Here is a 288,358-nt window from a genome sequence, read left to right as displayed (position 1 = left end):
TCCTCTGTTTCCATTATTAAGAAGTTCTTCTGTGAGACGCAAACCACTGGTCACAGCTAATCAAGAAAAAATGCACGTCCTTTGCCAACAACAGCTGCCCACATAACCATTATTCCTAGTCAAGAGCTCTCCCCCGATCTTCTGTCTGGACGGACCCCAGGAAGCAGTTGGCTGAAGAGAGGCTCTGAGAGTCTGAATCCGAGTTCCAGTCTGTGCAGGTGACACAGATAAATAGACACCTTGCAAGGGACCCCTTCCCCTCCATCCAGGAGAGTCTTAGCCACTCACTTTGTTCCCTACCTGGTCCCTTTCCCTTCCATCCCTCAACCTCTCTTTCTTTATTTCTTTTACCAACTTGCCCTGTTCTACCGGAGGAAGATGAGTCAAAGATTTGTTTATTGGCATGCTGTCTTGTTCTAGAAAGACTTCTTAAGAGAGTGTATGAATCACAACAAAATTGCATAAGTGTAAGTGGGTCAGCAGGAGAAGGGGGAATAAGGGGTATTAACAACACAGGGCCCAGGTTATACGTAGCCATGAGTAATTCTAATCTCTCTCTCTCACATCTTGTCTGTAATCTTCTCAGCTACATATTTGACATTTCTTCTTGAATGTCAAATAGACATCTTAAACTGAGCAAAACCCAAATAGAAAGGATTTTCTTCCTCTTCTTCCTTCCGTAAAGTTGGCCCTTCCAGAGTCTCCCCAGCCTTGAGTAAGTGGTATGTCCATACGTCCTATTGTCTTCCTTGATTCCTTTTGACTTCATTCTCCCATATCAGCAAATCCTAATGGCTTCACTCCAAAATCTATCCCATGCCCTTCTACTTCTCAGCATCCCGAAGCCCAGCTCTCATCACTGTAGCCACCAGCATCTTTCACCTAATATCACACAGCCTCCCAACTGGTCTGATTCCACTCTTTCCCCAGCTGTCCCTCCTCCACAGCCACCTGAGTGACCTCTCAGGAACCATAAATCTGGTCTTAACACTGATCTGCTAAGACCCTCCTGCAGCTCCTGCTGTGACGAGAAGGAAGACCCACCACCGTGCTACGACCCACGAAGCTCCAAGGGAGCTGAGCCCAGCCTACCTGTCATCCTGCTTTCCATGTGCTCGACTCTGCCCTTCCTCCCTTTCCCACACCATCATTCTTAATCCCACCAGCAAGCACGCTGGGAATATTTCTCGGGAATTTCCACCAGCCTACCCCTACCTGAAAGCCAGTGAAGTTCTCTCCAATGCTCAGGGACATCCCCAGAAGTCACAGTGCAAATGTAAACTTTCTGGTATGTGATCATAAAATTTCAAGGGGATTTTGCATTCAGCTTTAGAACATACTGAACCAGAGAGAAAAAAGGATGGCTAGGAAGAGGTCATGTTTCTTGCCTGACTGGGTGCACCTGGACCACAGCAGCCTGCGTGGTCCTCACCAGGGCAGCCTTTCTTGCTTTTATTCTGACGTTGGGCTGGTTTACCAAATTCACTACCTTCTCTGAACCTGAAGTGTAACAGCAGTCTCCCTCGGAGTCAGCTCCCTCGGAACCATTGCTTGGCACTGGCAGGTCAAATGCCTCCACCGCTCTGCAGGAAAGAATGTTTGTAACCATTGAAAACACGATGGAAGAGCCAGAAGTCAATGACGTTAGTTACATAAGGCAAACTTTTGCATGTTCTGCGGCAGGATTAAAAACGGTAAAGCTTCCCTCAATATGGAGAGCTGTAATCAAGGAAATGAATTGCAACCTGTAGGCAGAAGTGGTGCTCCCCGCAGAGAGGCATGCTCTCCATGCTGCCCCAGTGCAGGGCAGACACCTTGCCCTACACGCGCCTCCTGCCGCTGTGCCCCTCCTGGCACTGCTGACCCCCTCTTATGGGCCTTCCACGTAAAGACCATTCCGGAGTTCTGATGACAGGAAGCAATGAGGAGCCAACCAGTCTCTTCTTTAACTGAAGAAACAAAACAAAACAAGACATAAATAGGGTAAATAAAACAATTCGAACAGTTAAGCAGGATATACAATGAAATAAAAATTTCGTAGTGTAAGATTATTTCGTAGTGTAAGAAATTTCATGGTGTAAGATTTCATAGTGTAAGACAAACTGCCCGGGAGACCATAGACAAGTAAGTCATTGAAACTCTCTATGCCTCAGTTTCCTTGTCCAAAATGTGGAGAGCATAGGACGTACCTTGTAAAAGGGCAGCGAGGATTAAATCCGTCAGTTCAGGTAAAGGCCACACATTAGCTCTATAGAAAGACAGAGGATATTACTGCCACTATCTTTTATTTCCCGAGACTTTGAGTTCACCAGAGATAACAGATCGTTATGCATCCTTCTGGAAATTACTTATGCATACATAAGCACATGCCCTGTTTGTTTGTTTGTTTGTTTTTTACAGGGAGGTGACACGTTATGCACACTTCTCTGTAGAGCAGCGGACTTCACGGAGAAATTCTTTCCTTGACCAGTCCCTGCTGATGGATGTCTACAACATCTCACTGTTTGTAATTACAAAGAGCACTAGAATACATGCTTGTGCAGATACCTGGTGTGTATTCATGAGGATACCTGTAGATTAAATCCCTTGGGGTTGATTGCTGAATCAAGGCTCCGCACATTGTACATTTTGTCAAGCGTTATTGAATTGTCCTCTAGTCTGTTTTCCGTGAGGACATCTCCAAGATAGCTGAGATGGGTCATCTAGTGACCCAGAAAAGTACTTTCCATGCAAGAAGTTGTTTGCCTCCATCTGGCCAGTCCCTAATACCACACTTCCCACATCTGGCATGTGGGGCTTCTCCTCCCTGCCTTATCTTACCCGGAGCACGCACATACCCTAACTTTTCTATGCATTTACACATTATCCACTTCTAACTCAACCTTTTCATTGTAGTGAAATATCTAAAGTCACACTACTCAGCTCTAATATGAAAATTCTTTAGCTACCTTACATCTATTTCCAAATTTCTCTCATTCCCTTCTGACTTTATGACTTATTTATTTGGTCCATTTTCTATGATTTCCAAGATGTGGGGAGTCCATCATGTCTTTTACTGATGGCTGATTTGTCCTTTTGTGGGAGGAAGGGGCATCATTTCAGTTAGGATTCCAAAAGTCTCCATTAAAAGTTATTATTATTATTTTTTAAACTTCAGGTGCTCTCCCATGACTGGCCTCACTGCTGTTCTATTTACTCTCCATTTCCTGCCATTGAACAGCACATATGCTTGTAAAGTAGATTTATTACCTGGCATTTTCTTTAACAGAGAATGCTCCCTGGTGTTGGAATTTTCCTAAACCAACAATCTCCTTCAGAGTCACACTCAATAGCAGACTTTCGCATACCATGGGGTTGTGAACAGTTGCACCAGACTAGGCATTGGAAACCTCAACTGTGGGTCACATTCAACCAGCACCTGGGAGCTCCCCAAGACCCTTAAAAGGCCTCAGTTTCCTCATATGCAAAAGTAGGGCCAGATCATCAATCTCTGCTAGAACTAAAACTATGTGATTTTTATACACTTTTCCAGATGGACTCTATCTACCAGTAATGTTCGTGACTATTCCTTCTCCGAAAAAGTCCTTCTTTCCAGAAAGACATACAGAAACAATTAAGAACATGTTTTAAACACACTTTAGATTTTCTCATCTATTCCCCTCAAGGACTGTGTCTTTTGAAGTAAAGAAGAAGGAAAGAAAGGGGACAGAGAGGTAGTTGCTACCAAAAACAAAGGCAACAATAAACTCCCGCCCAAATTTTGAACCCACCTTTGAGGTTGAATTGTTTCTAGGGAGTGATGAGATTACGTTGGGGTCTACAATAAAATTTTACCATGGGAAATAAGAATTACTGAAAAGAAAATTTAAATCCTTAAAAAAAGAAAAGAAAAAAGGGAAACTGTCATTGTTTAAACATTTCCTTCGTGGTTTAGCATCACTTTCCAAGATTTATATTATAGATTGTGAAACTCCTTTCTCATGGTCAGAAATCTCATCACCTTGCATTCTGTAGACTCATAAAACTATTTTCAAGTAACTGGACAGAGAAAACAAAGAAGTAACAAAGAAGATGGGTTTGTCTTTATAGACTGCCAGAAGCATTTTCTTTTTTTGGCATTTAGTGGAAAGATTAGTCAATGGCACTAATGCATAAAAGCAGTTTTGGTTTAATGTAAACAGTGTAACCTTGGGACTAAAGTAAAAATTGGAGACAGAATTCTCATTGAACAAAATATCAATTAATGTTATATTATCAAGTTGCTTCTTAATCTAAAAAGCGATGTTCCCTGCTTGACCTTTTAGTTGCTCTATGTTTCTGAAATTACTTGTTTCTCACTGTCCACCATTTTTAGCTTCATTGGCTACTTCTGTGGATAATATTCTGGGGATAATATACAGAAAATTGGGTGTTTCTCCTGATAACTGGATCAAGATTTCCCTTTTACTCATTTTATGTCAAAGTTTTTCCACAAAGTATCTGTTCATTTATTCAACTGCTTAATAAATACTCACATAACATTAGCAAAACTCCCAGTTCTACTTCATGTGCTCTGGTGCAGGGGTGGGGTGGGAGACCTTTTTTCTTTCCAAGGATTTTATGTCCTAAATTTTGCCTTGGGCAGATACACATATCCAAATTTACCAAATAATATGATTCAATCCAGCAAATATTTATTGAAAGCCCACTATGTACTAGGCACTGGGAACACAAAACTAAATAAGATGGGACTCCCAGTTCAGTGGGGAAACAGACAGGTGTATGCAGGTGGTTCTGCTACCCTGGGCTCAGACCCATGACAGAGAAATGTCCAAGTTTCAGAGAGACTAGAGAGGAACACAGGAGGGAGGGATTCATTCTTCCTGGAAGGGTCAGAAATGTCTAACTAGACGGTATCACCCTGTGTGAGACTTGAGGTTTGATCAGGAATTTGTTAGATGGATATGGCCATGAGTTGGTTATGAGGCAAAGGAAACAGAGCAGCAGGAAGCATGGTTCTCTCAGACAAGGCAAATAACTCCTCACATCTGGAGTATCACATGGAGGTGGACACTGAAACAAGGGAACACTAAGCATGGTGGCCAGGGACAGATCATGTAGGGCCGATGGCTCCCTACCAAGGGGCTGGATTTTATTGTAGTGTCAGTGATGCAGAGCCATGGAGGAGTTAAGCAAAAAAGAGTATCAATAAGACAATAAAAAGAGATGTCACCAAGTAGTAAGAGGTGGGGATAGAAGCAGGTGGGACAGCAGTGGCCCCCCGCTTGCCAGAAGCATGACCTAGCACAAGGTGCCCAAGCCTTTTATGCCTTGGTCTCATCATCTGCAAAACTGAAGATCAACGTTATAGAGAGGCTATGTGAGTTAATACAGAAAGTGCTTAGTGAGGGTTCAGGAGGAGGTAACTACTATTAGGAGGAGCATCTGCATTGTAGCTTTAGTACTTAGGGGACATCAGAGTTTTGTCACAAAGCAGATGGGATTTGAGCTGGCATTCCCACCCGCGAAGAAGAGCCTGTTTTTTCTATCAGCTTCTGAAGCAACAGTCGAAGCATGGGCTGGTGTTGAATCTTGGCCTCCTACGGCATCAGCTGGGTCTGTGAATCCTGTTTCTCCCCATTTTGGAGCTGTGGGAGGTGGCTCGCTCTTTCATTCTTTCTTTCTATCTTTCTTTCCTTCCTTCCTTCCTTCCTTTTTTTTTTTTTTTTAAAGATTTTATTTGTTTATCTGACAGAGAAAGACATGGTGAGAGGGAACACAAGCAGGGGGAGTGGGAGAGGGAGAAGCAGGCTCCCTGCTGAGCAGGGAGCCTGATATAGGGCTCCATCCCGGGACCCTGGGATCATGAACAGAGCCAAAGGCAGACGCTTAACAACTGAGCCACCCAGGTGCCCGTGGGAGGTGTTTCTTAAGCAGAGCTCCGTGAGGAACAGCATCTTCCTTTTGCCATGCTGGATCTTCACCATGACCAGAGTTGGGAAATATTGATCCACGAAAGACCCTAGACAAGTCAGTCATTTTACAAGTGGAGAAACTGAGTCACGGTCTTCCAAGTCTTCTCCTGTGGTCACAGCTCCAGCTAAACTGAAGGGGATCTGGTCAGGAGCCTGATGACCAGGTCGGTTTTCTTCGCAGCGTTCCATGCTGGCTGGACCACGGAGGCTCCTTCCGTCTTGGTTAGTGTTTTATTGTTTTCTTCTGGGACATAGCCACCTGGCCTAGTGAATGAATGCTCTTTGTATGACTCAGAATTAGAAAAAGACTTTTTTCCCAAGCCAAAGTCCTCCCAAGACACCTGTCTCTTCTAAGGAAAGGAAAAACAAACTTGTTCTTTTCTCAGAATCTTTGGATCCAAAGAATCTCTCAAATCCTTCCAGTAACCCCTTCAGAAGACTTTCCCTCCTGCCTTTCCTACACTGATTGCTTTGGTTTTTATCTCTTCCTGTCCCAAACACTTGTTACCTCCACTGCTCTCTGTATCCACCCCCCCACCTCCGAGGGCAGCCCTTTGAGCGTATACCCAACACCATCACCAAAGCAAGGCCCTCCGCTAGGAGGGGTAGGTATGGGGTGTCTTCTCACACACATGTTTTCCATGTAGGGCAGGAGGGAAGGACACTGGGAGAGAAGGGACGGATTGGTGGCCTTGAACAACCCTTAGTTTTCACACACATCAACAATGACACAGACTTTTTCCTTCTCCTCCAGAAAGATTGCTGACGATAACACTTCAGTATAATACCAGCAGGCCTAGCCCTGGTTTTATTGTCAAGCTGGATTCTGTTTGTACTGGAGCGCATTCCATTCTCAATTTAGTTTGGGACAAACCAGAAAGGGAATGCACCTCAAACATAATAAAATGTGACTCTCAGGAAAAAAGAGACTTAGTTTTAGGCCTCTGGCCAAATCAAACTCATTCTTTGCTACTACCACCTTTAGATTAGACCTGACTCATTAAATGTTTGTTATGTTCAGCTTTAAAACGGTAAAAATAGGCAAAGTGGGAAACCAAGCTGTAACGTCAGGCAGCGTCTTGGTAACTTTCACATTCCCCTTGTTTGGCTGGGAATGATGCAAGCCAAGTTCATTACCAAGAACATAGCCTTTTTTGTAAACCGTAAGAGAAATTATTAAATAATAGATAAAGCATCATTATCATTAAACATATAAATAGATGTTTGTCTTGCTGTCTGACATTCCATGCACAGAGAACTTGAATTGCATTATGTGGCTAATTCTGTCTGGGAGTGTGGACAGCCTTATTAGGAAGAGGTAGTTCTTTGTTGTGAAGGGAGATGTCAAAGGAACACAGTTTTCTCTCTCTCTCTCTCTCTCCAAACCCCTCAGCAGAGAGAACTATGGTAAAGTGAAAAGGATGTTAATTAGTGAGCATTCCCTAACAGGCCAGCATGACAGTGGGGATACCATATTTTATGGTTCCTGAACCAGGCCCAGGTTTGAAATAACAAATAAAAGCTATGTGAGGTTATTTTATTATTATTATTATTATTTTTTTATTTTAGCCAGGGCTAGTATTTCTAACAGTTACAAACTCTTTTTCACAGTTGTCTGCTTAATTTCAAGGCTGAGGCCATCTTTGAAGACAGTGTTTTAAGTTTACCACCTCCAAGAAAGAGGTTCGCACAGAAGACCCTTGTCCAGGCTAGTTGGGCCAAAACAAAAAACAAACCACAAAAAAACCCCCAAAACCCTACAAACATTTTTTTCTAGCTCTTTATTATGTAAGACATACTTTTAAAAATATTTTTTAGATTTTGAAACAATCACAAACTTACAGAAAAGTTGCAAGTACAGCACAAATAACATCTTCCCCCTAGATTATTTGAGAACGAGTTCTTAATCTGATGCCCTATCTCCACTGAACAAGGACAAAAACACTCTCCTCCATAACCATTATATAACCATTCAAAGCAGGAAATCAAGTGATACATTGTTACCACCTAATCCTCAGACCCCATTAAATATTTGCCAATTTTTCTAATGTGTGGGATAGCAAAGGAAATAAGTTCAGAAACGCAATGTTTTTTTTGTCGTCCTATCTCCTTAGTCTTCTTTAGTCTGGAATATTCCTCAGTCTGTTTTTGACTTTCATGGTCTTGCCACCTTTGAAGATGACAGATCATTTATTTTATAAAAGATCCCTCAGTCTGGGTTTGTCTGGTGTTCTCTCATAATTCAATTCAGGTTATGTGTATTTGGCAAGAATATCACAGAAGCCATACTGTGTTCCCATCACGGCATCCTATCAATGGTCCATGATTTCAGTTTGTCCCGTTACTGGGGATGTGTACTTTGATCACATGAGCAAGGCAACGTCTGCCTGGCTTTTTCCTCTTTGTAATCAGTAAGTATTTTAAGGGGAGTGACTTTAAATCTAAAGACATACTGTTTTTATGTTTAACAAAGAATTGGCACTTCAACTCAGCCAAGACTTTGGAGATAAAAGTTCCAGATCTGGTAGAAAAAAGAGGCAAAGAAGCTCTCCCCAAAGCAGAGTCCCATTGGGCAGGTGCTGGAATAATTTTACCCAGAAACTCCCGACAGTGGTGACAGGTTAACTCCTTTGAGGTAAATAATGCAGAGATTTTTGTAGGGGATGGAATCATTGGAAAACCTCTTTGTCGCTTTGTCACTTTTAGTTTCTACCTGGACTTGTGGTACAATATGAGAGACTTTCTTTGATAGTGGCGTGCGACTAGTTTAAATGTGCCCTGTTCTTAGCTTACAACAGCCTTCTAGGAGTCAGAAACTGGACTTGCAGAATTTCAGGAGTGTGTCTGAAATCAGAGGGCCGAGAATGGGTGAGTTTCCTGGCTAAGAATGACATAAAGAGCTCTATGTGGGATATCTTTCCCCTCGGAAGCAACGGATACTGGATACAGTGCCATATCCTAGACATGGGAGCCAGTGGTATAGGCTTTAATGTCCTATCCTACATGGAATCCTAGATAGAGGTGATGTAATATTATTTTCACATCAGAAGTAAGGTCCACAGATGTTGAGTGACTAGCCCTTTAGCCCTAGAGCCAAAGCATTGAAGCCAGCTCTTGGGAAAGGTCATGATGGTGGGAGTCAGAGAGCTAGGAGACCCGCACTCACACCACCACCACTTTCCCTTGAGGAAGGATTCCCTTGCTCTCTCTGAAATTGTCCCTATGTCCATAGTTGCTATAGTTCCTGACAGCAGAATTTCCTGCCTTGTTACTTAGTGTGCCATATATAATGGAGCCAAGACCCAAGCTTAGTCAACCCTGTGAATAAGACTGACCCTCAGAAAAACATACTGCATATGACTGATAAAATGTATTAAATATAAGCCATCTTAGTTAATAAAAATGCCTTTAAAACCAAGAACCATATTTCCCAGAATTTATCTTATTTTGTTAGCTTTTTTTTCTTACAATGATATTTTGATAGGCCTATATTTCTAAAATTTTCAGGGTTTTTTTTTTACCTGCGATCTTATAATGAAAGTACAATGCTGAAACTTTCCCTGTTTTACCAGCCTCATTAGTCTTTAGGAACACTCGATATCTATCTTTAGGGGTTCTGGCAAGTCAGATCATTTCCTAAAGATCTTGAATAAATTGGAAGAGCTTTGCATATTTTCTGAGTTAAAATTATTTCTCCAATCTCCAGACCACTCTCAGGATTCTACCCTATAACATATGTGTGTGTGTGTATATATATTCACACTGATATGTATATAAATATATGTTTACAATATTCCAGAGAATCTAGAAAGGCACCAACATTTGCCAGAAGGTATGATGGCCAAACAACCAAAATTGGGGGAGGTGAGAAGGAGAGGTACCAAATTTCAAACATCATGTTTCCTTGTCCTATCAGTTCAGGTTTTGCCCCAGAAAATGTAATATTAAGCATAACATCAGAAGGTTGAAAAACATAGGACAACCCCCTTTTTCTTTGAAACTGTAGTAACAATTAGGAAGAGAATTAGAACAAGTAAGGACGGAGGATGGGGGTCGGGGTAAGTAGTCATGAAGAAAGGAAGACACAGTGGCTGACAAGTTGAAACAGATCAGACTAGGGATGGTGAGGAGGAGGGGCTGGACAGGGAGGAGTCTAGAGAAACAGAAATAGGTGCCAGAAAATCAGAGTTGGCCAGGCTGGAACTGGAAAGAAAGTGAGCAGGGGCATCCTCTGGGCAGAATCCAGCTGGACTCCTGGCTGATCTTCCTGCTGACTTTTATTTATTCTCCCCTAAATTTTATCTTCTTACACACACACACACACACACACACACACACACACACGGATTGTCCTTATCTTTTAGAGATACATACTGAAGTATTAGAGTAAAAATGAAACTATGCCTGGGATTTGCTTTAAAATACTCTAGCAGCAACTAAAGAAGATGGAGAGGACAAGAGATATAACAGGATTGGAGGAAATATTAATAATTATTCAACCTGAATGATAAGTATAAAAAGTTCATTATATGTTTCACTCTACCTCTGTGTATTTTTGAAATTTGACTTTAGAATTATTTAACAGGGACGCCTGGGTGGCTCAGTGGGTTAAGCCTCTGCCTTCGGCTCAGGTCATGGTCTCAGGGTCCTGGGATCCAGTCCCACGTTGGGCTCTCTGCTCAGCAGGGAGCCTGCTCCCCCACTACCCCGCCTGCCTCTCTGCCCACTTGTGATCTCTCTCTATATATCAAATAATAAATAATATCTTTAAAAAATAAAAAAATAAAAATAAAATTATTTAACAGATACTGATACTTCAGATCCGAGGCAGACTAAATAAATTAGTACTCTGGTTGAGGAAGCAGGAGAAAGCCTTTGGAGTCAGTATTTTTAACTCACCCTCCCACCCCAGGTGATTCTAATATTGCAGTAAGATTGAAAACCACTCAATTATTAGGAATTATTTTTAATTCTACCAGAATACTTAATCAATGACACATATGGTGCCCATACATCTTATTTGGGGCTTAAAAAAAAACCTTCCTGAATAAAGCATCCCATAGAATTTTTACCCCCCCAATCATATATGTTTTTTAATTAAAACTGTTATTTTAAGATAATTTTAGATTTACACACAGTTATAAGAAGTGATACAGAAATTTCTCCTGTACTCTCACCCAGTTTCCTCTGATGGTAACATCTTGCAAAACTATGGTACAATACCATAACTGAGATATTGATATTGATACAATCAAGATACAAAACATTTCCATCGCCACATGAAACCTTCACTTTGTTCCTTTCATAGCCACACCCACTTCTCTCACTTTCCCAGCCCTTCATCAACCTCAGGCAACCACTCACCTGTTCCTCATCTCCACAATTTGCTCATTTCAGGAATGCTACATGCATGGAATCATAAACCATGTAGCCCTTTTTGTTTGGTTGGTTTTTTAGAGAGAGCGCATGTGTGTATGAGTGGTAGTGGGGAGAGGAGCAGAGGAAAGAGGGGGGAATCCTGAGCAGGCTTCATGCCCAGAGAGGAGCAGGATTTGGGGGCTCAAGCTCACAACCCCGAAATCATGACCGGGGCCGAAATCAAGAGTTGGATGCTCAACCGACTGACCCACCTAAGCGCCCCAAGCAGGTAACCCTTTCTGATTGGCTTTTTTCCCCACACAATGTAATTCTCTGGAAATTCATCCAGGTTATTGCATGTATCAATATTTCCTTTCTTTTTAGTGCTGAGTAATATTCCATGGTGTTGCTGTACCAGTTTCCTTAAGCTTTCATCTGTTGAAGGACAGCTGGATTGTTTCTGGGTTTGGGCTATTAGAAGTAAAGCAGCAATAACAGTTTGTGTACAGGTTTTTGTGTGTGAACATAAGTTTGATCTCTCCAAAATAAATGTCCAGGAGTATAATTTCTACATAAATGGTAGTTGCATGTTTAATTTTTTAAAAACAAACTGTGAAACTGTTTTCCACAGTAGCTATCCCATTTTACATTCTCATCAGGAATATATTTAGGATCCAGTTTTTCATATCCTCACCAACATTTGGTGTTGCCACTATTTTTTACTTTTACCATTTTGACAGATGAATCTCTCACTGTGATTTCAGGTTGATTTCCTTGATGGCTAATGATGTTGGACATCTTTTTCGGTGCTTATTTGCCCTCCGCATGTACTCTTCAGTGAAATGTGTCTTCATATATTTTGCCTGTTTTCTAAATTGATTGTTTGTTTTATGCTGCTAATTTTACTAGACCTTTGTTGGCTATTTGGCTTGCAAATATTTTCTCTAAGTCTATAGTTTGTATTTTCCTTCTCATAATAGGCTGTCTCAAAAAGCAAAAGGTTTTAATTTTGAGGAAGTCCAATATATTGATATTTCTTTCTGTGGCTCATGCTTTGGCTTGTAAGGTCTAAGAACACTTTGCCAAGTCCTAAGTCCTAAAGATTTCTCCCATGTTTTCAGAAAGGTTTAGAAACTTATTTTAAACTCCCATGGTTTGACAAAATTATAATTGTTTCACATTTGAGTCCATTATCCTTTTGGAGTTTACTTTTGTGTAAGGTGTAAGACTTAGGTTGAGGTTCATCCTTTTGCTTTTGATGCCCAGTTGTTCCAGCATCGTTTGTAGAAAAGTCTAGTCCCCCTTCCCCCCCCCATTGAATTGCTTTTGCACCTTTGTAAAAAAAAAAAAAAGAATTGTATTTGTGTGAGCCTATTTCTGCATACTCTACCATTGATCCACATGTTTCACAGTCTTCAACTTTCTGTCAATATCACACAGTGTTCATCTTTCTGTTCCTATATGGTTAGTCTTGAAACCAGGTAGATTGATTCCTCCTGCTATGTTCTTTTTTATTTTTCAAAATTATTTTAGCTCATCTGTTTTTAGAATAATCTTTTCTGTATCTACAAAAAAAAAAAAACCTGTTGTTAGAAATCTGACAAGAATTTCATTAAACCTATACATTGGTTTGGGCAGAATTAACGTTTTTACTGTGTTGAGTCTCCTAACTCAAGACAGGATGCACCTCTCCATTTAATTAGATCTTTGATTCATTTTATCAGCATGTTATAGTTTTCAGCATGCATATTCCGTATGTATTTTAAATGTATGTTAAATACACACCAAAGTATTTTGCTTTTTTTGAGCAATTGTAAATGATACTGTACTTTTAATATCAGTGTTCATTAATTCATTGGTAATATATTGAAACATAATTGATTTTTTTAACTTTATCTTGTATCCTTCAGTCTTGCTGAACTCATTTATTAGTTCTAGGCATTTTCATGTAGATTTTTTGTATTTTTCTGTATAGACAATCGTGTCATCTGAAATGGAGGCAGGGTTTTGTTTCTGCTCTGTATAACTTATACTTGCTTTTCTTGTATTATTGCACTGGATAGAATGTCCAGCAATATACAGAGTAAAAGTGATGAGAATGGACATCCTTGCCTGGTTCTCAGACTTAGAGGGAAAACATTCAGTCTTTCCTCATGAATATAATGGTATCTGCAGGTTTTTTTAACAGATGTTTTATCAAGTTCAAAAAGATCTCTATGTTTTTCTGAGCATTTTGTCATGAATAGGTGTTGAATTTTGCCAAATATGTTTTTCTGTATCAATTAATATGATCATGTGATTTTTATTCTTTACCCTGTTAATATTGTACATTACACTGATTGATTTTTTAAAAAGATTTTATTTATTTGACAGACAAAGATCATAAGTAGGCAGAGAGACAGGCAGAGAGAGAGAGGGGGAAGCAGGCTGCCTGCTGAGCAGAGAGCCCGATGCTAGGCTTGATCCCAGGACCCTGAGATCATGACCTGAGCCGAAGGCAGAGGCTTTAACCCATTGAGCCACCCAGGCTCCCCAACACTGATTGATTTTTGAATATTGAACCAGCTTTACATCACTGGGATAAACTTCATTTGATCATGTTGAATAAGTCTTTGTATATATTGCAGAATTCTATTTGGTATTGTTTGTTAAAGATTTTTGCATTTATATTCATGTGGAGTATTTGTCTGTGGATATCTTGTAATATCTTTTGTCTTGTATCAGGATAATATTAGGTTCATAAAATACATTAGGAAGTGTTATTTTCTATTTTCTGAAACCAAGTTCATAGGATTGGTGTTAATTCTTCTTTAAACATTTGATCTAATTCTTATGGGAAATTATCAAAGCCTAGAGGTATTTTTAAAAGAAGTTTTTAATTAAGAATTCAATTTCCTTAATAGTTTAGGGCTTTTCAAATCATCAATTTTATATTGGATAAATTATGAAAGCTTGTGTTTTTCAAGAAATTGATCCATTTATCTAAGTTGTCAATTTTATGTATATAGACTGGTTCATAGTTTTCCCTTATTATTATTCTTTTGATATCTGTAGGGTGTGGAGTGAGAACCTGTTTTAGTCCTAATATTATTAATCTGTGTCTTCTCACCTCTTTTTTTTTTTTTTGGTCAGTCTTACAAGAAGTTTGTCAGTTTTATTGATCTTCTCAAAGAATCAGTTCTTTCTTTCGTTGATTTCCTCTATTGTTTTTCTTCTATTAATTTCTTTGCTATTTTGCTTTTTATTACTTTCTTCTGCTTTGGGTTTTGCTCTTTTTTTTTGCCAAGGTTCTTAACATCAAAGCTTAGGTTATTATCTGAGATATGTCCTATCTTTAAGGTTAACATTTAGTGCACTGTTCTAGCTATGTACAAATTTTTGTATATTTTATTTCCATCTCTATTCAGTTTAATGTGTTTTTTTTTAATTTCCCTTGAGACTTCCTCTTTAACCCATGCATTATTTAAAAATGTATTGTTTAGAACGTAAGCATTTGGAGATTTTTCTGTTATCTTTCTGTTATTGCTTTCTTGCTTGGTTCCATTGTGTTTGTAGGATACTCTGCATAACTTCAAATTTCTTAAATTTGTTTAGACTTGTTTTATGACCCAGGATATGGTCTATCTTTGTGTATGTTCCTTGGACACTTGAGAGAATGTGCATTAAACTGTTGGTGAGTGGAGTATTATTACCATCTCCAGGGTCCCTCAAGATCTATACATTTTGGGGACACCTGAGTGGCTCAATCAGTTAAGGGCTGCCTTCAGCTCAGGTCATGGTCTCAGGGTCCTGGGATTGAGCCCCATGTTGGGCTCTCTGCTCAGCAGGGAGTCTGCCTCTCCTCCGACTGGTGCTGTCTCTCTCTCTCTTGTGTTTACTTTCCCTCTCTGTCTCAAATAAATAAACAAATAAATAAATAAAATCTTTTAAAAAAGAGAGAGAAGAAGATCCATACATCTTTTCTGTTTTCTCTCTGTTGTTCAGATTGCATAGTTTCTTTCTTTCTTTCTTTCTTTCTTTCTTTTTAAGATTTATTTATTTATTTGGGAGAGAGAGAGCACAGCTGGGAAGGGAAGTGGGAGAGGGAAGGGGAATCTCAAGCAGACTCCATGCTGAGCACAGAGCCTGATGCGGGGCTCAATCTCATGACTCTGCGATCACCACCTAAGCTGAAACGAAGAATTGATGCTTAGCTGACTGTGCCACCCAGGTGCCCAGACTGCATAATTTCTATTCTCTCTTCAAATTCAATGAAACTCTTTTCTTTCCCTTCCATTCTGCTCTTGAGCCCAACCATTGACCTTTTGAATTTTAGTTCTTGTATTTTCTTCTAAATTTTTTACTTGGATTTTCTTTATATCTTCGATTTCTTTGTTGAGATGTTCTATTTCTTTGCTAGACTTTCTATTTTTTTCATTTGTTTCAAGTGTGCATTTGCAATTATTTATTGAAGCACTTTTATGATGACTTCTTTAAAAATCTTTGTTAGATAATTTGAACATCTCTCTTACCTTGGTGCTGATATCTGTTGATTGCCTTTTCTCATTCAGTTTACCATCTTCCTAGTTCTTGATACGAGAAGTAATGTTCTATTGAAATCTGGATTTGGGGCCTATTTTGTTATGAACCTTATTTAACCCTTCTGTGTTCACTGACTTTTTCTGACATGTTCCTGGCAAGAGAAAGGGTGAATGAATAATGCCTTGTTAAGGTCAGCTGGGAGCTGAAGTCCAAGTTCCTCACTTGGCCTCTGTTGACACTGGAGTGCAGGTGTTTCTCACTACTGCTGGGTGGATGTAAGTGTTCTGGCTCCCCCCCAGGCCTCCCCTGATACCTCCCTGATGGGAGGTGTAATAATCTTTCATTTCTTCTCCACATGTGGCCTCTACTGATGTCACAGCTTCATTACCCCTGAGTAGTAGTAGCAGGGCTGACTCTCTGTTAAGTGTCCTCTGACACCTCCCCAGTGGGGTGGGGGGAGGGGCACCACATTATTACTGGGTAGAGAGTGAGGAGGAGAAATCCAGGCTCCTCACTCAAGACTTTGCTGGCCTGGGTATAAGTGGGACCACAATCTTTTCTGTGGGTTTGGCTATCGTTGAGAGATTCTTGTCCAAAAGTTTTCTGTCTTCCAAGACTGTCTATTTCTCCATTGTTTGTCTGGAGAGAGCAGGCTCTGTTGTGGCTTTCTTTTTGTTTATGCCTATTGTCGTTTTCAGATGGCCAGATGCTTCAGCTCCAAGTCTTGGCAACATGAAGGAGCAGACAACCCAGAGAACGTACTGCTGTATTGTGCTTTGGGTCCTGAGCTCTCCAGCCTGTCTGCCTTCTTTCTACCTTTCAGGATCTTCTTTTATAGGTTTTATATGTTATGTCCAGGGTTTTTAGTTGTACTTAATGGGAGGAATAGGAAACATACGGCTACTCTAACTTCCCAGCACCTTATAATATTTTGATACAATATCTTATCCATACAAAAGAATGTGTGTAAGTATGTGTGTATGTTATAAAGCATAATAGCATGAACACTAAATCTTTTAAATTTTAAATATACAACAGTGAATTGGACTTTTTCCTAGAGAAAAATGAAAACCACACTACTCATACCCAAACTGACTCCCTTTGGCTGATAGTCTGTTAGACATTTCTGTGCTCTGAAATGTCCTTTGGTTCTCAGAACCTGCTGAGGATAGCATCTTGGCCTCATGACCTAGTTAGCATATCTCTGTTGTTGTTGTTGTTGTTGTTGTTGTTTAAAAACCACCTTTTCTCTGTTCTGAAGTTTCCTGCCTCCCAGCCACATGTTGACATGGAGAGTGACACAGCCTTGCAGCTGGGAAGCCTGTGCAGCTGATGACTCAGGATGACTAAAATAAACACACTTCAGAACTGAGGACTCCCCACTCACAGGCTACTCTGACCCTCTCTCCACTCCGTCCTATGCCTTCTCCATTTTTGTCCTTCTCCTGGATCCTTTCTTACTCTCCAGTATAGCATGCTGTAGCTATCAGTCCAATGCTGTCTGTAGTAATGAACATCAATTATCGAGGAGAAGCATGCCAACAGCTGTCTCGTTCTAGAAGAACCAGAGCAGGCACACAAGGAAGGGATTATACAAACAGGGCTGGGGACCCTGACCAGGAGACAGGATTTCACAATTAATTGACGATGACTTGGGAAGGCTCCAAGTTGGCCACCACACTCTCCTTCTCCAGGGAGAGGTTGGATAGCACATGAATTTTTCCCTTCACTTCCCTCCTTGACTTCTCTCCTTTCTCCTGGGGGTGCTCACCAAGCTTCAGGAAGGGATGGGGTACAGGAAGTGGACCTCCTACTATTATTGACCAGATGAGAGTCCCTGAGATCCGGAGAACACCACATGGAGCCGTTCCCTCCCTGACAAGCAGTGTGAGCGTCCAAGCACCCCAACATACCGGAAGGCTAAGCAGCAGGGGTTGTGTGTTCTGTCTACAATACGCTATTTGGGTTGATTCTGGGAAGAGATCTAAACAAATCTCACAAAGAACAAAGGGTTGCAGCTGTAATATCTTACCTCCTGAGAAACAACAGCAGCTGGATCTTGCCTCTGAGGCTCTGTTTCTGCTCTCTACTTCTGTTTCTCTGGCATGGGAGCTAGGGTGGAAAACACATTAGGCTTGTGGTCAGAGGACCCCGGTTTTGGTGTAGTGCCCTTCCTTACAGCCACGTGACCTTGAACTAACCATTTTTCTCTTTGAGCCTCAGTTTTCTTGTGGATAAAAAAGAACAACGGGTACGGATACTTATTCTCCAATCAACTATTTATTACTTGATATAAAAGAACCATCTATAATTTTGTTGGGTGCGATCATGGCATTGTGAAAATAATACCGTTATCTTGGATTTGCCCTAGAATACTCCCATGAAAAAGAGAAGGAAGGTAGAGGACAAATGTAATAGGATTGGTAGAATGTGAATAATTGTTGAAGGAGAGTGTGGGGCTTGGGGACTGTTGGGGACAGTTCTCTAATGTCCCCCCTCTACTGGAAGCTCTCTACTTCCATGTTTGAAATTGTCCATAATTAAAAATTAAAAGAATAAAACTCAGCTTACATTCTAATAAGATCAATAAGGTAATGGACAGAAGCATCCTTTGGAAACAGCATCTTACTATAGAAGAAGTTGTCTCTACTGGGTACCCTTACCATGTGAACACCTGGTTCTCTCACCGTGTGAATACCTGTGTGAGGGCGCACCTCTCTCACTGACAGAGTCTGGCCGTAAGAGCTGTTAACATGTCAGGGCAGCAAACCCGTAGGGGATTCATCCTCACCGCCCCTGTCTCCAGCTGTCCAAGTGAAGGGACGATCAAGAACCTCTCATGGGGCAGAAGGTAGAATAAGTTAATGGGTGTTAACTGCCTCTAAATGTTTTCCCTGTTTGGTGCATTTCCTGCTACAAGTTCATTGCTGCCCGTCGTTTCCTGCTTAGGGGAGGTTTTTCCCATTTCCTCCTCTTCTGGATTCTCCTTGCCCTTGTCTTCAGATTCAAGAAGAGGCAGTGCAGGTGGACAAGGAAGATACTCAGACATGGAGAGCTGAGTCAGCCCAAGGGTGGGGGCCAAGGCTGGATAGCTTGTATGGGGCAGTGGGTAGGTTGGTTGGCATCCCTGTTTCTGAGATCTGGGATGGACCCATGTTGGGTGCACAGATGACGAAGTCTGATTCATGTCCCAAGGACTCATGTCTAGTGGTGGAATAGGGCAGATGAGCAGATGGTTAGGAAATGAATTCAATTTCAGACATACATAAGGAAGATTGATAGAGTCTTAGAAAAGATATGCTAACCTTACGTCTGGGCATTTAGATGGTGGGCAGAGTGGGGAGCTGTATAGTGATCAGGCAGCTTCCCAGAAAGGGTGACTCCTGAGCTCAGGGTTGAAGGATGAGGAGGTGGAAGGAAAAGGAGTCACAACAAACCTATGGACAGATGCTCTTCTTCATCTTCCTGTTCCATAATCCTCCTCTTGGGAGAATTCTAAATCAAATTATATTTTTTAATTAATTAAAAATTTAATTCTAAAAATAAAAATGAATTAAAAACTTCAAAATTAAAAATTTTAATTTTTAAAGTTCTTTATATAAATTCAGTTTAGTTAACATGTACTGCATTAGGAGTTTCAGGGGTAGAATTTAGTGATTCACGAGTTGCATAGAACACCCAGGACTCATTTAATGAGAGCTTATTAACAAGTGACAAATGATTATAAAACCACAAAAAGGGGACACCTGGGTGGCTCAGTGGGTTAAGCCTCTGCCTTCAGCTCAGGTCATGATCCCAGGGTCTTGGAATCGAGCCCCAAGTCGGGTTCTCTGCTCAGCAGGGAGCCTGCTTCCCCTCACCTCTCTCTCTCTCTCTCTCTCTCTCTCTCTGCCTGCCTCTCTACCTACTTGCAATCTCTGTCTGTCAAATAGGTAAATTAAATCTTTAAAAAAACAAAACAAAACAAACACCACAAAAAAGCCCAGGTAGGTTTACAAAAGAATTTTTGCTACACTGAGCAGGAAGGAACCGGATAACCCTCAGACCATACCGTGGCTAGATGACTGAAGTGTACCATCCCTCCAGGACAAAGGTTATTTTTCAAATATGTTTGGTTCTTTTTGTTACTCTCTTCCACTAACAGGAAACTGTTTTCTGCGGCCAATTTAGTGCCCATTACTTCTATTTCCTGTTTATTTGGGGTCATTGAGTCTTAGTTTGTTATTCATAAGTTTTATAAAGGACAAGCTGAAGAGAGTCATCAAAAATATTAACACTTAATAAAAAAAAACATTAACACTTAATAACCAAATATGGCCCCTGCTTATTGTCTTGCACTGGGGTAAGGTATGCTCACACAGAAGCTATCTTTCTTTCCTGTTCCCAAGAAGCCTGTCCTTGGGCTTCCTCTCTGTTGACGCCAGACAAGAGTGGTCTCCTCTCCTCTCCTGACGCCATCTTGGTCCACGTCTCCCAGTGATAGGTCCTCAACTTCTGCCTCTCTCCTCAACTCTAGACCTAGCTGTCCAACTGGCATAGGACATCTCCATCTGAATGTTCCAGGGGCTCCCCAAACTTATGTTTCCTACCTCAGACTTGCTGCATTTATTTTATTTTCCAATACCAGGAATTCAGCCCCCATGCAAGATATGTGGGAGCCATGCTGAGCTGCTCCCCTGCTGCTGTGCCCCTCCCCCACTTCCAGTCCCTCACCAAGGCCGTCCATTCGCTTCAGAATGGAGTGACTTTCTCTTGGGCAAAGATGGTTCTTACTTCTGCTTTCTGCCACTTGTTTCTCACCTCTTGAAGTTATTGCTGCCACTATTTCCAACAATTCCTTAAAACTTTTGATATTACTCTTCTGCTTCAAATAAACCCATTGGCTTTCCACGGCTTCAGAATGAATCCAAATTCTTCACCACTACGCAAGATCTTTCTCACGCAGGCACCATTCCACTTCTCCAGGCTCACACCCCACCTTCCCACCTGGGAAGTCGGTCAATACCATCCACACCTTCAACTCTCAAGTGTTCTCCAAGCTGCACCGTTCTTTCCGACCCTCAGCTGTTACACACGTTTCTCACTCCTTCCTAGAATGCCCTGTTCCTCTCAGTTTTGTCCCTTTGTAAGAGAGATAATCCCAGGACTCCTGCCTATTTCATTCTTTCATTTATTCATAAATTCAACAAACCCTTACTGAGCATCTACTATGCCAGCCAAGAGCTCCAGGGAGCAGCAGTTACCAGGACAGAAAATCCCTGCCCTCACAGAGCTTGGCTTCTAGTTGGAGGAGAGACCAAAAAACAAGCACAAAGAGCAAGTAACACATTGGACTGTGATGAGTGTGGTGTAGGAGGCGAGGCAGAGGAAAATCGTTTTATCATTTCTCCCCTTTTCACAAAGTGGGGACGTGTTGTCTTTTTCTATTTGCACTAGTTGCATACTTTGGTGGCTTAAAGCCACAAAAATTTACTGTCTCACAGTTCTGGAGGCTGGAAGTCCAAAATCAAGGTGTTCGCAGAGCCGCACCCCCTCTGAAGGCTCGATGGAGGATACTTCCTTCCCTCTTCCAGGTTTTGGTGGCCCCAGACATTCCTTGTCTTGTGGCAGATGACACCACTCTGGTCTCTGCCATTGTCTTCCTATGGCTTTTCCCTACTTTGTCCCTCTATCACCTCTCTTCTTCTAATAAGGACACCAGTCATTGGATTTAGGAATCAATTTCATCTTGGGATCCTTAACTAATTACATCCACAAAGGGACTGCTCCAGATAAGGCCCCCATCTGAGGCTCCAGGTGGACATAAATTCTGCAGACACTGTTCAACCCACTGTGCTGTCTAAACAGTGAGGAAGAAGTGGCTTCTTCTTAAGGGCAATACCGAATTTAAAATGAAGCATAAACATGACCCGAGGTGATCCTGGTATCAATCCAGACACTTCCCCAGCAGGCAGGAGCTGTTTTCTCTTTTCAACTACATTTTTGACCATGGAGGGAGAAGGGAGGGTAGAAACAGCTCAGTAGTTTAATACGAGTGGCTGGTGGGACCTCAGCACATAGCTCTGGAAAGGATCTGAATTCATTCTCCTGCTTCATCGAGCATGGCTGGCATGCCTCTTACAACATCAGCTCTTTTCAGAAGTGGTCAGAGAGCAGGGTTTGCAGGGATCAGAAGCTGATTTTTAAAAAATTTTATCCCTTCCATTTTTACTCCAAACACGAGAAAAAAATATCTTAGGTAATAATAGGTAACCAAACATAATGATTGACTGAGCACAGCACTGTATTTTATATGCCTTACCTTCTTTAATCCTCACAACTAATCTATGAAGTAGATATTGTTATTATTCCCATTTAATAGGTGGAAAAAAATACTGAGACTCAGATAAGAGTTAGTGTGATCATTCCCACCATTGAACGCATGAGTCTGGGGGAGATCACCATGGTGGTTAATTTATAAACCGATGACAGGGGTGTACTGGTTCTTTAGAGGAAGTACTTATATTTTGAAGCATTTGTTTACTTCATGTCCTTTAATTTTAGGATTTCTACAACACCCATTTTCAACTTAATACAGCTCACGAAAGTGTTTATAATAGTTGCACTTGTTTTTGAGCCCTTATTTATGTAATTGGCAACTTTTACACATTTTTTTGAGTATGTGTTTGCTTAAAGGTTTAGAAGGTTTTTTTTCCTTTCTCAGCATAAACTTGGTTAAACAATGCACAAGACTCGGAAGAAACATAGAGGAAGTGCCTACGAAATAGTCGAGGATGATAAGATGGAGACCCAAACCAGCAGAGAACACGGAAGAATGAAAAGTAAAGTGAGAAATGAGGCCAGAAGAGAAAATAATTTGAAATGATCACAGGCAAGTGTCACGGGAGGCCAGACAATAAATAACCACCAGCCAGGAAAAGCCCTTGCTTAGGGATTATGGGCTCTAAGTGTGAGATCACAGTGGGAAACATGGAGAACAGAGACGAGCAAGTTGCAGATGCTCATTGGAGGCTGCCACGTTGGTGAGCTTTCACCCACCCCTGGTTTGAGAACCATCGGAGAGCTGTTTATGCATCAAGCTGTGAGAACAAAATTGATGATCATGCTCAGAAGTCCGCTTGGGACTGGCTTTCACATTGAAGATACCACTGTGGTCCTTAGATTCTTCCAATGTTTTATCTGAGAAACATGTGAGTGTTTTTTGTGCTTGTGACAAAATAAATGAACATCAATTAGGTGCATTAATACTGTGTTAATACCCGCTTGATCATCCTATGCTAATGTAGCATGGTCAGGAGTTTTCCACCTGCCCTTGACCAGGATGCCTTGAACTTGGGGGTAAAGTCTGCTGGCACTGAGGTTGAGAGTCCTCTGCTAGTGTGTCTATTTTCGATGTGTCTGCTAAGTCTGCTTTCCTCCCTAGTTAAATTTAGTTAGCCTGATTGAATAATCTCCCACCTCCACAATTCAGATAACTGGCAAGACTAGTTAACTTCTTAAAGTATTTTTTTGGTAGGAATATTCTGGTACAGAAAAAAATGTCACAAATTTTCCAAAACCAAAGCTTTCTCATTTTAGCTACCTGCGTAGTAATCTATTTTTCTTTTTTGAAGTTCAGTTTTGTAAAGAAGAAAGCATTCTACTTGATAGGATGCATGACAATGCATCTAAAAGTAGTTTAAAAATAAAGCATCCCCTTCACAAAGAAAGAGATGCTTTGTTAACAATATTAAGCATTTAAAAAAATTTTAAACTACTGTAATAGCTGAAGGCGTGTGCTGAGTCATCTCATCCTGAGAGGTGACAAGGCAGCACAGATCAGCCATAGCTCCTTTGTGGGTGCCCTGCCCATACCTCCTTGTATTGCAAAGGCTTGACTTTAAGCTGTCAGCATCTGCAGGGATTTCTGCTGTCCTCCCACAAAACAGGCTATAATGTCTGGAGACTTAACAACCCTGGGAATAGGCCTTGACCAGCCACTGATAGGAGTTGGTATATAAATACCCCAGCTCCCTCTCCCCTGCGATGCTCTTACTCTGAGGAGTGTGTCTTGCACTGGCTTCCAGTGTCCCCAGTAGCATGATGTCCAGGGACTAATGGTCATGACCTGCCTGAAAACACGTGCTTTCCCTCTTCTCTCACTTTCCTCTATTCCATTGGTCTCTCCTTCACCTCATAAACAAACTACCTGTCCTCAAATCCCTGTACTTCGGGTCAGTTTCTGGAGGAACCCAAACTGTGACAACATAGTATCTCCAGCAATTAATATTCAAGCTGAAATCTAAAAACTTCTAGTTCTTCTAAACCTGTAGATCTAAGTGATTTTCAATATCCTCAATTTTGGCAGAATTCTCAACTTAAATAGTCACTCCTAGCTCTTACTAAAATTTAACTGTGTGTGTTTAGACATTTCCATATTTTCTTCCTGACTGATTCCTTCATTAAATATCTCGGAGCACTGAAAACTCCCATCATGCTACTTATGTCTTCACTGGTACTGTACCAACCAATAGAACAACAACAAAAAAATCTGTGTGTAATTAAGTGGCTTCATAGTTAGCAGGAAATATAAAGATTGCACAGGACACAGACTTTTTGAGATTGGCTCACCTCTCTCTCTCTCTCTCTCTCCCTCTCTTTCCTGCTCTTCCCTTTCCTCTCCCCATCCTCCTTCTCTCTCTCTCTTTCTCTCTCTCTCTGTCGAAACAAGTCCCTTTTCCTTCAGACCTGTACAAAACATTACATCACAGGGCTTGGAATCTGGCTTCTACAGTAACCACTGACACATGGGGAAAAGTGTAGAGTATAAGCTCCTGGTGGATGAGATGATACCCAATGGGGGAAAAGAGGGAGCAGAGTGGACAGTCTCCTTCCCTGCCTCTCTTTCGTGGCCCGAGCTGGGGTGTGGTTTCTTTGCAGAGCCTTCCAGAAAATTCCAGAATGTTGGTGAGAGTGTTCCTATGCTACCTTCTTTCTCTGCTTTGCTGTGCAATGCCCCCTATATGATCCTGAATTCTTAGCTGGGTTGCTTCCCTTCTATCTCACCTCCCAAAGCTTTGGGTTTGCACCTCTCACATGAGTGGCAACACCTTAGCAATCCTACCTCGGGCTCTGCCTTCTAGAAGATCCAAAGGCTGTAGTGATGATCCATCCCCTTTGCATGGTTTTTTTCCATGTCTGTTTTCAGTATGTTTTGTGTCCAGAATTAATTTATATCATGCCCACTACCTGCTTCTGCACTATTTTTTTTTTTTTTTGAGTCTATGTTTATTGGGGTTGAAGCATGGTTGGAAGGTGCTCTAAACATGTCTAGGTTTACAGTGATGCTGATTTTTAGAAGTCTGGATTCCTTTGGCCAAGTGTTGTCTAGGAAGTTCAGATTCAGACCCATTGACCAGTTGACTATTGACAAATGTTTGGATGTTTGCGGATTCAACAGGAATCCTCATGGGAGCTTCTGATTCTCATGTGAGGTGAGAAATGGGATGATCAAATTTATTGTGAGGACCCCCTATTCTTGCTGTGAGACTTAAAAATAATTAAATAGCACTTACAAATATATAAACTGACTTTCCTACACACATGGGGTTGTTACTGGCATCATGCAATATGTGGCATATCTTTTTGCAAATGCAGAGAAAATCTTTAATGTTTCATTGCTACGTCTCAGCAACGTAAGATGTCAGAAGCATATTTGAAAATGATCATCTCCTGCTTTAAGCCTATAGATGAGTTTTTACTCTGCTTTTTTGATGGCATTCTAATTGAGGCTGTTAACACCTTGACCTCCTCACCCATCTGGTCATCCTGCTGATCTAGGTCCTCTGTCCTCTTGCCCTTTACCTTTATTCTCCAGTTGTGCCCTTATTACCTGTTTGGAATTAAAGCATACCTCATTTCTTGAAACAATGGTAAAGAGCAGATGATAGGTTTTATTAATTTCTTTAATAAAAAATTCAACATTGCCAAACCTTTGCTGTCTTTCCTTTTTTAAAATGAATATTCTATTAGGTGTTAATGTTCAGGCATCACCGTTCTGGCTTTCTTCTTCGAACAGTGCCTTGGGTACTGGTTTCCACTGCTGTCGACCTGTTTTCCCATCCCTATTAAGATTTGTTAGTTTTGTGATAAGCAAGCTTCCCACAGCTGGTTAAAGATTCATCTTTGGGTGAGAGGCACCGTGTGAATTTCTGCCACTCAGAATGGCTTGTTGTCTCTCATCAGGGACTCTGTTTGCCTTCAAGGTCCAATGATTTGAACTGTTCTGCTGTAAGGCCTTCTTACCCCAAAGCTCTCTCTAGAGTCTGTATCTGTACCTGAAAGACCTGCTATTGGAGTTCTTTCCTTGGATTGAATTATTCCAGCTCATGAAGTCTAAGTAGAAGACACAGGAACAATACAACATTCGATCGACTTCTTAAATCTTTGAGATGACCTTGCCTTCTGAAAATGAGCATAAAGTTTAGAATTTAGGATAGCTGAGCAAAGAGAAGAGGTTCCATACTGAAAACAAATAAAATTTGACAGTTAATTCTCACATGATCCTATTTTCTACAGGGTGATGTAGAAAAGAGGAGAGAATTGAGTCTTATATTCTATGCCAGGTGAGGAGAGAAGGAAGAGAAAGGCCCAGATGGGGACCTTCGGAGTTTCAGGGGCCTGGAGATGCTGTTCGCTCAAGAGGATGTCCTCTTGGTCCAGCCTCAGGGGTGGGCTGCACACGACAAGACCATTCTCAAATTCAAGAATGGGCATGAGAGGCCTCCTCCCTTCATGAGGATAGAAGCTTGCCCAAGCTTATGGTATGCTATCTCACAAAAGCCACCAAAGCTGTGTATAAGTGTCTGCGTCCATAAGCTCTCCTTCCCTCCCCAACTTTTTATTTTACAATTTTACAAACTCACAGAAAGGTTGTAGAAAAAGTAATACAATTAACATCCAGGTAGTCTCTTCATAGACTCAACCTAGAACAACTTTCCACCTAGATTCAACAGTTAACACATTTGTTACAGTACGCTCTCTCTCACTCATATTCTCTCTCTTTATTGGAAAATTGCCTGCATACATCATAATGCTTTACTCCTAATGACTTTAGCAGATATTCCCTGGAAATAAGAACATTCTTCTGGTAACTGCAATGGCTTTATTGTGCCCAGAAAAATCAACAGGAATTCCATAGTACCACTTAACAATCAGCCCCTGCCTCAATGTCTCCCATTGTCCCCAAATGTCTTTTATGGCTGGTCTCCTTTACTTTTTTGAACAAGGATCTAATTGAGGTTGTCACCTTGCTTTTGGGTTTATGTCTCTTTAACCCCTTTCCATCTAGGACAGTCTCCCCTCTCTTCCTAGAATGTTGACTCTTTGAAGAATCCAGGCCAGTTTTCATCATTAGGAAATATCCCACTGTGAGCATCTTGGTGTACTTCACCTTCTTTGTCCTCTATATTTTCTACAGACTGTAAGTTGGGTCTGAGACATAAGGTAAGCATCAATGCTATTGAACCTGTGCTTCTGGGAAGTTTCCCTCAGTCACATTCCCAGATTACATAACCTCTTTGAATTTACAATTCATTATTTAACCAGCACACACAGGGTAGTTATCTCTGTCCTTCACTGCCTCTGGGAGCGGATTAACTCTGCCCCCAATGGAAGGTACCCCATTAGAAAGAAATGATCTTGGGACTGTGGAACATGGCACAAATCACTGAAAAGCATTGTTGATTTCTGCTTCCTCTCCCTCATTACATGAACACAATTAATAACGAGCTTGGAAGCCAAGGGGAATATTGGGTCCCACGGAAAAATCTAACTCTTAGACTCAACCTGATTCTACCCAGGGAGCAGGGCATTCCCCCTGCCTCAGATCCCACATCTGGACACCATTTCCTCTGAGCTGCTTCATGAGTGTCACTGTCCTGAGTCCAGAACCGCACTTGGTGGGCAGTATGGGAGAAACTGCTACCGTGTGCAGTCAGTATTAGAACTCCATGATACTACTCAACTGAGTCTCAGCACCTTTCCTCCTTGGTCCTGCTGCTAAAAGATGGAATATTCTACATGAAAAGTGATGACTCAATAAACCAGATAAAGTAGGTCAAGAAAGACAAAGGGCTGGGGAGAAATATTCATCTTGTATGTGATTATCCCATTTGAAGCCATGTAGCCTCTGAGCTAGGCTTGATAATCATCTGTAAGTTTGAGGCACAGAGAGGTTAAGAAGTTTCTCTAAGCCACACAGCAATTAATTGGATGAGCTGAGATTCACACCCCAGCATATGAGATTCATGAACCTGACCATTAACTACTATGCTATGATTTTTCCATGTGGCCCAAGAAAAGCATCTGGGAAGGAAAAGACTATTGCTGAGCCACTGTGTATCCAGGACCTACAAACCACCTCAAACATGTCTGTTGTTTGGGGCGCTGACCTGATGGACTTCTAAACTGTCCCAGTATAGCTGGAGGCACATGGGGGAGCAAGCCCTTTGGAAGCAAATGTGGCCTCCAAAGATGACCAAGAGATGAGTCAAGCAGTTGGAAATCTGTGCACAGACTGACAGGTTCATGTTCCTCCCCACTCATCCCTTCCTCTAGATCTGCTCCTTCTATGCCTGCGATGGCACCCGCTAGGCTCACTCCGGGGGCAGGTGCAGTGAGACGCAGAAAATGAGCTCAGCGTGAGTCCATGCCTTATTTATGAAACTCCAAACAAGCTGGTACCCCTTCCAGGCCCCCAGAAAGTGAAAACAAAGGGCCACTTTAAGAGTGCATGCATCTGATGAATCTGGCTTTGCTCAGGTGCCAAGGTCAGGACAGTACTGGAGGCAGAGTATTCCAGCCGTCCACAATATCCATGCAGTCAGCACCCCGCAGACCGGGTGAGAGGGCAGCAGGGTCGGAAGTGTGTCTGGACACTGGCATCAGCATTTCTTTGCCAACACATTCGTTTATAAACAACCCATCTCTACCCTGTCTTTGTGGATCTTTTCAAAAGCGACCTATTGAGTGAGTCTCTGGACTCTGGAAATAATTAGGCCAAAGGACACAAAACACTGCTGAAAACAAACAAATCACTCCTTTTGCAGTTGCCATGATCTCTGCGTGACATCCTCTGCATTCTTTTTGCTGAAAGATTGAAATGGATACACTTATGGAAGAAATGCTAGTTGAAACAAAAAAGACACATTGGTTGTTTTTTTGTTTGTTTGTTTGTTTGTTTAACGTATAAGATTGGCAAACACTTAAAAGTTTAATAAAACCCGGGAGAGGTGAGGATGTAGGGAAAGAATCTCTTTTACACATTGTTAGACAAATATAAAGACCTCTATGGAGGGCATGGTAATATCTGCAAAACAATTATTATGTACATGCCCCTTGACTTGGCAACCTCACTTCTAGGAATTTATCCTACAGCCATAGTTGCACAAGTATATAAAAAACAAACAAATAAAAAATGCTCACTGCAACATTCTAATTAAAAAAAATCTGGATAGGGACGCCTGGGTGGCTCAGTTGGTTAAGCGGCTGCCTTCGGCTCAGGTCATGATCCCAGCGTCCTGGGATCGAGTCCCACATCGGGCTCCTTGCTCCACAGGGAGCCTGCTTCTCCCTCTGCCACTCTGTCTGCCTGTGCTCACTCTCTCTCTCTCTCTCTCTCTCTCTCTGACAAATAAATAAATAAAATATTAAAAAAAAAAAAAATCTGGATATAACTTAAATGTCCATTAATAGATGACTGACATAGAAAGTATATCTTTAAAAATAATACTATGTAGCTATTAAAAAGAATAAAGCAAGCCTGTATGTATTGAAATAAAATTGCCGAGCTATATTACTAAATATGTAAAAAAAAATCACTTAAAAAGCATGTTTCATAATAGTGTATGCAAATGTTAAAATATGTATTTTCAGTGTTTGTGCATGCATGAAAAATTCTGGAAGGACATATAGGAAATTGGTTTCCCCCCACCTTTTGGAAAACAAGTCTAGTTTTTTTTATTAAGCAGTTTTTACACAGCCAGCTGTTCACAATCTGCAGTTAAAACATTGTGCGTTCACTGCTATTCAGTTACAAAATCTTCCAACAGGAGACATATAGGAAATTGTTAGCATGGTTACCTTTAGGTAGTGAGGGTGTGTGAGGGAAATTTTTTTTTATTCCATCTTTCATATCCTTCCCTATTGTTGAAGTTTTTAAATGGGCATGTATTACATTTATCATTTTTTTAATTGGCTTTCATTTTTTCAGACATAAGGACACTGCAAATTCCTGGGTCATGCTCGAAATTTCCACATTCCTCTTTTCTATAGAACATACAGACCACATACACCACTCAAGGCTGAAGGAAAACAGTTGCAAGAAAGGAAAAGGAACATAAGCTGTGTTATCCGAGAGCGCCTGTTTTCCTACCGTTCTCAAACATCTTTCTGTCCTTCTGGTTTTCCAATTTATTGCAGAAAGTTCTGCCACCATTTATGATCACTACCCCACTCCGTCACCCCACCAATTCACCACCCAACCACCCTATTTCACCACCCAACCACCCTATTTCACCACCCAACCACCCACTACCACCCTACCACTACCATCCCCAAACCCCGTCTTCCCTACCTTAGTAAACAGCACCACCATCCACTTAACTGCTCAAGCCAAAAATCTGATTCCTTTCTGTAGCAGAGATAACATTCTGTTTCAGTGTATCATTTCAGTTTTTTAAACTTAAAAAAAAAATTAGTTATTTGAAAGAGAGAGAGAGTACGCACATACACAAGAGTGAGAACAGGAGAGGGGCAGAGGGAGAGGAAGGGAATCTCAAGCAGGCTCCCCACTAAGCATGGAACCCATCATGGGGTTTACCATGGGGCTTGACCCTACGACCCTGAGACCATGAACTGAGCAGAAACCAAGAGTTGGACACTCAACCGACTGAGCCACCCAGGCATCCCTTCCATTTCATTTTTCAATTCCTGGGCACACAGAAAGATTATTTTTTCTAGCTTCCCTTGCAGTCAAGTGTGGGCCATGGAATTATGGCAGCGGGGAACTGTACTTCATATTTCTGCTTCTCCTGTGCTTCTGCAGAGGTCACAGTGACATTGTGTTGTGAATGGTAAAGCCACAAGATGAAGGAGGCTCTGTCTACTTGGGTCTCTGCATGAGTGTATGCAACAGGGTGACCCTCCCCCTTCAACTTACCAACCAATGTTAGGACATAATGTGAGCTAGAAATGAACTTTTGTCGTATTAAGCTACTGAGATTTGGGGTGTGGATACTACATGCTAGCCCAGCATTAAGTATTTAATATATTGTCTTTTCTTCACCCCAGCCATTTAACTAATTCACAATCCTAAAGACTCTAACACATATCCTGAATGTTCCCAGCCCCCAGCAGGTGCAGTACCACCACCACAGCATGCTAGATGACCCACCTACCAACAGCACTGGTGTCTTCCTTGTCATATAGTCCCAGGTGTGGGATATCAATGTCTAAAAATCCCATTTTAAGGTGTGCTTTCTTGGATCATTTTTGCTGCCAATCCTCAGAGGCTGGTTCCCTGGGAAACTGTTTCAGAGACAGAAGTTGCTATACAGAAAGTATATTAGAGAGTGATCACAGACTCATACCTGTGGGTGAAGGGAATAGAATGAGATTGTGTGTTTAAGGGACCAGTAGTGTTCTACTTCTTAAACTGAGTGTTAGGTGGGTATTCATTTTGTTAATATTCCTTAATATGTACATTTATTTTCCATATACTATGGTAAATAAATGATATTTTTCACAATTTTAAAAGGTTGTGTTTTGTTTTTTAAGTTTTAAGAGAGGTGGATCACAGTGGGTACTCTGACAAAATGCTTTAACACCAGAATTCCTGGCATTTCTGGTATGTTACCTTGGGCAACCATTTCAGTCCTCTATACTTTAATTTCTTCATGTATAAAATGGATATTGTAACAACACTTACTTAATATAGTTGTGGTGAAGGGTAAATGAGATCATTCGTGTATAGTGGGTTAAATAGCATCCCTCTAAAATTCACCTCCACCTGGAACCTCAGAATGTTACCTTATTTGGGGGCACCTGGGTGGCTCAGTAGGTTAAGCATCTGCCTTCAGCTCAGGTCATGATCCCAGGGTCCTGGGATCAAGCCCTACATTGGTCTCTCTGCTCGTGGGGAGCCTGCTTCTCCATCTCCCTCTGTCTCTCCCCTTACTTCTCCCCCTGCTTGTGTTTGTGCTCTCTCTCATATAAACAAACAAACAAACAAATCTTTTTAATTAAAAAAGAAAAGAATGTTACCTTATTTGGAAATAGAGCCTTGGCAGGTGTAATCAATTAAGATGAGGTCCTCCTAGATTAAGGCAGACCCTAAAGCCAACAACTGCTGCCCTTGTAAGACAAGGAGAGGACACACAGAGACCTGTACACACGCACAGGGAAGAGGGTCCTGTGATAGAGGCAGAGATGGGAGTAAAGCAGCTACAAGCCAAGGAATATGAAAAACTTCCAGAAACCCTTGGAAGCAGGAAGAGGGAAGAGAAGAGTCTTCCCCAAAGCCTTCAGAAGGAACATAGGTAGCCCTGTTGAAACCTTGATTTGGACTTCTAGCCTCCAGAACGGTGAGAGAATACATGTCTCTTGTTTCCAGCCACCCGGTTTGTGTCTACGCCACAGTAACCCCAGGAAACTAACGCAACATGGACCAAACTGGTCATTAGCCTGGGGAAAGTACTCACTGAAAATTAGCAAGTAGTAGATAAATTCAAACATCTGTACCAGTTGTTGGACCTGACACCTTCTCCCCCGCCATTCAGTCCTGTTCAACATTTAAGCTAATATCTCGTACTTTCCCTTGCATTACAGTTATGTGAGTGTTCAGCTGGCCTGCTGGCCTGCAAAGCTCCATGAGATAGAAGCCGAGCTTCAGGCAGTATCTGTGTCCCTTACAACACCAAGCACTGAGGTACTCATGACTTGATTGCTTACTGTGGGTTGGAATCAGTGCTTGGTACAGAAGGCATGAAAAATAAACACGCTGTTATCTCTGTCCTCGATAGGCTGGACATTTCTGTGGAGAGAGCCTCAGACAGTCGCGTCACTGCGGGATTGTCTAAGTCCTGTAACAGAGACAGGGAAAGAACTGAGCAAGGAGGAGGGCTGACTCAGGCTCATCTGAGTGCAGGTCAGACTCCACGCACGAGGGCACGCTTCAGCTGACGCTTGAAGTGTTACCAAGCAGATGAGGACAAATGAGGGCAGGGACCTCAGATACAAAGACCAGACTATGATGGCCCGGTCGACAATGCTAAGGAGTTTGCACTCTAGCTCGTAGAAGTAAGAACTAACCAAAACTGCAATCACATTTAAATAGATTATTTGCCTCAAAGGAAGGTTTTACCGTGAAGTCTCAATATGACAGGCATTGCCCCGTGGCTGCTGTCTCCTGTGGGGCTATCCCATCCTTTTCTGAGTCCCTGGGTCACTCTGAAATCAAAGGGAAAGTCCTGATTCTTCTGTGCTACATCCCAGTGATGTTGAGACGTGGAATCAAGGGATAGTAGCTAAGACCTGCAAAGACAGAGAGGTTCCAGCAGAATCCAATAGAAGTAGGATGCGATTTGGGGAAATGGTGAGGGGAAGAGAAAATAGGGCCAGTGAGGGCAAAAGTAGTTATATTGCCCCTCTCTGTGAAATTTGAAAAAACTTTAGCTTCAGGTGAGAGTCGGCAGGGCAAGCATGAGCTTCTCCACACGCTGGGAGCTCTGGGAAGACAGGAAACAAGAGACAGCAGCCTACAAAATCAGGCAGCAGACCAAAGCTAGGAAGGAGAGGCAAGATCCTTCAACTGAACTCAGTCCCATGACTCAGTGCAAACAATGGTGTCTCATGGTGGCCAAGATGTTGAACACCAGGCCAGGTGTTTGCTTTTAGCAAGCCCATAGGCAGCTCCCACAAGCCCCTGGGGTCATCATCAAGGTGAGGACCTTTTACAGGCTGGGGGTTCCCAGGAATTCTCTGTCTCTATGCAGTCTTCTCACGGCTCGATATTGGTGTAGCATAGTCTCTTCTGCTCACTAAATGTTTTTTCCTGTTACCGCAACTTTATTGAGACAAAATTTTAATTCCATCAAGGTACCTACTTAAAATGTACATTTTGATGAGTTCTGACAAGTTTATACGCCTAAGTAACCAGCGCTACCATCAAGACGCAGAACATTTGCCTCATCTCAGAAAATGCCCTGGGGAAACTTCCCAGTCAGCTCTTCAATCCCCAGCTCCAAGCAACCACTGATCTGCTTTCTGTCACTGTAGAGTAGATTTGTCTTTTCTGGAATTTCTTATAAATGGAACCATCCAGTATGTACTCCTTGGTGTGTCAGCATAATGTTTTTGAGATCCAACCACGTCACTGCATACAGGAAAAGTTCATCCTGGTGTATGGCTGACCAGCATTCCAGTGTGTGACTATCCCTCATGTGTTTATCTACTCACCTATGGATGAAATTAGGGTCGTTTCCACGTTTTAACTGTTACGAATTAAGCTCCTAGGAGCATTTGTCTACACGTCTTTCCGCGGACATATGTTTTCATTTCTCTTGGGTAAATATTAGGAATAGGATTTCTGGGTGTTATCCTTTAAAGTGTGTTTTTATAAGAAACTGCCAAACTCTTTTCCATAGTGGTTGCACAATTCTGCTTTCCACCGGCAACGTATGAGTTCCACTGCTCCACATCCTTGCCAACACTGGCTTCCAAATTGGTATGTCTTTAATTTTAGATATTCTAATGGGTGTGTAGCAGTTTTCTCTTGTGCCTTTAATTTGCATTTCCCTACTAATTAATGATAACGAGTATCTTTTCATGTGCTAATTGGCCATTCTTGTACAAAACGTCTCTTTAAATTTCTTTATCATTTTTAATCATTTCTTTATTGGATTGTTTTCTATTAATATGTTTGAAGAGTTCTTAAGTGTCCTGGCATAAGTACATTGTTGGATGTACTGCAAATACATATGTATGACTGGAACCCATACGAAATTACACTGACATTTTTGTTAAAAATCAGTTGTGTATGTGTGGATCTATTTCTGGATTCTCGTCTGGTTCTTTAATCTTGATGTCTATTCATACACCAATACCAGCTTGTCCTGATTCCAATATTTAAGATAAGTCTTGAAATTAGGTAGTGTAAGTCCTCCAACTTTACTCTTCTTTTTTTTTTTTTTAAAGATTTTATTTATTTTATTTGACAGACAGAGATTACAAGTAGGCAGAGAGGCAGGCAGAGAGAGAGAGGAGGAAGCAGGCTTCCCGCTGAGCAGAGAGCCCGATGCAGGGCTCGATCCCAGGACCCTGGGATCATGACCTGAGCTGAAGGCAGAGGCTTTAACCCACTGAGCCACCCAGGTGCCCTCAACTTTACTCTTCTATTTCAAAATTGTTTTGGGTATTACAGATCTCTTACATTTCTATCTAAAGGTTAAAATCAGCTAGTCAATATATATATTTTTAAAATCTGCTGTAATTTTTATCGGGATTGCATTAATTCCATAGGTCAATTTGGGAAGAACTAATATGAAAACAATGTTTTCCAATCCAGGGACATAATATTTCTCTCCATTTATTTAGGTCTCCTTTATTCAGCCACAGCATGTAGTTTTCACTGATCTAATGTTACGTATATTTCACTAAATTTGTCCCTAAGCGTCTCATGGTTTTTGATGCCACTGTAAATGGTACTGTTGATGACAGTTTCAACTACCAGCGGCTCATGGCTAGTTTAATAGATGTTCTAATATGACTTTCTGCTAAAATTGTCCCATTTTGTAGTCATGGACAAAAGTACTGGGCAGAGGGTACATGCTATCTTGCAACTATCTCAAGAAATTCATGAAGAATGTGTCTAGATGAAAATGCCGTCTAAGCCATGGTTTCCCCTAAGAGGTGGTCCTCAAACAGACGGTAGCCAAGATCACAGGGGGATCCTGCATAGTAATTCAGTCATCCTGGAGAGGCAAATTCAGTTATTCTGCCTCTGTAGAAAGAAGACTTACGGGTTCTTAAGCAGTGGTTTTCAAACCTGGGGGAAGAAGGAAGAAAAAATTTCTTCCTCTAAACTTCTCAATCCTTTTGGCAATTTTTCAGAATGACTGGAAGCTTTGGATACTTAAGCCTCAGGCATGTATCCTCCCTTCTATTCCCACTTTGATAACCACTGTGATCTCGAGCCAAGTTATTGATGGGAAGACAGTGTATCCCTCAGTGTGTGGGGGTGGAAAATAGCTCTAAATGACATGGGGTCATTTGCAATATGGGGCCCTGAAGAAAAGTCCTTCTGAACCTGTAATTCCTGCTACAAAGCACAAGTCCCACAGTTTGCAACTGGTTCTGGTGGGACTGCTTCAATCCCTCATGACAATGGAAATGACCCAGAGGTCATAACCCAAATAAGTCATTATCAATCTGTCAACATCTGAACCAACAAATAATCACCTTGGAAACAGTCCATAGTGCCCTATAGTTTTGGAGTACTTTTGATGGGAGGAGCATGGCAGGAGAGAAAGAAGAAAAACTCTGGAATGTTCATGCATTGCAGATAAAGTTCAAAATATACCCAATAAGGGAAAAGGGCAAAGAAAGACCATTTGGAGAACTGAAAATGCGCTGCCTTCTTGTGGAGCCCACATAATTGACCAACAGCCACTGCCTGTTAGCAGGACTTGTAGGACGGACCAGCTTATCAGTTAAAGAAATATAAGAATATTCATGCAGATTGTCCTGGGGTGCCTGGGTGGCTCAGTGGGTTAAAGCCTCTGCCTTTGGCTTGGGTCATGATCCTAGGGTCCTGGGATCGAGCCCCATGCTGGGCTCTCTGCTCAGCGGGGAGCCTGCTTCCTCCTCTCTCTCTCCCTGCCTGCCTCTCTGCCTACTTGTGATCTCTATCTGTCAAATAAATAAATAAAATCTTAAAAAAAAAAAAGAATATTCATGCAGATTGTCCCCAAATTCCTCTGCCCTAACCTAACAAACTCCTGCCCATCCTTCTAAGCTCATCTTGACAGCACTTGCTCTATGAAACCCATTCTCGGTTCCCCACAGTAGTAACTGCCCCTCCTTTCTGCTCATACAGAACTTTATTCAAAACTCAAGTTTTGCACTTTCTAGGCTAAATCACAACTCTTTTGTTGGCCCGTCTTTCCCCCACTATTCTGGAGAAAAGCTGCTTCAATGATCATCATTTCTCTCCACCTCAGACTTTGCCTCTGAGTTTCATTCCCCTAAAACCCAAATGCTTTTTCTGACATCAACATTTGGGTCCATCAAAGGGAACTCAGACTCAAAGTACCCAAGGCTGAGCTCACAACATCTCTACCCTTTTCAGTGTTTGCTCTCTCTTGGTGAATAGCTTCTCTATTTCTCTGCTTGGGCAAGCCAGAAATGTACAGTCATTCTTAACACCCACGTCCTGGTCGATCTCCACATCCACATCTCTTCATGACTTTACTTCCTAAATACCTCTAGACTCTCCTCATATTCATCCATTATTGCTGTCACCACCGTAGACCAAGCTGGCAGCAGCCTCTCTCTTGCACGCTTGCAATATCCCTCTTACTAATCTCACCATATATTCTAGGCTGCCTCTCACCCATTTATCCCACTGCAGCCGCTGTGGTCTCTGCCCTGTCTATAACCCTTCAGTGTGTTCCTTTACTCTTGGGGTAAAGACTCAATCTCTAATGTCACCTGGAACATAAATTCCTGTGTAGTCTCAAGCTGCCCACCTCACCAGCCACTTCTCACTTCCTATGCTCTGGCGGCCCTAACCTTTTTCCTTTAGCTCCTTCTTCTTTTTTTTTTTTTAAACTTTTTATTTTTAAATAATTTCAGACATACCAAAAAAAAAAAAAGGTGCAAAAACACTTAAAAAGATTTTCCATGTACCTTTCACCCAGCTTCCCTAAACGTGAACATCTTACGTAACCAGAGTATAATTATCAAAAACAGGAAATTAACGTTCATATGCAATACTGGGAACTAATCTACAGATTTTACTTGGATTTCCACAGTTGGTTCAGGATCCAGTCGATGACTCCTCACTGCATGGGAGTGTCATGTCTCCTTTGTCTCTGATCTGGAGAGGATCCCTGTTCTTTCTTCGTTGTTTATGACCTTGACAAATAAATAAATAATAAACTTATTATTTATTTTATTATTATAAAATAAATAATAAACTTCAAGACTTGACAAGTCTTGAAGAACACAGGACAGTTATCTACTACCATAATTCTCAGTTTTGGTTTGTCTGATGTTTTCTCATGTTAGATTCAGGTTATATGTAATTTGGCAAGAATGTCATAGAGGTGATGTAGTCTTCTCAGTCTATTTCATCAGGAGGCATGTGATGTTAATGTCTCATTATTGGTGATGTTAATTTCAAGCCCTTGTTAAGATAGTATCAGCCAAGTTTCTCCATTGTAAAGTTACTCTTCATTAAGGGGAAGAAGGGTGGGGAGAAGAGAAATTTTGAATCTATGTAAATATTCTGTTTCTCATTATACTTTTACTCACCAATTTTTTCATCAGTTGATGATTCTTGCATGCAATCATTATTACTGTGGTGTTTTTCAAATGGTGATTTTCTATTTTCATCCTCCCTTTTACATTTATAACTTGGGAGTCTACTGTAAGGAAGAGTTTTTGTCCCCTGTTTATTTATTCAATTGCTGATTATCACTGTGGACTGATGGATATTTATTTTTTCTGTAAGTTATAATCTATTGCCATCATTATGTATTTTGTACCTCAAATTGTCCCCGATTTTAGACTTGACCCTTTTCATTGTCCTAAAAGTAACAAGTATGCATGTGCTATAAGGGCTTTGAATGTGCTGTTCTATTAGCCTGAAATAATCTTCTAGCCTTACCCTGTCATCACTGTTCCATCCCCAATTTCTTTGTGCACTAAATCCCTTTAAAGCCTTGAGAGTTCAGCTTCAATGCCCATCTTCAGGAAAGCCTTCCTTGAGCCTGCCAGAAGTGGTTAGGGTTGCCATTATAAATTTTCAAAGCACTATTTACTTTTTCTTCATAGTGCCTAACATATTTCAAAACTAAACCCTTCTTGTGTGAACATTTCTAAGAGCAGGGATTGTATCTGTTTTAGCCTAGGACATTAATAAGTCTTCAGTAAATTATTAAGATTGAATTAATGAATAAATGAACTAATACCTAAAAGTCAATGGGTTGAGATCTTTGCAGAAATGCCATACTGATGATTCATTTTTACTCCAAGAGAAGTTTTTCTCCCAAATCTCATAGATCTGGATAAGATATGGTTGACAGTTTGACACAATGAAGATTCATTTAAAAAAAAATCATTGAAGTCTGACTCAATGACTTGGATCTTGGGTCTAAAGATTATTGCCTGGATGGTCTCAATTCCATGCACACTGTTTCATTTGTTTTTGTTTCTTGCAATGGTAAAAATATACTTGCACCATACTCCATGTATAACTTGTGATGTGACTGTAGAGGAAAATGCATGACTGGGTGAAAAGAGCTCTGTACAACCCATTGCTGTCTGACTTGTGATTGTCTGTCATAAGTTTGTTTCATTCAGGACATGGCAGGTGACACATTTTAAGTTAGACGTTGAAGCCTAGACCAAACACTTAGAATCAATTCCACTCTCTGTTCAAATATGATTCTCACTGAGTGGATTTCATTTCTAATTTGGAAACTTGGAGTGCCTTGGCAGTATCAGTCTCCTGATATTTGGAAACAGAAAGCAGGGGCTACCAGAGTAGACCTTCATTTGGGCAATCTGAGAGTGACGCTCTGGGAAAGCATTCTGGTTTATTTTTACAAGCTGGTTACTTAGGTTCTCAGGGAGATGTGAAGATTCCAGAGAAAATTCTTCCAACAGGTGACAGCAGGTGAGAGCAACTGAGCACATCTGCAACCCAGCTCAAAGGCCATACCTGACCTTGGGAGTTTGAATCATTGGAGTCTGCCAGGTTTAAGAAAGGAATATAAAGAAATTACTTGGAAAATGATGAATTTCTCTGGGCAATGTCTTCGTAAACAAGGTTTTTCTCTAATGTCTCTCTATATACTTAATTTGGAATGTTGCCTGTCCATAAACAACCACATATGAGATTTACCCCCACTTGCAAACTAGCAAGTTAGCCTACCACAGTTTTGTGAGTGCTTCCAGGGGACACAACACTCCTGAGTCAGACACAAAGGGCACTCTGTTACCCATAGCTATAGCAGTAACTAGCATATCAGAATTTTTTTTTTTTTTTTAAGATTTTATCTGACACAGAGAGAGAGATCACAAGTAGGCAAAGAGTAGGGGAAGCAGACTCCCTGCCAAGCAGAGAGCCCAATGTGGGGCTCGATCCCGGGACCCCGAGATCATGACCCAAGCCGAAGGCAGAGACTTAACCCACTGACCTACCCAGGTGCCCTGCATATCAGAATTTTTGCACCATAAGCATTAGTTCCCACAAAGTGATGACCGCTACACACAAATAGCGTTGCATTCCAGGAGAGGAACCCTGTGCTTAAGGAAACTAACTCTTTTATAATGGGCACTTAAACACACTCACTTTGCTGTGGAGGGAGATGTTATCTTTATTAAATTGGATTTTAAGTATACCTGCCTTTGCTTCAGGGAAAGATACTATCTCTACTTTTCAGGGTGGTGCTCTTTGCTCTAGGGAAGACATTATCTCTATCTTCCAAGCTGTTTGGTATAAAAACATCCTCAAAGATAGTTGGAATAAAATGCAGTCAGTGCATTGATCATAAGATGTGCAGAAACAAAAGAAAATTTTATTCCAATAGCATATTTTCCCCTCTGGCCTCTTATTGAAGTCCCATCTTGTGTGTACACCTGAAGGTTCCTGATCTCTTTCTGATGACCCCTGACACACACACACACACACACACACACACACACACCCAAAAACTCATTTTTTTCTTCCCCCAAATCCCTAGGACAATCATCCATTGTATGGGGGGCAGGGGGCAATCCATACTTAGGTACAACCTAAGCAAGGGCCAGTTGGTACAAGTGCTTAGGAATAGTCATTTTGGGGTTGTGGGTAAATGGATGGAGCCCCACACCTCCTGATGGCCCATCGCCATAGGAACTAGTGATAATGCCTTATCACATGCTTAGAACGCAGTAAACACTGCATAGATGTTAGCTATTACATTGGTCAAAGTGCACAAGACTTTTGCGGTAGGAACTAATTAGTTCAAATATCCAAGAGTGTTTTTTTTCTTTATCATGCCCCTTGTCCATTGCAAGTGGCCTGGAGGCTCTGCTCTGCCCTATCCTGACTCCAGAACACAGGCTAGCAGGGCAGCCATCATCTGAAGTATTGCTGGTCCCTGGGGCAGAGGACAAGATCTATTGGTAGAAACTGGTAAGGAAGTCAAACATACCACTTCTGTTCTCAGGTCACTGGCCAGATCCAGTGACAGGACCCCACAAGGGGGTCAGGTTTTCCAATATTACCATGTGCTCGGAAGGCAGAGAGGCAGAAAATTTGGGGGCAGCATAACAATTACCACAGCTTTTATTGCTGTCACTCAAAATTATAAAAACAATATATCCTATGGCAGAAGACAGCATAACTGCCTATTCAGCATTCTTTCTTTCTTTCTTTTTTTTGGGGGGGTAATAGAACTCCAATAGAACTCCCAGAGTCATGGAGTCCCATGGAGCCCTCGACAGGAGGGCTAGGCCTAACTGGTCCAGGGGCATTGTCACCCTTCTTGCTGGTGACTGCCTTAACAATGAGCACAGGCCATTGGCGTGCAAAGAGAGGTTTTAAATTTCCTGGTGGTTTAGGGGAAACTTACTTCTCAGTCTTCTCAAAAAGCTTCTAGAAGAGACCTCTCTGTCTTCTTTGGATATTGTCCAGCTCAGCTCTGAGGCCTGGGACCAGATGCAGCATCTTCTTGCCACCAACCTGAAGATGAAACTCACAAAAAGGACCCACAGGGCAGCCGACCTAGAGCCACTGGACAGAGTAAATCCTGAAGCCCTCTGGCCTTCCCATAATGAAGCCCCACTCTGGAAGCTAAGAGAGAAAGGATTTTCTGTTACTTTTAGCTGAAAGCAACCTAACAGTACTGCTATCCTCCCGTTAACTTTGGGAAAGAAGGGCAGTGTGGAATGAGGAAGGAACAGAGTCGGGACAGCTAGCACCATGGGTGACAAGAAACTAGCAGTGGCAACAATCAGAAGATATACATAATGTCTGAAGTCTGCCACCAAGCCCATCTGCCACCCCCCAAATCCCTAGTTGTGAGCCCTGGCAACATAGGCATTTTGCTGTCCTGCTCTGCAATGGTAGCATTCATCTCTTAGGAAAGATCTATTACACTGTCTGGAAGAAAGCACTAGTCTTAAGTCCTGTGTTAACTCCAGATTTTGATTTTCAGCACAGATGAGCTGCTAGTTCTCTTTGAGCCCTTTGAAGGATTTAACTACAATTTCTAAGACCAGGTCATTAGACGGTCCTATAATTTGCTGGAAAACCTCCTGATTGTGTCCCCTGAGCCCTGACATACAGATGGTGTCAGATGTCATAAGAAAGATCTTTCGATCGCCATAGGATCAAGTTGGTTTTTTTTTTTTTTAAGATTTTATTTATTTATTCATTTGATAGACAGAGATCACAAGTAGGCAGAGAGGCAGGCAGAGAAAGAGAGAGGAGGAAGCAGGCTCCCTGCAGAGCAGAGAGCCCAATGCGGGGCTCAATCCCAGAACCCTGGGATCATGACCTGAGCGGAAGGCAGAGGCTTTAACCCAGTGAGTCACCCAGGCGCCCCAAGTCCAGTGTTTTTATGGCTACGCAAGCCTGTTGGCTTTAATTTACTGGACTTTAGTTTCTTTACATCTTTTCTCAGGTCATCTTCTCGAAGGCATATCAGGTTAGAGTCAGAAGGCATGTCTTAGATCAATATTCCCAGCAGGAAAAGGCTCTGTGAGCCTCTGACTGCGTGCCTAGTCTTTTATTTCCTGTGTTGTTCTAGTTCATCCTGAGGGGGAGAAGTACTTGTTGTTTATCCTGCCATATTAAATAAAATTCTGGTTTAGAGCTAGGCAATGTTTTATAAGGAAGATAAAAGGGCTGTTTTTAATAAACAAGGTGGAATGATAAGAAATGCGTTCTCTCTGCAGTGGTTCAGGAACACAATAGAATCACGAGGACTCCAGCTCCGGGAAAGACTGTTATCCACAGCGTGGTCTCATCCAGAAATAGAACTGGCGGGAAGAGGCTTGAAGTGTGGCATATAAGCTTTGGGTGAGATTGGGTTTCAAGGAAGTTCAGGAAAATTTCTGAAACAACATGGGGTATTGTTGGGTTGGGGTCTGTCCAGGAGGCTTGCAGGGAGTGGACTATCCCAGGGCACTCATCTGTCTTGGGAAAGTAGAAACCATCCCCTGACCAAGGCTGCAGCAGGTAGAGATGGTATTTCCAAGGTCACTCAGGTGGTTTTATGGTGGCATAAAAATGAATGTTGACTCTCTGAAGCAAACAGTTCGTGTAACAAGACTGTTCAAATGCTAGCAGAATAGCTTCCCAAGGTTTTCTTTCTGTCATTCTTCACTGGCTAACTTCTAAGCAACTGTCATGATCTCACTTCTTTATTATTATTATTACTTAAATTCAATTAGCCAACTTATAGTACATTAATAGTTTCAGATAGAGTTCAGTAATTCATCTGTTGCATATAACACCCAGTGCTTATCATATCACGTGCCCTCCTTAAGTCCCATCACCCATTTACCCTATCCCTCTACCCTCCTCCCCTCCAGCAACCCTCAGTTTGTTTCCTATAGTTAAGAGACTCTCATGGTTTTTCTCCCTCTTTGATGACTTCCCATTCAATTTTTCCTCCCCTACCCTATGATCCTCTGTGCTGTTTCTTATATCCCATATATGAGTGAAACCATATGATAATTTTCTTTCTCTGATTGACTTATTTCACTCAGCATAATACCCTCCAATTCCATCCATGTTGATGTAAATGGTAAGTAATCATTCTTTCTGATGGTTGAGTAATATTCCATATATATATATATATATATATATATATATATATATATATATATCACATCTTCTTTATCCATTCATCTGTCAGTGGACTGATGATGGCTGAAGTTTTCACTTCCAAAAACTAAAAATAGTTGATTCACCACTTACCATGTTTGAAGTATCATCCAAAGTTCTTTCCAATAGGCCTCAAAGGGAGGGGTTCTCTTATTATCCCCGTTTGTAGATGAGGAAGCTGAGGAGCAGAGAGGTTAAATAACTAGCTCAAAGTAACACAGCTTTGAGCCCTGTGGGGCTGGCTCTGCAACCTTCAGAGGCTGGAGAAGCAAGGAAACTTGCAGTGCTAGACTGGGAAACAGTCTGTAGCCAACAGGAGGCTAGAACGAGGAAGTGACCACAAGGCAGAGAGGAGACAAAATCAAGCAGGCAAAGGTTGAAGGTTCACTACCAATTTGAATCTTTAAAAAAGAGCCGCCAGTGTCCAAAGAGGCAACAGCATAAAGGAACTAATCCCATGGCCCCCTAGAGCAGCTACTTTGAAGGAGGTGAGCAACTTCTGCTTAGTTCTGCCCCACCTCTATTTTCAATTTTTATTGGAAGGAAGGTCACATATTCCTCTGCTAGTAACTACCCAAACTACTACTGATTTTCAAGGTCTTAAATAGGGCTTTGTTAATGGTAAAATTACAAAGGATAAGGAAGGGCCGATTCAATATAGATAAAGAATCAATATAGATAAAGAATGTTCTCTGTATTTCAGGGAGAAAATTCGACTGGCGTCCAGTTGGACAGTTGAGAAATGACCAGTGTTATAAATAATATCAAAGAATATTTCAGCTCCAGGAACTTTTCTTTTTCCTTTTTTTTTTTTTTAAAGATTTTATTTATTTATTTGACAGACAGAGATCACAAGTAGGCAGAGAGGCAGGCAGAGAGCAAAGAGCCCGATGCAGGGCTCAATCCCAGGACCTGGGATCATGACCTGAGCCGAAGGCAGAGGCTTAACCCACTGAGCCACCCAGGTGCTCCTCCAGGAATTTTTCAAAACTACATTTTCTTTTCCCCAATCCATCCTGCTGTGTTTATTTTGTTTTTGTTTTTTCCCCAAAGCCAAAGAAGTAGAATTTGGAACCCATCTTAAAGTTTGGTTAAAACTCATGCTTGCCATAGTCTGATTCCTTTCAGATTTTGCCCATCTTCCAAATTCAAAATATAATTCTATAATGTTCATAATCAAGTGTATTTCTACTTAGAAGCGAAAGAGTAGAGAGTTGTCCTCTAGAATTTCTTCTTTATTATAATTTTGGCTTTCTCTGGTTTACTCTCTTTGTCTCTCCTTTTAAAAATCTTGTCTATCTTCCCCTGGCCCAAACTTTTATTCTTCTATTCTACTCAGGCTAGAATGACTTAAGCAATGAAAAAAAAAAAAAAAAGAGGAGTAGGAATATGTATTCTTTATTTACATGGCAACCTTCTTTTATAGATTCTAAACTTTAGACCAGGGAGTGAGAACATTGCCTTCTAAATATTTGTGGGCTGGATCTAGGTTCCTTGGTTAAAGGCATTCAAAATGGATGGAAATACTTGGCATAACTCTCAAGTTTATAGTTTTATAAGGGCCATTTGTTATTTTCCTTTGTTACATAATCCTATCTCATTTCTGCCCTCTCTCAATAGGCTTTCCAGGCTAATGGGCTATCAAGATGAGAAAATCTGACTCTTGAACTGAACACATTGCTTTGAGCCCCTGCAGATCACTCTAGGCTTTTTATATTTCCAACTCGAGCACAGAGAAAGTGGTACTTTTATTTCAGCAAAGGCTCAGTTAATAACATACTTCTGATTTGGGAACATTCAGGATGGAAACCGGGTTAGGAAATCCCATGTCATAGTACCTCTTGCTCATGTTTGGAAACCTCAGGGAACACCAGCAATGTCTGGCGACAAACCAGGCCTCTCCCCTCTTCTCTGTGACACTTATCTTATTTTTTCTTACTCCCAGTAAGACTCCAGCCAAAAGAACTTACCACACACATCTTGTACAGTTTTGCCCATCTCCACGCATGCACCAGTCAATAAAAGCATTTAAGAGGCGCCTACTGTGTGTAGAGGGAGGACTGTGTTTCACTCTCCACTCTGCCAATTCCTTGATTAAAAGAGTGGCTCACAATATCTTTCCAGAAAATGTTCTCTGCTTAACTCCACCTTCTCTAATGTCTCCATAAACGTGTCCTCTGATGAACACAGATCCAACACCTCCTAAGAGAGTGTTGTACCAGTTTTTTTGAAATAAATTTGATGATACAACAACCCCGTACACATACACACACACATGCACATACCTTGCAAATACAGTTAACCAAAATAAAAGTTTCATGAAAATAATATTTACTATATAGGATACACTGGACTGTTTTAATTCTAATTTGATTTCATAAAACAAAGTTACTCATCTTTATCCACAAAACTGATCTCCTGACCAGCAATTTGAAAAACGCTAGAGAATCCTGGGTATTAAGGAAGCATAGATGTGGTGCATAAACAATGAATCTTGGAACACTGAAAAAATAAAATTAAATTTTAAAAAAAGGAAATGTAGAAGTTAATTCAAAATTCTAAAGGATAAATTAATAATTCAAACAGGGGATGACTTAAGAGTGTTCACCAAATATTATCAGAAAAGTGAAGATTGCTCTAGCTTAACAAACTTAACAAATGTTAAGTTTGACCAGATCCTCTGAATTCCCAAGAATTAATTCATTGCTTAAAGCAAACTTTTTTTTTTTCCCCAAGCATCAAGTCCAATCTAGACTTCAAACCTACAAAAAATGGACGAGGTCTTTGTCCTCCAGGAGCTCATGGTTTAATGGAGGACACAGAGAAGTGACCCAGTAATCTTGCCCCAGTGTTCTAAGAGCTATGCCTGAACCCCACATGGGGTGCTGTGAGAGAAGCAAGGGGACCCTTAATTCAGAGAGGGGTGAATGACACCTTCTCTCTAGACCAAGAATGTCCTAAGTATTTGTGTTCCGAAAGCATGGGACCTCGTGAATCTGCATGGCACTGTGAGTGGTCCCTGGCTGCAGGAAAGGGCATCCATGGGCAAATGATTGAAGATGAACCTCTGGAGGGAGGTGAGCAAAGAAGCTTGAGTTTTCTCCTGAAACATAAAGGGAATCCATTGAGAAGTTTTAAGAAGGGCAGAGGATAACCAGGTTTCTGTTTTCAAAAGACGCTTGAAGACAGAGTAGAGAGGATGCTGGCTAAGAAGCCAAATGGAGAAGAGAGTCAAACACCAGAAGAGATATTGTACAAAAGGGCTTGGCTGAGGCAATGGCAGTAGGAATGAATAGGGTTGGTCTCTTAAGAACATTAAGGACACAGTAGCAGGTGGATTCAAGCAGGTCCCATCTTGGATGGCTCCCAGGTTTCTGGCTGGCATGACTGGAGTTGCGTTTGAGCCATTCACTCCCATGGGGAGTGCGTGTGGGAGGAGGACATGGTTGGGGGAAGCGTTCAATGATGGACATACTGATTTTGGAGCGCTATGGTGTTCCAATAGCCATTTGGCTCTGGGGCTTGGGGAAGTCTGGCCTGGTGTTAGACAAAGCCACAAGGCAAAGATATGAAGTAGGGCAGAATCAGAAGAAGACTGGGGATGAGGCTCCAAATTCAGGATAATTACTGATTTGCTGGAAATCAGTCTTTCCCATGACTCTGGTTAGTGTAGGATCAGTGCAGACAGCCCTTGTCTGTCCTTCCTTCCTTCCTGTCTTCTTCAGCTGTAAGTGCTGCCAGAGCACTCACAGATAGCAGGAAGAATCAAGAGTCTTTAATATATTTATTGAATACAGTCCTTCTTTCTGGAGACTTCTGGAGATGACACGGGTGCTAGGTGGAGGTCACAGACCCAACAAAGCAGGACAAATTTAAGGGTGACATGGATCTGGTCATGAGCAAAAAGTAAAGGGCTAATTCTGAAATGTTTGCTGGGTGGGGGTCCCAGATCCCTGATAGATTCCCAATATTCATTTCGCCCTTTGGGTGTTATCTTCTGGAGGACCCTATGCTCTGTTGAGAGAGTGGTTTCTTTACTAGGTATTAAGTCCTTCCAGTTGTGTAGTGCAGCACTCAGTTAGGGGAATAGGAGTCCACAGGCCAGCCTACATGGAGGGCACAGGGATGGAAGGCAGAAGCTCAGTTTCTGTTCTAGGCTCTTCGGGTCAATGAAGCTCCTTGTTACCAGCTGAGTTGTATTCCCTCAAAATTCTTCTGTTGAAGTCCTAACTCCCAGCACCTCAGAATGTGGCTGTGTTTAGAGATGGGGTCTTTAAAGAAGAAAGTAAATTAAAATGGGGTCATCTAGGTGGGTCCGAAAATCCAGCACAATCGGTGTCTTTATAAGAGATGATGGCCATCTACAAGCTAATAAGAGAGGCTCCAGAAGCAATAACCGTGCTGACATCTTGATTTTGGGCTTCTGGCCTCCAGAACTGTAAGAAAATAAATTTCTGTTGTTTAGGGCACCCAGACTGTGGTTGGTGTGTTGTTATGGTAGTCCCAGCAAAGTAATATACTCGCCTTCTGCTTTTGTGATGGGGGCTGGTATACACAAAAGCTCGGTGCATACCCAAGAGGAAAAATAAGAATCTAGCATTGGGAGGGAAAGAAGCCAGGGTTGGAACGAAATGAAATGTGAACGCTAGCTACTGAAACCGATAAATTGCACAAGTAGATTTAACAAGTATAAATGTGTCTATCTACTGCCTTGCCGATTACCAAGTACTTGACAAACTTCAACTGACCTGATATTCACAACTGCCTCAGCATCACCTGGCAACCTGTTAGAAACGCAAATTTTCCGGTGCCTGTTAGACTAAAAGAATCAGAGAAGGGAGGAGGAGGGGTGAGGTGGGGGAGGCAACGACAAGCCATGTTTTAACAAATCTCTGGAGACTGTGATTGGCTGAAGTGTAAAGTGTGAGAACCACTGATAGGGCATGGTCCCCCGTCCCGATGAGCCTTTTGGGGGGCGGGGGGTTGTGACAAGACTTCTGCACAGTTGTGACTGGGCCACCAAGGGCGGTCTCCTTGACAACTGGCCTAGAGTTCTGGGGACAGCAGCGTTCGCACGCGTTGGTGGGTTTTATCCCGCGAACGGTTCAAACTCAGAGCGACCGCTCCGGGTCTCTAAGGGTAAGCGGCGCCCCTCCGGGCCTCCGGGCAGCACGGCTGGAGCCGAGCGACAGTCCCGGGATCCCCGGAGCCGCCAGGCGCGTGCGCGTGGGCGCGTCCCCGGGGCCGGGCCGGGGCGGGTACGCGCCGAGGGGTGGGTCGCGCCGCCCCGCCGGCCTGGCGCGCCGTCCGAGCCACTCAGAGCGCCCGGCGGCCGACACCCGGGGGCCCTACAAGAAATACTCGGCGCCCGCCCGCGGCGCGGCGACTTGCGCGCCCACGCTCGGGAACGGAGGCTCCCGGTCGGCCCTGACCTGCCTCGCAACTTGCTCTGCTCCGGCTGCAGCGGCCAGTCGACTCGCTGGGCCCCTCGCGGAGAGCCAGCTAGTGTGGGGACGGTGCCGCGGTCCCCGAGGTCCCGCGCCGGTGTGCGCCTCCCCGCCCGGCGCTGCCGCGGAGCGACCGCCACCTTCGTCGCTGCGGAGAACTTTGTGCGGGGTTGGGGGGGGGGCGCCCGGCAGGTGGGCGACCGCGGCCGGCGAGCCGAACCGGTGAGTGGGCTTGGGAAGTTGGGGTGTGAGTGTGCAGGCGCCCCGTGGTGGGACGCGGGGCCCCGCGTGTAGTTTTCCTCTGCTCCTCCTCTTAGTCCACCTGCAAAGTTTCACTCAGGACCGGGGGGAGGAAAGGGAGGGAGAGAGGCTAACCTGCTGCGAGTGTGTTTACTCTGGCGAAAGCGCGAGTCATTCGGACAGCCACTCCTCCCGGCCGGGTGAATGACACGGCGGCGCCGGCCTCCAGCCCCAAGTCAGACCCAGGGCTCCAGTGGCACCCAAGAACCCTGGTGGCCCGGGGCTGCGGATACGCCTGGAGCTCACCCCAAACCACTTCCTAGAACTAGGACCCTGGGGGTGTGACGGGCCACCGCCCTCCCCTCCGCCTCTTTAATTCGAGCAGGAGATGGCTACTGAGATACAAGACCCAAACTTTGTTTTCACTCGGTAAAACTGCCTTTTCGGTGCTTTAAAACTAGACGTGCATGCGCTATTCATAGTGGTTTCTTAGGGACATCCCCGGGGGCGGGGCTGAACCGGCTGGCCCGCAAGTGGGGGACTCCGGGCGCGCCCAGTGGCCGGGGGGTTCGAGGACAGCTCTGGTCCTCTTGCCCCGGGGTCTGGCCTCAGCACTGGCACGGCGGCCAGGACGGCCCCGGAGCGCAGACCAGTGCTCGGACGGGATGTCCATCGGCGGTAGGTGCGGGGCTCCCGCGCTCGAGTGGGCTCCAGGTTCCGACCCTCTGTCCTCTGTCCTGCTCCTCGGTCCCCTCGGTTCCTTCGGTCCCGCGGGTGCTCCCGCTGGTGGCCCGGCAGAGGGCGCCAGCTCCCGATCGCTGCGCGGGCCGGCGGAGGGGAGGGGACTTGTTCGAGAGCCTCCAGGTAAGGAGCGTAGTGAATCATCCCGAGAGGGGGGACCCGATCCTCGCTCTGTGAAAGGAAGCAGGGAGTGGCCGTGGCGCTTTTGAGAAGCGGGGGCTGCCAAGCCGCTGTCCGTCGGGAAGCGGCGATTCTGCCACCCAGAGGTCTGGGGGAAAGCTCGGGAAGGTGAGGAACATCCCTCCGCGCGGTGGCCCCAGGGCAGGGAACGGCAGCGTAGACTAAGGCCGGCAGACACAGGACACGCCGCTGCGCGCCCTCCTCGGGGGCCGGAGGTGGGGCCAGTTTTACTCCAGCTCTGGGCGGTCCTGCCCGGGGCGGCGGCGGGAACCTGGGAGCCCGCGGCCGATTGCCGGGCGGCTGCGACGCGGTGCTCCCGGCGGCCCGCGGGGTCCCCGAGCGGTAACAAAGGCGCGGCGCGGCCACTGCTCCCACCCACTTCCGTCCCGGGCGCGCCCTGGCGCGCGCCCGCCCCGTGGTGCGGACCGGGTCAGGATTTCCCTTTGCGGAGTTTCGGGAAGTTAGCTCCGCGGCCGGTTACGCTGGGAGGAGGGGCGGGGAAGGGGGTGACCGGCGGAGGTGCACGCCAGTGTTCAGAACTGCGACACTGCCTGTTTCCTCTCCGGACTGCACGGGCGAGTGGCGAGAGCTGCCGCGGCTCCCGCGTCCCTCCTCCGGTGCCAGGGTCGCGCCTCCGTAGGGCCCGCGCGGGTTTGAAGTCCCCGCGCGGCGCGCCCGGCCAGCCCGCCAGTCCACGCCCCTCCCTGCAGCCTCGGGTGGCGTGCGGGATCCCGGAAGGGAGTGGTTTAGGCCCCGGGGGACCGCCGGCACCCTGAGAGGTGCTCCAGAAGGCGGTAATGGCATTACTGTGAGTTAGCTGCCGGGAGGCTCCAGTCCAGGCCGAAGTCTGGGTCAGGTGCGGGGTTAAGCGCTTCTGGCGAAGGCATTACCGCTCTGGTGAAGTCTGACAGTTTATTGCACCAGGAAGTTCCTCGTGCGATAGAGGAGAAGGATGGCTATGGGAATTAAGAGAGCTCCCGGTTTGCCCGGAGGTTGTGGGAACTTAGGCAAACCCAGCCTGCGCACAAGTCCAGTCACCGAAGTGGCCTGGGCAACATCTCCACCGCGCACCAGACGTTCAGGGCTCTGGATGCGAGACCAGAGGTGCTGCTAAGAAAAACCCAGGGCACTCTGCTCCGATGTGAAACCGTATCCCCCAGTAATCAGTGGATAGAATCCATATGCCTTCTTATCTGCCTCCACTCCCTTCTGCCGCAAGGAAAGGGCAGGAACTGGTTTTTATAAAGTGCCTGGTGGATGAGAGACTCTTCACACACACTTTGGAAGGATCTTCACCATTCCCCACCGAGGCGGTTATTTTTATTTTACAGATGAGTAAACTGAAGGTTAGAGAGTCTGGCTTGCTCTAAAGAGTGCCGTTTGCCCATCCCTGTGTTTTTGACAAAGGCTGATAACTGATTCAAGAGTCGCCGTATGTGCTCTAAGCCCGGGTTGGGATTTGGTGATGTTAGGCATTGGGGTTAGGCGGACTTTCTACAGCTTGCTGGCTTTTGTTAGGGCCAAGTACCAAAACGAAACCAGCTCTTCAAGTTGAAGGTGTATGGCAACAACCAAGGCTTCTTCCAAAGATGCTTAGAATTTTCTGGCAACTCCAAAGAGAGTCAGAAATAGTGGTCCTCTCTGTGGTGTCTCCTGAGGCAGGTGGGCCTGCGGTAGGAGCTCTACATGGCATGAATCTCTGTTTGCCCTCTCTGTTGAAGGGAGCTGCAGTTCCTACTCTGTTTAAGTGGTGTGACTTGGCGGTGGTGCTGGCTACGTGTGTAACATCAAGTGTGCCTTGGAAATATGGTCAACCTTGATTAACTTGATTAACTTGATTAATGAGTTGAAACTCAGATGGCTTTTCGGCATCTAACAACATGATTTTATCTGTGCACATGTATGCATCACTGAGCTCAAGTTTGTAATAGGGGCTGTTGGTATTGTCTTGAATGTACTTAAGATGGATTGCCTTTAAGAAAGATGTTGTTTTGGGGCGCCTGGGTGGCTCAGTGGGTTAAGCCTCTGCCTTCGGCTTGGGTCATGATCTCAGGGTCCTGGGATCGAGCCCCACATTGGGCTCTCTGCTCAGCGGGGAGCCTGCTTCCGCCTCTCTCTCTGCCTGCCTCTCTGACTACTTGTGATCTCTGTCTGTCAAATAAGTAAATTAAAAAAAAATCTTAAAAAAAAAAAAAAAAGAAAGATGTTGTTTTAAACTCTGGACTGACAGCCTGTGACTCAGAACGTCCCAGGGCAGTGCCAGCTGTGGAGACAGAGAGGCACGATGGTTAAGGGCAAGCATCTGAAGTCACAATGGCAGGCTTGAAATGCCACCTCCACCATTTATAGCTCTGTAATACTGGGCAAGTCGCTCAGCCTCTCTGAACTTTGTTTTCCTCTTCTAGCACAGGGATAATAATAGCCCCTCCTGGTTTGAAGCTGTAAGGGATAAATTTGATAATCCATAAAAAGTACTTAGTAGCACGGAGTCTAGCCTGTGGTAGCTATCCAACAAACACTGAGTATTAACCATGGTGTTTAAGAACAGATTCTTTCTTTCTTCCCTTGTCTCCTCCAAAGAGGTAAAATAGTTGGTTGTTCTTTGCCTTGAACTTGCTCTTCTTCTTAGTTAACACTGCTGCGATGCAGTGAGTGATTCCTCTTTTGGAATCAGCGGTTGGGGGGCAGGGCTGGTCGTGATGGAAAATTCTGTCTAGTTGCCCAAGGAATTTACCGGGGGCTCCGGAACTGTAGGGCTTTCTTCCTGATTTTTACCGCTGTATAATTTTGTGGCCAAGTCCTCTAGTCATATATCTTTCCTTTAAATTTGAAGCCCGTAACCCTAATGGCCAGGATGACAGGACTTAAAAAAAACACACTCAAAACCAGATACACTGGTGCGAAGGAAGCAAGGATTCTCTTTGCTTGTCCACTCGCCGTTTGTAACCCTGAAGAAAAATACCACTTCTGTGGAACTTGCGCTGGCCCAGCCTTGGCAAGAGCGAACATTTCTCTGGAAAACAGGATATTTCTCTGGAGTCTGTTTAAAGGTGAGCCACCAGATTGGTGGAAAAGGGAGGAGAGTTTGAGATACTGTTTGATCTGAAAATGGCTAGACTGTAACTTGGAAGTGGATACAAAGAAGTCAGGCCATGCTCAGGCTCAATGACCAGTAGACAACTAGTAGAGCTAGTTCCTGTGTTATAAAGCCGGAAAGCTTTAAACTTAGCAAATACAAGTGGAGCAATCCTTTTTCATGCCAGCTTGTTTTGGAAAGACCTCTTTAACATTGCTAGTTTGTAGCTGTGGATTTTTCTTGTGCATTTCTCTTTCAAACAATCAGTCATGGGCAAAAGCACCAGAAACCCTATAATGTCATCAAACACCACCCTTTTGCGAAAGTTGTCAGCAAGAAGTGGCACATGGGTCTGGAGTACAGGGAGGGGTTCCATTTAAAACATCAGAGAGGTTTTACATTTGGGTATAAAATGCAGCTTTCTCCCACACTGGAAAAAGAGCTGCAAGCGTAACCCAGTGACAGCATGCAAAGGGTTAGGAGCAAGGTTTCCGCTTTTGTGCGTCTCACTCCATTTGTAGCCACTTGTTGGGCCCCTGCTGCAAAGAAAGAAGCAGCTGCAGGGCATGCGCCAGACCTGCCCTGGGCTGTCGCTTCTATTGTACGGGAAGATGAACAGGCTGGCGTTATTTTGGATCACATAGCAGCTTGTTCAAAAGCATCTTGCATTCCCCAGCTGTTTCACAACTTCTTCGCGTATGGGAGAGAACTTGCCAGCTGCTGGGGCAACTGTACTTACATTTGCTGCTTTTGTGCAGTAACCAAGGAAGGTAAAAATCCAGACGCCTTTGTTAAACTATAGCCATTGTCAATAGTCTTATCTGTTTCTGCAAAGTCAATGTTATTCTAGATACAGCCCTTCATGGGAGAACTTTAAAAGAAAATGTCAGAATTAACATTTTTTCTGAATAAATTTCTTCAGGGATCACCAGTATGTATAGTTTTTTCTTACTGAAAACCCACACAGCTTTTGTGTTTTGTTGATTAACAAAAGGATGGGTCTAATATTAAAAATGTTTTTTGAATTAGACATGTAAATCAGGTTTAACTGAATACATGTTTCTTTTGCATGAAGTATATAAAAAAGACAGTGTGTATTCAGACAGTGCTTTTTTTTGTGTTCAGAAGATTGGGTTGTTTTCCACTGGGCAGAGCTGGATGGTGTTTTGCCCACATCCCTTATCTTATCCATGACAAAACTTGAGTTTCGCCTGCAGAAGCTGTTACTTATCCAAGACCTGGCTCTTTGGTTTAATTCAGCAAATCTTCTGTTGAGTGTTTACTGTGTGACAGGCCTGGAGAACACTTAAAGATGAGGAAGGGCTTGAGCCCAGCCCTGGCTGGATTCACAGTTCAGAAACAGCAGACTAGACCCATGCCGGGTGTGGGCTGTGTGGGAGGCAGCACCTTTTCGTGTAATCCTGTTGGGAGTCAAGTGCCAGAGACACAAGGCCTTGTGTCTGTGCCCTGAACTCCTGTCCCGGCCTCAGAAGCCTTCTGCCCTCCTAATCACTGTGCACGGAAGTGGATGAATGCTCTCTAGGAGCAGCAGCATAAATCACAGCCCTTTATTAGGATCGGTCAGCTGCAATCCCTTTGTTCTATAAAAGGTTATAAAATAAGCCATATTCACTTGGATGTGTATAAAACCCAGCCTGAAGCCCCTCTAACTCTTAGGGGCTTTTGCCTTGGAAACCACTGCTGCTTCAGATCCCCGGGCGACCTGTAGTTGCTGAGTTAGACCCACGGTCCTAAGCCCTTAATCCCCTCTGTGCTCCATTTATACATCCGCATGTCTCTTACTTGGTCTCTTTTCACAGCCATACTTGAACTGTGCGGTGTTTCAGCTTTCAGTGGGTTTTACTGCCATTTGCATGGGCAATTCCAAGAGCTTGGTTTGGACCCGTTATCTGTCTTCAGCCAGCCCCACTCCTTTCAGAAGATGACACTGCCCAAGTGGTTATTCCTGTTTAATGGGGTGGAGTGCTGCACTGGTGCTGGCGGATTCCAGATACAGATGGATGTTCAGAGTTAACATGTCTGGTCTTTTCCACCGGGGGAACTATTGGAAGACGAGCCAGCAGCCTTGGTCACGGGGACCATGTTGCCCCTTCGCCATGGGGCTCCCTAGAGGTTAGAAATGACTCTCTCGGGGCACCTGGGTGGCTCAGTGGGTTAAAGCCTCTGCCTTCGGCTCAGGTCGTGATCCCAGGGTCCTGGGATCGAGCCCCGCATCGGGATCTCTGCTCGGCAGGGATCCTGCTTCCTCCCCTCTCTCTCTGCCTGCTTCTCTGCCTACTTGTGATCTCTGTCTGTCAAATAAATAAATAAAATCTTAAAAAAAAAAAAAAAAAAGAAATGACTCTCTCCCTGGAGGAGAAGGTGCTGGGCTGTGGAAGGCATCTCCTTTGGTCACAGGACTTCTCTAGTGTTTCTTGTGTCCTGGGCCTATCCCCCACGCACATCCCAATAGCCGTTCATCCAACCCCCGGACTTCAGCAGCTCTCTTCTCATCCTGGGACCCTGTGTTTCCTCTTTGACACGCTACCGCTCCTGCTCCTGCTCCTTGCGGCTGCCCAGCCGTCTCCCCGCAGGCCTCGGTTTCAAGTGTCGTAGGGACACTTCGCCTTGGATGCCCTTATCTCCATCTGTCATTGGTGTTTAATTGCTTCCCCCACCAGCCAGCCTGCTCTTTGACACCGGGTAGGCTATCCCTTCTGAGGACTTCTGTCAGCTTTCCTCCTGCTCACCAGGCTGCCTCTCTGTGTCTTCACTGCCCTGGGCTTCCGATGCACGTCTTTGTCTCTCTGGGGGCGGCTCTGCTCTTTCTTGCTCTCTCCTCCTGGCCTCTCCCCCACCTCAATTTTTTATTTAGATATCATTGGCGTACAGCACTACCTTACTTTCAGGCGCACGGCATAACGATTCAGTATTTGGATGGATTAAATGATGACCACAGTAAGTCTAGTGACCCTTCATGACTGCATAGCTACGGAATTGCTTTCTCCTCGTGAGGAGACCTTTAAGGATTGACTCTCTAAGCAGTGTTCAGAGGTACAGTTCTTCCTCCCCTTTTTCGATCGTGCTTCTTGAGCGGGAGATCCCTTCTTCCTCGTTTGTCCTTGGCCATTTGCAGGCTCGCTCTTCTGCCTTGTCGAGAGCCAGTCCCCTTTGGCTGTCACCTGCGTCAGGTGTAATAATCACATTAAATAGACTCCGTCACAGCTTTTTTTTTTTTTTAAAGATTTTATTTATTTATTTGACACAGAGAGATCACAAGTAGGCAGAGAGAGAAGGGGGGAAGCAGGCTCCCTGCTGAGCAGAGAGCCCAATGCGGGACTCGATCCCAGGACGCTGAGATCCTGACCTGAGCCGAAGGCAGAGGTTTAACCCACTGAGTCACCCAGGCACCCTCAGTCACAGCTTTTATTTAGTGAAAACTTTGCCTTTAAGAAAAATGGTTCTTTGGAACTGAAACTTGGAAACACCAGTTTTGAAACTGGTCAGGTCAGGGCATTTCAAAGGCCAGAACTTTGGGGAAAATGGTTTGAAATTTATTTTGGCTTTTCTTTCACATGGCAGGACCTTGAAAGTAACTGAAACACGGGCTTGTTTTTGGATAACCTTTCCCTCGCAGATGGAAATTGTTCCTACACAGAGCAGAATTAATGTTTACTTCCCCCCTCCCCCCCCAATTATATTTCTGAAGGATCTTGGAAGGTATTTTGGGCTTTGTGGCCAGGGTAGCTTGTGTATAAGTCATGGGCCTATTAAGAATGTGCTGGGCCTCTCGTTCTTGAGGCTCCTCAGGGGTATTTCCAAGCAGTGATTCTGTGTCCATGAAAAGATACTGGAGAGGAAGTGTGAGGGGATCCTGGATTTGGGAATCTTTAGTTTTCTCTCTAAAGCTGTGAACGAGGAGGGGTATCTTCAGAATGAGGAAAGTTGGCTCTTGGGAGGCAGCCGGAAAGGATGTTCTTGCCCTGCCTTGAACCAGAGCTTCAGGGATAACATCCCTGCCAGATGCTGCTCCTGCTTGTTGGTGTTTGCCGTGAGTTCTGGAGTCCTCCCACCTGGATCTTGGTCACTGCAGGGAAATTGCTCTTTCTCTGAAATTGTGTGTGTGTGTGTGTGTGTGTGTGTATGCGAATGGCTTCATTTGCATTTCTTCTTGCTCTCCTTTTAAAATTCCGAAAACAAGTGAAAGGATGCTTACCTGTGCCAAAATGGAGTTTGGTTCTAGAACTCCCCAATTAAAAGGGAGCACAATTATGGGAGTCCAATCTATGGGAATTAGATATGGGAATCTGTCTACAGCACTGAGAGAGGAGCTTGTGCTAGTGCAGACTGTAGCTCACCCAGATGGAGGGATGCTTCTTTAGTTGGAATCCAGATGTGGTCAGTGGGTTCAGTTAACCTAGACAAGTTAACCGTCTCTGACAACATCTGGAGAAAAGGGTTTTAAAACTGGAATTATATAGAAATAAACAATGAAAGTAGCCCAACAGTCTGCTCATTCATTCACTTGTTTGTTCAGCAAACATTTGTTAACCTCGTAGTGGTGTGTGTGTGCGTGCGTGCACACACGCGGGGGGCACGTGCGTGGAAACGTACGCGGGTATATGCACATGCTCAGTACTGAGAACGCAGAGTGAACCCTTGCCCTCCCAGCGCTTACAGTCTGGAGATGCATTGTCAGCACAAACGCATAGAAAAGCGTCAGAGGTGCTGTGATGGGTACACGGTCCAGGGGTAATGGAGACACTGAAGATGCAGTGGTGGGGTTGGGGCAGCTGCTGATGGGAGGGTCATGGATTCGGTACACCACGTGCCAGGCCCTGCGAGGAGGGCTTGACCTGCCATGCCTCTCATCATCGGCACTGTCTTGTAACTTAAAACCCTGGGGGTTAAGTACCTCAAGTGAGGTGAGACGGTAAGTGGTAGTATGTGGGTTTGAACTCCGATCCAAAGTCATAAACCTTCCACGATAAGTGAGAGGACATATCAGTATCTTCATGGGTTTGCTGTCCCCTCTCCATCCGTCTCCATCACTGCTGTACAAGAAGTAAGAAGGAAGCCTAGAGAGCCGTTTTGTTAAAGGATGTGCAGTGGGGGTCTAGACTGCGCCACCGACATACAAAGGACATACTATGGGGATCGAGTTTAGACAGTTACTCTAAGTCTGCAATTATGCAGTTGCTCAGAGTATCCTTTATATTCAGTGTTTTGCCAACTGTATTTCTAAAGAGGCTTTCTTTTCCCTCTGCCAAGCTCTGCAGAAACTGGTTGTCATGCTTATTGTCACCCAGGAGGGACTGAGCCCCATGGCTCTCCTCCGCTTCTTGGTGCTGGGCATCACAGCCAACAGCCTCTGGTTTCTGCCCTGCTGTTCTCAGCTGTGTCTGGGCGAGGGAAGTGGTTTGCTTTCAGGCCCGTTGAAGGAAAGCGTAATTTCCTCACGAAGCAGAAGCATATCTGCGCATGGTACAGGCTCTCAGGAGTCTCATCTTCCCATCCAGTGGGATGTGGGCTACCTGGCTTTATCTCCCCTTTTCCACCTTTTAAGGATGACAAGTCTGTGTTTCTGATAAAACTCCGGTTTAATCGTAAAAATACCAGCTGGGCAGGTGGAGGAAACCTACCACTATTGAAGAAGAGGAGAAGCTCAAAGAGGAAGTTGGATTTGCCTTCTTCTAGAAAGAGTCTCTGAGGACAATGGGCAGCCTTCTTTAGAGTGAATCACTCTGGGGCTCAAGAAGAAATGTTGACAAGCACACTCTGCTTTAGGGCTATGTCTGTATGTCCTGTTTCAGATGTAGCTCTTGATAGTGGAGCCGGTAGAAAGACAGAACTCTGTCCTTGAACGGTGTGCCAGAATGAGGAAATGAGGAAATTCCATGCTTGAATATTTGAAAGTAAACATGCCTTTCCTTCCTTCCTTCCTTCCTGTCTTTCTTTCTTAAGACTGCAATTTTTAGTCCATTGGATTTTAAGTCCAAAAGCTCTAGGAAAAAGGTTAAGAACCTACATTCTTAGAAACATTGATAGACCATGAGCTCAAGTACAGAGACTACTTACTTCAAGCAATGAATGCTAAGACTATTTCTATCCCGTTCCTAAAAATCAATTTGATATAAGACTTTTAAATAGGATTTATATATTTTTTTTCATTCTGACCCCAGAATTATCCAATTATCTGTTGAAAAATGATCATCATTATCATAGACTTCTGACATTGAGTTTCCAGGAAAAAGAAAAATATATGCTTGACAAGAAAATTATATGGTAGAAAAATGTTTTGGTTGGTTATTTATGTAAACCCAACATGTGTGTGTGGTTTTTTTTTTTTTTAAACTTCCTCATCACTTTATTTAAAAAAACTGAAAGTTTTCATCACATGGCATTTTTTGCCGTACTTAGTTCTCAGAGTGTTGGACGTAAACACAGCAAGCTCGTTACAGCAGGCAGTGAAAGCACTGTATTTTTTTTTTTTTCCCCATGGAAAAATTAGTTCTGTCTCTAGCGTCTAGGCTTCTTACACACACACACACACACACACACACACACACACACCCCTTAGAGGAAACTGCAAACATACTATGGAAAACCCACTTTTGCTCTGAGCACAGATACTGGTTCTAGGTTCAAATAATAGCATCTTATCTCCTGGTAGAACTAGTAACATTGATAAACCCACTCCTATTTCCTACCTGCATAACTGTGGTCTCCAGTACACATGTTCTTCTCGACTAATTCCCATTTCAGCTAGAAGTTGGCTTTCAAAATTCAGTGTTGTGTTTACGTAATCATCACCCACACCTTTTTCTCCTCCAAGCTTTTTATCCTCTCTGGTTGCCAAGTTCTCAGGGATTCCTGATAGTACCTAAGAATGGCTTTTCTGTTTCATCTTGTATTTTCCAAATGGTTTCCCCATGGTTGTCAATTCTTGGGACAACGGGGGAGAGTTGATGAGCTGTGGGAGAGTTGCCTCCATTGTGGTTGGGCTTACCAAGTTCATTATCCTCATCAAGTGTGGGAAATCAGAGGATGCCTACCTGTGGATTTAATGTTTTCGTTTCAGTATAGACAGGAAAGTGGAGACAGTTTAAAAGATGAAAAGATTGCGTAGTATGACAGAATTTTTCCTTCTCAAGATTTTTGTTTTCTAGGATTGTTATGATTATGGTTAATATTTCCTGAAGTATCATTCATAGTCTGGTAGAACATACAGCTCTTGCTAAGAGTAAAGTCTTCTTAACAGTGAAAACTTGGGTTTCAGTTAAAATACTACGAAAATGACTCATTGTGAATAATCGTCATTTAAATGTAAGAGATACTTAGCGCAGTTTATAAATATTTCTGAGCACTATTTTGGGCAGGACACTGTGCTAGGCACGTTCACGTAATTAATGTCCACCATTAACACTACCACCACATGTGGTAGGTAGTGTTACTTGCATTTTATGGAAGAGTTTCAAGGCTCATGGATGTACAATGACTGGGCAAAATCATTTATCTAGTTGGTGACGGGATTGAGATTTAAATATCTATCTTCCAGCTCCAAGGTCACACTTACTTTCCAGTGCACTGAGCCAATAACTACATGGTAGTTAATCACAGTGAAGGTCACCCATAAAACAGAGAATTCTGGAAGAGTAGCTTGATGCTAATGTAGTAAAATTTTAAGGACTAAGAATTTGAGAATTAACTATCAGTTTAGGGCTGGAGTTTTTAGTGCCCTTAGTCCATGTTAGGCTTGGAGGATCAGTTCAAGTATTTGCCTGCTTTTTGATGAATACATTGATCGTTCCAGATTTGTGGCCAGCTCACTGTGAAAACACTGATTGTGGTTGTTGTTTTAATGCAGCATTGTTCAAAGGCCACAGCCACTGTTTGTTTCTTTCTAGCGTTATTAAGTATAATGTTGCCACTCTTTTCTTAACTTTCTAGTAAGGTTTCTTTTTGGGGTGGGGGGTAGTTTGGGCCAGTGTAAGCCAAAATTTCTCAACTCCCGGGGCTTTATGATATAGCCTTGGATAAGTTACTCAAACTTTTCTTGTTGCTACATTCCTTTATTACATGCAGAGAAAACTTCCAAGTAGTAATTTGGGAGATTATTGAATTTTAAAAACTCATGGTTGGTCACACCGTATCGAGTACTTAAGTCTAAAAAGGAGAAAAAACTAGTAGCTTGATGTTAAGCAGCTATCCCCCCTGCAATTACCTCTTAAGCTTCTATATTAATAGAAGGAACCGATGACAGCGAGCATTGGAAATAATACTTTGCACCTATGTACATTTTATGGTTTCACATGCATCTCCTTTAAAATTTTTTTATACTCTCTAAGATGAACAGAGCTTGTCTTCTTATCTTTCTTGTATAGATGAGAAAATTAAGGCTCACAAAGAAAAACGTTCTACTCAAGATGATAAAGGAAGCAGACAGCAGGGTCGGCTTGAAAGGCAGGTCTTTTGATTTCTGTCGCTGTTTTTACCACTCCCGATTTCAGTCAGTAACAAGTGGTAGAGATTTTGCAATGGGACTTAAAAAAATTATGTTAGTCATATTTACTTCTGATATAGTTGGCATAATTTGAAATTTTGTATAAAGGTGTCCAACTCAACCTTTCTCTGTTAATGCATTCTGAGATAAAAGGCAACAGCGGTTGGAAGAACATAAATTACCACCATAAATAAAGCTCTTCGCTAAGGTTAGAAGGAAAAGTATCGGCTAGTTGAATGGTGTCTCAGAATTTTCAGTGATCAGAATAGAGATACTGGCATGCTTTGCTGGTGAAGATATTCCCTTCCCTATCCTTTCCGGGATGACTCCAGCAGATGTGCTGGAAAGCTTAGGTTTGCATCAGGAGTGTTCATACGGATTAGTCAGTGCGGTGGAAAAGGTAGGAAAAGCATGTGTTATTGAGCAGGTGTTCTGTGTTGGGCCACGTGCCAAGCATTGTCTACATAATCCCTCACAGTAGCTCTTACTGTAGTCCTAGAGATGAGTACCTTAAATCTCAAGGAGTTTAAATCCAAGTGGTGGGGCTGATATTTTTTCCTGCTCTTTAAGATGAAAACATTAGGAGTTTTTCACCTCTACCATCTCAATTCTGTGGTTTGTTTTTCAAGATTAGCTTTCCTAGAAATACCTTCTCTAACTCCTGTTTAGCTTAGAAGTCAGACAAAAGAGCACCAGTTATAATATCAGAAGGAAGAAAAAAGAAAAATTTACCAGAAGTTGACCTGAATATGGACTGACTGTCCTTTGAGAGTAGTGTAGAACAGTGCTTCTCAGACTTTGGGATGCGTTCCGATCACTGGAGGATCTCGTTCAGATCTCTTATGTATTCATTGATTTTTCTATTTCTCTTATTAAATATTGACAGAGCAGTATTGAAGTACGTGAATGTGCTTGTGAATTTGTCCTTCTCCTTGCTGTTTGACCAGGTTTTGCTTCCTGTATTTGGAAGCATAGTTGTTAAAGTGAATAGATGTTTAGGGCTAGTATATCTTCCTGATGAACTAGTCACTTTATCATTATTAAATGATCTTTTTTATACCAGATAATATTCTTTGCTCTAAAATCTCCTGTCTGATATTAATAAAACCCCTTCAGCTTTCTTTGGATGGGTGACATCATTGTATGTCATCTTCTATCCTTTTAATCTGTTTGTGTCTTTACGTTTCACTTCTTATAGGCAGTGCGTAATTGGCTCTTGCTTTTATGTTTCCAATAAAACAGTATCTGTTTTCTGTTTATCCCATTCTCTATTCTCTTTGCCCATTTGCTCCTTCTTTTGGATTATTTGGGTATTTTTCACGTTTCCATTTCCTCTCCTTTAATGGGTTACATACTGTATCTCTCTGTTCTGTTATTTTAATGGTGGCTTTAGGGTTTACAGTTTACAGCTTTAACTTACCATAGTCTACACTTAATGAGGTTAAACCACTTCGCATGTAAGAACCTTACAATAGTATGTTTCCATCTCGGCTGTATATTACCATCGTCATGCACTTTACTTCTACATATTGTAATTAACTCCACATTAATTATTATTTTTGTTTTAAGAAGTTACTCCTATTTTAAAGACATATAAATAATGAAAAACTTCAATGTTAAGTAATTGCTATTTCCAGTGCTCTTCATGCTTTTCTTATCCATATTTCTATGAGATGTCTTTTTTTTTCTGCTCAAAATGGCTTCCTTTAATATTTCTTTTTATGCAGGACTGCTGCTCATGAGCTCTTTTTGCTTTTATATATCTGATAAAGTCCTTATTTGCCTTTATTTTTGAAAGTACTTTGCTGGGTAGAGAATTCTAGATTGGCATTTTTTTTTTTTTTAAATTTAAAGATGTTGCTTCACTGTATTGGCATTTGCACAGTTTTTGACATAAAATCTGCTATCATCTTTATTTTCATTCCTCTATGGTGTGTTCTTTTTCTCCATTTGCTTTTAAGATTTCTTTTTAATTGCTGGTTTTGAGCAATTTGATTATGCTGTGCCTTGGTGTATTTTTCTTCGTGTTTCTTGTGCTTGGGGTTAGTCAAGCTCCCCTCCCCCTCCCTTCTTGGACTTTATATTTTTATTAGGTTTAGAAAATTTTTAGTTATTTTATTTATATTTATTTATATTATATTTATTTAGTTATTTTTTGCCCCTTCTCCGCCCCATGAACACTCCAGTTATATATTAAGTTGCTTTTGCTGTCTCCACAGCTCATTCATGTTCTGGTGGGTTTGTTTGTTTGTTTGTTTGTTTTAATTCCTTTTTTATTTTTTTATTTTGAATGTTTCTACTACTATGTCTTCAAGTTCACTAATTTTTTTGTATGTGATGTCTGTCTGTCATTAATTCCATCTAGTGACTGTTCATCTCACACACTGGAGATTCATCTCTATTAACTGAATTTGTGTTTTTATATATTCATGTCTCTGCTAAAACTGTGAGTACCCATCCTTGTCTGCTCATTCTAATATCTGCCTTAATTCTGGGTCAGTTTCAAGTGATTGCCATTTCTCCTCATTAGGGATTGAATTTTCCTGCATGCCTGGAAATTTTTGACTGAATTGTAGATATTGTGATGTTATATTCTTGGGTGCTGGATATTTTTGTATTAATAAAAATATTCTTAAGTTTTGTTTTGGGACATAGCTAAATTAGATGGAGACAGTTGATTCTTTTGTGTCTTGCTTTTTAAGTCTTGTTAGGTGGGACTGGATTAATGCTCAGTCTAGGGCTAATTACTCCTCACTACAGAGGCAAGATCTTCCTGAGGACTGAATGCCTCTGAATTATGAGGTTTTCTAGTCTGTTTGGTAGAAACAGGTACTATTCTTGGCCCTGTGTGAACACCAGTCAGTGTTACCTCTAATCCTTTCTGGTATTTTTTCCCCTAGCCACGGGTAGTTTACTCACACATGCACTGATCAGTACTCAGCTAAGTACTCAGGGGTGACTGAGGGTTCTGAAGTTCTCTCTGTGTGCAATTCCCTTCTGCTCTCCAAACTCTTTGTCTTCCAACACTCTCAGCTCTGTATCCTCAACTCAGAAAGTCACTGGGCCCTTCCTCTGTTTTTCCTCCTATGTCATTGCCAGGAAATCTCTTAAGACAACAAGATGAGACAATCATAGGTTTGCCTCATTTACTTTCTGATGTCCTGTCTCCTAAAAACCATTTTTTCACATATGTTTTCTTCTTCTTTCTTTTATTGTCTCAGGCAAAAGCACAAATCTGTTTTCTATTACTTCATCTTGGCCAAACCTGGAATTTTTAATAAAATTCCGATTCTATTCAGTAGGTTTTGGTTGGGGCCTGAGAGTCTGCGTTTCTAAGAAATTTTCCAATGATATCGATGCTTTTGGGAAAAGACTACTTGAGTAGTCAGTCTCTAACTATTCAACAGAAATATAATGTGAGCCACATAGCCAATTTTAAATTTTCTAGTAGTCACATTGAAAAAATTAAAAGAAACCAGGAGAAGTTAATTTCAATAATATATTTTCTTAACTCTTTCAACCCCAAATGCTATCATTTCAACATGTAATCAATATAAAAATATTTGTGAGACTTTCTTTTATTGCACTGAGTCTTAAAATTTTGTGGGTATGTTAGAGTTATAGGAGGTCTAAATTCAGATGCCACATTTTCATCTGAAATACTTGGTCTGTATTTAGATTTCATAAAATTCATAGTTGAAAAAGTAGATTTATATAACAAAGTTCCAAACATACTTAAGTTTTCCAATAACTGAATCAGGTGCCAAAAACCATTGTCCTTTAACATTTGCTATTTTAATTGACTAATTAATGTTTTTTAGAAAAATTGATGTCATTTTTTGAAACAAAAGTTATCAGTTTTAAACCTGTGTCTATTTTTTTTTTAAGATTTTATTTTTATTTATTTGACAGACAGAGATTACAAGTAGGTGGAGAGGCAGGCAGAGAGAGAGGAGGAAGCAGGCTCCCTGCCGAGCAGAGAGCCTGATGTGGGGCTCAATCCCAGGACCCTGGGACCATGACCTGAGCCGAAGGCAGAGGCCTTAACCCACTGAGCCACCCAGGTGACCCAATCTGTGTCTGTTTAAGCTATATAAATTCATTAACTTTTATGCCAACTCAGAATTGTTAACATTAAATTCAAAGAGATATTATAAAAATTAAAAATGAACTCTAACCTTAAAAATCTCCATAAAGTGTTCTTCAAGTTTTTCTTATGGATTTTGAAGACAATTTATATAAGACTTTTGCTTTCAATTAGATCTTCTGTGTATTGATGCAAGTTAGAAAAATGTATAAAACATTTTTGATTAATGAAAAGTATCAATTTTGATTTACATTTTCATACTTCTTTGGCAAGGTCATAAATAAGCTTTTCCTTTTATTGGAGCTTCCAATTTAGCTTGTTCATATGCAGCGTGATATCTCTTGAGAAAACAAAAATCACGCTGCCTTTTTTTTTTTTTCTTTGTTTTTATTGAGTGTTTGGCAAGATTCTTTTTGTTAAAAGAAAACCTTGAACTGGCATTAACTACAGGGTAAATCTTAGTAGAACTTTTCCATGACCCAACCAAAGATCTGCTTGCAGAGAGCACATGATTATTGCATTAATTAATTTCCATTTCTTTCAGCAATTCTATAAACTGATGGTAATTCATTGCATTTTTGTGTATATACTAAACAACTTTACCAATGGTATCCATGACAGTTTTCATAGGCTGTGCTTTAGGAAACTAGCTACAAGTTAATCTCAAATAGTAGAATGAAGCACTAAGAGAAAAATACCAGTCTGCTATTTTAAAAGGTTAGTAAGTTTGGATTTTTGACCCAACATAGCTGGAGCACTTTTATGATAGAAGCTTTATGTTTTCATATTTAGTGAAAATTCTTCTTTGACAGATGGAAAAGATTCAAAAGTATCTATGCCATGAGTTCAGTTTTTTTCAGCTATGAATTGACAACATTTTTTATAAGTTGGAAGTCTTTTTGAGACAAAAATGCACCCAAAGTACTAATTTGGCAATGTATCTTAGATTGCATGACTCATATAAAGCTACAGAAAACTTCTTGTGATTTTTAAAATTTTGAATTTATTTATCTTTGATATTATTAGAAACATCTTGTTTTCTCTGGGCAGTTATTTGGTTGCTTAATTTAAAATCTTTCACTTTTTGTGCAGTATCCTTTTTTAATTTTTTCTTCATAATTTTCCAACAGAATTTCCATAACTAAATCAATTTTTTTACCATCTCTCCGTGTGTGTGTGTGTGTGTGTGTGTGTGTGTGTGTGTATTTGTTGCTGTTGTTTAAGAATCTGAGATGTTTTATAGCTGGCCAAAGTTATAAGCTCAGATTTTGTTAAAAATCATTACAAATTTTTTTGTTGGTCATTTAATTGATTTCAGGAGACTAATTTCACTGATCCCTTTTGACTATTGAAAGGAAATTTTGTATCACATTCACTGTGTCTTTGCTAAAATTGTCCTTTAACAATCTGCTTAGTTATCTACTAAATTGTTTGCTTTATCATCTTTGATTGATACAATTAACAGCCTTTTTCATTTTTCTCTGCTACAGAAAATTGCAGTTGGTATTGGTATTGATCATGACCTTTTTGATTTCTTCCAGTCCCTTTTTTCCCTTACTGTTCTAATTATAGTCCTAGCTTTTGTATCTCCACTTGATTTTTTATCAATAGAAAATTTGATTTAAATTGTTCTTGTTTTAAATTTGAAAATTTGATATTTACCTTATAAGCTAGAAAAGTAAATGATACATTTCATTAAAACACATTTTTTTTAAAAAGATTTTACTTATTTAACAGAGGGAAAGAGAGATCATAAGCAGGCAGAGCAGCAGGCAGAGAGAGAGGGGGAAGCAGGCTCCCTGCTGAGCAGAGAGCCCGATTCGGGGCTTGATCCCAGGACCCTGAGATCATGACCTGAGCTGAAGGCAGAGGCTTAACCCACTGAGCCACCCAGGTGCCCCTCATTAAAACACATTTTGATTTACTTAATAATTAGGAGTTACATAATTATTACTGTAACTTGTGCTGTCTGTATAAAATATTCACATAGACACATTACAGTGTAGAGAAGTGTATAAGAAAAAAAAATCATTTAAATGGAATCATCAGTCATCTTAACACCAGGTAGATCAGCGATATGCTTATGGGTAGACTCACACAGGGCAATAGACCAATACCATCTTAGGCAATAGAGCATTAAAAGTGAAATGAAATCCTATTAAGGTGATACATTTGTGCTTAATGCAGAAACGTTTTACACTGCTTCAGTTTTTTAAAACAAAATTAATTAAAATGTTCAGTTCCTCAGTGGTTCTTGCCACGTTTTGAACAGATTATACAGGCCAGGGCAGGCCAGGGGCTGGTTTGCGTTTAAATCTAGGGACCTTGTATCAACACCTAGATGGGCTCTCAACTTTCTTGCGCTGCAGCTGCTTCCTCCTTGTCTGGCCCCATAGCACCGGGAACTTTAGGAGTGTAGCAAAGGAAGTCTTGGATAACTAGTGGTCTCCAAAGGATTTGATGACCGTGCCCCAAGGGTTGGACAGCCACCCACCGTGTGAGGCCATTAGGACAAGTCTCAGAGCGGGAATTGTGACCTCAGGGACAGTCTGTGAGTTGTAATGTTGGGCCAGGGCCAGGGTGAGATTTGTAGGTCAGCTGAATTGCTTTTCCTCTTCCCGTGGGCTACTGACTGATGACCCCGGGAGCAATCTGACCTGCACGTGGTTGGACGGGAATTATGTCAGCAGAGGTCGCTTTCCCATGGTTCTGGAAGGAGCAGTTGCATTTTCCCACCATGAGTGAGAGTGGTAGGGGAAGCTTGTCCTTAGCTAAGTGGGCTAAGAATGTTTTCACAGCTCCATCCCCATGAGTGATCACAGGCTATGAAAGTACACCTGAAAAACATGAAGGAAATGGAATGGTTGATTGATGAATTAGAAGAAGATGATGTACGACATTCTAAGAGTCAGAAACCACCTCGTGAACCAGGATGTTGTTCTCAGAGCAGGTAGACCCGATTCTGCTGGAGCCCACCTTGCCAGCACCAACTGGCTAAATGCTGCATTTCTCCTCTTTTTGGTTTTTTGTTTTTTCAGTTTATATCCTGAACATCTCTGTTTGGGAGTAGGTTGCTCTGTTTTCTATTTCAGTACTATCATCACAGAAGTTAGGATTCCCCCGACCCTCCTCAGCTCGGTCTTACTTCCCACATGCATGCTGTGTGCTTTGTACGGTTCTATACGTTGAAATGGGGCTTAATCAACAGGAACGTGTTACTTACATGCCCTAACATGTAAAGTATGCTTAGTACCACCAAATAACATGCTGGAATTGCAAAACAGTTGAGAGGAAAGTTTATTTTTCTTTTCTTTTATTTTAATTTTCTATCGTTTCTACTCCCCTCCCCCCACGTTAGAGATGAGGAAACAGATTCATAGTGAATGAGACTCATCATACACTTCAGCTCACATCATGATGGTTCTAAAGAAAATAATAAAATCTAGCCCTAAAGTCTTCGGCTTTTTGAGGTGTAAGTATTGTTGCATTGATGTGGTTACATTGTTTTGAAGTGTGTCCCCTGAAGTCACACAGGATAGAGATGTTACTAGCTTTGCGCTGATTTCTTCTGCAGGCCAGCCTTGTGGAGAGGCCAGCCTTGTGGAGAGGCAGCAAGCACCCTGTGCTGGCTGGCCCCTGTCCCATTCTGACACCATCTGGTCATGTAGCCCTGGGCAAGTCACAGGCCACTTGCCCGGTCTTATTTGTTCATCAGGATAGGAATTTGATTATGACACTATTTCCTAGACCGTTCCCCTGAATATCAGTGGCCTTTGATGTTCCTCCAGTGTATTCAGACAAGTTGGAGGAATGTTGTGTATTCTAGATTACTTCCGTTTTGGGTATTTAAAGCTCATCAGCACATTCGGAGCTGTCGTCCTGGAGTAAAGAAGACTGTTCAGGCTTATCTAACCTAGCATTTTCTAAAGTCTTTGATCATGGAATCTCTCCCTTTTTTTGGAGGAACACTCTTAAATATATTGGAGTTCCGTGTAGTACGTAGGTTGGGAAACAGTGGAATAAATCAGGGTTTGCAAACTATAGCCTGAAGACGGAGGCTGGCTTGCCACCTGTTTGTGTAAATAAAGTTTTATTGAAACAGTCCCACCTATTCATTTACAGATGGTTCACATTATAGTGGCAGAGTTAGAGAGCTGCCAGAGACCTGAATGGCTCACAATATCTCAAATATTTGCCATCGGTTGCCACCTGCCAACTCTGGCACTAGATGATTATTTTCTAAACATCACAGTGATTGATGAACATGGCTGGAACAAATCAGATGGTAGATAAGTGCTGATAATGAAAAAAAGAGTCCTGTTTTCCAGAGGCAACACATTTTTTTTTTAATTTTTTTTAAGGATTTCGTTTATTTATTTGTCAGAGAGAGAGAGCACAAGCAGGCAGAGTGGCAGGCAGAGGCAGAGAGAGAAGCAGGCTCCCCACTGAGCAAGGAGCCCGATGCGGGACTCCATCCGCCGACTCTGGGATCATGGCCCAAGCCGAAGGCAGCGGCTCAACCCACTGAGCCACCCAGGCGTCCCGAGGCAACACATTTTTAATGGTTCCTGTTAATTCTGTTAGTGGGTATTACTTCTGTAACTCATTAATAACATATTTGCTTAGCTGTTTTGATGTATCTGCTTTGGGTTGACCCTGTCTGCTATGTATAGATGAAGCACACACACAAGGGGGCATGTGTAACTTAGTTTTATTATGGTATGAACTCTGTTCTTTACTATTGCAATTGTAACATTCATAAATCTCTATATTTTGTTCCACCTGCTTACCACCTTTTATCTCAAATTTTGTGACATGTGGATATTAAGTACTTCTACCCTTTTGTCTGCCTCTTTTTTTCCCACTTGTCGGTCTTTCAACTTTCTCAGCTATGTCTTTACTTGTAAAATTGTTGACATTGATAACATCTGCCTTCTCTAACTGGCACAATTTGCTTTTCTTATTCCCTAGGTTGAGTCTCAAGGTTGCAAGCCAATGAGTGTGTTCATGTAAATACTGTTTGTGTCAGAGCCAAGTAGGGTACTATAATTGTACTTACCACACTGAATTCCAATATCACAGCTATAGCATCACTCAAAGGAGGCAATTTCTTTCTTTTTTTTTTTTTCAAAGATTTTTATTTATTTATTTGACAGAGAGAGATCACAAGTAGACAGAGAGGCAGGCAGAGAGAGGGAGGGAAGCAGGCTCCCCACTGAGCAGAGAGCCTGATGCGGGACTCGATCCCAGGACCCTGAGATCATGACCTGAGCCGAAGGCAGAGGCTTAACCCACTGAGCCACCCAGGCGCCCCTGAAGGAGGCAATTTCTAATGTTGATTTCAAACGGTTTCCTCTGATAAGTTCCACCAAGTGCCAGAATCATGGCTCATTTGGATCACATCACATTTTGTTGTTGGCAGTTGTCCCGGAGTTTTTATTGATCTGACTTTTTCCCCCCTCCCTTTTGAGGGAAGACCCACGTTTCCTTTACTGTATCCCTAATAATCACTAGGTTTTAACTCATTTGTTTGTTGCTCAAAATAAATACATTTGTCTCAAAGATGTCTTTTCCACTCGTTGATATTCTCATTGCTTCCTAGATCTGCTCCTGCTCATTTTCCTGGAATGCTGAGCTTTGTTCTATCATTCTTGTATGCTGTATTTCCTCTTTCTTATTTTTTACTCTCATTTTGGTGGAATATAATCTCACATGACTTCCTCAGATTGAAGTAAATTTTCTGAGTCTTGAATGGTTGAAAATGCTGTTTATTATGATTGGTATGGACTTAGAGGTTTGAAATATTTTTTTTCTCTAAATGTCAGAAATTTTGCTGATGTGCAAAGCCCCATGCTGGTCTGGTTTTTTTTTTTTTAATGATTCTTTTTTCCTTTTGGAAGCTCCTACAGTTCCTCTCTTTTTCTTCATTCCTTAATACTCTGTGATTTCATAGTCAAGTGTCTGGGTATGAGCTTTTTCTCATTGTATTTGGTTGTCAGTGGTGTATCAGGTTCTATTTGGGAGACAAAAATCAAGCAGGAATTTGGGCAGGGGAAGTGTAAAGAAGTATTAAATAGTAGTGAGGGATTTACTACTAAGGGGTTAGCAGGGGATTAGCTACTAGGGGGAAAAGAGAACCAGTAAAGAATACAGGAGTGGCAGACACAGGAGGCAGCTGCTCACTCTAGGACTAATGCAGGATCAGATTGGCAAGTCACTGCCCTTTGCTTCTCCCCAAACAAAGCTGAGAGTCATCCCTTGGAGAGGGAGTGCCTTGTGGTCCACTGGTACCAGAGCAGGTTTATGAGGTACAGGAAGTCCCCCCTGGCCCCTGCCCCAGGTGCCTACCAGCCTTGCTGGGTGCCTTCCTGCAAGTTCTCACTGGGGAACACTCACAGGCATGCTGCTCGTACACCTCGTGGGAAGCCACCTGTGGGGTGCCTGCCAGACTCTGGAATCCACCTGCAAGGTGTTCAGACTGAGACTCACTGGTGTGCATGTTCTGGGGCATTCTGTGTGTTCTGGCCATTGGCATGGGAGGATCGTACGTGAGAGAAGTCCCTTCCTCCTTCCCGATGTCAGCTGGCAAAGGAGAAGCCTTTCCCATGTCCAGCTCCAGTATCATCAGGTAGGGAAATGGGGTGGACGGATGGCTGAGTGGCAGTGCAGGGACAACTGGCATGATCTTGAAGTCCAAACACCCATCTGTCTTCCACTCTGGGAGGTATTCTTATATTATTTCTTTGATCATTTCTTCTTTTCCTTTCCTTTCCTTTCCTTTCTTTTCTTTTCTTTCTTTTTTTTTTTTTTTAAGATTTTATTTATTTATTTGACAGAGAGAGAGAAAGAGATCACAAGTAGGCAGAGAGGCAGGTGAGGAGGCCGGGGAGAAGGCTCCCCTCTGAGCAGAGAGCCCGATGTGGGGCTCGATCCCAGGACCCTGAGATCATGACCTGAGCCAAAGGCAGAGAGGCCTAACCCACTGAGCCACCCAGGCGCCCCAGCTTCTTTTCCTTTCTTTCCTCACTTTTCTGTGGTCTTTAGAACTTCTCTTAGTCAGATGTTAAGCTTCTTGAATTAATCCTCCGTCTTTTTAATCATGTCTTTCATTTTTCATCTCTTTGTCCTTTTGCTCTGTGTTCTGAGAGATTTCCATAATTTTAACTTCTAACTCTCCTATTGAGATTTTTACTTAGCAGCGATATTTTTAAATACCAGTAGCTCTTTTTGTTTGTTTGTTTTCAGATTGTGTATTTTTTAGGCATTTTGCATTCTGTTCTTTTCTGGTTGCATGTTCTTCTGGTTATATTCATCCTCTCAAAATGTGTGCAAATCTTTTGTTTCCTGATGACTGATTGCCTCTTTTCATGAATGTAAGTTTGTACATTTGAAAAAGTTGGGTCAGACTACCTGAGTTCAAATCACAGCCCTGATAATATAGTAGTTATGTGACCGTTTTAAGCCTGAACTTCTGCATCTATAAGGTGGGAATTATGATAGTATCTATCTTAAGCATTAAGTGAGGTAAGACATGAAAAGTCTTTAGCACAGTGGCTTTGGCTATTATTATTTATAAATATGCCATGTTATTTTAAACTGGCCATAACCCATTTAATTATTGCTTTAAAATCACTTATGATCTATAAGATACTCTTTCTTTTTTTATTTTTTTAAAAAAGACTTTATTTATTTACTTTAGAGAGAGAGAGAGAGAGAGCATGCGAATGTGAGTTGGGGGAGGGGCAGAGGGAGAGGGAGTGAGAGAATCAAGCAGACTCCCCACTGAGCGTGGAGCCTGGCAATGGGACTAGACTCGCGACCCTGAGATCATGACCCGAGCTGATCAGATTGTTCCACCCAGGAGCCCCACTTTCTTTGATTCTTTAATACAGCTACTGTTGCTGCTACTACCACCATAGATATCTTCAAGCAGACATAGTAATTAGCAGAAGTCAATTTAGGACAAAATAATGACATGGGGTTTTGAAGACATTTAAAATTCCCTTTCCTTGGATTTTTTTTTTTCCAACTTTTAAAATTTTGACAATGGTTAAGCTGACAGAAAAATGGGAAGAAATTTCAGTGAATTGTACGCTTCCTTTTCATTCACCTAGACTGACTGTCCATTATTACATACAGTTTTTCCCATGTAGAGCCATTTCAATGTAAGTTGCAGATACCATGAAATTTATCCCTAAATATGTCAGGCATTTCCTAAGAATAAAGACAGTCTCCTCTTAACCACAATGCCAATATCACCCTGCAGAAAATTGACATTTATTCAACAATATTATCTAACATACAGTTCCTTTATAAATTTTTCCAGTTGTCCAAAAATATTTTTTTATGCTCTCCCTGTCCATTTAATGTTCATGCATTTCTTTTGGTTAATGCTTCTTCAGTCTCTGCTGCTCAAGAATAGAGCTTTTGCTGCTTTCTGTTTTTCAGGAAACTGTCCTTTCTTTCCAAACTCTGGACGAGTAGTCATGACCTATGTCCCACATTCTGGGTTTGTCTCCTTGTCTCCTAATGATTAGATTCAGATTGAATACCTTTGTCCAGAAGTGATGTTGTGCACGTAATTAATCACGTCAGGAGGCTGGTGTAATTAGGTCATTCCTCCTTGGGTACCTCCAAGTTTGGTCACTTGGGTGAAAATCTTAATATCTCTCTTTTTAAAGGGACTTTATAATTTCCCGATTCATGGGCTTTCCTTGCCACAAATTTGGAACCCGGCATTTCTTCTGGAGCCTAGTTTCTTTTCGTGGGAATGGTGCTTAGAAATCAGGATCTGGGTACCATGTGTGCTCTTTGCTGATGTGGTGTCCTCGTTTCGAGGCCTTTTCTGTAGACAGGTCTAGGACATGAATTTAAGAAAAAGTTACTAATTCATACTGATACTCTCCCATTCAAATCCACCTTCACCAGGCCCTTCCTCACGTTTCCCTAATACTGCATTTATATCTGCCTTTCCCATGTTGAAAACCTGGGTTGCCAAGAGGAAGTGAATGTTCAGGCATTTGCTTTATGCTACCTACAGACACGTAAAGGAGCATCTGAATTTCAACACCAGTGGTGCCACCACCAGCAGACTAGGAAGTAAGAGTAACCATTTCTTGTAGTTTTTTTTTTTATAATCGCTAGAGCTACTCAAGGTGTATAATCAAAAAGCACTCTGCTACAAAGTTACTTGAATTTATTCTCTCTATTCTTTCTTAGAATTTCAAGCTGTCACATATTATTCTGATTAAGCAAACATGGGGCTATTCTCTTTAGCTTTTTTATTACTCTTTTTATAATTGCTTCAGATATTTCCAGGATAAATCATAGTTTAAGGTCCTGGGTAAGTTGGGGGAGCTAACGTGTTTACCCATTCTCTCAAGTAAAGCATCTCTTTATTGATCAAACCTTGGTTTGTTATTACTGAAACAGTTTCTAGAACTGGAGAGAAAGCAATGGGTATACAGTTAATAAAGTTAATTAATTTTGAGTTCTCCTTCAGACTTCAGCGTATATTAATCAGCCAACAGATACAGCCCGAGGCACAGAGTAGATCATACACAAATTGTGTTCTTTAAAGTTTGGTGTGATGAATTGGTGTGTTTTTTTATTCCTATTTTAAAATTGGAGTGGAGTCAATTCCGAAAGATATATTTTTTTAAGATTTATTTATTTGCGAGATAGAGAGCACACATGTGGGCGGGGGAAGAGGGAGAGGCACTCAAGTTCGACTCCTGGTTGAGCTGGGAGCCCAATGAGGGGTCGAGCTCAGGACCTGAGATCATGACCTGAGCTGAAATCAAGAGTCAGATGTTTAATTGACTGAGCCACCCAGGCGCCCCCCAAAAGATATTTTGTATCCTAATATGTAATAAGAATTATATCTATGAACTAAACACACTATAAGATTCAAGAAAACATGCTTTTATAATAGCATAAAAATAGAATACAGATTTCCATTCCATCTTGAATATAATAATGACGGGAGGGTCTTAGGCTGAAATGGAACCAGAGCTCTAGCTTTTGCAAAGAGAAAAGGCACACAGCACCCATTAGGTCAGACTTAGACGTTTACATGTTTGAGTATGAGAATTTATAATTACTCATTTTTTTAAAAGATTTTATTTATTTATTTGACAGAGAGAGAGATTACAAGTAGGCAGAGAGGCAGGCAGAGAGAGGGGAAAGCATGCTGCCTGCTGAGCAGAGAGCCCGATGTGGGGCTCCATCCCAGGACCCTGAGATCATGACCTGAGCCGAAGGCAGAAGCTTAACCCACTGAGCCACCCAGGAGTCCCTATAATTACTCATTTTCAACTAGCTTTATGACCAAGCAATTTAATCAGACTGTCATACAGTTTATTGTTGCCACTGTAACAAATTGCCACAGACTCAAATAGTTTTCATCTCTTATTACAGTCCTGGAAATCAGACGTCCGAAATGAATCTCAGGGGACCTGAAATCAAGATGCCAGCCGGGCCCATTCCTCCCGGAGGCTCCTAGGAGGAATCTGTTTCCTTGTCTTTTTCAGCTTCTAGTGTCTGCCTGCATTCCTTGGCTTGTGTTCCATTTCCAAAACATGTCACTTCAGTGTCTGTTCTCACCCTCACCCCACCTTTTCCTCTGGAGTCAGTCTCCCTTGGCCTCCCTCCTTTAAGGACACCGGGGATAATGTTGGGTTCATCCAAATAATGCAGGATCATTTCCCCATCTCAAGATCCTCGAGTTTATCACATTGGCGAAGTCCTTGCCATATTAGATGACGTTCACAGGTACCAGGGATGGAGACATGAATATCTTTGGGGGGACATTTGTAGCCTGCCATGCATCCCTTTTTCCTTTTGACCATAAATATTTATGCAGATTACGTTATCTTTGACTGTACTGCAAAATCTCTTTGGGAGAGTTGCAAATTGAAGGAGAAAATGCCCCCCTACCCCCGAATTTTCCTTCAATTTACCAATATCCGGGGATAAAGAACTTCCAGCATTTTGTGATTTGTATTACATGTATTCAAAAATGAAATTGTGGAGTTGTCATTTCTACTCCCTTTGCATTTCAAAAGATAATAATACATTAAAAATCAGCACCACATTTACATGGTTTAAACAGATCCACGGCAGGCATCTCAGTTCAAGTGTTAAATCTGTGCATAAGTGAGTGGTAATATTTTTTAAAAAATGTATTACATCCTACTCCTGCCCCAGGACTCCAGAGGGGTGCTTATGCATGTCTTTCGTTTTTGGAGGTTAGGTCTTAAATCCCTCTGGATTTTCCTCCCTGATGGAGGAAATGATGATGAATTAATGAACGGAGCAGTGAAATGGAATAATTACTTGAATGGCCCGGGGGAGGTTAAGTGTGGAACGCACCACAGCTCCCAGTTCTGCCCTGATTCAGTGTAAGCTGGCGCTTACATTCTGTTCATGGAGTCCCTCTCCCTCCTTTCCTGCCTCTCCTGCTCCCTTCTGTTCCCATCCTCCTTGGTGACCTGGGCCCATTGGATTGTGCCGAGGAGGATTTTATGCTTCGCGTATGTGTGTTCTCTAGCTCACCTGGCTCAAGAGGAGAGGGGAGGAGGTGGCGGTAATTGCTTGGGCACTGAGTACCAGGCACTGTACTAGGACATTGACAATGACCCTGTCAAGTGGCAGCTCTCTGTATTTTATGCAAGTGAAAGGAGGGAGCAGGATGAACCACTGGGGTGGCTCTCACTCTTCTTCTGTCCTTCTGGGTGGCTGTTTGCTCCCACTTCCTCTGATGTAGGACAGCTTTTCTGCCTTCATCCACCTCTGACCACAGTGGTGGGACTGGCCCTCCTGGCATTGATTGGTTCACACACACGTTCTGTGCAGGACACTTAGCTATAAAGGGGAACAGAGAATAGACCTCTTTCATGGAGCTTCCGTTCTAGAAAGACAGACATGAGCAGGGAACCAAGAAACCCAGGATCACAAATGCTCAGAAGTGTGCTGCGCGGAAAGCGGGGGGCTGGGGGAGACGCCTACTTTAAGCTGAATTTGACATTGGCGGAGCAGCCCCGCCAGCCGCGTGTGCGGGAGCCCACGTGGTTTTATGTCCACAGCTCGCCTGGGACTTAAGTTCTGCCTTTCGGTTCATGCATTCTCTCTCTGTTTATTGTGAGTCCTTGGGGGCAGAGGTGATGCCTTCGTCACTGTCCCTCCAAAGTGAAGTGTGTTTTGTGAACACAGGATGAAATCCCCAGATTAAGTTAATCCCCTTAATTTAATGTTAAGTTCTTGTACCTTCTCTTGGCTTTCTCATTTGAAGAGCTTGTGTTCAAAGATCATCCTTCGCACAGTCACTCAAGTAAAAGTAATCAGTAGTTCAATTTTCAGTTTTGCCAGTATATGATTGTCTTGGTCGCAATGAAGGGGACAATGGAGGGAAATGAGCAATAACCTGAGCAATTAAACTTGAAAAAGAATTTGGTGGACGGATAATGGAGAACTTGCTACATAAGGACCTATGTCAGATGCTTTGGGAGATTAAAAAAAAAAAAAAGAGGATGTGAGAAAATGGAGTCTCTGCTATTGAGAGAGATGTGGGGTGAGCGCTTCAAAAGTATCGCTTAGGACAATCTGTTCACGTTACACGTCCAGCGTGTGCTCTGTTGCGACGTGAACACACGGAAATGCCGTGCATGGAGGGACGAGTGTCGGCTCCTTAGAAACCTCGTGGGGAATCTCAAGTTTGGCCTTGGAAGAGTGGTTGGGATTTTGGGGGTGCTAAGCTGGGAAGGATACACCAGCACACTTTCAAGGGTGACAAACATCTTAGTCTGTTCTGGAGGCTCTAACGCGATCCTAGTGACTATGCAGGTTTAAATAACAAACCTCGGTTTCGTGCAGTTCTGGAGCTGGAAGTCCCAGATCCAGCGCCGGCCCACTTCCTCCTGGTCCTAAGCCGTTGTCTTGCTGTTGTGCCCTGATCCGGCACAAGTGGGGAAGGAGCTCTCTCGGGTCTCTTTTTTTAAGGGAACGAAGCCCATTCATGAGGGTTCTACCCTTATGAATGAATTTCCTGTACAGGCCCCACCTCTGAATATGGTCACACTGGGGATTAGGCTGCGACACATGGATGTGGGGTGACACAAACATTCAGGAAACAGCAGTAAATACACAGTACTTGAACACACCTGACGGTTCCCTCTGGTGGGGGAGGGGTGCTCTGCCTTTTTTGGATTTCTTGGGGGTACTGGGGAATCCGGGTGGGGTGAGAAAGCCGGTGTTGCAGGGATTTCCCACTGTGCTTCCTCACCAGTTGGAGACCACTGACTTAGCAGAAGTCGCCTGCCTGGCTGCCTGGGCCCATGTGTCTGCCCCCACAGGCCCCGAGCTGGGGTCTTTGTTCTGAGCCCAGAGCCCCAGGGGCTGCTGGAGTGCGAGTGGAGGACTGGCTGACAGAGGGGCCTGTGTTCTGTCCTCCTGCTCGTTCCCCGCTTCACTTGTCATGAATGAACAGCACATGAGTGGAGAAAAGGAATGCGTTTGGGCTTGAAGATGTGATTTTCAAGAGGCGGGTTTCTGACAACAGGTGGCAGAGATGGCCGGAGGGCGACAGCTCCCTCTCAGCAAGGCCAGCCTGTGGCGAGGAAGAGCAGACAGGCTCCCTGTCTGGTATTTGACCCCGAACTGACCCGAGTTACCTTCCCTTCATATCCAGTGTTAGGAGGGAACCTCCAATAACTGAACCCAGAGCAGTTTTAAAAATGCCGACGAAAAACCATAAAGATGGGGGGAGAATCAGGATGGGTTAAAGTTAGAACTGTTTTTCTTCTATCAAAAACTAAGCTCTCTCTTTCTCTTGTATCAAGAACGAATGCCTAGATTATTTCATATTGCCCCTCGGCCTACATTAGGCTCCCTCACATTTTTAGAATGTCTTTCTTGAGCTTCTAGTAGGCAAGGTTTTTTTTTTTTTTTTAATCATTTTCTTCCTTTTGTTTGTTTTTTCAACAAAGTGACAGGAAATATGATTTATCCATTGAATGAATATTTATTTGTTCGGCAACCTGTCAAGTTCCATGAGAATCCAGGCCAGGAATTGAGGCCAGTAAGGTTCCATTCCTGTTCTAGAATTTGAGGCCCACCCTAGGAGGCAGATTTGCAAAAAGGAAGGCGTCACGTGGTGAGACGGAAGGTGGGGGGTTTGTACCAGGAAGTGGAGCAGCCCAGAGGCAGCTCCATGAGGAGGTGAGGCGACTGGAGAGCAGATTAGCCTCAGGCAGTAGGTTTGAAAGTCAGGAGAGATCAAAGGTCTGTGAGCTTTGTTGGTTTAAGGATGTATTTTCTCTGTCTCCGCAATACGTTTTGAACTGATCCCTGTCCGGGTTGCCATATTTATGAAACGGCATAACCTCATTGATCATTCCCTCCACAGCTGATGAACCTCGGCTGTGTGGCCTGAGCTAACTTGCTGGTTCTGGCTATGGCTGCACGAACGGCCTGGGGAGCGGGTGCAGAAGGCCCCGGCCTGCAGTGGCAGGGCGGGGTTGCGGGGGGGGGGGGTCGCTGCTTGGTGTACCCTGGCAGAGCTTAGCTCAGTGCAGAAGCCAGCAGGGAAGTCAGCATCCCGGTGGCTGGTCTCCAGAGAGGGTTTTGGCTTCCATCCCCCCAGGACACGTAAATGCTTCATTTAGACCTTCGGTTGTGCTGTTGGGTGTGGAGTTTTTCCTTTAAGTAGCTTTTCTTATTCTGATAGAACATTTATTCAGAGTTGGACCTCCTCTGTCCTTTCTACAAGTCTTTATGAGGCTTAAGCCTGGGAACAAATTGCTGTGAAACATTTTTGGGGGTTATTATTATTATTTTTTAATGCTACCATGTCCTGTCTGACAGGATGTAATTCTTTAATAAGTATTCGATGTGATCCTTCAGAGGCATTGGAGCATTACAGTATATTAAAGGATACCTTGGAACCTTATAATTAGACCATTTACTTAAAAGATTTTAAGTATCAAGTTAGAATAGTTTTCTGCAAAACATAAGTGGCCGTTTTATGAATATATTTGTAACCAATTCCTGTCCAAAGAGGAATCTTTTTTTACTGGAAATGGTATCTGAATATATTATTAGATGTAAAGTTTTTCTTACTCCTGTTTTAAAAAAAAGCAACAGTTTTCTTGAAGAAAATTGGGGCTTGCTCATCTCCCCCCACCCCCCCAACTCAAAGTAGCTTGAGCCAAACATGGGATTTGTTGACTCACATAGTAGGGAATCCAAGGGGAAAGCCAGCTTCCGTGGGGACTTGAGTGTGCTCCGTATATTGGCCTCATTTTCTTTTGGGTCTGAAAGATGGCTACAGCCGCCCTTACAGCGTGGACCCAGCCTATTGTTACTAAATTAGGTCTTAGGCATTCCTTTTGCTTGGGTCACGTGCTCAGTGCTGTGGACTGGGGAGGGGGCACCATGCTGGGTCTCTCCTTCCGGTGAGGGGAGGGTGGGCCATGCTGATGGGCCTTCTGTTGTTGGGGGAGGGGCCTTATGTTCAGGCTGAGGCGAGCCTATAGTAAGCGCAACAGGAAGTCGTCGTACCAACAGTGTCCCCTGCTTGTCTCCTTCCTCCTCTTGGTGGTAATCAAATGCGCCTTGAGGTTATGGGTTAAATTCAGCACTTCTCAAACTTGGTTTTATTCAAATACCTAGTGGCCAAGAAGAATGAACTTATGCTGGGGTTGTGGGGGCAGGGGTGAGCAGTCAGCGCCCCACACAAATAATGGAGAGGAAATGACTTTCTTCACTACTTCCGAAGCTGTGGGAGGGGATTCACCAAGAGAGAGGGGGAAGCCCAGAATTCTTCCTGTGACATTTTCAGGCTCTTGATGGTGGAAAGATTTTGTAAGTGTGTCTTCTTGGTTGAGAGGGTGACCCTGGGATTGCGTGGTAGCTTAGAGTGTTTTCGGGGAAATACTCATCAAAGGACTTTCTCAGTGAACAACTGACTGGTGATGATCTTGGTTTTATCTTGAATTTCCATTACACACGAACAAAGCTAGAATCTCAGCATTCTCACGAGCACTGTCTTCATCTCACTCTCGGGCTCCCTCTTTTATCTCAACGGTTTTGTCTTAGGCACTGAACAGATCTGTCTTGGCCAAATATCTGCTGAAGAAGCCTGCCTTTGGTGCCCCTATTTTATTTTATTTTTAAAGATTTTATTTATTTATTTGACAGAAAGAGACACAGCGAGAGAACACAAGTAGGGAGAGTGGGAGAGGGAGAAGCAGGCTCCCTGCTGAGCAAGGAGCCAGACCTGGGGCTCCATCCCAGGACCCTGGGATCATGACCCGAGCCAAAGGCAGACGCGTAACAACTGAGCCACTGAGGCGCCCCCTCCTATTTATTTTAGGTGAATTCATTTACTTCATCTATATTTTTACTCGTCAATGCATCATCTTTCTTCTTTTTGAAGGAAAATAGCAAATTCCACCATAAGTTTGGAAACCTCCTTTCCTTCCTTCATCTTCCCTTGGTAAGCCAGAGCCCAGTGGTGTTGATTAAGCCTTGAAAATCATTTTCCAGTTCCTCACAAATTTGACTAAGGGGAGGGTTTAGAATCCAAACCAGGTTTGGTTTGTTTTTCCCAGAACTTACCATTTTCACCAACCTGTAGTGCCCTGATGACGTGGCCTGCAGGGACCCTCAGGTGAGCTGGGGCCTGGACCTGAGCCGCCTCCCACCGTCCCGCCTGGAGATGTGGCACATCTCACTTCACATCCAGTGTACCCCCTGATCCCCCCAGTACCACCCTCTAAAAAATTTAGCAAATCTTGCTGAAAAAAATCTGTCAGTTTGGTCTCAGCATGTCCTGAGCTATCATGAAAAATATAGTGACTGAACAGCAGTGGTTCAATTATTAAAATCCATTCTTTTATTCAGCTATCAGACAAAGAGAAAGGGCCGAGTTAAATCCAGCCTGTCGACCAGTTGTTCAAATTTGTCTTTCCGGCACATTAAAATACAGAGTTTTACGGTGTCATTTGATGAGAGCGCTTTTCCAGCCGGCCTGTCTCTTCTTTGCTTGAACAGGTGCGGCCACATCACATGGAGTTTTACCACCTTGTCGCCCCTTAAGCCATTTCTCGATTCTGAAACAGAGCTTAAAGAAAACTTTAAGCAATTTTTATAATTTGTTTGGATGAATGAGCTTCCCACTGTTTACATCTAGCCGCCTAGACTTTTTTTTTTTTAATACAAAATATGGGATTTATTTTCCTTCAAAATTTATTTTCCTTCAAAACCCCCTTTTTGGAGTAATGTGATCGAGGCCGCAGGGTTTTCTCATGGGAGACGTCAAGGTTATTCACCTTCCCAAGTTACAGATTGGTTAGCATGTCAATTTCTCACATCCGGGTTTTCCACAAATTCTAAAATCTTCAGTTTTCCTTTTTTCTTTGGGTTATAGGAAGAAAGCATTAAATTGTTTTTTGTGGGGGGTGCCTGGGTGGCTCCGTTGGTTAAGCATGTACCTTCAGCTCAGGTTGTGATCTCGGGGTCCTGAGATCCAGCCCTGCATCAGTCGTCTGGCTCCCTGCTCTCTGGGGAGACTGCTTCCCCCTCTGCCCCTCCCCTGATCCTCCCCCTGCTTGTGCTCTCTTGCACACATGCTCTTTCTCTCATGAATAAATAAAATCTTTAAAAAAAATTAAAAAAATAAATTGTGTTTTGGGAACCACTTCCAAAATAGCTGCAATGTAACCACAACAGTAAATGCATTAATATTTGTTATTCCCATCCTTGTGTACACAGGTATGTGTTGTCTTGCCTGGGTGCAGTGGTCACCCATCACAACTCTCAAGGGTCTCTCTACACAACAGGGGAGATGGATGTCTTTCAGGGACCTCACTGGACTCCTTAACCTATTATAGCATCTAGAAACTGGAATTTCAATTATATAATAAGTTCAATTATATAATTCTGTGGCTTGGGGCAAAACACTCTGTGTCTTAGACTTGCTTCTGAAATGGGCATAATATGGAATGATGAATGAAATTTGATGAATGTTGGTAATGAACTTGTGCAGCCCAAGCGCATGGATCTCGGTATGTGCTTCCATAGCCGCCCCTGCTCTTCTGGCTTTCCTCACGTGTGAAGATGTATTGAAGAAGACTACTTGGGGGATGGTTCCTACAGAGGGCGCTAAGTCTGGAATTCACAAGGTCTAGACTGCAGTAAGGTCTAGACCACCCTTCCCTCCAAAGACAGCTCTGCCCGGTCTCCTCTTTGTTCCCTACTGCATGACGCCATTCTTGTTTGGTGCCCAGGCTCCTCTTTTCCCCTACTTCCCCAAGTAGCTCTAGAAAAAGACTACCCTATTAATAAGAAATTGAACGTTTTTATTTGAAGAACCAGCCAGTGAGAATGGACTTGTTGATGTGTTCACAACTGAAATTTTCTTCCAAGTGTATGTGTGTGTGGGCCGGCAGCCTCCTAGAAGGCTTTTTTCCCCCCCCGCCCTTCTTCTCCCCTCTCTGCATTTCCTCTCCCCATCTCCCAAATAAATACACAAAACAGAGGTCCCGTGTGGGCTCTGGAGCCTCCCTGCCTCACCTGAATCCCGGCTTGGCTCTGATGCCTGGACAAGTTCCTAAATGGCTCTGTGTCTCAGTTTTCTGATGTGTAAAATGCGGATAAGGACAGTTCTACCTCAGAAGGTTATTATGAATTTTAAATGCATTAACATACAGAAAACACTTCGGGTGCCTGGGACTATGTTAGTGTTAGCAATCATTAAATCCAAACCTGATGGGTCATATCTATTCTGGATAACTGTTAGGAAAAAGGACTTTGGAATGCTACATTCTGAAGTATTATGTTTTCTATATTTTCACAGGAAAAACAAAGAATTCCTCATCACAGTTCTAGGTGGAAAAGATCAGCTGTAATTAGGGAAAACATCTAAATGCAGCTTCCCTGAAATTTCAGCAAAAGTAGAAAGTTATTATACCCTGTATGTAGCAGGAAAATATGGTAACTAACCATCTGGACGTTTTGTTTCTGACCAGCACTGTGCTGCATGCTTGATGCTTAATGCTGTAAGAATTGTATGAGTTTGTGGGGCGCCTGGGTGGCTCAGTGGGTTAAGGCCTCTGCCTTCGGCTCGGGTCATGATCCCAGGGTCCTGGGATCGAGCCCCGCATCGGGCTCTCTGCTCGGCGGGGAGCCTGCTTCCTCCTCTCTCTCTGCCTGCCTCTCTGCCTACTTATGATCTCTGTCTGTCCATCAAATAAGTAAAATCTTTAAAAAAAAAAAAAAAAAGAATTGTATGAGTTTGTTCCTATACCCTTTTTACAAAAGAATAAAGCGGTTTGGAGAGGTGAGTGACTTGTCCTGGTTGGGAAGCGGCTGAGGATGTCTGGCAGATTCCTGAGCCCACCTGCTTCCATGGCCGGGAAGGCTCTGTCTCCCTCGTGTCTTGGAACACTGCCCAGAAGAGCAGGGGAGAGCGAGTCTGGTTTCTTCTCATCTTAATCACATCATCTCTTAGGGCTGATAGTAAGTCTAATAATATACTTCCTTTTAAAGGCAGCCTTCATGTTGATGAACATCTGGCTCCAAGTGAGCTGGCAAAATTAAGGAGCCAAATTCCTGGTTTCTTGTTTCCTGTGATTTGATCAAGCCCCCCCTGCACAAGCCACCCTCCCCCTCCAACCCCTGCACAAGCTGCCCTCCCCCTACCCCCCTTTAGACCCGTAGAACAACTGAAGTTCTTCCCAAACGTTGATAGTAACTTGCCTGAGGGAACTAGAGCAAGGACTCCTCTGGCCCTTGAATTTCCAGTTGTACGTTGGCCAGCACACTTCCCACTGCTCGCTCCCTCCATTCCTGGCAGGGGACCCCAGCCGAAGGTTCCGCTGATGGGTGACATGGGAGACTCAGTATTAGAGGTGATTTTGAGCTTATGCTTCACATTCTTAGATCACAGTCATGACGTAATTCCTGTGTCTCCAGTAGAGCGTGGCAGGCTTTCCACATCTTCCCTCTTCAGCCTCGGTGGCATTGGGAGCTGGGACTTTGTTTGTTGTTCTTCCCGGAAGGAACTTTAGTTGCAATCTTAATCTGAGCCATTCATTTGTGCTCATTTGAGAGATAAGCACATTTGAGGAGTTGATAATCTTGGTCTTGACCTTTGAGACAAGATTAGTAAACAAACTGAATCATAAATTGTTTATTGTTTTGGTCACAGAAGCTGGAAAGTTCCTGGTAAGTGAATTTTGAACTTACCATCGCACGTATTTTAAGTTGTTCCTCATCGATTATTTAGATTGTACTATTGTTACAGATTTAAAAAGAAAAAGAAAAAAATACTTTTCTGTTAAAGAATGTTGCAATTTTATTTAATGGGAGAAATATTCTATTACTTTTCTTATTCATCTAGAAGAAAATGTTCCACTGAATAATTGATGCTTCTAAAATAAAGCCTTGTGTTTTTATGAGACCAGAATAGCTTTCATTATCTAAGTGAATGTTAGACAGCCCTGAATATTAACTATTTTCATGTAATAAATATTTTGAACATAGGAAAACTCAGCAAACTTGATTGTTCTCGGGTGAAGTTCGGACCACAAATTATGCAGCCCTACAGATAATTGCAGGTGATAGAACTAATCACAATATGCAAATCAGCTGCTATTAAGAAACTTATGAAGATTTTTCCATGGTTTTGTTCAAGTAAAATAAGATGTAAAACTAGAAACTTAATTATTAATTCAGGATGGTAAATACATCGTTGTATTTTCACATATTGTAGGAGAATTGTGGTGGATGTAGTCATCGCTCATTGATGATTTTGTAACTTTTTTGTTTTTATTTTGTATAAAATAAGATATGAAATGCTTTATTTTTGATGAGAGGGGGCAAAGTAAAAACACAGTGATTTCATATTCTGGATTTGAACTTCTTGGTTCTAAAATGTAATGCTTGGCTTGAAATGATATAAATATCCTTCACATTACCGATTTATATTTAAGAAATTCTTTCTGAAGATTCTACAGCAGGTTCTTGTTATCCAAGGATAATTAGAACCAGAAAAAGACCATTTAAAGTGAATCCAGTTAAGTGGGGACCAATATTTCATAATTTAATGAAAAGAAGCTTTGGGATTTTATTTTACAAAAACAAAACCCCTGAAAAATATGAAAATAGATTTATTTCAGTTTGTATTTAACAAAATTTAGATTATCATTTTGACCATGGCTATCTCTTAGAATGAACAATGCAAAACTCAAATGTTGAGTGTTTTGAGAAGAGTAAATTCTTTTTTTTTTTTTTTAAAGACTGTGTTTATTTATTTGACAGACAGAGATCACAAGTAGGCAGAAAGGCAGGCAGAGAGAGAGGAGGAAGCAGGCTCCCTGCTGAGCAGAGAGCCTGATGTGGGGCTCGATCCCAGGACCCTGAGATCATGACCCCAGCCAAGGCATAGGCTTTAACCCACTGAGCAACCCAGGTGCCCCGTGAGAAGAGTAAATTCTTGGATAGAATTGTATGACTGTATATTGTGGTACTTTTAAATCACATTTGACACTTACATCACATCTTCAAGATGGCTAGTTTTACAAAAATACTTGAGGTCTTAGTCATTTTCCTTTGGGCCTTTTAGATTCTTTAATATTAAACTCCCTCTGTATTAAAACTCCCTCTGTATTAAAATTCCTATCTTACCAGCAATTTTTCTCTGAAATGATTGTTTCTTCATCGAACGCTCAGTCGCCATTTGCTGTTGTTTTACGTGTTACTGCAGAAGTTCTCTGATGTCATTTGGATTAACCTCATGAAATTCTGTATTTGCGGGGCAAGATTTGCAAACTTTGCAGCAGACGCATGTCCTTCGGTGGGAGGTACAAGATGCTCACTCACAGGCAGGATCAGGTGTAGACGATGGCTGTGGACAAGGATGGTATTCTGAGTGGGGACTCAAGTCATGAAATGGTTATTAGGAAGTATTTTAGTGTTTGGAAAGCATGCTTCCCCTAAAAGAGCTCATAACCTCGTAGGGATTTGGATGGTGACTACTCAGAGAAGGAGGATCCCTGATTTATTTGCATGAGCCCCTTGCAGTGTGCTGGGTAGAAAAGAGGACAGATTCATGAGTGAATCATGGGTCCCTGGGCTCATCTCCATCCTGCCGATGAATGCACAAGTCACTCAATTACTTTTGTTGTGAATTTACTAATCTGTAAAATCAGAAGGTTGGGTGAGGCTTCCTTCTAGTGACAACATTATGTGATTCTAAAGTGTCAGGTTTTTTTTTTTGTTTGTTTATTTGTTTTTTTCAGATTTATTTATTTATTTTAGAGAGAGTGTGTGTGTGCACCTGAGTTGGGGGAGGGGCAGAGGGAGAAGGAGAGAGAGGGTCTCCAGCAGACTCCCTGCTGAGCTTGGAGCCCCCAGTGTGGGGCTCCACCCCAGGACCCTGAGAACATGACCTGAGCCGAAATCAAGAGTCAGTTGCTTAACCGACTGAGCCACCCAGGCACCCCTAAAGTGTCAGGCGTTTTCAGGTTGGCAAGAGCTCTGCCACTGTTCCCATAGACTCCTAGAATGTAATAGTCAGTGATCATCTTCTTTCAGTTTATTTGCACTATATACGTATGTATGTTCTGCTTTCAGAATTTCCACACCCACATCCATATGTAGCCATACTTCGGGTAAAGTTGTGATCAGCAACTTTGTAATCAGCAACAATGTGAAATTCTGTTCCCTTCAGTAGTTTTCTCTCTTCTCAGTGTTCATGTATATATTGTAATCTTAATATTTCTCTTTTTCACCTTTTCCTGTTCTGATGGCTGCCTGATAGTCCATGGAGTAAAAATGTGTTAATATACTTAGGTATATCCTGACCATTGGACTCAACTGAGCATCTCCAGAGGCTAGAGTTTGGTGGGGGAGGGGGAGTGTTTGGGGCCATGTCACCGTGGACATCTCTTTGCCTGGTAAAAAGGGCTTCTCTCACGTGTAGCCCACTTCTGTGTGCATTTCCGTACCTAAGTGCCCTTTGCTGCTGCTGTAAACAAGAAGAAACAAACTAAGGCAAAGCATCTGGCTTATGTGAAGCAGGGTCTGGTGTGAAATGAGGAACACCAGCAAAGCATTGTCTTCTGTGGCTGCCAAGCAGGGCAAACGGAGATCCTGGGGAGTCTGGCATGAAATACAGGAAGCAGGTGGAAGAGACAGAAATCCGGGTTCTGAATAGCATCTTCAGATTCCAGGCTGCGGCAGGGGCAGCCATCTCACCCTACGCCTAGTGTTGGATCACCTGGGAAGGCTGGTGATTTCTGGCTTCTTGAAGCTGCTCTCGGTATGGTCCAGAGAACAGGGCTGTCCAGTTGTCAACAGAGGGGACACAGTCTCCAGGGACAGATGTGCTCACAGCAGTAAAGCACCCACAAATGGAACTAGCTAATCCCACAGTATTAAAAATCACAGCACTTTTCATTTTACAAGATCTTAGAAATTTTCAGTGTATCCTTGGGGGGTAATAGCTTGTTTGTCTGTTATAATTCGATTTGCTGCATTCTTATCAAGATAAAGGAGGCATAATTGGCACTGGAAAGATCTGCTTTGGTCTGGGGATGTTGTCACTTCCTCTGCAGATGTGGGTGAACTGTTTGCAATGCTTTTGTGACGTAACTTTGCAACAGTACTGAGCTGATTATTGGGCAAGAAAGGAAACTGTGCTGTAATTGGGGTCACCTTGGTTGCTGGCGGTAGCTCTTTGCAGATATTTCAAGTTAAGTCAGCTTAAAGTAGGTTCAATCAAGACAATTTTGGTCATGATTGAAATTACCAAGGTAAAAAAAAAAAACAAACCTAGAGAATTATAGAAACTGTGTATCAATTTCAAATTCTTCTGTGCAAGGTCACATGGGAATGAGGGATATTGGTAAAGTAGGGTGTGGTCCAGTATTTTCAGAGGTTAATATGAATGCAAACTGGCTTATTCGATCTCTCATGTGCGTATGTTTCTCAGTTTTGGAAATTGCATCCTATAATTTTCAAAACTATCCACCCCCTAGCCTTAGTGTAAGTTCATAGGAGACCAGAAGGAATGGTGAATTCTTTTTGAGTTTCGAGTACCACAATAAAAGGTCATTATTGATGATTTCAGAATGTGTTTGCAGTACTGGTGTGCAGGTCAGCAGCAAAAGCAGCAAACAAAAAACTGAGAATTGTGGGTATTTTCTCTCACACACAAAAAATAACTGGTACTGTACTGAGTTAGATAAGTGATTAAAAAAAAAAAATAAAACAAACTCAGCATAATCTTCTTGGATCTGCTTTTCCAGATGGGCATACTTTCGGATGAAGGTGTGACCCAGCTAAGCGTTTACTCCTTTTCTTGGCCATTCTGTGCGACAGCCCCACGTGTAGAAAGAGAACGTTGGAATTTCCAAGATGTGTTACAAATGCTTGCTTACAGGGACTGCTTTTAATCACACATATATTTGATAAAACATAATAATCAGCTGCCTTAGCCCCTTTCCTGGTCCCAGCTCCTTAGAAGCCCCATGATAAGTGATGGCCTCACCCCGATGAGACTCGTTCTCTCTCAGGCTCTTTTCTCATTTACTGTCTTCCTACAGATTATCTTTCCAAAGTCCATTCACCATATTTTGTTCTTAGGGACAATCACAATTCCTGCTTGCCAATTCTCATTTTATTTATCCTATCTTCTCAAAATTATTGGATTTACAGTTGAAAAGGAGGCATGTTTAAATTCATACTGATGTACTTTTTGAGTCCTATCAGTCTTAGGACCAGTGGGCTGAGGATATAAAGAAACATCTGGGATGCCTGGGTGGCTCTTTCGATTAATAATCTGACTCTGTTTTCGACTCAGGTCATGATCTCAGGGTTGTGAGATCAAGCCCCACATCGGGCTCTGCACTGGGTATGAGCCTGCTTAAGATTCTCTCCCTCTGCCCCACCCATTGCTCTCTGTAAGAAAAGGTAGAGAGAAAACATCTGGAGAATTGTTGAAACCCCTGACTATCTAATGAACAGGTTGCTGGCCTTAAGGAAGATCTTCACTAATGGAGATATTTCAGTAGAAGCTGCACACCTGTCTGCCAAGGACATTTTGGAAGGGGAGCCTGGCTGAACCGGGAAGAAGGTTTTCTAGGTTCATTCAAACCAAAAAGGGATTGATGCTACAATCTTGCAGTTGATGTCCCAAGGGAAGTGAAGTGTTTATTTTGCTAATTTTCTTTTCACACATTTAAAAAATTAAGCAAAGATATTCAGCTTGATTATTGCACCTGGAATTTGGGGTGTATTTGTCATGCTTTGGAGGGTAACTTTCTTTAAACTCTCATTCTCAAACCTGTGTCCTAAATGGCTTACTCTTAGCCCTCCTGTTCTTGGGGGGCACTCTGGAGAGTGGAGGGTTTTGTGGTTTTGTGCTTTCCGCGGTGGTGAGGTGCTCAGGGTGCTTTCAGAGCGGTGTGCCTGGGATGGAGAGGGCCTGGCGAGGCAAACAACACTCCGCCTTTGGCTCCCAGGGGAGGTCTTAGTGAATCAAGGATTTCACCTGATAACTGGGAGAGACCCAAGGGCACAGTGTGATAAAAAGCTGTCTGAAGTGGGCGGTATGTGTTTTACTAGGTTGGGAGGGGTAAGATAACCATGCGTTGATTATAAACCCGAGTGTTAGATGGATCTCACCAGGACTTTTGGACCCCACGTTCTCTGGCACTCTTGAAACCCTAGCGTCTACTTCCCATAGCCAAGCTTCCTCACCATTCCTTGGGGACAGAAGCGGAATAGTCATCAAACATGATATAAAACACAATGTGGGGAACTTCTTTGAAAAATATTTGAATGGCCCATGACCATACCTGGAGATAATAATACATACTTGAGCCTGTAAAGGCATATTGAGTTTTAATGAAGTTTTTAGGCTCCTCTTTCCTCTTGGAACCTCCCTTACACCATCAAGAAACATTTCCTCCTCCCTCTTTCTAAAGGCAGCATCACGTTGTCCCTACCTTATGCCACTGATTTAGTTCCTTTTATTAATTATGTGTTGAAAAGTTGTGTCCTCGCTTAGCACTGGAATGTTGGCTCCATGAGGCAAAGGATTTATTTTTGTTTCATTGGCTGCTTACTGCCAAGAGCCTAGAACAGTGCCTGGTACACAGTAGGTGTTCCATAAACGTTGACTTAATAATATGATAAATGCATCTCCCTGACCGAAGCAAAAGTTCCTTGGTGATAGGACTAGTCTCTGGTGTACTGATGGAGCGGTTGTGTTCCCTGACTAGTGGTTTGTGGGCTGTAATACCCCACTCTTGGTCCTCTCTCTTGGAAGGTGAGACAGGGTGTGTTGTATGGTCGCTAGCGAGGACCACAGGTTAAGCTATCTACTTAAACCATCAGAGATTCTTTCTAAATAAACACGGAAGAAATGCAAAAGCCAAGACCATCGTTCGTGTCCGTGGCAAGAGTTTTTTACTTGCTGGGTTCACCCGCCCCTCTCAGGAAACATCTCTGATAGGCTGTGGGGTGGGTGTGGGTGTGGGGGGACAGCAGGAAGGGCGTGTGCTGGTTGTCACCAGAGTCTTCCCCTCTGGTCAAGTCTGAGAGGAAGTGTGCGGTAAGTCATGTGGAGGCAGAACGTCTGGCCTAGGGAGCCTGCCTCTTTTGAAATAAACGGATGAACTCAAAGGAGCACAGAGAGGAGAAGCTTTATTGCAAAGCGTCCAATTTGATTTATAGCAGCCACGGAGTCTGGCTGATGGGACAATCAAATCCAATTCCAGTGATCTAATAATATCTTTGAGTAGGTGCCCTGAGGGTAAGTTTTGGTTTTGTGGGTTTCCCTTCCCAGGTGATCCTAGGGAAGAAGGAGACAGGCAGACTTTTCCATAACCGCGATGCTGAGGGAAATGATCCAGAAAGGAAATTTTAGGTACAAGGATTTTAACTTTGAAGCACAATTGTAGTTAACCTTTTGGTCAGCTGATGAATGATTTTGAGACAATTGTGAGATGTTCATTTAATGAAACTGTGGACTTAGGCTCCCTATCTTCTTCTTTTCTGTCTATCTGTCTCTCTCTTTCTCTCTCTCTCACGTAAGCATGCACGGACACCATTCTGACTTTAGAAATTGTCCTGCTTTTGCTTGTCAGGCATTGTGCTGAGGCCGCTAGAGTCTACCTCCCCATCACTAAGTGCTTAGGAAGCTGTCATTCTGTGTCACACACTTGCTGCCAACTGTCTTCCCTGCCCTCCCGCACGTGCCCGAAGTCCCCCCCCCCCCCCCCAGCCTGTCCTCTTGGAGCCATGCTGGCGGATCCCACCAGTTCCGTTCTTCCCATGCCATCCCCTTTCTGGTTTTACCGCCACCTGCTTCCGGCCCCGTGGCCCTCTGCACCCCTCTCAGCCCTCGCCTCCTGCCCCGTGGCAGCTCCGGCGAGGGAATTGGCAGGTGATGTCATGGCATGCCAGCCCAGTCAGGGGCCTCTCACCTCTCTCGCTTGCCTGCTGTTCTTGATCTGGAAATGTGTCGCCCTTCTGAAAGGCCTGGGGCATTTGATAGAGCTGAAATCTTTGGCTGTAACCTCAGGGCTAACGTCTAGAGTCCCAGCCTGGGTTAGAAGGCCTTGGGATGCAGGCTTCCATCTCCTGCCTCATTGGACCATGTTCTAGTGATGCCTAATTACTCTCAGCCTTCTGGAAATCCTGGGCTCAGTTTCAACCTCGTGGCTTTGTACATGCTGTTCCTGCTACCTGAGATGCATTTCCCCTTCCTTCCCAATGGGATAACCCTGACTGGTCACTGAAGGGGTCATTCAGGTGCCTCCTCCAAGAAGCCAGCTGGGTCAAGTGCACTTGCTAGAGTGGGAGAGGGCTTCTGGGCCCCACTGGACAAAACCCATGTTCCAGCACATGTCAGACTGTGTATTTTAGAAGCTGGTCTCTCCTCAGGTAGCAGACTTCTATACTAATGGGTCTGGACCCCTGGCCTGGAGCATTGCACCCAACACACAGTTGTCTAGAGAATGTCTGGCTTTCTCCTCACGTGTCCTTAGACCTTCCCACCTATACTCAGTGCTTCTTATTTGAGGTTATTGTTTCTCTAACAAAATATTTAGTGAAAAAGTCCCATCTTTTTTAGGAATGCAGAGAGGAACAGAGCACATAGATTGTGGTCGCCACTCTTTCTTAAAGCATGGCTTCAGCGGCCTTAATAGCCGGTCCTATGCTCATGGAGGATATGTATTCACCACCAAATTTGAGAATCCTGTAAAAGTCAGTCCAGCAAGAGAATCCCTCCATTGCCTACAAACAGCTGTAAACCCAGGGTTTCTGATTTCACACGTGGGCCGCTGCAAGAAAACCACAGGCAGGAGATGGCCCGCATTCAGCCTCAGTCAACTCAAGGTCCCTTCGTCCCAAGATGCAGAAGGAGAACCGCAGGAGAAACAAAGGAGGGCGAAGAGGGCGCTGGGGTTTCAACATTCACCAGGCTCTTGAGGCTTCTACTACATTTAATTATTTCTGTTTGGACAAAAGCTTGTTGTCTATACTTCAGGTTAGTGTGCTACATTGTGCTGCCCGGAGCTCCTCTAGCTTCCCTTCGTCATGCAACTGTCACGCACAAATGCAGGTCTCCAGCAAGATCCCAGACCCGTGGTCTTCCATACGGGGCAGGCTTTGACTTCCGAAGGGGATCTGTCCCATAAAGAAGACTAACTAAAGCCTTTCCAGGGTGTTAACCTGTTTCTCAGAAGCACGTCTTCTCCCATAGACTGAGGAGTCAAGGTGGGATGATCTCCGGGGTGTCTTCTTGCTTGTGCATTTGGGGGTTCTCCAGATTGAAGGTAGAGCATTAAGAAATGAAGGTGGGTGCGGGCAGCCGGCATGACTGAGCTTCTGGCGGATTTCACCCAAGAGCACAGGTAACAACGGCAATGTTGTTGGAACCGGAAGCGCCGTTCTTTTCCCTCTGTCTTTGTGGAATCTGGGTAGTTGACCATAAATTCCTAATGAAACTGTGTCCCAGGTGTTGCTCGGTGTATGGGGCTGGGCAAGCCTGGTTCCCCTGATAGAATTTTCTTTTCTTTGGTTTGGGGATTTTGCGGTGTGTGGCAGAGAAAAGGAGCAAGAGAAGTGGACATCTTATGGTAGTTTTCACTTCTTGTGCCTAGAAGAGTGCCGAGGGGCTGGAAAGTGAACACATTTTTTGACATCTGTGTCCTCAGGGTGGCAGCCGAGCTGAGGGGCGAAAGGGAGAGGGAGAATTTGTGGAACAGGATGCTGGGTGTCTGAGACACATAGAGGGTCAGTACAGTTCGGTCTCTCAAGTTCACATTGGTTAGCTCTGACATTGTCAAAATCATCACAGTTAAATAGCAATTGTTAAACACCCCGTTGATCAAGTATTCTATAACCCTTTGTTCTGAAGTATTCTTAAGGTAAGCGATCTGTAGCCTAGTGGACAAACGGGTTCCGATGACCTGGGATGAACTCCTGTGCAAGTGGCTCGATCTGATTCTCAGTAGACGCTTCCAATACCCGAGGGTCACAACCGTGTGCCGATAGGAAAACAGAGTTGGAAAATCTGCTCCATACAGCCAAATGGGCACTCCGTCCTAGGTGGATGCCAGTTGGAATGGAGCCCCCTGTGTGGCCAGATACTGTTGTCAAAAACAGAAGAGCTGGCTCTGACTCCCCCCAGCCAGAAGGCAGCTCTGTATCCGAAGAGCCAGCTGCTGTGGCCCCCTAAGGTGACATCTCAGGGCCCAGAATGACCTCCCTTGCCCCGCTTGAATCAGCCACACCGCCCAGTTCTTTCCACTTACCTTCTATGACAGGAAATCTCTACAGGAAATCTCTACAGGATGCCAGGAACATGTCTGATGTTTTACTGTCATGGTCAAAGACTGCTCAGTCTTTTTCTTAGCTGACGAGTGTCTACTAAGCATTTGTGTTTAGCAGGTGAGGCAGTCTTTGCTCTCAAGGGGTTTGTGATATGCACACGGACGCATACATCCATGCTCACACACCCCTCTCTCCTTTGAACTTTAAATTTTATTTTTTAAAATATTTATTTGACACAGAGAGAGAGAGAGAGTGAGCACAAGTAGGGGGAGCAGCAGGCAGAGGGAGAGGGAGAAGCGGGCTCCCCACTGAGCAAGGAGCCCATTGTGGGGCTTGATCCCAGGACCCTGGCAGACGCTTAACTGACTGAGCCACCCAGGCGCCCCCACTGTTCTCTGAACTTTAAAAACAGTGAACGAATGCATGTATGTTGAGGTAACAGAGAAGTAACACAGCAACAGGACATAGAGGAACACGTCTTTACTGTCATTAACAAATCTTAGCGTAACGCATGGGCAAAGGGGGGTTTTATCCCTCACTAGAATAGAGGGTTGGAAGACAGGGCATTTGGGGGGGGCGCAGACGGGAGAAAGCTCATTAGCTTTATTATTAAAACAATTGAGGGTGGTTGGAACCTAGTTTGATGAGTGGGAATGACAACTTTGTACGGTGGCGGTGGCTCATGTGGAAGAACAGAGGCCGTGTGCTTCTGGGAGGTGCTGGGAGGAGCAACATTCCAGCAGGTGGGAGGACCAGTGTCTAGGAGTGATGGTGCTCCAGGTTTCACACGGGGTCTTACAGGTGAGCTGGCTTCATTGACCTGATTGCTACAAAGCAGGGTGTGGTGGGAAGAATCTCACGGCTGCTTAAAGAATCCATGTCCTAATCCCCGGAAGCCGTGACTGTGTTAGGTGACATCGAAAATAGGAATTAGGTTGCTGGTCAACCAATGTTGAGATGGGAAGATTACCGTGGCGATCGGGGTGGGTCCAATGTAATCACAGGGTCCTCTGAAGTGAAGGAGGAAGGCAGGAGAATCAGTGTCAGAGTAATGTCATGTGATAAATTCTGCAGTGTCTTTGCTACTTTAAAGATGGAGAAAGGGGCCACAAGCCAAAGAATTCAGGTGAGCAGAGAAATGGGTTCTGTCCCTAGAGCCCCCAGAGGAATATGGGCCTGCCAAAGCCTTGATTTTAGCCGACTGAGACCCACTTTAGGTTTCTAACCTCTAGAACTATAAGGTAATAAATTTGTGTTGCCTCAAGTCACCAGATAAGTAGTAATCTGTTGTAGCAGCACCAGGAAACCATCCAATATGGAAACCTGTCTGTATTTTGGAAACATGAGACCCTTTTAGTTATTTATGGAATATTATATAATGGAAAACTAATGGAATATAAGTAACTCAAAGAAGAATCTTGTCAAAATTCTAAGATCTCGTTAAGCTCATTTGTTTTGTTAGAGTGAGGGCCACAGCTTTAGTTCTTTCCTGTTCTATCTTCACTGCCTAGTTCAGGGACTGACTCATGAATCTTCAAATAAATGGATTTTTTTAAACTAAATCCATGAAAAACCAAAATGACTATCTTTTCAAAGACATTATTTTATGCTAAAGTATGTTACTAATATTAGAAATCTAAATTCAGGCTCTTGTTATAAACAAAGAAAATCATACTTTACATTGCCATTTAAAGATGAGAGGCTGGAGGGGCACCTGGGTGGCTCAGTGAGTTAAGTGTCTCCCTTCAGCTCAGGTCATGATCTCCAGGTCCTGAAATTGAGCCCCGAGTCAGGCTCCCTGCTCAGTGGGGAGCCTGCTTCTCCTTCTCCTTGTGCCCATCCCCCCGACTCGTGCACTCTCTTTCTCAAATAAATAAAATCTTAAAAAACAAATGAGATGCTTGAGTAGCAATATACATTTTTAAGTTGTTGGATTTAAGCAAGATTCATTATTTCTTTCTTCGCTTCTAGGACTACTTTGTACCTACACGTGGTTGGAGTGTTAATTGTTACATATTCGGTAAAACTGCTGTAATATGTAGCATGTTGTGACCTTAAGTTGATGCCTCCCCCAAAACGTGCTCATTATTTATGAAACTCAGTTTGGAGAATTTGGTGTTATTCTTATTATTTTTTAAAAAGATTTTATTTATTTGAGAGAGAGATACACAGCAAGAGAGAGAACGCAAGTAGGGGGAATGAGAGAGGGAGAAGCCGGCTTCCTGAGGACCAGGGAGCCCGATGTGGGGCTCGATCCCAGGATCCTGGAATCATGACATGAGCTGAAGGCAGACACTTAACAACGAAGCCACCCAGGTGCCCCAGAGTATGGTATTATTTACTAATGATATCATTAATGATCTTTGCATGGCATCTTTTAGAATTAAGACTATTTCTAGTGTTGATTTGTGATTTCTTTACCCACTGTTTGAAAAAAATCTTTGCTGGGATTTTGCTGTGTGCCAGGCCCCGGAGAAACAAAGGTAAATAAGATACGACACTTACTCCAAAGGAATTCACATTCTAGAATGGGAAGAAAGGCAAGTGAGTAATGAGAATATGGGATATTTGGTGTTAAAATAACTTACGGTGCTAAGAGGAGGGAGCTTTCAACTCTGCAGGGGGAATACCACAGCGAGGAGGAGACATTTGAACCAGGAACTGAAGGACTGGGAGGTGGTTGGTCAGTAGAAGAAGGGGACATATATTAATTGCCTACTGAATCTCAGGCACTGTAGCAGGCACTTTTGCATGTAACTCCGTCATTTTAACCAAGGAAAATGATAATCTAGATAAGTAACTTTGCAACACCACACAGGGTAGGATTTACATGCATTGTCTTAAAAGTCATTGGTTTTAAAAGCTGAGGTGGACAAACTTTCTGTACACAATCAGAAATAAACATTTCAGGCTCTATGGGTTCCTGTCAAAAATACTCAACTTTGCACTGTAGCATGGAAACAGCTATCGATAATAGGGAAATGAATGAGCAGGGCTGCGGTCCAAGAAAACTTTGCCTAGAAAAATAGGCAGTGGCCCCGAGCTAGTCCATGGGCTGCGGTTTGCGGACTCATGTTCTAGAAAGGCAATTATAGCCACCATTTTGTTTTGGAATATTTCTAGAGAGGGAGCTTCTAAGTTCCATTAGTTTCTCAAGTGGGTCAGTGACAGTTTCAGAGTGTGTTAATAGAATCTCACCAAGAAGTGATAGCAGACTGGATTAATAATGGAGGTACAGACTGACCCAGTTTTCTAACATTTCACATCATTGTGGTTAATACTTAGCAGACCTCTGAGAGTCCAGATATGATACATCTTTAGGTCATTATAGATGAATCCAAAGAGAAAACCACACTAATTCATTCTTGGCAGAGGATTTGACATTGTGTGGGTATGTGTGTGTTTTAACTCTGAGATTTTTAAAAAACAGAGATAGAGAAGATATGTCTGGAACCATGGGGAAGAAATAAGGTGCATATCTGAATGGATGACCTGGGGTTAGGGTTAGGGTTAGGCTAAAGGCTCACTGCTGCTGTCTTCTGGAAAGAGGCAGAAACATCTGGTTATTGTAACAGTGAGGGGCTATGTGAAGGAAGTCTTAAGTCAAGATTAGAAAAGCGGAATACATCTTGACATCTTAAAGCAACAAGCCAGGAAAAAAATCTGTCTTTAAGAGCTGATACTGTGGGAAAAGTCACTAAATTCAGAGATTTGAGTGAAAAAAATCTTGTAGAGCAAAACAGTGGATTGTTTTAGAATAGATCTTTCCAAGGATATATCTGAAGAGATATAATGATCTAGGAAGACATCTGGAAAACCATGAAAGGACTTTCCAGAATGTTACCAAGAGGAGACACTGGGGAGCTATGAAGTCCCTTGTCTGGCTCCTGTGTGTCCTGGGCCCTCCAGAAAGGACATTTTTCTCTTGGCTACTGATGAAGCTGAAGAGGTTATGGTGACTTTTGGGAGCTCGTTTCTTTTGAGTAAAACCTTTAAAAAACCAAAAGCAGACTACATTTATAAGATGGTTTCAAACTCGGATGGTTCCAATGGACTGAAACATTTTCTCACCAATAGCAACAGATTGAAAGTGAAGTCTATGCCTGGTGTCTCCAGAGGTTCCTGTGCTTGGCGTCCCTAAGTGTGTTTTGATCTGGTTTCCCATCAGGCTCTGTGCTGTTGAATTAGGGGTAAAAAGGAGGAAAAGATGGAAAATATGGGAGTGATATCTTCCTGGAAGACCTTGTGTATATTAGCAGGCTACAGTTAGGCCAATCAAAACAATTTAAACTTTTCCTTGTGCTTTGGATCCCGGGCAGGAACCTTGTGTTGGATGAAACAGATGTGATCTGAGACGTGTGCAGGGTCCCGTAACATGGGAGCTGAGCCTCACGGGCCTTCCTGCCAAGGCACCTCACTCCAACTTGTAGACACCAACCTTGATTCCATTGTACATTTCTGTTCCTGGCCGCTTCCTAGGTTAGATCCAGCTTTGGCAAGCTCAGAAAGAGCTTCCTCAACATAGAACTCTTAGGGCAGGGGTGTCTGGGTGGCACAGGCCATTAAGTGTCTGCCTTTGGCTCAGGTCACGATCCCAGGGTCCTGGGATTGAGCCCTGCATCTGGCTCCCTGCTGGGTGGCGGGGGGGTGGGGGGGTGGGGGTGGGCCCACCTCTCTCCCCTGCTCATGTTCTCTCTCTCTCTCTTTCTGTCTCTCAAATAAATAAATAATTGTAAAAAAAAAAAAAGAAAAAGAAAAATCTTGGGGTAGCTGAAGAACATAATCGGTGAAGCAGATAAATGCTTTGATGTGGGTTATGCCAAACAAACAGTGTTTATATAAAAGGCCTCAACATGTAAACTAATTAGAGTCTTCTAATTTGACGTCTGCTTCCCATCGGATGGAGCTCTTTTATACTGTGAGTGTAGCAAAGAACAACCATATTCTTCAATCTGCCGACATTCTTTTCTTTTAGGGAGGATTAGATACAGGGGCTCTTCAAAGCTTCGTGGATATGTTTGGTAAAGCTTTGAAGTTTTTATTAGCTTCGCTGGAAATCTTTGTTTCCTGGAAAGTTCACTAATGGAATATATAGTCTCTTACAGAAATCCATTTCTTCGCTGTGTGTAGTAAATAAGCTCATCAGTGGGGATGCTATTGCAAGATAAAATTGATATCTAAACTGGTCCTGAGTCCACTCTTAACCCAGTAAAGCTTTTAACGACTTAGGGACTAATGATGTTTGGGTCAAAGTCACCGTTCCTTTGTCTGAATTCACCTCTCTCACTCCCTGGTAGGAATGTCATATACATTTTCTATGGACTCGCTTGGCTGCTACTGAGTATACCGTCTCGGCACCTTGTGTCTCGGTCAGTAGCACGTCATGCCCCTGGTGGCCCATGTGGTTTCTTCTCACCTCCTCCACTGTCCCCGCCTCGTCCAGGGTTGACTCTCTGCCTGGGTGGCTGGGGTGGCCTCCTGTCAGTTTCTCCCATCTCCTTCTTCTGGTCCACTTCCCCATCTGCCTGTCCCTAGAGCCCATTTTCCTTAGTGTAACTACAGTTAATCTTTAAAACTAAATCAAGATCATGCCATTCCTTTCCCACACCCAATGGTGGCCTATGGTAACTCCGAACAAAACCCAAAGTCCTTTTTTGGCACAGAGCCTGTCTGATCGATGCCAACTGTCTCTGACGAGCATTTCCTGCCGCTGCTCCCCCTCTCCCTCACTCCCTCCAGCCACACCAGCCACCTACCTCACTTGTCCCTTGGACACCCAGACACACTCCATCTCAAAACTTGAGGGTTTGCACTGTTTTCTCCTCTCCCCTGCCCGACCATTGTCCTTTCCCAGGCTTACCAGCTTGCTTTGCCAAGTTCTTCCAGGTCTCCCTAGAGACACCTCCTCAACTAAAGTAGAAGTCGCCCATTCCCTTACCCTGCTCCTCCCAAGCGTTTATAAACCTATAGTCTATTATCAACTGATCAGGTGGTCTGTTTGTCCATTCATGTCCTTATAATTTGTCTGTTACTCCTGAGCGAACGTGAGCTGCATAATGACGGGAGTGTTGGTTTGTCATTGAATCTGTCGTGTCTAGCAGACATGGGTGGTCAACATGTATCTGCTGGGTATCGAATGAAGGAAAGAACCAGAATCGTGCATACTGTTTTCAGTCTGCATATGCAGTACAGTGACATAGTTCATAGGACCGTGATGTTTGTGATTTTCCTACCTTACTAAAGGTTTGCAGTGAAAGTCAGGATGTATTTTAGATTCGCTTCTTGCCTAAAGACTTTAGCAGAAACTTTGGTTTACCTCCAGTATAGTTCAGTGTGTAAGGGACGTAGTACTTGAACTTCCTGGCGATTTAATGCTTTTATAGTGACCATCTGTGTGGATGGACAGAGCCATTGGAGTCTTATCTGCCTATTTTCCTCAGTGATCAGCAGACACATATTTAGCATGAGGACGAAGAGGCACTTACCCAAGTCTCTTTTTAATACAGGAGAGTTCCCATAATTTATCTAAAGACTCAGAGGTTACTTTAAGATATTTTATATGCCGAAAGGAGCTTTTTCTCCTACAGATGAGCAACTAATAATCGTCTTATAAATGAGAAGAAATTGGGAAGGGAGTTAATAGAGGACATTCAATAAGTGATTTGTAGAACTTTGTAGAAGATAAGAAATAGCCCCGTTCCATGAGGTAATGTTGTTGGCGTAATTGCTGAGTGCTGTTTTTTTTTTAAAGTCAGATTTATTGATGTATAATATACACACACTAATATTCAGTCTTTTAAAAAAGCATACAGTGATGTGTCTTGATAAGTACAAAGTTGTGTAACCACCATGATATAAATTTCCATCACCCTAAATTTCCATCGTGCCCCCCCCCCACCCCGTAATCAGTCTCTCTACTCAGTTCTCACCCCTGGCAACCCTTGGTCTGTTTTCTGTCCTTACAGTTCTGGCTTTTCCAAATGTCATAGAAATGGAATCATTCAGTCTATAGCTTTGTGAGTCTGGCTCCTCTCACTTAGCTTAAGGCACCTGAAATACAGTCATGTCGATCAGTGATTTGTTCCTTCGTTGCTGACTAGTATTCCCTTGTGTAGAGAGTTTGCTTCTTCACACACCAATTAAAGGCATGTGGGTCGTGTCCAGTTTGGGTTAATTATGAATAAAACTCTCATAACATTCACATACGGGTTTTTATGGGATCATAAGTTTTCATTTTCTTTTGGATCAGTACCTCGGACTGGGATTACTGGGTCAGATGGTAAGTATATGTTTAAACTTTCTAAGGAAAACAACCAAACTGATCTCCAGAGTGGCTGTACTGTTTTCTCGTCCCACCATTAGGGTAGGCGGGTTTCATGAGCTGCTTTTTCAGCCTCAGGTGCTGATGCCCGAGTGGTTTTCTTTCTTGAAGAGGGACCTCAGGTTTTATCCCTCCCCTTTATACCCTTTCAATTTTATATTCCAATCTCTTCTATTTGGACCTTTAAATTACTTTTATTTAACAGTATTTCAGTTCTTCACTGTTGCCTGAGTTTCTTTTTTTCTTCACTGCACATGTCATTGGGCCTTATATCCAGTAGATGCTAAGTTCGCATCTGTCTGATTTGGTTGTCGTAAACCAAATTATACTGATCTCAAAGGTAAGGAGCGCCCTTCGTGGGACCTTGGTGCAAGTGTGGCGGGGTCGCGGGGTGTCTGCAGGACAGATGGTGCAGGGCAGTCAGAACCCTATCCCAAGACCTGGGGAGAGAGTCCTTTTGTGTCTATTTTGGTGATAAGGCAAAATAGGTGTGGGATACAAACGTGCGTCTGGACACTCGTAGTGGTGAAGATCCGTTTTGCCATAGGTAGAGAAGTCAGAAACTAATCTGTGTTATTCAAGTTTTTAGAATAATTTATGTTGTATTTCTAGTAATTTCTACTAACCCTTGTTAGATTTATCATGGAGATACTGACTATAAAGTGGGCAGAATCTTGTGAAAGGTTTTTAATCTCTCTTAAAACTTTTAAATTACTTTTTGATCAGGGATGTAGCAAAGCCTGGTGAGTAAGAGTGAGGACTCAAAAAGTGACTTCCTTGGTTAAAATTTAAAAAAAAAAAAAAAAAGTGAGCTCTGGAGCCCAAAATGCTACTAGCCACCTGTGTGACCTTGGATAACTTTTCTACTCCTTAGTTTCTTGATTTGTAGAATGGGGGCACTAATAGAAGCTAGTAGTGGTGATGAAGTGGTTAGTATAGAGATAGTGCTCAGAACAGTGCCTAGTAAGTACCGAGCGCTCTGTGAGTATTAGTTGCTGTTGTCATTGTTATTAACTAAACTCCCCCCCCCCCCCAGTACTCTGAAAATGGGTGTTTTGACATATTTATCATACTTCCACAGGTGTTAGATATGGGATACTTTTCAAAGAATGCTTAAAATTCTTTTAACAGTGAGGACCAGAGTTTTCTGACGTCGTGCTGAGTGATACCCAGTCACTGATTATCCTCACATGTGGGATTTATACTTGTGTATGTTGACTCAGGTCACATTTTAAAGCAAGTCTAGCTTGTTTATTTTACTTTTGGAGGCTCAGGAGGAAGTTGTGATTTCCCAAGTACACTGTCCTCCTCCGTCAGACAGAACGTCCCTGCTTCCACCATTGGAAGGGTTGAGCCCACCATAGTTAGGTCAGTTAGAAGTTCCAGCGCAAGGTAGTCCTCTCTCTCTTCCTAATTCTTTTGGTTGCTATCTCCATTCAAAAATGGTTTCTCTCAGAGGTGCCTGGGTGGTGCAGTCATTAAGCAACTGACTCTTGGTTTCTGCTCAGGTCCTAATCTCAGGGTCCTGAGATTGAGCCCCACGTTGGGCTCTGCCCGCTCAGTGCAGTCCGCTTGAGATTCTCTCTTCCTGTCTCTCTGCCTCTCTTGCTCATGCTCTCTCTCTCTAAAGTAAACACATAACTGTTTTTTTTTTTTTTTAAAGGTTTCTTTTAGCACTGCTGAGTAACATCTCCCCTGATGTTTCCTAATAGTGGACATCTCTCCCAAGGAACAGACATGACCTGGTTTTCCCATTTAGGACCTGGGGTTTGTGGGAGTCCACTACATTACCTCTGTGTTTGGGGGCCACACCACAGGGCCAGAGCATGTGGTCCTGGGGGCCAGTGAGCATGCACACAACCAGCAAGCAGGTCCATCCGTGCCCACTCAGGGATGGGTTAGGTCTGCCCAGGTGTGCACTCGGCTCTGACAGGGCCCTGCTTTGCTCATGAACTTCAGACTTACCATGAGGGGTGAAGGAATTTATGTCATTGTAAGCATTGTCTGCAGGCTACGTCATGCCTCACACGTGTACTATTAATTGATGTATGTATGTATCTATGTATTTATTTATATTTTAAATCCAGTATGGTTAAAATACATTGTTATATTGGTTTCAGGTATATGGTATAGTGATTCAACAATTCTATATGTTAATCAGTGCTTGTCAGTCAAGGTAATTGTGATTATAATACCCATCACCTGTTTCACCCCTCCTCCCACCCACCTCCCCTCTGGAAACCGTCACATTGTTCTCCATAGTTAAGAGTCTGTTTTTTGGGGGCACCTGGGTGGCTCAGTGGGTTAAAGCCTCTGCCTTCGGCTCAGGTCATGATCTCAGGGTCCTGCGATCAAGCCCCACATCCGGCTCTCTGCTCAGCAAGGAGCCTGCTTCCCCCTCTCTCTCTGCCTGCCTCTCTGCCTACTTGTGATCTCTGTCTGTAAATAAAAAATAATTTAAAAAAAAAAAAAAGAGTCTGTTTTTTGGTTGCTCCTCTCTCTCTTTCTTTCTTTCCTTTTTTTTTTTTTTTTTGGTCCTTCTTTGTTTTGTTTCCTAAAATCCACATATGGGTAAAATCATATGGTATGTCTTTCTCTGACTTATTTCACTCAGCCTTAAACTCTAGAGCTATCCATGTTGTTGCAAATGGCAACTTTTCATTCTTTTTTATGGCTGAGTAATATTCCTGTGTGTGTGTGTGTGTGTGTGTGCGCGCGTGTGCGCGCGCGCACCACATTGTCTCATTGTTTTTATCCATTTATCAATCATTGACACTTGGGCTGCTTCCATATTTTGGCTATTGTCAGTAATGCTGCAATAAACATAAGGGAACATATGTCTTTTCAAATTAGTGTTTTTGTATTCTTTGGACAAATACCCAGTAGTAGAGTTACTGGATCATATGGTAGTTCTAATTTTAATTTTTTGAGGAACCTCTGTACTGTTTCCCACAGTAGCTGTACCTGTTTGCATTCCCACCAGCAGAAACACCATTACTTTAAATGCTCCTAAGTGGCTGTGACTTATAAGATATAAATCTGTGAGACATAGTCACAGTAGCCTTTTGACATTGTCTTATTAGCCGTGCAACTGATGGCAGGGTGCGGATACAAGAAAAAGGGGCTTCTTATACGTGAAGCTCTGAGACCCACCATGGTGACATGCACCCAGGATGAGACTGTGACCCAGGGTAAGTTGGGACCCATCACTTCCCTCCCTATTACGAGGGGTTATAAGCCAAGTATCCAGACAGTGAACTCCAGCCCATAGTGCATATTTTTCTTATCAGATGCAGCTTGCATATCAGTAGGCTTTTTATTTGGGAAAAAAGAGCAAAACCTAGCATAATAATCTTTTTTTGTGAAGACATGCACGTATGAAGTCAGTGGAGAGCAGTAGGAAACATTTGTCTTCACCAAGTGCTGAATCATACAGATCAACTGTAAGTGTCTAGGAGTCCAAAGGAGGGTCATGATATTGTGGTTGCTTTGAGCCCACTACAATCCTGTCAGTACCCCTGACAGGAGAAACAGTGAGTGCTTGGTTTTGTGAGGGGTCTTAGTACCTGTAGAATGCCTCCATACTAGATTTAAAGCTGGCTCTTACTATATATCTGAGTTTGTGCTGTTGCAACAAGAGTACTATAGACTAGTTGTCTTAAATGATAGACACCTCTCACAGTTCTGGAGGCTAGCAAGATCAAGGTGGTGGCAGGTTCAGTGCCTTGTGTGGGCCCACTTACCTGGTTTGCAGACAGCCGCCTCTTGCTGTGTCCTCATATGGTGGAGAGCAGAGAGAAGAAGCAAGCTCTCTCTGTTTGTTCTTATAAAAACACTCATTCCATTATGAAGACTCCACCTTCATGACCTAATCACCTCCCAAAGGCCCCAACAGCAAATACCATCACCTTAGAGACTAGAACTTCAACGTATTCACTTCAGGGGACACAAACATGTGGTCCACAGGACTATATTTGGGGGCTATAAACAACATAAGATCATATTCACAAGGACATGTGTCCATCACATAGCAAGCTGAACTTTTCTTCAATGTTTGTTTGCTACTTGTTTATGCATTTTGCGGTTGCTACAAGGCAAGTAGTAGAAGGCACCAATGAGTTTGAAAAAAATACATGACAGAAGGTAAAGTTGAGAATTGTGCCCCTTAACTTAATTTTTATATGGGTGATTTTAGGTAATACCCACATCCTTTGGATTTTGAAGCATAACACCTCCCAAGGTTTTGTAGGAGCGTGTTTGAAACCATAAGAGGACCGGATGCTCTCTTCTAAGACCTGTTGCTATAATGGGATGTATGGCATAATAGGAAACCTACTGAAGTAGCAGCAGAAAGCCCATCAAGTGGGAATCATGTCCCCCTAGGAAGAGAGCCCCAAGGACAGCAGGGTGGTGGAGTTTCTGGATCTCATCGGGGAGGATTGAGATGCTTATTTTAGCTCCCTCTCTTTCGTGCGTCCCCGCGTCAGTTGCTATTTCGATGGTGAGCATCCTTCTGCAGCTGGTGGCGTGCTGACTGCCAGAGCGCTTGCAGGGGAATGAGCTGCCCTGTGCGCACTGGTCCCCCTGTCACTCTTGCAGAATCTATTGTTTGAGCACTGGCTTTGTGCCTATGAAATACTAATGGGATGAGCCTTCATAATGGGATGAGTATTTCATGCGTATGAAATACTAAAAACATATAAGATAAAAACCCACAGTCTCATTTTAGAGGGAAAAAGATGCATGAACATATGAAAGACATCTCTCTTGATCAAGAGGAGTACAAAAGGATATTTACAGTTGAGTTATACTTCGGGATGCATTTAGTATACCATTACTCAGCAAAGGCTACCAGCGTTTAGTTCTTGAAGAATCCAATATTTAGGAAAACTTTCACCATTCTGTGGCTATTATTCTAATGTGCAAAAATAGTACAAGCATAATAGTTCAGGATGACAAACTCTCCTATAAATTACTTGACAAATAAAATGGGCCAGTGGTTAGTACTATTAAAATGGTCTATTTTTCGTTCTTTAACCAAGATTTTTGCACGCCTTCCCCTATATTAAATGGAAACCTGGATGGTCCGAGTGTGTCCTCAATACCTGTCCTTTCTTCTTTCTAATGTCATGTCAGTGATCTTTGAAGGGAATCCCCCTCCCCCCACAGTGTCCCTGCTGCCCTCTCTCCTGTGTCACCTTCCTCCTGTTGTCATTGCTCAATTGCCTCTAACCTTGGCTCCTGCACATGACCAGTCCAGTCACTTACTAATGGTTTTTTCCATGAACTTGTGTGGTCCTGGAATTAATGCTAGCAGAATGACACCTCAGACACCAATATAGTAAGTACATATCTGGGAGGTGATGGAATGGGACTGTCCCCACACAGCTATAGACCCGTGGTGAAGTCTACAGGTTATTGTGTAGTTCCAGTCAGTGGGTGCCTCCTAATAAGTACACGGTTTTGTTGATTTGGAGAAATTTTATTATTTATAATGTTCTAATAATAACAATGATGATGATGATGATGGAGAAATTTTATTATTTATAATGTTCTAATAATAACGATGATGATGATGATTATTATTATTTTGATATATTATTGCTGCTCTGGCTAATCAAATCCTAGGTGGTCATCTATAATTAGATAATTGACAGGAAGTGAAGAGACAGACAGCTTACTGAGGAAGGAGTAAGACAGTCGGAGAAGGGCCTCGCGGAAATGGAGGCATTGAAGCTGAATCCTGGAAGGTATCTTGAGATTTGTATGGGGGTAAGGAGGAAATGCCCATGGTTCCTGCAAATATCTTAAAAAAAAAAAAAAAAAAGATTTTATTTATTTGAGAGAGGGAGAAAGAAAGAAAGAAAGAAAGAGAGAGTGAGCAGGAGGCAGAGGGAGAGAGAATCTGAAGCAGACTCCAGACGCCCTGCTCCTGAAAATATCTTAAAGAGCCTCCTTCCCTTGAGGTAGGCATCCAGGGAAAGAAAGATGAGAGAAAGTAACCAGGGTGGAAGTGGGTCTCATGGAAGCCTCATCCCTAGGATCTGTAATAGGGAGCCACTGTTGGATGCCTGGTGGAGGGGCAGGGGAGGATGCTCTGGACCATGAGGCACGTGACACTGTAGTAAATAATAATGAATAAATAATAATGAATAAATAATAGATGAATATAATAATAAATAATATATAATAAATAATAATAAATAATAAATAAATGAATATAATAATAAATAAATAATAAATGAATAAATAAATAATGAATAAATAAATGAATAAAACTCACCAGAAACGTCCCTTCACTGTGGACACCTCCATCGGCATGTTCTATCAAACCTCTCTTTTGAAACCTAAGATAAAAGTACGGTTTTCTCTGGTGTGTCTTCCCTCTAGACACAGTTGGTTGAGAATTGGTCACAAAGTCACGTGAGAGGTTTTGCACAGGGGTTGATACTCATCCGAAAGCCAGGTGGAAGTTGGTTTTTGACCGGGAAAGATTACTTCAGAAGGATGGAACGAGCCCTGGCAAGGCGAGCTAAGACCTTGACTTGGGTTCCTCTGCCTGCTGTACACTGATTCTCCTTTCCCCATTGCCCTGTTTTCCTTTGGAAGTTTTGCTGCTGTTCTGCAGGTTTGACTAGTTTACTAAACTTCAGCCTGTCACTTAATTTGGACCCTTTCCTGATTGTGGTTTTGCTCTTTTCTTTCCCCAAGTTATCTCGAGTGCATGAAAGCTGATTTCTTGTTTGGTCTTCCTGTCACTTGCTGTATTATGAAGTTTTAGTACCTAGTGACTATCCCTTGGTCTTTGGGCGAACCAGATTCCTGAAACTAGTGATGCTGGTCCGCGCCTTTCAAACTCCTTCTTGGTCCTCAGGTTCATGTAGAGTCTCTTTCTTCTTGAGCTGCAGGTATAGAATTCCAAGGGGACCCCTTTGCACTCTCAAGCGTGAGAACCCCTGCTCTACAGGGCCCCTGAGGGACATGAGCCGAGGGCAGAACAGACATGGGAGTCTGGGCAGAGAGTTGAGCTCTCTAAGATTGAGAGATGAGGATTTCTTCTCCTGCCCTTACCTCTTGGCTTCTTTTGGTTCTCTTGGCCCTTTTCCTTTGAAATAATTTCATTTTTCATTCCTCTGTGGCCAGGACAGAAAGTGGGTCTCCTTTTCTGAAGCAGGCAAATTCCTCCTCGGTTTAGTATACTAAGGAGGAGCCCCGGGGGAAAGGCAGGCTTAAGTTGGTCTAGCCCAGTTCACAAGGCTCCAAAGCTTTTTAGTAATAAACAGATTTGTGGGGGAGAAGGGAAAAAGATTTTTTTTTGGCACGAAAAACAGTCTACTTAAACCCCATAGTTTGTCTGTGTTTACCACAACCGTCTTTGTGGCTTTAAGTAATGAGTTCATAGCTGTCTGAATTTTCCTGGGCAGGGGTGACAGTAATGTTTTTTTTTTGTTGTTTTTTTTTTTGCTTTGGGGGAACTTCACATGGGTTGGCTCCCCTGTGCCCCCTTGTCACTACAAGATGATTGTCTTACAAGTTGTCTCAGCATGGGCTTCTGGAGATGAACCCTGTTCTCTCTACATGAGATAAGTAAGATAGGATCAGACACCACATCTCCCCTGTGTTTCTAAAAACTGAGGACTGATGCCAGGTCTGGTCCTTTACAATGCTTGTGTGTTGTTGTCTCCTGTCCCATCCCGTGCCTTCTGTGTTTGAGTGAGCTCTTTGCTAAGATGACTTTTTCAAAATGTAATACAAAGAAGTGCTGAACAGACATTGGGAGGAGCTGGGAGGAAGTGCCTCAGTAGCCCAAAACAAAAGGTTTTCCGAAGTCAATGCTGTTTTACCACTAACACTGACCACTAACAAACGAATACATCTAGGGGCTTTCCTTTTTACTCTGGGATCTCAGGGCTGAAGCTTTGCTTGTGTTTGGTATCCCTCTCCCAGGCTGAGTCATTGGGATGCCACACAGGCAGTCAGCCATTTTGAGTGTAAGGAATGAACCAAGCAAGTTATCGTGTATGCAGCTAGGAGAATCACATGGAAAAATGTGCATATGCCGCAGTCGTCCTCTGTCGTACTTCCAGTGTGAGTGGGGTTTTTGCTTGTTCCCAAGCCTGTGAGGAAAACAGATGTAGAAGATTTTCCCTGTTCGGATTAATGGCATAGACCAAGTTCTAGCCCAGTCATTCACTCTGGATGCCCTAGAAGGGTTACACTAGTCTCCAGCTTCTTTATTCAGTATCTCTTTTTCTAAGGAATTGGGCCTTTGTCAGTTCCTTCTGGCTCTACATATCCAACTCCTTGATGAATTCCAACCGATCCTTCTCTGTTTTCTCAAGTCTCCCTTTGTTACAAGGCTTCTTTCCCAAATCCCCTCCTTTGGAGCTGTTGTAAATTTGTATTTTAGAAAGTGCTCGTGTTTACTCAAGATAATTCTTGTCATTAGACCAAATGCATAAAATTTCAGTCACTTTGGAAAAATTAGGGCTTTGGAGAACCATTACGTAGAAATGACTTTATTCACCGGGTTTAAGATGAAGGAAAACAGATTTTTATTGAGAATTTCTTATAAGAGGTTTTGAAAGGTACTCTAACCACTGCCTGTGATTTGTTATAGCTGATGTAGATGACTAATTGAAAGAGTCAAAGCTCTTTAGAAGCAGAAAATTAATCACAGCAGTGTATCCTGCTTTGCTCCTACGTGTGGTGTCTTATGTTGTTTGGTATTTTCTTCTGTAGATTTCAACATTGAAATTTTTCTTTCTTTCCTCCTTTTCAGAGAGAGTTCGAATAGAAGACTTTGAAGACTTACAGAGCTGAGATATGAAGATTTTGAAGTCATTCTACATCTGAAGCTATGATTTAAATATCAGCATTACAGTAAGTATTTAGGAAAGAAATGCAATTTTGTGGTTAACACATCATTGGCTTTGCCTACATCCTGAGAATGTAGATTAAAGTACATCATGCAGAGTAAATTTGTTTGAATCACATTCGAGAAACCAGAGCTCTGAGAAAATTAAAGCTCTCTCTGTGGTAAGTTACAGGACCACAAACATACACAGGAGATGAGCCTTTTTGATAGTTGGAAAAATCTATTTCTCCTTAGTGTCCTATGGGCCCTTTAGGAGTGCCAGAAAAGACAAGGAAAACTTAATTTGGGGGTTTTCTTTTTGTGCTGAGCTGAGGCTATGGGAGAGACTTTTTAGATGACAGTGGAGCCGGACACAGGAAGGGGAACAGAAGCACCCTTCTGGGAACTGTACTTTCTGGACTGCCTCTCTGGGGCAATGGTTCTCAAATTGTGTTCCGTGGAACACAGTTCCCTACACTATTAATGCAGTGGGGACAGAGGTGGTGAGAAGATGAGTCAAATGAGTTTAGAAAACATTGAATTAAAGTTAAGCGACCTTTCTTCCTGAAGGATCTCAAAAACAAAGGAGCCCTGTGAATCTTCTGGGTGTGTATAGTCAGCGGTACTTACCAGAGTCCTCTCTTGTGGGGCATCTTGAGACCAGGGTTCCGTTTGTTCATTAAATAGTTAATGAACACCAGCCGTGCATGATGTTAGATACTAAAAATATATCAATAAATGAGATTGGCAAATAAGGTAAGAAATAAGTAAGAGCGGTTACTGCTAGATAGGATAGCAAATGATAGCAAAAGTTTAAGAGAATGGTCTTAGGAGCTAGGGGACCTGGGTTTTCAACCTGACTCGGCCACTTAAAAACTGTATAACCTTGAACAAGACACTTAAACTCTTCTTTCAACTTCCACGTGTATAAAATGGTGATAATAACATCTACCTAGTAAGGTTGTTGTGAGGATTAAGATGATAAACACATGCTGGCAAATACTGAACTTTATACAAGGGTTATCAGATTTTGCGCTTATAATAATAATGGCTGGGCATCAAAAGAAATGAAATCTTGCCATTTGCGACGACGTGGATGGAACTAGAGGGTATTATGCTTAGCGAAATAAGTCAATCGGAGAAAGACAACTATCATATGATCTCTTTGATATGAGGAAGTGGAGATGCAATGTGGGGGGGTTGGGGGGAGGTAGGAAAAGAAAAAATGAAAGATGGGATTGGGAGGGAGACAAACCATAAAAGACTCAATCTCAAAAAACAGACTGAGGGTTGCTGGGGGGACGGGGGACGGGGGATGGGAGAGGGTGGTGGGGATATGGACATTGGGGAGGGTATGTGCTATGATGAGTGCTGTGAAATGTGTAAACCTGGCGATTCATAGACCTGTACCCCTGGGGATAAAAATACATTATATGATTATTAAAATAAATTAAAAAAAATAATAATGGCTGGGTGCTTTGAAGTTTATATGATAGACAGGAGAAGAGATAGTGACAGATAGAGACTTTTGAATAGGATGGTCCAGGACTTTCTGAAGTAGAGACCTGTAAAGATGAGAAATACTGAGCCTTGAAGATGCTGTACAGAGTGTATATGGCAGGAAGCGTAAGTGTGAAAAGGTGTGTCTTATGGAGAGAAAGCATTTGACAATTCCAACACCCCTTTAAGATGAAAACAACAACAACAGCAACACACCAAACAATAACAACAAAGTAGGAATTGAAGGGACGTCCTTCAACCTGAAAAGGGCATCTGTGAGAAACCCACAGCTAACATCACACTTAATGTGAAGGACTGAAAGCTTTCCCCCAAGACCAGGAACAAGGCAAAGATGGCCACTCTCATCGAATTTCTATGCAGTATTGTACTGAAGTTCTAGCCAGGGCAGCTAGGAAAGGATATGGAATAAAAGGCTCCTAGATTGGAGAGGAAGTAAAACTAACTCTGTTTGCAAATGACATGATCATGGATATGGAAACGGCTAAGCGATGCACTACACTATCAGAACTAATAAAGAAGTTCAAAAAATATTTCCTCCTCTACTAGTATGAAAAAAAGTAAAATACTTAGGAATAAATGTAATCAGAAGTATAAAATTTACTCTTAAAACTACAAAACATTATTGAAAAAAATTAAAGAAAATTTAAACAAATGATAAAACATCTCGTGTCCATGGATTGGAAGATGTACTATTGTTAAAATAGCAGTACTCCCTAAATTGGTCTATAGATTCAATGCAATTCCTATTAAAATCTCAGATGGATTCTTTGCAGAAATTGACAGACAGACCCTAAAATTCACATAGACATTTAAGGGATCTGGAATAGCCAAAATATCTTAGAAGAATTGGAAGACTTATCCTTCCTGATTTCAAAACTTAATATAATATAAAGCCACAATAATCAGGCCAGTGTGGAACTGGCATAAGAATGGACATACAGATTTTTGTAATAGAATTTATAGATCAGAAATAAACCCATACATTTATGGTAACTGATATTTGACAGTTGTGCCAAGACAATTCTTTGGGAAATATTCTCTTCAACAAATGGTCTGGGACACTGGATATCAACATGAAAAGGAATAAAGTTGGACCACTACCTCACACAGTATACAAAAATTAACTCAAAGTGGATCAATGGCCTTAATGTAAGACCTAAAACTATAATACTCTTAGAAGACAAAATGGGTATTAATCTTCATGACCTTGTTTTAGGCAAAAAAAAATTTTTTTTTTTTGAGATATAACACCAAAAGCACAAGTGAAAAAGAAAAACAGATAACTTGGACATCAACAAAATTAATCAAAAGATGCTATCAAGACAATGAAAAGACAACCCACAGAATGGGAAAAAGTGTGTGAAGATGTGATATGGGACTTATATGTTGCATATATAAAGAACTCTTACACTTCAGTAATAAAAAGATAACCAAATTCAAAAATAGGCACAGATCTGAGTAGACATTTCTCCAAAGAAGATAGGCAAATGGCTAATAAACACATGAGAAGATTCTCAACATCACTAGCCATTGGTGAAATGCAGTCAAAACCATAACATGACATTACTTCATGGCCACTATGAAAGACAGTAACGAGTATTGGTGAAGATGTGGAGAAATTGGAACTCTCCTACACTCTTGGTGAGAATGCAAAATCTTTCCAAAGCAGCTGCTTTGGAAAACAGTCTGGCATCCAGTTAAACAGAGTTGCCTTATGATCCTGCATATATTTTTAAGGTAAATGAAAACATATGTCTGTATAAAAACACAAATATTCATGGCAGTATCATTCATAATTGCTGAAGAATGGAAAAAACCCCATGTCTGTCAACTGACAGACAAATAAAATATTGTATATCCATTGATAAGATGTTATTCAACTGTAAAAGATTATGAAGTACTGATACATGCTGCAATATGGATGAATCTTGAAAATATGCTAAGTGGAAAAAGCCAGACACAAAGATCATAATGCATAATTCCATTTATATGAAAGTTCTAGAAAGTTCTAGAGAGACAGAAAGATTAATAGTTGCCCAGCACTGGAGTATCTAGGGGAAAATTGAAAATGACTACTAATGGGAACATGGTTTCTTTTTGGGGTGATGAAAATATCTAAAATTGCTTTGATAGTGGTCATACAGGTCTATAAATATTCTAAAACCATTAACTGATACACTTTAAATGGGTGGATTCTATGGTACATGAATGATGTATCAATAAAGCTATTATATATATAAAAAGGGATAGCTTAGAGGTGTAACCATCAGCACTTGGTGGTAGCTGAGATAGGGAGTGAGGCCAAGTGAGGAATTAAGAATGATTCCCAGATTTTGGCCCTGGCAACATCTGAAGGGGGTAAAAACTGGGGAGGAGGTTTTGTTTTGTTTTGTTAGAATGGGGAGGGCCAGCTTTGAGAATCAAGAGTTCTGTTACAGACATACTAAGTTTGAGATACTTGGTAAATATTCTGGTAGAGCTCTTAGGTAGATAATTGAACTTGAGTCTGGAACTCAGAGGAGCAATCCTGAATGTAGGTAGCATTTAGATGATAGGTACGTCCGTAAGAAAGGATGAAAACTCTGTGTGCGCGCGTGTGCCCATTTGTGTGTGTGTGTGTGTGTTGTATGCACAAATGAGGCCCAGAATGAGATGGAAGAGAGCCAAAAAGAAACCCGAGAAGGGGTCAGCAGGGAGGAAGGAAAGTAGAGGGTTAGAAGGTCATGAAGCTCAGGTGAAAGGAGGGTGGTGTTCACAGAGCTGGAGCTACTGGATCATCAGGAAGAGGAGGACAGAAGTGTCCATTGGAATTGCCAAGATGGATGCGGTCGATGACCTTGGCAAGAGTAGCTCAGTAGGGGTGACTCCAGAACAGTGGGTTGAAGAGGGAATGTGAAATACTAGAGTTGAGAGAGGTGGGGCAACTGTTCTCAGAAGTTTGGCTGGAACTGCACTCTCGTGAAAATTGCTCTGGGATCCTTTCCTGTTCTGCTGAATTGCCAGAGTGCTCGTAGGGTTTGAAGGTCATCTCTTCCCTTGGAGCCCGTAACTTCAGGTGTAAATTCTGCATCCAGGAAGCTGCCCACGTGTAGGTTGGGGTGGGGCAGGAGAGTAGAGCTAGCCTGGGGTCCAGAGAAGAGTGTCATTCTTTTCTCTGTTCTCTGATGGTTTTGATTTTCTTTTATTTCAATTGGGAGAAATCTGAGAGGAGGATTTTTATTAATAATGGGCTTTTTTGAAGTTTAGAGTGAATCATTTAAAAATCATCATTTGAAGTCAGAATAGAGAGAAAAGGCAGTCCATGGTTTTAGATGCAGCGAAGGTTCGGGCTTTCTATACATTCCTGCTTTGTGTGTCTTCAGACATGGGGGAACTCAGTGCTGGGACCACTGAGAATATGAGGGAGGGGGGAGAAACATGGGAACTTTCTCAAAAGGTCCCCATACCAGTGCCTGAGGAAGTTGTGTTTCGTAAACCTCAAAAGTGCATTGACTTTAGCGTGTTCTTCCTCCATGCCTCTTTACTAGTCAAGATTGTGGAAAAGCACTTTTTAAAGATACATGCTCTATAACATGTTATAGAGCAACAACCCAGTCTTCACCTTCTCTTGAGAAAACCAGCTGCTACTTAGGCAATAAAGCCCATTTAATGTTTTGAGCAAACACATGTTTTAAGCACGTGACTATATAGGCTGTTCATTTTTTTTTAAAGGTTTTATTTATTTATTTGACAGAGAGGGATCACAAGTAGGCAGAGAGGCAGGCAGAGAGAGAAGGGGAAGCAGGCTCCCCGCTGAGCAGAGAGCCCAATGTGGGGCTTGATCCTAGGACCCTGGGATCATGACCTGAGCCGAAGGCAGAGGCTTTAACCCACTGAGCCACCCAGGCGCCCCAGGCTGTTCATTTTGGATGAGACCGAGTGGTGCTGTTTGTTTTTCTTTTACAAGATGCACGCGTGTGTGTGTGTGCGCGCGCGCACATGTGGAGTGCATGTGCAAGTGTTCTTAGTTCACTTTCTGTCTTATGTGGAATATAAATGACCTAAGAGAAAACTATATATTTGATATCAGTGTGTTCTAATTGGCTTGGCATGAAATTAGAAAACATTAGAATTAGAAAACTTTTCAGGGCGCCTGGGTGGCTCAGTCGTTAAGCATCTACCTTCGGCTCAGGTCATGATCCCAGGGTTCTGGGATCAAATCGGGCTCCCTGCTCAGCAGGGAGCCCACTTCTCCCTCTCTACTCCCCCTGCTTATGTTCCCCCTCTTGCGCTCTCTCTCTCTCTCTCTATCAAACAAACAGATTTTCAAGCCCTGATTGAAGGCTCCCTCCAAGGATTACTTTTGTATGTGGTTATTTATTTACTTATATTTTAAAAATATTTTATTTCTTTGACAGAGTGAGCCTGAGGGAGAGGGACAGGGAGAGAAACCCAAGCAGACTCCGCACCCATCAGGGAGCCTGTTGCGGGGTTTGATCTTATAACCCTGAGATCGTGACCCAAGAGGAAACCAAGAGTTGGTCACTCAACTGACTGAGCCTCTCAGACACCCCTGTGTGTGGGTGTGTGTTTTTTAAAGAAACTTTAGTATGGTCCTTATTGTTTGGTTGTGTTTCATTCTATATGTAGGGGACAGGCTCTGGGAGATTTTGAAGGCAGAACATCTCAGTATTACTTCCATTCAAACATTCTTGTTCTGAAAGAAAGATCTTTTTTTTTTCTTTTTAAAGATTTTATTTATTTGACAGAGACACAGCAAGAGAGGGAACACAAGCAGGGGGAGTGAGAGAGGGAGAAGCAGGCTTCCTGCTGAGCAGGGAGCCCGATGCAGGACTATTCTACCAGGACCCTGGGATCATGACATGACGAAGGCAGACACTTACAACTGAGCCACCCAGGCGCCCCGGAAAGAAACATCTGAATTTGTTCTGGAGCACAGGGTTTTTCAATCAAGATTACAAGAAAACAACATAGTGGTGGGACCTACTTGGTTAGAAGTGGATTTCCCTCCATGAGGAAATCAGCAGCTTCAGAGAAACCCTGACTTCACAAGCCCGTCTTTTCAGCGGCTCCCCACCCAGGTGTAGAGATTTTACTGACTTGCGGCAACTTCCAATCAGGGCAAGAATTAGAGTGCTTATCTGAGAGGAATCATTTGAACTTCAACCTATACTTTTGCCTGTAGGGCCATGCTAACAGAAGCTTTTTTTTTTTTTTTTTTTTTTTGAGATGTATTTATTCATTTTAGAGAGGGAGAGAATGTGCGTGTGTGCAGCAGGGAGGGGCAGAAGGAGAGGGAGAGAGAGTCTTACACGCAGACTCCGCGCTCAGCACAGAGCCCAGACTCGGGGCTTAATCTCGTGACCCCAAGATCAGGACCTGGGCTGAAACCAAGAGTTGGATGTTTAACTGACTGTGTCACCCAGGTGCCCCTACCAGGCGCTTTGATAATCTTGATTTTAAAAAGAACAGGAGAGAGTGACTGCAAAGAGAGGGTTTGGTCTCCTCTCCTCCCGACTGCTTCTTGAGAGAAGTTGGCCTCGGGTGATCACCATGACTCGGGGCAGACAAGGTCAGTTTACTGTGTTTTTAATGGTTTTTGGAGAATTAGACTGTACTAAGCAGGTGCTGCTGACCATGTTTCAGATCATTTTACAGAGGGGGACTGATTCCGTCTCTTCCTGCTCGGGGTGGATCTGTGCACATTACTTTGTTTCTCAAAAACGTCTTGTTTGTTTTGGGAGGTGGCCAGGCCTCTAATGTGGGTGGTGTGGGCTGTGTCACAAACCTCAGGCCCCAAAGCCTGAATCTGGCTTTGTCAGATCAGACGAGTGCATGAAGCAGATGACTAGCCTTTGGTAGATGCAGGGAGGCAAACATAAAAGTGATGTTTGTGATCTGATGTAGACAGACTTGGGGCAGTTTTCTTTGAGATGTGGGAATGGAGGTGACAGGAAGAGAGAAGAACGGAATAAGATAGGTAAGAGACTTCTGGATTTTCCGAAATAACCTTATATGGCTGCATTCAGAAACCTAGTTAGCATTTCATGGGCTGGGGAGGGCCTTATGCTCTCTTTCAGGGCATGTTGGGGAGCAATGATTTTTGAATGTTGATAATGTACTTAGCTTAGAGTATTACAATGATGAATGCCACCGGTTTGACTTTTTTTTTTAAGATTATTTATTTATTTATTTGACAGAGATCACAAGTAGGCAGAGAGGCAGGCAGAGAGAGAGGAGGAAGCAGGCTCCCTGCTGAGCAGAGAGCCCAATGCGGGGCTCGATCCTAGAACCCCGGGATCATGACCTGAGCCAAAGGCAGAGGTTTTAACCCACTGAGCCACCCAGGGGCCCCCCGGTTTGACTTTTTAAGTAAAAATATATAAGTTCTTAAAAAACTGTTGTCCGGCTACCCAAAACTAGGAGGTATGCAGCTCTCCAAATAGGAAAAACAAACAAGCACATAAAAATCCTAAAGGAATCTTTTTTGGTGATCTTTTCTTAAACCCAGTGTAAGATGTAGGCCTTATTAAAAATAAAATTTGCCATAGAATAGGAAACAGAAACCGGAGGAGAATGTAAATATACCTTTGGTCTTCTGTTTCTTACCTACAGACACATGCACACCTATATTTGCATGAGAAATATAGCAGACTTCTTGAAGGACAAACAGAAGGTACAATTCGATTAAGTAAGAGGTTGAATGTAAATTGGAAAGAGTCCTAACTTTTTATTTCACTTTCATTTGGATCCTTTTACTAATTCTCTTTGCTGGGTTTAGGCTTTTCAAACATTCTTTGGCCCTGGGAGGGAGTTGTATAACCATAAAACTTGAGAATCCTGGCCCTAGAAGAAATGTTCCTTTAAAACCCCAAGGACAGAAAATTGAACACAGCTGTGCAAAAGAAAAAAGCGAGAACGCCAGTGATGGTTCAGGCCTGCGGGCGCGCTGACCAGCTTCCCCAGTGCCCCGGGGCTGTGGTTTCTTAATGGTAGAGGGGGACCTTCCGTGCTTTTTTTTTTTTTTTTTGCAAGTTTCAGGAAACGGCCAAGACCTTCCTTCAAAACTGTAGCTGCTTCTGTTGTCAGAAGAACGTTCTGTGAGGCGTTGTGACCTGTCGCCCTGCTTGTCCTATGTGCATCCTGTTGTTATCCCCTGGGGACGATGGGGGTTTCTGAGAACTTTTGAGGTGCTGATTCTGCAGGCCTTTTGGTTTCTACCTATAAGGAAACCCCAGAGCTTGAGAAGTTTACACCAGAGTCAGAAGACAGAATACACAAGGATTTGGGGCCCCAGAGTCCCTCTCTGCTGCCTTCTCAGAATAAAAAACTTTGAAGTGTGGTCCTGGGAACCTAACTCTGTCGTTCCTTGCTTTTCCGCCTGTGGGATGAAAACTGCCACGGTGCCTGTCTGATGTTGGCCTGGTGGGTCCCGCCATTTGGTTTCTAGCCCCCGAGGAGCTGTGGCCCCGGCCCCTAACCTCTGCTCCAGCCTGGGATTGATCATTTTGCTCTTTGTCAGACCGTGTAATGATGATTCATACTTCTTCCTCTACAAGATTAGATTACCGTAATTTTCATATCCTGGACTGTTCACTAGGGATTTGAATTAATCCTTGTTGGTACAGAAAGCAGTATCGTGTTTCTGGGGAGAAAGGACTGAACTTGCCTACTTGGCCACCATCAGAAAACATTTAGGGAGGGCCTGTTGTGAGTCTCACTCTGGAAGGTAATCCCAGCTTCAGGACTCATTACCACATCAATTAGTTCACCATAAAGGCCTGCAAGTGGGGCATTGGCGTGCCCTTGGCCCAGGTGCAGTGGATTTGCATGCATGACGCCATGCCTCAAGGATCAGAATGCACGGAGAGCTTTGCAAGGAATCCTCTACGGACACCAGGCGCTGCTTCATGAGGCAAAATCTTGCCCAAAGAAACATTTGGGAAGGAGGTAAACTCATTCAGGTTTGTGGAATAGCTTACCCAAAGCCAGCAGGGATCATAATCACGGACTGCAGAGGGTAGAGGGGGTGGTGGTGGGAGCTATGAGGGGTAAACTAACCTTTTGGGAATAACTGTTTTGGCAGTCTCCCTGTCACATACGTGTGATTCTGTCCCTTCAACAAATATTTACTGAGCACTTATTGTATATTAGGCACAACTGTGGGCACCGGGGGTCAACAGTAGTCTACAAAACAGACAAAAATCTCAGACTTGGTAGAGGTCTTGTTCTCAAGGCCATGACCCTGGGGGGGGGGCGGGTAGGAATGTGAGCGGAAGAATGCTGTAGCCAGCTTAGGAGCTCCTGGTACAACTAAACAAGCAAGGTCGTTTGGAGATGTGTTTGCATGTATATGCTCTCTTCTGTTCCCTCTATGGACAAATGCCCTCTGTCCCGCTAATAAGGCTGCACCGTCTTTAGCGGAGTCCCTGATGGGACTTCATGCATGCTAACATGTGGTCTGGTCTGGTCTAACGAGGCCAGCCCATGACTGGCCAGGGATCGTCTGCTGCAGACCGAGCCTCTGCTGGAGGGGAGCTGCCTTGTGATCAAATCTTTGTTTCCAAGTCCTACTGTGGAGTGACCCTGACTTCAGAATGCCTCGTGTTGACATGTGTTCTCTCTCTCTCTGGATCTCCTTCCTTTCTTTGGTCCCTCTTTTGTCTCTTAATCCTCTCCATTCTTCTTTGGCAACTCTGAGATGGTGCTTTGCCTCAGAATTGTAGAATCTGTTTTTCTGGAACTGAACGGGACCCTGGGAGTCTTTGTCTAAACTAGCGATTTTTGGTCCCCGGACTGAAAACAAGTTCACCTGATGCAGTGACTTGAGAAATCTAAGAAAATGAAGTAAATGTTTCATGAAGCTAAACTTCAGTGTTCGATTCCTGTATCTTTCCATCCTATTCTCTCGGACTTTTTGGTTTTTAGTATTTTCCACTTATCCTGGAAATTACTCATCACCCTGAACTCCGCCCCCATCCATCCATTGACTCCTACTCCCTACCCTCTTCTTCCACACTCTGGTTTTCAGCTGGTGTCCCCTTCAATTTTGTAGCTCCTGCCCCTAAAATCAGAGTCCATGCCTAAAACTTAGGGTAGGAAGTCACCATTTGGATTGCCAGGGAGCTGGGTTTTAGGATCCCCCGTTGGAAGCATGGATACATGTTAAGCTACAACACGCAGTGGTTCAGTTTTATGGGATTATTGGTACTGTGGTTCCACTTTATTACAGGTTTATCAGGCATGTTTGGGTTGGCCAAGGGTGCAGCCATCCCTTAGAACTGTTTCTGGAGGAAAACGAGAATGTACTTCTACAATGTGAACCTTACTGAGCTGGAGATGCAGATACACTTGTGCTTCCAATCAGGGGGTGCGGGGTCTCATGGTTTTTGGCGGCTGGAGGTTATGGATGCAGAGAAAGGGGACCAAATGCTCCCCATCCCCAGTGCGTCTCTGGCACCTGGGTGTTCTCCTTCGTAACACAGTGTGGATGTCTGAATTTTCACAGTGCGCCTTAAGGAGAAACGTTGAGTACTTTGTGTTTGTCATTCAGGAGGAACAATTGTCCATTCTCTCTTGGTGTTTGGGATCAGCAGAGGAAAGCACTTACAGTACTAGGCTTTGTGATGCCCACAGGAACACGAAAAGGAACAAGCCCCCGGGGTCTTCTCTGGCTGTGGTATAGGAGGTCCTCACTGTGTCAGCTGTACAACTGGGCTCATGTTTCCACTTGAGAAGTGACTCCTGGGGTTCTGCCATGAATACACGGACCGAGATCCCATAGTTTTAGGTAGATGTTGACCAAAAGGGGTCTGTCCCAGTTTGTAGATCTCTGAATGCTCTCAGGACTCAAGCCTGGTGTCCAGGAATGTGGTGTTGGTCCTGCCACGTGAGAGGCTGTGTCCCTGGAGCCAGGATTCAGAAGACTCGGTCCAGGTTTCCCCCCACCCGCAACCCCAGGCAAACTCACATTTCATTTTGACCAGGAGGCCAGCAGCTCTGTGCATGCTGAGCATTACTCCACGCCCTTTGCTCTTGAAGCAGCAGCCTGGGAGAAAAGAGTTGGCTCGCTCATCTGTTGTTCAAGCCAGTGACCTACACTCGACCTTGGAGCTTGAAAGACTGTCAGCCAAAGCCGGCAAAGTCTCCATAAGCTTTGAGGGAGTGAGACAGAGAGACGAATATTCAGTTATTGATTGATTTAGGTAATCTGGGAGAGGGAGATAGGGTGGTTGAAAGACAAATGTTACCCCCAAATAACTTCCCCCTTTTAAAAAATCTACACCAAAACACAATTATTTGTCCATGTTACAGAAGGGCACAATCTGAGACTCCTAGCAGTGTATCAGTGGAGATGTTAGGAAACTAAGGCACCGCCCTGTCTTTACTCACTGATGTCAAAATTCTAAGCTTACTGCAAAATGGGCAAAAAAAATGAAATAGTTCCATATCTGGTCCTGTTAGAGCGGAAATTAGGACAGAATCCAAATCTGGTTGCCTCTTCTATTCATGCCCTGGAAATGAGTAGCTTGAAAAAGTACTTCTCCTGATCCTTCCAAGTTCATTGCCATTTAGAAAGCAGATCCTTTCAGAGGGCAGACACGGTTAGACGGAGAGCTGTGTTAACCTTGCTCTCCGTGCACACACGGTTTTGCTAACGAGCTGATATCATCCTTCCTTCAGAAATAGGTGCTTCGTGGAAGGCAGAGTGGCCAGCAAGGTTGCCAACAAGCCAACGTGTTCCCCTTGTCATTCTCCCGCTTCAGAGGGACCTGAGGCATTGATGAGTCAGTCTTGAATAAAGGAGGAGAATGTTGTCACTGCATTGAAGTGAGAGCAAAAAAAAAAAAAAAAAAAAAAAAAATCCATAAGCTATTTGATTGTGGTTTTCAGTCTTCATATCACAAACATTTATTCCATTTATAGAGTTCTAGCAATACAGAGAGAGACCGAGTCCCTGCCTTCTGGATGCTAACCATCCAGAGGTTGGAACTCACAGACCATGTCAGGAAGGGGTTCACAGGAGAAATGAAGTCAATGGAGTCTTGAAGGATGCTGAGGGGTCTTCTAAAGGAGAAGGAAGGAAAGGCATTCTGAGCACAGGGAACAGCCTGGACACAGCAACAATAGTCAGTGTGGTTTCTCATGGTTACCTACTTGGCGGTAAGGTGGTGGGACATATGGCTCAAGAAGTAGGGAAGGGCCAGGTCACAGAAGCTGGGGATTTGGGAATTTATCCACCAGGCCAGCCAGTCTTGACCTTCCGTGTTCCTCTAGCACATGTATGCTGGAATATATCCACATGGGTCACCTCCTGGGTGTATCCAGATAGGATGTTTATAATGAAGCAAGACATTAACGTCCCCTGTAATCACCATGCGACTGTTAGCAGTATATTCATTAAAGTGCATCCCGAATCAGATGGGCAATCAAAATCCGATCTTGGTCTCTATGAGATCCTCTTAGGGTTAAATGTGGTTTCCAAAGTATTTATGTGTGTCTTGATTCCTTTTTCCTCCTACTGATGAATCCCTAAATGCAGAAGGGTGAAAGTGACGCCTGTGCAAGGACAGTTTTACATGTATTCCTCAAGAACATTTCATTTAACAAGTTGTTGCACGAGCTTCCATCAAAGAGCAGTCATTGGCTGCCCAGGAGAAGGGCTGCCGGAGCCAGTGAGGAGGTTTTGGCTGGGCGAGAAGTGGCCTGTAAGCAGGGGAGAGGTTAGGTTTGGGGAGGGGTCGGTGGGGGAGGGAAGAAGACTTTGGAGGCACTTGGAGCAGCAGTCCTGCCAAGAGGCAGTGAGAGCACCTATAAGGGAAGTGGCTGCAGAGAGGGAGGCTGAGGGGCTGAGGAGGGGCTGGTGTGAGCCTGTCTGCCAGGGAACCCCAGGAGCAGATGTCATGATGGGAGAGGACGAGTGCAGAATGTCTTGGGCTTCTTGTTCCTGTGAGCTAGCCTGGTATTCTGGTCTCAGGGACACCCCCCCCCCCCACCCAACCATGTCCTGAATTCTGCTGCAGGTACAGTGGGAGCAGGGAGGCACAAGACTCCTGGGTCAGCCCAGGGGCAACACACAGATGGTTGTGGGGCAGTGAAGGGACAGAGGAGAGTCCTTGTCAAGGCATGGAAAGGACCAGACCATGATGTCAAAGACATTCCCAAGAGAAGGATGCTCTGTGGAGGTGGAACTGGGCAGAAAGTGTCTGACAACAGAGAGGCCAAGTCCAGATGGGGCACTGGGAGGGTCCCTTGTCGGGGAAGCCATTCCTGGAGTGTGGAAGGAGCTAGAATCCAGCTGCAAAACGATGGGGGAGCCATGTGGGAGAGGGGAACTTGGTTGTGGAGGGAGAAGAGGAATCAGATGGGCAAGCCCTCTGAGGGGAAGGGGGGTTGAGGGAACTCTGGGGGTGGGAGACAGAAGCCACAGCGTGCTCGCGGACTAGAAACACACTCCTTCCATGAACTGAGAAGAAATTCCACCCCTCGTCATCTGTGCATTACATGGCCTGCCTCGGAGCTAACCTTTCCTGGAATCAAAATCCGGTGGAATGCAGTTTGGCCCTCAGGAGGAACTGTTCCCGATGTTTGCGTCTAGGTGTGATTTCACCGAGTCTGAGAGGATGGGGGACATGGTGCATTCTCCATCTGCCCACCCTGTCACTTGTGTGTTGCCTTTTTATTTTCAAGAATGAAACTTCAAGACTGTAGAACCCTGGAGTCTGAAAACTTGTTTCCTATGATAGTTACAGTTGCATCAGATTTTTTTTTTTAAGATTTCATTTGTTTGACACAGAGAGATTACAAGTAGGCAGAGAGGCAGGAAGGGAGAGAGGGGGAAGCAAGCTCCCCGCCGAGCAGAGAACCCGATGCGGGGCTCGATCCCAGGACCCTGAGATCATGACCTGGGCCGAAGGCGGAGGCTTAACCCATTGAGCCACCCAGGCGCCCCAGTAGCATTAGATTTTGAGAGGACTCTGTCTCCTCCTTTTCTAAAGCATTTTCTTGCTATTTCTCCAGTGTTTACAGGTTTCGAAAAGAAATCATCTTGGGCAGTGGCTTGAAATTCTGAAAATTATGTGGAGGTATCCTTTTTTATTATTGGGGAGCCCCTAGGTATTAGAGATTGTCTTTAAGTATTCATACAGCTTGCCCAAGATGCATATTTGAATTGAAAAGCAGTGCTTTCCTTTACTTCTGTATCCAGTATTTTACTTTGGATCAATGACTTCCATTCTTATAGGGAAAAAGAAACTTTTCCAATTCGAATTTCTTCTCTTTCTCTCTTTTTTTAAGAAGATTTATTTGTTTGTTTGTTTATTTATTTATTTGAGAGAGAGAAGGCCCACAGAGGGGAGGGGAAGAGGGAGAGAAAGAATCCTCAAGTGGACTCCCCACTGAGCATGGACCAACCCCCCCCAACATGGGGCTCAATCCCATGTCCCTGAGATCATGAGCTGAGCTGAAACCAAGAGTTGGAGGCTCAATCAACTGAGTGACCTCCGTGCCCCACCAATTTGAATTTCTTAAGATGGCAATGATGACTGGTAAATCCGTATAGATTTATGTAAATTACAATTCTAGTCAGTAGCCCACTTATATAAACAATGCATTTGGAAATTTTATTTGAAATTGGTTTTTTAAAAAAAATGTTAAAAAAATATTTAATTCAACTTCTAATTTTGAGACGATTAGAGATTCAATTGCAGCTTTAAGAAATAATACAGAGGGGCACCTGGGTGGCGCAGTTACTTGACTCTCAGTTTCGACTCTGGTTATGATCTCAGGGTCATGGGATTGAGCCCTGAATCAGGTTCCGTGCTTAGTGTGGAGTCAGCTTGGGGTTTTCCCTCCTCCTCCCCCTGTGCATGCTCTCTCTCTTTCTCTAAAATAAATAAATCTTTAAAAAAAAAAAAAAAGGAGAGAGAAATGATACAGAGAGATCCTATATACTTTCTATGCAATTTTTCCTAGTGGTTAACATCTTGTGAAACTATGAATACCACAACCAGGATATTGGCACTGATAGAGTCCATAGAACAGTGGAAGGGTCCATAACAAGGATCCCTTTATAGCCACTCCCCCACCCCACCGCCCCATCCTTGATGTCTGATAATCACTAATCTGTTCTCTCTTTCTACAATGTTATCATTTGGGGAATTTATATAAATGGAATCCTATAGCTTGTAAGCTTTTGGGATTGGTTTTCTTTTACTCAGCATAATTTCCTAGACATTCATCCAGGTTTTTGCGTGTGTCAGTAGTTGGTTCCTGTGTTTTTATAATTTTATATTTTACATTTAACTTTGTGATCCATTTAGTTAATTTTTGTATGAGAATTTATTTCCCTTTTCTTCCCCTTCCCCCCCATCCCCCCCAGCCCCTCCCCCCCCTCTATACTTTCTTTTTGCCAATGGGTGTCCACTTGCTCCAACATGATTGTGGAAGAGGTAACTTTTGTCAAAAATCTATTGGCTCTATTTGTGTGGGTCTGTTTCTGGGTTGTCTATTCTATTACTGTAGTTATTAGTCAAACTTAATATGGGATAGGTTGATTATTCTAACTTTATTCCTTTTGAAGATTGTTTAAACTCTTCTAAGCGATATGTTTCCGTATATAAATTTTAGAATAAGCTTGTCTGTATCAAAAAATCTTTGCTGGATGCTGATAGGAATTGCATTAAATGTGTACATCGTTTTAGGGAGAATTGACATATTTACTCTGTTGACTCATGAACAGAGTATATTTTTATTTATTTACATTGCTCTTTGGGTGTTTTTTTTAATCAGCATTTTGTAATTTTTAGCATATAGCTCCTGTATATGTTTAGTTAAGTTTATATCTATACAGTTTATCTTCTTTGGAATGATTGTAAATGTGGTGTTTCTCATTTCTGTTTCCACATGGTGATTGTGAGAGATACAGTATCTTTCTTAGAAGCGGTATCATAAATAGATAGGGTTCCTGGATTAACACACAAAAGCCAGATTAAAATACATAAGAAAGCCAGATTTAATGGACAATTACTAGAAACAAGGGTAGACTTACACATTGCTTATAGTACTAGTATTAAATGATAGCTGTATGAAATAGCTCATCTTGGAAATGTCTACTCTAAGTGTAGTTTCTATTTTAGATCATAACATGATTTTCCTTCTTCTCTATGGATATATCATGAAATCTACTTTTGCACACGTCAGATCTACTGTCACTTTTTGGAAAAACGCGCGTGTCACAGGGGTCTCCTGAGTTCAGATGGCAAAAATATTTAAGAACGTATTTAAACAGATTGCTCAGGTAGAATTAACTGGGGTTTGAACAAAGACAAAAAGGGTGGCTAGAAGAGGGGGCTGGGAGGAATTATTAGGTTAGATTCCAGTGTATTCATCTAGGCCGGTTTGGTGGCTACAGGAAGCAGGGAGCCACGATTTAGGAAACATCCAGAAGTTAGATGTTTGTTTTGTGGGAGAGCATCTTTTTTAGGAGAAGGAAAAAACAAAACAAAACTGCAATGATTGTGGTAACAGTGATTCATTGTCTCCTCCTATCCTTTCTTGAAAGACCCAGATAGTCGACTATTTTACGTAAGTTTTTATTTATTTTTACCCTGCTTTGCTCCAGGAGGAGTTTAAAGCAGCCTATGTGAAGATATAAAACAAGATGAAATAAAATGTTAGGTGGAGGAAAAGCAAAACTGGCTAAAGGGAAAAATAAGATGAGGGCCGTGACCATGACTGGGATTTGGAAGCAGAAGTCAAGCGGTGAGGTTTTGTTTGTCATCTTGAAGTGGGTAAACAATCTGGTTTGGACAGATTATTTTTAACCCTTGCGCACATAGTCCCGAAACTGGTATTGAATTATTACTCTGTCCAGCCTTATCTGCCAGCTTCTCGTGGGCCCCCCCCGGAGTGCTCCGGGGAGGCATTGCCCTGTGGGGTTAAGTAATAACAGGAATTCACATCCCTCTCCGGAGGCCTCTGCTGTCTGTTGCAGCTGGTGGTCCGAGAGCCCACACCCCAAGAGGCTCACTGCCCAGGGCCTGGCAGCCAGCAGCCTTTGCTCCCTCGGGAGAGAATGCTGGTTTTCTGATTCATATGGAAGTTAGGATGAACAATGAAGACTTTGTTATTTAGGGGAACAGCAAGGACACCTACAATTGTAAGTATTTTTGCAGACCCCGTGCCATCATAATGTGCCATTTAACAGATGTACGTGTGTCAGCCTGTCCCTTACTTTCCGGCGTTTGGTATCTGAGCTTTATCAGAGTTGGTGTGCCCTTTCAGAAGGCAACCACCAGAATCCAAGAAACGTTTGCCCACTCAATTCTCTATGGTCGCAGCCTGTTGAGTAGACCGCTGTTGCATTTTTAATTTCTGCATAAAACAAGCTGAGAGACAATGCGAATGATCTAATTGCATTTGAAGGAGCGGCTGGCCAGGCTTGTTGCAACAGCTGATGGGCTCCTCTGAGTTTCAAGAGCTATTTATGGTAGATTAGCTGGGATCAGGGCTCTCCAGTTCAGGCCATAAAAGGCCCGTCCCATGTGGAGTTGCCCCACTGCTCCTGACGGCGTGCTCCGAGGCTGAAGCGTCCTCAGGTTTCACGTGGATTTACCCAGTAATGGATGGCCACACCAAGGCCAGATCGGGGAAGTTCAGCGTCAAGGACACCAGGGCACTGAAAACTTCGAGAAGAAGACTGTTTTTAATATTTTGGCGATCTTTTTTCCGAGAAACTTTTGGGATGTAGCCTTCACCTCTTTATTGCTTTTGCCATCCAAACGCCTTTTGGAAAGCACCGTTCTAAATTTATCCTATTCTGAATCATCACTCCTGATAGATGCCGTTGCCTGGTTTGCGCTGTGATACTTGATTTTGTACAGTGTTCCTTGGGCTAACTTTTGATATTTTGCTTTTTGTTTAGAATTTGAAAGTAGCGTTCAGTGAAAGGAGACGCAGAGAAATTACGTGAGGACATCCAGAGCCGTGTTTTATTTTTTATTTAGAAAAATAAGGAATCACAGTGTGATTTTTGCCCCCCCCCCCTTTAACTTAGAGGAACAACGATTAAACAGAAATTTGAAGTAAGTGAAAAATCTTCCTATAAATGTAAATGTAGTTGTCTGTTAAGTGCCATCTGTCTGAGCATGCTCCCTGAGGTTTGCTGACTTCAAGCTCTGGAATGTTCCTGCCCGTATGTGTTAGTTACTACTGTTACTCCTCTATGTACCCTTGGGCATGTTTTTTTGGTTTGGAAATGATGGGATTTCTTTTCCTTAAAAACAAAAGAACTTTGTGGTACAGAGAAGCTTGTACTAACAATTAATATTATTTAGTAAATACATTCTGTCTGAATGTGAGCACTTGAAGCCTTGGAATTAAAAGCCTATCCACAATACAGAGTACTTCCATACTGGTATCACAAGTCTGGGTTAGAATTCAGAAGGGCACGTTTTATTTCACTCTTGTTATGAATACATGCGGAAATGTAAACTGGCAGTGATCCTTTTGTATAATCTTTGTTTTGAGGGATCTTTACCTTGGTACTCTGATTCTTCAACTCTGGTGTTGCAGAATTAAGAAAACAAACAAAAACCTGCAAGTTTTAGTCCCTAGGTTTTGAACTTTTGTATTTCATTTTTAAATCATCCAAGAAAAAAAGCTGCATTAGCCTTTTTAAGTCCTAGATTTGCTCCTACTAAAAAATAACAAAGAGCTAGAGAACACTGATGGTTTACTTGACATACTGGTCCTTTAAAAAAAAAAAAGACAAGAGAGCTTTTTTTTATACCGTATCAGATGGACCAGTAGGAGCAGTAATTATTTTTACCAGGTAGAAAAACAGAATATTTATAGAGATAAGTTTCATCGATGAATACTGCTGTGGTTTGCAAACCAGAGGTAGTACCACAGTTTTAGCGGGCATTTGGAAATGCTTGGGGGCATTTCTGGTTCTCCTGATAATTGTGGCTGGCGTTTGGGGCATTGTGGTTAAGAATTAGAAATGCCCTGTAATGTGGGACAGTCCCATCGGGTGAAGCATGGCTCTGGCCAAAATGTGGGTGGTATTCCCTGCTGAGAAAAGCTGCAAGGCATACTTGCTCTCCCCCATTCCAGAGAGGAGCACAACGGGCTGTGCATACGGGCTGCCTCTTCTCCACAAACCAGGGGAACTCGTGAGGCACCAAGCAGCCGGGTGTCCTGCCAGGAGTGGCTCATCTGTGCTGCTGCTCCTGGGGGGGGAGGGGGCGCGCAGGGAGGTAACCGTGTCTCCCGCTCACCAAGCTTCCTTCTGTTGAGAGTGGGGCGACGCTTGTTAGCCCACAAGGAAATGCTTTTTTGATATCAACCAACTCTGGTGCCAGGAGCTTAACTTTCCAAGTGAAATTTGGTTAAAGCATCGCTTTTATTCAACAAACCCCAGCTATCTTTGTACTCTGGACACCTGCTTTTTCTTGGTAACCCCGCCTCTGGAAGATTGGGAATTTCAGTTTGGAAGGAACCTCTTTGTTAACACCTGGGGTCATTTAAAATTATCCAGTCGAGGATTTGAATCCAAAGAAAAGGGCCACTGGCCTTCCCAGGGATGCCCCGAGAGCGGCTGTTCAAGGTTCACAGTCTGTGAGGAGAGCTGTTGGGGGGGGCGGGGTGGGGGGAACCTCCATAGGCTTGTTTTTATTTTGGGGCACAAAGGAAGCCCTCTCCTCACTGTAGGGCTTCCTGAGCGGTGCCTTAGGACACTCGTTGTAGTGACAGTCACCATGGCCTCCCTAGGACCAGGAGAATTCCCAGTCTAGAGCTTTCCTGTAGTTCTGGGTTGCATTAATTTGTAACTCTGAACCAGAAGCCATGTGGTCACCCTTGACTCCTTTCCCTAGAGGTCACCAAGGCCCCTATGTCTGACTCTGAAATGATGTTCATGCCCATTACTTCCTCCTAAGCCTCCTTGTCCCTTACCTGGATAAGTGCATTGCCCTTAACTTGTCCCTTTGCCTCCAAGTTCCCCACTGCCCATTCCCTTCTCAGAATGACTCCCCCCCCCACACACACAAGATGGGATCCTGTCGCTCTTCAAAAGTCAAACTTTTCATGGTTTCTCACCAATTAAAGGTGAGAACTTGACTCCTTCGCTTCCCCCTCAGGGTCTCTCGCGCCACTCTCTTGCTGGCATCCATCCGTGAATCGTCCTGCCTTCCTTTGCATGCCAGGGAAGTGGTATCAAATGAAATCTTTCCAGAAGCTTCCACTGATCTGCCTCTGGGCTCCAGGGCCTTGACTCCTGCCTGTAGTTCGGGTTCCTGGCTCTGTGTCCTTGTGCCCCCTTCCTCTGTAGGAGGTTACCCAACAAGGCACCTGGATCCTAGCTCTCTTGCCCCCCCAGGATCTAGCCCAGTGCCCATTGTATAGTGGGTGCGTTAACTGAATTGAATGCATTGGAATGACTTGTGGATTCTTCACATCAAAATTTAACTGTTGATGAAATGCTTTTGCCATTGTTATTTAGTGTTATTCCCTATAGAAGTAGGTGTTCTGTGTAATAAGTTCTGGGTTTTTTCTTCCATATCTAATCACGCAAGCAGATTTGTCTTACCTAGTACAAGTGTGATGGGGTTTATGTACGTATGCTTTTGCCAACACAGGAAATTACAGTGCATTCGATGAAGTCAGCCACTTCGTTATTGGAGCCTTGCCTAAAATGAAGAAACTCCTCTAGGGGTGTGATTTGACTCATGTACTCTTCTTACGTACATCAAACTTTATCCCTTAGATGCAGCATCTCAGGTTTGCCCTGCTGACCTTGGACCAGAATGTAGCACCCCAGTGCCTGGTTCAGAGACTCACTGTCTTGTGGATACTCCTAGTTGCAGGAGGTTTTGAAAGAGGAATTTGCTTATTTTCTTCTGAAATTTGATCCTTTAATCCCAAACAAGTTCATAGCCCATTTCAAGTTGGCTTTTGTATGAATACGGTCAAAGAAAGAGCTTTAATATTTGCCTTGGGACTATTGGTTCACCCGTGCCACGGTGCTGGATTCATTTCAGCACAAATATATTGAACGTTTCACTTCAATATTACACGTCTGGGTGCGGGTCTTGGAGTTGGATGCCGTGGATGAAGGTGATGAAGCTCATTCCCTTCCTTAGTGAAGTCATTTCCTAGAGGGGTTCAGACAGGGGCTTAACGAAGCTGTTACACAAGTAGGGCTGGAAGGGGGCGCGTCTGGGGGGCTCAGTCCATTATGCATCTGCCTTCGGCTCAGGTCCTGATCCCAAGGTCCTGGAATTGAGTCCTGCATTGGGCTCCCTGCTCAGTGGGGAGCCTGCTTCTCCCTCTGCCTGCTCTGCCTGTCGCTCCCCCTGCTTGTGCTCGCTCACTCTCTCTGACAAATAAAAATTAAAACCTCTTAAAAAAACCCAAGTGGGCTGGAAGGGACGAACACTAATAACATGCCATCCATGCTCATTGGCAACCACTTAACCTACATTATCTCATTTAATTTGTACAGTGGTCCCTAAGAAATATTACTATCATTGTCCTTATTCTACGGGGGAAAAACTGAGGTTTCAAGAGGCTTGCCCGAGGGCACATACTACGGGGTCAAGGTAGAACTGAATTTGAACAGGTGTTTTTGGATTTTGATGCCGGCTCCACTCTGCTTGAAACCAGTGCTGCTCAGCTGTAACAAGCATCCCGTGAGGTCTTGTTAACGTACCGATTCTGATTCAATAGGTCTGGGGTAGGGCCCCCAAGAAGATCCTGATGCCTCTGGCCAGCACTGACTTTGAGTTAGCACGGTCTTAAAGTGCCCTGCTTTCTTGTGAAACCGGAGAAGGAAGCAGTCAGGTTGGGGGGACATCCAGGGGCTTCCCGCAGGAGAGGGGGTCTTCCAGGTTAATCTGCTCCCGTGCGTTTTTCATGTCAGCCCTTCCCACCGTTGGCTTACCTGGTTTGTCCCCCATTTCTCTTCTGACGGCTGCCTCTCTCCTGGCTCCTCCTCCTCACGTTGCAAACGTACTCAAGTTTCCTCCATCCTAAATAAAGCTCCCCTTGACCTCCAGCGATGAGCTGTTTCTTTCACCGCCCGTTCACTTCTCAGCACCCAGGGCTCTGTGGAGCTTTTACCCTCCCGGCAGCCCCACGTGATCTCCGGATTGCATTACCTCTGAGTACCACTTTATGAGGATCCTGCCTCCAGTCTACACTGACGGCTGTATTCTTGAGCTCTCCTAACACCTGTGTTTTCTAAATCCTGCTCCGTCTTCTCACTGCTCCGGCTTACTTTCTTGGGGTTAGGGTAAAAATTCTTGTGCTGCTCTCTCTATGGCGAATTATATGATCTGTCCATTCCAGATGAAATATATTCATTTGGGTTTTATGGTCTATTTTCTGTCTTTAATGAAGAGTTGTTCACTTACAATCAGCAAGGTTACCATCTGTATCCTAAATAACCAGCACTGATAGAATTAATGCATTAAGAGAGAACAGTTCGTTTCTGAGTGAAGTCTCAAAGGGCTTTTATACGTAATGCGCCTATAATTTGTGAACTATTTTGGTTAATCAAAGGCCTCATATTTCTGGATTTTCAATTATGTTCTGAGTACCGAAAGTTGCCAAATAACTTTGGACCTAGAGCTGCCATTGGACAGCAAAATCCTATTGGTACTTTCAGATTTTTTGAGATATCGGATATTTTAAATATTTTAAGTCCTAGGCTTTTCATACGTTCTAAAAACACTACCTAATTTTACCCCATTTAACCAAAAGTTTTTAAATATACACATGCACTTGCACACATATTACATGTTCAACAAAATAGCCACTCCAGCCAAAACAGGCATAGGAAAGCAGTAGCATTTCAACTTAAAAGATATTGAATTAAGAAGTAGGCAGTGGGGGTGCCTGAGTGGCTCTGTTGTTAAGCATCTGCCCTCGGCTCCGGTCATTATCCCTGGATCCTGGAATCGAGCCCCTCAGCAGGGAGCCTGCTTCTCTCTCTCCCTCTACCCTTGCTTGTGTTCCCTCTCTCACTGCGTCTCTCTGTCAAATAAATAAATAAAATATTTCTTAAAAAGTGGGCAATTAAAAGTAAAATAGCCTTTGAAAATTTTAGTATTGTTTCATGTAGATTTTCTTAGAAAAGTATTTTTAATTTAAGCTGCGATTTCAGATTCCCATGGACAGGATGGTCACAAGATTAGCCACATTTGTTTATTTTGCAATTACTTCATGCCTATAATAGTTGCTGTTATGAAAGCCAAGAACAAATGACATTTTAACGTCTATGATTCGTTTGCAAGGCTCCCTTCTGGTACCTTACACAGCTAATGGCTCTATAGGTTTGAGCCAGGTTAGAAAAATAAACTCAGCCATGCTATTCAGAGGTAGATGGCTCTCCAAAATCATGCTCATGGTCTTAATTTCCACCAGATGTTCATTTTAGCCAGACGCACATAATCATTTGGCTTTCTTATTTCATGCATTTTTGATTGAAAGTGTTGAATATTTTAAAATTCTGTGACTCGATAAATATTGTCGTGATGTGGTCGTAGGGAATGAGTAAGCTTCGTGTAATGCCTTCTGCCCCAACGTGGGATCCTCCCATTTAAGATGGAATTTATTTAGTTGGATTTGTGTCAGTTCTTCTCTCTAGAGGCTTCAGAGAGCTTGCAGACATCTAACAGTCCTTAAATATTTCAAAAGAGAATTTCAGTAAGAAGGTGGAATGGGGAGCAATAGGGAGGAAAATAATGTGAAAGCTATGATAGTAAATAAGTCTTGTGCCCCACCCGCCTCGGCCTCCCTCCCAAAGCTCCCAAGAAAGAACGGTTTCCCTTGCTCTTGGGGAGGAAGAAAATTTCACTTGGAAATCGAGGGTGTTTAATCCTGAGGAGTACTTGGAGCAATGGCAGAGTAAGTGGGAGCAGCCCTGGTCTTAATAACCAGCTGTGTGACTTTGGGTGAGTTCTTACCCTCTCTGAGCCTCATTCATTAAAACGAGCATTGGAATGGAGGATTTCTAAGGTCCCTTCTACCTATTAGGATTCTATAATTCAAAGACTTCAGAACTTGAAAATATTCTGGCCTCTCCTGGAAAGGAGACCCTGCATCTAAAAGGTGTGGTTCAAGACAGCAGAGCAGGACCAAGTTAGAAATGTCTTAAGCAGGAACACATAAATATTTTAAAATGTTTTCTCATTGTACTGACATGCTTCTGTTGAGATGTGCAGCCTGTTCTTCCTTCTCGGTTGGCTTGGTCTCTTCTTTGTCTTTGGAAAGTTCTGTCTTTTGGAAGTTTCTGCCCTCTCTTCAGACTGAACTCCCGTTGTTTCTTTTGTGTTCATTCAAATACTTAAATTTTCTTTCCTGTAGCCTAATGTATTCTTCGCCTGCATTTAGGCTTTTTCTCCTGATGTGAAACCCCAGAGTGGTCACAGCAGACCCCAGGAGGGATGCCTGAGACAGAATTTTCCTGTTCAGAACAGGAGTAAGGTGTGCTTTACTTTCTTTCTTTTTCTTTCTCTTCCCTTATACCTTCCCTTCCTTTCCCTCTCTCCTCCCTTCTTCCTTTCGTCCCTTCCTGTTTATTAGTTCACTGCCAGGCAGTCATTCTTTATCAACAGTTATTTTCTGAGCACTGACTGTGTACCAAGGACTGGTATTGCTTCTGGGGAAAGAACAGTGATCAAATCCCTGCCCCCACTGGTGTTTGACCTCTAATGCACTCAAGAATGATTCTTCTTTTTTAACCATATGTGTCTTTAATGTGCTTAAATGACAGAATTTAAAATAGCTGTCATGTTTCCTAACCCAGAGGAGGTGCTTGTCATGTTTACTGTCAACAGTTGGCATTATTTTCCAAAACACTCTCTTCCCCTATAATTAATACTGATAAAGATCATAAGCTTTTTTGCGGGGGGGGGGGGGAATTCTGTTTGAGTTAGGCAAGTTGAGGTCAGATACCCATCTCCATCAAATTTTTATTTTTTAAGATCTTATTTATTTATTTGACAGACAGATCACAAGTAGGCAGAGAGGCAGGCAGAGAGAGAGGGAGAAGCAGTCTCCCCGCTGAGCAAAGAGCCTGATGCGGGGCTGGATCCCAGGACCCTGATATCATGACCTGAGCTGAAGGCAGCAGCTTAACCCACTGAGCCACCCAGGTGCCCCCCTCAAATTTTTTTTTAAAGATTTTATTTTTAAGTATTCTCTACACCCAATATGGGGCTCAAACCTGCAACCCTGAGATCAAAAGTCACTCGTGCCACTGACTGAGCCAGCCAGGTTCCTCTCCCTCAATTTTTTGATTCATGTTCTCTTAACTCTCACAAAATGCTATCTATAAAATATTGATTCTTTGTCGAGGTGAAGGTTGACATTGATATCATTCAATCAAGATACTCTAGAAATAACTCTGAATCAACTTCTTTCTTACTTTCAGAATTTATCTGTTTTGAAAATATTTTTAAACTTAGCAAAAATTTAAAAATAAAGGCAGTTTTACCTGAAGACTTTGAAGTGAGGGAGAAGACCGGAGTCCCATCAGTTAAACTATTGCGTATCACTAGAAGTGCCAGAGAAGCTGTCTTAGGACAGAAACTTTGGAATCCATAATCTGTCATTCTGTGTATTATTTTTTCTTTTGAAGATTATTTGCCTGGTCTCCTTTATTACCAGGGGAAGCTGGTTTTATACTAAGTAAAACATTAGCTGCTGTCCTGCCTCTAGTGTATGTTAGTTTTTACATTTAATTTTGCACAAGTTGTAAAGGGCATTCTTGGTTCATGGGGCTGTAAACATTTCAACCTTTGTCCTTCACAAAGTAATTATTTCATTAAAAGTAAATTACAATGTGTTCAGTAGCTCCAGATAAAAATGCTCATCACATGGTAAATGGATACGCTAAGATTTGAGGAGAACAAATTACCTTGGTATTTTAATAGAGTTTTCTGAGCTAATTTTTATTCATAACATCTCTCTGGCTAATGTGAGGGCTGATGATGATCTCTATAATTAACGAGCTCACGTTTGGGGGAAAAAAAATGACTAACAGGTAGATAACTTCGGGCAGCATGAAGCCAGAACTGTTATTATGGGGGAGTTGTGTTTAGGTGACCACTATGAAAGGTGCCCTTGTTGAGCGTATTTTGTTGTTGTTGTTGAAGATTTTATTTATTTATTTGAGATTGAGAGAGAGAGAAAAAAAAGCAGGGGGACAAGCAGATTCCCTGCTGAGCAAGGAGCCAGATGTGGAGCTCGATCCCAGGACCCTGAAATCATGACTTGAGCTGAAGAAGTGTCAAGGGAGACACTCAGGTGCCCTGAGGATATGTTTTAAACAGGTCCATGAACAGTCTGTAGAAAGGCGACAATATCTCCTTTGTATGAAGGAGAAAGGCTGTGTGAAGAAGGTGCCCTTTTTTGAAAGGCTGTGACTCCCATGAGAAACTCAAGTTCTAATTATTTGTATAGACGCGAGTGTCTAGGGATTGCTTGGAGGTCTGGGTGACCCCATGGGGCGCACACCCCTGGACTGTGTCATGTTTCAGCATCCACCTGCTGAGACCGAGTCGGGGCAACCAGCAGGTCAGGGTCATTGCTGCCCAGTAGGACCTCCCGCGCTGGTGGACAAGCTCTCAGGTCGGTGCTGTGCTCTCAGGCGCCCACCAGCCATGGCTGTGAGCACTTGAAAACGTGGCAAGTGCAATTGAGGAACTGAACTTTTAAATTACTTCTACTTAGTCTAAACTGCATTCGCCTTCTGTTGTTGGAAGTCACAGGTCCAGGGGAAATGGCTCTGTGCTTTCTGCATCTGCCGATAGAAGCTGGGACCTGTTGCCACAGTCACCTCGGTGGTAATGCTCAGATGGCTGGGGGAGAGTAGCAACTACTGTGCTTTTCAAATGGAAAATTTGAAGTTGAAAATGTACTGAATTTTAACGAGTGGGATTCACCCTTCCTCTCACTGGTCCTCAGATGAGCGTGCGCGTGCACACGCACACACACACACACACACACACACACACACACACAGTATGCCATTCTATAGGTTCTCTGTGGCCCTGAACACAGTCAGTGTTCATTTCTGCATTTTGATTGTGTATCCAAAGATAGGGGCTTTCTAGTCTCACCACCGCTAGTCCTGTGAGCTGGAATCTTCAGTCCGACATCATGGGCAGCGCCTGCCTGATGGTCAGCAGGGAGGGAAGCAAAGTGGACTGGGCTGGTAGGGGGCTGGGGTCCTAATCGGATAGGTTGCCAGCTCCTCCGTTAGCCACTGTATTGTTTTTTCCTAAATTTGTGTCTTGACGTCAAGCGATGCAGTTTTGTGAGACATTAGTTTACGTGATTTTTCACTTATTTTTGTGCTTAGTTTTCTTATACTTAGGGCTACAAACTAAAGCCGTCCTTTGGGAACCTGGGCTGGAAACGAGGAGACTTTTCTGTGATAGGGGCTCACGTGACGGGCTCTGCTTCACAAGCATACGGAACACCTATTCCTTCATCCTAGTTATTTTTGAGTACTTGCTGGGGTGACTAACAATACTGCAGATTTCCTCCAAGTGTCCGTGGCTGGCGAACCTCGGAGAGTGGAGAAGGCAGTGTCGAGCAGCGTGCTGGGGGGCATAGGGAGAGCCCTGCCAACCTGCCCCAGTCACTTCTCCTCACATCAAAACGATGAGGTGTTGACCCACACTGTCTCCAGGGGCTAATCTCAAGCGTCTGGGGCGTGTGTGTGTGTGTGTGTGTGTGTGTGTGTGTGTATGTGTATGTGTGTAGCTTTTCCTCAGAATCTTTATTATTGAGCCCATAAGCAGAAGAGAATGGGAAGTCATGGGCACTGAAGGAAACTAGGGCTATAGGATGTGTTAGGGTTGAGAAGGGGCCCACTGATATCCAGGGTCGTGGCCCTCACCCCTGCCTGGGAGCCCACAGTCCAGGGGGTTGGTAGGGGTGTGTCTTTTGGAGGGCGCGTGAATTGCTCCGGAGACCGTAACCCTTCCTTCTGCACCCCAGGCTCAGACGGCGGGGACATCCCCCCTGTTCCCCGGACCCATGTTCTTCACCCTGTGCTTCTGCACCCCCGCTCCCAAGGGTGGAATGCTTCTCCTTGCCAGCCCTCCGAGCTTTCCAGCTCCCAGGAGCTTACTGCCTTCCCGGGGGAGACTCTCCTCGGGGAACTTTGCAGCTCCCCACCAGCCACCGGCTAGGCTAGGCAAGCCCAGAGAAGGACTTGGTGTCACTTGGTGACACCAGCTGGTCAGATCATTGCCCGCGTCACTGCTCTCCGTCTGAAGTCTAAGTAGACTAGAGAGATGCTTTCCTCAACCGGTCCAACAAAGCTCACCGAAAACTTACTTTCTGCCCGAAATGAATGCAGTGATCCTTTATTAAATACCCAGAATGCAGAGGCCGGGACAGTTCCGCATAGCCCCAGTAACCCTCGCCTCCAGTGTGCATGAATAAATGTGGCTAATTAGATTAGGTGACCATATAGCAAAAACAATGCAGCTCAGCTGTTGAGCTGAATAGATGTTTTTAAAATAACCAACAGAGTTGACGCACCTCGTTACCAAACCTTTTTTGGATTGTTCGAGGGGTGGGGGCGTATTTAGGGGTAATATAAGGTGAATCAGCCTTCTCTGCTTCCTCCTCTGTCTTCCTCCCCTCTTCTGCCCTCTTTCCTCTTCCTTTCTTTCCCTCCCCCTCCTCTTCTGTCTTTCTCTCCCTCTTCCCTTCCTTTCTTTTCCTCTTTCTGCTTCCTATTTTTCTTCTGTTTTCTTTTCTCTTGCTGCTTCTCTTCAGCTAAGTCAAGACCTAAGCAACATGGCCCTGGATATCTGTAAGTTTATATATAGGACATCTTTATAGAGACCTAAAATCTCCCTTTACACAGTTCTGATACCTTTTGTCGCATGAGTAATACTATAAATGATCTTTTAAAAATTACTATATTCTGCAACATGGAATTTGATCTTTAGGCATTCTTCTGTTTTGTGGAAAGAGACTTGTTTCTTGCTAGAGCTGACTGGTTATCTTTCCTTCACACTATCTTTGCTTGTGCGTATCTTATAGGTCTACATGTGGATATGTGTGAATAACAACCAAAAAATATCTGCTTACATTTTTTTTTCCTCCTTAACCTGTTTCAGTATGTAATATGTCGCTAGCAATAAGGAGAAAGTGAGTACTGGACACCGTAGTTTAATTTTAGTAGAGCAAAAGTGAAAACTCAGATCTCCATTTCTGCTTCTGTGCTCGTTAACTCAAATGTAAAATTAGAAATGTGGTCATTATTTGGCAGTTTTGACTTTCTAAGGAAACCATATCATAGTGTATGCGTCTATGTGCTGGCCTTTAAAAATAGATCTCATCCCGCGAGGAGATGAGCCCACTTGGCTGCAGTCACGGTGAGGCCTGTGGATTAACCGGTGGGCTTTGTCAGCTGTGGCTGGGAGTTCTCGACTCTTCCCAGGAGCATTAAATCTCCCAGCTTCGGCTGCATTCAGTTCATCTTTGGTCAAAGCTCTGGTGTTTTAAAAGCTAACCGCTGACGAGTAAACACTCTTGACCCTGATTGTAAACATTTGTCATACGTCTGGTTAGTTTTCGTTTTCACTGACCAGAATCATTCTGGCAGCAGAGTCCTTAAGTCTGACAGCCCGACAAATTCTACAGAATCCCTTGTTTTTCTCACACAGGCTTTGACTCTGACTCACCGTCCCTTTGAAAACATTTCTTCTCTGGTATTGCAGATCTCCATAAATATACATCCTTGAGCAAATGAGGTGTAGGAAAGAACTTAAACATTGGATGACCGAAAAAAAAAAAAAAAGCATGTTTTGCAGCTTCATGTCTTCTGTCTGTCGTCCTGAGGAGATCAAAGAGGATCATTCTTCGAGGTTCTGTTTAGATTCTGGAGGCCATGGCCATTGCCCCTCCTCTGTTTATCTTTCCACTGGGGGATTTGACCATTGTCATTGTGGGCTACTCAGGGGACGGCAAGGCCATGTGGATGTTGAGTGGCCGCCTTGGGCACAGGTCCACTGCCATGTGCTTCTGGAGTCTTCTGGAGCTCGAAAGCCACACCAGGGCTCCGCACTCCGGTGTCTGCTGAAAGGCCACTGCTCTACCTGGGAAATAAGGGGCAGTGGGGGTTTGAGGCAGAGACCTGTGGACTCTGAAAGCACCTGGAGGTTCTCATGGATAGTCACACATGAGTAGAATGAAGGCATTTGGGTTTTGTCAGTGGTTGAGAAGCTCCAGACTGCGCCAGGCATGGTGGGTCTGTGTGAGAAGTGGAGCTGAGGAAGGCTTGGGTCTGAGCGTGCTCTGACTTTGGCTTTGTGCGGCCACTCATCCAGAAGCATTCCGCCTGAGGCCCCAGAGGCCAGGCCTCTCTCGACAGCAGGGTCTTGTTTTGTTAAGGAGCTGCAAACAGCCTGTTGTAGTAAGAAAGAAACAGCGTTTTCTTTTCCACAGCAGTATGGACATGAAGGAGAACTTGAAGTCGACAAACTCAACCGTAAATCTTCCCCTCCCTAAGAATCCTGTGTTGAGGTCTTGATTCTTAAAATGAACTGTGTGTAGCTGTTGGGCTTTTGGCTGATTCTAGTGCTTTGTGTAAAATCAAATTTATTTAGCATCCTCCCACCCTGAAGAGGACTGGATTCACCAGCCTCTCATGAGAACACGCCTCTCCCTTCTGCTTGTGTGAGATGCTGGGAAGCGGTCTTACCCCATAGTTACTGGGTCATGCGATTAGCGGTTCCTAGGACAGTTCCTTAGGGCCCATGACATTGGCTGTGTTTTAGGACTTGAAAACATCAACATCTCAGCCTGACTGTGGAATATTCAAGGAGGCATCTGTCTTCTAAATCTTCCCTCCTTGTCCAAGGAGGGCCACACAGAAATGAACTTGAGAAAAGTCTAATCCTTCTTTGAAATATAAAACCAACAGCAATAAGTAGACTGTATACCTCGGAGGGTACACAGAAGCCTGTCGTGATCACCTGGGAGGATCCTTCCAAGGACCTTCTCCAGACATGGTTTCCTTTCACATACTTTATGGAGTTTTTTAATTAAGTGGACAGAATTTCTTAATGTGATTTGCTGGTTTTCTAGTTGAGTTAGATTTAAATAACTAGGTAATAGCATGAAGAACACACCCACACACAGATCCAGCCCTACCTGTAGGAAACTTGGGCACTCAAGAGAATATTCTAGAACCACCCAGCACTGGCCTCTGTGTGGACCTGGGCCCGGGCAGAGAAGCTTTGCTGGAGTGGACTCTGGCTACAGTCTCTACTCTGTCCCATTAGGATTGGGCAAAAGAATTCATGTATTATTTGAAATTGAAAATGAAACCTGTTGTTAAGATAATGACCGGCCATATACTTTACCTAGAAAATATGGATGCAGTATAGTAAATCCTAATGTCAAATTAACAAGTTTTCTGTGTGAGGTATTATTTATCTGGGTTCTGTCCTCCATGTCATTTTATTGTTGAGTTTATTTGATTTTGGAACAACTTGCATGTCTGTATCCTAATTGCCCGAGTGCCAGAGTTACAGAACAGGCTTACAGGTTTTTAATCCCAAAGCTCGAAATAGAATTTCCTCCAGGAGCAATGATTTCATAAGCCACTCAGTTATAGGTTGAAAGAAACTTGAGTTGATAAGTATTTAAAAACTAAACTTGGTCTTCTTTACATGTATGTTATTTAGGTGGGGTATTATGTGAGTTCTTGCCGATTGTGTAGGAAAAGCATCAACTTCAGTTCATAGTTGTAGAAATGAAGGTGAGGAAGTCAGGACGGAAGTTTGTAGCATGGTGAACTCTTAATTATTCTGAAAATTGGACATTTCAGAGTGGTAGATATTTTTGAGTGTATCTAAACAGGATTTTTTTCAAATACTATTTTTATGCATTTTTTTCTTATCTCCCTCATTTCTTCTTCTTTTTAAAAAAGATTTTATTTATTTATTTGTCAGAGAGAGAGAGTGAGCACAAGCAGGGGGAACGGCAGACAGAGGGAGAGGCAGGCTCCCCACTGAGCAAGGACCCTGATGTGGGACTCAATCCCAGGACCCCTCATGACCTGGGACGAAGGCAGACGCTTAGCTGACTGAGTCACCCATGTGCCCCTAAATAGGATTTAGGAAGTATTTTTGTACTGATACTTATATTGGTATGTCTGATATTTAGGACTTGTAACCATCACTGCTCCAGTAATTGGTATATAACAAGTGTTCAATAAATAGTTGTGCAATGAAGAAATTGATGAATTGAATGAACATACATGTGCACACACACCCAGACACACACCCAGACACACCCAAACACAGGAAGTAGCCAAAAGCAGTAGGAGCTGAAAGCCTGTTTGATGTTCTCATCTGCCAAGCTCCTTAGTGAAAATTTGCTTTGTAACACTTCTGATTCATTCAAGCCTTCTCCCGAAGGAAAGTAATTAAATGTTTTGTTTTAAGCAGTTCCATTTTTGTACTGCAGGTGACAAGTGAGGAGCAACCAGTTTTTAGCTTTTAACGAAATGAGTAATTAAACACAGAAGGGACTGCCAATAAAATTGAAGTAAAATCCGTCATGAATCCAGTTCTGTGTTGAATTTGCTTTGTGTATTGATGGGAAACTATGTTAAAGAAAAACCTGTGAGGTTTGGGTTTTTGTTTGTTTGTTTGTTTGTTTTTAAATAATTGAGAGAATTAGGATGTTTCTAAAAGGTTTAAAAACAAGGTAGCAAACGTCTAGAAAACTGTTTAAATCTAAAGCAAGTGAGGAAAGATCATTGGGATATCATTTTAATAGTAGCAATTGAAAATTGCTGTATTTCTTAAATAGACATTATCTTTTTGCCTTAAAGGATTTGCAGCTGCGATTTACTTATTTAAGTTCAAACCTGGTGTGTGACTGCAGGCTTTCCCTGGGGCCCCTGGAGCTGGAGTCAATGGGTTCAAATTCCAGCACTGTCCATTACTACTTGTATTAGCACAGGCAGGAAACTCAACTTCTGTCTCTATTTCCTTATCTGTAAAATGGGCATGATAATAGTACATAGAATTGTTCTGAGAACTACATGGGCCGATACATATAAACCATCAAACCTCTAAAGCAACATTTGCTGGGGGCAGTGTTGATTCAGAGATTATTATTATTAACCCTCATTGGGGCTTTGTGGACATTGTTCTAATGAGCTCTATAGTCAGGACATATGTGACTAAGAAAAGAATAGTTGGGAGGATCTAAGGATATTTTGAAAATCGAATTTTCATTTGCTAAGTTTTTGTGCTTTTTAAACAATGGAACATTTCTTGGAAAAATAACATTTAAGATCAAGAGAACTCATGATATGCTCTTATTTTTACCAGATCCAAAGCTCCAGAGCTGTTTCGTTTCATTTCGTTTCGTTTTCTTTTCTTTCTTTAATATTTTATTTATGTGAGAGAGAGAGAGAGCCAAAGAGAGAGCACGAGCGGGTGGGAGCAGCAGAGGGAGAGGGAGAAGCAGGCTCCCCACTGAGCAGGGAGCCCGATGCAGGGCTCGATCCCAGGACCCTAAGATCATGACCTGAGGTGAAGGCAGACGCCTAACTGATTGATCCCTCCAGGTGCCTTCAGGGCTAGTTCTTTGAAGTATAAATCATTTGTTAATAATATATAATAATCATAGTAATAATAACAGTAATAATTTGTTAATGTTAACTGCAGTTAACATGGGCAGAGCACTTAGGGGAAGACGGCACTGCTCTGAAACCCTGAGTTCTCACAGTAAGGAGATCAAGTATCAGTTTGTAAATGATTCAACTATAATTCTGCCCAGGCCAGAGTGGAGATCAGTTCTAATCCCATCACTGCCATCACACATGGATGTAAAGAATGCTTAGTCATTCTGTCACTTGATGTCATTTGCAACACCCGAGAGGGGTAAAAGGACAGCAGAACGCTCTAAAAAGTTTTCCCTAAGAGTAACTAGAATGAGGGGATTAAATTTCCATTGGCCATTAAGAACCGGAGGCCAGTTGTAACTGCCCGGGTTTCTCCAGATTCCCAGGACCTTTGCTCGGATGACCTAAGCGCCCTGCTGGCACACACATGCCTCCCAAGTCCAGACACATTCTCTTCTTACTTGTAATGGGAATAGGGCTGAGAATTGATATTTCCTGAGATAGCTGGGGAGGTGAGTCCCACCAACATCTGGGCCGTCCCCTCGGGCAGATAGAGTATTTCTATGAAAAACGAGGCGACATTTTGCTAACGGGTTTGACACCATTCCACAGCTCACACCTCCCACTCTGGCATTCTGTATCTCCTGTAGCTTCAGGTCTGGAATGATAGATTCTCCCCCTTGTTGCTGGCATGGCCCCTTTGTCTTAGAACATGCATAACCTTGAACAATAGGCTACCCCAAGTGTTGGGGTCCCAGGGAACCAGCTGGCTCTAGTCACCTAGAAGAATCCACTGAGTTCTGGCTGGTTGAGACCAGGTGTTCTCCAGGCCATTGCTGTCCTTAGAGATCCTTCTCTCCCACAGCTGTGGGATACTGCAGAGCAGGGGATCTGTCCACTTTGTAGCCACATCTAATAGCAGTCAGCCTGACCTCCTGGGTGCCTCTTGAATTTAAGAACTTCTCTACCTTTGGCATTGGTCTGTTCCGCATTCCCCTCCAGAACATCCCAGGATGTTGTAAAATGTCAAGTAATTTTTATCTTAAAAAAGGGGTGGCATTTGAGCCCCATCATATGTCATAGGGACACGCCTGCCAGAGCTAAAAAGAGACACTTATCACATCCTGTCCTGGCTCGGGAGGAGCTGGGGATGAGTAAACCACTTGTCACTTTACGGGTGGTTCTCCCTGCTGTCGTCCCTATCTGAGATGAACCAGGGCCATGCCTGTACCACGGTCGGCCCTGTGCATTTGAAACAGTGAAGGCTTTTAAAAAGAGGGGCTTCTGAGTGCTTTGAGACAATGAAAATTTGAAGGCACAATGTGCTCAAGACTGCGAACCAGGTCTCTTCCCATCAAACAAAAGTAAACCAAGAATTACATTAAGAGGGACTTAGGTGAGGCATGGGGGTCTGTTGAATGGTAAAGATTGCCACCAGCGCAGACGCTGACCTGAGGAAGGAAAAGGCAGCACTCCTCTCAGGCACGTTGTGGGTGTTGTAGAAGCAGTGCTATTACCCATGAAGGCAAAAAGAAAGCCAAGATGTTACCTGTTGAAAGGGCAGAATAGAGTAGATCGATGTGCATAGCAAATATAAAATAGTCTATCGCTCTGGTCACAGATGCAACTAGGCAATTGGTAAAAGCAAGCAGTGCTTTGGGTGCTGCAGAGCCCAGGCAGCCCAGAAGCTCAGAGGTGAGTACAAACACAGACGTTCACAGTTTGGTGGAACGTGTCATCCGATATCAGAGTTGAGGAGCAAGAAGGAGTCCGGGAGACTTGACAGGAGTAAAAGATGGTTGGGATATTGATAAGTGGAAGGACGGAGGTGGGTGGGCAGGAGGGAAGGGCAGACCAACGTAGAATGAATGGACGTCTTTCAGGCAAGGAGAGCCTTGAAGGACAAGCTGGATGGTGTGAGTTTCTTGGCCACAGGAAACTTGGGGGGGTTTGGGATGGAGCAGGAGGCACGAGGTAGTTAAGAAGCTGGGATTATATAAGTCTCGAAGCCCACTGACTGCCATGGGAAGAGAAGGAAAGGGGCCAAAGTGGTGTGGGCAGAATCACCTGAGGTGTGGATTGGACGTAGACATGTGTCAGAGTGGAGGAGACGTGGTGGGAGCACTCACTGCCATCCGCTAGGAGCCACAGGGAAAAAGTAAGAGCAGGGGGAGGCTTGCCACCACTTCGCAGAGCTGAGCTTGCTTTGGCCTCACTGGTTCATCATGCTGAAGGTCAGGAGGGTCAGCAGGAACGTGGGCACAGCATGGTGTCCCCAGCGAGAGGGAGTTTTGCTGCAGAGGTGATGGTAGTCCTCCCCTCGGGGATCTGCAGGTCTCTCTCCCAGGAGAGAGCCAGTCCTGCTGGGCTGCAGGGCGTGATCACCGAGGGCCTTTTATGACCTTCCTTAGAAATCCAAACCTCTCTTGCAGTACAGTCAATCACAAATTATTTGTTCTATAAAAGCTTGACAAATGGCCAGGAGTCCCACAGCTCCCAAGGTGTGATTTGTCACATCTTCTGGCTGTTCCAAATCTCCAGCTCCTTGAGCCTGGCACATGAATGGGATGGGAAGGTAGGACAGGAAGGCTGTGGCCTGATTTGGCTTGCTCCCAGCTCTGCTTCCAGGATGCGGCCTGGAGCACGGCACAGGTGAACGTGGGCCACCGAACATCTTTTGAGGTGGGGGGCAGGAAGTTGGCAGTGTTAAAAGCTGAACCTTCAAACAGCCTACTCAAAGAGTTAGGAAAAGAGAAGACCATGTTTACTAAAGCAATAAAATGGATAAAATAGCAAGAAATAATTTAATATGAAATATGTGAAATCTATGTGTAGAAACCTGTTAAACGTCCCTAAAGAATTCAAAAAGAATTTGAAAAAAAAAAAAAAAGAAAGGAAAAAAAGAAAAGAATACCTCATGTTCTAGAATGGAAAAATTCAAGATCATGAATATATCAATTCTTCCTCAGTTAGTTTAACATTACCAATAAAATACCCACTGTTAATATTTTTTAAAAAGTAGATAAGTGGATTCTAAAGTTCATGTGGTTAAATAAATAAGATCTAGCACTTAGTGAGTACATTGTAAAGCCTTAGTATTGAAAAGGAGGTCCTAAAGTATGAATAAACAGATCAGTGGAACAGATTAGAAATCTAGAAATGGTCCCAAATATATACGGAAATAAATGGGGAAAAGTGTGATTTAAAATTAACTGGGAAAATTAGACCGCTCAATGTTCAGGCAACTGCATAACCAAGTAGAAAAATAAGTAAGTTGTATCATATACCAGGATAAATTTTTAATAGATCACATAGTTAAATAGTTACATGTTTAAAGAAGAACTAAACCACAAATACATCCTGATTCTAACAAACCGACTTTATAAAGACATTATTGAGGCAATTGGAGAAAATTAAATGTCGATCAAGTATTAGATGATATCAAATAGCTTGTTAATTTTGTTACATATGACAATAGCATGGTAGCTATGAAAGAAAAGGTCTATGCTGTTTTTTAAATTTTTTTTAATTTTAAAAAAGATTTTATTTATTTGACAGACGGAGACAGTGAGAGAGGTAACAAGCAGGGGGAAGTGGGGAAGGGAGAAGCAGGCTCCCCACTGAGCAGGGAGCCCGATGCAGGGCTCGATCCCAGGACACTGGGATCACGACCTGAGCCAAAGACAGACAGACACTTAACAACTGAGCCACCAGGCACTCCTCTATGCTATTTTTAAATGCATATTGAAGTATACAGAGGTAAAATGATTTGAGATCTTGGGTTTGCTTTAAAATAATGTTGTAGAGAGAGAAGGACTAGAAGCAGCTAGTATGGCAAAAACTTTATAATTGAATCTAGTGGTGGGCATGGGGGAGTTCCTTGTAGCATTGTCTCTACTTTCTATAGGTTTACATTTAAAAAAAAAAATAAGTACCAGAATGAAACAGGAAAAATTTCTTCAGAGCTCTGTGTTTGGCAGACGTTTCCTGCTGATTGACCGTGCAGAACCCATGAAATAAAAGATTGATAAAAATTAACCATATTTACAAAACACCATCACTTTCCCACTAGGGGAGAAAAAAAAATGCCATGAAAGAGAAAGGAAAAACTAAAACTACCTGTGACTCATATCACAGGGTACATGGTTCATATATTAATATGTAAACTTCTAGAAATCCTAAGAAAACAAAAAACAAAACAAAAATCACTGTAGGAAAATTGGCAAAGCATCTAAATGGATTGCACACCCCAAAAGAGAAAGGACATTTAAATAGATCTTACACATGTGAAAAAATGCTCCAGTGCATTCAGAGTAAGGGAAATCAAAATGTGCTGTGAGCAGGAGGCCTCAGAAGAGGGAGAATCCAGGAGTCCATTGTGAGCTGGGAGCCGAGAACCACTGCTGATGGGAATGACAATGGCAGCGTGACTTCCAGGAGCAATGTGGCCGTTGCGGCCAGGACGCCTTCAGATAGACCTGCTACTCCCATCGCAGGCTGTACACTGTAGCTTTGTGTCACATAGCGGACTAGAAACTTTGATTGCCCGTCACCAGGGGGCTGGGGGATAAATTATGGAATACTGTGGACCTGTGACAGATGAGGGCCGTGGGGGAAAGTGCTGTCTGTGTCCCCGTAGAGACGGATCTCCGAAGAACAGCACTCAAGGTACTCCGTATTGGGCTATAAAAGGGATGAGAGGCATTCATTGAGGTTTTCTTGCATGAAAAGACTCTGTAAGGACAGATAAGAAATTAATCGCTGGCCACTAGGAAACAAGGGGGAGGGCTGGAATGGTTCCCTGCGAACCTTCTCCTACTTTGGAGGATTCACATGAATCAAGAAATCACACAAGTAAGCTGGGTCTTAAAAGACTGTACTGTGGGCTCAGAACCTAAGAGTCACCTTCGCAGATCAAGTTCTGGCTTTATGTATTATGTCTATTAGCAGTATAATTTTTATATGCATTGAGTAAAAATCCAAAAATAACAGTTAGGTCATTTGAAAACATATGCCCCAGGTGCCCATTAAATGTGCCTTTCAATATATGTTTTGTTCAGAATGTGACCTGACCAGCCCTAGGTGGGCACTTGGATTAAGTAAGGTCTCGAGTGTTGTGAGGGGGAAGGCTCCCTTCGGCCATCCTCTGTCATTCCACCACCTTCCTCCTGCTCCAGCCAGCTGCGCTATTAAATATGAATACGTGGTATGTTTCAAACCTACAGGTGAAGAAATTACGTGAACTGTCTAGCCATAAATTATGTTTTCAGCCTGGAGCCAGACCTGCTTTACTTGTGTTTGGGATTTCAAGCATTTGCTTGTTGGATGATTTTTCTTTTTTGTCAATTTTTACTTTATTATTATTTTTTTTAGAGCATGCAAGTGGCAGGGGGCGTTGGTGTGCACAGGAGGAAGAGAGAGAATCTTAAGCAAGCTCCATGCTCAGCATGGAGCCTGCGTGGGGTTCATCCCGTGACCCTGAGATCATAACCTGAGCCAAAATCAAGAGTTGGGTGCCCAACCGACTGAGCCACTCCAGCACCCCCCCTCTTTTTTTTTTTTTTAAGATTTTATTTATTTATTTAACAGATGGCATGTAGGCAGAGAGGCAGGCAGAGAGAGGGGGAAGCAGGCTCCCTGCTGAGCAGAGCCTGATGCGGGACTCAATCCCAGGACCCTGAGATCATGACCTGAGCTGAAGGCAGAGGCTTAACCCACTGAGCCACCCAGGTACCCCTCATTTTTGTGTGTGTGTGTGTGTTCTAAAAGCTGTGTGTTTGCTTCACACCACATACCATGGAACTCTTTCTGTGAAGGACGGATTGCTATGTTTCAAACGTCTTTCAGGAAGCAGAAGTACTCACTTGTCTCCTCCACTCTTAGGATCTTTAAAGGAAGAAAGAAGAATTCTTTGCATTTCCACTGTGTGTGTTGGGTAAGAGGATGAGTTTGTGGGGCTCCCAGCGTCGGCATCAGCTGTGTCCTCTTCCACACTTGCTTTCATTTAACTCCAAACACAGGGGGCACCCGTGGAGGGGAAGAAGGAGCTTTGAGCCTCCGGGGCTTCAGAAGTCCTTCCTCCTCATCGTAATGGGGATGGAATGACTTTAAAGAGTTTTTTTGTATTTCTCCCCTCTTTCTTTTTTGACATTAGATTTAGTCGTCTTTTGAACTTGACAGTTTTCAACTTTAAACATGACATTGCAAAGCCATGAAAAGCACAGTTCACAAGTTCACACAATGTACAGGTGTTTGCTCAGGAGGTAGGAGTCAACACACATTTATATTGTATTCTGAATGGAGACGTTTGTGAATTCTTTCTTCCAAAAATCTTTCTGATGGGGAGCACTTACCCTGCACCAGCCCCTTGGCGGGAGAGCATAGTCTTTCTGGCTTGTGGAGCCCAGAACATGCCTGCCCCGGGGCAGCGAGCGGAGGGTGTGGGGGGACAGGCGGGCCAGTGACTGGAAGATGGACCACAGCAGGGGGCACTTCATTCTCCTTGCCTGTGAATTACTGCGGAATAGTCAAACTGCATTGGCATGGATACCGGTTTAGGATGGCTAATAGCAAAAAGATGGAAATATAACCTAATCACCCAGGGCCCGGTGTTTTGAAAGAATGCTACCGAATCGCCCAAGAAGATAGTGAACACGCAGTGATTTGATTGAAGGGAAATTTACAGGGATCCTAGCAGGCAGCGGACTGGTCAAAAGAGAATCAATCAGGAGAGGAAAACTGGAGAAGGATCCAAGAGCGCAGAACAGACAGGTGATGAGTTGGGAAGGGATCTGTGTGTATGTGTGCTGGGAAGGGGCACCGGGCAGAAGAACAGATGGAGAGCAAAAGCACGAGGGGAGTGGGTGTGGGGGGGAGCCGCAGGTGATGGGCCAATGAGCGGGATCTACAGAAGCCTGCTTGAGGGGCGCCTGGGGGGCTCAGTCAGTTAAGGGTCTGTCTTTGGCTCAGGTCACAATCTCGGGGTTCCGGTCCTGGGATTGAGCTCTGTGTCAAGTTCCCTGCTCAGTGCGAAGCCTGCTTCTCTCTCTCCCTCTGCTGCTCCCCCTGCTTGTGCTCTCTCACTCTCTCTCTCAAATAAAGGAATAAAATCTTAAAAAAATCAAACAAAAACCTGCTGGAGCAGAGAGCTTTATTATAGATGGGAGTGTCCTCGACCTTAGAACAATCTTCTAACCTCCATTTTTTTTTTTTGCTTAATATTTTATTTTATTATTATTTTTTAAATTTTATTAAGTGGGGCATAATTAGCCTCAGAGCCACAGAGCTAGAAAACCCCAGTGCTGGGGTTTGAACTCCTGTCTCTCTGAAGAGCCCCGACCACTGACCTCCGGGCAGCTGTTTGTGTTAAGTATAATCTAGGGCCAGTCATTAGTTGTCTGCAACGGTATCAGAGCTGAAAGCCACAGCTCGATCCTGAAATGGGTGTAAGGCAAGACCTGAGTGATTTAGCTGTAGCTGGTACCTCGGGCTTCACCCCTCCCGAACCTGGGGCCCGATGTTGCGGGGCGCTGGGCTGACGGCGCATAGCTCACCCGCCTGAACACATTTCCTCTTTCAGAGAAATACATTAGAATGCAGCGCTCCCGGGTACCGATCAGGAAGCATCTTTCTCACAAGTGAAAGAGGACGTTTCTATCTTCATCATCTTTTTCAGCTCCAACTCTGGGCTTCAGTGAATTTGATGAGCGCATGGGTTTTAGATTAAAACATGGCATGTGGTATTTTGGAAAACAAAGCGAACAAATAAAACTCTGGGGGATTTTTTTTTTTTTAACTGTCTTTTTTCTCTGGAAACTTATTTACGCTGGTATTGTTAGCTGTTTTCCTTGGATGACAAACTTGTAAAATTGTAGTAACATGTTTCAGAGATACAGAGGATGAGAAGCACAACAGAATATAAAACTTTCAAGTTAGCACATGAATAATGGAAATGAATGACCAAGAGCCTTAGAAGCCAGGAAAGAGGGTTTTGAAGAAAGAACGCTGGAGGGGGGTGGGGGGAGTGCCTGAGTCCTGTGGTTGTATCTGATTTCTAGATGTGCGCTGCCTGCCCTGCAAATGGTAGAAGTGAACTGTCACTTAATCATTTTTTTTTTAACATTTTTATTTATTTATTTGACAGAGATCACAAGTAGAGGCAGACAGAGAGAGAGGAGGAAGCAGGCTCCCTGCTGAGCAGAGAGCCCGATGCGGGGCTCGATCCCAGGACTCTGAGATCATGACCTGAGCCGAAGGCAGAGGCTTTAACCCACTGAGCCACCCAGGCGCCCCTGTCGCTTAATCATAATATCTACCAGTATAGCTTGGGTCTGGCCGTCCTTCTAACTACCATCTCCTGCAAAAGGGATTCCCTAGCATGGGGCCCTGGACGGGCTCTCTGGTGCAACAGAGGGACTTTAGTGACAATGACCTTTCATTGCCTCCTCTCCTCCTTTCCCTGGTTCACTGCAAACTTGGTGGGCCGACTTTTTATCCTAATTCTGTTCCGTGAGTTTGAATGGAATCCTTTTTGCCCCAAGTTTGGGGACTGGTAACATTTGAATTACATGTTCTCTGGTAATGGTTCTTTAAATATGCCACTTTGCCACGTGTTTAGGAAAGACACAGTGGAGTTCTCACAGCCTTGCCTTTGTGCTGCTGCTGCCGCCTTGGCCCACCTGCGCGTGTTCCTTCTGCAGGTGGGAAGGGGCAGGGATCCGTGGTTCTCGCCTCGGACTGCCCCCTGAATCCTCACTCGGCGGAAGCTCTCGCAAGATCCCCTAGGCTGGGAGTTGGATCCTGGTGCCCATGGTCTGGGGTGTGGCTGGGGCACAGAGAGGGTTTTAGGCTCCTTGAGAGAGGCCGACACTTGACTACAATGGAAAACTGCTAAACCAGAGGATTTCCAAAGCCCTTTCCAACCCTAAAGGTGACTAATTCTACCACAAGGTCCCCAATGAACTTGGCCTCCAAATTCCCAGTCTGTGTCATATATAACTAACAACGAGAATTCTGTTAGGTTTTTGTAATAATGTCACCTCGCCCGAAGTGCTAAATACTAGGGCATCTTTTTCTTTGCTACTTGTAGCGAATTTTCTCCATTCGTTAGTGGGCCACGTGGACATGATACTTTCTCTCTATGTGCATGTTGTCCGTTCGGAAGGACTGGCATGCGAAATAGCGAACCACGCAGACGAGGGCCCCCGTTAGCAAAACTCTAGTTAATATACGTAGCCCCACGGGCATCATTCACGTTTGCTGTAAATTGCATTTGCCCCGTCGGCTTTGGTTCTCGCAGCTCATGAGGAGCCCAGATCTGGTCTCTGTGACCATCTAGGAATTGATTTTGGTTTTTGTGCTTCCCACTGGAAGATTACAAAAAAAAAACTTTAAAACATAAGAGAAAGAACAGACAAAAACTGGAGAGAAAAATTAAAGAAAAAGCATCTCGTGACTCAGAACCTGTACTAAATTTTCCAGGCAACAGGAAGCAGCAGCTGTTAGCCTGTGAGTTTGCCTGAACGCCAAAGTCCGGCTCGGGAGTCCAGTATTAAGCCCCAGGGTCAGTCACCAGCCCCTCATTCCCCTTGAGACTCGCCTTCTGTCCCGGTCTCAAACTAGTTACTGACTTGCTCAAACTAGTTACTGCAGAGATGAACTGTTCTGCTAGAGAGCGCTTTTTTTTTTCTTTGCCAAATCAGCATGATCAAATATTTCTAAAGCTAAACCAAATGATATATTGGCTTACGAAGATTATCCACACCCTTGCATCAGTTAGGAAAAAAAAAAAAATTGGAGCTGCCCCTGGGAGGGAGGGGGGAGAGGCTCTTTGGTGCTCAGAAAGATGCCCCAGGGCAGCTGGAGATAGCATTGTTTTTGTTCCGCTTCGGCTGGGCTGGTGTGTGCATTAGCTCATGTTCCAAATCTGTCACCAGAAGAATGTAGCGAGAATCTTGTTTGAATCTTTTCTTCCTCACTCTTCGCTTAGGCAGAATCCAGAATAGCCAGGATCGCCAAGACTTAAGAACAGCAGTTTTGAATAAAACCTAACAGGCTTTTTACATGATTCATAAGAAGAAATGGAGGCACTTCTCCCAATAGCCCCAAACACACATCTCCTGTTTCCCGCTCACCTGAGAGGTAGTTGCTGCTGAGTTTTACAACTTATGGGATAATCCTTTTCATAATATCTGCGAGTCTCCACTGAAATTAGAGAGCAGAGAGGGAGGGAGGAAAAGGGAACCAGAACTGGGATCAGTCAGGACCGTGCACTTGAATTTGTGATTTAGGATGATCACCTTCACCTTTCAAACCTGAAGCAGGAACCCAGGGCTTTGTGTAGCTTTCTGACAGAGAGCCCTTCCTAGGTCTCACACCCTTGTAAGGGACCCACAGGTTAACTGTCTGCTTTCCCCACCTCTCGCTAACTCTGCTTTAGCCCCGCTGGAGGTCAGTTTCCTCATCTGTGAGATGGGGATACTCCCCTGCATGCCAGCAGGATCCCGTGATGCCACGTTGCCTAAATCGCTTTATAGGTTATAAAACACTTCTACAATGTCTGTTTTTGAAGTGAAGATTCAATGAGATACTGAAAGCATGTTGTAAGACATTAAGGACTGTAGATCTGGAAAGACCTAGCGTTGATTCATGTTTGCTTTGGAAAACTTCTGCCTATACTTGGCACTGGGCAAGAACTTGGTCTGCACAGGTAAGAGGGCAGGAAAGGGGAGAGTGCAACAGAGGTAGGCTGACCCCTCTGGCTGGATGCCTTGTGGGCTGTATACCACATACCTTACTAATTATGGGCATCATTTCCCAAACCTGTGAACCACGACTGCTGGCGGCTTTCTGAAATACTGTCACCACGAGCTCTGTGTTGGTTCAAAGGGAAGGGAGGTCTTAAAAGACAAATGACAGGTGGGTGACAGCAGTAGGGTCTGCCTGGAGCAGCTGAGCTCTCACTGGATGGGGCACAGTGTTCTCAGATGTGAGAACCAGGGCAGGCACCACTGCAGGAGAGAGCTTCTGGAATGGTCTCAGCCTGGCCTGGAGAGTGAGTAGCCCAGAGGCTAGAAGGACAGCAGCTCTTCCCCCAGAGGCCACAAACCCCAGTGGGGGTGAGGACAGTTTCCTGAAGTGGGTTACTTCCTCTATGCGCCATGACTGGTGGCCTGGTGCCCTGGGTGCATGGCGAGGGCCACGGAAAGTGAAGCATGATCACAGGCGAAGAGGCATTTGAAGAAGGTATGTGACAGGAGGTGTGGAGCCAGCCCGTGGGGTAGAAACAGGTAGAAATCAAGAACAAGGATGAGCTGTAGACTTCTTCCCTATAATATGTATTTATGTCTTGCAAACTGAGTTTAAAAGATTTGCCTGCCCAAAGGGTGTTTTGTTCTGTTTACCTTATTAATTCTTTTCCCATCAAGAAACTAATTAGCAGGATGAATGAAATGACTTTTCTTAGCTACTCAACCAAATAGCTGACCCTCTGTAAAAAGTGTTGTTGCTGTCAGGGCACTTGGCCCCCAGTGTGCACAGGGCTGGAATCCAGGCGCGCTCTCCGTGCTGTGCCCCTCGAGGCCCTGCACCTGAGCTTTGGCAGGCTTGCTGGGAACACAGCTCTCCAGGTGAACCTCCTTTTGCTGCTCCCCGAGGTGGCTGTGCACACCTGTGCCATCCTGGAAACACAGAGGTGGCCACTTCCGGGGCCCCATCTGCAAGAACCCCGAATTCCATGAAGGAGGCCAGTCTAGCTTGGACTTTTGCTTCCCCGCTTAACAGATGTCAGGTAGCAAAGGCAGACCTAAGGCTCTGTCCTCCACCCCCTAAGGAGTCCTCCACCCCTGGACCAGCTCCTCCTCCTCTCTTTGCTTAGCGTTCTTAACCTTCTGGAAGCTTCTGGGCATCTTGTCAAGGGCTTGGGAATCAGACAATCAAACTCTTTAGAACTGGGTGAATAGAATAAAAGGGCTTATTGAATCTCCAAGAATAGGAGTTGGAGTCCGTACATTTAAGAACATACTGTCTTGGGGCGCCTGTGGGGCTCTGCCTTCAGCTCAGGTCATGATCTCAGGGTCCTGGGATCGAGTGAGCCCCACACTGGGCTCCCAGCTTAGTGGGGAGCCTGCTTTGACCCTCTCCCCCCAACTTGTGTTCTCTCTTGCACTCTTTCTCACTCAAATGAAATCCAAAATCTTGAAAAAACAAAACTGCATTTTTTAAAAAATATTTATTTATTTGACAGACAGAGATCACAAGCAGGCAGAGAGGCAGGCAGAGAGAAAGGAGGAAACAGGCTCCCCGCTGAGCAGAAAGCCCGATGTGGGGCTCGATCCCAGGACCCTGAGATCATGACCTGAGCCGAAGGCAGAGGCTTTAACCCACTGAGCCATCCAGCCGCCCCGCAAAACTGCATTTGTAAAAAAAATTATGGAGATTTGTATATTGACTATAGCTTAATATGTATATAGTGTTAAATTTTCTTAATAAAATTTGACACATTGTTCAAAATATTCTATATTATATATATTTATAATTATAGAAATTCTGTTTTTGTAATTATAAAATATATTGCTAATTTGGGGACTTCCATAATAATATCATTCTTTTCCTTAGAGGGTGTGGGCTGGAGGTAAAGTGCCCAAGCACCGTGAATTCCTGTGTGCGATAAAGGAGGCAGGCAAGTCAGGAGTAGCAGGTATTTTGACATTTTTGGATTTTGATAACTAGCCTGGTCAGAGTTTAGTGAAAACGACCTGGTCTCTGAGGACCCAAGTCTGAAGGAAAGCTAACCAGGTCCCTTGGCTTAGAGTCTTCCTGGACAACAGATGGAGAATGAGAATTGGCCCATTCCAGTTCCCAGCTGCAGTATGTTGGTAACTTCAGGGACACTGGCTTATATTCTTAGGAGAATATTCTTCTATCCTTCATGTGAAGGTTTTAGGGCAAGCTTCAGGCACTTAACCCACTTATTTCCAAAGGTCGGTTCCTGTCGAAGTCTGCAAAGGACTCTGGGACAATTTGTGTCTTGTTTGCACTATGAAAGTAGTGTGAAATTTGTATAAAACATTTGTATAAATTTGTGTAAAACATGACTGTACAGTTTGGGTATAAAATTATAGACCCCCTCTTCTTTTCACAGGTGCCCTCTAACTCTCCAAATATTAACAAGACCGCTGTCAAAAGTTTTAAGCGTAAGCCAGAGATTAGGGCCATGACCTCTGAGGTGTGTTCAGCCTGGGGCACCGTCGTTGGTGACTTTTGAAATTAAACATATTGCCACCGCCCTTTCTCTGGCCCTAAAAAATGAGGTGGAACAGGAGCAGACAGAAACATGTGGGGGAAATTATTTGAATTTTCTTTATACTTACAGCGACCAGTCCCACAGATTCTGCTTAAAAATCAGTGAGGCTTTCTTTTCCGATTTAACCTTTCCCCTCACAGAGCTCACTTCGCATATTTTAACAGAAGTTGTTTGTGTGTGTTGTGTGTTTGGATCACACAGTACGCCTTGTAACGTGCCGCCTCTCCTTTCCTCCATAACTGACGGACACCTGTGGCTGCGGTCATTTAAATCTCCCTCATGGAGAGCTCACCTTGAAGTGGAAAAATCTCAGCAGCAAGAGACTGAACAGCACCTGGGCAGGTGAGGTGCCGTTTTAAACAGAAATGAGAACCTACATGTGTTCAGTTTTTGTGTTTGTGCTCCTGAGATGTTCTCCCAAGAGGCGCTCTCGTCCTTTGTGTTGTGAACGATCCCAGCCGCTGTCCTTCCTGGGTCTGAGCCCCGAGCAGACAGCAACCACCCAGGGCCCTTGGGCTTCCCCACGAGGAGTGGGTCAGAGCCCCTCTGGGCATGGAGCATCCCGCAGCTGAGGCTGGTGCTCCGAGCTGGCGTCACGGGGCCGTGTGCTGCCTGGTGCTTCTAGCACCTGACGTCCCGCAAGGACTCACACAGGAATGATCCCGATTGCACTACTGCCAGCCTTGAAAACAGATGGGGAACGGGAGTGTAAGACAATAGCGTTCTGTGGCTGTGGAATTTATGATGGCTTCGTCAGATGGGAGCTTCTGAGTAAAACGTTCACAGCACTGTAATATTTATACACGAAGAATATAGTATCGTGGTGCATTCTTGCATCAGTGTATATGGCTAAAGAGAGACCTGTTCCTTTTTTATGAGACTGCCCGGCTTTGATAACTCTTGGAATACAGAGGGTTGAAAACCGCCAAAGCCCTTTTATGTAGCTGATACTAAAAATCTCATTAGTTTGGATTTCATGGGTCACTTTATTTAGCGGATTGCTTGCTGAGGGCGCTGGCAGCCAGCTCCGGGGTCTGCCCAGAGGAAGGAAAAGGGGAAAGGGAGGGGACAGTGACAGACAAGGCCTTGAGGAGCGAGACCAGCAATACAAAAATCACTCCAGCAATACAAAAATCACTCCTGCTTCCAGAGTATCTATACTTAACCCCTGTGACATATGTTAAAAGGCCACTGGGCATGTGGGGCATTACCTTATACTTGGTCGTTGATTACCAGAATGGAATTTTCTCTTACACCCTTACTGATTCTGTTTCCCAAGTCCCAGGACAGGGACACGTAGTGCGTATTTGTGGAGTAAATGAATGCAGTCATTTGCTAACATTTCAGGTCCTGTATATATCTCAGAGATACTAAAGCTATCTGCCTAAGCACAAAGGTCCTGACTTCAGGCTTTCCATTTAAGACGGTGTTCCTAAAATTAACTTTGGAACATGCATCAACTCCTTTCTGCCACTAGGGGACGACATAGTGCAGTTTAGGATTGGCATTTTTAATTCTTTTTGAAAGAAAGGTTGGTTCTTGAGCTAATACCCTTTAGACGTGGAGAGCTGGGACTAAGTTAAATCAGTATTAGAGGAGGCAGTTACAAGCTGTATCAGCATATTTTAAGCTTAACACAGGGTAAGCATGTGTCCAGGTTAAAAATATATCCATAAAATTAGCCTGACAACATGCTTAAAAACAAAGGATTCTATAAATAGGTAGCAAATGAAGATTTAGTCCTTAATAACTTTAAAGTCACTTTCTGCCACCCAGTCCAATAGCTTCTAGGGCCAAATAGCCAAAAAAGATAGAATGTGCATATTAAAGAGAACACTCCTCTTTGGAACGGGCAAAGATCTGATAAAACCCACTGTTCCCATGCAGATGGCAGAATTCTGATTTCAGGGGGACAGTGGAGTGGGTCTAGCTCTGCTGACTGGTTGTTGACGACACGCACATACCTTCAGACTGATGGGCAGCTGCTGGTTTGCTGTGATCAGGTCCATGAATACATCTCTTGTCCTGGAAACCTGTTGGACAACCTTGCTTAAGATGGAAATGCCAGTGGGAGGGTGAGCACAGCCCTATCTTCATTGTTAAGGAGAGAGTCACAGGGACTGAAAGAGAACTTTTTTTTTTTTAAACAACATTTAATTAGAATAAATTTAATATTAGCTCAGTAGTCACTGCTGATTATTGGAGAAATGAACTTATTCTTCTTTTTCCTGTCTTCAGTCTCTAGAATCCTGAGGTTGGCCACATAGGAATTCCAAGGTAGATCCAGGTCACCCTGTGATGCCAGGCCTTCCCTTCCCCTTGGCAGCTGCTGCCTCTTCCTCCTGCTCAGGGGATCCCGGTCCCCCTGCTGGCTGGCGTTGGTAGCCAGGAGCTATGGGTCTCCTCTCCTTTTCCTGGCCTAGGCTCCCTGGCCCTGCTAATTAGGAATCAAACAGCCACCTGGAGCTGGCTGGCGGTTGGAGAAAGGGGAATAATAATGCTTCAGTGCTCTCTAACTTGGCCTTGAACAATGGGAAATTAGCTGTTTGGGAGTAAAATAAACACAGAAGCCAGCCAGGCTGGTGGGTGCCTGCCAGGGAGGGCCTGGGAACTCCCCCTGCCTGCTGAGGGGCCACAAGGACCCAGAGCAGCTCCACACTCCTCCCCACCCCACACCCCTGTGGTTCCTCTCCTGCTTTGCCTAATTTGTAGGCCACGAAGGAGAATGCAAGCCCATTCCTGTAGGGTTGAGGCTGTGAGGGCAAAGCCCTGTTAGGACAATATGGGGGTTGGTGTTTGTTTTTTTTTTTTTAAAGATTTTATTTATTTATTTGACAGACAGAGATCACAAGTAGGCAGAGAGACAGGTGGAGAGAGAGGGGGAAGCAGGCTCCCTGCTGAGCAGAGAGCCCGATGCAGGGCTTGATCCCAGGACCCTGAGATCATGACCTGAGCCGAAGGCAGAGGCTTTAACCCACTGAGCCACCCAGGCGCCCCTGGTGTTTGTTTTTTAAACTCAGTTTTCCAAGGCAGCTTTCCACGAAGCTAAAGGACAAGCTTTTGGTTTTGAGGGTCCTACATCCCCTGTTCTCTCTGTTATGAATATCTAGACAGGAATTTCTGAATCCCTCTTGGGAGATTCCCGGGGGGACTGAGTAGGTAAACTGTGGATTCCCCAGCCTATCAGCAAAGCGTTGGCATCTGTTTTTCCTAACAGTTGCTTCAGATCCTCTAAAGTCCATTCCTCTGAGAAGAAAGGAGGCTGCTTCATGGTAGCTGTTAGGGCTCTGAGAGATTCTGAAGGAAGCCTGTGTTTACACAAAAAAGTTAACACTGGGTGCTAGCACAGGGGGAAGGGTAGGAGGACGGACGGGGCCTCCAGATTGGTTTCCATTGGCCATAAGTACGGATTTGGGCTGTGTACTGGCCTTCACGGACACACTGACACTTTTGCTGAATGCCTTCCTCAGGGTTGGCCCTCTCATGCTCCCTGACCCTTCTTGGGCTGGCTCCAGGTCAGCCTCTCGCCAGCAGCTCGGCCGCTGAGACTTGAAATAGTGTTCAGAGCTCTGCTGGGAGGTACCCAGTTGGGTGGACCGGGGGCGGAATGGCTTCCGAAGGACACCGAGACTGATGGCGAAGAGCTGAAGGAAATTTGTGCCGTGATGAACGGCCGCAGTTCATCACGGGTGTATCCTTGCCCTTATATGTAGCGGAGAAGTCTCAGGAGCCGGGGGTGGGAAGAGTCTGAGCCCAGACCTTAACAGCAGGAAAAATAATGGGTGTTTGTGTTCAGGCACGGTCTGGCCCACAGTGCAGCCTCCTTATTTGAAAAGATAGAAGTTTGGTTTTTGCCGGCGTGTATTTTGTGGAATGCTAAGGATCGTTCCCGCACTTGACCCGGTGACTCCCTTTTAAGTACCCAGGACATGCCATCTATTTGGAGACTGTCTGTGGCTATTTTTGAAGGTGGGCGCCTCCAGGAGTCAGGATACACGCTGAATAAGTTGCTCCAAAGATTGAGTGTGAGTTCTCTGAGGGATGTGGGAAGGGGGGTTGGGAGAGGCCAAGGCAGGGAAATTTCCCCTGAAGCCTAACTACTCCAGCCGGCTGGAGGTGAGGTCCTTTAACTCTGCAAGTCACCCCGGGGTTTTAGAGGTTTGCAGACCAGTATGTATTATTATGTAAATGGCCCAACAGTGCTGCCTTTTAAGAGGTTTTGGCAAAGGGTAACCCTTTGTCTGCCAAAAGGTAGGCGCTCCTTTTGCTTGTGAGCCCAGAGTTTGCACAGTAAACAGTGCATGACCTACAAGCCAGCCAGTCAACTTGCATGTTGCCTTATTAGGCAGGCTGGCAGGCCAAGAGGGCTGGCGTCTGGGGACAGGCTGGCAGAGCTGGGGGCAGCGGGCTGATGTTCTACAAGGAGCCAGAGAGCCCAGACCCTGGAGACATGGCCTAGTACTGCTCAATTAATTCTAGTCCACTGCGATGACAGGAATATACACTGTCCTTGGCAGACACACTTTATGCTATAGACGGAAAACGGGAGGTGGCTTCCCAAAGGACAGAGTGGTCGGATCTCCTTTTGCTAGGGTTTTACTCACTGGGTAGCTCGTACTGTGTTAGGACTTACTCTATGGAGTGTGGACTCTTATCAGGAAAAGTTGGTTTCCTGTTAACCCAAGCTATTTTGGAGACTCTTATTATCTTCATTGGGTTTTCTAGTAGAGTCTTGCTGGTGGTGAAGTCCTGTGTGTGGTAGGGAGGAAGTATCACCAGATGGCAAGGTGGGACAGTGGAGTGAACAGAGTCCAGGCGCCAGGGGCCCCGGGCTCTAAGGCGGTCACGGATGGGCTAAGTGACCTTGGGCAAGTCACTTCCATTGTTTCCCCTAGAATGTAGGGTAAAATGACCTCTCCATTTTAAACTTCTCTTCTGAAATTACATTCATTGCATTATGGCATCTGCCTTATTGTTCAGCAATAAGGTCTCCTCCGTGTTGGTGGTTAATAGCCAAAAACCTTGCATCTGAAGGAAATATCTACGCGAGTAAGCCTTTTAGGCGGAATTCCTCTTTTCTTGTCTGTGTTTTTTCAAAATTGATGCAGTGGCTAGAAACTAGGGAGGATGGCACTTTTCTGGACCAAAATTTTTGTTCGGACTTCTCAAATTCTTGGAACGAACAGTCACGGCTCGTGAACCAAAGCCGCACGTGAGACACAGCACACGGAGAAGGAGCCTGAATTAATTCCATGGCCTGGGGACACTTCAAGTTCATGTCACTTGTCTAAGTGATTCCCTCCTCCCTCCCTCCCTTCTAAAATTTACTTATTTATTAGTGTGCAGGGGCAAAGGGAGAGAGAATTTCAAGCAGACTCCTTGCTGACTGTGGAGGCTGACACAGGGCTCGATCCTAGGACCCTGAGACCTGCCCTGAGTTGAAATCAAGAGCTGGCTGCCCGACTGACTAAGCTACCCTGGTACCCCTTGTCTAAGTGATTTCTTCTTCATTTCTGTACTTGGTGCAGGCTCTGGACAGCCTACTGAGATGCAAAGAGCAAATGGCAGCTCCTTCCAACTGCCAGATCACCGTGAGGCTCTCCTCTTACCCCAGAAATTTCCCAGCAGCAAAGCTATCCAGCTCTTTTTGCCACCAGACAGCACCCCCCACCCCCAGGGTTAGGGTGGGAAAATGGCTATAGACCCTAGGGGAGTGGACAGGTGCCCTCTTGCTGGGCCCTGTTTTCACCTCATTGTCTTCCTTTGATTGACTCCTGTCTGCTGCTTGTCATTCAGGGAAAGGGCAGGTCACTTTACCACTCCTGTTAAAGAAATCCTTTGTTTGTTTGTTTGTTTTAAATATCTGTTTCCATCTCTGTTGACCAGCTTGGCTAACTGGCACCCCAGGGCATGGGCTGTAACTTGGGGCTACTGGTTCTTAACACATGAACCTTTGACCAGTACAAAAAGGAATTTGTTAGCTCAGTGCTGAGCTCCCCTAGGACTTTAGAAAACTCCTGAAACTCCGTGCAAAGTATGTTGGCTGGAGGGAACATTGCCGCACGTCGAACTGTAAAGAGAAAAATATTGTGTGCAGGGCAGGAAAGAGCCGAGAACTCTCTGGAGAGGGGGTACATTTTCTTTATGCATCACAAAGATGTCAGGGGACGGAAGAGGCTTCTTGTTAGAATATAAACTTGGGGTCCCTGAACAAGAAGACACAAAGTCTACTGCATTGTAAATTCCAAAACTATTGCTTGAATTTTTTACCTTGAGGTGTCTGGAATGAGGAAGTTAGGATTCTAGCAGGTGGGCACTGAGTTTTCCAGTTTGGTTTTTAAATATATGTATATAACTTTAATGATAAGCAATGATTTGGTTTAAAGGTATAGTCCCTGTTCCTGGGAAGTTAAAAGTGCTGCCTTTTTAAGGGGAAGGGTCACGGACTCCCATGAATTACATGGTTTTCTTCTGTTGTTTTGATGATTCCATAATTACTTCAATGAGTGATTAGCTACAAGGGAGCAATGATGAATGCTTTACTCCAGATCAATATGAGTGTAAAACATCACATGGTTTACATGACTAGGACTCTACAGTTTACATACCTACTTCCACGTTGTCACAGTTAAAATGCTTCCGCTGCTGTCACCGGGTGTTTTGAAGGTCCAAGTGTGAAGGAAGTGCCGCATGTTCTCTGTTCTAGGAAGTGAGGACTTGCAGTCGTCCCGCCATGTTTGTCCCCGTGCTGCTGGGCACTTGGTCGTTCTGGGGCTGGAGGGCACAGTCTTTCATGATTCCTGGAAAGAACTGATTGTATATGGGGAAGACAAACAGATGCACTTGACAGGAATAACGGAAGAGGTAGGGAAATTCCAAAAGGGTCAGGGAGAACAAAGTGGAAGAGGACTGAATGGGTCAAAACCAGTTCTGCATCCTTTAGTCCATCTCTTCATCTAGACTGTGAACTCCTCGAGGGCGGGCAGTCCTTTCAGCGTTCCAGCCCCCCTGGTACCTGACCTCTGGTAGTTGCTTGGTGAATCCTGTTGGGTAGGAAGGAGCAGCTTCTGCAAGAAGGGGTCTGGGGCAAGGAGCGGGGAGGGAGGGGCAAAGTCTTTGACTTTTGTCTTTTGCATATTGGGTTCAGGTCCGTGGCTGAGCATCTAACTGGAAATTCCAGGCAGATAGTGAGAAATATCAGCTTTCAGATGACATCTTACTCTTAACACTGAATTGCCCTGTAACTTACATCCCGGGCAGTCGGTCTGTCTCACTGGCTTCGGGTGTCTGGTGTGCTGGTCAGCCAGTCGTGTCTGGTGACAGAGACCAAAGCCCAGCAGCGACGTGGTCAGTTGTGGCCCGGGCTGTGACCTGTGGAGGGATCACAGTAATGAGTTTATCAAAGAGGCTGCCCTTTTTAAGCTTTTTTATTTTGCTGTCTGCAGTCCTGGTTAAGGGTAAGAGGCATGCAAACCATTAGAGAAAGCGACTGGGCTAGTTAGTACATCTGTGCTCCTGAAAACTTTTCTCGCCGCCTAAAAACCATACAGTACACTGTTTGAGGGTGGTGTCAAGGCATGAGAGAATCTGAAATTCCTTCTTCTGTTTGGACTTCAGTACTGGTTTTCATTTTCTTCATAGCAGGTGAATTCTCCTTGTTCTGGTAGATACCTGCCTTCCCACTTTTGTCTGGCCTAGCCTCTCCCATTTCTCCTGAATGTGGACCCCCGTTCCAGCTCACACCTCCTTTAGTAAAGCACTGCTCTCCTCCCATCTGTCACACTCACATGACCCCTTCCTCCTATCCATCCTTTCCTCCATTCCCAACTAGACACACCATCACCTCCTCCAGGAAGCCTTCCTTCATTAAACTCATCTATTTGGTTCGATTTTCCTGCTTCTTCCCATATGTCATCTTAAATGGCTTGTACTCGTGATTTTTGACTTTTGGGAGCATATCCTAAGCATCTGGGGTAGGGGGACCTTCATTTTTAACAAGCACCCCACGTGACTCTGAGGGGCACCAAACTTTGATATCATTTGCCTTTTTATCAGATGTTAAACTGACTCATAAGTGTGCGTTTATCTTTCGTCATTTCAAGTAGAGTAGAATGTATCTCCAACTTCCATGTCATAACCTTCCTGTGCTATTCAGTGTTTGAGTACAGACTGCTTTCCTGGAGATCACTGCACGTGGAGAAAGCTCTTGAGAACATGTCTAATCTTAGCAACATCCACCCCCCCCCCCCATCAGTCAGCAAATGCACTGGGGACCAGCTCTGAGACTCTAGTGAAGGTCCTTGGTACCAGCTAACCTACATCTCTCACAAACAGTGGAGATGCTGCGGATGGCAGGTTGCTGGATTTTTCTTGAGTTTCCGTACGAATTAGTTTTGTGAGGTGGTGGTCGTTGTTTTTATGAAGATGCTTTTCTGAGGACAAGGAAGGCCAGAAATTATTTTATTCAGAGCTCTTTCAAATCGTTCAAGCATAGCTGTAGAAAGGCTATAATCTATCAGGTATCAACAGTAATATTATACATTTACTGGTGTACCATCTGGATTTTTAGACTCATAAAACATTCTCATATCTGATGATTCAGTATTTCCTTGCTTTCTGTTCATGTTAAAACCATCAAATAGTGAGTATTAAATGACTGGAGTTGGCAGAAGCCTTGTGCACGCTCCCTGGACAAGTGGAATTATGCCAGCCCCCTTCTCCTCAGCTGGGGTTCCGCCCTCCGTGAGCGAGCCCAGTGGGGCTTGGACCCCTGCAGCTCTCAAGAACAGTGTTCTGCACCCCCATGCCGTTTCAGATTTTACATACTAAATATCTAAGTATATGCTTATTTGTCAGATCATTGTTGAGGGACCCTTTGTGTATTGGTCTTCGAATAGGTCAGAAATGTTCTTGGCGTCTCCTTGACCTGGAAGGGAGTAGTGGGCACATCCGGCTTTGGTCCAGCGCCCGTCAGGAGACCTATGCCCGGATGCCCAGCACATGCCTGTAACTTGTGTCACTCTGTGCTTTACCTTTAGTATACTTTATTTTTAAAAATGTGCTAAAATATAATACAATTTTAACCATTTTTAAATGCAGTAAGTACATTTACATTAGTTTGCAACCGACCTCACCATCCATCTCCAGAACTTTCTCATGTCCTCCAACTAAAACTCTGTTCCCATTTGGCAGTAGCTCCCCATTCCCCCAGCTCCCCAACTCCTGGTAACTACTGTTCTGTTTTCTGTCACTGTGAATTTCCTCAACATACCTCCTATATGTGAAATCACGCAATATTTGTCCTTTGTGTCTGGCTTAGTCATTGAACATAATGTCGTCAGGGTTCATTCATATTGTGGCACGTGTTAGAATGCCAGTTCTTAAGGCTGAATAATAGTCCATTGTAGGTATATTTCAGTGTATATTTTAAACGTGGAAGTGACATTTTTTTTTGCTCTGAGAAATGGTTGACTGTCCTCTCCTCCTGTAAGCTACCTGGGTTATTTTCCCTAAGAATCATTAGCTACAGATTCAGAACTAGCCAGAAACTAAAATGATTAGAGACAATTTTCACTTCATATGTTAACATTCTTCTTTTGGACATTTAAAGACATGAATAAGTCCTTAAGGGTTTGTAGTAAGCCTTTTTCTTTAAGAAAGAGTTCTTTCCTATGGCAAGATGGGCATGGTTCTTTCAACACATCTGATACAGAAATGTCTGAAAGTACTTACACCTTTTCATGGCTACATACTTGGCCTGTTCAAAATTACCTTAACACAATCCTATGACACAAAATTTTATTTGAGACTTCTAAATATTACCACAAACCCAAATTCACAAAACATTTACAATGCACATGGGAAGAGCATTACTCTAAAATAAGGAATCTGGAATGTCTGAATAAACCAGTTTGTGATAAAAGGGAAGCAAAAAGGACTCACCAGGCTTCCTACTGGTGGGACTCCCTCCCGTCAGGCAGTTCTGCCCACATTCAGAGTCTGCACACAGAAATAAAATCCACCCCAGAAAATGTGAATACCATTTCCAGCTGCTTCTAGCATACAAAATACCCCCACTTTACTAGGCTATAAAAACACAGCCCTCGCTTTGGAATTTTCAGTCGTGGCCTGTAGTAGCTTATAGTAGATTTCATTACAATGGTTCTGCGGCACTTGCTAAGATCATTGAAATATATCAGTAACTCACAACAGGATGTAGTCAGGTGTTGCACTTGTCAATGTCCTCTCTCTTTCCTGTGGACTGGGAGGCTTCAGGAACTATCCAGAGAGCCCGGCTGAGGAGGCGTGAGGCGACAGCCCACAGGCCTGGGAGGAGTGTCACACACACCCGCATCTCTTTCCCAAATGGAGATCCACACAGGGATTGGAGGATGCCCTCCGGTTCTCAGAGCTGTTCCCCATGCAGTTGGCCCTCGAACAATATGAGTTTCAACAACAGCAGATTGATATCTCTGTGGATTTTTTTTTTCTAATAAATATAGGATGCTACTTGTAAATGTATTTTCCTTAAGATTTTCTTAATAGCGTTGTCTTTACTTAGTTGATTATAAGAATTCAGGTTATAATACACATACCAAATATCATTAATCGACTGTGTGTTCTTGCTAAGGCTTTCGATCAACGGGCTATTTTCAGTTCAGCTTTGGGAGAGTCAAAGTTCTACTCTGATTTTCGACCGTGCAGGGGGTCGGTGCCCCAACCCCTGCGTGGTTCAAGGGTCAGCTATATATTCTTGATTTAATCATGGCCTCACCTTCATATTTACCTCTTTGATTTCATTTTAATTGACCAGGAAGTGGTCTTTCTGCCTTTAGAGCTACATTTTAAGCGGCCTGTCCAGGCCCAAGGATTTATCCTAGAACACCCAGCATCTCCGTTTTCCCATCTGCCGGTGGGGATAGTAGCAGCATCTCCCTTAAGGTTTGGAGAGAGCTAAATGAATTTAATGCTCCAGAGCACTTAGCATTGTGTCCCCCCTCTTGGTGAAATGTCAGTAAGGGACCCAGTTCCTATGCTATTCTTTACATCATCACAGTAGATGTGGTAGAAAATGTGTAGATGTTGGGCTGTTTTCCTTTTCATTTGGCTTTGTTCTCCTCTATGATGATGAACCCCGGAGGACAGCTTCCTCTCACGTTGCAGGGGTGCATAAATGTCAGCCAGAGAGCAGACAGGAGTCGGGTCACAGACAGTGGCCCCTCCATAAAGCCTCGGTGTAATCCTGAGCCACAGCTGTGAACCACACTCCCTGAGGAGTTAATACCTTGATCCTTGGTCATCTAATGCCTTACCTGTTGACCTTGCCCCTTTAGGAGGTGACCCTTCTTACCTGGACTCATACTGACATTGTCCACAGCTGGACTGCAGAAATCCGCTCCCATTTTTCCCATTAATTCATTCATCTTTAGCATTTCTTCCTGTTTCTCCCTCCACACAAATACTTAGGTGCCATATCCTTGCTTCACATTGTAGGAGAGACAAGAAAACGTTCCTAGGATCCTGTGTCAAGTTCAGGAAGGAGTGGTAGTACTTCCGCTTTATGCCTCCTAGAAAAGAAATAGAGTTGGCTGAGAATGAGCCAGAATCTGGGAATGAGGAAGAGCGGAAGTGAGCCCATTGCCGGTCTGCTTGCTTGCTTCATTCACTCATTCCTCCAGTATTTAATAGTTCATTGTTCTGAGCCAGGCACTGTGCTAGGAATGTGTCTCAGGTGTTGCCCCTCAAGCTTGGTAGTCCCAAAAGACATGGCTTTTGAGCAGGAAAAGTGTACTTGGTAATAGAGAGATGCTGAGAGAGAAGAAAATCTATGGAAGGGCTTTAACAGGTGAATTCACTCTTGGTTGGCCGGGGAAGTTGGCCCAGAACTTCCATGTGATTGTGGCCCATGCGGGGTGGAGTTTGAGAAACACTGGGTTGCACGTTATCAAGGGCTCTGGTGATTTTCTGGGCCAATGCCCCTATAGCCAAGAAATGCTATGTTCAGGGGAGAAAGGCTGGTTGATGCTGTGCATAGGCCCACAGACACAATTCCATTCATGGTTTTCTCCTGGATGTTTAGGCCAAATCTAAGCCTTGGGATTTTAAAAGAATGTGTTACCTTTGTCTTTATTTGTAGTTAATTGTTTTGGTAATCGTAGAAATGATTCATGCTTATTGTTGGAACTTTGGACAATAGAGGAGGAAAAACATGAACAGAGTTATGTCTAGGTAGTGAGATAATTATGTTTTGGTCTGTTTACTGTCTTTCTGATAAGGTGGGGTGTCTATCTCTAATACATCATGAAATTTTTTTCAAATCATCCAATAAGTTTCCAACCTGGTTTTCATGTATAATTTACCCATTCTTCTGTATGTTTCTTTATGTAGGCTGGTTCCATTTTTATACATTTATAAACAAAACTATGGTAAACATCCTTGTACTCATTCAAAGTAATTTCCTTAGTACATTTCTAGAAGTAGAATTACTGAGTCATTGCTTTATACATTCTTTTTTTTTCTTTTTAAAGATTTTATTTTATTTTTTTGACAGAGATCACAAGTAGGCAGAGAGGCAGGGAGAGAGAGAGGAGGAAGCAGGCTCCCCGCTGAGCAGAGAGCCTGATTCGGGGCTCAATGCGGAGCTCGATCCCAGGACCCTGAGATCATGACCTGAGCCGAAGGCAGAGGCTTTAACCCACTGAGCCACCCAGGCACCCCTGCTTTATACATTCTCTAAAAGTTGATAGTAACATCCTTATCTTGTCTATCTCCGATAAGGTGGAGACCTTGGAAAGGGAAGGAAGAATTGTAAGTTGCTTTTTTTTCTCCATGATACCTGCCCTCCCCCCCCCAAAAGGCCCCGATTTCTGTCTTTGCCTGAGGACCTCAGATATGTCCTATTTACTCCTGTCTGGAGTCACTGCGGGTTTGAGGAACATGTGGAACCATCTCTTGTTTGAGGAGCATCTCGGGAACCAAAACCAGACCTAGGAGTCCTATGAAATTTATAAGAAGCTGACTTGACTTCTCCCAGGGCCAGATTGTCCCCTTTACCAATGAAACCAACACAGGCCAGAGGGCTGGGGACCCTATGACAACAAGCCAGTAATGGCCCCTGTTAGTTTGTGTCCAGACTGATCAGGAATGTGGGAGTTGTCCTGGGGAGAGCGAGAGAATGTGAGTTTATTTCTAGCCTGGCACTGCCGTACCATATGCTCTGTGACCTTGTTGGGGGGAGGTTGTCCGACTCTTAATAAAATGAAGACCAGGTGATCAGAAAGGCCCCTTCCTCTCGTTTTCCCAAAGTCCATGGCTTTTGTCCATGCAGTTGTCCGAGTGATTTGACTTTGGGATGTCAGCATCTCAGTGGTCCCTTCATAGATCCTTCTTGGTCATCCACCACCCACAGATCATGACATTGACATGCCCATGACAGTGACCTTCCTCCTGCCCTCCCATTCACACATTTATGTTCCTCCTACTGAAGCATTTTTTTGTGTGCCCATCTAGAGGAAATGTAAACATTTGCTTTCTTTTTAATTTCAAGATTGAAAGTTCAAAAACATTCCATAAAATACTTCCATAAAACATTAATTCTGAGCATTGAGAAGACTATGGTGCTTTGAAAATGGAAAAGATCTGTGTTTCTAACTGGACGCAGTAGCAGAGAATTTTGTGCCTCTAGTGGATCTCCTTTCTTTGCACTGAGCTGGTGGTTAAGTGATGTTGGACAGCGAGTACGACAGTATCTCTGCTTTAAATTAAGCTATCTTCTCCCTGAAATTTAAGAACATCGCAACCACAATTTAGGATTTACTCTGCAGAGAAATAAAATATGCTAACCTACAGAACGATGTGAGGAAATGTTTGTCTGTTTTGGTCGCTCTTCAGTGTGAATGCACCACCTTAAAATAAGAAAATTATTATTAATTGTTATCATTTCTAATTATTGGAGCGTAGACTTAAAAGCCTCATACTTTCTACTGATGTAAAATACAGATTTCTTTCATCTTTATGATCTCATGAGGATGGGATAATTAAATAGGAAATTAACTTATATATCCATAATTTAATAAAGAACGCTGTGCTTTTTCTTTTCAGCAGTGAAGCCATATTTAAATCTGTTTGCTTTTTTCCATAATGGGTGAGCAAGGCAAATAATTCTGGTTAGATTCCATTACCAACTTACAGAGAATACCCAAATTCTTTTTAGTCTCTATCAGAATTTCATTTTAGGGGTGCCTGGGTGGCTCAGTGGGTTAAGCCTTTGCCTTCCGCTCAGGTCATGATCTCAGGGTCCTGGGATCTAGCCCCGCATCAGGCTCTCTGCTCAACAGGGAGTCTGCTTCCCCCTCTCTCTCTGCCTGCCCCTCTGCCTACTTGTGATCTCTCTCTCTCTCTGTCAAATAAATAAATAAATAAAATCTTAAAAAAAAATAATTTCATTTTAAAAACTCAAACTAGAGATGTTCCTCAGTAACAATTAAAAATAAACATTTAGATACACTTAGGATAATTCTATTTGACTATTCTCCAAGAAGAGTAGTTTTCAGGAATATAAATGGTCATGAGCAGGTGACGCTGTGTTTTATAAACTAAATTCTTTATAAAGATTATTTATAAATATAAATATTATTTCATCTCATGTAATTATTCGTTTGAGAATCAGTTGCTTGTGCAATTTCCTCCCTTCCTCTTCACCCTCCGACACTTCCTTCTTTTTTCCCAGTTAGTCTGGACCTGACAGTAAAACGTCCACTACAGTTGCCAACAGCTACGTATGTTGTTCCTTGCTGAGTTTTTTAAAACTGCCCCATTTGCCCCGTTTCTCCCCAGTTTCATCAGAGTTGTAGTGACCAGCTGTATAGAGAGAACGTCTGATGCCGTCGCGGACCCACGGAGTAACCAGTGCTGGGGTACCTTCTGTGGGCGCACCTTGATTAATTTCTTCCTTTTCAAGTTATGTTTGTAGTTTGGAGATCAGTTTAAGTCCATCTGGTTTGAAATCAGGATGTAAAGTCAATGAAAGTCGTTTCAGAGTGTGACCTCGAGCCTTCAGGAGAGATTATTGCATGATTTCATATGGTCACTCAGCACACATTCTCTGGGAGCCTGCTGTGCCCCAGCTCAAAGATAGACGTGCTCACGGTCCCTGCCTCCCTGTGGGTGAATGGGGCGAATCATGGTCTGGAGCCTACCCCCTTCCCCAGATCCTATGGCTCCATCACGAACCGAGTGTCTGCACATGAGCGAGTTACTCCTCCAGCCCTGTTCCCTCATCTTGTAAATGAGACCATTTTCTTAGGTTCCCTTTAATGCTCCTTCTATCTGTAAAATTGCCGACCTCCAATCATTGCATATTTTTCTTGGAATTGCATTGTTACTGGTTGGGCTCACCGCCTTCATGTTGTAGTTAAACATAAACGGGGGGACTCCAGGGTTTCCAGTCTTGCATGTAAAAAGCTTGGGAGTCCCCACTTTATCCCAACAACAAGAAAGAAGCTGCACGGACAGAGATCAACAACTCTTCTTGGATCCATTGGCGGTCCCTGGGCAAACCACCGCTCCTGAGATGAGAGACACAGTCAGGCCAGTAAGGGAGTCGGGGTCTCTATAGGGAGTAGAGACCCTCAGGCACTGCAAGGGAGCAAAGATAGTCTCTTCCACAAAAGCTGCCGGAACAAATGGATGGCTACGTGAAAAAAAAAAGAATCTAGACACAGACCTTACACCCTTCACAAAACTTAGTTCCAAATGGATCCTAAACCTGAATGTAAAACACAAAATTGTAAAACACCTAGGTGAGGACATAGGAGAAGGCCCAGATGACCTTGGGAATGGCAATGCCTCTTTACTTTTATTTATTTACTTTTTGAGGAGAAAGAGCATGAGCAGGGAGAGGGGGTGAAGTGGTGGAGGGAGAGGGAGAGAATTTCAAGCAGGCTCTACACTCGGCACGGAGCTCAACGTGGGGCTTGATCTCACGACCCTGAGATCATGACCTGAGCGGAAATCGAGAGTCAGACTCTTAACAGACTGAGCCACCCAAGCGCCCCCGGTGATGCCTTTTTAGGTACGACACCAAAGGCACAATCCATGGAAGAAAGAAATGACAAGCTGGTTCCTTCTTAAAATTATAAAACTCCTGCAAAAGATGATTTCAAGAGAATTAGAAAAGCCACAGGCTGGGCAAAAATATTTGCAAAAGACACACCTGATAAAGGACTATTATCCAAAATATACAAAGGATTCTTAAAACTCAGCAATAAGAAAACAACGGAGTAAAAAATGGGCCAAAGCTCTCAGCAGACACCTCACCAAAGAAGATACACAGATGGCAAATAAGCATATGACAAGATGTTCCACGTCATATGTCATCAGGGAAACTCAGAACAGTAAAGTACCGCTGTGCGTCTATCAGAATGACAAAAGTCCCCAACATGGACGTCACCAAATGCTGGCAAAGATGTGGAACAGCATGAGCTTTCATACATTGCTGGTGAGAATGCAAAATGGTACAGCCACTTTCCGGGACCGTCTGGCCCTTCCTTACAAAAGTAATTTACCATATGACGCGGCAGTCACGCATCATGACTTTGCCCAAAGGAGTTGGTCTTTACCCGAAGGAGTTGAAGACTTCCGTCCCTGCAGACACCTGCACGTGGATGTTTATAGCGGCTTCCTTCATAGTTGTCCAAACAAGGAAGCAAGCATTCGGTAGCGGAACAGGTAAACAGACTATGGTCCGCGTAGACAATGGAATATTATTCACCACTGATAAGGCATGAGCCGTCAAGCCAGGAAACCATGGAGGTCAAGTCCTCAAACCATGGAGGACCCTCCGGTGCATATTACCGGTGAAAGAAGCCCATCCGAAAAGGCCACATGCTATGTGACTCCAGCTATGTGACATTCTAGGAAAGGTGCAACAAGGGAGATGGGAAAAGAGCAGTACTTGTGGGGGGAATAGGTGGGGGGACATTTTCTAAAAAATAACGAAATAAAAAGGGGGCAACCCAAGAGGTAAGGCCTAACCAGAGAGCCTCTGTCTCAAATTAAAATTTTTGAGCCTCCAGTAATATCTGCCTTTTCTTTTCCCACAATTTCGCTCATATGTTGTTCATAAATCTTAACTCTTAACGATGGGGTTTTGGCTCCCCGTTAGGTGAAATATTTCATTTAACTTCGCCAAAGCCAGACTCGGAGCAGCCTGGGAATCGTTAGGCGGCTTCCCCTCTTCCCAGTACATCAGGAGTCTCTGTATGGCTCCTTTTTGTTTATTTTTAGGGCGAGGAGGAGTTGTTTTGGACTCCCCCATGGTGGGGGTTAGGCTGCAGTATTGTGTGTGTGGCGGGAGCATAAGCTGGGCTTCGGCCCCTGCTTTGAAGTGGCAACATCAGGAATGGCCCATCCGTGGAGAGCAGCCTGGTTCAGCAGCCACAGGCCTGATTTCTGCCTGTAATCTGATTACGGGGTCTGAGCTGTTCCAGCCTGCAGCCTCCTGCTCTGCGTTTACTATACTTTCAAGGACACGAGGGCCTGATTGCTCCAGCCCTGCGCTGTGAAAAATCTCAACCCAGTTTTGCTTAGACGGGCGGCAGGCCGCGGCCGATTGCACTGGGCTCTGGATCACACTGAGTGACTAAACGTTCTGTGTGCAACATGTTCAGAAACCCAGAGCTTGCCGGCTGCCTGGGAGCTCTCAGGTTCCCTGAGAAACAAGGTAAGGCAGGAGAAATAGGAATTGCACTTGTGGGTTTATTTTGTTAACAGGATGAATGCCTCGTATCCTCCATGTTTCCCTTGTATTCTCCTGTGTCCTGTTATAGTTTCCTCAAAGGACACTTGAAAGATCTAATTGCATTTATAAATTAGCTTATTTTGTGGCTGAAATACGTGAGGTGGTTTTTTGTTTGGTGGTGGTGGTTGTTGCTTTTTGTTTTTTTCTTTCTTTCCTTTTTTTTTTTCCCCCTATTGTAAGTTAGAGATACTGCTGAACCACAAAAGCCTTTATGCAGAAGAATTGCAGATTCAATTCCAATGCCCAAACTTTGGATCCTGTTCTGGATATGCTGTGCATTAGCTAAAATAGTTTTCTAAAGCGAGCGCTATATATACTAAATTATTTCCAGTAGACTAGTGGTGTTTGTCTTTTTATGAAATCTTCATGTGATACTGTTTGGAACAAAATGTTGTTTTTGTAGTGGCTTCCTTTGAGTGCAGAGGAAAATGCATGCTTTCCATTGAACCGCTGGAGTGGCCCGGCGGATTCCGATGATCACTGATTGAACAGGGCTGAAATGCTGAAGTTATTTTGACTGTCCCATGTGAAATTCTGGCATTCTGTGTCAAAGTCTTTTCCAGCACAGATGTACTCTTAGGAGGTGATTCGAATAGGCCTCAGCTTTGGGAATTTTCTTCTACAACATTTGCTAGCTTTTCGAACCGAGTTCTCTCTCTCTCTCTCTCTCTCTCTTTTTTTTTTTTTTTTAATATATAACATGATATTTGTATAATTAGGAAAAAAGCTCTGCTCTTGAATTGGCCTTATACCTTTCATTTTACTGTATCTCTCTAGTTGGTCAGAATTTCCAAATGCCAGGCTCCTGGATGTGTTTTGCTGGCTAATGACATGTCAGCATCTGGTGCATTTTGTACCTCCTTTTCCTCAGGCTTCTGCCCCCAAATATTAAACAGTAAAAGGCACTTGCTTAGAAGTCTGTGTAAGTGGTCTGCTTGTGGTTTTCTTGGTGGACAAACGATTACTGTGTCAAAAGTTGTAAAACATTACTTGCCATTAGACTGGTATAAATTTGTCTCTGCCTGGTTTTGATTAACTGGTCCACCCGGATGTGTCTTTTTGCTGCGTGGGATTGTTACCACCTGTCTTTACATAAAACATATCTTGTCTTCAAAAATAAAGAAAGAAATAGTTAATTTGATGATTTGTTATTATTTAGATTTTAATGAAGGCAATAAAAACAGCGGACCTGTTCCCCGGCTCTTCACCAACCCCTCCACGCACACATTCTTTTAAAAGCATCTTGAATATATCAGGCAGTGATGAGTTTCACCGTTTCTGGTTATCTGGACTGAAATTGTTTAATTTTTTTTTTTTTTTGCCTTCTTTTCCCCTGAGTACGTAACTGTGCTATTCAGTATTTAATTGCTTTGAGTATTCTTATAGCTATAACAAATTTCAATGATAGCATTGAACTATGTCAGATTCCCCCCTCCCCACCTGCAGAGTTATGTTGGCTGAATTTCAGGAGAGGAGGAAACTTTGCCTGTGTAAAATGCATGTTGTGGAATTTGATTCCTAAAAGATGTCATTTTTGTATTCTTATGTCTTGTCTGGTTAATGGTTTCCTTTTCCTTAAGTGATATGTTCAAAGGGGCTTTGGAGAATTTTTTTTTCCATTGGAGGTTTTTTCTTTTTCTTTTTTTTTTTTTTAAACTTACTGTATAGCTATTTCAATGTTACATCATTTCTTTCCCCTTAGATTTCAACCAGAAAAAGTTAAGCTTCGTTGGATTACCAAGTCAAAGAAGAGTTTCAAGGTAAAGTGAACTTTGCTCAAGGAATCTTAAATTTTGAAGATCTGTGGTAGCTTTTAGAATTATTCTCCTAAATTCCTAATTCATGAGTTTGAATGTTTGGCGGTATGTTTTCTCCCCAAAGTTTGATTTATTAAAATGTCTGAAGCAAGCTGACCTAATAGTACATTCAGCCAAAAAAGATTTTTTTTGGATTCATTAATGCTGTTTATGGGAACATGATCTATTTGCAGATCAGATAAAATTTTGAACCTGTAAAGGGCTATTATCTTTTCTTTCTTGTACCTGCCTCTAAGTGTGGGATGTTCTTTTGCAGTCTGTCCATCAAGGAAGAGAGCTTTTGATTTTTTTTTTTAAGATTTTATTTATTTATTTGACAGAGCGAGATCACAAGTAGGCAGAGAGGCAGGCGGAGAGAGAGAGGAGGAAGCAGGCTCCCTGCCAAGCAGAGAGCCCAACGCGGGACTCCATCCCAGGACCCTGAGATCACAACCTGAGCCGAAGGCAGAGGCTTAACCCACTGAGCCACCCAGGCGCCCAAGAGAGCTTTTGATTTTTTAAGAGAAACTTTAGCCTTGTGCTTTCCTTCCATCCTTCCTTCTTCCCTCCTTCCCTCCCCACCCCCAACTAATCCATCTGTCCAGTGAGGTCTCTTTTTTTTTTTCTTTAGATTTAAAAAAAAATTTTTTTTTAATTGGACAGAGTGAGTGAGCATAAGCAGGGGGAGCAGCAGGCAGAGGCAGAGGGGGAGGAAGAAGTAGGCTTCCCACAGAGCAGGGGGACCCCCAATGCGGGACTCGATCCCAGGACCCTGGGATCATGACCCAAGTCGAAGGTAGACGCTCAATTCACTGAGCCACCCAGGCATCCCCCAGTGAGGTCTTTTAATCATTCTGAACTTCATTTCCCTTGACTATAAGGTGTTATGGGCACTGATTCAATTTACCTAACGTGCTGAGACTCTGTGGTACATAATCATTCATTTAAGCTCTCGTAAAAATTAAAGTTTGTGCCAAACCAGATAGCTGTATCCCAGATGTTTCTTAGTACATCACTGTCCCTGATAGAATTTGAGATTTGCATCAATCCCAGTCTACACTTGGTGATGGTAGAAGGACCCAACCCTGATTTACCCTGCATTCCACTCAGAGGCTTTCGTTCCTAATGTATCATGTATGACATCGTTTCTTTACTATAAAGGGTTTGCATTTCAATGGCATTGAATAAATAGCTGTTCTCATCAGGCTGAGACTGGCCCCTGCCCTGCCCTGAAAATGGCAAAATCGATCTTGTGAGCACATTAGAGGAGATAAAGCCTTGGTGGATTTGATCCATGTCTTAGTATCAGGCCAACAAGAGCAGTAATGAGCCAGGGTCATCGGTAAGGTTGTGTGTCTTATTGAACTCAGGAAATCTTATATTTCTGGGGCTTCACACAGTTTCCCGTATTTCTCATCTTTGCCATGTTTTTGATAGAATCTAAGGCTTACACTTTCGTGAGTTCCAACTACTATAACAAAATACTCTAGACTGGATGGCTTATAAACAGCACAAGTTTCTTTCTCACAATTCTGGAGACTGGAAGTCTGGGATCAGGGGGCCAGCATAATGGGGTGAGGGTCCCCTTTAAGGTTGGAGAGGGCCAACTTCTTGTGTCCTCATTTGGTGGAACGGGCTAGAGAGATCACTGGGTCTCTCAGAGGAGTTGTTTTATTTTAATTGAAGTACAGTTGATCTCTGAGTCTCTTTTTATAAGATAAAGACATTGTTCTCGTTCATGAAGTCTTTACCTCATGACCTATCGCCTTCCAAAGTTCCCACCTCCTCGTCGAATCACGTTTGGGGGTTAGGATATCAACACCTGAATCTGGGGGATAAAGATGTTCAGACCAGAGTAGCTTAGTTCCCAGTATGTGCCTGGCAGGTTGGTAGAGCGGTAGTAGAGCTGGTAAGTGAGTGTGCAAGAGGAAGAAGAGGAAAGCGTTGCTTATTTAAGAACAGTAGCATGAACTAGAAGGTCAGACATTTCAGCGGAAGCAGATTCGGAGGGACACAGCCGCTCTAAAATGGTGGGCGGTAGGTCCTCTGGATCCATGCAAATGACGGCCTCCTGCCCACGGAACTGGAGTAAAATCGGCTGGAGATGGAGGCACTTGCCTCCTTCAGAGCATTCTGGTCAACCAGACGCCAGAAGTACAAAGAGGAGGTAGTAGACTTTGATCTCTTGTGTCTTGTAATGTGAACAACAGTAGAAGAGTGAACAGATAGGAGGGAGCCTTTCCCAGCGTGGGTGCTGACTGATCACTGTCATGGTGTAGCCCCATTTTGTCAAAGACAGACGCTAGTAACTACAGAAAATCCTGTCCTCACTCTGCCAAAGTTTCCCCTTGTTTCTACTGTTGACATTTAAGTAGGTTAATGGGACACATTAAAAAAATTGTGGAGGCAGGGAGCAATGTCTTCTTAGATTATTGAAGCAGAGGGAAGGAGGTAGGGTATGAAAAATCTCGTCCTGAGAGAGCACTATTTCAGAGGAGATGAAGATATATAAAAAATACAAAAGGTGCTGCTTAATAGCAGACACTTTTAAAATACAAGTCAAAAGTCAAGACTGTAGCATTTACGTTAGCTATATATGGAGGGTTATATATTTTATACTGAAATACAGACTTATGCTTTTGGTTGAGCTGTGGCCACCCACCCGTGTCTACAGAGCTTGTCAGGCAGAGAGCCCGTGTCCCAGGGCTGATGGTCCACTAAGAGAGTGCCATGGAGCGCACGGAGCTCAGTGCTTTGGAGGCCCCCATTGTGTGAGGGAGGCTTGGGCTCCACCAGTCACACTGCTTGGTGCCTCTGACTCAAAAAAATTAAAGGAGGGTATTTGTGTGGTTTCTTTCTTTTTTTTTTTTAAGATTTTATTTATTTATTTGACAGAGAGCAGGAACACAAGCAGGGTGAGTGAAAGAGGGAAAGCAGGCTTCCTGCTGAGCAGGGAGCCCATGCGGGACTTGATTCCAGAACCCTGGGATCATGACCTGAGCTGAAGGCAGACGCTTAAGGACTAAGCCACCCAGGTACCCCAGAGTATTTGTGTTTTATTAGCCATTAGAAGATGATCAGAAGGGATTACTCACTCACAAATGTTCCAGAATCTTTTTTTTTTTTTTTTTTTTTTTGAGAGAGAGTGTATGGGCTCTCATGTGGTAGGAAGGGGCAGAGGGAGAAAGAGAATCCTAAGCAGGCTCTACACTCAGGACAGAGCCTGATGGGGGACTCAATTTCACGACCCTGAGATCATGACCTAAGCTGAAACCATGAGTCAGAGGCTTAACTGACTGAGCTACCCAGGCACCCCTATAAATCAATAATTGAAATAAGACACTTGCCCCATGTTCTACAGATAAGAAACCAGGATACCGTGAGAGAAAACAACAGAGGTACATAATATAGATTTGGTGTGCGGTGGGACGGGCACGGGGTCAGGGACTTTCTTCCTTGAGGAACTGACCTTAAACTGAGACCCAGAACCAGGAGCAGGACTCAGGTAGGCTGGAGAGGAGGGAACTTGGGTAGAGTAAATTGCATTTACAGTAAACCGTGTTAGGAGCCACGAGAGCTTTTCCTGACAGTGCTTGGGTTTTGCACTGGTTTCTGACCAGCTGGGAAAAGGCTGCCCTTCTTATGGGTACTGACACTCTCAGAGCTTGTTTGAAGAAGGTAAGCGCAAGAACTGTCTGAGGCTGACTTGGAAACCCCACTGCAGAAGTTCAGAAAAAAACGTTTAACTGGGGAGGAGTTTCTCAGTCTTCATTAGCGGCTTTTTGATAAGCACACAAAAAAGGGGGGAAACAGAAGCATGCAGGTATTTATGTTTGAAAATACGAGATAGTCTTTGTCCCCTAAGGTCAGTGGCCTGAGAAACTGAATATTTCCAGGATTGGGCCATTTTTGTTTTTGTAGAGAGTTCTTTTCCTGAGATTTTCGTTTCCCGAAGAAAGTACAGAACTTTATCCAGATGTTTACACAAGTAGCTGAATAACCGATGACAATAGCATGCCATTCTCTCAGTGGCTATACTTCTACAGTTATGTGATTCTGTTGGTTTATACTAAGTCGTAAATCTGAATAAAATACTGAAGAAGACTTGTCACTGCATCATGATCGCTGTTTAGAAGTCAGTGCCAAGTCCACATTTCTGACCTAAGCAGGTGTTCTAGAGTCTTCAAGCCATTTGGAGTGTGGTTTATAATGACTACTTATTCTCAAGACTTTTTATGAAATAATATGAATACATGGCAGTCATATTTATGAATATAAGCCCTACCACATTTATCAGCAATAAGAAAGGTTTCAGATGAACTTGGTTCTAGAAGATAGATCTGTCCCCTCTCTTGGATCTTGCGCCAGCTACTTGAAATTGAATTGATGGGTGGGATGTAGATGATTTGTGTGTCCCACTTACCTGGTATGCACAGAACTTTCCTCAATCTAGTCCCCCTGGGACCCCTATGGACAGGCATCCCTGCAGAATGGAAATGCAAATGGAGAACAAGCCCTTGGGGAGGGTCAACTTTGCACTGATGTTCAGCCTTTGCAAGGCTGTCGTTCACCTCTCTGGAGGTGATCCTATCACTGAAGAATATTAGTTCTCCTGTTTTCATGCCAAGTTTTCTTCCTGTTGCATGGCGGCAGCTCTGCGGTCTTGCACAACCCCAGACATGCTCCCACGGAGGCCCATGGTGTTGGTGTGTGCCGCCTGGGGGCCCCTAGATTGGTGTCTCGTCCTTGGGCAAACCATGTAACAGCTTCCTAATCTGCAAACCAGGGATGACGATAGTGCCAGTGGTGTGTTGGGGCTGGCTCGCACTGCCTTGTGAGAGCGAGTGCATGCGCTATGGTGGGAGTATTGACACCATCAGCAAAGACTGCAAAGCACATGCTTAGGGGAAGCGGGTGGGAGAACAAGAGGAAGGAGCCCACTGTTAAACCTTTCCCAGCACAGCCCTGAGCAGTTCAGGCCTCACCGAGTCTCATGCAGATAATTAAGATTATACCTGCAGTATGCCTCGTTAGAGAAGAAAAGTACATAGTGCTTAATTCCTTATTCTTTCCCCCTTCATTTCCTCCTGTGTATCCCAAGGCAGGTCTTCATGAGCCTTTCAGACCTACTCACCATGCTTTGATTTCTTAGTTGTTTGAAGGCATTTGTTACTTTACTGTAATTTCAGCCCTGGAGGAAAGCATGTACATATCCTAGACATGTTGCTGATTTTCTGAGGAAGAGACGAACACAGAAAGGTTGAGCGATTAATCCAAGCTTCCCCAGCTCTTGGTGAGTGGCTGTAGAAGAGAGTGGCCGTCCCAACCTAGGCGTCCAACTCGTGGCTTCGCCATGTTGTTACCCCTGACGCCATGCCACCTGCCTATGCTGACGTAATTCTTCCGTTACACAAAAAAGTTTTAGTGACATGACTATAAATAAATGAAAAAAGCTAGCATTTAATTCCCTGAAATAAAACTCTTTACTTGTAATCCACATACACGTATTTCACTATGTATAACAGTCACGTAACTCTTGTTTTGCATTTTTTTCACTTAACATCATATATCTTGATTCACATTGACTTTAAACATTATTAACGGCACAATTTAATTTTTAGCTTTCAGAAAGAGTTCTGGCTTGAAGAGAAAGAACAGCTTGCTAACCACAGAAGAAGAATCGATGCTAAGATTTTAACTGCACTTCCGAAAGGTGAGACTTTCTCTAAATGGTTGACCAGTGTCCCGGCACATAAGTATTGTGTCACCTGATTTTCTCTGAGGGGAATTCATTCCGAAGGTCCAGTGTATACCCTCCTTTGTGTTCCTTTCTGCCTGTTGCAAGAATTAACCTTAATGAAGGTAGCTCTCTTCTTGCGTGTTTCATCTGCACCTTTCTCCGTGTCCTTTCTCATTCATTTTAGCCGTCTTCGGGAATTCCCTGGAGGCTGGGTGGGGAGGGTGACAGAGCCAGCATAGAATCCACCCACGTCATCTCTCCTACCTCTCATCTTCTCCAGGGGCAGTGAGTGTTGTTCATAAGCCCTTATCTACTCTGTCCACTCTGTCCATTCCCTCCGCCTCTTGGTGCTTTGCTGGTGCCTTTGCACTGAGTATCTTAGAGCTCCTTGCTAGGCAGCACACTGGGCTTCCAGGGCACCTGTACCTCCCACATCTCTTTCCCCAGGTAGGCACTCACGTGTTCTGTGAATTCGTGTTTTCATTGGTAAAGATACAAGCGCAGTAAAACATTCGCACCTGCCATGAGCCCGCTACTCCCTGTGTTTTGCCTGAGAAATGACATAAACGTTAACCGGATCTTCGTGTCCCCCCACTCTAACACTGGCAGAGGGGCGTACCAGCTCGCAAACTGCCTTCATCCCAAATCCACTGTGTAACCCTTACTTCAGAAGAAACAGGTTTTGGTGGAAGGTCAGATTTTTTTTTTTTTCTGTTTTGTCCTCTGAAAGAAAACAAACAAACAAACATGAGATCAAACCCAAAAGAGATGAGACCAGAAAAAATATTCTTTTAATAGAAACTAAATCTAGTTTAAAAGGCCCACTGATACATGGGCGTACAGCCTGAGGAATTGAATAGGTGATGTGCTTAGACAAAGTCTGACGAGGATGGGTATTTGAAGCACCCCAGAGATTTGGCCTTGTGGATACAATTTAAACAGAGACATTTTGCAATTTTCAAGCACTTAGAAAACTGTCAACTGAAATACAGACTTACTCCGTGTTGTCCCGGAGGCCCCAGACGAGAATACTATGTTCAATTACACGGAAGCAGATGAGATTTCATAGGAGAGAGACAGTTCTGATAGTTCATGGGACCTGTGGATGATATGGGCTGCATCGCCATCTCATTCACTGCCGTTGGCCGTTCAAGGAAGGTCGTGGGCTTCCATGGGAAGGAGACATGCTGCGGGTTCCCGCCTGAGTGGCGTGACATGGAAAGGGCCTTCCGATTTTTTAGACTCTGTGAAAGACAAAGCAGCTCTGGTGAATCTGAGCCAAGCTTACAATCTGGGAAGATGGTCCAAGCAAAGTTCAAGGGTGAACAGATTGATTTGAGCAGGAACTTAGAAGATTGGACTGATTAGGCAAAGTTCTGTAGCAAAAGCTGTTTCACTCATCCTCTTTGTCTGCCATGGTCCTTTCCTTGATGAGCAACAGTATGTGCAATATTAGGGTCAGAAAAATTAGAAACGGTATATGAGATGCAAGGTTCCTTTCAGGTTCAACAGCTTGTAACTCCATATGTGCCAAAATTTAAGAACACATTAAGTTGATTAACCAGTTTCATTAGAAAATGTATCATAGGGGCACCTGGGTGGCTCCGCCGATTAAGCGGCTGCCTTTGGCTCAGGTCATGATCCTGGTGTCCTGGGATCGAGACCCACATCGGGCTCCCCGCTCAGCAGGGAGCCTGCTTCTCCCTCTCCCTCTGCCTCTTCCCCTGCTTGTGCTCTCTCCCTCTCTCTCTCTCTCTCTCAAATAAATAAAATCTTAAAAAAAAAAAAAAGAAATGTATCATAATTGGTGATGGAAACTTACTTTTTCACAAATGAAAGATAATACCATGTATTAATCAGATTTATGTTTCTAAATTCACAAGATCTTCAAAACGTGCTTTAAAAGTATCCGAACCCCTCCCCTCCTGAATTTCATGTAAATTCCGCAGTCTTATTTTACGTTCTGTACTTTACGAATTCGGGAAAGACCCGAATTTGGAAAGACCCACGTATGACCTCTAATCTCACTTCTCCATCTTAAATATTTTAATGATTCTGTCAGGTCTTGGCGATATAATGGTGAAAGTAGGAATTGATTACAACCGTTTTCATGGCATAGAGTTTTATGTCTGTTTATACATTTACAGAAGTTTCTGGTCATTTAGTGAGGAATTCTTGCTTTTGTGAAATTGAGCATTAAAATGATCATTGACTTTTTCTCTAAGGGGGTTTCCTTTAACTGTGTATCACAAACAAGTTATCCAAGGGTTAAAAATCTTTACCTCTGTAAAGATGATGATATTAAAATAGTTTTTCCACTTACGCATTATGAAATGGACCAAATATATTAGTCTACTTTCTTAATAGCTTTCTTGAAATATAATTCAAGCAGTCTGTAATTCATCCATCCAAAGTATACAGGTCAGTGGCTTTTAGCATATCCACAGAGCTGTGCTCCCATCACCATAGTCTGCTTTGGAACATTGTCCTTATCCCCAAAAAGAAATCCCACACTTCTCAGCCCTCACCACCCCCCTTAGTCCTCTAGTTTTGTAATCTCTGATTTTATAAGCTGCTTGTCTTTGTATTAGTGGCTACCATCCAAGTGTGAAAATTAAAGTGCTGGAAGTCCGATCCCTTTTCAGGACTTTCTGGGTCTGGGCTGTGCTCTTAGCTTGTCAAGTGCAGGGTGGGAGGGAGGTGTTCTTGGCAGTCCTCTGCTACTTATATTTCTTTGGAAGATTCTACTGTACTTGGGTTTGGACGCCTGAACTCAACAATAATTTTACCAGAAAGCCTGTTTCTCAGGGCTAATTAAAGAAACAGTGTTGCCCAAGAAAACTACCCAGTAGACCACATTATGCTGGGTATTGGCATTATATATTATGATAAAGCATGTTAGGCAAGTTAAATAACTTTGTAAAGTATGATAGCCCTGATGTCAATTGCCTTTCAGTTACCTGACTCAGAAAATGACTGTCTGATTCCCTTCAAAAATAACTAAAGATGGGGCGCCTGGTTGGCTCAGTGGGTTAAGCCACTGCCTTCGGCTCAGGTCATGATCTCAGGGTCCTGGGATCGAGTCCCAAATCGCATCAGGCTCTCTGCTCAGCAGGGAGCCTGCTTCCCCCCTCTCTCTCTGCCTGCCTCTCTGCCTACTTGTGATCTGTCAAATAAACAAATAAAATCTTTAAAAAAAAAAAACAAAACTAAAGAAATAGACTCATAGAATCTTTGTTGGCACAGAAGCACTGTTTGGAATTACTCAGAGGAGGGCAGCAGGCTAAGATAGCAGGTGCGATGAGGAATAATTTAGTATATGTCACAGTTTTAATGTACTTGAAGGCAAAGTAGAAAATTCGTTACAATGGAAATTAGATCAACAGCACCTGTTTCGATCTGTATTATACAATGATTACTATTACTGTTACCTGAACCATTTATGAGTGGTATGCTTTACACCACAGCATACAGTCAGCTGAATTATAGCTGCTTAATCCAATTTTGTTTTATTTTTTTTTAATGTTTTATTTATTTATTTGACAGAGAGCACGAGCAGGGGGAGTGGCAGAAGGAGAGGGAGAAGCAGGCCCCCACTGAGCAAGGAGTCCCATGCAGAGCTCGATCCCAGCACCCCGGAATCACAACCCAAGCTGAAGACAGCTGCCTTTAACTGAGCCCCCCAGGCGTCTCAGCTTTATCCAATTAAAAAAACATTCTTATTTCCTGTTTTTAGGAAATATACACTGATAAATTTAGAGATAAAGGGATATCGTGTTGCAACTTACTCTTGAATAGTTCAGAAAAATTAATATGTAGATGGGCCTGGGTAGCTCAGTCGGTTGAGCATCTGACACTTGGATTTGGCTCGGGTCATGATCTCAGAGTCATGGGATGGAGCCCCATGGCCAGCTCTGCACAGGGTGTGGAGCCTGATTGGGATTCTCTCTCTCTATCTCCCTCCAGCCCCGCCCCCCACTCGTACTCTCATACTTTCTCTAAAATAAATAAGTCTTTAAAAAAATTATATGCACATATGTGTACATTCATGCATGTGTATACACACATAACACATGTAAATATGCCTGTGGAAAAGGATAAAAATAAATATAGTAAACTGTAAATACATTATGTCTCAATTTTTCTGTAAGTCTGAAATTATATAATAATAGTAAAGACAAGACCGCTTTTGGTAGATCATGAACAGTAACAAATTGTATTCAACACTATCTTCCAGACCATAACTGTGGTAGTGCTTTAGGGGTGAAAGAATGGAGGCAACATAGATTTCCACAGCTGGGATGACTTCTGTGATTTCTTAGTATCAGCCCCTTTTATGCTTTATGATAAACCTGACCAGAACTTCCAACCAAAGGGCCTAAGGAGGACTGCAAGAGCCCAGAAGAGGTTGTTGTTTTTGGTTTTTTTCCGGGAAAGGGTCCCAAAAAATGTGCACACATCAGCAATTCAAATAAAACCTAATCTCTTTTCTACAACTGAAGTGTTTTCCCATGGAATAGAGATACTAGAGTAATTATATTGCATGTTTGTTTTACTAATTTTACTTTTAAATTATAGACTTGGGAAAGGAAGCTTCTCTCTTGTCTTCGTTTGTCTTCCACATCATTTCTTTCCCCTGTAATCTCATGTCTATTGGAATGAAGCAAATCTTGGTAACTGAAAAATAGATTGGTTACAAAGAATTGACCGAGAGGTAATGTTTGCTTAAGGGATTTTTTTTTCCCCCTAAAAGATTCACTGTGAGTCTCCACTAAGAATGAATAAACTTGCTGGTACATTTATTTATTTAATTTTAAAGTAATCTCTACACCAAGCGTGGGGCTGGAACTCACCATCCCGTGTTCAAGATTCGAGCACCCTACCGACTGAGCCAGCCAGGTGCCCCTAGCTTGCTGATACATTTAAAGTATGGTTTGATTTATGACCTCATTTCACTGCTCACTAAATAATCTTAGAGGACTATAGGTTAGAGGCTTGAAACGGTTTTGGGTTTGAACCTAGGTGTGGTTGAAAAGAGTGCGGTGCTGGCTGGTGGTGTCTGTCATTGGGATAACCTAGAGCTCCAGCATCCAGGGGCGCGGCTGCTTATTTGCATCTTTGTCCTAGGATCCGTGCTTCTCAATCCAGGACAGTACCATCCCCAGGGGGCTTTGGGAACAAGCGGGAGTATCTTTGCATCATGGCAACTCATGATGATTAGGCATTTGGTAGGGGAGCCCAGGAGACTGAACGTCCTGAGGTACAGGACTCCATGAAGGAATTTTTCACTCAAAAGGCCATTAGCACCCCGGTGGTGATCTGTGACCTGTTTCAGAGCGGGCTGATGAGTCCTTGACCCTGAGGAGGTGTACGTGAATGGCTGCTAAGTGCTCTCAGACTTACAGCCTTCCTAGTGGGCTGCCCAGCCTGTTCTCTCCAGAAGAGGGCAGAGGTCACCGTGGACAGTAGGGTAACTTAGGTTACCCCCTCCCCCACCTTTTTCCCACTGCCCCAGGCTTCTAAGGGTTCAGTTCCTGGGATGAATGACTGTTCTGACCATCAGCCTATTCCCTTCTCATAGTATCATAGTTTTTGTAGCATGCTAAAATAGGTAGGTAATGGTAGAAGGAGAAGTATAGTTTTGTTGTGGGTGGGCCATTTGCACAGTCTGCCAATTAGGTGATCGTTCCTTCTAGAAGATGGGAAATAAAGAACATCAGGAAACAACTTAGCTTTTTCACTCTACTGCTGGAATCTTGTTTTTTTTTTTAATGTCTTTAGTTGTATAATTTCTATAGGAAAATGTAAAAATTTAACTAGAAGTGATTTCAGTCTCAGATTAGGATAAAAAATATGCCTTAACTTTGTCTAATAGAAGGTATAGGATACTCTGTGCGTTGAATTAATGTTTTTATCCTTATCTTGTCTTAGTCCATTTGGGTTTCTATACCGAAATACCATAGCCTGAGTGGCTTTTAAAGAGCACAGATTTGTTGTTCGTAGTTCTGGAGGCTGAATCAGGGACCCAGCATGGTTGGGCTCTGGTGAGAACCCTCTTAGGTCTTGCAGACTGCCAACTTCTCACTGTGTCTCACATGGTGGGAGGGTGGCGGGAGCGCCTTGTGGGGCCTCCTCTATAAGGACACTAATCCTACTCCTGAGGGCAGAGCCAATCGTCTCCTAAAGGCCCCACCTCCTAATATCATCACTTTGGGGATTAAGACTTAAACATATGAATTTGGGTAGGACATCAACGTGTAGGCCGTAGGATAACTAGTTGAAATAATTTGGGTGGAGGAAACATCATGGTGTTATGTTCTGCAAGACCTTATTAAGACACCCTGTTTCTCAGTGATGAGTTTGACGCATAGAGTCTGAAACCTACCTTTCAGAGCACTTGGAATTTGGTTCCAGTAGCTTCTGGCACGCTCTTAGGAAAAATATGGCCGCTTGCTCTTCTTGGGGTTTAAATAGTTAATTGATACTCTTTGGTTTATCTCATCCTTGGAAATATTTTCAAAATATGCACTACCAGTCATTAAAGTTTTATCACCATAATCTTGCTGGAGCTAATTTGATTAATTGGGAAGCTAGTATTAGTCAAGCTTCCTCAAAAGGTAACATGGCAGAGGCACCATTACCATTACACCCTTGTCTTCCAAACAGAGCTGTAACTGACAGTACAGAGCAAGTATACCACTGCCTCCAGCTACTCTGGTTCCTGGGAAAGCCACCTGAGGGAGAGACTTTTTTGAAGCCAACTATCTTTTTTTTTTTTTTTAAATTTCAATTTGCCAACATATAGTACATCATTAGTTTTTTAATTTTAAGATTTTATTTATTTATTGACAGAGAGAGAGATCACAAGTAGCCAGAGAGACAGGCAGAGAGAGAGGGGAAGCAAGCTCACCGCTGAGCAGAGAGCCCAATGCGGGACTCAATCCCAGAACCCGGAGATCATGACCTGAGTCGAAGGCAGAGGCTTAACCCACTGAGCCACCCAGGCGCCCACATCATTAGTTTTTGGTGTAGTGTTCAATGATTCATTAGTTGCATGTAACTATCTCAACAGAAGTCAATCTAACTAAAATTGTAAGGCAGCTATCATTTAAAAATAAATAAAAACAAGGCTTGTGTCTCTGAAGACAGTCAAAGGGCAATATAAAAGGGGAGTGTGTGTGTGTGTGTGTGTATGTGTGTGTGGTTCTGACTCATTAGTAAATATGACAGCTTTAAAAAAATAGAAATCAGTTGAAAGTTGAATTCCAGAATTTAGGGGCACCTGGCTGGCTCAGTCAGTAGAGCATGTGACCCTCGATCTCAAGGCCATGAGTTTGAGCCCCATGTTGGACACAGAGTTTACTTTATTGTATTGTTATTATTTTAGAGAGTTGGGGAGAGGAAGGGTAGAGGGAGAGGGAGAATCTTAAGCAGGTTCTATGTCTAGTGTGGAGCCCGACTTAGGGCTGGATCTCACAACCCTGAGATCATGACCTAAGCCAAAGTCAAGAGTGGGACTCTTAGCCAGCTGAATCACCCAGGTGGCCCAAGATGTAGAATTTACTTTAAAATAAAAATGAAAATTGAAAAAGGGACACCTGGGTGGCTCAGTTAAGCGTTAGCCTTCAGCTCAGGTCATGATCCCAGGGTCCTGGGATCGAGTCCAGCATCGGGCTCCCTGCTGGGTGGGGAACCTGCTTCTTCCTTTGCCTCTGCCTACTGCTCCCCCTGCTTGTGTTCTCTCTCTCTCTCTGTCAAATAAATAAATCTTAAAAAAAAAAACAGAAAATTAAAAATATTCCAGCATTCTTGTATGCCTCCATTGAGTTTCTTCTTTGACTCAAACTTTCAAAGTTCCTTGGACCCCCAGGGCTGTCAGTGACACTTCTCCCTGGTATTCCCGGGTCCTTAACAGGAGCCACTTAGATGAGCCTTTGTGAATTCACGTGGCTGAGGAGGTGGTGAGAAGAGAGACCCTTATTCTCCACCAAATTGGGCCATTTCTCCAAAGAAACAATTATTTGGCATCTTAGTGATATCCTTGTAGTTAGTATCACATGAGACCCTCCCAGCCTCAGCCAAACATTTGTCAGCCCATCCGGTGTTACCGGGAGAATTAGGGTTGTTAGTTTATCTATCTACCCAAATTAGAGCAGGGAAACAAATGTTAACATTTCCTGGCAGCGAAAGCTGGTAAGGGGAGGCTTAGATCTGTGTTAACCTAAACCGCAGTAAATGTCCATAAAGCTCCATTAAGGTTGGCTAGAAACACGATCCACTAGTCACAGATTTTTACAGATTCAATGATAGGGTGAAATAGGAGTGTGGGGAGGTACGGGGGTTGTGGCTTGCTGATGGGCGTGTGGGGGCTCTAGTACTGGTCTCTGCTTCTGCCGACGTTAGAAGTTTCCCATAGCGAAAAACTCGGAATACGTTGTTGAACGTAGTAACAATCAAAGACAGGTAGTGAGATATCTGCTTGCTGGAGAGATCCTGATGTTCAAGCCTTCTCTGACTCCCCTGGATGAAACAGAACTCATGGTTTTACTTCTTAGCGCAACCTGTGATGTGTGTGTGTGTGTGTTTACATCCCATGTGGCATCTGCCCTTTCACACTAGAAGACAGTCTCCAGTGCTCGCTTCGGCAGCACATATACTAAAATAGGAACGATACAGAGAAGACAGTCTCCAGGAAAACACTGCACGGGATCCAAGAACAGAAACATAGGTTCAAGAATATATGTTAATGAACATACTATAACATAAGTTATATACATAAGTTCAGTAATACATAATAAGTTCAATATTAACATATAAGTTTGATAACATAGAAGTTCAATAGATATATGTCTCATGAATGAGTGAATGAACGCATGACTACTGAAAACTGGAATATCTTTTTATTCTTCTGTTTTATTTTAGTTGCAGAATTAAGAAAAATCTTTGAACCAAAGAGGAAAGAATTTTTAGAAATGAAAAGGTAAGAAATTGATTGCACCTCGTTAGAAAGTAGAAGAGCTTGGTGAGCAGTATTCACTTTCCCTGAGAACTGCTTTCCATGGCTCACGAGGCCTGTCTTTGGTGCCCTGCACAGAAAAGAAAGAATTGCCAGGCGCCTCGAAGGAATCGAAACGGACACGCAGCCCATCCTGCTGCAGAGCTGCACAGGCTTAGTGACTCATCGCCTGCTGGAGGAAGACACGCCTAGATACATGCGAGCCACAGACCCGGCCAGCCCCCACACCGGTGAGCGTGCTAGTCTGGTGGCTTGCCGTCACGCAGGCTGCCCGAGATGGTCCATGCTGCCTTCTTTAACCAGTGGCATTGGAAGGAAAATGAGATAGTCCACAAAAGTGAATTGTGGAGATGTACTTACTTATTTTTTTTTTTTTTTAAGATTTTTTTTTTTTTTTTTTATTTATTTGACAGACAGAAATCACAAGTAGGCAGAGAGGCAGGCACAGAGAGAGGGGGAGGCAGGCTCCCTGCCAAGCAGAGAGCCCGATGCGGGGCTCAATCCCAGGACCCTGGGATCATGACCTGAGCCGAAGGCAGAGGCTTTAACCCACTGAGCCACCCAGGCGCCCCGAGATGTACTTACTTATTAAATACATGTTATTTGGGGCGCCTGGGTGGCTCAGTGGGTTAAGTCTCTGCCTTTGGCTCAGGTCATGATCTCAGGGTCCTGGGATGGAGTCCCACATCAGGCTCTCTGCTCAGCAGGGAGCCTGCTTCCTCCTCTCCTCTCTCTCTGCCTGCCTCTCTGCGTACTTGTGATCTCTATCAAATAAATAAATAAAATCTTAAAAAAAAATACACGTCATTTGTGAAACACTGCAATGACACATATGTCAACTCTGCCCCATCTCACAGGTGTGGTCTTCTGGGATCATAGCAGGAAGAAATAGTTCCTCTTGGCACACTGTTGGGAAATTGATGACATCATTTCACTCCCCCTTCCCTCCTGGGACCCCTAGAGGGCAGGAACAACATCTCCCTCTTGGCCCCGTCAGGGTGCTGGCACAGGACCTGCTGTCTCCATTCTCAGTAAGAGTTCTTAGAGGACTGAATGAGACTCCTTTAAATAGAATACCCAGGTGCCCAGCACAGAGCCTGGTCGCTCGCAGCAGGGAGCAATTTAAAATGAACCTGGACCTTTGAGTGGTTAGGGTTCTTAGTCTATGTGTTAATGCAACAAACATTCTACTTAAATTATTTTAATGTAAATAATTTACATGTCATTTTAAATGTATTGCATGTGTATTTCATATTAAACCATATTTCAAATGTGACTTAACTTTTTTTGGTAACTGTCAATGTTAGGAATATGAAATATTCAGCTTGGGCTTGGAAGAGGATGGCCCATACGGGGCTGTTCTTCTCAACCCGTCCCTGGCTCTGCAGCTCTGTGCTGCTGCTTTTTGTAGCCAGTGTTTTCTGGTTTCTTCCTTAGGGCTGTTGATCTCACTTTGTGATGTGATCATGTCACTTACCTAGAGTTCCTGATCTTCTATGGCCAGAAAGCTAGAGAAGTAAGATTTTTAAAAATGACTTGAGAATCAAGAATAGAGTATCAAAATTTGTAGCCAGAAATAAACCCTCATGTATGTAAAATGTGAATCTATATATTATAATTTAAATATCACATATTCATGAGAAAGGGAAGACTTATTTAATAAAATGGTACTGGGAAAATAGGTTATTGTGCAGTAGGGAAGGGTTCATTGACCTCTTCTCACTTATACGAAACACAAAAATAAGTCCCAATTAATCACATGATTAACTTTAAGAAAATAATTAAAAACATGAAAACAGGTGAATATTTCATGCACACTGAATGGGCAAGGACACAGAAACAGCTTGAGAAATCACAAATGACCAGGTCAATTGACTTGACCACATAAGAATTCACATCTGTACTCCAAAGAAAATCTTCCATGTAGATGTCACAGAATATTAAACAAGTTTGAAATACTCATGAATGAGATTAAGGTTCATAGTCTCAAAAAAAATGCATGTAAACCAATAAAAGTGACACTATGAATCAATAGTACATAGAGCTTAAATAAGCTTCATCAGATATTCCAGAAAAGAAAAAAGTAATACAAATACTAATAATTGAAAAATGCACAAATTCTCTTTTTTCTAGTAATCAAAGGAAATTTTTGAAATGAACATTTAATGTTTGCAAGCGAACATATATTGCAGGTTCAAGTATAAATTGACGCGAACTTTATAGAAATCAACTTGACAGTCTAGCAAGTCTCTTAAAATGATACACTTTTTGATAAAGCAATTATACCATTATTTGTTGTGATAGTAGTCAGAAAATCAGACTGATTAAAAGTTAGAAACAATGAAAAAAATATTGGAAACAATGCAAATGCCCAGGAATATGAGAAGGGTTAAATTAGTTGAGTAGAATACAAGTTGAGTAGAATACAAAGCTTTAAAGAATGTCTTTAAAAAAAGACTTCCGAATATAAGAAAATGTTTTATACAGAACATCAGTGGTATATAAAACATAAATTATTTTATATGGGAGAAAAGAAATCAATCTTATAAAAGACTAGAAGGAATATATAGAAATGTTTGGCAAATTGTCAATTTATTATTTATTATTATATATTAGTGATTATTGGTGATTTGGAGTTTTACCTTCCTATGTTTTCAATGTTAGACATTTTCTGTACCAAGCATGTGGCTGCAGTTGGAAAAATTCACATCTGTGCACAGAACAGAGTGCAGTCAATGCGCATCTGTTCTTGAACTCTGTCCATGTCCCCTGTGTGGTCCCCTTGTAGGCCGGTCCAATGAAGAGGAGGACACTTCGGATTCCTCAGTGGAAAAGCAGACCCGCTCCAAACTCTGCACCGAAACCTCGGGCATCCATGCTGACCCCTCCTGTGGCTCAGGTCTCATGGACACCCAGGCTCTAGAGTCCAAAGCGGAGAGAATCGCGCGGTACAAAGCAGAAAGGAGACGGCAGCTGGCCGAGAAATACGGGATAGCGCTGGATTCCGAAGCAGACTCCGAATCGCCGTCCCGATACACCAAGTCCAGGAAGGACGCCGATGCTGCTGACAAGAGGGGAGGGAAAGGTGACAGACAGGCTGAGCCAGGCAAAGATTCAAGCTCTCTGTACTCCAAGGACTATGCCCTCTCCGGGGGCGATGGGCTTTCGGACACCGAGGTGCTGCTCAATGTGGAAAACCAAAGACGGGGTCAGGAGCCTAGCACCACTGGGCAGGCCCGTGACCTGGCCCCCACGGTTGAGAGTTCCTCATCCTTTCCGTTCCCTGGGCGAGACTGTGCCTTCAGTGAAGTGCCAAGGTCCCCAAAGCAAATGCACAGCGTGTCCCTCTCCTCGCCTCGGCCACCGGCCTCCCCGAGCCACTCTGCTGGTGACCTGCCACTCCCTCCTGAGGCCCGAGCCAGGTAAGCATTGAGCCCGCTCTGGGCTGTGTTACCATCTTTGCTTTGCCTCCCCTGCATCAGGGTCTGGGTGTTCTTGGTCTTCTGTGGGGGGTTCTGCTGGTGGCGGAAATAGGTAAGATAGGGTTTTTTAAATTTCTGCAGTATCAAAACAGGTTCTGCCCAAGCAAGAAGCTTCAGTTCTTTTTTACAAAAATGATAAGCTGAACAAGTGTCATGGGGACACTTTCATGGGAGTCTCACTTCAGGATCCTTCTTTTTATGGGTTTCTTATATGCTTTTAATAATTGTCTTTTCCTTTATGTGTTTCTCTAGAATTATACCCAAAACTTTTTTTTTTAAGGTTTTATTTGACAGACAGAGACACAATGAGAGAGGGAACACAAGCAGGGGGAGTGGGAGAGGAAGAAGCAGGCTTCCCACCAAGGAGGGTGTCCGATGCCAGGCTCGATCCCAGGACCCTGGGATCATGACCGGAGCTGAAGGCAGACACTTAATGACTGAGCCACCCAGGTGCCCCATTATACCCCAAACTTCTTAGTGATTGTTTTTGTTGGTGTCATGTAAAATCACAAAGCAGAAGGACCACCACTAACACAGTGGAAGGGTCTCAGTTTAGGGTATGACAAATGACTGCAGTATAGCTTGAATATAATCGTCTCCGATAGCTATGCAAGTATATCAACATGCTGAGAAACAGCTGTATAGAAGAGCACCTCAGGGGCGCCTGGGTGGCTCAGTGGGTTAAGCCTCTGCCTGCGGCTCAGGTCATAATCCCAGGGTCCTCGGATCGAGCCCCACATCCGGCTCTCTGCTGGGCAGGGAGCCTGCTTCCTCCTCTCTCTCTGCCTGCCTCCCTGCCTAATTGTGATCTGTCTGTCAAATAAATAAATAAAATCTTAAAAAAAAAAAAAAAAGAAGAGCACCTCATTAAAAAGATCAGTCTCAGTCATTAAGAGTAATTGTCATACACAAAGACAACAGTTCCCATTTGTGAAAATCAGAAAAAGGATAAAATCAGAAACTCAAATGCCAGAAGAGAATATTTGTTCCTAAACTTAAATTTCCAAATTTAAATTAAATTTGATTTAAATTTCCAATTTTAAATCAAATTGAAATTTCTAAATGTGAGTAAGATTTAAATATTTAAATCTAAGTAAAATTCAAATACTTAAATCTAAGTAAAATTTAAATATTCAAATTTAAGTAAAATTTAAATATTTAAATTCAGTAAGTGTGATGACCATATTCAAAAGGCACTTTACTTAAACATCCTACTTTAAAGTTTGGGACAGTTGTCTAGGTAGACTTTTAAGTGTGTTTTTCGGTCCAAATAGGCATTAGCTTCCCAGGAGAATTGAGGAGAGGTGAGGATCAAGCAAATTTATTTTGAGGAAAAAAAAAAAGGTGATGGTAGGAGAAAGTATTGGGAAATACTCCTGTTTATTTCACACTGGGACAGAGCAGTAATGTGGTCCTCTTTAAGTGGCAATAATACAGCTAAAACAGATCATTTTATTTATTGATGTTTATGAAGTCAAAGACCTTCCCCTACTTAGTTGATCATTCACACTAAAATATTTAGAGATGTTAACTTCTTAGAGAAGTCAGTACTGTAAAAACTTATATGGGGTTCTGAGGGCCTTTGATTTAGTCTTTGGGCTTTTTGAAATTTTGGGACTGTGACCTCTTGTCTCTTATTTTGAAATGAAAGTCTGTTGTTTGAGAAACCTTCATTTCATAGTAGAAAACGTGTTCTTGCCTTAGTGTCTATCAAAGCGAACTCTTCATGTGCTTTGTAAACAGGTCAAAGAAACCTGATGATCCAATTTAGAAAGGAAATTCGAGATTTACGCTTACATGGGTTTGGAGAAAATTCAGAGCCTAATTTCTGATTACCATATGATGAAAACTTGGGTTGTTAACGTGACATCTGGGTTATTCGTCTAGATCGTGTATGATAGATCCTCAGTGAGATCCAGAATCAGTTGTAATAATAACTAAAACTTGGTTGGGTGCTCCAGGTCAAAAGGATATTTAATTGTTTTGCATTAAAATCTTAATATTAAAAAGGTCTGTAATGTAAAATCTTAAGAAGTATTTCTTTCTCAATTATTTGAAGAGGCATATTACTTGGAAGTTTCCATTAGCCTAACCCCAGCCTCTTAGCACTTGACTTTCACAAAGAGAGGATTAAAGGGATTAAGAAATTATAAAGGAATTCTTGAGGCACATGCTTTATTTATGTTTTTCAATTTAAAAAAAGGCACATACTTTATTTAAATTTTTTTTTAAATTAAAAAAGGCACATGCTTTTTTAAAAGCCATTCAAGACCTACAATTCTATGATTTAGAGGCAGAGAAACACAAATCATTTCATATATATATATATTAGGAAAATACTGAGATATATTTACATTAAAAGGGAGGGAACATAATATGTGACAAGTATGACATTAAAAGATAAAGATACAAGAAACAGCATGGAGGTTCTTCAGAAAGTTACAAATACTCTCCAGAGTCCAGTAATTGTACTACTGGGTATTTACCCCCCAAAATACAAAAACACTAACTCAGAGGAATGTGTATACCCCTACATCTAAAGCAGCATTATTTACAATAGCCAGATTATGGAAGCAGCCCAAGTGTCTGTTGATAGAAGAATGGATAAAGAAAATGTGATCGATCTATCTATGCTATTCAGCCCTAAAAAAGGAATGAAATCTTACCATTTGCAACAACGTGGATGGAGCTAGGGAGTATAATGCTAAGTGAAATAAGTCAGAGAAAGACAAATATCTTATGATTTCACTCATATGTGGAACTTAAAACAAAAGAGCAAAGAAAAAAGAGAGGGGATGGGCAAACCAAGAAACAGACTCTTTAACTATAGAAATGATAGAGAACAAACTGATGTTTACCAGAGGGGAGGGCGTGGGGGGATGGGTGAAACAGGTGAAGGAGATTAAGAGTACACTTAACCACGATGAGCTCTGAGTCATGTATGGAACTGTTGAATCACAGTATTGTATACCTATACGAATATAGCACTGTACGTTTTTTAAAAAAGGATTTATTTTGTAATGACTACAGCAATTCATCTTGCAAAGATGGATTTAAATGAATTAATATTCTGCTTAGATATCCTTTCTCTAGAGCTCGGATATTTGGGTGTCAGAAAACCATTGTTGTCTGATTTCCATTTGGGGGGAAGAAAGACAAAAAATACTTTGTGAATTATAACGATAACCAAAGAAATCTCAGTGTCTTAATAACCATAAATGAAAATGCTCGTCATCCAGTATGGAAATAAGTAACAGAGTAACAGAAACGTTGAGGGAGATGAAGGAGTAACCAAGAAAACCATCTACAGATAATGAAATTATTTTATTCCGCATGTTTTTGTGGCTATATCCTAGCATTGAGATGGACTGTTTTTCTCACTGCTGTACTGTACTCTCTCATCACCTAGCTCTGCCAAGTATTGGGGCTATTAATGTCTGAATTAACTCATTCCCATGTCATAATTTTATTTTGTGCTCACTAGCAAGAGGCTGGTTTTTTTTTAATCATTAATTAAATACGAATGTATCACTCATGAATATACCATCAAAGACTTCCTATGGTATCCTAAAAATCCACCTCTGAGCCAGACATCAAATGCACAGTTTTTGTGTGTGTTCATATACACGAACACATGTACAGACGGAACAGTCATTATACCATTAAGAGCATTCTAAGCTCCTAACAGTCTTGAGGGCTGAACAGTACATTTAAATTTATTAGAATTTGTTAATGTTTATTTGAACATTTATATGATTAAGAAAAAACATATGTCACAGGGTCTTTAGCTCAAGAAATCCTGTAGCTGCCTGGGAGTTCAGGAGAACACGTCCTTCTGAAGGAAATGGAGAATATACATATTCACAGAAGAAAGCCTAAGACACCTCTTAACCCCAACCCCTGAACCCTGCCAAGCCCCTTCAATTTAGAATTTCAGAATTGTGTTTTCTAGAGAGGGAGTTTTGCTGATAGGAACCGTTCTTTGTTAATTAAGCCATTATGAATTTTAGAATAAAATTCAAGGGGATCTGGGGCCTGTGGGTTATTCAGATTTTTTAAAAATCTGAGCTGTTACTAATGGAAATCCTGAATGCAGAATTTGTATTTCTTAGTTAATTAAAAAAAAAATGAAAGAAAAGAAAATGCACCATGTTTGTTACTTCTGTGAGTGGAGAATCTCACGACTTGAGTTCCACACGTGCTGTTTTCCTGAGTGTCCACTGTGACTCCCTGTTCTCAGTGACCTGTGTATTGGGCAAAGAGGAAAATTTTCCAGTGGTGATCCACACTAGAAAACCTCCCCTTTGTTTCATCTCTCCACTTCTGTCCCCGCCCCTCCAACTCCCACTTAGCAAATTGTATCATTAGAAAATGATTATGGTATATAGAGCCCTCCCTGAAGTTTGAGCTAGGGAGAGCTGCCATTGGTCAGTCAAGCTTCGGACAGGGCCCTGGTGACATCAGACCTGTGGACTGGATCTTCCCGGGGCACCCTCCACAGTGGGCATTTGGTGACAATTAAACTACAAACTTGTAGTTTGTCTCTGATGATACTTACTCAGCTCCTAGGGAGAGGTTCAGTCGAAAAACTGTCTTCAGAGCCTCAGGCTCATTGTTTTCCTTGTTAAAGGTCTGTTAACCTGCCTGAAAGAAATGTCCACAGGGGAGTGATAAGGAGAGAGAAAGCTGCCTCTGGTCATAGGCATTCCTGTCTCACTCCCTGTCCCCCCAGGGCAGGAGTGTTCCTAACACAGGCTCCAGGTCAGGGCAGGTGTCCTGGAAACCCTAGGTCTCTAAGACCTAGGTCTTTAAAGAAGAGACCTCTGGGTACGCTCACAGATCTTGTAATGGGATGGAACTCTTTTCACCTTTTAGCCCCTGTACCCCCAAATATCTTTTCACCCGCTCTACTAGCTTTTGCCTGTTAAAATATGGTTAGTTCATGCCCATGGTTTTTTTTTCCTTTTTCTTCTGTTCTCACTGGCAAGTTATCAATTTCTGTTCACTGAACTAAATATGAATAGATCACCAAGAACCCTAGTTAGTATGTCCAAAAATTTAGACACCTGCCAGATTGTAAGGAGCTGAGCCGTGTGCGCATGCCCTCGCATGTTCGCACGCCTGCACGGACCCACAAGGCAATCCTTAGCACTTTTTCCAAACAAGCAACTTGAAGCATATAAACTGTTCATTTTAATAGGATGCTTAGTTAATAAGCATTCTTCTTCAGCTGAATACTGTTTTATAATTAGAAGCTGTTATATAATTAGAGCTGGGCACCCACAGGGTGAAACTGATTCTCCTGGGCTGGATTTGACTTCACTGTGACAGCAGAAAGCACTTTTAAGTCTGTTGACTCTTAGGAGTTAGAGGGAGTTAAAGCCCATCATTACAGACTTAGGGATAGAGACCAAGAGCAGCTCCCGACCTCTGTGATGACTTAGGGTCGAGTTCTTGTTTCCTGGTAAAATAATTCTCTGCTAGCCAATTGCCACATCGTAAGAAAGTTCTATTATACCCCAGGTCAGCCTCTCACTGTTCTCTTGTCCCCAGTGACCCTGTGGTTCTCTCCCAGGGGAGTGACCTCTGCCCTATGGGGAGCTGGCTCACCCAAGCCCCCACAAGAACAGATACTCAATGTCAAAGAATTTTAAATTCTTAGAAACAAAAATAATCCTGGAGATTATTTAAAAATGGTTTTTATATGTGAAAAAACTAAAGATTAAAGAATCGATTTAAGACCATAGGCTGCTTTGACAACATTAAAGCCATCATCCATCACCCATTCATTCATTCAGTCAGGTCAGGTTCCTTACATCTGCCTGTTCTTCCCATTGTGCTCTGCTCCTCTTACTCACGTCAGTTCTATTATCCAACACACTGAAGAAGAGGGTTTGCTGGTTTTGCCCTTTAAAGATTAGAGATCTTTAGGAAAGAAGACCAGAGGTATTAGAGAAACAGCATATGTGGATTTACATAAGGTCCTTAACAACTTGGCCCTTATAAGCAAAATGAAAACTTGTAATTTAGGAGAGTTCAAATACAGTAGGCATCCATATATCTATGCATACCTCATAGGTATTGGTTTATGGATTAGTTTCGGCTCTGAGTTAGTTTAGCTAATCACTGCTGAAAATTATATTGGGTCTCCGGTCTGCGAGGCACTGTGCTTGTAGCTGGGTATAAAAAAAAAAAAGTGTAGGAAATAACTATAATGTGATAGGGTAAATAAGTTTCTAGTGATCAAGGTTGGGTGCCAGGGGAGTACCACGATGGAGTATTAACTTTTCCTTCATGGAGAAATGGTCACAGCTGAACCAAGTCCTTAAGGATGTGGTGGTGAGTTGGCTAGCCATGGAGGGGAGACTCCTCCCAGCACGAAGGCACCAATGCCCAGTGAAGACCAAGGAGGAGGGGGTGGGATGAGGCTGAGTGCCAGGGGGGGAGCCGTCGTAGAGTGCCTCAGATGACATATCAAAGCATTTAGCCTTTGCCTTGTGGACAATGGGAAGTTTCTGAAGAATTTTATTTTTATTTTTTTAAAAAGATTTTATTTATTTATTTGAGAGAGAGTGAGAGAGAGCATGAGAGGCGAGAAGGGCAGAGGGAGAAGCAGACTCCCTATGGAGCTGGGAGCCCAATGTGGGACTCAATCCCGGAACTCTGGGATCATGACCTGAGCTGAAGGCAGTTGCTTAACCAACTAAGCCACCCAGGTGCCCTCTGAAGCATTTTAAAGCAAGGATGATTGATTCTGTGTTTTAGAAAGATTGCTCTGGAGGAGTATGGAAGGTTAATCTGAAGGCGAGTTGATTCCAATCAGGAAGACCATGGACATGTTGGCAGCAGTTACCCAGCCTGAGATAATGAAGTCTGTGCTTCCAACTTGGCCTTCATCATTAACTTGGTCCTGTTTGGCATTTCGTTAGAGAAGATATTAGTGATAGGTTGATCAGTTTGGTGATGGTGAGGTAGAGAGTGGGAGGAGGGATGGAGCAGGAAGGGAGATGAGAGAGAAGAGAGCACATGTACCTGCACTAGGGTTAGAAACTAACAAGATGAAATTTAATAATGGGGGAGAAAATCTGTGTACACGTTCAGGATTGGGGAAACCTGATTTAACAGCAGTTCATGGGAAACAGACCTAGCAGTTTTAGTTGATAGCAAATTCTTTATGTGACTGCCAAAATGACTGGTCCAATCTTGGGGCACAGGACTGAAAGTGAACTGTTAATAGCCAAATAGTACTGGTCTAGCCATGTTCTGGGAAGCTCAGATAACATCTGGGTATTTCCTTCTAACTGAGCTGTTGACCAATGAGAACCTATCCAGAGGGTCTACTTTCCTGTCCACCCTGCTTTCTTGACCTTTCCAAGTTTTTATTACCCCCCCTCCCCCATCTTAAGAGAAACTAGAATCATTTTTGGTCTCTTGCATGTTCTCTGGTGCTTAGTCTGTCACACCAATCTGTTCTTCTCATCAGATGGTGGTTTCCCCTGCGCAGTTATAAGGCTAAAGTTTGGCTTGGCATAGGGAGCCCTAAGGTTACCAACCTGGCCTCTCATTGATGAGGATTCTGCTCGAAGGGGAGAGGAGAAAGAGATCATGAGTTCATGAGGTGTGTCACACATGCCGTTTCACCTGTACCTCCTGTCTTGGGAAGAGGGACATTCAAATGCCTTCCTACCTGCACATGGGGCTGACCTCCCCAGATGTAGGGATTCTGGTCAAGGTGGCCGAACACAGCAATGTGGATTTGGTGTTATGCCAACGTGTGAGACTGGGAAGGATTATCCCAATGATAGCGTTACTTCACTACAGGCCTTCTGGGAAGGGTGCTTGCCCTGGGTCATTTTCGTGTTTCCTTCCCTGCTCCCACCAGCATCTAGTGCATACCGAGTAGCTCAGTCAGTCATTTTTGGGTGAACGTTCTGTTGTTTTCTGGATTTTCTTGGAAGTGTTACCAAACTGTAACAGTGCTACTTGAAAGAGCTGGTCTGCAATCAGTTTATCAGCCCATTGCCTGTAAGGATTGCAACTGAATGTGAATCATGGGTCCTTTCCTTCGTCAAGAACATCATGCTATGAGCAAAATGTCAGCTGAACTCAACAGTGGGCTTAGGGACGTTGTTCATCTCCACTCCGGTGTGGGTCTTTGATCTCATCATGGGCCAGGGACACCGGTCAGCAGAACACACTCTGAGTGGCACGTACTTGTGGCAAGGCTCCTTCCACTTTGTCTGAAGTTAGAGCGCTTAGATGTGAGCCTGAGTCCGTGTGCTCATAAATATTATGAAACTATGAATGAGCATCCTGGTTGAGGGGGGCTGCTTTTGGGATCTTGTGAACTCGGTCTCCAGTCCTGAATGGCTGAGTCTAGGTTAGTCTCACGACTAATGCAGCCAAGTTCCCGGATCACTTTGTTCTAGCGGGGCTGGTTAACATCCAAGCCAGAGATGTGGAGATCCAAATCCAGCTGGGAGCTAGAAGCTGGAGCCACTTTGGGAGGGCCCCTGTGGCACCCTTCTGAGACTCCAGTGCTTTTCTAGACAGTTCTATCTGTATACACAAACTTTCTGTCATTGTGCTTTCTCATCTGAGGCTTAGCATTTAGCCATTCAGTATTGAGATTAGTTCAGAGGGAACCTGGAAGAAATTGGTTATTTCACATGTTTATCCTGCTTCTGCTCCAAGAAGACTCTATTTCTAGACTTTCATTACTCAAGAAGTCCTCATTATTTGTGTTCCTCGCTTCTTTCTTTCTTTCTTTCTTTCTTTCTTTCTTTCCTTCCTTCCTTCCTTCCTTCCTTCCTTCCTTCCTTCTTTCCTTCCTCTCTCTCTTTCTCTGTCTCTCTCTTGCTGCCTGCCTGCCTGCCTTCCTTGGGTGGGGAGAGGGAGAAGGAGAGAGAATCCCAAGCAGCCTCCATGCCCAGAGTGTGAGCCCAACATGGGGCTGGATCTCCCGACCCTGAGATCGTGACTTGAGCTGAAATCAACAGTCAGACACTTAACTGACTGAGCTACCCAGTCAGAGCACCCCCAAGAAATCCTCACTTTTTTCCAGCAGTGGTATATTTGTTAATTGAGGCATAATTCACATCAAAATGCACGTATTTTAAGAATGCAGGTTAGGGAGATTTGTGAAACATGTAACCATTGCTCTAGCTAAGAGAAAGGGTTTATATCCCTGCTGTGCCTCTGTCCACCATCAATCGTTGACTCTCTTTGCAAGGACCTAATTTACCTGCCATAGCCCGATGGTATCATGCACTCAACTTGTTCTGTTGTACCAAACCAGCCCTTCCCACTTGGTTCATTTTTTTTTTTCAAGATTTTATTTGTTTATTTGACAGACAGAGATCACAAGTAGGCAGAGAGGCAGGCAGAGAGAGCAAGGAAAGCAGTCTCCCTGCTGAGCAGAAAGCCCAATGTGGGGCTCGATCCCAGGACCCTGGGATCATGACTTGAGCTGAAGGCAGAGGCTTAACTCACTGAGCCACCCAGGTGCCCTGGTTCATTTTTTTTAAACTAAGTTTTAATTATTAAAAAAGTTATGCATAACATTAAGGCACGCTGCAATAAATAGCAGCATCAATTTAATATTTAAAGAAAGAAAATGAACCCAAGGCATTATTTGCCATTATTCAGATGTGATCTCTTTTTTAAGAGCTCTATTTTTAAAAGCTTACCTGCTATTATACTGTTTCTCCAAAAAACAATGGCTCCTGGGCCCCAGAAATAAATTTTGTACTCTTACAAAATGATAGACGTTTTAATCGGAGTTTGGACATCCCTTAGCCACCTGTCAGTCTCAGAGTCAGAGTGTATGGAGAACTTGGTCCACAAAGTTCTATTATATCCCATTGTTCTGGAGTGCCTATGAATTGGTGAGATCGTTTTTAGACCTTGACCCACCATTTGGGGACCCATGCATTTAATGCAAAAGGTAGAATTTGGTTTCTCACCAATGTCAACACTTAAGAGTGACCGCTCTGGATTGTTTTCTGCTCTCTCCTCAGGTTTTTCAGTGTCTTTGGGCTTTGGGGAGAGATTTGAAGGAGAGAGAGAAAAAGATTCAAATGGATTTTGTGGCATTGACTGTGTTTGACCCACATTTTCATTCGTTGTTTATGTATTTATACGAGTTTTTGCTTTTAAAGAGTGAAAAGAGATACTTGAATTTAAAAATTCCATTAACTGCACTAAACATCTATGTCCAAGTAAATCCCTTAGTGTGACTGTTGTCTAGATCAATTATGAAGGTACACTAATTACAATTTTTTTAAAAGATTTTATTTTTTTATTTAACAGAGAGAGAGATATCACAAGTAGGCAGAGAGGCAGGCAGAGAGAGAAGGGTATGCAGGCTCCCCGCTGAGCAGAGAACCCGATGGTGGGGCTTGATCCCAGGACCCCGAGATCTTGACCTGAGCCGAAGGCAGAGGCTTAACCCACTGAGCCACCCATGTGCCCCCTGAATTACAATTTTTAGAAGTCTTAAGTTTTTAAGATATTTATATTGAAGTATAACTTATGCACAGTACAATTCACCCTTGCTAGTGAAATTCTGTGAATTCTGTCAAATACATCAAGGCATGTAGCTATCACTACAGCCAAGATACAGACCTGTTCCAACAGCCCAAAGATTCCTTTGTGTGCGTTTGTGGTCAACCTTTGCTGCTGCCACCAGGTCCCGCCAACCAATCATCTGTCTTCTGCCCTACAGGTTTAGATTTTTGAATATATAAAAATCAAATTCCTTGAGTATTTTGTTCTTGTCAATTTCAAACAAGTCCTATAAGAATTTGATGAAGTTATTTTTTTAAATCATAAGAGAAATGTTCATAATGTTGACCATTTATAATATTGTCTTAGAAAACAAATCCCTCTTACTTGGTTGAGATTTAGATGTACAAGATAGTTCATACAGAGCTGATTTTATTTTAAATTTTTATTTATTTATTTGAAAGAGAGAGAGAGAGAGATCACAAGTAGGCAGAGAGGCATGCAGGGGGTTGGGGCGGGGGGGAAGCAGACTCCCTGCTGAGCAGAGAGCCCGATGCAGGGCTCCATCCCAGGACCCTGAGATCATGACATGAGCCGAAGGAAGGCAGAAGCTTAACCCACTGAGCCACCCAGGTGCCCCCAGAGCTGATTTTAAATCTCAGATTTCCTAGTGGATACTCAGCGTGCAAGGAAGTCAGGTGTGCATGCTAAAATTATTTTCCCTGATAACGGGCATTGCACCTGTAGCATAGCAGACACATGAACATGTATCAGTGAGTGTTGAGTTGTGTTTAGCTCTTGTGATGTTGAGCCTGAAAAGGGCCCATGATTAGTGATACTAATACCCAGTATCACCTGCTCCCAGTTTCTCCCTTCCATGAATTTTCCTGTTTCCAGATGGTTGATTCTTACACTTATCTTCTGCTATAGATTGCTTTGGTGGGGGAAGGAGAAAAGGTCTCGTGCGCCTTGCCAGGTCTGGGCCCCTGCCCCCCTCTCCCACCCCCTCCTCAGCAGTGAGTGCCCTCCAAGCTAAATTGCTCTTCGCTGCCAGTCTCCTTTGATTTCACGTTGTGCATTTGGAGAAAAAACAGGGAGAAGATCGTTGGATTTTGTAGGATTTACAGGGAATTTCCAGGCTCTCTGCTGAAGGTGGAACGGGCACAGCCTAGAGACCTCTGTCCAGTCCGGGTTGTGGGTGTGGCCAGGACGCCCTTGGTGCCTTCCTCGCTTAGTCCCAGAGCATGTGAATACCTGTGCCCCAACTCCATCATTTCTCACTCAAGCCAGGGAGGGGTTGCTCATTCATTATCCATTCACTTTCCAGACTTGAAAGCCTGTAGAGCACTCGCTGGAGGAGAAGATGTAGACTTGGGCGGGGTCTCACAATACTTGGGTTCAAGCCCCAGCCTTTCTTCACCAGCTTGTGATCTGAGCCAGTTAATATACATTTTTAATTTTTTTTATTTTTATTTATTTATTTTTAAAAGATTTTATTTATTTGACAGAGATCACAAGCAGGCAGAGAGGCAGGCAGAGAGGGAGGGGGAAGCAGGCTCCCTGCCGAGCAGAGAGCCCAATGCGGGGCTCGATCCCAGGACCCTGAGATCATGACCTGAACCAAAGGCAAAGGCTTTAACCCACTGAGCCACCCAGGTGCCCCAATATACATTTAAAAAAAAAAAGATTTATTTATTTGACAGAGAGAGACCGTGAGAGAGGGAACACCGGCAGGGGGAATGGGAGAGGGAGAAGCAGGATATCCAAATGGAAGCTTCCAGTGGCCAGAAGAGAGTCCAAGGCTGGAGTTGAAGGGAAGGTCGGCAGGGAAGTGAAAGCCAGATGGGAACACCAAGGCACTGAATGTCAGGGGAGGAGGAGAGAAGCCCGTCTTGGGCACCCCAAGCTCTAGAGATGCAGATGGTGGCGGGGGAGGAGGAGACCAAGAAGGCTGCCCAGTCGGGTGAGGGGAGGCATCGCCTGTAGCAGGTGCCGCTTGATGGAGAGGAAGAGAAGGGTGGAGGAGCGAGCACAGGCTGCCAGTCAGTGGGTGGGCGTGCCCCGAACAGCCCGCGGGCAGAAAGTGTCCAGATTAGGTATCTCCCCACCCCCCTCTCCCTCTTTTCTGGTTCTGATGGCCGAAAGTATCGCCCAGGTAAGCACCTCAGCCAATGTCAAGGATCTCAGTGCCTAATTTTGCGAAATACTGTTCTATATCACTCCTGATGCAAATTGACTCAAGACAGACTCGTCCTCCTGGTTGAGGCTGGATGCATGTTCCTGAAAATCACACAACTTTTGAATTCAGACTCTGTATGTCTCATCTCTTTACAATCTAGAAGCAATAACTCAGAGACATACAGTAGGATGTTGGTTTTTTGGCTAATTCCATACCTGTGGTGTAATGAATAAAGGGAACCCAGCCAGCCTCCCGTGTCTGTATGATTGGCGCTTTTCAGATGCTGACCCAACATATTCTTAAACAAGCCCCTGATGATTTTTTATTTTTATTTTATTTATTTATTTATCTGTTTATCGATTTATTTATTTTGTGGTGCTGACCAAGTTCTAGTCTTATCAATGAAAGCCCTGTTCGGAAATTTGTATAGCACTTCACAGTTTACAAAGCATTCTGTTACACACAACACATTTGAGTCTTAAAATAATTTTGTGAGGTGGGCGTATTAGTTATATTAACTGGGTGGTTTTCAGTAGCAAATATCAGCTGCTCCCTCTCCTCCCACTGTATCCCGTGCTAGAGGAATCCCCTCCTTTCTTAGCTGCTGATGGTAGGCTAATTAGTCCTATGCTGAAATGAGTGTTGAGAAATTAGACCTTTTATAGTTGGAAATAAAATGGCTTTCCGTACATCTGAATTTTTTGTTCACCAGACTGAATTGCTGTGATGCTGGGGTAGGGCGGTGGGCGGACAGATTCCCATGTAGAAAGGCAGGGGGATAACCAAGGCTAGAATGTGACAGATTTCAGTGGTCACAGCAAAAGGTAGGGCAGTGCTTACAGACTGGCTCTTACCTATCAGCTTCAGCTAAAACTTGAACTAAAATGATTTTTAGAAAATTAAGATTATTTTATTGTAATTATCGTTCTATTTTTTTTGGATACTGCTTTGAGCTAAAATGTGTTTCTAGCCTTGTATTGAAACACTCTTACAAATAAGTTGGTATGGTTCTGAGCTGGTAAACATTCTCTTTCTGCATCGTAAAATGATACACATCAGTGGTTTGTTCCTCCTGTGTCCTGCTTTACGTGGTTGCCACAGGGTTTTTCTGGCGTGTTCTAAAATATCTTCAGCCTAGCATAATTCCTTCCTCACATCCAACTTTGCGTAGTATCCGATTGTGTGTGGAGGGATGAATGTATAAATCCTATGTTATCTGGCCTGCCATAGTGTAAGATTTTAATGCCTGGGGTGATGCCTGATTCCCCTTTGTTACTTCTCAGAGTCTAGATCAGGGTTTCATACAAAGTAGGAACTCAACATTTATCGAATTGCCCTGAATTGATATTGGTTATGTCATTGTTACGTTGGTTGCATTACTCAGGGACAAATGGAAAAGGAAAATGTATAAGAGCAATTAAAGATATGATCTCATTGAATTTCTTTTTATTGATTTCCTTTATTTGGTATGTGTTGTTTTGCATGGACACTATCTTTGTATTTGGCTATTTACCAGTGTCCCTTGACAAAACTTAATAGAGGATGAGTTGGCATTTAATCCAACTTCTTACAAGAAAATTGTATTTGTGGGGAGAGTGTGAGTGTAACAGACTCCTAATACTTTCAGATTACTTGGAAAACACTTTATGTGGTGGCTTTGGATAGATTTATTTCTATCTCTTAAGTTTAGTAACAGGCCACATGTCCTTGGGAGTTTCGTGACGTGAATGTAAGCCCTGTGACAAAATGCTCTTGTACATTTTCCGAAAGCCAGGATTCATCTTGACTTAACAGAAATCAGCCTTCGGGTTTTAGATTATAATTGTCTGTACCTGTGTTGACGTTCGAATAGAAATTATCTGAAGTTTTGTCTTTTGTACACGATAGTACCGGGAAACCCAAACATGAGTGGTTTCTCCAGAAAGATTCCGAAGGGGACACACCTTCTCTTATCAACTGGCCTTCCAGGTATATGCGGAGCTGAACCTCTTGGCTTCCGCGTAGTGAGTGCTTCTTCCCTGCTGACTTGGTTTGCTGTTCCACGCATTACCCAATGCTAACTCTCTTTTTGCCCTCCGTTCACGGCAGTGCGTTTGACAATGATGTGTTCACAGGGGCTGCTGGAAGTTTCTTTCTGAACGTTTGCTTTTCTCCTCCCATGGCCCTAATCCCTGCTAATCGTATTTCCCCCTCCTCGTTTTTCCTCTTTTTGAAAATCTTTTTGATGACACTTCTTGCTTTTCTCCTTTCTCACCAAGCTGCATACCGCCAAGTGGGGGCAGTAGTGAGGCCCCTCCTGGTTTCTCTCCTCTTGAGTCTCACTAACTTAACCAGGGAGTGTCCCATCTGGGCAAGCACTTCCAGCCTCCTCCTATTCACAGCTCCTTGTCTCTAAACCAATAGTTAATTTTTATCAGCTGCCCTTAGGGCATGTGCTTTTAAAGGCAGACAAAAACCCCCCTATCATTTCATTTTTAAGGTTGGGGGCAGGGAGAGGCGGAAGGAGGGAGAATGAATAAGTCTCTGGCAGGACAAAGCACCCATATACTGAGTTTCTAACAGTCACTTTGTTCTCAGCTGAGGACAACATTCAGATTGTCTCTGATTAGAAGGACACATTCCACAGGAGAACTTGAACCACATTTCAGTCTTCTTTTGATTAACAAAGCTTATAAATATGAAAACCACCAACACTGGCTAGTCTCTGGGAAAAAAAACAACTTAGAATGCTTTTCTTCCCCCTCCTGGGTTGTTCATGGTAACTGCCTTTTGTGCGTGTTTAATTTTTTGTTAACGAAATATATGTAGATATCCTGCATCTGATGTTGAAATACACGTAGGAGTTGATATCAAATTTAGCAGGGTGCATTTGTCATTTAAGGAAATATTCTCTTCCAAAAGTATAAATAAGTATTTTTGCTGACTGATCTTCAGTACATGCGTGTTTATAGTCCCCCAAGAAATCACTTTTCCCGCTCCAAAAATGTGTTTTACTTTCTAAGGATTATTGCCAATTAATAATCCATTCTTGAACAGCTTCAATGGTTTCTCCTTTCTCACTATGTGGCATTTCAGAAAGCAGAGATAAGTACTAGCTAACACTATTAAATGGTTACTCTTCGCTAAGAGTACATAGTACTAAGCCATCCAAGTGCCTTGCCAACATTGCATTACATTTTGTCACTAGGATATCCATTTAAAAGCAAAGAACTGAGCCAGGTAGGTTGCCTCAGACCACACAGCTAGAACTGGCTGAGCCAGTTTTGAACCGAGGTCTCCTAGGTGCCCCAGCCAGAGCTCTTGGCTACTTTGCTTCTGCAGCAGTAGAATAAGATTTTGTAGCTTTTCAACTGGATTTCACTTTAGCTCTCAGATATTTAAATAGCTCCAGAAATGACAGCGATCTCTTTTCACTTTAGTTTTTAGCTAAGGGCCTACTAGCAATTCCAAAGGGGAGAAAACGTTCAGTCTGTTCTCTCAACAAGTATCTTTTCTCTAACAGTCTTCTTGGTGCTACGATGCTTAGTCGTAATGATGTCCAAACTGGTCACATGTCTTAGGAATGAATGAATACAGTCTGCATTGCATGAAAACGCTTGGGAATGTTTAGCTGAGTGCTTGAAAGGGGTGATTGTGTGTTGTGTCTTGAGCTCCATTTAAAAAATTTAAAAAATCACAAATGTTCTTACATTTCCAGGAGACAGTGAAATTATTACATTTGGTCCATAGGTGTGTGTATACTTGGAAACTCCCCCCACCCAGAGTCCACACACCGGACCTGTATGTGTAGTGTTCACAGATTCCCACCAGCAGCCTCGATGTGCCCTCATGCATACTGGTGGTATATATTAATGGATTTTTCTGTGGCTTCTGGTCATTTGTTTAGTCAGAAGGCATCCATTCTCCCCCAGGACGGCATCTGAGCCGTCTCAGCTTTATGGAGGGCAGAGTGAGTTTGGTGCCACACTGACGTACTCACATCTGGAAGCTCGAAATTCTTCACCCGGCCGGCAGTGAGTTTCTGACATGAACCACCAGAAATGCATTGTCACCGGGGGTTCTGCCTTTGGGTGGATTTCCACTCACGGGTAGTCTGGGATCCACGCATGCTTTCTCCCCATGAAGCGGTTACTGCACTTTGCAACTTAAATCCTTTTTCTTTCTTAAAGAGTTAAGGTTAGAGAAAAAATGGTGAAAGAGGAGAGTGCTCGCAGCAGCCCTGAGGTGGCCTCCGAGCCCTTCACTCAGAGGAGACATCAGCCAGTGCCCATCCATTGCTCGTCCTTTCAGTCAGAAAATTCGGCCTTTGATAGGGTCTTGAGCAAGGCAGCCAGCTCCGCGGGACAGCCGATCCGAGGCTACGTCCAGCCGGCGGACCCCATTCACACGGCCACGCTGGTGACCTCAGAGATCCCAGAAAACGTGTCTGAATGCAGCTGGGGGGGGTCCGCCACCCAGAATGTCAGAAAGCCACCCACCTTGAAGGTTCTAGAAAGCGAGAGAAGGGATACCCCAGTTCTCCATATTTGTGAATCGAAAGCAGAGGAAGATACGCTCTTCACCGAAGCTCTCGAGAAAAGCAGGAAATCACTTTTGGCGTTGGAGGACCCCGGGCTTACGCGAAGCCACGAAGACCCCTCTGGAAACGATGAAGTCGGCAAGCCTGCTGGGAGCCCAGTCCCCTCAGAACATCAGAAGGAACCAGAGAGCCTGTCACACCCACCTCCCGCTCAGCAGCCGCCCGCTGAGAGGATAAGCAGACACGAGATGGTCTTGTGTGTTCAGAGCCAGCCCGTGTCCCAAGATGCCAGGGCGACGGGCCACAGACAGGAAGCCTTGGTGAAGAAACGCAAGGTCCTCACCCGCTCCCTGTCTGACTACACGGGCCCCCCTCCGCTGCAGGCCCTGAAGGGTAAGGACCCCGCGTCCAGGCAAGAACCGGAGCCGCAGATTTCCAAAGCTGAAGGGCTCCCCCCGGAAGTCGGCGTGCTGGACACGAAGGTCTCTGTCGCCCAGCTCCGAAATGCGTTTCTGGAGTCTGTCCATGCCAGCAAGAAATCCGAACTGTAGGTGACGTTTCACACGCCCTCCTGATGTGTCACTTGCACGCCCTTGGCAGAATTATTCACTTTGCCACCTGCGGTGTGTCCCACATTGGGTTCTATTAGCTTAGCTCACCAGGGTGCAGGGCAGACCGTACAGGAAATGGCTTGAAAACTACCATTCTGCTTCTGCCTACTAATAGGGAGCTACAGTACTGGGTCGCTGGACTGCTCCCCCTCCTTCAAGTGCATGGTCGGGGCATGCGGCGGGATTTGGCGGTATCTGAGCTTTGCCTCACTGAGATGCATAAACCTTTGCTTTATTCTCTCTCTCTGTCTCTCGTTTCCCTTCTGTGCACTCCCTCCCAATGATTCTAAAAGCCAACCCCGGGTGGAGAGGTCAACCGAAGGCGTTGGCTTGCCTACCGGTGTGGAACGGGAAAGAGGGTCCCGGAAACCAAGACGCTATTTTTCTCCTGGTGAAAGTAGAAAAACTTCCGAGAGATTTAGAACTCAACCTATAACCTCAGCCGAACGAAAGGAATCGGATAGGTAGGCACGCCGTGATGTGTAGTTCTGTAGTCCAGGAACGTAAAAGCCATCGTACGGGATCTTCCCGCAGGGACGGTCCTGGTGATGTTTAAATGGGTTGTGGTGATTCCATCATTCCTCCATCTAATCTATAAGGGATATTTATGTGGCTTGTATACATGTATTTTTAAAGAATGCTGCCCGTGACAACAGTATCACAGTACAGTTTTACGTTGCGTTCAGATGGTAAGAAGTGAGACACGTTATTTTTCTTCGTTTACTGTTTTTCATTTCTTATGCCCTCGTTAAATTAGAAACCACAGTGAGTATTCCCCAGATTTTCCCATGCAAAGAACTAGGGATTTTACACTCACTTTCTAAGTGTCTGTCTACTTGTCCTATCTGAGTTTTACACGGTCCTATGCTTACACGTAGAGAGGATGAGGTTTGTGTACAAACTGACCAGTCATGTTTAATAAGTCACACTTGGTTCTGATTTGTCTCCACGACGTGTGCACCTGGCTGGGTTGTGTGCACACACACTGCACTGTGTCCGTTAACACCCATATCTGTGTATTCACAATGAGGATTGCTAGCAGGATGATATTCGTTAAGAGAGTTCGATTGAATTTTTACTTTTGCTTTTACTTTAACTTTTCATCTGATGTTTTATTTGGATCTTCTCTTCCCACCAGCTAATTTTTTGTTATTATTATTTGCCTAATGTCTTTCCTAGGTCTGCTTCGCATTCAGAAATGCCGGCCGTGGAGGGCAAGTATCTGTTTTCCTTTTGTCGCTTCTCTGTCATCTCACCCAGGTTAGGTTTCTGTAAGATTCTGCTTTTTTGAAAGGATGGGGTTTTGGAGTCTACTGATTTCTTTGCGGCAGGTTTTCTTTCTGTGACTCTAAAAACCTAGTTGAGATTCTCGGGTGAGCTTTTCCTTCTTTTTAAGAGAGTTAGAACTGTGGAATGAATAATACCAAAATAGCTGATTTGCTAAAGCAGCAGCTTTTTGTTGTTAATTACTTGTTACTGTGTAACAATAAAGAATTCCTTTCATAAAATCTATTCTTAAACCTCAATTGTTCAAATATTGTGATAGAGAATTCCTGTTCAGACCGAATTTTGTCTGGTTAATTGCAAAGGAAATAAGCACTTTTTTCACGGAGCAGAAGAATGGGATCCCTCCAGGGGGAAAATATTGCCAATTATAATCTTTGGTACATCTTACATTCTTACATTCATTCTTACATTCAAAGGATTTCCAGGGTCAGGCTTGGGAAACTTTTCAGAGACTTCACCTACATATTGCTAATAATGTTCAGTTTTTATTTTGTGGCCTCTTACAGATGAAGAGAAGGTAGATGAACGAGCCAAGCTGAGTGTCGCTGCCAAGAGGCTGCTTTTCAGGGTAAGGTGTACTGAGGTGCCTGAAATGAAGCTGTCCCCTGCTTCCTGCACGGGGCCCTCCGGCCTGCCTGGCCTGGCCCATGTGCCTCTCAGCCCCTAGCTGGTGAGACCTCCCTACCCCCCCCCCCCCCGCACCCCTCCCCACCTCCCGACACTGCACAGGTGCTCTCTCCTGAGAATGACACCTGCCTCACAGGGGGTCCCTCCCGGGGGGCCCTGTCAGGGAACAGAGCAGAGACCCTGCAGCCCCAGTGCCCTTTCCGCAAATGCGTAAGGATTCCGCATCATTTCTGATCTCAGGAAATGGAAAAATCATTTGATGAGAAAAACGTTCCAAAGCGACGCTCCAGAAACGCGGCTGTGGAGCAAAGGCTGCGGCGGCTCCAGGACCGATCCCACACCCAGCCCGTTACCACCGAGGAGGTGGCCATTGCAGCCACGTAAGTCCCCCCTCCTGACCTCTGGGCCTTGGCTGAAAAGTTTTCTTGAAAAAAAAAAAGAGAGAGAGAAAGAAAAGGATTTAAAGACTTTTAAGGAAAAATGAAGCGATCAAAAGATGGTTCGGTTAGACTCCACAGAGATGTTCACACACCGGGATTTTCCGTCCTGTTGTATCTCCTAGAAAAACCTCAAGACGAATTTTAATTTTTTTGGTCTGTGCCTTTCTCTTAATCTTTTTCACAGTGGAAAATTTAAACCATGAGATTAACATAATGAGCCCGAGTGTACTGACCACCGAGTTTGAACAGTCAGCAGCCGGGCCAGTCTTGCTCTCCCAAAACCCCATCCACTTCACCTGTCCTCCTGCCTCATTTTCAGGCAAACCCCGGATACCATTTCAGCAGCTGTCTCAAAAAGATAAGGGGTCGGAGGGTTTTTTGTTTTGTTTTTTTAATTTGTTTTTAAATAGTCACCAAAAAACCATAAACAATTCCTTGGAAGTTTGAGGACTTTCCAGTACTTGAGCAGTCCACTCCAATATGTTCAGAATGAATTTCCCAAACTAATTGATTCAGAGATGCTTCAATCAAGTGAAAACTTTTATTGGGTTTTTAGAAATGGTTTTCATGCTTCCCCCCCGGACCCACACGCAGCCTTCCTGAAGAAAGCGAGTTCATCTCATTCAGGGCACGGGCACCCCAAGAGGCGTCTGTGTCGCAGCCCACACCTGTGGGCCTGCTGTTAGAGCAGCTGCTCACGTCCTTACCCAGCTGTTCCTCAGCTTCCTGGTGTGTTTGTGGAGCAGCACTTCTTGTGTTCATTAGGAACTCTGAGCAGATCAGCTCTTTTGGTTTTTTATTTTTTCTTATTTTTTAAATTTTAAAATTTTAAAAATTTTTAAAAAGATTTATTTATTTGACAGAGAAAGACACAGCAAGAGAGGGAACACAAACAGGGGGAGTGGGAGAGGGAGAAGCAGGCTTCCCGCCGATCAGGAAGCCCCATGTGGGGCTCAATGCAGCGCTTGATCCCAGGACCCTGGGATCATGACCTGAGCCAAAGGCTAACACACTTAACAACTGAGCCACTCAGGTGCCCTAGCTCTTTTGTTTTTTAATGTTTGAGGGGCTGTTGTTTACCAAGAAGCAACTACTCGTGGGAGCAAAAGAGTAAATGTAAACAAAATTTATCACCTCGTAAGGTTCCCTGAAGCTACTTTGATGTGTGTGTAGGTTATAGGAGAATACCGATTTTCTACAAAATAGGCTGAGTACAGCATTCTAAGACATGAGCGTAATCTACTGATTTGCTGGTGGCTGATATTAGTTTTTTCTTAAGTTATTTTTAAAAATCCGGACATTTATTCTGAAGTCAGGGTAAATCCTTTCTAAGCTTTAAAAACCTAATCTAATTCCATTTACTTTGCTCCGTCTCTGTCTCTTAGTACCTCAGTTTGTAATTGCTTTTCAAGTTCTTTGGTAATTTCCCCCAGAGTACTTAGTAAATAATTTTGCTAAAATATTTATTTACAGTTTCTGAAATGTTTTCCTTTAACGCTTCTTTTCTTCTCTCTCCTCATGAATGTTCCTTCTTTGGCAATTGCCTTTAAAGTGAACCTATCCCTGCTTCGTGCTCTGGGGCCACCCAGCCTGTAATGGCGAGACTTCCTAGTCCCAGTATAGCTAAGAGCACTGTGCAGCCTGCCAGGTACTGGACGGAAGTAGCTGCATGCGGCCCTCAGGCCAAAGGTCCTAGACAGCAGATGCATCTCATTATCCTGAATGTCTTTCATGTGTTTGAGAAATGAGTCAATGCAAGGAGTTGCCTTTGGGGATGGGCGCCATTTTGTTTTGTCGTAGTGCGAGTCGCTGCTAACTTCCTGTAGACCTGCATGAAGAAACCTTTCATCTCCCTGCTTACATCATGTATTGGAACTAGGATCACACTAACTCACTCATCCATTTGTTTTGTTTCTGTTTTTCATAATCACGGTCTTCTCTAAGAAATTTCATCCTCCGTCTAAATTACTAGCATTTAATAAAGGTTAATAGAAAAATGAGGACTCGACATGAATGTTGAAATTCTAGTAATACCCTGGTTTTTGTAAACACTTGTGGTCATGAATACACGCTAGAAACGACTGTATCTCTTTCTAATGTACAGAGACAATAATCATCTATGGAGTCTGAGCTTAGATGTTTTACTACTAAGCTTTGAATTGTGTTTTGAAAGTATGACCTTATGGCACATAGGTGTCCCCTGTTTTGCTGTGAGGGACCAAAATACAAGGGCCAAAAATAAGATTAAAAGAAGTCAGACGGCAGTGCAGAAATAGGTCTGGCCCCACCCAGAGGCAGGGGTCTACTGCTCTTTAGTCTGGGGCAACTTGTGAACTGGTATTCACTGGTGTTCAGACAGAATATGCTGTCTGCTGGGTTTGAGAACTGGATTTGCCAGTGGCCTCAATCTACGTTGTCATACACCTTCCAAGGTCCACCGCGACCAGACAATAGGAGGCCTTCTCCCCCACCCAGAAGCTGGAGGGATTTTGCAGCACCTGAAATGTCCTTTTTCAAGTGCTGGGAGTTACAGATCTCTGTACCTTTCAGAAAACTGGTAGGAAGCTATGAGAGAAAATGCTGCACTGAAGGAGGGAAGGAATCTTTAAAATCGATCTATTTGTGTTTAGCAAGTGAAAGTCGAAACTCCTTGTTCCAGATATATTATTGACAGAATGACTGGATTATTTCCTAGTCCTATAAAAAGAAAAGAATACCTCTGAACTACATGTTTATTTTTTTAAAAAGATTTATTTAATTATTTGAGAGGGAGAGAGAGAACAGTGTAGAGGGGAGGAGGCAGAGGGAGACGGAGAAAGAGAGTCTCAGGCAGACTCTGGGCTGAGTGCGGATCCTGACATGGGGCTCGATCTCACCATCCTGAGGTCATGACCTGAGCCGAAACCAAGAGTCGGATGCTCAGCCGACTGAACCACCAAGGCACCCCCGAACCACATATTTAGATAATGTCTAGACATGCCATAGATAATGCCTTGGGATTCTCTTCTAGCCTTACTTGTTGTTGATACCACTGATAAACCGTCTTTCTAAGATAAGGTATATCCAAGCTGACTTCAGTCTCTTAAAGAGGAAATTCACTTTTTAGAAATAATTTAAAGTTCTGCCTTCATGACATTGGTAACAGCCTCTGCTGTTTGAGGGCTTGTTAATAGCTAAACAGTGCGTACACCTGTCTTCCACTTCTGTAGGGAGAAATCAGTCCTTTTCAAAATTAAGTGACGCTTGGAAGAGCGTTAATATTCAAAATTTAGCAGTGGGCTTTTTGTTGGTATTGATCTGTGTCACTGATTTTTTTTTTTTTAAATGTTTATCCCTTTCAGATTACAGGCATCTGCTCACCACAAAGCTTTAGCCAGAGACCAGGCAAATGAGGGCAAAGATTCTGCTGAACAAGGTGAACCTGACTCCTCCACTCTAAGCTTAGCAGAGAAGTTGGCCTTGTTTAACAAATTGTCTCAGCCAGTCTCAAAAGCTATTTCTACCCGAAACAGAATAGACATGAGACAGAGGAGAATGAACGCCCGCTATCAGACTCAGCCGGTCACGCTCGGGGAGGTAGAACAGGTGGGTACACTGTAAATCTAATCCAGCATGTGGGTATGTTCTTAAAATACAGGATTGCGGTGTTGGCTCCTAGATGGAATTAAGTTGATAAACTGTATTACCTGTCGGGAGTCTGGTAATAACTTCTTTCCTCAGAAAGATAGCCACGCCGAGTACCTTTTCTTTTCATGATTTGCTTGCTAAAATCATCTGGAGTGAATCCTTTATGGAGAAAAGAATAGGATGAGAAATCTGCTTTTCACCCAGATGATTTTGATTAATGATTAATTTTGATTAGGAAAATACATCTTCCTGGGGCGCCTGGGTGGCTCAGTGGGTTAAAGCCTCTGCCTTTGTCTCAGGTCATGATCTCAGGGTCCTGGGATCGAGCCCCACATCAGGCTCTCTGCTTAGCAGGGAGCCTGCTTCCTCCCTCTCTCTCTGCCTGCCTCTCTGCCTGCTTGTGATCTCTCTCTCTCTGTCAAATAAATAAATAAAATATTAAAAAAAAAAAAAGAAAATACATCTTCCTGCTAAGACAAGCCGTGAAACTGCCCCCAATGTAGTCGTTCATTCTATGTCAGTCCCTAAACTGAGATTCATATAGTGTTTTTGAATCCGCTTTTTTGCACTTTAACTATGTCCTTCCAGGTGCAAAGTGGAAAGCTCATTCCTTTCTCACCGACTGTTAACACCTCTGTGTCCACTGTGGCATCTATGGTCACGCCGATGTACGCGGGGGATCTTCGGACGAAGCTGTCTGTGGACGACAACACGAGTGCCACTGACTATAAGTTTCCTTCTTCGATAGAAAATTCAGATTCTCCGGCTAGAAGTATCCTGAAGTCCCAAGCCTGGCAGCCTTCAGCAGAGAGGAGTGGGAGCAGAGGAACGTTGAGAGAGTTTGGAGAGGCCGAAAGCAAGAGAGTTTTGACAGTTGGAGATAGTGGTAAAAAGTACGGGTCCTTCGAGGAAGCAGAGCTGTCCTGCCCTACCTTTAACAGAGTCTGGGAAGGAGACAGCCATAAGGAACCCAAATATGCCGTTCCGAGAAAGGGCAGCCTGGAACTCGGCCATCCTCCCATTGCCCACCTTGGTGACGAACTGAAGGAGTTCTCCGTGGGTAAAAGCCTCGCACAGGGGAGCCCAGACTTGAAGGACAGGCAGCCCTTTGAAGAGAAGGTCGACATGGAGAATGTCCCAAGAAGGAAGTTTTCACTAAGAGGTAGGTTACTGCTCCGGAAGTTTTAGAAACCACCTGGGTTTTTGGTATTGGCTTGATTGGTTGTGTGTGTCTGTGATTATTTTTAATTAAAGTAGGAGGACAGTTTATAACTCGTACCGATTACAAATCACAAGTGACTCCCACTCTTCTCCAGACTTCTCTTCCCCTTGAATCTGACCTGTTCAGTGGATTGATCAGTTTCCAACAATAGGAATGCCGGAGCTCTCTCACACGAGGATTCACTCACATAAGTCTTGTGAAATGCTAGCCCTGTTGGCCCCTTTTGTGAGTTGGTGACCCCAAAGGGCTGTGTTAAGCACAGGGAATGAGGACTTGAACCCAGGACTGTGGATTTCCAGACTCCTTCCACGGTCCTGGTACGCAGACTGGTAAGCTCCGCTACTTGGGGCTTTCATTCTCCTTCTGCCTTTATAGAAAATGATCGCGTGTAAGTTACGTTGGTGGTTTTAGCATGTGATTCCGGCCACTGGCAATGTAAAAAGGATTGTTTTGGAGGAGGAGAAGCATTCCGTAGTGTGTAGTGAAAGCTCTCTTCTTGTGTCTTGCACACAGGAAAAGACCAGTTGTCCTAAAACCATGTGCTGTGTGCAGTAACCTCCCGGGCAGATTAGTTTCCTCTCAGAGGAGGCGTGCTACAGATTGGCGTGAATCCATGCGGATTGGGTGACACCCCTCACGCCTCCAGATCGCACTCCACGTGTGGGGCTGCTGGGGGTAGATAGCTGGAGGAATGTCTGCCTGGAGGAGGGAATGCTGACGTGGCTCCTCTCTTCCCAGCGGCGGAGTTCGGGGAGCCCTCTTCTGAGCAGACGGGTCCGGCTGCCGGGAAGACTGTGGCCCCCACCGCAGCCCCCGTGTCCTGGAGGCAGCAAGATCCTGCAGAACCAGGGCAGGAGAAATACTCCAGGAGTCCGTGTGCGATGTTTGCTGCCGGAGAGATCAAAGTGCCCGCGGTGGAGGGCATCCTCGATTCAGCTGGCAAAACCATGTCCATTAAAGAGAGGTAAAGTGATTGAATGATGTCAGAGTAATTCTCCTGGGGGTGGAGCTTACACGTCGCTGGTAGGAAAAGCTCCGAGCGATGGGCAGAGATGACGTCATGAGCACACAGGGGGCGGTGACGCTGGAGGAGTGCCAGTTTTGGACTCAGGTATGGGTGCCAACGGCTGCTGACTTGTGCTTACTTATTTGTTTGGGGTTCTGTGTTCTCTTTTTCCTATGAAATTCTTGCACTGTCCCATGATGGGAGCAATGATCTTGACTCTTTCCCCATCAAACATGTGGCTTCAAATTGGATGCACTTAAGCCTTCATGACCGTCTATGTAAAGTCTATGTAGACGGAATGAGGATAAATCCGTATTTGGGACAGACATCTTTGGGATTAGAATCTAAGTTTTATTTATCCTACAGAAAGGGAAATGGAGGACTCTTGTGAACTGGGTTTAGAAGTTTTATATCAGGTAATAGCTGTGAAAGATTACATTGGAATATCCAGTAACACTGTAACCTCACTTCCAAAAAACGAATGGAGGATTGAGAGGGTATATTTAAATGGGACAGGGTCAAGGAACCAGGGCTAAATATTTCAGGCTGTGTTTTCCTTGTTAGCCTTTAGCCACTGTGGAATTAAACAGCAAAAGATGTCATAGCGATAAAAAGACTAGATGCTTTTCCAGGGTGACCAGCACAGCTGTGTCCGCCATCCGCTCTGCCCACTGGCACCCTTCCTTTGCACCTCCCGCCATTCGGAAGCTTTCTTCCTCTGCCAGACAGCGGCCACTCTGATTTTTCTGGATTTTGCACTGCCTGAGACTATATATCAAACCATGATCAAAATTCCTCATTCTGCTTTTCAAGCCCAAGTTTTTTGAGCCTCATGCTTTAAAAGGTTAGATAGATGGGGACTTTCTCAACTGACAAATTAGTAAGGTTGTTAAATCTTACTTACTTTTGCCTTCACTTGTTTCAAATTCACAGTAAATGAGACTGCCGGACTGGGGCTTAGATGAAGGGGAAGATAATACCCCATCAGCTAAATGGGAGTGAGGTCTTGAATCAGAGACACTGGCCTGTGCTGGTGTGAATTCCTCCTCCACCAAAACCTGGCCCAGGGAGAGTTTGATCCCAGAGATCCTACTCCTCATAATTGGTTGGATGAGAAGGAAGAGACATCATTTAAGGGAATTAATGACAAATACCACTTACACACAAGTTCAGGTGTTTCATACATCGGAAAATATTCCTGGGGTAAAATTCCAGTGAAAGATACCAGTATGCCCCCTTCTTTCACAGGCTCTTAAAGGAGACTCCCCATCTTTGGGCATAATCTGTCTGTTGGGATTTTGGACTTTCGAAGAAATTTTGTGTCTCTCCACTGTGCAGTAATTCTTGGTTTACCTGCCTGTTTATGGTAAATTTGGTATATTTTCTATTAGCGTAATTTATGACGAGCTTAACTGCTAATAAAGGATGAGAGATACTTCTCTTAGAAAATATATCGCCAGTGATCTTTCCCCCCTTATGTTGATAGTATTTTTATTTGTACTTTGCTGAAAATGCAAACTGTGTTATCTTTACAGTCCATCTGTGGTGGTTTTTCCTGAAGCAGGGCTCTGATCCCTCCCTTCTGTTCAGAAAGAAAGAATGAAGCTTGACCTATTTAAAATAAGAATGCTCTTTGTATATTATTTGGCCTTTTTTTTTTTCTTTTGTGAGGTAACATATCACATGGAACTTTCAAACTTTAACTTCTGACTGCTCCCTTTCACCAAAGGAGGAGTTTGGTTCCAAGGGCCACTAAGGCCCAACGGGGGCGATGGGACCGACCCCAGGGGCTGGCCTCCGACCTCCCCTGGGTAGCTGGGGTGAGATTGTCGTATGCTCACACTGCTGGGTTAGCTGCTCACCTGTGTTCCAACTAGGAAACTGAACGGAGGACTGAAATGTCAGCGAGACGGCGGTGGGAAAAATATTCACCCTCCTCCTGAATGGATTTTCTCAATTCATGTGTTCTTTGCATGGCTTATTTCCAATTCCACGTTCACATCTGACTCTCAGTAAGAGGTGGAGACTGGACTTAGCAGATTTCCTTCATTGTTTTTAGAAAACTGCAGCTTTCGCTTCCTCAGCCTCGTGCATCCATCTGTTTCCTGCTTGGGAGGTGGGCCTATTGAGTCCTTCATTCTGAAGGACACCAGGGGTCCCTGGACACCTGACCTTGGAATTTCTTATGGACCACCTCACTTAGTACTGAAGGCAGCCCTTACAGGGAGGCAATGCTGTCCCCATTTTGTACTCTGATAACTGGGACTTGGAAGAGTGTAAGAGTGTAATTAAGAGTCTAACTAAGAAATCACAGGAAAGCATCAGTATGCTCCTCTTTTGGGGGAAGCTGGCCATTCAAGGAGATGTCCCTAAAGGCTCCTTTTCTTTCTTCCTCTTTTCTAATGTCCGCAATGTCAAGTCTGAACCATAACTAACACCACTCAGGCTACCCATTGGCTTTTTGCACTGGATTAGTAAAATCAACTATTTCATAACTGCCTAAATGATTTGGGTTTAAATTGGCCCTGTTCGGGTACTTCTTATTCTAAGTCAAATAAATTGTGTGTTCTTTAGGGGTAAGACCCTTGAGACCTCTTTAGGAGCATACTAGGCTATTAGGAACCTTATCCACAGTTACCAAAGCAACTGTAGCTGTGCTTTCGGATTCAGGAGAAGATTCCTAAACAGGGCAACAAAGCCATCCTCTCACTGGGAAACTGGTGGAGTGTGAGGGCTTCCGTGAACTCCCAGAGTGGCAAAGAATGTGCCCCTCAGCCCTCACCAGCCTAGCAGTCCACCCTGCAGAGGCCCTCTCTGGCCCCTGTGTTCTACCCCCCCATCCCCCTGCTTCCCCCCCCAACCCTACCAGACTGTGTCCGTGCTCCCCCCACAGGGACTGGAGGCTCTTGCTCAAGATTTCAAGATTTCAGCCACCAGAGGGCCCCCAGATTTACGTAAGAATTTGGGCCCCAGGAGTCTTCTCTGATCCTTGATGTGTCCTCATTTAAAAGACACAGGAGCTCACTCCAGCAGCCTGCAAACCAACCAAGACCAAGATCTGATAGGAGTACTGATTTGTGCTGGTCTGTCCTATCTGAAATCTGTAGGGTGCCGGTGATTCAAAGGAGGAAGAAAAAAAAAACCATACTTAAGATTAGGGGCACATGGTTTGCCTGTCCCACATTTGACCCAGCCCCAACGGCAGGGAGCCTGCAAAACCTGTTCTAATCAGGCTGGCCTCTTAGACTGGGCTGAACACAGGCCTGTCAAGCCAGCATTCCCTGCTGAGAAAGTGTGGGCCTTGGCGAGAGAGGCAGACATTTCCCCGGGCGGCCTTGGAAGCACACAGCGCCTGTGGCCCCCAGCCAGGCCTTGGGGTTAATAGGCTAACCCAGTGCCACTCACAGGGCTCCCTGCCTCAGACCAAGCAGATGCCCAGGCTGTCAGCATCACAGCCCTGCAAATAGCGCTTGGACTTGGCGGATGTTAAAAGCGCTGACAGTTGTTTGAATTGCATAGGCAGTAATTTATGTCGTGTGTGGGAGCAGACCTTTCGCTCCTCGGCCCCCACCAGCGGGTCGTGGAATCACAGGAGGAGGGTTTGGAAAGGTCTCCTGCCCTTCCCGGCCTGCGGATCACCAAGTAGGAAATCCATAATGCATGTAAGTTTCAGCGCATGTTATTCGTAAGTTAGCCGTCATTGGCACTCGGTGAGCCAGGGCAGGGTCCAAGTACTGTGTGGCCTAAGTTAAAATACCGGTTGGGTTCCACGTGATTCTGCTGACCCTGTAGTCCTTGGAAGTGCCTGATGAGACCCTGCCAACACATCCAGAAGCAAGATTTCAGGCTTGGGGAATGGAGGAATTCTTTGAAGGCCATCACAGGGGAGAAAAAAGCCAACATTATAAGAAACCCAGAGTACTATGCAGTCTCTAAAACATTCGGGCACAAATGGGTCTGGTCAGCTAACGCACTAATGGAGACAGACAAGCCATGCTCTGGGAGGCAGGGCACCCCTCCCTGGGGACGGCATCTCCCTGCCCCCCCACCCCCCGCCGCCACCTGACACGCAGTGTGACCTCGGTCAATGAAATCCTTCGCCTGTGTGTGCACTCATGCCTTGTCTGTCGCATCAGGAATAATCTCCAGTTTCTTTGGAACCAGTAGAGCATGAGGTGGGCCATAAAGTGATTGTAGAGTCCACAGTTTGTTTTTTCTAAGTCAGGTTTACGTGCACTCGGGGCAGCCATCAAGGAAATCGTATGGTTATTTGGATTATGTTTTCATTGCTCTAGACACCCGGGAGCTTTGTTTCAAGAATGTCCTCAAAGACTATAGCACAGGATTTCCCATAAGCCCAGCTCATGGGGATGAATTTGACTTTTTAGATTCTCTCAGCTCACTTGGGATCAAATCCAATTAAAAAGGTAGATGGTCAAGATGAAGAACTACCATCTGTGTCAAAGGGGAAGTAAGAGACAGAAGCCGGCCCTGAGACCAGTTTGCAAGGAGAATATCGGGGAGATGAAAGTCTCTCATGAGATGGCACGTTGGAAGTACTTCTTCATTCGGGTGTAAAAATACCGGCATGCTCACTTTCTTAAAATCTCACTTGTAGATAAGTGGAAATACTCTGTCCAAGTACATAGATACTTTGAAAGCTCTATGCAAATATTAGTTGTTTTTTCATGATCTGATTTTATTTGGTTATTTTTTCTATTAGCATAAAACTGATTCATTCAGAATAATTAGAGAAAGGAGAAATCATTGTGTAGTCTGATGAAAACACCTGAAGGCACTGAGCATTTATTTTCAAGTACATGAACTGGCCCTGGTAGCATGCAGAGTACTGTCAAACATCACAGACTATAGAATGCAGGGCTAAATGGAACCTTCAGCCAAATGGGGCCTGTCTTAGGATTTTGACTCTAATTGCCAACGTGGGTTATTTTCCTCCACCACCAAGCGTGTCTCTGACCCCAGCTGGGAGTCCTGCAATTCAGCAAATTCTGATACTGTCGACTCAGAGATGGCTTCAGATCCCACACGTTAAGGGCTCTGTTCCATAAGGATGCCCCCTAACACACACCGACACATCAGATGCTAGAGGAAGGTTCAGGTTGTCTCCTGGACTTTTGACCCTATAGGCTACAGATTGGAGATTCCAGTGACCCCCTCCTTGGGTTTGATTTACTAGAGCATCCTTACTAGATCTCAACCTTCTTATAGAAGGTTATAACACAGGAATAGCTGGGTGGAAGAGATGCATAGGGTAAGGTATAGAGAAAGGGCATGGAGCTTCCAATCCTCTCTGAGCCCCGTCCTTTTGGGTATTTATGGAGACCTCATTCCATAGGCATGGTTGATTGGATCATTGGCCATTGGTGATTGATTGGACCACCAGCCACTCTGCCCTCTGCAGAAGTCAGGGAATGGGACTGTAAGTCCCACTCCTCTAATCACATACCACATGATTTGTTCTCCTGGCAACCAGTCCCCATCCTTAAGGGCTTCCCTAAGGTCACCTGATTAATATAAAGACACCTCTGTCATTCTCATCACTTAGGAAATTTCAAGGGGTTTAGTAGCTCTAGGCCCGGAAGGGTGATGAAATCCAAGAACAAATTTCTTATTGTAAATCACAATAAGGTGGCATTGTATCAATTTTATAGAATGGTCATGTGAGGTCTTATGTGCTGTCACATAGCGGAAAGGAAAAAGGAAGAGAAAGGGATAGGTCCAGAGCTTGAAGCTCCTGCCCTTTTAGGGGATTCCTTTTCTTTGTGCTTACTTTCCATTCTTTGAATGAATAGACAAGGTATGATTATGTACAAATTTTTAGATGGAAGTAGATTCTTATTTAAGTACTGCAAAATTTGTTTTTCTTATTTGCATAGAAAAACTTTCATTAGTGGAGTCAGGAAGTTGAGTAGAAGGGACCTAAGAGACCATTGAGTCCAGTTCCCAGAATGACCAATAAGGAAAGGATGCCAGGCTACTGGGCCAGAGTTCATGGCCAGGCTAGAGCTGATATGCTGCTTTCAAGTATGCCATTTATGGACATGCACTAGGATGTTCAAAAGACCCCACCCAGCAGGCTCAGCAGAGAAGAATGGCGGGGGACAGTCTAAAGTCTTTTCCCCCCAATCTTTACGTTGTTTGAACAGCAGCTGAAATGAGTTTAGTGATCACTTTTTTTCCTTTCATCTTTCCTACATCTGGCCAACTTCAGTGCCTGAGACAGATTCATTCATCATAGGAGAGCAAGCTGGAGAAACCTTATGCTCACGGAAACAGCCTTTTCCCAGGCTGTAGCATCCAGGCAGCTTGGTACCAGGTCACATCAGAGTTGAGCTAAAGTAGGTTAGGTAAAAAACCCCAATTAATTAGATTCTTTTTTTGTATGTAGCTTTCCCCAGGAGGAAAGTTGGAGTCATTTTAAAACATTTAAAACAGGTTTGTAGAGAATAATTTCCGTATTAAGATAGATTGGAGAGACCAAGTACCTTTAGAGGAAAAGAACAGGGCTTAGAGTACAGAGAGACGAAAATCTTAAACATCTTCTTTTGCCTTTTCTTGAAAGATATGAAGTGACTGTTAGTTCTTTATAGCTTTAAGTTTTTAAAGCCATTTCTGCTAAATTTTCTGCAAAGGAGTACTGTCCATCCAGCTGTAGCTGTTAAATGTTATTCCACAAAGTGAGCAGAAGGGGTCACTAGAAAACATTTTTCTCTGGGGATGGTTTACCTTCATCAACTTGTTCTCAGCCCAAGGGCAAGAAAAAAACAAAGCTAATTCCTCTGGTGGAATGTTGATGCTAAGATTTGGGGGAAGGGACATCTTAGAAAAGGGGATGCTTGTATTAATTTTCCAGACAGGACTTTGTTCAGAATAAATGAAACTCAAAAAGATTGAAAGTAGGTAGCTATGGTCATGTTTTGGCCAAAGACTAACTTACCCAAACTATGCTTCTGTTACAAGGTAGAGTTTAGTGCTGAACCCCTTTTGGTTGGCCTGTTTTCCCCCCAGGTTAGCGCTGTTGAAGAAGAGTGGGGAAGAAGATTGGAAAAACAGACTCATCAGAAAGCAGGAGTATGGCAAGGCATCTGTCACCAGCAGCCTGCAAATACAAGAAACGGAACAGTCCCTCAAGAAGAAGGTAATGTTCTCCGTGTTCAGAAAAAGCATTCAACTAACATCATGCTTGGAAGTGTATCAGCTAGGCAAGCATGCCCTAACTAATGCCCACTCTGGGAAGCGCTGTCTTGCCTCGGGTACACACTGCACATCTGCCTCACAGCAGTTGAAACTGATCAAAAGGTCGAGCCTTGAGATGCTATCAAAGTGTGAACAGCACTGTGTACGTAGTGCGTGAAGCAAGCAAGTTCCTACATTTTGAAGTATGTACTTTCACTTCAGTTTAAAACCTTCCAAAGCAAAGTCATTTTGGCATTACAGTGTTATTAAAACCTTTATAGAATAGCAATCTTTAGTTGACCACAAGCCGTTTATAAGATGCGTATACAATGCGATCTTGAATGTCCTGTGCTGAGATTTAAAAACTGAAACATACAAAACAAGGACATATGTGTGGTCAGCGAGTACTTATTTTCTTATTACTTATTATTGTGAGCGTGTTTTACAAGGAGCCAGGTGTGCCTCTTGTTGAGAATGTATAGCAAAATTCATTACAAATTAAAATCAGGTAATAAAAAAAAACAAAAACAAAAAAACAAATAATACTCTGTGATCGATATTGGCAAGTGTTTCAATACTGACAAGTCGTTAAATTACTAATGTGATGACGACCAGCTTTGGACCAGTGAGGGCGCACTCTCAGAGCTGATGGTGAGTTTCCTGTCGCTTGGCCCTACGCTTGCAAATGCATGTCCTGGCTGGGGACAAGGCGGCCGCCTGTCCCACGTCCACTGGCCAAATTCTACGATCAAAAGTCTTCAAACAGAAACAAACAAAAAACCCCCCAAAAAAACAACAGTTCCACCAGGATGATCCCCTGTACCTCTTTTAGTCCTAAAACAACTTAGTGTCTATGGAAGAGAGAAACTGTGAATGTGGCCGGTAGCCATTCAGAAACTTCCATGGAAGGGAGGTGCCCGTGTAGGATGCTAAGGCGGGAATTCTGGTGCTATTTGATATGGTCCTTGTGAGTCCTCTTAGGTTGAATTGAAACAACAATTTGAATTTTCTTGTTTGAGACATATAAGATATTAAAGATAATGACTGAAAACATCATTTCAGCCATTTGTAAAGTTCTCTAATATAGCTGACTTAAAAGCATTTGGGCAAAATCTGGATTTCAAGAATGAGATCTTGAAGTGGAAAAAAACAAAAACCGGGGTCCCTCGATGTATCCCTGTTGCCCACACACTTTATTTAAAAAGGTCTTGAAATCATCGGTTCAACAATAACTTTAACACTCACTTCTTGTTGGTCATTTTGGAAGATGCAGAGAAGCCATAGGAGCTGACAGGCCCTATATGGGGCTGGTGAAAATTCAGATACAGCTCTCATGCAGAAAGGCAGCTGGGCTCCTCGGGAATAGTGAAGGGGATAGGCGCCCTACCCCTTAGAAGGTGGGGGGGATCATTTGAGCTGTGAGTAGAGGATGAGATCTGAACTGCGTCCCACTTAGTTTTTCAGAAGGCGGGGGGGCTGAGGTGGTGACTGTCGTTGCCCGTGGGGGAGAGCGCAGCCCACAGGAGCACCAGGGCTCTAAGCGTGCCCGGGCCCAAGTGTGCAGACGTGTCTCTGTGCTCCTGGACATTGCAGATGCCGCAGCCATCTTGAACACACTCTTCCTCCTCCTCCTTCTCTTCTCCTCTTCATCCTCCTCCTCAGTGACCTAGTTCGCCAGGGCCGGAGACAGTAAGCTCTTTGAAGTTAAAATAAGCCGATCTATTTTGGGCTTTTGTAACAGACATTGGGAAATCTCAGGTTCTGTTGAGGTCAAGTGGTTTTCACATGGCGCCTGATAAGCCCTCGGCTTCTTTTCATCCCAAGGGCTGGCAATATATTTCAGTCACACCTTCGCTGGGCTCAGATGTGAGGTGCCTTAAACCTAATCTGTCTTCAGGCGGTCCCCCAACAGCCGAAGGGTGCTCGAGAGACGCCTCTGCTCCTGGGTGTCTGAATGCTGCCCGGAGAAAGAAAGACATTCATGCCATGTGGTGCATGCAGATGGGATCTGGCTGCCTGGGCTGGATCTAGACTTGCTGATGGAGAGCTCTGCTAAGGGGAGCAAGTTCTAGAACCTTCCATCTTTTTCACCAAGAGAAGAAGAGAGCTGGTTATACAGTCAGGGCTTCACTTTCAGCACAGTTTGTGAATTCATCAAAGGCACAGAACTGTGGTAGCCAGACATTTTCCCGTCCGTCCTCCTCCAGCTTTTGTATGTTGTAAGCACAACTCCATGAGCTGCAGCCTGGGGAAATGCAGAGGAGGCAGGAAATAGAGACGGGACTCCCTATAAATCATGCCCATGGCCCCTATGAAAATCCTTGCTGTCCAGTAAAAATAAAATGTGAGCGGCATAAGTAATTTTAGATTGTCTAGTGGCCGCATTAGAAACCAATGAATGACTCCTTGAAAACTCTGTAAGGGTCTTGTTTCTGTCAAAGAGTTTGTCCCCAGACAATACAAATTCCTGATGCTCTAACTGGCATCCTGTTCTGGATCCTCCCTGGGAAGAAAATCTCTCTTGGCCCATGAATAGATTTGGGGAACTAAGAGCTTCCCATTCCCTACGAAAAGACTGGTTGTGTTTCCGAGAACACCTCACTTCACAGCAGTTCCCTACTTTCCAGATTTATTCCACCCCCCGCATCGGGATGGATGATCTGGAGCTTCAGAGCGCAAATCATTTGTGTAGTGGACTCTCTCCTTTCCCGCAACAACCATTTTGGGTTCTTCCTCTCTCCTCTCTCTCTCCCTTCCTCTCCCCTTGTGTCGCTCTTCTTTCCTTCTGTCTTCTTTCTCCTGTGCTTGGTTTAGTCCAGGGCAGGGCTAACCTGACTTAAGCACTTCTGCTTTTGTAGCATGTATAATTAGTTCTGAAGATGGGAAAGCCATGTGGTTTGTGGATGTGGCCAGGTCCACACTGTCCGGAATGCGTGCACTTGAGCGTGATCCATAGACCGGTCCCTCCAGGCTAACTCGTTCCATCCAAAGAGCGAGAAAAATGAAGCAAAGTTTTCAAAGCGGGAGCGTTACCACTCAATTGCATTCATTCATTCATTCATTCATTTATTTATTTATTTATTTACCAAGTGATTATTTAAAATTTCCACCTCATTTTGGCATGTTTGACATCAAGGTATGTCGTGACTCCCCTACAGTTTAAGATAATCATCCAATATATCAGACTTTTTTGCAGGAAATAAAGTCCCTTTATAGAACGTGCCATTACAAGTTCTGTGTCTGAGTCACAGATGTAGAGTTAAAATCCAGCTGTGCTCAGTAGTATGAGGTCAGTGAATCAAGCTAAGATCTGTGATGTTCCGAAGCATGTTCTTGAAAATTCAATGAAGCTAAATCTGCCACATTCACGTTCTAATTGTCTGCTGACACTGAAATTCCAAATCACAGTTCAGGAGAAAGAAGTCGCCTCAAAGAGCTAAGGGAGGAGGGAGAGAAAGGCTGAGGGTATGATCTCCAAATGAAAGATTATCATCGCACTGATGGGATAGGAGTTTCCCTGGTGTTTGTGTCACCGACTGTGTGAGCATGTTTGTGCATGAGTCCAAGTGAGCCCAGGCACCAAATCCTTGAGAATGCTTGTGACACCCTAACCCTACCTACTCTTCCAGCACTCTGCAATGTTTCCTGTTTGTTTTAACCTGTAGGAAGAAGGAGGATTTGCAGATGATAGTGCCATTTCTAATCTGCTTTGGGTAAGCCTGACTCTAATGTAGGTGTCCTCTAGATTCTAGCCACAATTCGACCTCGCCATGTACAATTTTCATCACTGATGTTTCCCTTTTAAGCCCTCGCTGTTTGGTTTCTTACCCCCAGGCAAGATGCCACCTCTATCCAGAGAAGACAGCTATCCTGTTTCTTTAATTTTTTTTTTTTAATCATATAATGACAAACCTTAAAGACTTTAAGAGATTTTATGGTAAATGCTGAACCTGTCAATGAACTTCGGGGTTCCTCTCTCTGTAACTGAATATCGTAGAGACTGCAGTAATCTTGTCTTTAACTCATGTAATTACTGCACAGAACTGACTCGGGTGTATTTACTGTGCTGGTGTGGGTTTCCGTTCGCCCTCTAAGAAAACAAACAAATAGAAGGGACTGTCTTGAAAAGAGAGCTGAAATTGCAATGAGTAAATTAACATCCTGGTCGAGATACCCTCATTTTTGTCCCTACTCCTCCCGTCCCAGCTCTGATAAACCTTCTCTTTTCACCTCTAATCCTCTTGCTTTGCTCTATAGGAACCTGTATATGCTTCTACTTATTCTCCTACTATACCTGCTGCCCATAAACACCTGTCTTTTGTATCTGTTAATCAGGTGAGGAAAAGCCTATGCATTTTAAGCCTCATTGCAATTTCTGAGCAGTAGGGAAGAACTTGTTTCATTTGGGGATGTAACTCCTTCACTGCATTTCAGTGTGTGTGTGTGTGTGTGTGTGTGTGTGTGTGAGAGAGAGAGAGAGAGAGAGAGATATCAGTTCTTGTATAATTAGAGTTAGTCACACACATCACATCCATGGGTCAGACTTGTAGATAGACTTGATGGCATTCTTTGACCTTGTAATTGTGAAACCAGTTTAAGAGAAGAATTTCCCCTTTTAATGTCCAAGGTAAGTGAGAAGCCCAAGGACTATGCCGAAGAGTTCTGCTCCCAGTTGGGAACAGTGCGATCTTGCTAGGCTTGACAAAGGAACACGTGGAGAGGCGGCGGAGGTAGGTGGGCGTGGACGGGCCAGAGAGGAAGGTAGAGCAGGGAAGAGCCTGGGCTGACAGGAACTCCTCGCAGTGATTTACTGAGATGAGAGACCATAGCCCTCTTGCCCCTTTCACTCCATCTCGACTGTACCTCCTCTGAACCCCACCCCAGAAAGGAGACCTGGCTTGGGTGGAATCATTCTGTTCGTGCAAAACACACGATCACTGTTAAAGCCCAGAGTACCAGTGACTGTTTTTTATTCCCTTTGGAATGTCCCTGGGGTCAAAGTGGCTGGGAGAAGTGCCTGCATCCACACTGTCGTGAATCCCAGATTCTATCCTCCCTCCATCTTAAGGATCTTAACCTAGTCATTTCCCTCGGAGGGCCTTTGTCTCCTCATCAGAACTGGGATTTCTTTTCTTTTTCTTCTTTTTTTTTTTTTTTAAGATTTTATTTATTTATTAGAGAAAGATCACAAGTAGGCAGAGAGGCAGGCAGAGGCAGAGGGAGAAGCAGAATTCCTGCTGAGCAGAGAGCCTGATGTGGGGCTCGATCCTAGGACCCCGAGATCATGACGGAAGCCGAAGGCAGAGGCTTAACTGACTGAGCCACCTAGGTGCCCCAGAACTGGGGCTTTCTTACCTCTAAGGTGTGTTCTAACTAAAAATTTCATGACTATAGTGTTCCGTTAGGACGAGTGGTGACAAAACAGGTCTTTGACAAAGAGGCACTGAGACCTTATATCAGATATGAAATTGACAGAGTGCTGTCCGAGCGAGGTATCTGCTGGGCCCTCCTGCTTCATCTTTCATCTTCGCGGTGGAAATCCCCCTAAGGTGGCCTCTTCCTCACTCCTGGGTTCCTCTGACGTTAAGAATGCTGGTCTGTGAGAGCCCAGCCCCACACAGACAGCAGTGTCCATCCCCCCAAAACAGGATGAAATCTGGAGCAAACCTGCTGTTCTATGATTGGGGCAAGGAGGGGGGTTCTTTTAAATAAGTCATATTAAGCTTGAAAAGAAAAGATATATTATTGAACTCTTTAAAAACAAATTATATTTATTATATATAGACACACATATATACACACTTTTTAAAATCAACTTTATTTTTTTTAACATTTTTATTTATTTATTTGACAGAGAGAGAGAGAAAGATCACAGTAGGCAGAGAGACAGGCAGAGAGAGAGGGGAAGCAGGGTCCTCGCTGAGCAGAGAGCCTGATGTGGGACTCGATCCCAGGACCCTGAGATCATGACCTGAGCTGAAGGCAGAGGCTTTAACCCACTGAGCCACCCAGGCGCCCCTAAATCAACTTTATTTTTTAAAGGAGTTTTAGGTTCACAGCAAACATGAGCCAAAAGTAGAGAGATTTCCCATATACCTTCTGTGCCCCCCTCAGCGCACACACACACACACACACACACACACACACACACACACACAGCTTTCCCCACCATCAACTTCCCACACCAGAGTGGTGCATTTATTAAATATGCTGAACCTGCACTGACACATCATTAGAGCCCAGTGTCCATAGTTTACACTTGGATTCCCTCCCGGTGCATGTTCTCTGGATTTTGACAAACATATGATGACACGTATCCATCATTATAGTATCATATAGACTAGTTTCACTGCCCTAAAAACCCCCTGCCCTCCATCTATTTATACCTCCCTCCCTCGAATCCTTGGCAATTTTTTTTCTTAATTTAATTTTATTTTTTCAGTGTTCCAAGATTCGTTGTTTATGCACCACACCCAGTGCTCCATGCAGTACGTGCCCTCCTTAATACCCACCACCAGGCTCACCCAACCCCCACCACCTCCCCTCCAAAACCCTCAGTTTGTTCCTCAGAGTCCACAGTCTCTCATGGTTTGTCTCCCCCTCCAATTTCCCCCAACTCCCTTCTCCTCTCCATCTCCCCATGTCCTCTGTGTTATTCCTTATGCTCCACAAGTAAGTGAAACCATATGATAATTGACTCTCTCTGCTTGACTTATTTCACTCAGCATAATCTCGTCCAGTCCCATCCAAGTTGATAAAAAAGTTGGGTATTCGTCCTTTCTGAGGGAGGCATAATATCTGTTTTTTCCAGAAAGTTGTAGAGTTGGGATCATGCAGCATGTAGCCTTTTCAGATCAGCTTCTTTCACTGTGTCCTGTGCCTTTAAGGTTCCTCCATGCCTTTTCATGGCTTTGATAGCGTCTTTCTTTTTAGTGCTGAATAATATTCTCTTTCTGGTTATATCAGTTTGTTTGTGTGTGTGCATTTGTTTTAAAAATATGGAACACTCCATGAATATGCATGTCATTCTCGTGCAAGGGGCCATGCTGATCTTCTCCGTATCATTCCAATTAGTTGATTTATCCATTTGCTTACCGAAGGGCATCTCAGTTGCTTCCAAGTTTTAGCAGTTATACATAAAGTTGCTGTAATATCCACATGCAGGTTTTTGTGTAAACATTTTCAACTCATTTGGGGATCAAGCAGCACAGTTCTGGACCCCATGGTAAGGGTATGTTTAGTTTTGTAAGAAACTGCCAAACGGTCTTGCGAAGTGGCTGCACCAAAGTTTGCGTTCCTGCCAGCAAAAGATAAGACTTTCTGTTGTTGAACAGCCTCACTAGCATTTGGTGTTATCAGTGTTCTGGATTTTGGCTATTCTAATGGGTGTATAGTGATAATCTCATTGTTATCAGAATTTGCAATTCTCTAATGACATACGATGTGGACCACCTGGTCATGTGATTGTTTGCCACACATACATCTTCTTCAGTAAGATGTCCATTCAGATCTTAGCCCATTTTTCAATTGGTTGTTTATTTTCTTATTGTTGAGTTTTAAGAGTTCTTTATATATTTTGGATAACATTTCTCTCTCAGATGTGTCTTTGGCAAATATTTTCTCTCAGTCTGGGGCTTGTCTTCTCATTCTCTTGACAGTGCTTTCATAGAACAAAGGCTTTTTTATTTCAATGAATTTCAGTTTATTGGTTCTTTCTCTCATTAGTGTTGTATCTAAAAAGATATTGCATTCAAGGTAATCTAGATTTTTCTGCCATGCTATCTTCTATAAATTTTAGTTTGGCATTTTACATTTAGACTTATGATCCATCTTGAGTTAATTTTTAGGGGAAGGTGTAAATTCTTGTCTAGATTCTTTTTTTTTTTTTTTTTTTCCTTGGCAAGTGGGTATCTAGTTGTTCCAGCACCATTTGTTGAAAAGACTGTCTGATGTTCACTGTATTGCCCTGGACCTTTCAAAGTTAGTTGAGCGTATTTGTATGAGTGTATTTCTGGGCTCTCTATATTGTTCTATTGATCTGTTTTTTTCCCCAGTAATACCACACTGTCTTGATTATTATAGCTTTGTAGTAAGTCTTAAAGTCGGGTAGTGCCAGTCCTCTAATTTCATTCTTCTCCTTCAATATTATATTGGCTATTCTGGGTCTTTCCCCCTCTCCATATAAACTTTAGAATTAGTTCATCAATATCTCCAAAGTAGCTTGCTGAGATTTTGGTTGAAATTGCATCAGATCTGTAGATAGAGTTGGAAAGAACTGGCATCTTGACAATGTTGTAGCTTCCAATCCATGAACATGGACTACCTCTCCATACATTTTTAAGTTTAAAGAAAAATGCCTCTCACCAGAAGTAGTTTATATTTAATTGCTTCAAAATTAAAATAGCCCTAAAATTCTGTATTTTTATATCTTGACAGCTTTCCCAGATAAACATTTTATGTACCAGCCTTTGTAGTTGGAGTTCATCAGTGTCTCAGAGGCTCCTTACCTCCTGCAGTCCTGGTATCTGTGTTCACTTATGCAGAGTCTCAGAAAAGAAAACAGAGCATTACAACAGCACACACATTCTGTCTAAATGGACCATTTGTCTCTTTGTTGGGCTTTAACACACATTTCCTTCTTCCTCACATGCCTCACAACTGCACCAGAACAAGATTTCCCTGGATTCCTCTCCCTTCATCTTAGCTGCTGGTGGATAGTAGCAAGACCATGGTTAGTTTGAGGTTTAAGCCTAGTTGAGATCTTTCTCCATGTTTTGTTCAGGCCATTGAAGGCTGCGTGTACTGATGAGGGACTAAAATCACTGGCGGGGTTGCGGGGTGGGGGGTGGTGGTGCAAAGCCACAATTCTTTAACAGTACATAGAATTCTTATACACAAAAAAGCTAACAGTACTGATTTGTCACTTTATTTTTACTACTTAATCTGTGCTCTTATAATTTCTTTAGCCTAACTAGATGTGAATAAGATAAAAATTTAAAAGCCAGATCACAGTATTTTCTATTCATGAAGCCCTCCAGTTTAAATTTGTTCTAATCCTAGTAGAACATGTTAGATTTGCTCTCTCTTCTTGTATCACCTCTTTGTGTCAGCAACATGTGGGAAGATTTACGTTGTGTATTCCTGGTAGGTGTACAGAGGCAAACCCATCAGTATCAGTGCAGTAAGCTGAAAACATTCTTGCAGATTGACCCTTTGCCTAATTTCAAACTGTGTTCTATTAAGACTCTGTCCCTAAGACCTGCCTTCTTCCCCAGCTACTTCACTTGTTTCACTGCCTTCTACACACACACACACACACACACACACACACATGCGTGCACATACACACATGCACAGACACGTGCATGCACACACACATATGGTTATTCTCTCCCCTCGCTGTTTTCATCTCTCTGCCACATTCATGGGGTCTGCATTTGAAAGAATGGAGGACAGACGGGGTAGGGCTTCTATTCACATTCTGCCCTAACTCTCTTACTATTCCAGTCAATCCTAAACCATCACCAGCTAAACCTAGACGAGCCTGGAAAATGGCACAATACTTACTATAATATGTCCTTCTCTAAACAAGGAAAGAACAACTTAGAAAGGAAAAACAAGACAATACTAAAATTTAAAGCCAAAGAAAAAGTAGACAAAGATATGTATCTTGTTGTCACATTTTGAGTTCAAAAATTTAATAGCTTGTGAGAAACTGTATTAATTGTCTCTGTGGATTAATAAGCTGTATATTTCTTACCCCCATTATAGAGCCATCTGAAGTCAGAGTAATTAGGGGCCCTAAACCAAATTCACTAAGTAGCCATGTTACGAAAGAGAGGCAAAAAGTTTTATGTTCAATAGTATCATTGAGAGAGGAGTTAAAAAAAATACTCCTTGACAAAGATCTGGCAAACTACTGGAAGCTTTAAAGCCTCTAACAGCTGTATCGTTGCTGGGCTCGTAGCTTCCACGTTCTTGCAGGAGCTCCAGGGGCATCTGACTGCTTTGGGAAATGGAGTTGTGGACTCGGGGATGCCATTTTTTTGAGTCATGAACCACACCCTGCCGCCGCACCCAGGACTTTGGAGACGTGCTCCCGAGTTCAGCAGAATGATGATGTCTGGCTCTTCGGAGGAGCAAACTTTCTTGGCACTTCGTATGTTTTTTCAGAATATTTTAAGCCAAGTGCTACATTGATTTGATTAAAATTCCCTCCTGAAACTTCGTTTTCAAAGAAAACGTATTATCCTTTTTGAATTTTGATGAGATCTTCCTGGCAAGTCAGCCTTGGAGTTTATTTAATAAGGGTATTGGATTCGGAGGGTTACTTGGAATGAGGGTCATCTCACCAGCCATATGTGGAAAAGTGCAGGGAAAGGGTTTTTAACCTTGGGATAATATTGTATTTTGATAAAATTTAAGACTTACAAAAAAGGCACCGTGATAGGGCTCTCTCATATTCCCTTTACCAGAGCGACCAACTGTTGGCATTTGCTCGCCACCCCTGCCCCGTCTCGCCTCTTCCCTCCACCCTGTCCCCTCCTGTCTCATGTATACATACATGATATACAAAATTGGGGCTCCCTAATAGAACACCGTAGACTGAGGGACTTATAAACCATAAAAATTGCTTTCTCACGGTTCTGGAGGCCGGAAATTCAAGATCAGGGTGCCAGTGGGTTCCATGTCTGATGAGAGCCCACTTGCTGTTTGTAGAGGACAATCTCCTCACTGCAGCCTCACATGGTGACTGTCCTCCCATGGTAGGAGGGGCACGGGAGCTCTCTGAGGTGTTCTTTATAAGGGTGTCAGTCCTCTTCAGGAGGGCTCCACCTTCCTGACTGAATGCCTCCCAAAGGCCTCACCTCCTGCTACATCACCCTGGGGATGAAGTTTCAGCATAGGAAATTTGGGGCACACAGACATTTGGTCTCATCACAATACAGTGAATGTATTCACAATACATGAAGATGAGGAAATGTAACCTTGATGCAGTATTCAGTCCACAGCCCATTTCCAGCTGTGTCCGTTCCCCTCCAGCCATGCCCCTTCTAGCCCCCGCTGTCTCTTCAGGAAAAGGGTTTTTACTTAAATTACTTTAATCACCAAAGATCTCGAAGTCCATTCCAGCTGTGATTGCTCTGTAGAAGAATTCTGTAAAGGATTCATGAACTAGATGAGGGAGAAGTCCTTGTTCGTCGCTTAACCCGAACGTGCCCGGTGCAGATATGGTTTTATGCACATCTCTCTTGGAAACGGGGGAAAGACCCCTCTCCTGTATTACCCTCCATTGTGGATGAACCTTGCTGATCTCTGCTTTCTTGTTGAATGAATCTGGAAGTTGTTTTTTGTCTGTTTGTTTGTTTTTTCTGTTGGTCAGTTAAGGGAAGTATCCTCAGGGCTCTCGTGGTTTTCTGACTTCAGTCTGTGGAAGGTCTATGATCACCTTGACCTTGTTGCTTATCCAAGGAAAAACTAACAAGAGAATAAGAGCTGGGGAACCTGCCAAAAGAGGTTAAGGCAAGGTCATCCACAGTTTGAAAGCAAAGCCCCAGCAGGAACGGTGCACCTCAGGTCTGAGAAGGGGCTGAGGTTCAAGCCGAAGCACATAGCCAGGAGGCCACACCAGCGTTGGAGCCCCTATCACAGGGGCAACCTAGACAGTGGACAGCGGAGCGAGCGAGGGAAGCTCGTGCTCTGGGGGGAGGCTTTTCCTCTCTTCCTTCCTCCACACTCGCTCCCACAGCTCCTGCCCCTGCATCTCTCCCTGTCCTGTGCTCCCTGCCACTTGGCAAATCTTAAATTTTACCAAAACAAAAAATGGCCCCCCAGTTAAAAAGCTCTTCTCTTTCATTTTCCCCTCACGATCTGTGCCTAATTTGACCCTAATTCCAAGTAACTCTGAGAGGGGTCAGTAGTGAGAGGAGAGACAGCATGGAGGATGAGGGAAAGCAAACTGTCCTACCAGCATTGAGGACCGCCCACCCTGGTGTCACCCGCCACCGTTATCCACACTCTGTCCCTGGCACACTCCTTCCCCTCTGCTGCCTCTTCTTTTTTTTTTTTTTTTTCAACTTTTTATTAACATATAATGTATTATTAATCCCAGGGGTACAGGTCTGTGAATCGCCAGGTTTACACACTTCACAGCACTCACCATAGCACATACCCTCCCCAATGTCCATAACCCCACCACTCTCTCCCTCCTCCCCACCAACAACCCTCAGTTTGTTTTGTGAGATTAAGAGTCTCTTATGGTTTGTCTCCTTCCCGATCCCATCTTGTTTCATTTATTCTTTTCCTACCCCCCAAACACCCCGCGTTGCATCTCCACTTTCTCATACCGGGGAGATCATATGATAGTTGTCTTTCTCCGATTGACTTATCTCGCTAAGCATAATACCGTCTAGTTCCATCCACGTCGTCGCAAATGGCAAGATTTCGTTTCTTTTGATGGCTGCATAGTATTCCATTGTGTATATATATACCGCATCTTCTTTATCCATTCATCTGTTGATGGACATCTAGGTTCTTTCCATAGTTTTCTGCCGCCTCTTCTTGCTCCTCCTCCTCTCACCTCAGCCCAGTCCTGTCCTCTTTCCTCATGTCTCCCGGCCTCCCTCAGTTCCCTACGCCTTTTTTTCTCAGGCCAAATGAGTTCACCAAGGCCTTAGAAACTGAAGAAGCAGGTATCTCCAGAACCCCAATTAGAAGCTTTTGAAAGTAGTTTTTAGGTGGAAATGTTGGTCTGAATGTAGGTTATGTCCATAGCATCATTCATCCTCTGTGATCAGATACATTGGGACCCAGAAGTCCCTTTTGGGGGCTGACCTGCTTCCCTGACTGCCCACCTACCAGAGTTGTCTCGGAAACGTGCTGAGTTCCAGAAAACCTTCTTGTAGCATACCTGATTCCTACTCAGCTTTCTCTCTTTTATACTTGACCGTGATCCTTGTGAACTGAAGTGGGTAAGATTTTTCTGGATTGACCATGTCTTTTGTGAGAACAGGTGGATGAAAATTTCCTAATCAATGGAGTTTAGCTAGCTCGGTACAATTGAGTAACTTTTAAATTGATGGCCTGGAAGAGAGTCTCTATTTTTGTTTATTTTTACAAGGTGTCATTTTGGTGGTCCAGTAGTCCAAACAAATAAGTGGGAAAGAAAAAAATCAAAGTTCTAACCTAAAGTTTTGGTGTTGCTGGTGGTGATCTCTCACCCAAGCTGGGCGTAAGGACGTCCCACCTATTTCCGCTAGAACAGTTAAAGACATTTTTTGGACAGTGTAGCCCTCCTGTTTGTTTGCCTGCTCTTTGGCTCACGAAATGCTACATGCTGAAATTCACAGCTCTGTCATTTACCTGTCCTCTTTTCTCCCTGGCACACTTTGTAAACAGCGGGTCACAGAAAGTCGAGAGAGCCAGATGACTATCGAAGAGAGGAAGCATCTCATCTCTGTGAGAGAAGAAGCCTGGAAGACAAAAGGCAAAGGGGCAGCCAATGACTCCACCCAGTTTACAGTGGCTGGCAGAATGGTGAAAAAAGGTCAGAGTCTGTGTGTGTGTGTGTGTGTGTGTGTGTGTGTGTGTATGCACGTGTGCATGTGGGAGGTGGGGGGACACACAAACTCAGTTGCCCATGGAAGGGAGAATGGCCTGTGATAATCCAATTTAAAAAATCAAGCCATGGTCTTTCTTAGTTTTTACTCTTTTTTTTTTTTTTAAGATTTTATTTGTTTATTTGACAGAGAGAGAGACAGCACAAGCAGGCAGAGAGGCAAGCAGAGAGAGAGGAGGAAGCAGGCTCCCCGCCGAGCAGAGAGCCCGATGCGGGGCTCGATCCCAGGACCCTGAGATCATGACCTGAGCCGAAGGCAGTGGCTTAACCCACTGAGCCACCCAGGCGCCCCTTAGTTTTTACTCTTATTGAAGTTGTACAGATGTTTTTTGGCGGGTAGATTAGGGAGCTCTTCCTACTGAAAACCCTTTCTTCCTAAATGGCATCATCTTCACGTAAGAAGTATAATTCATTTAGTCACATTTCAGAATTTAGCCAGTTGGCGCTTTTTTTTTTTTTTAAAGATTTTATTTATTTATTTGAGAGAGAGAGAATGAGAGAGCGCATGAGAAGGGGGAAGGTCCGAGGGAGAAGCAGGCACCCCGCTGAGCAGGGAGCCTGAGGAGGAACTTGATCCCGGGACTCCAGGATCATGACCTGAGCCGAAAGCAGTCACTTAACAAACTGAGCCACCCAGGCACCCAGAATTTAGCCATTTGGAAGCTGAGCACAGGTTTCAAAAGCAATTGCAAATCTTCTAACAAATCTTAGTCCTTTCCCATAATCGCTTTTAAATTATTTTCATTTTCTTGCCACCTGGCAATCAGTTAACCCAAATAAGCCTTTGTCAATGAAGAAGGAGTTTGCATCTTCTCTTTTTTAGAGGAATTCCTAGGTCCCTTTCCATCAAACTAGAGTTTGCTGGCTTACAAAACCCTATTTCCGGAGAGGTTTTAATAGATTTTTAAAAGATGTATGCCATCCTGAGGAAGTAGGATTCCCTGCAGACGGTCACTTCTTTGCCGCTGAGCTCTTAAAACTGATTTGAAGTCAGTATTCAAAGATTTATGAAATTGACCAATGCCTCACACGGTCAGTGAAGTCACTTTCTGCTTCACGTGGTCAGTAAAGCTGTGAGGCTCCATATCCAGTGGGAAATGGTTAAAATCTGGGGTCCATTCATCACCTATATGCCTATACTTTCATTTCCCAAGGTATTGTTTGAAAGCAAATTTCCTGACTTAGTGATATAAGTGCTCACACGCACTTAGAGTTAGCGTACGTTGTCATCAGCTTTCTTAGTTCATGCTTCTCTTTCCTGGAAAACTTCCAGGATCCTCACTTATAAATAGTGCCTAACTCATTGTAGGCACATAATAAATATTTGCAGAAGGAAGGGCGGGGAAACCCTGAATTGTGATTAACTCAAATCTTGGTGTAGGAAAACAGAAGGTAATTTGCTCCCACAGAATGAGGTGGTAGCTGCGTATTTTCATCAGATCAGAGACCTGTATACGCATGTTAAACGACTTTGGCCCGAGCCCCGTTCCTATGTTAACAAAAGCAGACCCTGAGGCCCGTGCTGGTTAAGAACTCAAGCTGGGAACTTGAAGCAGAGTTCCCATCTTCCAACTTTTAGCCTGGACTTTTATCCCAATAACTTTGAACTTTGGTTTCTTTCTTCCTCTTCCATCTTAAAAATTACCATTTATTTGTAAGCAGGCCCTTATTACCAAATACACTGTCCTTGTCCACAGGGACGTCAGAGGAAGCGGAATTGGAGAACAAGGTCAGAGACGTTCGTATCCCTTAGTGTAGGAGTTTGCTTTCACATTTCTTGAACAAATCCAGGGTCTTCATTTAACAGGTGCTATAGGGCTGGCTCAGGATATAAATGTCTTGTGCTTTTCATGTAAGGAAAAAGCTGTATCCTGTTTTTCTAATATTTTTACCACCTGCTGTTAAATGTTTCACTGGAATCATCAGCTCTTTCTGATGTGCAGTAACACGGCATCTAGTGTGCTACCCACCCTGCAGAATAACATAGTCCCTATGCCACAGCCACAGAGACTTCTCAGCTCAGTGTGTTGCTACATATCAACCCTGATTTTCCTTCCCTTTTCTCACTTTGTTAAGACGTTTTGATGTTCCTAGACTGTACCTAACAATTAGGGCTCTAGTTCCCGTGGCATTTGACAATTCTCTTGAAAGTTCTCAAAATATGCCTTTGAATAAGAGAGCTGTAGAGATGTCTCTGAAGAGAGTACGTGGCTGGTTATTGCAGGTAGAATTCACTGAGAAGGGGTATGGGGAGTGCTTTGTTTAATAGTGTTAAGTTAGGGAGAAACCCTTGCCTGTAGTTGGGAAAGGGACATCTGGCCTCTGGGAGCTCTTGTGCATGCCCCTGGCTGGATGGGCAGCAGGGGGCGCCCCTACAGTTCTCTGAGCCAAGTTCTCTGAGCTTCAGAGCTTCTGTAGTCTCCCTCGCATCCTTTCAGTAGGTGATGGTTTATGGCACCTGTACAGGCTGTGTTACCAAATTTTACTTTATTATCTTTCAAGAAAGTTTGCTTTCTCACATAAACCTTTTTCAGGCTTGGTCATTGAAACAAATGTTTGGATTTTTATGGACATCATCAAGCAAATGTAGGTACCTATTAAGAAGTACTTCTAGAATATCACCTAAAACTGAAGTTTTAAGCCACATCTCTGTATTTTTTCTTTAAAAGTTTTATGCTATTATACATCTCTCCAGCGAACCGGAGGAGAGCAATTCATTCATTTATTTTTCCTAGTCCGCGATAGTGAGTTACATATTCTGCAAATGCTGTTCTTTGAGGGATGCTTAAAGGGGCAGTGTCATCTAATGATTTCACATTTATTACAATTGAATACAAAGAACATTAACATCTCATTTTGTTCTTTGTAAATGCACTAATTACTTTCCTTTGCAATCCCTTTACTTCGGTGAGGAAAAAGGTACTCATCTTTGTCCTTATTAAGGTTTCTTGTTCCAACCAGATACCCTCTCTATGCTGGAATGCCTTTCTTTCATACGTCCCTAACCTTTACACTTAAAAAAAAAAATTCCCCACTCTGCTTTTTTTTTTTTTTTAGATATTTTATTTATTAGAGAGAGACAGGCAGAGAGCGTGTGCAAGCAGGGGGAGCAGCAGGCAGAGGGAGAAGCAGCTTCCTTACTGAGCAAGGAGCCTGAGTCGGGACTCGATCCCAATACCCTGGGATCATGACCTGAACCGAAAGGCAGACACTTAACCGACTGCACCGCCCAGGCATCACCCCATTCTGCTCCTTGATAAGTGTATGTGAAAGTATTTAGCTAGTTCCCAGCCACACTCGATAGATATGACCCTTCAGCAATCATAAATCAATTTAAATGTATCTTCTGTGTCTTTCTTCTAAAAGGTTAGTACTCCTTAGGTTATTGCTCAATAAAATCACTCTCTGACTGATGCCCCCAAAGGCCCAACTGCCCTACCTCCAGTCATCCTGCAGGAAGACCCCAGTGCCAGGGGCCACTTGGCAGCTGGTATGACACGGCCCATTCTCCACTGCCTCTGTGGGATGTGGTGCAAATATACTTTATCTTGAACTACCTCCACCACCTAAAGGGCCTTCAGGACTCCCAACTCCATATGGTCTAGTATATTCTGATGCTTTATGTACTCTCCTATTCCACTTACGTGTTCCGGGCACATTTTCTCACCTGTCTTCATTGTTCCTTTTGGAGTGGCAGCTTCTCAGCTACTGTAGACCTTAGAAACTATAAAACTCTGTCTACATCTGCAGCTGTCCTAAGTAGCAACGATACCTGCTGAATGTACGTACATGTGCACATGTGTGCCTGTGTGTGAGATCTGTAAGTTGTAAAACCTACAATGGGACTATTGGAGTTCCAGCAGCATCCTGGGAATTTCCAGAAATGATCCTGAGATACTAACTAGCTCCTTTGATGTTCTGCAGGTTTGGCGTCACCCACGGCCATAACTCCAGTAGCGTCTCCCATCTGCAGTAAAACAAGGGGCACCACACCAGTTTCTAAGCCCTTGGAAGGTAAGTCACCAAGGCACCTGATATGCCCATGGGTCTAAGACCAGAAGAGTCCCCATGGCGCTGTCTCATGGATGGTTTCCACTTACCTAGATATCGAAGCCAGACCAGACATGCAGTTGGAATCGGACCTGAAGCTCGACAGGCTGGAAACCTTTCTGAGGAGGCTGAATAACAAAGGTACATACGGAAGCCAGAGCGAGGCTTTGGGTTTTGTGCTTGTAGCTCGCTGTGATTCATAGTCCAATGAGTAGCTAAGGGAACCTAAAAAGAAAACGCCACTTCTCTCTCAAAATCTCTAAATCACGATTCTGATTGCTTTTTCTCCTCAGCTAAATTGTCTCCTTTTTGTTTGACTTCACTGATTCATAGTGAAAGTATTATCTTCGTTACCATTTGAAAAAGGAAGTCAGGAATGATTGGATTATCCGGGTCTGGTTCACTTCATACTGTACTAGATCAGGGATCTCCAGTAAGATTGGTTCCTGAGTCCCACTCAGTCCTTGGGATGTCACCCAGTCAGGACTGGGAACACAGTAATTTTGCTTTTATACTTGAAAGCAGATATTACACAAAATTGACATGATCACACACTGGATGAAATTTAAATTGTTTATGTCAGACTTGTTTTGTTTTGTTTGTTTTTTTTTTTTGAGGATTTTATTTATTTATTTGAGATAGAGAATGAGGGAGAGAGCGTGAGCCAGGGAAAAGGTAGAGGGAGAAGCACGGAGCCCAATGCGGGGCTCTATCTCAAGACCCTGGGATCATGACCTGAGCCACGCAGGCACCCCTATCTGTCAGTTTCTAATAACAGATGCAGTAATAACATGTAGCAGATGACATACTACAAGTGATTTCTGAATACATGTTGAAATATATATGTCAGTATAAAAGTCCTTGAAGTATACAAAGTAAAGGAATAATATGCAGAACTAGCGTCATCTCAATAAAAATGTCCAGTACTTGAAACCAGTCACATACTAAGCACTCGGAGTCGCTACTGTTGACTGTATCGTCCTAACAGGTTGGAGATAATGAAAATAAATGCTTTATACCAGCAACATCAAAAGTGTAAGGTCATAACAAAACTGGCAAGGCAAGGAGTTCAAACAACTCGAAGCCTACTACATATGTATAACAGTGATCTAGATCGGGGGTTTAGGAAACGAATCCAGCTCTCTGTCTGTTTTTATTAATGACGTTTGTTTGGAACGAAGTCATGCTCCCTTGTTAATGTATTGTGAAGAGTCCCTTTTGCCCAGTAGTAGAAGTGAGTGCTTGCCACACAGGCCCTATGAACTCCCACACACAGCCTATAATGTTTGCCATGTGACCTTTTCCAGCAAAAGTTTTTACCGATTTCTGATCTAGAATGAGACTGAGGCCATTTCTGCCTCCAGTAGTTCAGAAATGCTCGGTGGGCTTTCATCGCCTCCTCTCCTAACACCTGCCGGGTGCAAGGTTTTTGCAATGGACAGTCCTTCCGTGAGACGTCAGGAAGGCCCAGGAACTATCACGTTCTCTCTGCTCTTGGCATTCAGGGGGAAATATTTTGAAGACCTCGTGAAGCATAGTTGGGGTAGTGTTTTGACACAAATCCAAGGTCATGTGTTTGCTTCGTCTGTCATAGTTGGCGGAATGCAGGAGACCGTACTCACGGTCACTGGGAAATCTGTGAAGGAGGTCATGAAGCTGGACGATGACGAGACCTTTGCCAGATTTTACCGCAGCATGGATGACACCGTCCCGCGAAGCCCCGTGGAGCTGGATGAGGATTTCGATGTCCTTTTCGATCCTTATGCCCCTAAGTGAGTGATTTCTGTTACTTTCACCCACTGAGAAGGGCCGATTCTGCCGTCAGCCTTCACACAGTACCTCCACGAGGATCTTCTCTCGCTGCCGCCTCCTTCTGCCACAGACCTTCCTCAGACGCAGCCCCCACATACACAGAATAATAGCCCTCACATACACAGACATAGCCCCCACAGACACAGAATAACCCTCACAGGGTTATTCTCCAGAGCCAGACACGTAGGGTAGGTGACATGCGCACTCCAGAACGGACGTGCGCTCGGGCAGGAGCTCAGCAAAGACCGCGTGTGCCACGGGTGTTTGCCCAGCCCATGAAAGTGAGGTCACTGTGTTTGTCACATAACTGAATATTGTTTTGCAGATTTTTAGACAAACATAAATTTGGCCAGAGATCTCTATGCTGTCTTTCATTGGACATTGAACTCGTACTCGTAACCTTGAAAAATATTTGGATCACACGGGCTCAGACTTACACAATGGACTAGAAAATCAATAAAGCAGGTTACTTACCCTCCAATAATCTATGAAATGAATAGATCTGAGAGTCTTCTCAGGGATGACCAAGGGTCGCGCTTCACACAGGATCATGACTAAAGCACCTCAGGAAAGCCATTGTGGTTTTGGGATTCCTTTGGCTGCAGGCGCCAGAAAGAAATCCAAGTCAAATGGACTTTTACAGAAGAAAGGTGTGGAGGGATTTAGAGGTCTACCCACTGGAAAGTGTGAGTGTGAACAAGGTTCCAGAGGCTCCTCTGCACGAGGTCTCTCTCTTGCCGGTGTTTCTTGGGGCTGCTTTGCCGCTGCCAAGCTGTAACCGCGTGGCAGACAATGGCCACTCCCCGGGGTGGCTGTTTCGGCCTCTGCTTGGCCCAGTCCAGTACAGGCAGCTTCTCTCCTCAGCAGTTCCCTCCAGCCCAAGTTCCAGGCTGGATTTTCTAGGGTCCGAGCCCAGCCCTAAAGCAATCATTGTAGCCAAGGGGATAGAAGGTGAGGATTGGCCAGAGCTGGTCTCTGGATGCCTGCCCTTCAGAGCCAGAGCCAGTGTCAAGGTTTTCTTACCAGAAGCCAGCGAGAATATATGCTGGGCAGGCTACGCCCACAGCCACAGACCACATTTTTCTCCTCCCCACAAATTTATCTGAGTGACTCCCTCTTCCAGAACACTGTGGGGTCATCATACGTTTTCCTGTAAGCTGCTCCAAATACTTTTTTTGCATATTTCTGGGTTTTTTTTTTCCAGTTTTTCTCAATTTTCTATCTTAAAAAATGAACAGTTTGCCATTTCCCAACTTTTTAAATGAAATTTTGTGTATTTGCATAGACAGTTTTTTAACCATTTGTCCTCTTCTCCCAGCCCAAATGTCATTGCTTAAATCGTTGTATCTATCTCTGTATAGCTATAGCTATGTTTATACACACACTGTCACACAGAGGACAGAGTTATGTATCAAGCACAGAGGACGTGCGGTTGGAAACAGAGTGGGAGTGGAATCTGTCAGGAGACCGTGTGACCGGATCGCCCCCCTCCCCATGTCTGGTCTGCCCCCAGAGAGTCGTGTGAGTGCGTGGCAGTTGTTGCTGGCTTCTTGGGCCTGTCTTATTTCAATATATTCTTCAAAGCAATGGTTCCTTTTCAGAAAGGTGCAAAGGGTTGAGAGGAGGCTAGTTGTGGGAGAGTTCCAAAGGCAGCTGAAAACCAGTTGTGTGAAAACAAAGTTTAGTCTGGAGGAAAAAGAAATCGAGAAGCAGTGACTGGCTGTAAATTCCTGAAGGGCTCGCCAGTGACCGGAGTAGAGATGTGCCTAATATTCCAGTCCATGGGTGTGATCAGGGTAGGAACGAACTTTCTACCCTTCAGAGCATTCTAGTAGTGGAATGAGCTGCCCCACAAAGCATCAGATGCACGGCCAGGCAGACACCACAGGGTGTGCTGCGGTGTGTGGGGCTGGGAGCCTCCAGGATCTTGGACTAAATGGGCCTGAATTCCCCATCTCCAAGATTCTATGTGTACGTGTCCTGGAGTGACAGGCAGGAGGAAGACTTGTAAGACTTACAATGAAATCAGAAAATGAAATGGTAGAGACTGTTATTTCACGTCAGAGAGCGCCAGATAACCCAGGCGTGGGGGATAGGCAGACCAAGGCCACAACTCCACTTTGCTCCCCAGGTTGACCTCCTCTGTGGCTGAGCACAAGCGTGCAGTGAGGCCCAAGCGTCGGGTCCAGGCTTCCAAAAACCCCTTGAAAATGTTGGCAGCCAGAGAAGACCTCCTTCAGGAATACACGGAGCAGAGACTAAATGTTGCCTTCATGGAGTCGAAGCGGATGAAAGTAGAAAAGAGTGAGTATGTGGAACCACCGCTCCGCCTCTATGTTGGCGTCTGGTGATTAGGTGATTTTAATCTTTTTCTGCCTTGCCAAGTCCAGTCATGTGCTCAAAAGACACTCATCAAATAAAAATGAGTAAGTTTGCACACATGTACGTGCACACCTGCCTGGAAATGGAAAGGCTTTTCGCAGAACTTCTTAGAGCATGGAGTGTCTGTTCACTACATTAACTTATTTTCGTATTTTTTTAAGAGATTTTACTTACTTATGGGACACACAGAGAGAGCAGTCTGGGAGAGGGAGAGAGAGAAGCAGGCTCCCCACTGAGCAGGGAGCCCAGTGTGGGGCTCGATCCCAGGACCCTGAGATCATGACCTGAGCCGAAGGTGGACACTTAACCCACTGAGCCACCCAGTCGCCCCGTATTTAGGTTAGCCTGTTTTGCTGAGTTTTCGTTCAAGAGATTGGAGAAGGGTGCTTCTGGGCTTTGTAGTTCAACCCATTTTCAGCTCCGTAGAGCCCAAACACAGTAATTCCCCACTTAATCTTGTTTGAAAGCAAATCATTAGATCTCTCATGAGAAAATATCCCAAATGGCTGCTTTTCCTAATCCTACATTTTCATATTACTAATTAATGCATAAACCAGTGCTTTCCAAATTGCGTTTAGCAGGAGCCTCGGAAATTGGGGATGTGGATTGGGTAGCGTTGGGGCTTTGGGGTAGAGCTGGTGAATAAGAGTGAGGCAGTGGCTCTGTGCCCTGTGTCCCACTTCTGGCTCAGCTGCTCTGCCCTCCTCAACCTGATGAGGTAGGGTTCCCTTGTCCTGAAACAGTGGTTTTCTTGGTGGAGGTAATTTGGGCGTACACCATTTGCAGATTGAAAATATAGCAAATTGCTATAATTTGTATTTTCCTTTAGCACTCATAAACCTACTTCCGAAAGTTTTTCTTAGAAATACAGTATTTACATGAAGTAGTTGGTCTTTTCATTATAACTGATTGACTAAGAAGATATTTCAAAACCTCTGTGCCATACGAACTGTCAAGTAGTATAAGACCTTAATCCCAGCAAAATAATTTTCTGAATTTCTCTCAGCCTAGACATTTTTTTTTTTAGCCGAGACATTTTTAAAAAAATGATCAGGTGAAGAAATAAAGGCTTCTTGGTACAAATTTTAGGTATTTTTCCTCTATCTCCACTTTCAGGGGCTTGGGGATGGCTTTGTGATGACTGACACGTACACATTTGTTGGTGTACATGGAAAACCCAGCATCTTCTTACAATGGTCTTAATTCTGAGGGCAGAAGACCTTAAGGGATTATCTAGTTGATCACTTTGCCTCCAGGAAAAAGATTAGGACTAACCCATCCCTACAAGAGTGCCTGCTTTTCTACATATAAAGACTTTTGTTGAAAGATACCTCATAGCCTTCCTTGTGAGTGTGTTGGCATTAATATCCAAACATTGTCAGGAATTATATTCACTTTCAGTGGAATTGTGACATGTGTGTCCAGCTCCTGATTTTATAGCAAAAGAGCTGGTCCGCACTGTCCCTCGATTCTCATCCCCCTGCAAGGTAAGGTGTGATGTGTGTCTGCAAGCAGCTGGTACTTTGAGGACAGAGTTAAATCCTGAGTCCAGGAGCTCAGCCCTGTACCGCCTCGTCACCCAAACCTGAGGATGATCTCCCCCTCAGGATTAACCTTCTGAGAAAAAGCTAGTTGATGATGAATCTCTGATGGCAAATTGACATTTGCCTGTCTTGCTCCCCCTTCCCCACTGTTTCCTTATTCAACCCTCCCAGTGTCTGCCAACTCCAACTTCTCTGAAGTCACTCTGGCAGGTTTAGCCAGTAAAGAAAACTTCAGCAACATCAGCCTGCGGAGCGTCAATCTGACCGAACAGAATTCCAACAACAGCGCGGTGCCCTACAAGAAGCTGATGCTCCTACAGATTAAAGGTACTTAGGAGCCATGGGGAGGAGCCACGTGTAGAGCAGGGGTTTGAGTCTGGTAACACCGGGAGGCCTGACCTTCAGCGGGAAGGAACACATGCTCTTTGAGAACCTACTGTGGGCAGAGCACTGTGTTACCTCCTGTCACCTAAGCATCACAAAATCCCATGAGGTGGCAGATGTGATACCCTCTGAGGCTTGGTGTGGTTAGTGATGCACCTGAGGTCACAGCAGCTGTTTGAGTGGCAGGGGTGGATTTGCACCCAGGTCTCTCCCATTCCAGAAGCTCAGCTTCTGCTGCTGCCTCCCTTTGCCCTCTGAGCCCCGTCACCACGCTGTCCTGTAGTTCCAGCAGTCCCCGAAGTCTTCGTGGGGGCCGTCTCCATGCAGTTCTCCTCGCTGAGGTGAGCAAGGTTAGTGTGGGCCAGAGGCAGAGATGTAAGTTCTTGAAGAGGGAATCCAGGGAAAGCGGAGGCAACTGAAGCCGACCTAGATTTCCACTCTAGCACCCCCGTTGTCGAGAGCAAGGGAGACGACCAGAGAGGCCATGGGCTGTGAGGAGAGCCTTGGCTGCCTCCCAGTGGCAATCCTAGAGTAATAATAATGGTGGAATATCCTTCATGGAGGGTGTCCCGTGTGTTTCTTCATGACCACTGGCCTTTTTAGTGCATTTGGAGGACTAGTGATGGGCGCAATTAACGAATGTCTGGTCCCAAGTTCTGACCCAGAGATGACACTACCAGTGTGACCCTGGAAAGGCCTAAATCAACAGTCATTTAGGAGAAGCTGTGGAAAGCAGCACAAAGCAGTTCTTCCCTCCAAGCGGATTGCCTCTAAGACTGCCCTGGGTTTAGCGAGCCAACTCCAGGAAGATGATGCTTGGGAAGGCAGGCCCTCATCTGCAGCGTGACTGGCAGGGGCTATGAAATGCAGGAGGTGGGCTGGGCGCAGAGAAAGGGGTCGGGGGAGGAGTTGAACGGGAAAAAGGAGCACATTTGATAACTTTCCTGGAGGAGGGAACTTAATGAATCTACACACGTGCTGTAAAAGGACCCCAGCGGCAGTCCTAAGACACATGATGACATGTAGGAAAGCACTAACACGGGAGAGTAATCTAGAAGGCCGTCACTAGAAACCCCCTTCTACCACTCCTTGTCATGGAGCCGGTGTTGGTAGCCGAGAATCTTTAGAACTGCAAGAGTCTGTAGCAGGGGTGCTTCCTGGCCCTTCCTGTGGCTTGGAGAGTTCTCCTCTCTGGCAAGATGGCGACTCTTTGCCTCCTGCCTTACAGGAAGAAGACATGTGCAGACCAGACTGGTTGAACCTCGAGCTTCGTCCCTCAACAGTGGGGACTGCTTCCTCCTGCTCTCTCCCCATTACTGTTTCGTGTGGGTAGGAGAGTTTGCAAATGTCATAGAAAAGGCAAAGGTTGGTATCTGAAAAATAAGAAATGTTGAGTTAAACTTCTCCTTTACACACCGATAGAATGTTCTACCAGTTGCTAGGTCTTTACAAGGCTTCTCAAATGCCAAATGTTTCATTCGAGTGAGAAGGGAGAGAGGCAGTATTTCTTTCGCTGAATGTCTCTCAAACACGCGTTCATTAGGTGCTTGAGTGGGAAGTTTTAGAAGGATTATGACCTGTCCCACCAGTTTTTAACTCCTATTCTCACTCCTGTGTGAAAAAGGAGCTGGCACATCCCTTCAAAACCATTTATCCCAGGTACCTATGAAATGCTGCTACCGGCTTATTGAATAAAAACCTCATGGGCAAAAGCCCAGAGAATGGGTATTTTTCCAAAACTTCACGAGTGACCTATTGTATTTAAAAATAAAGAAAGGTTGCTCTAGAGAGTTGTGCCCCCTGGTCCTTGAGTTCCATTCTCCTGACCTTGCTGAAAATATCCAAGACTGGGTGCCTGCAGCCCCTGTGGTCACATGGTCTCCCTCGCACACCCGTCATTTTTGCCTCCGGCTTCAGTATGTACCACTCTGCCTCACCACAGGCTTGTCTATCTACGTAATTGTGCTCCTCCCTTTTTCCAGGCCTCAGAACTGGCAAGTTTAATTCAGACGAAGAGGGAACTTGGTTGTAGAGCTACTTATGTCCAGACTATCGAAGAAGGAATTAATACACACACTCATGCGGCCAAAGACTTCTGGAAGCTTCTGGGCGGCCAAACCAGTTACCAGTGTAAGAGTTTACTGTATTTTCAGAGCATCTCGAGGCTTTTCTAATTCCCTACTTCCTTCTTTTAAACTGGCCACTTTTCAGTGTAAAATGTCATCCTGTCTTCTTGTTCTCATCCCAAAGCTGCTGGAGACCCAAAAGAAGATGAACTTTATGAAACAGCCATCATTGAAACAAACTGCATTTACCGTCTGATGGATGACAAACTCGTCCCTGATGATGACTACTGGGGGAAGATTCCTAAGTGCTCCCTTCTGCAGTCAAAAGAGGTACAGTGCGTGGGTGTCATCCTCGCCAAGAGGGTTGCCCAATAACACCCACCCCACGTGCCGGAGAAATGCTGGCTGGCTTTCGTGCCTGGTGTAGAACAGTGACGTATTTTTACAGGATATTTACTTGTGAATGCAAACCATCACTCCATCTTAAATACGAGGATAGAATTCAAAATATGTTTTTTAAAGATTTTATTTATTTGACATAGAAAGACACAGTGAGAGAGGGAACACAAGCAGGGGCAGAGGGGGAGGGAGAAACAGGCTTCCCGCCGAGCAGGGAGCCCGATGCGGGACTTGATCCCAGAATGCTGGGATCACGACCTGAGCTGACACTCAACGACTGAGCCACCAAGGCGCCCCTAGAATTCAGAACATTGTTCAGAGGAGGCATGGGTCATTGAAGGCTTTCTGTTTTAGGCAAAATGTAAATTTTTTTCCTTTTTGGGGGGGAGGATTTTTATTGTATTCTTTTTCTTATCTGTATGAAGTAATGGATGTCAACTGAACTAAATTGTGGTAATCATTTCACAGTACATGTAAGTCAAGTCGTTGTGCCTTCTGCCTTACACTTATATGGTGCTGTGTGCAAGTATTTATCAGTATAACCAGGGAATAAGATATAAATACTCCTTAGCCCTATCTCTTGATTTTCTATAAACAAAGTTTCAGGAATAATAGATGCATGTTTATATAATTTGGGTTTACCAAGTAATATACTAGCTTTTTTCTCCCATACGAGTATTTACTAAACACATACATCGTCATTACCATCGTCTTGTGAAAAAAGTGGAAGACACGAAAGAACCTTAAATTTCATTGGGTAGAGGAGTATTAGAAAGAACGTCTTTGGGACGCCTGGGTGGCTAGTTGGTTGAGCGGCTGCCTTCAGCTCAGGTCATGATCCCAGCGTCCTGGGATCGAGTCCCACATTGGGCTCCTTGCTCCACGGGGAGCCTGCATCTCCCTCTGCCTCTGCCTGCCACTCTGCCTGCCTGTACTCTCTCTGTCTGACAAATAAATAAAATCTTTAAAAAAAATTTAAAAAAAGAAAAAAAGAAGAACGAACGTCTTCCAGAGCTAGGTGGATTGTATGACACCTGTGGGCATTTAAATGGAAAAACAAAATCACAGAGAAGAAATAATCAGGAGTAATTTTAAAGGGAAGGTGCAGTTGAGCCTTGCTGGGAGTTGAGTAGGATTTGGATTGCCAGACAGGAAGGAAGAAATGATTCTAGGATGAAAGAGTCAGATAAACCAGAGGTATGGAAATAAGAAATGTCATTACATTCATGTATTCACTCAGCAAACACTTCCTAAGATCCGGTAAAAGTCAGTACGGTATGGTCTCTGCCCTGGAGGGTGCTGAAACTGTACAGAGGGGAGACTGCCTCACAGGTCCTCAGGGCCTGGCATTTAAGAAGTGGCCACTGTCTATGCTCAGTGAATGAAAGAGCAGGGGGACAGGGAAGAAGAAGGGAAAGAAGTTCAGGCAGGAAAACGCAGTTAAATAACTTGCCACGGAAGCTGGTGAGTTCAGGACAAGACGGAAATCAGAGCCACGGGCCAGAGGCCAGCGTGGCAGGGCAGTGCCAGCTGTCAGCCCCATCACGCTCAGTCAGTGCACACTTCATTCAACCGGAGCAGGGCTCTGAAGTTAACCTGTTGCTCTCTGCGGCCTTTCCAGGTACTGGTGTTCGACTTCGGTAGTGAAGTGTACGTGTGGCACGGGAAAGAAGTCACATTAGCACAACGGAAAATAGCTTTTCAGCTGGCAAAGCACTTATGGAACGGAACCTTTGACTACGAGAACTGTGACATCAACCCGTTGGATCCTGGAGAATGCAACCCGCTTATTCCCAGGTATTTCCGTCACCCACCAGTGGTGTGGAAGATCAAGCAGGTTCCCTCAGCGGGCCTGAGCTCCCCCCACACTCACCTGCTGTCACTCTTCCTGGGGCTTCCTTTTCATCACTGAGTGCAGGCAGTACCCTGCATACTCACGAAAAGAATATTTCTTTAGCTTTTGCCTAACTGATGCGGAAACTTCCCGATGCTGTGTTCAGTCTCCTTTCTTGAAGTGAACAAATTGTTCCCACCTGCAGTCTCCCGGGGGCTGTCCTGGCAGCTGAGTAGCAATTGTTGAAACAAATTCATGCGGATCTGAAAAGGCTCCAGGACCTGGAATTCCGCCATCGATCCGAAGGGGCAAAAGTGACATATTTCCTTCTCATTTCACGCCTCCTCAGCATAGCTCTCAAAGTCCAGGATTTACCATTTATTTGGCAGTAGATGACATCTGTGCCTTTTGGGGGACAGGGAGTGAGAGGGAGGATACTGTATTGAAATAATGGTAACTTTAATATTTCCGACTGGGAGCAGATGAGTGAGCACCTAACCCGGGGCTTCTCAGAAGCACATCCCAGATCAGAATTACCTGAGAAGCTTTAAAAAAATGCACATGCCAGGCCCAGCCCCAGCGCCGGCCCCTGGGATGTATTCTCAGTTCGTGTGGGGTAGGGCTTTTGAGTCCGTGTGTCTTAAGAGCTCGGGGCTCCTCTAAGGGGCAGCCAAGAGTAAGCCCTGAGCCCCTCCTACCCAATGAGGGGGCTGAAGCACTGAGGTGTCCAGACTTAGCCCACTTCGAACATGGAAGTCAGCATGGAGGAAGATGCTCGTGCGCTCCTGCCCCCCTGCCCCTGCCACCCACTGCCTCTCATGCTTGCTTGACTCCCAGCATAAAAAAATCATTGTCTAAAGCTGAAAGCAAGCGCTCTGCCGATAGGCATCCTAGCAAACTCTGCGGAGTAAAATTTATATGAAGGATGATCATTCAGACATTTGCCATGAAAGACCCAGCCTCACAAGGGAGCCCTGAATTTTCCAGAGTTGCTGGTACCTGGTTCCCAGAGTCCTGTGAGAGTACGAGGTGGGAGCACGTGTGTACCGTGCTGTCCCCCAGCAGTCTCCCTAGGAGCCGGCAGCCTCCTTGATGGGCCCTAGCTGTGACGTCAGAAGCCGAGTCCTGAGGAAACAGGAAGTGAGAGAGCACGGGCCCCAGTGAGCGCTGCTCGGCCGTCTCGTGGAGTATAGTGCCCCAGTCTCAGTCCACAACCAAAGACTGATGTGGAAGGATGAACAATGCTCTCATGAACCCTCTTCAGCCACCATGTCCTTGACTTTGTTTCTGAATTACCGGTGTTTGGAGCCGTTTCAAGCTCTGCGATCCTGAGGCAGGACCAGGCCTCCAGGTTGGGCTGTGCCACTTCCTTTTCTGTGCACTTATGCTCCCCTGGGGCCACTATCCTGTCTGGTGTCCTAGAAATAAATATGCAGAAATTCTTTTAATGATCTATGAAAGTATGCTCCTTTTAGTAACAGGAGAATTTCATCTGTTCCTGGACGCCAGAGAGCTTCATTGTAACATGACTTAATAGAGAATTCAGGGCCTCCCTCCCATCTACCCATTAAAGTGACAGACACATGGTGAGCATCTGCCGGGGACTCTGAGGGCATGTGGCTCCTGCCTTCTCCTGGCTCCCAGGCTAGTGCACCGCCCTCCGCAGGTCCCAGATACAACAATTTGCTAGAAAAGTCCAGTCCTGACAGGGTTCACATCCCACTCAGGCATCTCAACTCCACACACACAAAGTTTTGCCAGGCTTCAGGCTGAAATACTAAAATATCACTTACCTGACCGCACGAACCACTCATTCTCCATACCGCTAATGTATTCTGAATTGTTTTCAGTGGCCACGTGTATCTGTTTTCGGTCCCTTTCCTTTGTTTACACGTGGCTTAATCTCTGTTCTTTTCCTGTCTCCTCCCCCTCACCCTTGCAGGAAAGGCCAGGGGCGACCTGATTGGGCAATATTCGGGAGACTTACAGAACACAATGAGACAATTTTGTTTAAAGAGAAGTTCCTTGACTGGACCGAACTGAAGAGACCTAATGAGAAGAGCGCCAGCGAGCTTGCCCAGCCAAAGGTAGTTTTGGGAAGCAAGTCTCAAACCTCAGGCTTCAGTTGAGGTCCCAGCAGAAGAGGCCATGATGCTAAAAGCCTTCCCAGGGTTTCTGGGAGACCAGAGAACGGGTTTCCCATTATAGTCTTATCTCCCCGAGGCAGAGTGGGCCTGCCTGTGCCTCCAGAGTTTCCAGGCGACCCATTCAGTGTCGTGGGGGGCTATTTAGGACTCCAGAGCCCTACCCTAAAACGCAGTGAAATGCTGAGACAGAACTGGAAAGACTTTTCCGCTGTCCCACTAATAGGGGAACAGGAGTGAATGTCACAAGAAGTGGCTTTAGAAACAGGCCGCTGAACCAGTGTCCTTCCTTTCCCTCATAGGAAGATCCTAGGGCCGAAGCCAAGCCGTACGATGTGGCGCTGATGGTGCCGGTGCCCCAGGCGACAGCGGGCACGGTGCTGGACGGCGTGAACGTGGGTCGCGGCTACGGCCTGGTGGAAGGGGACGACAGGAGGCAGTTTGAGATCGCCAGTGTGTCTGTGGATGTCTGGCACATCCTGGAGTTCGACTACAGCAGGCTTCCCAAGCAGAGCATCGGGCAGTTCCACGAGGGGGACGCCTATGTGGTCAAGTGGAAGTACATGGTGAGCACCGCAGGTTAGTCAGCACTTCCGTTTTCTCTGCGCCGACCCGGGGGACTTGGGGGTAGCAGCGAGCCCGTCTTTGAGCCCCGTCCCCGTGCACGCTGCCTTTCCCTCAGCCGCGCGGACAGTGCACCAGTCTGATGGTTTGCTCTGAGGACCATTCGGTCAACGTTGAAGATGGGTCCCAATGAGCCAGTGTTGCTGATGAAGGTCATGGTTCCCTCGAGAAGTTAAACATGCATATTAAGGTTTCTCTGCTCCCCTCACTCCCTCCCCAGTTCCGTCCCCAGATGTTCTCTAGGAAAGTGGTGATTTGCCTCCAAGTGATACTTACCATGTGGCTGTCTGCTGCCTAGATTAAAGGCTTGTGAAGCGTATCTGGATGGCTTAGAACTGGAACCACATGGTGTGGTAACACACCAGAGATTGATGAGAAATAAAAGGAGCTATTTCCTCTGAGGCTGAGAGCACCCACACGCTCTGGGGATCTGGTAGAAGAAATACACAGTCCAGCTGCTCACGGTTCCTGTCAGTGAAACCACTCGAGGAAAACACTCAATCGTATGCTTCGCACGAGAGGCAGTGAGCGGGGAGAGCCAGTGGACTTTGGAGGGAGAATCCCTATTCCCTGCCAAGAAGTAGCCCATTCTCGGCACCGCTTAGGAGTTTGTCACAGCTTTGTGGTCTCAAGATTCAGCTCTCGAGAGTTCACTCACCTCTCAGCCTCTTTGCTGTCCAGCTGTGGCTCCCCTAGGGCCCCAGGGGGGTGGAGGCTGTGGTCTGCTGATCAGACCCCCGTAGACTCAAAACCCATTCATTTCTTTCCTAATTCAGTCTGTTAATCGCTGGTGGCATTTACTGAGCACCTAATCTGTCTTCTGGTTATAAGACACTTATTTTAGGGGGAAGTAAAGACGTCAGGCCCTACCTTCTAGAAGCATATGGCATAAATGACTGTAAGGCAAGTGTGGGGAGAGGCAGCTGTGTCATGCCGTGGGAGGAGAGCTGGGTTCCCTGAGGCCGGCTCTATGGGCAGCCCATGGCTGGGCATCATCTGGCGGGACAGGAGGCTGCGCCCAGAGCTGTTCCAGTATGCCCCGGTCCTGGAGGCCCACCCGGCCCATGAGGCACAGCACTGGCGGCTTTGCTGCCCACCCTCACTGAGTGCCTCCCCAGGCTCCACGCGATGTACCCTGTCATTATGCCAATCGCTCAGTGAGGAGCAGGACACAAGCCTAAGTCACCTGCCCAAAGTCACACAGCAAGTAGAGAGCAGGTTAGGACCCTAAGACCACCTTTCCCTGGGGCTTGGAGTAAAGGCCACAGGCTCAGGGGCCATACAGCCCAGCTCCGCATCTTCTCTCAGGCCCCACATACCAGCTCTGCAAGGTGGGTAAAGTGACTTAGCCTGAGCATCAGTGTTCTCACCTAGAAAACAGAGGTGGTACCCAGCTCCCAGATTATTATAATCTGGCACGGATGATGTTTAGCGTGGGCCTGGCACAGGAATAATCATCACCGATGTCCTGAGCAACAAAAGCAAAATCACTGTGAATCAGGTGAATCTAAGAGTTAGGAGGCCTTCACGGCCTATTCTCTTGGAGGCCCCTAAGAAATAATGACTTGGCGCAGGCAGATACTTTCTTCTGTATTTCCTCCCGGTATACTCAACGCACATCTCACCGCCGGCTCCGGCAGCATCTCCACAGCCACAACTCTGAACAAGTCCAGCTGCAGAGCATTAAGTCAGAGCAGGGAGCATTCAGATATCCAGACGGTCCCTCTGGGAGCAGAGAAGCATAGCCCAGTGACATTAACAGTGGCCCCTGGGGGACTGTGGTCCAGCCCCTCACCACTCGTACCCCACAAGGGTCACATCTGCAGACAGGACTGAACTCGGAGCTTGGGAAGCTCTTCTGGGACAGGGTCAGCAGAGGCAGAGGACAGAGGACAGAGGCAGGACAGCCGTCCTCCTGGCGGACGCCAGCCGACCTGCACAGGCCCACAGAGATCTCCGTAGGGGAGTGAACTGTGTGCTCCAGGGAGGGGAAACAGAAGGCCTTGGTGGGGTCGGTCCTGCCCCATAACCAGGCCAGGCAGCTCGGGAGCTTGATACAGGCCGAGCTACCGTGAGTAGGTGAGCAGTATGTGGGACTCTGCCGCAAGACCACCTGACCAGAAGTCCTTGATGTTCTGTGTGTCTTCCGTTACTCCTAAACTAAACTCCTGGTCACAAACTGACTCTGGAAAGTATTTTGAGGCACGAGACAGCGACACTTTAAATCAACCATCTGATCAAGGCTATAAAGGTAACAGTCCATCATGTCTTACTGCTGAAAGCTGAGTCTTTACTTGGCTAAAATTAAAAATAAATGAACTAAAAATTAAGTTGTGTGTAGGATGAAATTTGGGTATATTGACAAAAACTCCAAGGAAAAGTACTGAACACTATTTATGAACCATTTTAAGAAAATACTTCTGTTTTAGGTGTGGATACTGAAGTCCACATTAAGATGGTAGGTGGTGTAAAACATTGGTTCTTACTGAAACCTGAGTATATACTTACACAATGTATTTAAGTGGTAACAAACTTCAAGATATGTCTCAACTTCTGTGACTTGTTTTAAGCCTATCTTTCCCCAGCTGACAGGACTAATTTTCACTGCTTTGAAGGGTGGGATTGCTAATCAAAGGCAAAGTTTTGTTCCTATCTAAAGTAACAGAAATTTCAAAGGAGTGCCTTCCAAACCAACTGTGAAAATGCCTGACCTGTTCATTGATAGTTTCTCTTTTATTTTGTCCACTTAAAAATACATGGGCTTGACCAGTTCATGTCCACAAAAGATGGCACTAAAGGCCATGCTTAGGCAAAGTGCTATAAGGAGTATTATAATCGTTTATGAAAACGGTTTATAGAGTGCTTCGCTAAAGGGCCAAAAAATCAAATAAATATGGCCCTGGTCTCTTAAGAACCTAAGATAAATGAGCTTTCTTCTCACCTTCAAACTCCAAGACAGCTGTGATGTTAGAAATGGGTTCGGAGGTGAGAAAAATTGAGTTCATACAGAAACAGAGACTCCAGTTATCATCTTTAATTTTCAACAAGCATGGGGGCTATAATTGTTTTCTCCCCTGTGGACCACCACTATCTGGGACCACCCAGGCAGGCATTTGAGGTAACAGCTTAGTCTCCTGACCTCATTCATTCCAGAACAGTCTGCCCGCAGGTCCTATCATCTTGTCATCGGTTACCTTCTCAGAGAGGCCTTCCCTCAACAGGGAATCCCACTGGTACTCACCCTGCCGTGGGTCACGTACCTTTGTCTGTCTTCCTCAGAGCACTTGGGACTCTCTGAAACTGTCTTGCTCATCTGTTGGTCAGAATGAAAGCAGGGGGTTGGTGTGTCTTGCTTATCCTGGTATTGCGAAGAGAGGCCCAGGCCCTCTGTAGGTGCTCAGTGACTATCTGCTGAATGAATGAATGAATGAATGAATGAGAGGAGTCTGGAGTACAGTATAAACCTAAAAGTCGCGAGGTGAGTTTTGAAATATGGCCATTTTAAAACGACCACTTGACCAGTGAATTTTCCACGCCTGCTCTTTCGTGAGATCTGTGTCCTGGGTGCTGGTAATGTTGACCAGTGTGCCTGGGAGGTGCCAGACAGTAAGGACAGCAGGCGCTCCATCCTGGCTGCCGTCCTGGGGACAGATACGATTGAAATCCCAGATTCGTTTATGGAAGTGATATGTCAGCAATAGAGCTCTTCCATTTCTGACAGAACTTGGAAACTTCAGAGTGTGTTTTGTTTTTTTGTTTTTTTTTAACTTGAATCATTTTCACAGACTAAATTTTTCCCTTTGTGCTTAAAGCTGGCCCAGCTGTTGTTTTTAATATCTTTTCTCTACTGGCTAATCTTATGCCAAAAAAATGGCATGATATGGAAAACTCATTTGTGTCTTTGGGAGGCCTGCTCTGGCAGCCGCCGTTTTTTTCTTTCACACCCTTGGAGCGATCTCCTGCCTTCCTGTAGGATGACAGGTGTTTTTCTCAGGGTATCAAGAAGGCGAGATCATTTTTTTTCTCCAGTTTGGAGGTTTGGGATCAGTTAACTAGAAGAAAGATGGTTTTTGTCCTCAGCCCCGTGGCCAAAAGCTATTTCTTCACAGTTTGTCCTCATGGAGCCTGGAGAAGAAAGCCATATATTTGCTCTTCTTTTGGCTTCTCAGCTGTTTACCTCACCCTCTTGGTTTTTGTATGTTTGCAGTGGGAAGTCGACAAAAGGGAGAGCACTCAGTACGGGTGGCTGGCAAAGAGAAGTGTGTTTACTTCTTCTGGCAAGGCCGGCAGTCAACCGTGAGTGAGAAGGGCACGTCGGCTCTGATGACCGTGGAGCTGGATGAGGAGAGGGGTGCCCAGGTAAGTTCTAGAAAGTAGCTGCCCCCGTGGAGGAGAGTCTTGGCCTTCCTGGGGAGCTCCAGGGGGGGTGGCCTGGTCCCCTGAAGAGCTAGTCCAGTGAACAAAGACAGCATCACACGAGTGACGTTTAGTCCTGGCTGGCTCCCCCAGATTCCAGGCTGGGCTTCTGTAATCATGTCTCCACTACCTGGCCAGCAGTCATATGCTCTTATATGAGATGTTGTATCTGCAAATAGTAAATCCACAAATCAAATACAGAGTGCCAGTGAGTGATAGGGTTTTTTTTTTTTTAAGTTTCCACTTAACTAATACTCAAGGAATTGTAAACAGAACAAAGAGATACTATTTTCCACTTCTAAAACTGGTAGAGATTTTGTGAAGAATGGATCCAAGGCAGGTAAGGATTTAGCAGGACACTTCCATTGGGAAAGATAGCTTAAAACAGCCATCCTGAAAGCAGATTGGCTCAGGAACCTTAAAATTCTCATAAACTTTGATCACTTTTTCCACTTACACAGATCTATCCTAAGGAAATATCAGAGATTAACATGAATGTCAGTATTGCCATCATCTGCATTCCTCACAGCGGCCTGAGTGATTTTTCTGGATCACGTCAGAACATGTCGTTCCCTTTCCCTCCATCACACATGGACTGCAGTCAAAGCATTCTCCTGGTGGTTTGCTAGCACCTTCGTGGCTGGTCCTGCACACCTCTCCCACATCACCCCTCACCCTCACCATGGCCAGGGCTGCTCTAGCCTTTTTTTGCCATTCCCTACCCCAGGGCCTTTGCACAGTTTCCCCTTCCCACAATCTCCTCTGTATCCATAGTAACTTTCAACCTCAAAAGATTGATATCTGTTCATATGTCACCTATTTTATCCAAATCCCTTCCTATTCTCTGTCCTGTTACTATGTTTTATAGCACTTGTATTATTACCACTACTTAAAACCACATAATCAATCTGTCATTTCGTTTACATTTTGAATACACTGTGTTTACTTTTACTTATTTTCTGCCTTTCCCTACAAGCATGGAAGAGACAATGCCTGCTATTGTTCCCCACCGTTATAACCTCAGGGCCTGTGTAATACCAGTGCCAAGACTTTGTAAACAGTTCTTTTTGATGTTCAGATTACCTTTGCATCAGGTCCCATCCTTTAGGAATTAAGAGTTGACTGTGGGGTCTTGAGAGAGACTTCACGATCTTGGATGAGTAGTTAACAATAGCACAAGGGAAGAGAAAGATGAAGTTTTATCAACTTGGACGGGACTGGAGGAGATTATGCTGAGTGAAATAAGTCAAGTACAGAAAGTCAATTATCATATGGTTTCACTTACTTGTGGAGCATAAGGAATAACATGGAGGACGTTAGGAGAAGGAAAGGAAAAATGAGTTGGGGGAATCGGTGGGGGTGGGGGGGAGACGAAGCACGAGAGACTGTGGACTCTGAGAAACAAACTGAGGGTTTTGGAGGGGAGGAGTGAGGGGTTGGGTGAGCCTGGTGGTGGGTATTATGGAGGGCATGTATTGCATGGAGCACTGGGTGTGGTGCATAAACAATGAATCCTGGAACACTGAACAAATTAAAAAAAAAAAAAAGGATAAGAACAGGAATTTTCTCCAAAATAGATCAACACTCACTTGGCCTTTCCTAAGAGTCGCTCCTCTTCCCTAAAAGATATACCTTTCCTCCTGTAGACCATATAATAATTGTAAATAATTGTTAGAGACCACTGCATTTTAATTTATTCTTAATTATGGGTCATCTCGACTGTCTTTTTAATTTTCATAAAGGCCAGGTTTTAATCATGCCTTTAAAATCCCCTTTAGAATTTTGTGCCTTAACCTCTCGAGTTTGAGCATCGCTTTTTTTTTTTTTTTTTGGTCAAGCCAGGGGATATAAGAACACTTCAGACCTATAAAACGCTGCAAAATGGCACTTAATTACGCAGAACAGGCCCTGAGATTTGCAAGTTAACAGTTGGTGGGGAAATGCTTCCTACCTTTCAGTGTGCCCCAACTGCCAGGCTTAATCAGCAGTCTCCCATTAAAGGAAACTGTCTAGCCGAAGTGAGAGTGGGTGGAGTCAACCCACACGTTTACTAAGCAGCTACCACCTGCTGGAACATGGTGGCTCACAGGTGAGGGGCAGGCTGTGGTCTGGGGTCGGCAGGCACATGGCTCCATGAGTGGACTCTGGGCACAGTGGCAGAAGAGACCATTCTTTCCCCCCCGAATTACTAAGTGATCAGTCGTTTTCCTTGCTGAGAAGCAGATTTTGTTTTAAATGTGTTTAAATCAGTCATGTTACATCTCCACCGTGAAATACCATTAAAACGTCCAAACTCACGTTTCAAGAGCCTTTGGTGACCGAAAAACATCAAGCGAAGAAAATCAATATAAAGTAACATAAAACAACAGTCCTGTTTTTGCTTGGGAAAAACATATACCTGAGAAATACTTGGAAAGGAAAGCTAGGCTCTAGAATTTTTATGGGGGTTATCTGGAGATAGATAATAGTATTATCACTGGCTTTTGTTTGCACTTCTTGATATTTTCCAGATTTTCTACCATAGGCCTGTATTATTTTTAAGACTCTGAAAACCCAGTACGTGTTACTTATTGGAGTATGTTTACCTTGGAAGGTCCAGGTTCTGCAGGGAAAGGAGCCCCCCTGCTTTCTGCAGTGTTTCCAAGGGGGGATGGTCGTGCACTCCGGGAGACGGGAAGAGGAGGAAGAAAATGCACAGAGTAAGTCACTTTACTATTGGAATTAGATTTTTCTCCCTCTCCTGAAAGGTATTTTTATATAAAAGTGGGGTCAGAGTAAATCTCCTTTTATATAGGTGTGTCTTTACTCCTGAAAACCTCCTAACGTTGGCCTTGCAAATGAGCTGTATGGGGAGCTCATAGTGGAAACCCAACCCTCCCCACCACCCCCCACCCCACCCCGCCCCTGGTCCTGTGGAGTTTCTTCAGGGTACGGCTTTGCATGTAGGAGGCTGGAAGATGACTCCACCTTAAACTGAATTCTCACAATGACTCTGTCTCCTCTTGAGAAGAGTTAAGTGGGTCGTCCATTATAAGTTGAGATTTTTGTTAGCCAACATCCCTGCCCCCCCCCCCCAAAGAAAGGGCTTAGCATCGATGCTGGTTATAGGATTTACCTGGGTATTTACAAATTTTGTAAAAACGGTTTTTCTACATCATAAACCACTTCTAACTCCAAAAAGTTGTACCTTCTGGGCCGCCAGGAAGCTGACTGCTGCTCCCCGCAGGCTGGGCCGGGCTGGGGGTTGGTGTTGGCTGGTGACTGCGGAAGGAGGGCAGCTCTCCGGGCAGCACCCGGCCTAACTCTGTGCCGCTGGTGCCCCCTGCAGGCGAGTGGAGGCTGTACTGTGTGCGAGGAGAAGTGCCCATGGAAGGAAACTTGCTGGAAGTGGCCTGTCACTGTAGTAGCCTGAGGTCCAGGACTTCCATGGTCGTCCTCAACGTAAACAAAGCCCTCATTTACTTGTGGCACGGATGCAAAGCCCAAGCCCACACGAAGGAGGTTGGAAGGACTGCAGCAAATAAAATCAAAGAACAGTGAGTGTTGTGCGTGAGGGCCTCTCCAGAAGGGGCTTCCCTGTGGGACAAGGGCTGAGGCGGGAGGGGAGACCCACCCAGTAGAAGCCCCTAGATGCCCCGGTATACTTAAAGGGACTTCAGCAGGGGGGTAGTTCTGAACCTTGTCAGCTGACTCTGACGTTCCAAACAGATGTGACACACGACTCCCGTGATACTGCCAACGTGAGGGCTTCCCCGGCGTTCTGAGGCTTCCCCTGCCTCCATAAAAAGCAGAGGGAGGAGCGAGGGAAATGACCCCAATGAGGGCTTTAGTTTCTTTGTAGGTAAAATTGAGCTTTTGAATGAAAAGCCTGGAGTCCTTTGTCATTTAAAAATGAGAGCAAATTTCAAACACCTTTTAGGGGTTCAGAGTTTTAGTTCTGCCACAGCCATGGAAAGTTCGAAAGCATGGAGCTGACAAAGAGTTTGGGAGACCACAACCATGCCCGACTCTAAAATGCCCCCTTTTCAGAGGACGATGGCGTTTCTGCCTTCTGTAAGGCAGCCACCTGCCAGGGAGTGGTCGGCCTGCCTGGGCCAGTTGTGGGGCACAGCACAGCAGGGGCTGGGTTTGGTTCCTGTCCCAGGCAGGCACCCACACTTGGGCAGCTGGCCGAGGAAGCACCCAGTCCAGGGCATTACGCGAGGGCCGCTGGGGAAGAGGGAAAACCGAAGCAGGAAGAGAAGGCCTGCAAGGGAGTGGGCTGTACCATGCAGTCACCATCTAGAGGAGGCGGCAGCCCGTGCTCAGTGGGCTCCACAGACAACCAGCAAGAGCCCAGCCTCACCCCGGCATTCAGGGGGGTGCCTAGTGCTCCCTCAGGCTGAGCCCTGGGAGGCCGGTGGTAACATCTGAACAGTAAAAGTGAAAAGTTTCCAGGGCCGCAGTATGCCACCAAAGTGTCATCGGGTCCACTCCGTTCTCTGGGCCCCAGGGCAGTGCGGCAGGGGACACAGATTTCCCTTGGGACTGCTCACAAAGCCAGGGCCCCAGGGAGCGGGCAGAGAGGAGCACGCAGGCCAGTGCCCTTGTGACAGACAGCCTGTTGGGAAGCCACACGTCTCATCTCCAGACCCTGTTCTGTGCACCAGGGAGCAGGGAGGGGTGATAACGAACCTTCAGTGAGGTAGTCAGAGTCCTCCCCGGTCCATTGGCTTTTTCCCCCTTGGATCCCTGAGAAAAAACAAAACAGTGAACTCCCTCACTCATTCACTCAGCAGGTGCCATTGAGCATGTACTTGGTGCCCAGCCCAGATTCAGGGACCAGGGACTTGGCTAGTGAATAAACCCAAGTCTCATTCCCCATGAAGCTTATGTTCTAGCAGGAGAGGACAAGGAATAGTAAGTATGTATGTTATATATCAAAATGTGTATCACTTTCATTACATCTTACGTTTAATCAGACATTCTTCTTTAAGGGCCCAGCCAGTCCCTTTCATCGCCCCCCAACCCTTCCCCCCCACACACTCATAAACCACAGAGCACGTTCCATTCATTTGGAAGAACTGTTTTTAGTTAGAAAGAAGAAGATAGATGGTGAACTGGTCTGTAGATTTAGTCTTGAATAATTTTGCACTGCCAACACTTCTAGGGCTTATTTAAAACAAAACAAAAATAAACAAAACAAAACAAACTTACTGGATTTTCTCCTTGCAGATGTCCCCTGGAAGCAGGACTGCATAGTAGCAGCAAAGTGACAATACATGAGTGTGACGAGGGATCCGAGCCCCTGGGCTTCTGGGACGCTTTAGGAAGGAGAGATAGGAAAGCCTACGACTGCATGCTTCAAGGTAATAGAATGTTCCATTGCCTTCCATCACTAATTTAGTCAATACATGTTTATTGAGCCTGTACTGTGTACAACACCCAGTGAATCAGACCTAGGCTACGTTCTCATAGGCCTACAACACAATAAGGATGCTATATAATATGCAAGACAGGTATAATGCCAAATAAAACTTCTGTGGGTCATAAAAGAGGTGCAAATGAAGGAGGCTGAGAGTTGAAAAAAGAGGAGTTCCACCAGGAAAATCGTGAGTGGCGCCACAGAAGACACGGCATTTAAACAGAGCCTTGAAGGTAAGCGTGACTTGAAGAGAGGGAAGAAGATTCTAGGAAACCAGTTGAGCAATGACACAGTATGATCCTGTGGAACCAGATGCTTTTGGTTTGGCCAGCATCCTTGGCGCTGGGATGTAATGGAGTTCAGCAGAGAGAAGCTGAAAAAGAAACTAGGTCCCTTATAATCACCTCTCTCAAAGATAACCAGAATTAACATTTCTCTGTGATCCATACATATCTATATTGAAGAAAATTTTGGATAGCACTATACAGTTTTATACCGATTTTCCCCTTTATTATGAACAATTTCTCAAGGTGTTCATATTTAGACTTCTGTGACCACAAGGTATTCCATGAAGATGGTATACTGCCATTTTCTACTTAACCTCTTTTAGTTTGATTTTAGATTAGAGAGCTGTTTCCAAGTTTTCCTCATTACACAATAAATTTGAATAAATTTAAAATAAGTATCTGCATTTATTTCTAGTTAAATTCCTGGATACAGAACTGCTATGGTAAAGGTAGAAAAGATTTAGAGTACATATCAACAAGGGTGCCCCAGGACACTGGCACCAAGTTCCCTTTACATCAGCAATATACATACAATATGCATATACACGGACTGTGCATTTCCCAGTACAGTCAGAGACTCGGTAGGTCATCTTTTCCTCTTGGCCAAAATTAGTGGGGCAAACTGATATCTAAGCACTGTTTTAACTTAATGTTTTAAATTGGAAATACTGTGAAACACTTTAATTTTTTCTAGTCATTTGTATTTCTACTTTGGTGAGTGTTCTGGTTTTGCCTTTTGCCACACAATTTATTGAAATATTTATCTTTATTATATTCCCTTATATACTAAAGATAGTAACAAGTTTCCGTATTTCTCGTTTTGTCACTTGCCTATTCATTTTGTTTGGGTTGGTTTTTTTTTTTTTCCTGGCAATGAAATTTTTCATTTTTATACTGTCATCACATAACTCCCTTCTCCTTTCATTATTTCCTTTAGAATTATGATTAAAAAGGCCTTCCCACCTCCAAGTTCAGATAAATCTTACCCATCTTCACACTAATTTTTGGATTATTTTATGTTAATTCTCCAATCCATCTAGGATGTACTTCGGTGCATATTTTGTCTTCAGCTTTGTTCTCTTTTCTTTTCAAAGATCCTGGAAATTTTAACTTCACACCCCGCCTGTTCATCCTCAGCAGTTCCTCTGGTGATTTCGCAGCCACGGAATTCATGTACCCCGCCCGAGACCCCTCTGTGGTCAATTCGATGCCCTTCCTGCAGGAAGATCTTTATAGTGCCCCGCAGCCAGGTATGGCCGTGGAAGGGGGACATTGTGCCCTGAGCCGCAGAAGATGCACCTTCCAAAGAGCCTTTTTATTTGAAACTCATATTTAGTAAACAGTTTTTATTTGCCAAGTACACTGGCAAGAAACTTTATGTTACCTCATTTCATCCTCACACCTACCCCCAAAGGCACATCATTCGTACATTACAGACTAAGAAACTGAGACCCGGTTACCTAACTCGCCCAAAGAGGTCGGTTAAGAATAAGCTGAGGGCGCCTGGGTGGCTCAGTGGGTTAAAGCCTCTGCCTTCGGCTCAGGTCATGATCCCAGGGTCCTGGGATTGAGCCCCGCATCAGGCTCCCTGCTGAGCAGAGAGCCTGCTTCCCTTCCTCTCTCTCTGGCTGCGTCTCTGCCTGCCTGTGATCTCTGTCTGTCAAATAAACAAATAAAATCTTTAAAAAAAAAAAAAAAGAATAAGCTGAGAGGTCGGGAATCTGTGCTGTTCTCCCACGCTCCCCTCAGTCTCGTTGCTTCATGGTCCGCAGTTGGCTATCATGTTTTCATTTAAGACAGGAAGAAGGGGTAGGGAAAAGGGCAGGGATGGCCATGTCTCTCCCTTTTATCAGATAAAGCAAAAGCTTTCCCAGAAGCCCCGGCTGTCTCCTGCTTACATCCCATTGGCCAGAGCTCTGTCACATGACCGCCCTCTGCTGCAAGGGAGCCCAGGAAAGCGAGTGGCTGGGGAGCAAGGGAGTCAGAGCATCAGCTGAGTCAGCCAAAGAACCATGCCTGCCAAGGCTGGAGGGCAGGGCTGAGGCTCCTGCCCATGTCTTCTGATCCCGAGGGCAGGGCTGTTTCCACTTGACCTCCACCTCAAGCCAGAACCTCTGTGCTCTTGTTCTGGTTGGGACAGTCATGGTCACCAGAGAGTGGGCTACATGCATGGACTCTCCAGCCCTCCTGCAGTCAAGTCTTGGGGCTTTTCACAGATGTGGTGTGCACAGCATCCTGAAACGCACATTAGGGAGGGACTCAGGTCAGGCGGACCTGGCAAGTGTGAGAGCCCCTTGGCCACATGGCGTAAGAGCGTGACCACTGGATGAGAAGAAGCGAGGAGGAAGAGGCAGAACACATCTACTTACAGCCTGCTTTTCTTGCAAAGAACCCCGAACTTGGTTGCCTACATGCAGTCACATGTGGGGCATGGACATCAGTGACCTGTAGAGCAAGGGAGATGCGCTTTCCAGTTTGTAAAGTGCTCCCCAGAGATACACAGTGCTCACAAGCCCCCGAGTGACACGTGCGCTGTTCCTTTGCTGAGCTCGCTGCCAGTTTCAGAAGGGCCGCTGCAGGCCTGCAGCTGAAGAGGGATGGGAGGAGAGGATGCGGGGAAAGGGAGGGGAAGAGGCCACCGTCACAGATGCCACCTCTGTGCCCAGAGGCTTGTTCTGACCAAATGTTCAAAGGGCTGAGGCATCACAAACACCCTTTGGCCTGTGCCAAAGGAATTCTGTCCCCCCTGACAAAAGCAGTAGGGAGGGAAGACCTCCATTGGGTTTGGGGAAGAGTGAACTGGAAGCATCCGAGGAGGAGGCCCTGATTGTCTGCTCTGTCCTTGCCCTCGCAGCTCTTTTCCTTGTTGACAATCACCATGAGGTGTACCTCTGGCAAGGCTGGTGGCCCATTGAGAACAAGATCACCGGTTCGGCCCGCATTCGCTGGGCCTCCGACCGGAAGAGCGCCATGGAGACGGTTCTCCGGTACTGCAAAGGTGAGGGTCACGGCGCAAGCTTGAACCACCGTGTGGGGGTCTTGATATGGCCTGGCAGACAGTGATGAAGCCAAGTAATTTTGTAAGGCTTCTTAATTTTGAGATTAGTGTGTTCTTGGCTATCAGCATGAATGAGAATTCATTTTTCTCTTTTAGATAACTGGGCCATCTAAGTTGCTACCCTCAAGGTCAAAGACTACATTGTAGAATACCCTGGACTGGTTAAAACTCTTTTGCCCTGGGAATGAACCACGCTGGGGACCTGCGGGCCTCCCCCTCCCCCCCCACCCCCCACACACCACGGAGCGTCACACTGTCTGAGAGTGGAAAGCTTCCCTGCACAGGCTGGAGAGCCAATGGCAACCTTTTTATCATTCACTATTATTTTTAGTGTTATATCTTTAGGAAAAAAAAAATGTAGTGAACTCATGGCTTTTCACAATACCATTCACCTAAAATTTATAGCATTTTTTATGAAGTGAAAAATGCCCTTAGTTTCTTATCTTAATTTTTCAGGTTTCATGGATTAGTTTCACTGAGTTTGTATAGCTGATTCTCTCTTGAAAAGCTTGTCAGTAATAAGTAACACATTTCCACCAAATGTTTAAGTTAGAGTGGCTTATAAAATGCTGTCATTAGCTGTTTAACTGTCATTGAACCTAAGGCTGCATCAGGAAGGCAGAGGCATTCTCTACAAGTGACCACAGGAAAAAGAAAATGTCTTACCCAAAGCCATGGAGAGAGACTTTCTCCCATCCAGAGTTCTAGAAGCATTTGTCAGACTCAGGTCAATTACCTGCAGTTTTATGCATCATTATATGCATGAAATTGACATTTTGTATAAACATCATCCATGTGTTACTATGAACTTCTCATAACTTGCATTTTAACCATAAGGGGGCCAAACAAGAAAAGCTTTCAAAGGAAATCAAAGAAAGCCCATTTCTTCAGACCAAACCCTGGGTGTACTGACCTTGCCTTCTGTGTACCTACAGGAAAAAATATCAAGAGGCCGCCCCCCAAGTCTTACCTTATCCATGCTGGTCTGGAGCCCCTGACCTTCACCAACATGTTCCCCAGCTGGGAGCACAGAGAGGACATCGCCGAGATCACAGAACTGGTGAGCACGCGTTCTCCCCGTGAAGGTAGCTCCCTGCTGTTCAGGTTGTGGGTTGACTTTACCTTGGGGAAAAGCATCAATTGCATTTTCTTTTTTTTTTTTTTAATTTTTTTTTAAAGATTTTATTTATTTATTTGACAGACAGAGATCACAAGTAGGCAGAGAGGCAGGCAGAGAGAGAGGAGAAAGTAGGCTCTCCACGGAGCAGAGAGCCCGATGCAGGGCTTGATCCCAGGACCCTGGGATCATGACCTGAGCCGAAGGCAGAGGCTTTAACCCACTGAGCCACCCAGGAGCCCCATCATCAATTGCATATTCAAAATGGGAAAACATTTTTTCTTTCACAACACATTAACAAGTCTACATAGAATTTGCTCAGGAATAGAAGAAATCATTTGAGCTATTTTGGTTAATTTTCTATACTTGGTGCTCAAGTTAAAAGAACTTAAAAGCAAAGGTGAGGGCGCCTGGGTGGCTCAGTGGGTTAAGCCTCTGCCTTCGGCTCAGGTCATGATCCCAGGGTCCTGGGATCGAGCCCCGCTTCGGGCTCTCTGCTCAGCAGGGAGCCCGCTTCCCCTCCTCTCTCTCTGCCTGCCTCTGCCTACTTGTGATCTCTGTCTGTCATATAAATAAATAAAATCTTAAAAAAAAAAAAAAAAGCAAAGGTGAACTTAATTACTCTGCAAAATATATGTAAGTAAAAGCTGCCATCTTTTCCTTCTATTAGCTAAAAATCTGTCGCTTTTCAAGGTCTGTATAAGGCACAACAAAATCCTCTTGTTTCAGACATTAACCTTGTGTTAGAGGAGACATGAAATAAACCTGTGATGGATTAACCTGCTCAAATAACAGAGTGAATGAATGTATCGTGAGTCATTCCTGATAAGCAGTGTTAATAGCCCATTAATAGTCTTTAATGACACCAGCTGGTGTTAGCACACGAAGCATTTATCATAACCTTTATTTGCTAAAACATATTATTAACTATAATGTTATACTTTCCAACCACATAGGGAAAAAAAAAAAAAGCTTAGTACAGCTTTGTCGAATTTCTTAAGTTACGAGTTTTTTACATTGCTAGCACTAGGAATTCCAAGGGGTTTTTTTGTTTTTTGTTTTGTTTTGCTTTGGGAAGGAAATAGGTTTGTTCCATTTCCGTTTTCTTGCTGTCTAGGAGAGCTGCTGTTCCAGGGGAGAGGTCACGGTATTCTATGGGAGGTCTGAACAGGTTTAAAGAAAGAGTTCACTGCTGTTTAACAATGGATATTTAGTGCAAGTGCATGTTTGTGCAAGCGGCCCTGCTGAGCCTCACCTCTCTCTGGAACCAAGTGGACTGGGTCCGCACGGGGAGGAGCCTGACAGTCCTGGCAGAGGGCTCCATTCACCGTAAACGTGCAGTCCACACTAGGGACGACGCGTACGGTCATGGCCTCCTGCAGTCTGCGTTGAAGGCAGTAATCCCCCTGTTGCCTGTATCCGCTGGAGGTTCCGGGGCGGCAGTGGCCTTGGAGCATGGTGTGCAGACACCAACCTGTAGTAATAACCCGAATGCCAGGTGCATGCTGTGCGCCAGGCACGGCTCCAAGCTCTTGACGTGTTATTTTCTCATTTATTTTCACAGTAGTCTATTAAGATGCATCTTCGTGTTATCCCTGTTTTTCCAGGGAAGGAGCGGAGGCACAGAAACCTGCCGTAGCTTGTCCCTGGTCTCAGATGCAGGCTTGCTCCAAAACCCCCTCTGTGATCACTAGTCTGTACCGTCATCAGTGAATTTGGCAGCACCGTTAGTTATTCATTCCCGCCACTTAGAAGGAGGGCAGCCAATCTGGGATTCCAGGTTTAACACCAGAAGATCATTTACATGGAATAACCTGTTCAGATTGTATGCACAGAGTGGTTTTTGTTGTTGTTTTTAATCTAGATTCAACAGCATATTCTAGATGCATTTTCTTACCTTTTTCTATTCCAGATTGAGAAATGGGGCTGATAGTAGAGGATATGATTCCTTTTAAGGTTATTTTTAAAGACTTTTAAACAAATTCCATTATTTGAATGTTTCTAGTCTTTATAGAGTTCAAATTTAATAATCTTATGCCATAATTCCCTCATGTGATTGGTCCCTAAATGTTTTTCTGAGGCAGCCCCAAGGCAGGATTTATTTGGTAGGGGTGGGGAGACATCTAAAAGTCAGGAGAACTGTGAGGCTGTGGGCAATTCCTTTCCATGTCAGAGCCTGCTTCCGCCCCAGCAAGCCACTGGGGCTGGGGCACAGAGCAGCCAACGCGGCTGTGTGTGCACAGGTGTGTGGGAACATCTGTGCACGTGCAGGGCATGAAGTTCTCTCTGCTCCCTCCTCCTCTTCTCTAGGATACAGAAGTTTCCAATCAAATCACCCTTGTGGAAGATGTGTTAGCCAAGCTCTGTAAAACCATTTACCCCCTGGCCGATCTGCTGGCCAGGCCACTGCCCGAGGGAGTTGATCCTCTGAAGCTTGAGATTTATCTCACGGATGAAGACTTCGAGGTAAGCTGGTCTTCCTGGGGACTGGCATTTAAGCACTCCCAGGGCTTGGCTGGGAGTGCTTGTACTCACCCACGGGGGCGTTTCTCCCCATTTTGCAGTTTGCACTAGACATGACGAGAGAGGAGTACAACGCACTGCCTGCCTGGAAGCAGGTGAACCTGAAGAAAGCGAAAGGTCTGTTCTGAGCGGGAGAGATGCTGGAGGAACCTCTGTCGTCACTTTCAATACCGTTGGACCAGGGAAATGGGTATTTTTTTTTTTTCTTGGACTGGTATTTTTAAAAAAAAAAAAACAACAAAGATTTTTTAAATCAGAGTTTTCCAAAACCTGAAGTGATCAGCTCTACTGCTTGTCCCGGATTTGTGCATTTTGTAAATGTTTAAGCGAGCCCTTTGGAAACTCTCTTTCCACGATTCAGCAGGTGATGTTAATAAAGGCGTCCCCATGTGCACAGGCGCGGCGGTTCCCACGCTGCCCGCCGCATCCGGTGGAATGCCTAGTTTTTTTGGAAGCAATTCTCTTTCTAAAGTGTTATTTTGATAGTTTGTGGGTTCTAAAATATATATATTTATATAAACACCATATAAATCAAATACGTATTTAACAAAGCAGTATGTATTCATTCACTCTTAAGATTTGTTTTTCTTTTGGTGTCAAAATAATTTTAAAAGGTAGATGGAGTCGCTTCTGTGGCGTTAGCTAGGGCACCCCTCCGTATTTTCACACACGTTCAGAAACGTCTCCTTCAGCATTAGGTCTGACTTGTTCTGAGTGCTGCTTCTGGTGCTAAAATGAACAAAGGAATTTGTACTTCCTGGCATGGGCTCTGAAGACTGTGCGAATCCACCTCTCTACCTTAATATCTCCCTGAAATGTATAGTGCCTTGTTTTTATGTACAGTTTATATACAGAAAAGTTTGCTCTGCATTTTTTGATGATGGTTTGGAACAATTATCTCCAATTTTACTCTCAAATAGTAGAAAGGAAAAAAAATCTCAAATTTCTAACACCTGTTGTAAACATGAAACATGTCATTTTGCGATACAGAACTCCAAAATAAAAGCTTCAAGAATAAACACAGTAATTGATTGATTCACATTGGATCCCAGGCATGGTCCTTTCTGAACAATGTGGGGTTTTCTTTGTAAATGTTAACCTAGAATCAGTATTTTGCTATGAAATATTAACCACTATAACTTTTCATTTAGTTTAGGGCCAGATTTTCTAATAGGGTCATATAACTGAATAGACTTTGGACCTATAACATTCGTTCTGAGTATTAGACTGAAGACGGGTTTTTGCAAATCATCCCTCAACAGAAGCTTTTTACCCTGAAACTGTTTTTGCATTTCTTACTTAGGATCTCAGTGTCTTTTTAAGAATGGGAAATCTAAAAATGAGAAAACTCCCCACAGGCTCCTATATTCATAAAATCCCACAACTGTGGTTTTGAATGAATACCAGAGACCTGCTGTGAATTGTTGTCCTACCCACCCAGCCCCGTTTTGGTCTCAGTCTTAACACATCAGATAACAGCACATTTGGCTTTACATGTTGTCACTTAACGTTGCTTGTGTGTCCTAACCCTGGGACTCGAGGTCAGCAGCCTATCACCCGCTCCCGGGCCCACTGCTTTGAGACCGTGGGATGTTGGACAGTCACTGAACTTTCCCACCTTGATTCCCTCAGTTTGGAAAAAAAAAAAAAAAGAGAGAGAGAGAGAGTCAATACTAGCTATCCTGCCCACATCCGAGGATTGGTTCTCGGGGAGGATCAAGCAGAAGCTCTTCGGATATTTCAAGTGCTAATGCCTGCCGGTGTTGATGTTCCCATTACAGGAGCTGAAATAGGAAAGCTTCGGTGGTGAAGTAGTGTAGCCACATACCTCGGAATTACAGATTAACCCAGAACGAGTAGAACCTTCCAAAGAAATCAACATAGAGGGGAAAGGAGACGGGGGCATTCAAAATTAGTGTCCTGCAGGCAGAATGCAAAGAGGAACAGGGGCTCAGAGCAGGTAAGCCAACCGGGGGAGTTTCCAAAGGACAGAGGCGGGGCGACTGTTCAGAGTCACCCAGATCCCTGTATACACAGACGGGAGCTCAGGTTGCTGGGAGGGCTTCAGTGGACAGCCTGCTGAGGCCGCAGATAAGATCGGTGTCATCAGCGGTGTAGACAGGGTGTCGGCAGTTGGCTTCCTGCCTCTTGTCTGTAAAGGGGGTGCCCATCTCGTATACCTACTGACTTCCTGTTTGCCTCTCTTCATCTGAGTCATTTCCTGCGTCTCTTTCCTGCTTGCAGACCCGGATCCTCTCTTCCTTGGTTTTTCTACTGCTTTTCCCCTCACAGCTGCAACTTTGGAACTTTGCATATGGCGGGAAGGACACAGCCTAAAAACCGGAATTGCTGAATCTGAGCAACTCAGCCGATGAGTTGCCCCAGCGTTCCAGGCCTTTCTCTATAGCCGCTCCAGAAGCAAACCACCCTGGGGTACGTGTATTAAACATGGCAGAGTCGTGTAGCTGCCTTAATTTGTGGCTTTTGAACCAAAGGACTTCAGAAAAGAGGAGTGCTGTTTGGGTTGGGATTGCCGTCAGAGCTGCAGCGGGACTCATGACTGCCACGTGTGTTCCGAGGCGATGGAGGAACTGCGCGAATGCCATCAGTTTCCAGAGGACAGAGACCACTGTCCCTGTTCCTCTTAGGCCGTGCACAGATCAGGGTCAGGGAAATCTGGCTCAAGGACCTACGTCTTTCCCTCCTTATTTTAAAACTTTGGCCCCACGTCTAGAGCTCCCATTTTGCTAAAAGAAGATGCATTCCAGAAACAGCTTGACAATCTATATCCATGTTGGTCTTTAGTTTTGTCATTTTTCTTTTTTCCTGATTATAAAAGTAACACTTCTGTCCATACAGAGATTTGCACACAAACATTCATAGCATTATTCATAACAGCACAAGCCCACAAACAACCCAGTTGTCCACTGACTAGAAATGGATGAATATGGTGTGTCCATACAAAGGAATATTCTCTAACGACGTGGAGATGAACTGCTAATACACACTCCCACATGGTAAACCCCAACACCATCAAGCCAAAGAAACCGGTACGAAAGGCCACCTGTTGCTTAATTCCACGTATATGAAATTTCAGAAAATCCATTCAGAGAGGAGATCCATGGTGGCTGGGGCAGGAGATGGGAGGGAAGGTTGTCTGCAAAGGCACATAGGGATCTTTTGGGGGAGTGTGATGGAAATTGGTCTCAATCTGGACTTTGGCGATGGTCCCACAACTCTATAAATGAAGTCCTAGGACTTTATTGTACACCTTACACAGGTGGGTTTTCTGCCATGTATAGGTCAAGGAGACTGTTTTAAAAAATACTAACACTTGATCGATGTGAAAAATGTAAACATGATAGTATGATGCAAATAACAGGATGCAAACCTAATATATAATTTAGGAATTGATAGTCACAGGTGTCCCCATGGCTAAATAATTACTCATGCCGGTCATTAAGGCAGTAAGGCAGACTATTTGGGACTATCACAATAGGTATAGGGATCCTGGCGATGAGGTAGGGGAGAGAGATTGGGCTCAACTGCAGATACAAGGAAGAGTGGGAATTTATAGCCAAAGTCAGTGGAGAGAAAATGACTAAGAGGAAACACGAGGGAAAGGGGAGATCTGGCTACACTGACCTCACCAGATTCTTGCTGAAGCCAGGCCTGGATGACCAGACATCACCAGGGGATGGTGGAGAATGACGAACCCCATCAGATCCAGAGGGCAATGGGATAATGAGGAGAGGGCAGGGGATCTGACTAAACCTATCTGACAGGATTTGTGCTAAAACTGTGCTCTTGGAGGACACACCGAGGGACAGGACCTAGCTGGGCTCAGAGAAGCCTGACTAAAGTTTGGTCAAGGAGAGTGTCTTCGTCCTCACTTCTCAAATCCAAGTACTTCAGTAATTTGGCTTATGTTCTTCTAGATTTTTCTTTGCATCTATTAACAGAGATGTATGCTCGTATTCTTTTTTTTTTTTTTTTTTTTGAGAAAAAGGTCGCATTTGTTCTCTGCCATTATAATTTTCTGTTAACAATAGGGCTCCCATGCTGATTCTTCGATGTCTGTCTGAGCATGTGAAGCTGGGGCCACCTGGGCCACACTGCAAAGGCCTAAGCCAGCAATCGTGGGGGCCCAGCTCCACCACCCCACAAGCATTCCCCAGTCCTCACCAAGGATGGGCAGCATAAAGCTGGGGCCCAGAGAAACGATCTAGGGATTTGTTTTCACAGGCCTTCCTCAATCCCCAGTCCAGAGTAAGGGCCAGAAACTTCCAAACGGGCCTCTGTACAGAGCCTTGCGGAACAGCAATGACTAGTGAGTGACTAGGAAGTGTCAAGGGGACAATAGCAAATCACAGATCAAGGTAATGATTCAAACGCAAATGATGGAAAATCGAATATATACAGTATGGCATTGGACCCAAAGAAAAATCCTTACCTTACTTCTAAAGAATAAATGTGCTGCAAATACTTGCTCTTTCTGCACCAGAGAATGAAGGTCGGGGTGCTCCAGACGATGCAATTAGAGGTGACCCAAGAGGTAGATCAGAAAATGGACTCGCAAGGGGAGGACGTTGGAGGTTCTTGGTTCCTGTACGCACTCCACGGATGTGCCGAGACACCACCCCCCATGCTCACCGTTCGAATGCACACTGCATGACCTTGATCCTTAAGGATTGGGGGGAAGAAAGAGGAACAAATCAGCATCCCACATTTCTATCAACAAACTTGTCCCCTACTGAGCTTTTCCCTCATGCTGAGTTTGAGAAAAAGCCTACAGGAGTAGAAGCGAATCCAAGCCGAAGGGCAGGAAGGCGGCGTCTACACTGCCTCAGCCCCAAAACACCTTCACAGCCTCATCGCGCCTGCGGGACGTCTTTCTGTCACCAAATGCCACAGAGCTCTGCAAGTCTCTTAAGGGATAGATTGGAACTGACTTGCAGTATCTGGAAATTGACATCAATTGCCTGTTATTAAATCTCACTGAATTGTTAAGCCCAACCTTGCCATCCAAACACCATTTTAGCATTCACTCCGAGATGGTTCTAACTGGCTGTGTTATCTCCATCCAGGCAAAGAAATATCGAACTGCCACTGACCAAGTTGCCTTCTGCGTAATTGGAAGCAAAGAAAAAGAAAAGGAGACAGATTGACAGACAAGCTTAAGCGGTCCTTTTTGGTTAGTGGTTTCTCCACATTAAAAACAAAACAACAACAACAACAAAACCAAGCAACTAAACAATGCATTTGAGGACTGTTGGACATGCTTATTAGTGCCCAAGCTCATCTGCGGGGAAGATTATAAAACAGGCACCCTGCCTCCCGTCCGGCCGGGAATAATCAAGTTCCCTTCTGGACACTTGTGCATCCTGAAGGAGGTGGCCATTCTGGTTTTTGAATCAGGAATCACAAAGAGTGAGCATGGAGCCCTCACTTGCCAATGATGACGTCTTGGGATCCTAGGGGAGAAGCACTGTTTCTCCTTGTTGGCGGGGGTCTTCCCACAGGTCGGAGCTGACTACAGGGGCAGCCACGTCATCTGCCGAGGTGCGTTTCTAGGCTCACATACTGGCTACTCCAGACCTGTCGTCTTTGGCAGCGATCCATATTCCCTCAGGAGCACATGTGTTTACTGCTTGCTCACTCAAGTATTTATGGAGTGTGTGCACCACGAGGGGCTCAACAGAGAAGATAAATATGAGCTACAGCAAGGCTTAGATCCCACAAGGGGCCTTCCAGAGAAGGGAAGAATGATAACTCACCACAAATTAACAATAATGATGCAATGGGAGTCTGGCAAGGGTTGGACTGTGCGCCCCTTCCCCCCAAAAGAAAGCTACGCAGGGTCCTAACTCCCAGGATCTCAGAATGTGACCTTCTTGGGAGACAGTCTATAAGTAATCAAGTTAAATGAGAACATTAGGGTGGGCCCCACGCCGATGTGACCTGTGTCCTTATACGAAGAGGAAATTTGGACAGAGAGGTAGAGGGAAGACAGCCATCCGCAAGCCAAGGAGAACAGCCTCAGAAGAAACCAAGCCGAGGTGCTGACACCTTGACCTCAGATTCCTAGCTTCCCGAACTGTGAGACCTTAAGTTTCTGTTGTTTGAACCATTCAGCCTGTGTCACAGCCAGCCTAGGGAACTGACACAGAGTGCACACTGGATCTTCCCGTTGGAGGGAAGCTTCATGGAGGAAGTCCCATGGGGTAGGACTGGAAGGGTGGGTAGGATTTCTCACAGCAGCTGGGCATGAACCCATCAGGCAGCAGCTCCAGAGGGGAAGATTCAGAAAGGGAGAGGTAGAGAAGGAGGGCCCACAAGTCTCCCCGCTATGGCACGGGCAGGCTGGGGGAATATCAGGGTCTCATGGATGAAGCGACAGGCAATGAAGGGAGAACGATGCTGGAAATGAACAGGCTGACTGACCCAGCAAAGGGCACGTTCAGATGTGGGGAAGATCTGGCTGCGCCACCTGGGACTGACTCCTCTGGTCTCTAAGAGGCATTAGGCCGAGCGGGCAGTATCCCTTTCTCACAGTGACCTGGTGCGCTTGTTTCCAGGGCTCGTTGGTCTCTCCTTACTGTCTTGTCTTACACCATGTGCTAGCACTTCTATCTTGTACTTTTATATTCTCACAATCAAAGGTGTTGACTCTGCTCAATCCCCTTCTAGTCTAGTCTTATAAAGGTATTTCTGAAATCTCTGGCAGACAACACAGTATGTGGGAAATGCTGGCATAAGGTTTTTACACAATAGCGCCATCTTTTAGAGTTATCCCGTAACCATGAAGGAGCTCTGCCAACTCTTCCTTTAGTCTTAGAAGCTACTCAAGAAGACGAGACATGATCCTGTTGCACCAAAAATATTTAAGTTTCTGAATCTTGCTCTTATATTGCTATTTTTGTTAAATATTTGACAGACAGAGATCACAAGTAGGCAGGGAGACAGGGAGAGAGAGGAGGAAGCAGGCTCTCCGTGGAGGAGAGAGCCTGATGCGGGGCTCGATCCCAGAACCCTGGGATCATGATCCAAGCCAAAGGCAGAGGCTTTAACCCACTGAGCCACCCAGGTGCCCCTTATATTGCTATTTTAAGTGCTAAATGTAAGCGCCGTTTAAATGCTGGTCCTTTTTTTTTTTTTTTGCTTTAAGATCCATTAACTTTTATTCCATTAAAACAAACTCTTTATCAAAGTATGCATGACTTCTAGGCACCTTACAACAATCATAAAATTGCTACTAGAAAACCAACTATATAATTTTTACAGCAACATTAAAATATAGCAACACTTCACTTGGTCCTTTTTAAAAAAGACCTCCCTCTCTCTCATATATATATGAGATATACATACACACACACACACATACACATTATGCCTATATATTCCATATATATATATATATATGGAAGATTGACTAGGCATAATGTAGATAAAAGACTAAGGCACGGAAAACTTCAGGGATCCAGCGGAGAAGGAAGACCTGGCTACAGCAGAGGCAAACCAAGACCAGACCCACATGAGGTTGTCTGCGCTCCATCCCTGTCGGATTGTGTTGAATAATCAAGACTCACGTGCTCAGTCTTGTACCAGGTGATTTCATCCCATCCTGGGAAGCAGCCCCGCGAAGTGCTCATGGTACAGATGAGTAACTCAGAAGCCAAGTTCCTGCCTGTCTTCCCGTTGCCGGGAAATGGTAGAGGGTGAATTTGACTCTGCCTGATTCCACTGTTCCCCCTGCCTCCACACGGCTGGAAGAAAGCAGCTACTGTTCTCACAATCTCTGACCCACAGTTTGACTCAAGCATTAGAAAGTGCCTCAGTTTGCCCACCTGCTCCCTCCTCCCCATTGCCATGGCCATCGGGAGTGAAGATAACCGGAGGGGTTGCCGATGCCACAAACACGACAACACGGGAGGGAGGACCAGTCACACAGCGAGAGGAGCACAGGCTCCCAGACTTGCAACCCCAGCCCCACCCCTTCCAGCCCATGAGCCTGAACAAGTTCCTTAACCTCCCTGCACCTCAGGTTCCCAGGCTTGATGAACCTGGCACCGCCCTTCACAAGGCTGCCCGGAGTAACAGAATGTGTGCAAAGTGCCGTCCGGCCACCAGACACGTCGATGACAGGGGAAAGTTGCCACACTGTAAAGCCATCACCCATGCCAGCCAGAGCACCCAATGGGAAAGGTTCACTAGAGAAGTAAGAGGGGGAACCCACGGATACTTGCACGACCTCAACATTCAGGGTCCCCGGGGGCTCGGGCTGGACCCAGGACTCCCCCAGGAGGAATTGGCGGAACATCACCTGCACAGGAACTCCGCCAGTAACACAGCATTACGCAGCTCAGCCCACATTCAACACTGCCCTTGCTTGAGGGACGGCAGACACATCTTGGAAATCGAAAGCTGCATCACTGATAGTTTGAATGTCATCTTCAGTAGGACCCCAGCCAGGGCTGGGGGTGGGGAGAGAAACAGGCCAGCTTCAAGGGCCATGCAGGTGGGCCCTTCCAGCCCAGGGAGGACTCTGTATGCAGGGCTACCCTCTAAAAGCTGGATGGGACAAGGGAGGCTCCAACGTCCTCGTCCCCATGGGCTGAACTCTGCCGCTTCCCAAGTGGTAGGAGAAAGACTGGGGCCCTCTTGCCCTGATTCCAGCCAGAGCAGGGTTTTGCCTCACTTCGCTCTGGGGTTCTGATGACCCCTGAGGACGGGCGTCCTGAGCATGATCCCACTTGGCGATTCTTGTTTGGGGTCCCCAGGGGGGCAGCAGGTGGGAAAGGAGAAGCTGAATCACCCTGTACTCTAGGAGAAAGGATGGGTAGGCCTGGAAAGTAATTCAGAACTTGTTTCCATTATCCGGGAGAACAAATGGAGATTTTTTTCCCACCTCTGTTCTCTTGGAGAGAGTAAAATATTCAGATGGAACCCCCACCACTGTTTTGGGGATCCGGGTGGGAGCCATGGCAGGTGACCAGATGCCTTATGTGGGGTCGTCATGAAGCCAGGCTTTGTGGCTGCACCAGACCTGGGACCCCATCAGCTCCTTCTTCCCCTCCCCCCCGCCCCCGCTGCCCCCAAGCAAGTGCACTGCCTCAGGGAGAACAGTGCTTACTACACAAACAACTTCTAGACAAGTGTCCCAAAACCCACCCCTGGTGGAGCGTTTCCCTTAGCTCCACCCACCCAGGCAGGAAATTTCTTCAATAACACGGATTTTCACCCCGGTGAGAGGTTTGCTGTTTGTATACAAATGCTCCTTTGATTGATATTGATTCTGAAATTTATATAGATTTATATTGATTCCAAAATAACCTGTCAGCTGCATTCCTCCCGCTGAAGAAGCCAGGACTGGGAGCTGGGACTGGCCAGGGAAGGAAATGGGGAAATGACAGAGGCAAACAGCTGGCTACAGGCCCAGAGTCTGGGACGAGCTGTATCACCAGCAGGTGGCGCTGTTGCTCACCATCAGCCTCAGAGGAGCCCCCGGGGAGTGCCCCTGGTGCCCTTCCCCGGGCAGCTAGCGCCAGTTCTTATGCACCGGGGTGGGATAAGACCTTCCCAAGACCCTAATGGACCCTGAGGAACCCCACCTTCCCTCACGGACGTGTTTGCACCCCAAAGAACTTGAGTCCGGTGACCTGGAGAGAGGAGCTCCTATCCTGTCTCCTTTCAATCTGTCTCCGACTGGGGCTCCAGGAACGTTTCCAGAAGCAAATCGAGAGGCCATCATTGCAGGAATACAAGCCGTGAGCAGCGAGAAATCACAAACATGAAACTTCCCAAAGACGGGGGCTTCTGGGGGCCGGGACAGTCTGGCTCTAAGAACCCCTCCCCCTGTAT

The 288,358-nt window shown here is 44.1% G+C and overlaps 1 protein-coding gene across 1 annotated transcript; it reads left to right on the top strand.

Moving 5' to 3' along the window:
- The first annotated feature begins 130,410 nt into the window (after positions 1-130,410).
- SVIL (supervillin) lies at positions 130,411-280,134 on the top strand. The gene is made up of 40 exons (XM_080810694.1): positions 130,411-130,881; positions 179,283-179,340; positions 184,998-185,089; positions 194,039-194,096; positions 194,211-194,362; positions 196,921-197,554; positions 212,187-212,267; positions 214,469-215,365; positions 215,723-215,893; positions 216,609-216,643; positions 217,223-217,284; positions 217,584-217,723; positions 219,336-219,431; positions 221,125-221,368; positions 221,999-222,572; positions 223,371-223,596; positions 230,668-230,797; positions 234,501-234,548; positions 235,093-235,170; positions 244,234-244,381; positions 248,378-248,467; positions 248,558-248,644; positions 250,098-250,275; positions 252,447-252,619; positions 254,413-254,568; positions 255,854-255,990; positions 256,608-256,755; positions 256,876-257,021; positions 258,712-258,887; positions 260,867-261,011; positions 261,371-261,647; positions 265,900-266,051; positions 268,702-268,807; positions 269,437-269,644; positions 271,323-271,456; positions 272,894-273,049; positions 274,654-274,797; positions 275,793-275,917; positions 278,285-278,440; positions 278,539-280,134. Exons 4-40 carry the CDS (start codon positions 194,089-194,091, stop codon positions 278,623-278,625), a joined length of 6,705 nt encoding a protein of 2,234 aa, XP_080666820.1. The 5' UTR covers positions 130,411-130,881; positions 179,283-179,340; positions 184,998-185,089; positions 194,039-194,088; the 3' UTR covers positions 278,626-280,134.
- The last annotated feature ends 8,224 nt before the right edge of the window (positions 280,135-288,358 follow it).

Source organism: Martes martes (assembly GCF_963455335.1).
Source record: "Martes martes genome assembly, chromosome: 8".
Taxonomy (NCBI): domain Eukaryota; kingdom Metazoa; phylum Chordata; class Mammalia; order Carnivora; family Mustelidae; genus Martes; species Martes martes.
Note: the sequence above shows the minus strand (reverse complement) of the source record. Positions and strands in the feature narration are given on the sequence as shown.

What these genes read in the sequence shown, in the direction of transcription:
- SVIL (XM_080810694.1), top strand. An exon ending in AAGGAAGTTTTCACTAAGAG is followed by an intron (nt 222,573 to 223,370) that starts GTAGGTTACTGC and finishes CTCTCTTCCCAG; the next exon opens with CGGCGGAGTTCGGGGAGCCC. An exon ending in GTACATGGTGAGCACCGCAG is followed by an intron (nt 261,648 to 265,899) that starts GTTAGTCAGCAC and finishes GTATGTTTGCAG; the next exon opens with TGGGAAGTCGACAAAAGGGA.